Below are 226,855 nucleotides of genomic sequence, written 5' to 3' on the forward strand. Positions count from 1 at the left end.
CATCGATTTAATAAAATCTACCTTTACATACCTGAACATTAACATCAGCTGGTTGTTGGTTCATGTTAGGTATTTGCTGCCAGTGCAAAGAGTTAAGATCGCCCAGTTGAGTGCAGCGAAGTGCTGCGATACCATCACTCGCATAGTTTCGTTTTAGTGTTAAGTAATATTCGCCACCCCACGTATTCTATAAAGGATTGAAAAAAAAAAATGAATACTACCTATGTACCATATGAATCGATAACCTATCCATATGAATGCTGAGATACAGGATCAAATTTCTTACCTCATAGAATATGTTAAACGGCAGCACAAAATTCGGAAGTCGCTTCAAATCTACTTTATAGCTATCATTCACCATCGCTAGGAACACTTGGTTACGTTCCTGTTGACTTCTCCATAGCTTTACAAGTTGTTTCAAATCAGCAGGTGGAGCGTAAGAGGTAAATGCAACCAGTTTTTGGTGAGGTTGTAAGTTAGTCCTAGCCACGACCAAGCACTGCAAGTCCTCAGGTCTGGCCACAGTCACTGCAACGGCTGACAGAGGTTTCGGCATTCTACGCAATAACGCTAGCCTTAAATCTCCCATGCCAACAGCCGAAACTTCTAGGTATGATGACAAAACATGATGAGAAGACACACTAACATCTATAGTTATAAGGAAAACGTCAGGATATAGACGGTGCAACATATCCAATACCTGAAACAATGTTCTAATTAGAAGGATTTGTACCTTGATGACATGATTCATTCCTCTTATGAATTAGTTCAAGTACTTACATTTGCGTTAAATGTCTTGTTTAAAATAATTACATCTGGATCTTTTATTTTTGTTCTTATTACATCTTCTTCTTTAAAAAGGTTGATGTCAATTTGTTCAAGTGAAGGACCAGTTATCATAGAGCATACTTGGTCCAGTACACAAGTGTCGTCTGAGCCATCAATATTTATAACAACTAACTTCTTTTTTCCGACATATTCAGCGACAATTTGCAGGAACATATATATTGTAGTCGCCGCCTATAGACATAAAACTTAATTTACCTACTTGTTGGGCTGATTTTGCGTTGCCAAAAGAATATGCTATGATATACTCACGTCTCCATTAGCGTCTTGATAGAAAGGTACAAACCTCAGAGTTTGCATTGAAATAGCTGGTCGATGACAAGGTGTATCTTTAAACAAAATATTTTTGATAGAGAGACCGCCGCAACTGAAACATCAGATAGTTATTAAGTAGTTGAAGTTTTCTATTTATGTTAGAAGAATGCATTAAAATAATTAAGTGACCTATTACCTGAGCATATTCTGATGTTCGACAAATACAGCGTCAACTAACGTATCTTTGATGTGTGCTCCCGAATGTATCAGAGTAAATAAGTGAGCGTTAACATCAATGCTCATACGTTGTATGTACCGCGGCTGAGACACTGCGTTGTGTTCATGTCTCAGAGTACACAACTGAAGAGCTCCGTCGATGAAAGTAATCCAGTTATTTCTCCATATCAACCGAGCTCTCGTTATAGGAAAGTTTGAACTGTGTATGGAGCGAAACTCGTTTCTGGAAATATTTCAGGATAAGATGAAATAGTTTGTCAATTTATTGTTATATCAAATTTGGTCACCTCTTTCTTACGTTGCTCACCTGTATTCAAAGCCTCTTTCAAAAAGAAGTTTGTAGATATCCGAACTGTTCAGCATCATCTCATTTTCGATGTCAATCGAGGGAACTTTATAATTTGTTTTGACTGCCACGATTTTCCCTTCGACCACCGGACTACCTTCACATGTGACCTAAAATATAATCATTGCAATAATTCACCACCTTTAACATTTCCAAAATGATTAAGTTAGAGTATATTACTTCAAACTGTCCACTTCCTCGCTGGAGCATGACCACTAGCCTTAACATTTGAGTATCGTTCAACAGCGGCAGTTTGTGGACCGTCAGGTTGTGGAACTCTATTGACGTGTCGCGCAATGGCATCTCTGATATCATCTTCAGAGTATCCCAAACAAATACGAGAGCTCCCGAGACCGGGAATACTATTTTCCCTATAAACAGAGTGTTATGCAAATCAGTTATAAAAAAGAACATTGAATGAAGAACCGCAACAAATATATATTAGAATACTAAAGTTTTAATACCTCCAATAACTGAACCTTCTAAAAACTGATATTCCTCTTCATGGATTGTCAACTTTAGTCTGTATACTGCTGTATACTTCTGATCAGTAACCTCATACAGAGATACGCTCCTAAAAGTATCAATGTCAATTGTTAATGAACACCATCCATCTTCAGGTTTATATCTCGAGACCTGATTAATTAGGTAGGTACTGTACCATTTCTCCGTATGAGCCCACTCGACTAAATGAGAAAGTTGTCGTGTTTGTGTTGCGACTGGAAAGTCAATTCTCGGGTAGAGAGCGCTAACATCCAAGTCGTAGCCTGCCATGTAGAGCCTGTGAAGTAAGAACTTGTTAGTATTGGGTTACCTGTGAGAGAAGCATGCTAGCGGTGTGACTCACGTGCCGAGCGCGTCGAGCAGCAGGCGCGCGGGCCGGGGGTGCGCGCGGCGCGTGAGCGGCACGTGGAGGCACGCGCGCGGCAGCGAGCGCTTGAGGATGGCCTGCAGCAGCCCGTGCGGCGCCACCTCCACCAGCACCGCATTGTTGGGGATCAGTCGGGATGTCTCCTCGAACAGTACTGGACGCTGCGACAGACATTGCACCTATTCTGTCAAGGTATCCCTTTTGATAAGATTACTCCTGCATATATGTATGTTCGTGATCTTACCAGCAAGTTATTAGTGTGATATTCTGCTGAAGAATATTTTGCATCAGGTTCGTGCCACTTATCACGCTCCACAGATGTCGACAACCAGCGCTCACTTCGAAGTTTTGGTTCCTTGTAAGCCTGCTTAGTGTATTGCAGTAGCTTAGGACCTGTAATGAACCAGAGAGTAAACTTTTTTATTTTTTAAGGAATTAATATTTTTACTTTTAAAGATGTGCAAAGCCTCTCAGAACCTTCTAGATGTACAAAATAAAAATGAAATCTTAGTCCCAGAGATGTCAAAAATTAACTTACCAGCCTTGGCAACATATCGTGAATGGTAGGCGATGTTCGAGCACTTGACTTCTTTAGCGAAGATGCCTTGTTCAGTCAGCTGCGATACAAACTTGTGCACTGCGTCTACTGGACCAGAGATTGTGCACGAGTCGGGCCCGTTATGACAGGCCACGTCTATCTCCGGAGGACATATCTTAGAAATCTGCAAAATTGAAAAATGTACCTAGGATGAAAGCATTAACTTATACACATTTGTGAATCTTCTAGTCATTGTAGCCTCCTAACAAACTTTCTTCTTTAGCAAACTAATTAATATACTGTAAAACATGTAACATAGAGCAATGTAATAATGACTACGTTTACCTAAATGTGTGAAATATAATGTAATGCAGGTGAAATCATTTTCTATTGAAAAATTCTTATACCTGTTTATGTCCCAAGCCTACAGCGGCCATGGAACCCTTAATGAAAGTCATCTCCGTTGAAATCAGACCTCGACTGTAGGACATCTGGATTACCTCTTCTGCGGTACAACAGCCGTCTGCATAAGCACAACCCAGCTCTCCAACACTGTGACCTGTGAAAATTGTATAGTTTTAGGTAACCAACCCGCATTGAGCAAGCGTGGTGTTTAAAGCTAAATCCTTCTCCGTGTGAGAGGAGACATGTGCCCAGCATTGGGACGATAAATAAGCCTTTAAAATAGGTAATTAATCAAAACTTTTATTCAAAGGGCAAGAAAAGAAATCTAAAGTACCGATGATGTGCTCGGGAACCAGGCCAACGGCACGTAAAATATCAGTCAGACCGATTTGAATAGCAGCAATGCCGACAAAGCAGTGCAGAATATTTTTCAATATGGTATCATCGGGATTTGTGATAATGTCCTCTATGTCGAGACCTTTTGGTTTTAATATTTTATCGCACCTGAAATGCAAAACAGGTTGATACATAAAGGCAGTAAATCAACAATGAAGCTGATATCAACAAGACTTCTAGTTGATATCTGATCCTCACCGATCTATGGCAGCAGCGAAGATAGGTATACGCATGAGGTCTGCTCCCATTCCAGCCCACTGCGAGCCCATCCCGCTGTACACGAACCACAGCGGTCTGCGAGCGTCGTCGAAGTACTCAACCTTCTCACAATGCGTCATTGTTTTCTCAGTTACAGTTTCTACAAATATGCAATCCTTTTAATAAAGTCAGAATTGTAATAACTCAATTTTATATTTCAGGTAGCTTACCGTATATGCCGTATCCTCTCGCCATATGTTTCTGTATACCTCTCTTATGTATAGCATGATACAAAGCTATCTCCTCAGGGTCCAGCTCGTTTGTTTTGATACGGTCCATTACTTTCTGCACGGCTGTCTCCTGTCTTCCAGACAACGTCACCAAATACGGGATCCTACTGTGATAATGAATCCCCTCCTATAATTCTTTGAATATTTTAAATGCTTTATACTTCTCTTGTAACAAACATATTTTTGTTAGACTTTAAAAGTAAATTAATTTCAAAATTGTGCAGTCGCTGGGGTAAAGTAAGACATTCCAGAAGAGGTGTTAATTTAAGCACTTTACAAAGTTTAGGTAGAATTTTCACTGTATGTTTAATTACTCACTCACCTTAGGTTTGTAATGTCCTTTCAAAAGTAAATGGACATTAGTGCCCGTGAAGGAAAAGCTGTTAAGCGCAGTAAATATACGATCGAAGGGCTCATGCTTGGTCACAATTCTCATCCTGCCATCTCGGAGTGCCGGAATATCAACCCTCGGATTATCACAGTGCAAGTTAGCTGCCAATTCTCCTCTTTGGTAAGCGAGTAATAGCTGCACATAAATCAAATCGTGATCTATTTAAAAGGAATATAAACGAAACTAAAATATAAATAGAATCTGTTAATTTTATGATTGTCTAATATTTACTTCTCGCAAACTTACACTACTTCTACCTAATAATTATGTTCTAATCCAGCGGTTCCCAAATGGGGTTCCGCGGAACCTTGAGGTTCCGTGGCAGGCCCTCAGGGGTTCCGTGGAAAATTCAAGATTTCCATATGGTAAATCGATTCACTTTTGACAATATTAACTTATTATTCATTTTCAATTAACTTGTTTTAAAGATTGCATTCCAAAATTCTATTTAGGCACCATGTAGGTGGGTACCACTCGGGAGTGTAAGTCTCGTACTTTCGCGACAAGTGGCGGGGAAAGGCCACGGCAGCAGATAATTTAATTCCGTTTTTTACAAATTGTAGATTAACTTAATACCTCCAGGTCTTCGGCAATCGGCAAAAGTAGGTAGCAAATCGGCCAAAAATCACCGCATTTTTGGGCTTATTTTATCGCCAGGATTATACGTTTTCATACATTTGATAGGACGTGAAATGACACGGCATACGAGTATTTCCAGTGGCTATTTTTACCATGAATCAAAGTGTGACATTATTTCCAATTTTTGCACCTCCGTGAATTCGAAAATTTCGCGCTCGCTTCGCTCGCGACTCCATGTTACGTGTAATGCTTTTATGTTCATTAAACTAAAAAAAAATCGCGCTCACTTCGCTCGCGATACCGGCAACCACTGAATGTCTTTCAATGCTAGCGGGTGCTTGGAACTTCTTCTTTTAGTAAAAAAAAAACGCACTCGCTTGCCTCGCACCTGTACAAACCCAACCTATTTCTTTTCGCGTTTACTTTGTCAGTCTTCAAACTGAAAACTATTCACATAATACACAAAGTCAAGGGCGGCTAAATTGTTTTCTGGCCCGTGTGGCAGATAGCCATGCTACGCCTGAGTATAATGAATATATCTCTAACCATATAACCATTTGGTGCGCTACCACGTGCCACGAGCCGTACCTAAGTGTATTTACGTCTTTAGTTTACTTCTTACTTAAGCTAAGGTTCCGCCGAAAAATGGTGAAACGAAAAGGGTTCCGAAGCCAAAAGAATTCGGGAACCGCTGTTCTAATCTATACATATAATAAAATGATAGGAAAGTCAAAACTGTACATTGAATATTTTTTTAAAAGAATACTTGGGGGGTGATCTATTATCGATTCTGATCCCAAATATATAGTTTTTAGAATTTTTGTCTGTTTGTATGTATGTCTGTTTGTCTGTATGTTTGGTCTCACTGAATTCGAAAAGTACTGCATAGATTTAAATCAAATTTTGCATGAATATTACCTGGGGGCCGGTTCAACATATAGGGTATATATTATCACGCTATCACCTACGGGGGATGAGCAATGAACGATTACTTCTGTTAACATTTCTGTAGCAGCGTGCTCAGTAATAACAAATATTTGAATATTGAACTTATATAAGTTGATCGGCCTATTATCAATCTTTACACAGAAAATAACGCTTTTATAAGTAACTTGGGACAAAAATTAAATTTTATGAAATTGTTAAGGCAAGGTTAAAGTGGTTCCATCTGTGGTATATATAATATAAAATACATATTTGACAAAGCAGCGAGGTGGAAAATAACATGTATTAATTACCATTTAAATTCATAGATGGAGTTGTACATTTTTCGTAATTCGGCATATTGTAACTCTGGGTGTAATTTTTCCATAGATATTTTAATAGTGTTTGTCAGTTTGCCGTGGTTCATCAAAATAATCGCTATAATTGTTATCTTGATGCAAGGAAAATTGATAATACTAAGCCAAATCTAAAACAATGCCATCTAAATGGCTTTTTGAATATTAACGTCAAAAATTTCACGGAACCATAAACTATCTTTTAAAGTCATAGATGGAGTTCTGTATTTTTTCATAAATAAATTAAGCTGGGGTTTTGTTACTTTAGCTAATCTTCCAGGAATGTGGTGGCCTAAAAGCAACTTTAACTTTGAATGAGTACTTTTGAGTAGACCATCAATAAATTTTATTGTGGTGAAAAACATGTAACGCATAAGGATCGTAGAAGAAAGGAGGAAGATTGATCTCTCGCCAGGGCTGCTGAGTGTGAAGCAAGGCTCCTGTAGCTTGAGAAACAAGCCCAGACACAAAGTGCAGATTAAGGAAATGGGACCTTCTCGATTTAATACCATACGCACGTTAAATACTTTGTCGCCTTCGGAAACGTACAAATAACGCGTAGCATGCCAGAGAAATACATTTTCATTCAACTTCTGATTTATCAGATCCGAGCTAAGTCTAAAAAAAACGCCTTTTAAATAACTATGTTGGATATCATTCAGTTACATAGACAAAATTGCCGTCAAAAGTGTTTTGGCCAAATGTGCCCCGCCTGGGTAGAGCGCCGCCGCCGTGTCCCCGTGGCGGCAATTGGCGCGGCGACCTCTTGCACCAGCCCCTGGTTCAAGCCATTTTCCGGCGCGAGTAATGGGATGCCGTTGCCTCCTTCTGCGTAGCAGTCATTCGGCGGCGGAACGACTGAAAATTTGCATTTCTCATCGCAAGCGCTGCGGTGGACGTGGAAGACTCTTCGGGAGCCGGGAGTCGAGAGACGACTCCCGGCCACCGTTGACGTGGGTTTGTGGGTGGTGAGTTTGGGTGGTTCGTCGTCCTTCCGTCTCCCAGGAGAGGAAGGAGAGTTAGCGAATGCCAATGGGGGCCCCACCATTGCCAAAGCCTACTGGGGCTGCGACATTGTTTGAAAGAGTTACCGGTGATCTGGTAACGGTGATACTAAGAACTTTAGAAGGAACATGGTGGGGTTTTAGTCAGTGTGAGTCTGACACTCCTTCACGCTGCACCTACAGCCAGATCAGTCATCATCAGTAAAGTGAATGTGGTCATCTTCATCTCGTACTTACCAACTCATAGTGATCATCATGCACACCCGTTTCTCTAACTTTATTGAAAGTTCAACAAAATTTTTTCAGCTAGGAAGTTATATTAACTATATACGCTACTATTTATATCAATATTAGCGTGTAATATATCGAATTTCTGTTTATGCATAGCACAAAAACCAAAGAGTCGGTCTGCTAATGGCAGCTTTTAAATTAAGCGAGTGTAAAAATATCTTCAGAATTATATTCATCGTTGAATAACTGAACACATTTTCAGAAACCACAATAACAGTAGGAACTGTCATCATCCACCCAGCTATTCTTAAATTATGTGGGTGTTGGCTTTAAGTCAAACCGAATCTGTATGAGTACCAATATGTTACTTGGAGTGCCTATCTGATCTCCTCAACCCAGTGAACTGGACACCACGTTATCCAAAGTAAGACTGTTTGACAGACTTTTTGGCTTCTGATTAGTTGCAGCTGCTGCAGAAAATGTACAAATGACAGCTTTGTCAGAACTTTGTTTCCTATGAGAATTACTAACGCCCCCTTTTTTTTTAACGACGTCAAAATCATCAAATGACCCCTCCCGCTGTGGTTTAGCAGCAGCGAGGGAGTGTCAGACTCTTACTGACTAAAACCGTCATGTTCCGTCGTTGGCCTTTTATGTACCAGGGCCGGGGTTACTCTTTCGAACAATCCCGCAGCCCCGGCAGGCCTTGGCCCTACTGGGCCCCGCTGGGGTTGCTGACATTTCTTTGAGAGGCGCGTGGAACAACGCGCCCCCAACACGCGTCTGTTGTCTATCTAAACATGAGCGATGAGCTACCTGAACTCAGCATCTCGCGACACCCGGCACCCGTGGTGTCTACCTGGTCCAGCGCGGCGGCCGGGATGAGAGGTGCGACCTCTCAGACGTTCTGCCGCCTCCTCCTCAAGCATGACTGCTTCGCAGAAGGAGGCGACGGCATCCCATTCCCTCTCGCCTCGGACCATGGCCTGAACCAGGGCCGGACGCGAGAGGTCACCGCCGCCTAAAGCCTCGATGAGGACCCGGCGGTGCCCTTCCCAGGGCACTCCTGGACTGTGTGGTCCACCGTGTCCTCGGGGTTGTCCGCACAGTGGTGATACCCGGGCGCCTCCTCACGACCGATTCGATGCAGGTATCTCCCGAAACAGCCGTGTCCGGTGAGGACCTGCGTCATGCGGTACGTGAGGGCGCCGTGACTGCTCCGGAGCCATTCCTCAAAGAGCGGACTTACCGCCACTATGGTGGCGTGCCCTATTACTTTCGCCCCTTACGTAATAATTTTCCAATCGGTTGACTAGATCCAGAGATTTCCACAACGTCACAAACTTTACTTCTTTTGTTTAGATAAATAGTCACACATCGTCGAAATACCTTGTTCGATCAACCCGTGCGGCTGCTAAGTAATAATCCTAATTATACTGTCATGTGAATGGATACACCTACGGGATAAGTAGTATTTTGTCACGCAGACGAAGACGCGGGCAACAGCTAGTAGCAATAATATTAATTGAGAAACTACCTTTACAACACCACACAGGCCAGAAGCTTCACCCGCGAATCCCATGTTGGATGTAACACTTCCAACCAGTAATGGCTTCTGGCGATCACTGCAGAATACCTCTTCTAGTGTTTGCAGTTCAGCTTTGTCTACGTCGGGTATTGCTGGGGAGGCGAGCTCATGTCACAAAAAATATTAGCTTCAAAGGTATTTTTCAATAGTATAAATAGATTTCTTATGTTAGTATCTAATAGAAATAATCATAAATGTTTACCTGCTCCAAAACCTTCAACATACTCCACAGAAGAAGGCACCACTGCCGCCTCTGCGTAGAATTCGCGCAAAAATTTGGACAACATTGCATGATTCCGATGATGCCCAAACTTTTCCTTGCTTTCATTGCCTTGTTCGTAAACGAAGTTAGATTTAATGTGATATATTTCAGCGTACACTCTGAAATAGTATTTACTTTAAGAATAAACAATCACATCAACAGATAAACTATCCTCCTTGTGAACCTACCTTCTTGCGTCTTTATATTTCTGCACAAAAACTGTAGTTATAGCTTCGGTCATGGTCTGACCATCTGCATTTTCGTCGTAGCATTTAGTTTTACTATCAGGACTTAACGGTACCAATCTGGAAGTAATGAAGTTCCAAATACATTCGTTTTGAACAAAATTTATTTATTGAAATTCAGAAGTATATTCTTCTACTACTTTTACCTTCTGTAGTGTATTAAGCTTGTGGGATGCAACATGAGTCGCGCGCCGCTAACGATTGCAGCGTCGCAGTGCCCGTGTTGGATGGCGTTAGTCGCCATCTCGAGCGCCACGAGCGAGCCGGAGCAAGACGCGTCCAGTGTGTACGACGGACCCTTCGCGTTCAACCAGTACGAGATGCGATTTGCGGCCATCGATCGACTACCACTACAATCACAAATATAAGTAGGTAATATGGTTTTTTCTCATTATGTAGCATATAATTATAATGTGCCATACTTTCAAAAGATTATTTTAACAAAAACTTACCCCATGAGTCCAAAACCACGCGGCCGAGTTGAAAAGAATAATTTGCATGACTCAGTAATGCCAGTTGCAATGAATACACCAACACGCTTTCCCGATAGCTCAGTTGGGGATACACCTGTATGAGAATTACTCCTTTATAAAAATTTTCCTCGACGCCACCTTTTTTTCTGCAAAAAAGTTGTAGCTTTTAGTGTTAAGCATCTTACCTGCATCAATAATCGCCTGATAAGCTTGCTCAAGAAGCTTCCTAGACATAGTATCAGTAGAATTAGCGAGTCGGTAGTGAATCATGAAGAACTGCGCGTCGAAGCGCTCGATGTCGGGGATGAGGCCGTGACGCGGCGACTCCGCCTCCGGGTGGTTGCACTTCCAACGAGGCTCAGGGGCAGACACGAAGTTTTCCTGTCACGCGAGAAGGTTTTATGTTGAAGCAACTTTAATTTAAAAAATAACCAAAAAAACACACTATGATAATATGAAAGCATAGCAAAGAAACCTTCTTCAATCTATCTTAAACGAAATATGTTGCTCAGCTGTCAGACATATTCCTAGGCCACTGATGAAACTTACCATGTTATAGAGCTTCTCCGTGAATTCATCAAGACCACGACAGCCAGGCATGAGCGCAGACATGCCAGATATAACAATACTGTCGTTCGGAGTCGCAACAGCAGCGCACTCCTCGGACATCGAACTGTTTTCATCAGGAGTCGACGCCATACTGCACACATGATTTCATTTATTTGAAAATGTCTATCACTTAGCTAGAAGATACTGTTTTTACGTTTTATGCATTTATTTACTTCAACGCAGTGGGAAAGCTAACTAACATCTTCACGGTTGAAAAATGCACCTATGCTTAGTTATATAATTATGAAAGATCGTTTAATTATCGCGAGGCCAAATTTAGTGGTTGCGCTCACGTACAATCACTTACTAAGATGATTATTCAACTTCACATTAATTATCAAATTAAACACAAACAGCTTTTCTATCATAAAAGTTAGTTACAAATAAAAACAAAACATATTATGTTAAAAATAACCATTGTAAAAAACAAAAGGGTGAATGAAAAAGCGAGAACAATTAAAACAAAAATTGAAATAAGAACATAATTTTATCGCCAGTCAAAATAAACTTTTGTAAGGTGCCAATAATTAACATGAAGGTTGGTCTAAAATGGTAGAGGAAACTTTTTACAGCCGTAAAGTTTTATGATAAATGGAATTATAAGGAAACAAAAATTTTGAAAATACTTACGTTACAAAATCACAAAGAAAAAGGTTTGATCAAAAATCTGCCAAAAATCAGTTCTTGGAATTCACAAAGTGCACTGTAAGTGGGCGCATTTCCCGAAACTTATATACTGTGATGCAATTTATACACATAATAAAATTATACATTCGGCATATTCAACAACTTGATATAATTAAAAGTATTCATTATAATTGCCCTGACCTTAATAATTGCCTGGACAGATTTTATGTGTCATTTGGTACTTAGGAGAGTGTGTATTTTTGTAGTGTATGTTTGGACTGCTTCTTGCTTGGTAATATACAATAGCTGGACAGTGTAGAACAATTAATTAATAAAAGAAATAGTTTTAATTCTTATTTTCAATTATTGCAAAGTTGTAGAAAATTTGCATGCAATAAACTAATTTATAAATCCTATTGTTATAATTTTACTAAATGAATGGCTAGTTTTTCCGTTGGTAAATAGAAGTTTGATATAATTATGTTTGTCCCTGTAAAATCCGTTATCGTGACGTAGGTAACTAAATACTCTACTAAGACATAGGTGTTCCTATTTTTTAACTCAACTCATCAGTTACATCTCATAAAGTATTCAGTTAGTCATTTTAGTTCTACTAGTGTTGTGCGACTATAATCCGGAGTTTGCACGTATAATTTTATAAACATTAACTCGCACTCACTCGCACGCAATTACTGTGTTTCAGTCATTGAAGTGATATGTAAATAAAACAAAAGAATACATTTACTTTATTATTCAGCAAAAGTCTTAGTCAGTTTATCAACTATGATCCGTGTTCTCTCCGACAAATACTGATCAATCTGGCCCAACACTTTGACAACGCGGAGCATCTTCTGCACGCCTTTCTTGAACTTCTCCATCCTTTCTGCACTGGAATCTTCTGCCACTCTCATTACCGAAGTGGAGATCATTGGCGATCCTATTCTCGGTGGCTTGTACCGACTACCAGAATGTTCTTTTAGCTTTGGAATATCCAACGCAGGTAATCGCAACTGAGGGATCTTAAGCTTCGGGATTCCTAACCCTGGTATGAACCCTGCCGGTGGTGCAATGGCTATGGGAACCTGTGTGTCACTGTACCCAGTCTGGTCTTCGGGTTCGATGAGAATGAACTTGCCGTCTTGTATCGAGCTGGGGAGTGCATTGTGGATGAGGTTGCAGAAGGAGTTCACGTCCAATCCCGAGTTCCTGTTGTAGTCTGACGATCTGAACGCCGAGTTATAGGGGATCTGAAACATACAATGCAATTTATTGAAAACGACACCACTACCTACATATTTTAGCCAGTTTAAAAAAATAGTTCTCTAAATGTATGGTAAATATAACCAAAAATGATTATTGTAGGGCCCAATAATGTCTAAAACTATGCAATATTTAAGTGTGTGTTTAACCAAAATGTAAATACATATAATTAATATTACTAACAGAATTGTTGTGTATTTTACCTTACCCTTTCATCGGAGCAGTCGATCGTCAAACGAAGGGGTGGTGGAGCGCCGGCTATGTAATTTACCTGAAATTATTGACGGCAATACTAAATTATTTGCACACAAATTTCTACTGAACGCATAAAATATTCATAATGAAATGTCTGTTATTGAGTTTCGCCAGTGGATCACAAAGATTTTCGAGGTTTCAAGTTTCCGTATTTGTCATATCGTAATAACATGCCATAAGAGAATCTTAGTTTCAATGGTTTTAGGACAGTAAGTATTTCTTTGATAATTCGTTTTAAAGTACTAAACAGTTTACAATGACAAAAGTTGTCGTTAGCTGTTTTGGTCAATTAACATTATTCTTCAAAACCTCGATCTCGAATGCTTGATAACTAATCACATCTCCGAAAAATTGCACAATTACCGATAGCACACAAATTATGTCAAAATTCACTGTATACCTAATTCGTTGTCATTATCAATCAGTGAATACGAACCAGCATGAGAGCCACCGCCACGTACCGACACATATCGTCTCTTGCGCACACTCACGACATTGTTAGCGTCTCAACGAAACTGCCATACATCACGTTTAACGTCCACTCTTGCCGTTTTAGCTATGTCAGCAAAACTTCGACTGGTAGTAGAGGCTCCATGTGTTAAAAGAGATTGTAGGACAACATGGTACTATGTTTATACTTTCATCGCCTTTTAATGTACCGACCTTGTATTTCCTACTCTGAGATCAGTTGTGAGTCAAATAACAAGTACAATATTACCTCTTCTGAGGCAACTCAAAGGCTTATGTTTAACTGATCACCAGATATAGTAACAAATAGCAGACAAAAATAGTAAATGATCACCAAAATGAAACTCCCTTTTTAATGTAAAACTATAACCAAAGTTTTAACACTTTGCTATGCTATTTAAGTGAAATTACTCCAAAATAAATCATGCGTAAGCCAAAAATAGTAAATGATCACCAAAATTAAACCACCATTTTAAAGAAAGATTATAACAAAAGTTTTTAAATTTTGCTATCCTATTTAAGCAAAATGAGTCCAAATAAATCATTGCTATCCCAAAAGTAGTAAATTATCACCAAAAGTAGTAAATGATCATCAAAATTATACCAGCGTTTTAATATAAAATGATAATCAAAGTTTTTACACCTTGCTATCCTGTTTAAGTAAACTGCCTCCAAAAAAATAAGTTCGGCCTGATACAATAAATGTAATAACATTATGGAAACCCTTTTCCTGCACTAGGGTGGAAAATTGTCTATTGCATGCCTCTAAACAGTGCGATAAGAGTGTGTTTTCGAGGGAGTGTATTGAGAAACACATTCTTCTTCTTCTTTCTCCTGCCCTGTTTCCAATTTTACTTGGGGTCGGCGCAATATGTCATTTTCTTCCATTTTCCCCTGTCACTCGTCATAATGACACTCACGCATGCATTGCAAGCCGGACACATAACTTAATATGGCATCATAATACTTTATTTGGTAATAAGCCTTCATTTTATGGCAATCACAGTGACTTATTTAGGCAAAAATAATACATTAATTTGGTCGTCAAGAGTTGGTGATCATTTACTAAATTTGGTGGTCGAATACAATTTAAAGTGAAGTCGTGACTAAAATAGCTGGTACTATTACATTTTAAGACTTTATTTTTCTGGTGTTCAGTAGATATTTCTGGTTACAAAACTAAGGGTATCAATGCATTTTATGGTGGTCATTATATTTGTTCCCCAACTCAAATAAGACAATAAATCATGGCTTACTTACAAAAGTATCTGTAATGTTTCGAAACTAGTCTTTTCTGCAACCAGTCACCAAGCGCGTCTGAAAAGAGCAGGCGTAACCAATTCACACCTACAATATGGAACACGTGTAAGTTTCAAAAGAAAAATCCACTACACCTCAAAACGTTGGTCAACCTACATTACATTTAAGTTCCGTTTTTAACAAGGCCACTGGACGGATAATCACAATGAAGCGAGATGTCAGTCAGATCTTATCAGGCTTACGTGTCCATTCACAGATTCGCTTGGTGTCAGAAGATAGGCCGTGTATAAGGCAGCAGTATGCAGTGGTTCTACGGCAGTTCTTATGCCTTCAGCATAGTGTTGTACTTAGCTGCTAAGTTCTACTACGAAAATGAAGTTAGAAAGATTTCTCATGTGGACGGTGATCGCTGTGACTGCTCTTACTGTTGTGGAGGTTCGATATCTTTTTATTTACTATCGTTATTTTTTATTAGACTTCTCATTTCCTACAACTTTTTTTGCATGAAAATACTTACCTGTTTTGAAACAGTAGCTTTGTTTGCTATAATTTTCAACTGAAGCCAAAAATAAAATTTATTTTTTCTATATTTTTTCCTTATCTACTCTAATGCGTGAATGAGACTATTTGAATATAAAATTATCTATCGAATGCCAGGGTATGTCGTAATATGACGCTAAAGTCGTGCAAATAGGCACGTTCTATAAACAAACTACACTACAAAACATGGTGAACACTATTTCAGACAAGACTTTACTTAAAATTATTTTTATGCAATTTATCTCTTCTATTTTCGAATTTCTCCCGAAAAGACCTCCTGACCAACAATTCACCAAGATGCTATAGTAACATTAATGATTATATTTTGGTCTTGCAGAGCAGTCTGCTGCTAAAGAACTCACTGGTGCGACCTCGTCTGCCGGAGCCATGCTTCTCATGCCGCGCAGAAGACCGGCCCTTCGCCTACCCGCTCATCAGCTACCTCTCTAAAGTCAAGGATATGTTCGTCAGAGGACTCAACGTGCTCGTCGCCAACTCTAAGAAAAGCCAGCTCAAGTAGAACCTATTAATAAATGTTATTGTTATTTATTTTGTAAGTTTGGATGAAAGTTTTTTTTTTATTGTTCTTTATTTAGTTTTTTTTTTCTGTACCCTTGTGATGTCCTTGCTAATATTGATACTTATATTGCAAAACGATGAATTGCGGTACAATTCTACCAGAAAGGTTATTTAATAGTATGAGAAAAACTTTTTAAAGCTGTAAAAATATTTTTTATTAGAAAACATAAAAAACCATTAACCAAGATAAAATCTGTCAATACATCTACATATTATGTCAAGCATTGAATCTATTTGAACAAGAATTTCTTATATCTAAGGTGCTCGGCTGTCGTCATACCCTTATTATGCCTGAGCTCCCAAAGTTTATCAATTATCTTGTCGTGTTTCTCCCAGCCGAGTAGGCGGCTCAGCCTGGATACAGGCGGGAGTATGGGCGATGTAGGCGCAGTTGGAGGCGGCACCCAATTAGGAAACAGTGGAAGGAGGGGTGTTCTAGGGATTAAAGGCAGAAAGAATGGTACCAGAGGCAGTTTCGGCACAGTAAATATAGATCTAGGCAACCTATTCAGTGGTACCAACTTTGGTATAGACCGTTTCACTGGCGGAGGTTTGGCTGGTAACTTCTTAAATGACTCGGCTTTGTCCGCCTTGATGTTAAAGATTACTGGTGAGTTTTGTGAATACTTCTTGATAACCTTGCGGTTCAGACGTTTGTCCTTCATTCTAAATTGTATACTGCAGCATGAAGATATCTGCAAACATTTAAGATAGAATCATAATCTAGTTACCAAAAATTAATATGAATGTGCTATCGTTCGGTGGCTTAGATTAGTCAAGGGACTTGATTCAGAAGGCGGTAGTTACTCTTCAAAACGGCGCATATAGTGAGTAGGTTTCTCTTAGGCCCCGGTTACCGGGAGTTTGGACAATGTTGCCGACACCAGTGGACACCAAAATTGGTGTTTCATTTTTGAATAAATGAATAAAATATGAAACTTATATTTTAATAGTCTGCGTCAGGACACCTGTCACATCTCTCCGATCCTCTCGAAATACATATAGAGAGTTGCTACCTAATTGCTACCAGCTACCATTAGTTGCTACCAATTGCTACCCTCGAGGTTTTGAAGATATTCAGCATCCAAAGGTGACAGCCATTCTGATATCAGGCGTGTGAAGAAACGGCGCAAAAGTATTGTATTTTTTTTTTCACCCAGAGTTGTTACCTAATTGCTACCCTCCAAAATAAAATTTTGGACCACATCGATTGCGTGTATAAAAAGATATAAAAAATGAGTCTTTGCGTCAAAATAAATTAGCAATTTGGCATACTTAAGTTGATATGACAGGTAGACTATAGATAGCGCCTAATTCAAAAGTACCGCTTTGTATTGAACTGTAAACTTGCTAATTCATTTTTGATAGGCGCTAAAACTAATTTTTTAGATATGTTTTTATCCACGAAATCGATGTGGTCCAAAATTTAATTCTGGAGGGTAGCAATTAGGTAGCAACTCTGGGTGGAAAAAAAAAACACAATACTTTTGCGCCGTTTCTTCACACTGGGAAAAGTGACAGCCATCCTGATATCAGAATGGCTGTCACCTTTAGATTCTGAATATCTTCAAAACCACGAGGGTAGCAATTGGTAGCAACTAATGGTAGCTGGTAGCAATTAGGAAGCAACTCTCTATATGTATTTCGAGAGGATCGGAGAGTTGTGACAGGGGTCCTGACGCAGACATTTAATAAATGTAACAAATATGTAATTTAATTAATTACTAACATAATATTAGCAACGACGCACTTAAAGTTTATATCTGGAAAGCAGAGCTTTAACTGAAAATAGAAATAAGCCTACTGCTTATAATTTATAACCAAACCAGGAATCGTTTATGCACCTAATATAGATTCTTCTCTGCAGCAAATTATTTAAGAGCTTTAGGAAGACTTTTAGGAATATGTAAATAGGCCATTGTGAATTCTCAATCTGAGTGTCATTTTAAATTAAAAAACACTTTTCTTAATTTAAGAAAAACAAAACTAGTTCTAAACAAAAACTTAATACTCACGCATATCACTAAAATAAGAAAAACCACTATTTTTCTCCCACTGTTCACTTTGATTTCTGTCATGTTTGTTAGATAGCTGTCTTGCTAAAGCCGCGTGGATATTATGGCATCGCCGTATATAAAGACAACTGCTCAGAAAGCATCATTGTCCGGATATATCACAATCTTCGATTAGATTAATCACGTCTCATATTGTCAATTGTGTTGACAAACAATAATCAACAATACATAACAAAAATAATAGTGCGTAAATTGGAATTTCTCTTACACTATCATATCACCGGATATCGTAACACTTAGGAGCTTACATTGTATTTTAGATATAAACCATAATTCTTGTAAAACTGTTATACTTTAAGTTCTGAATACAATGGTTTGCAATGTTACTATATACATGCTGAACCCAGTCAGCGCCAGCATCTATCTAGATAATCATCATCTACCTCTACTATCTAAACAAGTGCAGGAATTAGCATCGACCTCACTACCAGCATTATATATGGACGATCTTCATAGACCATAATACCGTTCAACACAAAATATCCAATGGAAATATTGTTTGTCAAGCTTTTCAAATGAAATGTTAATAATAAAATAAACTGCAAATAACAGTAAGGGCTAAATCTAACCCACAAAGGCGTCTCACTATATTAATGACCTAATCCACTGATTAACCGTTGTACTTGCTGTAGAGGAACTGCAGCATATTTGGAATACTGCAGGTAACTTGGAATACTTCGATATCTAAATATATATAAACGCCATCTGAGTTTTTATGCCGTAAACATAACGTCAAACGATACACAAAGCCATACAGCATTAAAAACAGGACGCTATCTTGACATTTCGGCTACCAGCCCCCAGCGAACGAGAAGCCTGATTTGAAAACTTTTTCGGTAAGAATGCAATCAGTGGTAATCATTTGCTGTAATACTCTAAATCTTTATTGTAATTATTTTAATTGCGGAGTGACCTTGTTAGTTTAAGATATTACTATGATTTTGTGAATATTTCTAGAATTAAAAATTTGACATGCAACTTTAAGTTAAGTTGGCGTGTTGTTAATTTGGAATACCGTGTTTTTTTTTGCTTTTCAGTTTTTTGGGAGTCGGTTTTATTTTTTTGTAAAAGTTTCTTTTTTTGTAAAGAGCCAATGACTATAAAACATTTAGAATTCTATTAGTTTCTAAGAAAAAGTGTTAGCAATTTTCAAAGAAAAAAAAATGAATATAATTTGGAATACTATATTCCAAATTATCTGCACCCTAAGTCAAATCACGTTTTTGGAGTATTTTTAGTTTGATAGGCATTTTGATAATATATCTGGTATTTTTTATATTTGATTGTTCTCATTATTAAAGTTTAATATTTTGACAATAATTTAATGTATTTTTTATTGAGCTATCCCGTTTCTCCTTCAATTTATTTTCAAAAAACAAACTGGTATTCCAAATATGCTTCACTTCCTCTACATATAGTTGAGTCCTCATCAATGTCCCCTTGTGGATGTTACTGAGCTATGACTTCTTTCATTGGGCCCCATAGCTTTGATCAAAAATTACAAAGACAATATGCTCTTCGTTTTGTGGTTTACTTAACAACTTACTTATAACCTTTTCTGCTTTCAGTATATTACTCATTTGAGTTTGCAAATGAGTGCAACTAGTAGTATTTATATTATATGGCTCTAAAAGCATCGCTTAACGTCATTTTATTAACAGTGTCTATTTTGCATCCATTTAGGACCATTACGATTTTTCGCAAAAAATATTACCTGCATGCACGGACAAATAACAATTCACTAGCCCGTGCCTACACGAATTATTCTATCTGACATAGTTTTTACTAACTCTATTAATTGAATTACAAACAAATAATAGGGTTACCATTGTCATCACTATTTAATTAAAGCTATCAAAGTTTGTACCTATAACAGTTACATATTAAGATTGCATAAAACTTATTTTTAGTCAGCAACAACGTAATAATTACATATTCAATTGATCAATACTTCGTTTATATCAATTGTGAAGATAAGGACAACGGACTCATAGCTTTTTATCAACACGTTTGATCTTATCAGTACAAAGGTTTCATATATTCCTAAACTTTTCCCAACAATCTTACTAATTACGTTAAATTCTAGATAAAACATACTACGATAATCACGTAAGACAATTGGATGTCAAAAGCATCTGTTTAAATACGAATAGAATGAAATTTTCGGAAGCACAATTTGTGAACGATTGGTCTGTGAACTGTGAACATGGGGGGTCAGAAGGTGTTTTGGTCCTCCATAGGGATCCTGCTGATCTCCTCGTGTTATGTCATGGCGTGTGACGAGAAAGGACTATGCTTGGTATGCTTTTATTTTGCCACACCTACTACCTAGTTGTATGATTGTGAGATGTAAAATCACTAACTTTAACTGTAATTCTAATTTTCTTACAGCTGGAAGCGTTGAAGGAAATGAAAGAGTGTAAGAAAGCAGTGCTGGCTTCGTAAGTTCCCCACCAGATATTTAGAATCTTGTCGCATAATGTTCATAATCTAAAACTGAAATGTAATTTTACAGGTTGCTGAAGCCTCTTCTTACTGCCAAGTTGCTTGGTAAGCAATTCGTCATCAGTCCAATGAAAATAAGAGCTCAAATAGACATGTTTTCTTTTACTAACTTAATTTTTTAATTACAGATAAGGATAAGAAGCCATGTTGTAAGGAGCTGCCACCTCCACCGCCTCCTACAATAATGCTGATGCCGGCCGCTCCACCGCCGTGCGCGCCAGCCCTGCCACCCTGCGCTCCGGCGCTGCCGCCGATCCTGCTGGCCCCTCCCCCCGCCCCGCCGCTCGTACTCCCGGCTCCCCCTCCGGCACCTTTGTATCTACCCGCGCCGGCGCCTGCACCTGTCTGCCTGCCTGCACCACCACCTCCCGCGCCCTGTGTATTGCCAGCACCTCCTCCACCGGCTCCTCTATGCCTGCCAGCGCCTCCCCCAATGGTTCTAGCAGCGCCGCCACCTCCGTACATGCTGCCGGCTCCACCACCATCACTGATGCTGCCTCCACCGCCTCCTGCACCAGTGTACCTCCCCGCCCCTCCCCCACCAGCGCAGCTGTGCCTGCCACCTGCAGCTCCCCCGGCTTCAGCTCCCCTGGTTATATCTCTGGTGCCACCCCCGCCCCCCGCACCTGTCTGCCCCCCTCCACCGCCGCCGTGCTGCGCTCCACCGCCTCCTCCCGGATTCCCTATGACAGCCTACATGGTGGCTCCCCCGGTACCTATTACACTGGAGCCTAAGCCATTAGAGCTGCCTCCTCCACCATGTCCGTGTTCATACAAATATTATTAATGTACCTTAGATAGTATAGTTATTTTTTATTTATTCCACATATAAATAAATATACCGGCTCAAACAAAACTTGTTTTATTCAGTGACTCACAAAGGTGGTCGTTACAGCGTAGCTATTTGCCAGAACCCTGTGATTTCGCGAGTATACGCCCAAATCATTGCATTTCGTATGCAAGCAGTACAGGCGATGCGATAAACAAACAGACATAATTTATTCTTCCTATAGCATTGGTAAAGTAAATTCATATTCATTTCAAAGTATATAAATATCATATTAATTTGTTTTCGAAAATGACTAGCGTAAATAGGCTTGATGTAATGCGGTTCACTTTCCATTAATATTAAAAAAAGGCACACATCTAAACACGAATGAATAGTATAATTTTAGATACACAATAAAATATGAATTATGTTCTTGAGTGTACAGTTTACCTTTGGAAAATATTTGAATTCTACATAAATTGCGCAAATACAGGGGTAAGATTTGTTAGTCCAACAAATAAACTGGGTTGACAACATGTTGGCTCAGGCAGTTGTAGAATTTTTCAAGCATAAAGTTGTGAGTAGTATTATTGTACTGGCATGTTGGCCAGCCATAGGTAATGATATTAAATTAATTTTTGGGTATAAATAATTTTACTTATTTTTGGAATATTATTGTAATTTGCATACGTACAACTACCATAAATATGAATGCTGAGTTTACCTGTAACTGGTTGTGCACTATTGTTTATATGTTCTGATTGTTTTTTATGTCTATGCTAGGGTATTCAATTGTTGGTAAACCAATAAATAAATAAATAAAATTTTGTATTTTCTAGCGACAAAATAAGTAATACAACATCCGGGATATAAAAAAATATTTATTACCGTCACCAATAACAACAAACAATAAAACACTTCAATACAAAACAATAAACTATAGTTCGGCCATTCAGAGAATGCGTTCCTGACACGTCGCGATTGAACTGACGACGTAACTTTGCAATGGCGTTGCAGTTACGATAAAAATATTTTTGCTGGTTGTTTACCGTTTTAACAATTGAGGAGCATTAAAACAACATTATTATATCAATAATCAATGAATGTTATAATTTTGTGCCAAACTGAGTGTCAAATAACTTGGTAAACAATATTTTTCTAAATCTATACTGCGCTATTACAAGGTTATGTCAGCGGTTTATATTTTGTAGTGCTGTGCTAAAAATAACAGGCAAGTATCGTAATCTGTTCTTATACAGTTATAATATAAAATAATACGTTTTGATTTTCTTTTTAAGAATTGGAAAATAATGGACTATAAGACTTAATTATAACGTTTATGAAATATAAAAATAAAACTATGACCAAACCGCATTTTTATACTTAGATTAAAAATGGTAACCCCAAATGGCGTTATGGGCCGCCATTTTGTGACGCTAAAACAGTCGTCCGTTGTCGTTTCGTGCGCATAGACCACGTTTTTCAAGTGTTTTCGATCTGTTTTTATTTGATTACCCGGCTTTTGTTAGACCGAGATATCAGGATTGATTCTGTTATTGATAATAATATAATTATACATGTAGGCGAAGATGATGATGAAGACACCACCTCCTCAAGCAAATCGGAGTCTGATTAATATTCTGTTCGCACATTCAATTCAATGTACTTGTAACAAAGAATAAATAAAACAATTTTATTATATGAATATTACCTTTTTTTGGTTTCCACTTAAATAACTAAAATATAAAACAAATGATTCCGCCAATTTAAAACGAAAATAATCTTAAAATAATGCGGCGGTTCATTTTGAAGGAACGGTAACGAACTCAGTGTTATGTTGTGCCCATCACTAGTCGTGACTAACTGATAGGTGTCAGGAACGCATTCTCTGAACGGCCGAAGTATATCAATAGATATGTAGGGAGTAGCCCCACATCAGGAGTTAGGAACTAGAAATGTGTTACAGTTTCGTCATAGAATCATCATGGTAGGCGTGAGTATATCGGGCGAGGAGAATAAAATTCACTGTTACAATACAATCAGCGCTTTAATCACACTTCGAAGCTTAACATCCAATAATTCTCAATATTCATGTAAAATAGGAAATACAGAACTCCATCGACACGCCACAGATCACGTGACCACCATTCGCAAAGCCCGAACCAATCTGACTGTCATAAGAAACAAAAGGAACGGCTGACATTACTTTTCTAGGCTGCCAGTGCTCAGTGTTGTGTCAAGAGCGAGAGGTACAATGAGCCTACAATAAACCTCCTTGGACTATTCCCATTGCACCTAACACTCTTTGGAGAACCTCCACGATTTATCGAAGCGCCGTCAGATACTTTTCCAAAAAGTTTGTGTACACCAGCTACAATTTTGTTTTTTTTTTTACAAACTGGTCACTTATTCTAAGTGACCAGTTAATATAACCTTAATATAGTTGCTACTTTTAAGAAAAAATATTTTAAAAACTATTTTAAATAGGTACCTAGTTCATGTAAAAGATATCCCACCCAAAACAAAAATGTGAAAGGTTGCCAAGTTCGATAATATGGGAATGCTTCGCCTACAAAAGAAGTGAGATCTGAATAAGTACCAAGTTCCATACAAATACCTTTTACAATTAAAAATAGTTACTTTTTAATGATGGTTCTTGGCAAGTTTTCACACACCTTGTTATAAACCTACTAAACGCAATGAATCAAGTATATAATTTTCTATTAAAACTTGCCAATTTAAGTAACATCATTAAAAAGTAACTATTTTTAATTGAGGTATTTATATGGAACTTGGTACTTATTCAGATCTCACTTCTTTTGTAGGCGAAGCATTCCCATATTATCGAACTTGGCAACCTTTCACATTTTTGTTTTGGGTGGGATTTCATTTATTTTTGTAAGGTTGTTTATTTTTTTTTTTTCTTATGATTAAGTTAGTTAAGGAAATGTCTCATTTATACTATCTTTCAGATTTTTGAATATGCACTATGCTTCTTACAAAGAAATGAACTAGATTAACTAAATGGAATAGATTTACCAACTGACTGACATGACATGTTATCATATATTATGTTCGTGGATCAAAGTTACACATTCGTTCTTTTCGAAAGTGACTCACACTTAGCCGTTTTCAGATTTTTACTTTACTTTCACTAAATACAAACCTTTGTAACAAATTTCAGATCGGTACGACCATTCGAAGATATATTATATAAATATAGATTTTAGTTCGTTTTAGTTCCTTAGGGGTATAAATGTACACCGGGTATAAAACACCTTCATTATTTTGAAACTGACTCACTCTTGGCCATTTTCAGATTTTTTCCTTTACCTTGACATAAAGACCTACCTCCATGCCAAATTTCAAGTCAATACGACCATTGGAAGTGGTCTAGGTTTTTGATGAGTGAGTCAGTCAGTCAGTGAGTGTATAGTAAAAATAGCGATTTTCTGACGTCAATATCTCAAGACCTACAAAAGATATATTAATGAAATTTTGTATTTTAGATAAGTGAGGGGGTCTCAACAGATACTAGAAATTTGATATGCGTAAATAAAATAGATTTTGACTTATAGGGGGGTAGAATTTGGCCCGAAATGGTTCGTGTAATATAACCCACGGCCGGTGTGTCGCTTTTTTTTGCTCGAACTTGGCGGACACACTGCCGTGTGTCTAGATGTGTTTTTATATCTCAATTTTTTGACGCTTTGGGCACTGGTGTGCTAAGTCAACCTCGTTAGGTCAAAATTGAGGATGAGGAACCTGCTTTAATCATACTTTTTAAATATTGATACGTTTCCACTATTTATAGTCAATCATAAATTGTTTCAGAACAACTAAAATTCACCCGTCAGCTTTCTCAGTACGGTATGAGCGCTACCTTTTCCTGCGAGCCAGCTATTCTTGACAAAATACATCCTCAGTATTTACAGGGGGTTCTGTACATGGTCCGTGAAGATGACAACCTGTCCTTCTTTAAAAAGGTTGAGATCAAGTTGAAACTTTACTATGAGATTAGGCAAGAAAATAAAAATATTGGTTACCTACGGATGGCTATAGAATAATTAACAAATATTAGATAGGACGACATCAAACCTATTTCAACGGAATATTAATTTGAGTTCTTTAACAAAGACTATAATTATTATCCTTAATAAACAAACTACTTTCTAAAAATCTTTTAAAAAATCCTAACATTATATAGAAAATGAACTCCAGGTAAAACGCGTACATTTCACGATGAAGTACAAGTGGCTGCTACTTGGTGACCATGTTCCTGAGGCGTTGAGAGACATACGATACGACTCCGATATCACACTCCTCAAGTGGAGTCGTAACATCAGTTACGAGACCAAGAAATCTACAAACCTGGGTCAGTAGTACTAGTTCTTGATAATGACGTAGGTTAGTTGTGTATCAGAATTGTTCTACAAAAATACGTAAAGAAAAAAATACTCCTGATTTTGACTATCTTTCTAGCTTTATTACCAGAGCCCCCAAGTTCACCGATCTACTTTTACGACGTATACGTCCATCCCAGAGAAGGAATATCCTTACATTACTGGGCTCACTGGACCAAAGAGTCCGGTTTTGTCGTAACGCATGATCGAGAGAAGATACTACGAAGATTGGACTTGCAGAAATATCCTCTGAGAATTGCAACTCCTGTGCGTTAAATTATGCATTTTCATTATGTTCAAGTATATTTTTTTATACATAGTTGCGTAGTTACAAGATACTGAATAAAATTTTCATGTTCGAGAAAATGAAATGACTCATACATAGTTTGATTTACTGTCCCAGGTTGGCCACTATTCCAGTGATAAATACGACGGTACCTTCGTAGACTACTTGAAAGATGAGTCTATGTTAGACCAGGACCCTGGTATCCGCAGCGCACACAGTGCATCTATGCTTCTCACTGAAGCGGTTAATGCTCAGTAAGTGTACATATGTGATTTTATTTAATACAATAATTGGTACCCACCAAATCACCTTCAAACAGAATGCTCATTAAGGAGAGTGAAGTCTGTCACTTCACGTTGCTGCCGCATACGAAGCTCCGACTCTCAAAGAGAAATACCATCAACCACTATTGGTCAGGCCACCTTCGTTTGTTTCATAAAGTGACATAACTTCTCATGTTTCAGAGATGTCCTAATAGAGAACGAACTATGGGCAACCGTGGTAAACAACAACAGTATGTTCTTGATGGTGTCAAATGGTCAGGCGGACCTCTCGGGCGGAGTTTTGAGACTTCTCTTGGATAGATCTTTTAAACTTGACTACGTAACGCCACTTTGGCCTTTCAGGTAATAATAAAGTTATATTTCTAGTAATATTCTTGCTTTAATCATACAAGGGAGAAGGATATGTGTATAATGAACATCACATTTTTAATTCAAATAAAAACTCAAGTATTAACGCTATTGTCACCGAAACTTGCCTTATGAAATAAATTGTTCTGGGTTATCCGTTTTCATTCTTCCTAACCAACTTATTCAATGTCCACAGGGTTGGTTTTACGTACTTAGCGGAGCGGGAGAGTAGCAGCAACATGTACTTGGAGCCATTTTCCCCTGGAGTCTGGTGGTCTTGTCTAGGCATAATGGCCATCCTCGCTATGGTGGAGTGGATCACTGCTAAAACACCCAAGGAGAAAGAGGGCGCATTGTATACTGTACTCACTACGTGGCTGCAGCAAGGTACAATCATGCAATGTCGAAACCAATATACAGTATCTTGTTACATATTTCGATATCATCTTTTTCTTTTCTATGCGTCCGTGTTTTCAAAACGACTTCATCTCACCTAAGTCTATTCCCATCAGATGCTAGCGCCGTGCCCGAGGGTGCATCAGGCCGCTGGGCTTTCACGGTGCTGTCAATAAGCGCAATGCTGGTGCACGCCTATTACACGTCGGCCATAGTGTCAGCCCTCATGAGCACCGGCCGTGGTGGCCCCGAGACTCTGAAGGCCCTCGGAGACTCCAAATATGCCATCGCCTCGGAAGACTACGATTATATGCGTTATTTGTTCTTTGATGTGAGTTTCATTCGCCTTTGTGCTGAATTAACTAAAAAAATATCATCAGCTCATGTTTTATTTTATGTAAGTATTCTTAATAAGTCTATCGAATATACTATTATCGAAAGCTAAGGCAATATGTACCTTGCAGGTAGAAACCACATGGGATGACCTCGAATACTTGAAAAAGAAAAAGAAGACTTCAAAGTTCTACCAAGAGTTGGAGCGTGGCGTTGAACTGATCCAGCAGGGTAACACCGCCTTTCACAGCGAATACAACCAGATATACCCGCACTTCAAGACCTTCAGCGACGACCACATCTGCAAACTTCAACACATTGATACTATTCCTGAAGTAAGTTGTGACATCTGCTTTAATTTAAATTGGTAAAAGTTACACATTAGGTCATGTTTAGCTTTATAATAAATGCTATAAATAAGATATGGGACATGAGATATTAAATCTGGGCATCGAAGGTCTAATCTCTTATCCTTTTGTTACAGATATTAACATGGGTTTGTGAGGTACGCTTCGCTACACCACCCACAACATGGGATTGAAGACCGCTCGCGCCGAACGCGTTATATTTACGTTCGTGCTATCTCGCTCGCGCGCGCATCTGTCTCGTTTCTTTTAGGTACTCACAGAGTCTTATCAGAGCGTTCTTATTGGACAATCGCGCGACGCTCTCGCTTGAGCGTTAACACTACTTCGGCCCCTGTTATTTTAGACTTAAGCTCGTTCTGTATTTACAAAATATACGATATACTATACTCTTCTACTTTACACCATCATTGCTGTTTTATTTATCAACTTTACCTGCATTGCTGCTACATTTTGGTGACCCCGAGAGAAAAATGATGGAACACAAGCAAGAAGTTAGCGAGCCTACAGAACTCGCTGTCGTCTCCGTGCAGTCGCGTCTCCTTCCCTTCTGGCGTGAATATCCTCGCATGTGGTTCATTCAATTCGAAGCCGTCGTCGAGCCGCAGAAGACCAGTGACGAAAACAAATATCGTTACGTCCTGGGCCAACTACAACCGACCGACCTTCAACATGTCACAGACATCGTGATCAAGCCGCCAGAAACTAAGAAGTACGAGGCCATCAAACAACGCCTTCTCTCCGTGTACGAGCAGTCCGAGGTGAAAAACTTTAAGAACCTCATCAGCGGATTGGAACTTGGCAACCAAAAACCGTCTCAGTTGCTACGACGTATGCGCGAACTCGGCGGCAACATGATCACCGAAGATGGCATCAAGATTGAGTGGATGAACCACCTTCCGCCGCAAATGCGAGTTGTGCTGTCTGTGAACACAGATTCATCACTCGATATGCTCGCGGCAATGGCAGACAAGATGATGGAATATTCCGAGTCGGCAAATATCGCAGCTGTCTCTTCATCTCAACCAGATTCTGCGGCAGTAAACCAGCAAATCATGTCCGCGCAGATACAAGTTCTCTCAAAACAACTCGAGAATCTGACACTCGAGATCTCCGAACTTCGTAGCCGTGGAAGACCAAACCATCGCCGTTATCAGCGTTCCCGCTCAAGATCAAAGTCCACTGCAAGGCATCAACACGATCCCAATCGAGTATGTTACTACCACTACCGATTTGGAGATCAGGCAAGACGCTGCGTGTCACCGTGCGCTAGGCGAAATCAAAAGAAGTCGGAAAACTAGAAGAGGCACCGACCGTGGCGGACGTCGGTGTAACTACGACAAGTAACCGCCTATGTGTCTTCGATCGCAACACGAATCACCGTTTCCTCGTTGACACCGGTGCAGATATCTCCGTCCTAGCCGCCACCCCAATACATAAGAAGAAATGTTCGCCAACATCATACAAACTATACGCCGCGAACAGTTCACCAATCAATACCTACGGCGAGAAAGATCTACAAATCGACCTAGGCCTCAGAAGACGATTTCGCTGGTCATTTGTAGTCGCAGATGTCAAAACATCGATACTCGGAGCTGACTTCCTTCGCCACTTCAAACTCCTCGTCGACTTGCATCAAAAGAAGCTAATCGACAAGGTGACACAACTATCGATAAACGCCGTAGAAATCTCGTCGATGCAACAAGCCGTTTACGTACTTAGCAACAAGCAAACATATCAAGACATACTCAAGCAATATCCAGATCTACTGCGACCTATGTCCTTGAAAACGCCCGCTAAACACAACGTCGTGCATCACATCGAGACTACGGGACAACCTGTCTTCGCCCGTGCTCGCCCCCTGCCGCCCGACAAATACAAAGCGGCTAAGGACGAATTCGAACGCATGATGGAAATGGGCATATGTCAACCTTCCAAGAGCCCGTGGGCCAGCCCACTCCATGTGGTAAAGAAGAAAGATGGCAGTCTACGAGTGTGCGGCGACTACAGACGTCTAAATTCAGTCACGCTACCAGATAAATACCCGATTCCGCGCATACAAGACTTCACCTATCAACTACACAATAAGAAGATCTTTTCAAAACTCGACATGAAAATGGCCTACTACAAAATACCAATAAACAAAGAAGACGCTCAGAAAACGGCAATCATCACACCCTTCGGGTTGTTTGAATTCACCTGCATGCCGTTTGGCCTACGTAACGCTAGTCAAACTTTCCAACGATTCATGCACGAGGTTCTGCGCGGCATCGAGGGATGTTTTTCATACATCGACGATATCTTGTTGTACTCAGATAACGAACAAGAACACAAGGAATTACTGCATCGAGTTCTTGACCGCTTGAACAAATACGGCGTATCACTCAACGTAAACAAATGTGAATTTGCACAGGCGAAAATCAATTTTCTCGGCTATGAAGTAACAGCGGACGGCATAAAACCAACCGAAGAACGGATAAAAGTCATATCCAGTTATCCTCAACCGAAAACTATCATCGAGCTTCGTCGTTTCCTGGGCATGCTGAACTTCTACAGAGATTGTTTACCAAATCAAGCCGACATGCAAAGTGAACTCAACAAATATCTGCACAATGGGAAAAAGAATGACAAAACGCCTATCACGTGGACGCCGGCCGCCGAACAAGCATTTCAAAAATGCCGCCAAAGCATACTGGAATGTGCAACACTATCGCACCCTATCGCCGGCACCCCACTCTGCATCATGACGGACGCTTCTGACCACGGCATTGGAGCGGTGCTACAACAACGTGACAACGCAGCCTGGAAACCGCTAGCATTCTTTTCCAAAACATTGAGTGCTACGCAATCACGATACAGCACGTATGATCGCGAACTACTAGCGATCTACGCGGCTGTGAAACATTTTCGAAGACTCATCGAAGGCTGTGACGTCACCGTCTACACTGATCACAAACCGCTGTCCTATGCGCTCTCAAGGCCGCAAAGTAGCAGCGACACTCAGCGACGTGAGCGACAACTCCACTTTATCAGTCAATTCGTCAAGAACATCGTGTACGTAAAGGGAGAAGAAAACTCAGTCGCTGACGCCTTATCTCGTATTGACGAAATACAATGCCCGTCAAACATCGACTACGACAAGTTATCACGTGATCAAGATCAAGACGATGAGCTGAAACAATTGAAGCTGCAGCCGAATTTAAAATTCATCTCAGTTACTTTGCCTGGCACGCAACGACCAATCACGTGCGAGATGTCAACGTCCACGCTTCGCCCATACTTACCACCGGCACATCGTTTTGCTGCATTCAAAGCGCAACATGATCTCTGCCACTCTGGTATCAAGGCGACTAGGAAGCAAGTGACATCGAAGTTCTTCTGGTCATCCATGAACAAAGACGTAACAACGTGGACAAGAAACTGCGTCGGCTGTCAGCGAGCAAAAGTACATCGTCACGTCGTCACGCCGCTAGGAAGTTTCCCGCCATCTCAACGCTTCGAACACATACATATCGATATAGTCGGCCCATTTCGACTATCTTACGATTATCGATATTGTGTTACGATCATGGACAGATTTACAAAGTGGCCAGAAGCTGTACCAGTGCGCGAAATAACAGCTGAGATCGTCGCAAAAGCGCTGTATGAAAACTGGATTGCGAGATTCGGCTGCCCACTACGTATATCAACCGATCAAGGCAGGCAGTTTGAATCGTCGTTGTTCAGCGCGCTAATGAAGAAGCTCGGCATTACACGCATACGTACAACTGCATACCATCCGCAGTCAAACGGTCAAATAGAGCGCTGGCATCGTACGCTAAAAGCTGCGTTAATGGCTAGAGGCGCAACTACCAACTGGAGTGACGAACTTCCCACCGTACTACTTGGCCTCCGAACAGCGCTGCGTGAAGACAACAACCTAAGTCCCGCGCTAATGACCTACGGTTCTACGCTACGTGTGCCATCGGATTTCTTCGCGCCGACTACTACAATTAACATGTCGGACGAAGATTACGTACGCTGCCTCACACAAACGATGACGTCACTCTCACCTTCGTGCACTACCGCGAGAACATCAGCCAGTCCCTTCATACATAAGGACCTCGGTACGTGCACACACGTCTTTGTGAGGAACGATACCGTTCGAGCGCCGCTGACACCACCCTACGATGGACCGTATCCTGTGCTACAGAGACACGAAAAATTCTTCAAGATACAGCTACCGAATCGAGAGACAGTTGTATCGCTGGATAGACTGAAACCGGCATACATCTGCAACGAAAATGATTCGCCAAACACTACGTGTTCTACGAGTACACCGAGCATCGTGGATCCTGTACCTTCACAGCAACCCTACGTCACCAGGACCGGCAGAGTATGCAAGCCAAACGTACGCTTCGCTAAGGGGGGGGTACTGTGAGGTACGCTTCGCTACACCACCCACAACATGGGATTGAAGACCGCTCGCGCCGAACGCGTTATATTTACGTTCGTGCTATCTCGCTCGCGCGCGCATCTGTCTCGTTTCTTTTAGGTACTCACAGAGTCTTATCAGAGCGTTCTTATTGGACAATCGCGCGACGCTCTCGCTTGAGCGTTAACACTACTTCGGCCCCTGTTATTTTAGACTTAAGCTCGTTCTGTATTTACAAAATATACGATATACTATACTCTTCTACTTTACACCATCATTGCTGTTTTATTTATCAACTTTACCTGCATTGCTGCTACAGGTTACTACAACCAAACACGGGCAGTGGACAGAAGTCTTACGCATAGCGGGGAGTTGGCTACACGAGACCGGTTTACGAAAACGCCTGGTCAATCGCTTACGGATCCCTCAGCCACCGTGCCGAGCGTCCCTTCTCGCTGAGAGGGTGAAACTAGGGGACATTGCTCCCTTGCTCGCCTTGACTATGCTTGGAGCCATTCTATCTGTCGTGCTACTGGGAATTGAGATTATGTATGCTAAGGCTAAAGGAAGGAAATTACAAGAAGGGGACGCAAAACATGCTTTACAAGATAATGATGATAGTTCTGAAGTCACAGATGTTGTCTGCAATTATTTAGCTTAAATTGTATGTTCATCTTGATTTCGTGTAAAATATATTATTATATTGTAGTATAAAGCCATGGTAGTATAGAAGTAGTGTACACATTTTATGTAGTTTGAATAACAGCACAAAGAATCACAATTTGTGTTTCATTGACCATTCCACAGCCACCCTAGAAGCTTCCCTATACTTCCCTATATTTTGTTGTGAAATGAAGCTAACATAGAAACTGTGAGAAGTTTTAAGTTGATTACGAAAGAAAATGAGCGATGTTGAAATCATAAAAAATATTGACCGTGTCACGAAAACAGGCCACTACTCAAGAACCATACGATTTCCAAATAACGTATCTGTAGTCATTATCCTCACGCTCCGAGAACATACTTATCAGAATAGTCCTTATCGACTATCAGATATTTCTGCGAAGATCATCACGTCTGCCATCCGATTACAATACAAAGTCTATTTAAATATCATTGTCTTGTATCAGTGCGAAGTAATGTAGAAGGCAGCTGGAGACTGCTGGTCGAAAGTTCTAGAATAAAGTTCGGTTAAACAGCAGAAATGCTGGGGTTAATAATAAAGTTAAGCGCGTTGTCGATAGGGCTAAGTTATGCAACTTCTAGCAATTGTCAGACTTTGCAGCAGTCGCAGGTGAGTTAAAAAATGACATACTTTTTTAGCATAGGTACTAGATACTTTAATACAGTTCTCATTTAACAAAAAGCATTTTTAATCTTCCTAAAGTTAACTGTTGCCCGTGTAGACGTAAACGTGGTTCAAAATGGATAGTGTGAAAGTCTAAACAAATTCTGATAATATTTATATGTATTAAGTAATCTTTTTTCTACAAATGTATGATCACAGATGGCGGCTCTGACAGACAGAATGAATCAAATGATTAGCGCGCTCTACTCATCGTGTAAGTATTTCTGCTTACTTGCTGTTTCAATGTACAATATAATGCCTGGTACATACGATTCTTACTCATTATAGGTAATAAAGGAGCTTATGGCTGTACCCAAGAACAACAAAAAAATCTGTATGATTTCTTTTTTGACGTATTTTTGAAGACAATAACATATACGCGTATTTACGGAACTATCCTTTAACTTGGTTTTGAAATGTCCAACCAGTTTAAACTAGAGATTCTCCTCGTTTTGCAGGATAACGATTTTACATTCGAACAATCAATAAAAGCAGAAACTCTTCAAATCCAATTTGTTGTACAAGTAATTCTGTGAAAACGTTTAACGTCAAAAACAATTTCTACGTGAGTTACTAGCCTTATTCTGACTTTATTATTGTTATAAAAGTAGCTGCTTAGTGAAAGCTGACAGCGCATTTTGTGGAATGCAATTAATTAATATGTATTATTGCTTTGATCAAAGGTTCACTCCGCCAGTAAATAAATACTTAATTATAGCTCGAACTTAGTAATTAATAAACCAATGAAATATGAGTAATTAATTCACAGAATTTATTCCAATGGTTTTTATGACACAAATGCTTGAACAATAAACGTTTATTTGTTTATGCGTAGTTTAGCCATTAACTTTATCCCTTTCCACAAATTCTTATAGTAATGCTCAATGATTCTTGTAACAATTACTATAATGAATATCCAACATTTTTTTTTCAGCACCTCTTCTATCAAAACTGCAGCCGCCTACGACATCTTTAGCAAGCAATGAAGCACCCGAAGAGCCACCTACCGAGCCACCTGTGATACCAACGACAACTACATACGAACCCCCGACCTACAGCTATGTATACCCTCAAGGGCAGGTGGTATACATGTCACATACACCACCGTCTCCATCTTCAAGTTCCCCAGCTGTGCCGGCACCTCCCGCTGTAGCTCCAAGCCCGTATTATACCAGTACACCGCCGGAACAACCAGCGCCAACTACTTCGCCGGCTCCTCAGCCTTGGCCGTATGGCTATGAGTATCCTTACCCGCAGTACGCCCCTCCTCCTTATTCTCCACCTTGCGTTCCTTATCCCCATCCTTATCCACCAGCACATCAGGATTACTATCATACTGAGCCAAAACCGGCTCCATATAAATCAGTTCCTCCTCCGCCCGTTTCAGCTCCTGTGTACCCGCCTGTATCATCATACCCACCGGTTGCTAGTTACCCACCATCTCCAGGATATCCTCCAGCTACTCCATACCCCTCTCATACGCCTTACCCACCGGTTCCTACTGCTTACCCAACGGCACCATCTCCCTACCCACCGCCACCATCTCCCTACCCACCGCCACCACCTCCTTGCTTACCTCCACCGTCTCCGTATCCACAGATACCATCCCCTTACCCACAAACTCCTTTGCCTTACCCACAAAGCCCATCCCCTTACGCACCCCAGTATCCACCTGGATACCCTTCAACTAGACCAGCCACTCCAGCTTTCTCTACTCATTACGCTAAACGATACGACCAACCTCGATATGGATAATCAAATTAAGATATCAGTTGTAAATAAAATTGTAGTCATTAACAATAATAAACAGTGTCTAGATATCATTAGGTGACCCTAATTTATTATTTAATAAAGTTTGCGATTTATTTATAACCTTTGTATTTTATTTCTTCTTCTACATAATTATTACTCGCTGTTGTTTATAATAGGTATTAATTAAGTGCCCCATAATGTATCAATGTCAATGTTTTTATGCAGCAAGTGCTGACAGTAACAATGCATCGAATTACCTGCTTGATCTGTGACCTTTGGGTATTTATTGCAATGTTAATTAAATCACCACATTGAAATGGGAATTTATGCTAATTTAGACAAACGAAGAGAACCAATGTGGATTTATACGTATTTTTATACATAAATAACTCCAATTCTTAGGCTACTAATATCACAGATGCGTGCGAGTAAATAAAATAAATAGAATCTTTCATTCATTTAATTTTCTACGTTTATGGGCTCAATTGTATAATGCTGTGCATTAATGCAATCACAGCAAAAGAAAAGGAGTTATGAGTTATAGTATGTTTTTTCAAAAATATTTTAAAATACTAATATGCATGTAACAGTATATTAATCACTTCAAAAGAGGAAGCAAATAAAACAGAAGTAAGTACATGTTAATCATCATCGAAAGGAAATGAACACATGTTGTAAAAACACAGCGCTGTAGAATTGCTCAAGTTCGAAAACATGTCCTATCTAACGTTAAAATGGTTACTTCGAAAATGTCTAAACAATTTCCTAATTTCTTGATAGTGTTGCATATAAATGTATGTGCGACAGGTGAACAGGCACAACTTGAACCATGGCTTTCTTATACATAATCGTCGCCTTGGCTATCCAGGTAAATATTTACTTCTTTATTTAATTTGTCCTTATTTCTTATGTCTCCTTTTATAACTCGGTTTTTGATTGATCCTTTCATTACATTCCTGATGATTTAGCTTCGCTTTAAAGATTCCTCATTCATAAAATGAATTTCATTCAATGTTCATCAATGACTACTTGCCGAATAAAATCTTCATAGAAGCTGTTTATCAACTGAATTTATTTTTTAGGGTTCATTCACTTACGCCAACGTAACTGACAGTGAGGAATGCGTTAACAGTGGTGAGATCAAAAACGATATCCCAGATGTTTATTACAAAACCGAAGGTGACGATCAAGTCGTTAAAGACTATTCCGCCGGCCAAAAGGATTGGATCGATTTCTTCCTCCTTCCTGACGCTAACTTATATCCGACATCCTCAGTTGCGATGATGAGTCAAGCAACTAACTCTGACAAGTCAGTCGAAGAACAATTAGAAGAAATTAAGGAAATTGCGCAGAAGATAACCCTCGCCATTCAGAGCGAAATGGCAAACCTCCTCACTTATGCCATCAATTCTTGCGATAAAGGAGAAGGTGAAGAAGTAGAAGGAAAAGGAGAAGGAGAAGACAACCATCTGCGTAGGAGGAGATCAATGGAAAGCCCCATGGCTAGCACTGAATTGGTGACAAGATTGCTTAAACATATCAAATCAAACAACGAATACCAGAACATTGCCATCGACAAAATGATGACTGCTCAAGAAATCGCTGACAAGTACGGAATCGAATTCAGCCCCGACACGGAAATACTTTCTGACCTCGCTATGGCTGCCAACCACCAGGCTGAGGAAATGAACTCCCTATTGCAAGAGTCATTAGAGATGAAGAACGTCACCCGCAAAGCTGAAACTGCTAAAGTGGAGGCACTATCAACAAACAAAGCTCAAGATAACGACGGTTACTTTTCATTCACTATTCAGTACCCTGATCAGCCAGCTCCTGTAAACGTACAACCAGCAGTAAACCACCATCATCACGCGGACTCGTACCCGAGTTATAACTATTACTACAACTACCCTGAGACTCAGATCCCTGCTCCTCCAACACAGAGCTACTACAGCAGTCCTCCCGTAAGCAAGCGACCGGACTTCTACGACACCGTGTCTTACATCCCTCAGGAATACTCATACTGCGCCATGGAACCTATGACATCTGCATCGACTATCATCATGCCCTTCGAAGAGATTTTGGAACCCGAACCGGAGTTAGTAGGCGAAGAGTTAGAAGATACTGTTTCTTCTAAAGTGTACGTGGACCGTGGGGATGAACCAGGGTCAGCAACTGTCAGCCATGTCATGACTTACACTGTCGGTGAAAAGTCACATTTCAGGACCCCAGCTATCGAGAGGTTACCGCAGCAAATGCAGTACTGCTTCTTCCTGATGTAAAGTTTAAATTAGATTAGTTAATTATTGTCCTTTGTAAATAAGCCTATTGTATTATTACATCTCCAATTCACGTATTTAAATGCCATAAACAAATAATAATAAATACTGTGAGATTATTTCATTGTTTATTTTCAATGTAGCCTTTTATATCTTCTGGTAAAGGTCCATGTTTAACGGTCTGTATCTAAAATAACATTCAGTCATTCAGAGCTCTTTGAAGAAGGTAATTTTTCAAGTGGATTTTTTTTCCTGTAATAGAAAATAAAACACCTTATCGACTTGCGTCAACTTTAATAGATTTAAATAAATATCCAAACATATTTACTAAATCTTAATCTATCTTAACATTAGCTAGTTTATAAACCTTTGGGTTTTTTTTGGCACTTGGCGTTTTCACTGGTGCTTTCATATCTCTTCATTTTCTAATAAAATGAAGAAGAATGCGCTAGTTTTTGGTAATCACTAAAATTATATTAGGCTATATTAATAAATACATTATATTTGGTAACAATGAATAGTTTTCAATATGTTTATAATTCGATATAATGTCACAGAAAAGGCACATTTATTGCGTAGGCGTAGACAGTGCATTACCAATAATATGCAATATTTGAGATTATACAAATGGTTATATAGTAAAATTGATACAGGTAAGATATTTGGCTCATTCTTCGGTACTACTTATTTAAAACTTTTCCTTTGGTTACATTACAAGGTAACTTTTACATTTCACTATGATATATTTCTCTCATTTCACCAAATTATAATAGTACATTAGGTGTGTATTACAATATAAAATATAAATTTTATTTCGATTTCAACCAACTTTTTACAATGCCTTAGCACCATCTGGCAAATAACCGCTACCAACATTCTTTAAAATAACGCCAAAAAATATATCAAAACCATTTTTAAAATTTTGTCCTACACTACCAAAGTTACATACCTACTAATCAATTTCATAATTTATTTATACAATAATTTTACATCAAATTCATCAAAATACGAACCTTACTTTCAAAATCACAAACGATCCGAAACGTTATAAAACAGAGACAATTTTTATTTCCAACGAAACATTTTTGAATTTAGAAGAGCTTTAGAACCCAACATAGATTTAAGAACATCCCCAGTGCCTCAAAACGAGTTCTGTTTTCAAATTCCCCTTCAGGCGGTAAAATTGACAGATGGTGCGCGTTCCAGCGACGCGGTCGCTCACTCTGTCGGGTCGCGGTCGTCAGCGGGCGTTGTCTTTACATTCACTACACTATCGCTCGTGGTACGTGGCCAGCTATCTGTGAGCGTAGTAAGCACTGTAGGCGCTGTTGTGGCCTGCGTGCGGTTGGTAACTGGAACAGGTAATACAATATTGTTATAGAAGAGTATTTTGTAAGATGAGTAAGCGAAACTGTAATCTGTAACTGAATTATCGGTTTAACAACTAAAGCAGACGATGAAACTGAGAATGAGTGGCATATACTTATGGATAGTATCATCTTTATTAATCACCCACCCCACCCTAAGTAGACATAAGCAAATATTAAGACCGTTGCCTGGTTCTGGTATAACTATGACTCTGTGGCCAACTATTTAGGTGCTTTTAGAAAATTGGAAAACTATTACTACTTCTAGGGATAGTTTCATCCTCTTGGAGGCATCGAAGACCCAGGCACCGAAAAAGGGGAGCCTGGTGTGGTGAATTAGGAGAGTTGAAAAAGGTCCCCGACCCGACTGACTGGGGTCATGGACCAGTAACTAAAAACAGGTGTAGAGGGCTCGATCACAGCCTCTGAAAGCCAAAACAAGTCTGAACCAGACTTAAAACGAGGAATATCGGAGAATACTGACCGCACGGGATGCGCGTGCGGCGGGTAGAGCGGGCCGCAGGCGCTGGGCTCGGCGGCGTACGGCTGCGCCAGCTGCGGGCACGTCTCGGCCACCGCCGACTCGCGCCGCCGCGCGCCGCCGCCGCCGCCGCGCTGACTCTGTTCGGGGGGACTGGGGACACGAGCATGACATTTATTCATTGGCACACCAACAGCATTGCAAACGAAAAGATAAATAACAATAAAAAAAAACATAAATTTAAGTAAAATTTAAAGTGAAGAAACCATTCGACATCAACAGCTACGAGTTTTTGACGAAAAGCTTGAATGCGTCTATGGATTTATAGGAAACTTCATAATCATGAAAATCTCTGAAAACATTATTGGCTATTTCAATTGCCCGATTTTCTTTGTTACAATTTTAGTTGCTAAAGTTTTGATTGCCCAAAATATCAATATTGACGCTTTCTACCACATATTAATCTTTAAGAAACGCACAGATTAAAAATATTCCTCGGGATCATAATAAGCTTTAACATACTCCGAGTGAAAACATATAAATGGAGTTGTCTCCCAACTAATCATCTTTAGTGTTCGTTCAAATTAATGAGTGGCAACTATCAACATATGATACACATGAAAAAAAAAAAAATAATAATGGCCTCGCCCGCCCAGTAGGCGGAGTCGTATTACTGGCTCCGTGTTGACTCTTTATTTTGACAGCGCACGACAAATGGCAATCATACGTTCCTCCCGGGGTTATTAATCGATGTTACCAGGAAGTTAGACAAGTTTAAGATATTTTTTTCCCCTTCTAACTGTGTTTGTTCATATGCACAAACGATACAGTTTTCAGAGAAATAGGGATATTATAGTTCGGCCATTCAGAGAATGCGTTCCTGACACGTCGCGATTGAACTGACGACGTAATAACATTCATTGATTATTGATATAATAATGTTGTTTTAATGCTCCTCAATTGTTAAAACGGTAAACAACCAGCAAAAATATTTTTATCGTAACTGCAACGCCATTGCAAAGTTACGTCGTCAGTTCAATCGCGACGTGTCAGGAACGCATTCTCTGAATGGCCGAACTATAATCACCTGATTGCTTGATGACGTTTTTGTCACGAGACTATTTATTTACTGCCGTACGCATTTTGGTTAATCGTTAAAGGAGCGAGTTATATTACGCCATGTTTAAACATGGAAATCGTGTATCTGTTTAAACTAAAATATAAATTCTGTCTACGATTGGCCAATCGAAATCCGATCAATTCACCTGAACCAGATTTCCCTTACGATTGGCGGACTATAGCAGCACATTTACGATAATCTGTACATAAACGCATGCAGTTTACACTACCGAGAGAATTACGGCTGACGGTGAAGATTTATTGCTTCAGTGGTAGCCAATGCAGCGGCCGCAATGGCAGTAACCGGCCGATCCGTTAACAAGGAGATCGTATGCGCGGGCGCACACTGTTTAGTGTTTACACTGTACAGTCGGTAATAGCGCACTGCGGACTTTTATGGCTTAGTAAGTGGATTTTAATGTGGAATGTAAACAAATGTGCTTTGTTTTAATTGGAAATTAAGTTTTGTTTATAATTTTGTTTTGGGTGGGTTTCACTTACTACATTTTGTAAATGTAAAAGGACTAACAGGATAATGCAACCTAATTTCGTTAAGTAAATATCAACGTGATTTGGGAAACGTCGAATTTTGACTAAAATAACCACTTTATATTATTATAGCATTTTTTCAGTTTCAAAATCAACCCAGAAGCATTTAATTTGCCACCAAATGATGTCAAAGGTCATTAAAAAAACCTACTCAATTTACTCGTAAAACTTTTGCACCTGTATGTACAATTTTAGATAAGATGCAATATATCATCAGCCAGTAGGTAGACAAACACTGAATGTTTACAAAAGAATTACTCTTTCAATCTTTCAGGTACGCGCCGCCTCCCGGCGTCTGACACAAAACAGATGCACCTTTACCTACACACGCCTCTTATTTACTTTTAATTCGTTGCTTCACTATACCTAAAGTTAGATTTTACCAAATATTATCTTCTACAACTTTATTTCTCTTTTGATTTTAGGTGTATTATTTCTGCAAAGGGTTACCACGTGGCATTACTAATTTCTAAAAATACGTCAAACTGTATTGCTACTTTTAGTATCACTATAGTCTGTTTTTTAATCTAGTAGACTAAACTGACATTACGAGTGTAGTCAGTTTATTGCAAATTCTTAAATAGTGATGTGGCACGACCGAAACTTAGCGTTAATAAAATCAAGTATCGTTTTTTTACAATAAGTCATCCTGAAATAATGGGATTATTCTTGATGATTACGCATGGCGTTGCGTGGTCAGATATCCCTAGCAGTTTGTAGCACGTCGTGCAGCCGTGTATACGTACGTGAATTGTAAATATAAAACTTTGAATGAATATTAAATTCGTCTATTATAGATAAAAGTTACGATTCAACAAACCGGTATCGTAAGTACAGCACTGCACAAAAAAGCTAGCAACATTATTTGTAAGTTTGTCATTTTGCAAGTGTCAATTTAGTCTACGAGATTAAAAAACAGACTATAATAACGCAATATCTATCCATAAATGTTCTAATTCGTTTGTCACAACTTATAATTAAAATTGAGAAACGGACGCATTCTCCATTAATGCAACTATGTAAACAATAAATACTTAAATTCTTTCCAACAGCGCACATCAAACTAATTTACTGGAAACTCTAAAACTATAAATTTTAAGGTAAGAAATATTTTTTTATTTTGGCGGGAACGGGAAACGAGCCGTGTCCGCCATAACTGTCGTGCGTAACTCTTTACTCTATGGCCACGTCGTAAAAGTAAATTGTCACCGGCTGTTGAAATGAGTTCGAGGCGTCGCATGAAAACTTTGTAAATAAATTGATTCATAGCCGAGCTATGGGGGGACTGGAAATGTGGTTACGTTTACCCGATCGTTAATGTCTCGTTAATTCCTTAAAATGGTTTCAAGTCAAAATACAGCGCGGAAATAAATTGTGGAAACGGTCCTGAAGTCGTAATGTAAATATTTGTTTTTGTTCTATAAACATTTGTAAGTAGGATGCGAACATAAGTTACGAGCGTGACTGAGTTATGAGACACATAATGAAACTCACCAATCATCGGGGTCGCAGTCTCTGAATCCTTTCGCAAAGGGATTGCTCGCTATTTTCAATTGCGTTATCTGTAAGAGTAATTAGAAAGCATTAGATACCTGAAGATATTCTTGTTAGTGAAGTATTCTTGCTACTTAGACAAGCTTTGTGACCTAGACAATAATGTGTGATTAGCTCACACTTCAAGCATTCCAGAGCATACAACACTTTCAATAGTTCATACTACGACTGTCATAAAGACAATAGAACATCGTATCGTATGTAGGGAAGTTATGGTGCTTCAGTATCGAAGTGGTACCCACCCTATGGTTCTGGTAAGCGGTGACAGCGGTGAAGCCGGTCTCCGGGAACACGAAGGTGCGGTAGGGCACGGTGCCGGGCGCCGCCGCCTGCCCCTCGCCCGGCAGGTACACCACGTGCAGCCGCGGCTGGTAGCGGTGCATCGAGTTCAGGATTATCTGTGGGGAAGATAACTTTTGATAGAGAGACAACTTCTTCTTCTGATTAATCTTCGTAAAGAACATGGTCTTTGTACAAAAAGACCCACAACGTTTCAGCACAAATAGCTCCCCAATAGGACTTAAAATAATTAAGTTTTCGAATTTTCTAAATATGTATCTAAATAATATACTTCCAGAATTTCACGTTATTCGTACATAGGTATGCATCAGTCAAACTTTATAAAACATCATAAATAATAATCCAGACGGTTCTGTGTCTCTGATCTAGGCAATTGAAGCGTCTTTATTGCTTTCACAAACGTATGATTGTAGAGAAAACAAAAACAATATTTAAGGAGATGTATAGTTGTTGATTATCTAATACTCATAAGCTTGAACATTCTTTAGTACTCACGTGTCCATTATCATCAAGTTGGTTGTTGGTGAGCTTGAGTTTGTCGAAGGAGACGAGCTGGCGCATCCAGTTGGAGCCGGGCGCGGGCGAGTCCGGGTGCACGTGGATGCGCGGCGGCGACACCGGGTCCGCTTTACCCGCCACCACCCAACTTGAGCTGAAATAGTAGCAATATGAAATACCGCCGTATACAAGGCATGATACAACGGATCTATTTGTTTGAGATTTAAGTATGTTCGACATTATTCGACGTACAAATTAATTAATGCCTAAGAGTGACCCACACCAAAACAGATCTCCACCAATAAGTCTCCTAAGGCAGCGGTTCCCAAATGGGGTTCCGCGGAACCCTGGGGTTCCGTGACAGGCCCTCAGGGGTTCCGTGGAAAATTCAAGATTTCCATATGGTAAATTATTTCACTTTTGATAATATTAAATTATTATTCATTTTCAATCAATCCATCCTCCTCCGAGCCTTTTTCCCAATCATGTTGGGGTCGGCTTCCAGTCTAACCGGATTCAGCTGAGTACCAGTGCTTTACAAGAAGCGACTGCCTATCTGACCTCCTCAACCCAGTTACCCGGGCAACCCGATACCCCTTGGTTAGACTGGTGTCAGACTTACTGGCTTCTGACTACCCGTAACGACTGCCAAGGATGTTCAATGACAGCCGGGACCTACAGTTTAACGTGCCATCCGAAACACAGTCAGTGGTGTCTAAGATATACTTAGAAAGTACATACAAACTTAGAAAAGTTGCATTGGTACTTGCCTGACCTGGGATCGAATCCACGCCCTCGTACTTGAGAGGTTGGTCCTTTACCCACTAGGCCACCACGACTTCATTCATTTTCAATCAAATTGTTTTAAATATGCATTCCAAAATTCCATTTAGGCACCATGTAGGTGGGTACCACTCGAGTTAAGTACGAGTTCACGACAAGTGGCGGGGGAAGGCTACAGCAGCAGATAATTTAATTCCGTTTTTTACAAATTGTAGATTAACTTAATAACTCCAGGTCTTCGGCAATCGGCAAAAATAGGTAGCGAGGCGGCCAAAAATCACCGCATTTTTTGGACTTACCTCATAGCCAGGATTATTTGACTATTGATATTTGTATTCATACATTTGACAGGATGTGAAATGACACGGCATACGAGTATTTCCAGTGGCTATTTTTACCATGAATCAAAAAGTGACATTATTTCCAATTTTTGCACCTCCGCGAATCCGAAAATTTCGCGCTCGCTTCGCTCGCGACTCCATGTTGCCTGTGATGCTTTTATGTTCGTTTAATAGCTCAGGTATCCAACACCGAAAAAATTTCGCGCTCTTCCGTCGAGGTTTCTTTTGATGTTTATTTTTTATTCTTCTGGTTCAGAAAAAGCAATAGCGCTTTCTTCGCTAGCTGCTTTTTATTCATTTGCATTTGCTTTTTTGTGTGGATATTATACTTTTTGAGACCTTATTAATTTACAGTGGTTTTGTTTATTTTGTGTAGATACTAAAACTAAAAAAAATTCGCGCTCGCTTCGCTCGCGATGTTGGCTACCACTGTATGTCTTTCAATGCTAGCGGGTGTTAGTTAACAAAATCGCGCTCGCTCGCCTCGCACCTGTACAAACCCAATCTATTTCTTTTTGCGTTTACTTTGTCAGTTTTTAAACTGAAAACTATTCACATAATGCACAAAGTCAAGGGCGGCTAAATTGTTTTCTAGCCCGTGTGGCAGATAGCCATGCTACGCCTGAGTATACTGAATATGTCTCTAACCATATAACCATTTGGTGCGCTACCACACGCTACGAGCCGTACCTAAGTGTATTTATATCTTTAGTTTACTTCTTACTTAAGCTAAGGTTCCGCCGAAAAATGGTGAAACGAAAAGGGTTCCGAAGCCAAAAGAATTCGGGAACCGCTGTCCTAAGGAACCGAGAACTTCTAAGTTCGAGAAACTTTGTTTTATGCTACATCTTAACTGAAGCCATCAGTGGAAACACAAGATGTCAGTAAGTACTAAAGTGTAAGTTTACCTGTGGAAAGCATATCGGTATCTCTTATCATCCAACGGCACGAAGTCGATGAGCAGCAGATAGTCAGCATTGGGCAGCAGCCCCGCGAGGCGAGCCTGCAGGGCCGGGAACATGCGGCGCCCCGCCTTCGTTACGATCATCTCGGTGCCCAGCTCGTGGAAGCTGCGCCAGAGAGCTGCCAGCTCGAGGGTGGCCGTGCAGCGCGCTACTGCCGGGTGCACTGTCACGTTTTGGTTCGACGCCTAAGGAGCGAAATTGGTTTGAGTTTCAGAAGTATTGGGCTTTAAGTAGGGTTCAGTGTGGCTTTTACAAGAGGTCAAATTATACGCCAGGTGGACAGTCAACCTAAAACCTCACACATCCAATCGACCGGTTTTCGGCATAAAAAAGAGCCAGATATAGGCTCTTTTATATCAGTAGATCAACAGTCACCCATCTGTAACTGCTAAGGTATCATAAGGATACCAAATTAATACTTCTACATGGGTATTTTGAAAAGATAACAACCTATTCATCTTTTCCTCCGTGATAATAGCACTAAGGCTCATGAAACATGCTTTCGTATGATGTCTGCTAAAACAGAATCTCGTTACAGCCTTTTTATTGTGTCCTACTGCCGGGCACAGGCCTCATCTCGCATGGAGAAGGATTGAGCGTTAATCACATAGCAGAATCTTTTGACTATTTATTACCTGTACTCTAGGCGGCGGCTGCGGCGGCGGCGCGGACACGCCGGGGTCTCGGCACGTGCTTTCGCTGAGCGCCTGCAGTGGCGAATACGTACTGCGCGCGCATACTGAGTTCTAACAACAAATAAAAACAAAATTACGAAGTTGAAAACTTCTAATATCAATGTACATACAAACATATTATTCCGTATATAATCCGTCTAACTTTTGCCTAAGCCAAGTCAAAGGTCCTAAGCTGAAAATTACTAAAAGGTTGTTAATTCCGATATCTGCTATCGCCAATGCTAAATATTAAATTAATGTTCTCATTCTCATCAACTTCGAGCTCAATTTTCATACGACCCGGGAGAGAGCAGTAAGTATCCTTAAAGTGACACCACCTCACGATGATAATGATGCCAATGGTACTCACATCTCTGATGGGATGATGCAAAGGCGGCAGCACTGGCAACTGCTCGTGGTCCCGACCGAGCCGCTCCACCAGGGACTGCGACAGAGCGAACCCGCCGCGAGGACATCCGCTCGAAGATACGATACCTGTGCCAAAATGTACTCTATGTTAATTACGTTATGACACAATTTGCAAGAACTGCTTGAAGGTATGATATTTGCGCCAAAATGAACCTTGTCTTAATTACAATATGACACAATTTGCAACTAGGTGCATCTGCAAGATACGATTCCTGCACCAAAATGTCCCCTGTTATCATTACATTATATCACAATTCCTTATTTCCATTACAGTATGACCCAGTTTGCTAGAAACTGCCTGACTAAGCAGACTAATGTCACATCACCGACGGTATTCGTCAGCGTAAATGTAAAACCGCAAAAACGCTGACTTTTTTTGTGGGTACAAAAGAGTCTTGTTGCGGTAATATGCATGTATCTGTTGAGTCAAGTTTTGCTCTGATTTAAAACATGCAACGATTATGCGATATTTTTACATGGTGCTTTATAGATAAAAGAAGACATGATACACATCAAGAATGACCACATATCAGTGATTCAAACAAAAACCATGTTTCTATGTTTTTTGTCAGATCCGATCAAGGTTTCAATGCATCTCATTTGCACGTGCTCAATCGATGCAATATAGGTATGATATGGCACATCAGAAATAGAAATGTTAGTAGTTAGGTGCTTCACTAAACTACCACCAATATTCATAATTCAACCCACGATTACATCGATAGAATGTAAAGCTAAGAATAAATGTTATTCAGTATCGATATTTATACAAATACAACTATCTAACCGTACCTGAGTACATATGCAGATATCGCATGGATGTAGATGTAACATATTCGTCTTCATGGTGATAGACGGAAGATATAATTTGCTCTATTATTTCAAGTCAAAAAGCTAGTTTGGTAGTAAATACATGCAGGGTTTTTTTATTGTTTTGCAGCAAGCGAGAATAAAGAGTATTATTTTTGTGACGTTATCTCAGAATTAACTATGCAAGAAAAACCTTTCTATAGGTTTTCTATTTGGTCTAAAATTAAATAAGTAGCTACTTGAATATGAACAATTGTTTCTTCATTTGTTTTTATTATTGAACAGCTGATAGGCATATTTACATGTCAACAAAGAATAAAAAATGTATCGCACCTCATTCATAGCTGGGTGGTACTTAAACTTTAAGTTAAAGTTTTCAGTTGTGGAAAACAAACATAAGTAAAGCCTTCAGGAGCACACACTAACCACTGCACATTTGGAAACATTAACACTTTAAAACTTGCACAGAAACAAAAAAAATAACAAACAGTCACATAAAAACCGTAAAGCGTCCACCCGCCGGCGGACATCTCACTCAACTAATTGGTGTAATGGCGGGAAAACTCAAAACGCGTCCAAAATGGCTGCAATAATTTCATCGCGAGGTGTCAAAGCGAGGATTATAAATAAGACGGGTGATGAAAACTATACTTACGTAGAAACGACAATGATCTTAGTTTTATTTTAGTGAGCAATCGGGTTTTATTTTTGTTCTACGTCCGCACTATTATTAAACTGATTCATACAGTTACGGATCAACTAAGTACAGGAATTGTTTTAAAACAATACTTATTGTGACGTGAATCGTAACATGTGTTTACCTAGAATTTTGTAAACAACTAAAGACGGAGAAACAGTCAGTCAACTTAGTCTCATTTTCCGCACAAAATATGATCAGGCAACAATATCATAATAATGTGAGACATTTTTATTGGAATCTTAATAACCGCGAGGAGTCCCGGTGCATGTAATCGGAAACGATAAATTTTTCGCATACGCGTTGAAAAACGCATAATTGTCACTTTATGAGTTATTTGTGTGGTGCCACTGGCGCTAATGTGGCATTTGTGAGTAAATCAACAAGATATGTTTAACTGAAGTATTCTGCTCACATTTCCTCACTGTGACTGATGTTATTATATTTGACAATGGATCGTTTTGTGATGATAAATAACATGGTATTATGGCACCCTTATGTGAATGGTTTCGCAGTATCATGTTAAAACAAAGTTGGCAATGAACTGTACATGTACATATTTGTAGATAATAAACTACTATGTGTACATTCTTGCCACATTCACGCACCTTAGATAAATATTCCTAAACCGCATACTAATTACTAAACCCACAATTGCGGACAACGGAAAAAATATTTTCGGATGTCATTTCGGCGAATTAAAACTGACAATATGGATGACCGGCTCTAAATCACATAACTGAATGGCAAATAGCTGAGACCCATTCATTCAGTCGGTATAATTAGATAAATCGATTAAATGTGGGTCGATAGTGTGTTGGACAATAAATATTGATGGCATGGACAGCAAGACAAGGTGCCGCGTTTGTTCCACTCCAGTTGCACTAATATTCGATGCACTTGCCAAGATTATGCATGTGTGCTTTGAACAACTCGGTAGAATATAGATACGTAATAGATCATACCTATTTAAATATACGTTTCATTTGTAATTTTATTTTAGGCATAAGTAATCAAAATAGAATTAGAACGCACCAAAACTATTCTTTAAAAATTACCTAAAGGCTTAAAAGGCTTAAAAGTAAATATGAACAATAAAAAAAATATGATTATTGGAAACTATGGACATGAAAATAAATCCTACAAGTATCAGTACAATTTATCAATGTATTTCAACTTTTATACACTTCAGTATCAAATTGGGGCTTCGCGGGCGGGGCGGACCTTGGGTGCGAGTGCGGGGCTACAGTGCAGACGATGTCCCACCTAATCGCATGTCCACTGTGCCCTGAAACTTGCTCGCGGGAGGACTTAATGAGCGCATCCGGCCGTGCTCTCGCTGTGGCGGCATATTGGGCTGACATAGTGTAGTCTCAATATATGACATGTCATCGACACGAAAGAAGAAGAAAAAGTATCAAATTGATGATAATAATAACTAAGAAGATAAGTATTCTTGTTTTTATAATTCCCTTTCATGAAAGGACGAATTTTCCAAAATGAATCAGTAATCCGTTCACTGAATCATAAAACCACAAGAACCCATTACTATAAAAAATAGAAATCAGACAATAGTTTATTACAGGTACCAAGTACCTACATACCTGTGTCATACGACAAAGACAGCCGCCAAGGCCTACAACTTTCAAATAATGACTATATACCTCCCGCGGATATGCCCACTAATTCATCATGAAATTGATTGACTACCAATACAGCCTACGGTTTTTTTGCTAATGTTTAATAGATAATCGTTATCTTGCTTGTATTCCTTGATAATTATAAATGAATAAATATTGAAGCCAAACAATTATCAGGTATGTCCAACTTGGACTACAATAAGCTTTAGAAGTATGTACCTACTTTTAATTAATGATACTGTCGATAGTGATTTTAATTAATGAGATCTATTTATGTGAAATTTTAATCAGTATTGAGAGAAGTACTTAAAGTATTTAATAAATTGTCAAGAAAGTAGTAATTGTATGTGGAACAACAAACAAACATGTGCTACAACTGGCAAATAAAATGTTCTACTTATTATAAATTACAGATTGTTATCATGATTTGGAGAATAGTCAAATATTTCAACGAATTAAACCTTGTATAATAAAGTCCTAACAACTTTAATATTTAGGGTTCCACAGACGTAAAACCTCTCATAATATCCCAACTTTAAAGCTAATAAAATTAAAAGTTAAATCAATCGATTTGGCCTCATTAAAATTAGTTTCTCTACAAATTAATTTCGCAAACGAGGTCCATATAAAAGCGATTTATAATCCAAACAAACTATTTATTTTCAAAAGACTATTCGTAATGTATTTTTAACAACTCAGACTTTAATAAGTATTTGATCACAGCCTCGACCATTTGTTAGCTTAGTGCAAACCTCGTTGCTTAAGACATTTTAAATACTCGTACGGAACCTCTGTCGCCTTAACCTCGTCCAAGGTTTTTATGTAAATGACGAAGTTGAAAACGTAACGTACATAAGTTTGGTTATTAGAAGTACAGTCATCATTCATTGTTGTTCTGTGGGCCAGGATGAATGTGACTGTGCTGTTGGTGCTGTGTGGTGTCGTGTGCTGTGTGGCAGGAGCCTCGCCACGAAGGACTCATTCTCACTACCCAGGCGAGGCGTACGCCAGTTGTGTCGGTGAAGACTGTGTGTGTGTCGAGGAAGAAATTGATGAGCCACCTGTAGTCATGGACAATGTGACGAGGCAGCCAGCTCGGAGGCCGTTCCCTGGGCGAACAACTGAAGGGCCACCAGGAGCAGTCCTCTCTGGTGATAGCTGCCCGAGTGGCACCGTTAGAGCAGGCAACAATTGTGTGATGATTGATCAGTAATATAATAGATAATAAATACTAGTGACTTTTAAGGAACCCTGTGTCTTCATTGCCCTTCCTCTAATATTGTGTGGTGTAAAATATTTGCTCTAGATATCCTGTAAATAGAAAAGTGTGTTTGAAGTAATATCGAGGGGTTAGTTCGTTCAGCGTTTTAATAATAGTGATTGCTGAAAAGTAAATACTTCTGGAACTTCAGGTTTTCTTTCGAAAGGCAACTGACGCATAACTTATATTATCGGTCTGTAGTAGGTAATTTATAAAATTAAAAACTTTTTGAAGTAAAACTTTGCAATGCATACAACTACGAGCATTGTAGTATTGGCATTATTATCTATCTATTAAATTCTGATACTGATGATGATATTACCTGATGAGGTAAGGGTATCAAATATTTTAATATATTAGCGATAAGCCAACTGTTTACATTAACATGTGGTCGGCGTAAAACTTGAATGGAGATAATAAAATGTTAATTTCGATACAAACATCTATAAATATCTAATGGACATTAACATAAAAATATTTTTCGCCGGGGCCACGAGGCCCTCTACTCAAGTACAAGTTTTCGTGAAACGTGGGAAGTACCTACTTGTGTTACTCTATTATTTAAATGATTTGTCTTATTTTGTACAAAAATAAGAGGTGAAAACTTTTTGAGGAGACCAGGCTGTCATTACTATTAATTAATAATATGGATAAGTTATGAATTATCATGTATATTTATTATGCCCTGGTAAGCTCGCAGGATATTATCAAATTCAAAATAGAATTACTTGATTCTCAAAATTTCTAAAACCGTAAAATTACGGTTTTCGAAATTTTAAACGCAAGGGTTCACATATAACATGCTTAGTCATTATTTGCGAAGGATTTTGTAATAGGCTTAACCAGCTTTATGATCATAATAAGCTGTGACATCAATCCTATTAAGTACCTACTTACGAGCACTTGACAGTTGCAATCAATCCTAGTTTTAAGCATTGGTTCTAAGAAGAAATGATTTATTGTGACACCTTGAATTAATTCGGCACTTTGGTCGATGATTCGGAAATACGTGTTTCATTGGTTATTATAAATTTATCTTTTACTTTGATTTCCATACGTGTAGGCTCAATAATTATGCAGCATTGCAGCGCCGGATTCGATTTCCGCACGGAAGAGATTATTATTTTTTTGCATAGATGACAACCTTTTCAGGTACCAGGATAAAATACCTACAGCCTATGTTCCGACAGTGAAAGATTTTTCTAATAGGTTCAATAGTTTTGGAGCCTCCTTTCCCCGTTATTATATTAGTATAGTATATACGTAGATAAACTCATCGATTCAGAATAAGCACGGACTTCAACCTCTAGCTAAATACGGCGAGGTCACTGTCATATCATGGGCTGATCAGAGCCTTTAAACAAACTTAAATTCACCTTGATATTGGTAGATCTTGTCAACAGAAAACAATATAAAACATGAGGAAGTCAAAATATCGTGACCGTGCTCGACCTTTTCGAAACTATACCTACTTATGTAAACAAAGATGCTGTTGAGACACTTTAGAATTATCTTTAAGAGTTTTAGATAGTTTTATAATATCCCAATATGATGACATTGAGTCTTTGAGAAACAAAAGAAATGCGTTTATAGAAGCTACTCCGTATTTTCAAACAACCGACGCTTTTAAAATAGCTCACAGTTTTTATAATGGACTTATTTAGATCTGGGATCAGTATAATTAGCGGAGCGGAACTACCGCATATATATTTCTAAGTTTTTCCTAGAATCAAAAATAACGACGCAGCAATTCAATTACAGAGTGCTCTTGCGCCTCTTCGCCCACCGTGCCCCCAGATTCAGTATTTTTTGGCGTAAAAAAGCGAGACTTGTCACGTCCCGTCACACAATATCAGCCAATTGTCACGCTACTAGCTATTCAATAATAATGACATCACGTACGAAGTAATTAAGGTAAATTATAGAGCCAATTACATCTCGCCGGTGCTATATATACGGTGCAACAAAAGCCGAGAGCTGGCCGCTTCCTCAGCAATAAATCCGCATTGATTGAGCGCTATAAATCTACTGTGCGCCCGCGCCGTCGCATCGGTTACACCTTGTAGGGTTGCTACGTTACATTTCTTTTACTACCACTAAATCTTTAACTGAAACTAGGATTGACGTCTGCTTTATTTAGTGAAATACGAAAAAAATAATCAGTTATTTTTATTGCAATAGTAAATCACACAAATATTGACTCAACTTATGAGATAAGTGGTTCTTAAGAATTACTTCAAAACCACAGTTCAAATCCGATTATAAACAGTATTTATTTTAGACTCGATAAAAATAATCAAAAAATTAATAAAGAAAAAAAAAGATTCATCATACTTTTATTACCAACTGCCAGTACCTGGTGCGCTTCCAAGTATCTTGAGTAACATTTAAAGGTCAGACTATTCATGTGACGCCATTGAACACAAACCTTCAATCATTTCGCTAAAACGACCAGAGTAAATACTGCATTGCTCAATAAACGAATTATCTCAAGTGCAATCCGCTCATCTTGTACATCTCTATTCATTCTGTCAATACGGTTAACTTGATAATTATCAATTAGAAAAAATACGTTGCGATATTTATTGTAGTTGAGCAGACTAGTAAGCCTTTTGTGTAGATGATAAAGAATATTTTTTTAAATTGATAGTAAGGTGGAGCAATGACATGCTAACTAACAATATGTAGAGAAGAATGATACACTAACAATAGATAAAGGTCTCACATATTGTGATGCCCACTTAAGAAGTCATTTTATCCTATCATTAAGAACCTGTCATCTATTTAGTTATGTGACACAACGTATCTAAAAATGTATATATCCTTGTATTATTTTTATCCATAAGTCATATAAAACCCACATAATGAAGTAAACAGGTAATATTACCTAATAATCCATTTAACACCTACCAGGATCAAAGTTCAAAGGCCTTGGCTACCTATATTAAAATTCAAATGAGTTTCTCATATGTTCGATAACACTGGTCTACTCTAGAGCATTTTGGTTCCAAAATATATAAATTCTTGTAGAATATTTGATACGCAATCAAAGTCTAGATTCGATGATATACTTACCAATACCACTCCTAAACGATATTAATAATTTTTTTAAGGACAGAAAAATTGATAATTTCTAACTAAAGCTAACCTAAATTATATAGAAAAAAAAATAATAATTTAAAGACCAGTGTAATTAATTTCGTATTTATGATGTAGTACAGCCCTGCGCAGTGGCAACACGTGTGTAGCCACGCAGGCGCAGTCGGGAGACACGTTTGATTTACGCGCCCCCAGGCCGCTACAAATTGCCGCTCATACCGCAAACAAACGCGTTATTATCATACACCAATATCATGAGCACTGTTTTATAATATCAGAGCACTGTTACTTTAATTTGACTCATCTTTGTGGTAATTTTTCTCTTCTTTCACACTTCAAATCAACTAAAGCTGATAAGTACAAAGATATCTTACCTAACATTATGATACACTCAATTATTACCATAGATATGACTCATCAGTCTAGATCAATCCGGTATTTGATATTTTAATAATTGGATCGTGTAGGCGTGTACGGTATGATCGTAAAGAGATAATTATGTGATTCGCACTTCCGCACTATTGAAAGCTGTCGAAATTTTTTTTTAAGTACACCTGATACCTATGTACATAGCAGAGATTCTCAACTTTTTAGAACTTATTTTTTAAATATTTGTTTAGCCAATTTGAATATTTAAGTTTATTATCAGACACTTAAACGATGCACAAAATCAGGACGTTTACGAGACACAACTTTTCATAATTTGATATCAATGATGTTTAAAAAATAAAGTAATTACTATTATATAGATAGGAAATGACCTTAACAACGGGCTCATATGATAAGTATCTAAAGGAAAAACAATGTAGCAGCGTGTTTGTAGTCCACCTGTCAAAACATTTAATCTGTTGTTATGTTTACGTTGTATCTAAAACGCTACGCCACAGTGAACATTGTTTATGAAAATGTGGGGAGCGAAGGACTCCGGAAAATTATGAACGGACCACGAAAATAGAAAACGTTGAAAGCAACAAACAATCTTCTGTAATTTACTATTTTAAACATCTTTATCCGTATAAGAAATAAATAAAAATATCAAAAATCCCATGAAACGTGCGATAAACAAATAACTGGCAACATTGTTTACGCTACAAAAGAGACTCAAAGAAAAACGATGTCAGTGAATCATTGGGCTCGCGGGTTGAAATCCGTTTTGCTTACAAATAGACAATGCTCGGAGGAAGTACTAACGAATTAGCAGCAAGTGAGTGAGCACTTTGATCACGGACTGGTGTCAACATTTCTTGCGGGCCTCATTAACAAGCCGATCGACGGACGTCACTCCGGCGAATTCTTAAAATGCATGCACTGGTATGGAGTACCGGTTAAAATAAGAGTGAATTTGCATGAAACGTTGCACCCATTGATACACAGACAGACTGTATCTCTACCTATGAATATTTTTCTTGTTCAATCGCGAAATTATTATGTTACGGTAGTTATTGCTTCGTGACCAATGATACAGGAACACGAAGCTGATTAGGTGGTTAATTTGCGTGCAATTAAAAAATCTGCTAGCCTTCCTGTCATTGTACGCAATAGCTGCGTGTAAATCGTTATTTTTTCGTCAACGATACTAATCACGTCAAAGGTAAGGCAACATTTGTATACCTTTATCAAGATTACGATAAAATTCGGGAAATCAATTAATGACAGTTATTACCTACGAAGTAATAAGTAACCGTAGCAGACATGCATACAGAAGCGGCTGCACAAAATGGCATGTAAGCGAAAAACGTAGCCGCCGCTAAACAAAAGGAACGGTCTGGTCTGAAACAGTGGGTTCAGCAGATGTGTTCTAGGAAGACGTTGTGTAAGCGAGGTGTCGCCACTGTTGTGACTGCTGATTGACTGACGCTGCCAACTAATCCGATGCACGCTATTCTCGGACGCGAACAAATATGCCTGCGTTTGATACTATCAATGTTTACATTGCTGCGTTTCTATATTCGCTAATCGTAATGTGCACGTGATTCTGCGATGTTGCCGATTTGTTCTTTGATTACGGTAACCGTTCTATGATGGTTGATGGTGAAGTTATAAGATCTGTCTTTGTGTTTGCTCTGGGATAATCACAAACATGGTAAGATGAAATGGCTTGATGAAATTTTGGCTTAGTTACGTCACTATTGTGATATCTTTGAAGTTATCATCATCTAACAAAGCTAATTTAATGCTGTTAGGGTAAACTGTCTTTTATATAAAATCCTAATTACCTTAACAACAGAAATTAATATCACCTGTACCAATGCCATAACTTGTATCACAAATAGCGATCAGAAGAGATCTGTCATCATAGGTTTACATTTCCCGCCAATAGTCTTAAACATAAGAATGCCAGGTATCGAGCATGTTGTGACTGCTGACAGAGAGGTGCCAACTTCTATTCTGAGACGACGAGGCTTGCGGTCGGCTGCCATGCTCATGGCATTATCAAGGTGTATTTAAACCGTTCGGTGATCAGTAAGTATTGAAGTTTAAGAAAACTTTCAGCGTAAGTAAGTACCTATATAATTATACTGTAGAGGGAAAAGTGAAATTATGATTTTGATAAGTTACTTAAATGCCTTTTGCGACTCCAAATAAAATCGTTTATTTTTCAAATATAGATTGATTTTAGACAATCAATTTTTGGTCACCTTGGTGGGATTTCTCGAAGAGCACGAATGGATAAGTATGGAGTAGGTATTATGTAACGACTAGTAGGTGTAAAGGTGTAGGTAAATATAATATTTTTTTAAACTTTATGAGCATTTTATGTATTATATTATTATATGATATTTTTTGCCACCACAGAGAGAACAAACTAAACGTTGATCTTTTTCACGTTTGGTAACATAAACGCTTCACGCTTCAAATCAGCTACATCAAGCATCCAATGTTCCTCACCTTTCTAATGGACCGTATAAACCCGTAGTCATTACATTTATTCGTATTTTGCCGTATGCCAGTAAAGTTAAATATGGGCAAGGTATTTGAAAGGTACTATTTATTGAGAAAACAAAAGAGCAATGTAATCTATTTAATTGTTTTTGTCAAAACACCTACACTTACATAAGATCATGCAGCTTAATTTAGATATAAAACCATTTTTTTCTTGCACGTTAGGAACTAATTGAAGAATTTATTATTTCCTTGGTCAATACCAAGGAAACCAAAAACAATAGCTATTGTATTTTATGAACAACTGCCAATCTCAAATCGCCATTTTCCAATTTCAAAATCGATTTTAATGGCCGTTAATTCTAATTAAGAATAATGAACTCCTAGGCTGTCGCCTGCAAGTATTCTGGCAGCCAGTAACACGGTCTGCCGCCATTACTAATAGACAATAGTGATTTGTGTCGCAGGCTTCATTAGCTGTTAACTGATCCTATCAGCCATTATAAGTTTTATTAATTAGGTAGTTTAAATGATACTGGCCTCGTTTGTCGCCTGTTGGCCAAAATAGCTGCTGTGGAACTCTGATAGAGCGACGGCTTTTGTCTGACCACAGGCAGAATTACAATGTTAGCACATATGTCTAGATTTTAAGAAATAATGTTGTATTTTAATGTGAACTTTGATAAAAATGAATAAAATGATTTGAAATTATTTGAAGAATGTTGAGACAAGAAAAATTAGGAAAATTTTCAAAAACTAAAAAAAGAGCCAAACTAAGAGAATTGGTATTTATGAAAAGTTTGTCAAGTAGATATGGATTCGTTGTCGTCGGTAAATTGACAACTCATGACAGACATGAATAGATCTTTAATAAAATATACTTCTAATTGTTAAAATGCTTAAAAACAAAATCGAATTTGGATTAACAATACTTTTTCTGCGATTGTGAAGAAGACTTTAATCCCTACACATAGCTGAAAAGCAATAAAAATGGTCTCTAGAATTAATTGTTTCATGCAAAATAATAAATGTGTTACGTAAAATCTTCCCTAAATCTTACAAAATAAAGCCACTCACATCCGAGGTGCTACCGTCTTCAGGTTCACGCATGTCCCGCTCACGGTCCATCAGCATCGCTAATGGTGATTTGTGTCCCAAGCCTCGTTAGTCGTTAACTGATCCCACACCTCGTCATTAGCCGCGCTTTTTAAATATTACACTGATGTTGTGACAAAAATGTTGTTTGCTTTTTTAAAATCTGCATTTTTTTACAAATTGCATGGATTTTGATTTGAGGGCGCATTTATCACGTGTACGTCGTGGTTGGTGATGATGGAATAATCTATAAAAAGAAAATAAAATTTGTGTCCGACTAATCTAAATTAATAACTGTAAATACTTAAAAAATAACAAAGACAGCTTCTGAAATGCTAAATACTGGGCATGTTCTGAAAGTTTAATATTTTTTTAAACGTGACGCAAGTACCTACTTTTAAGGATCTTCTTATATTTTCTTTTTATTTCTCCAAAGACTATCAGTTCTTTATTTAATGAGAAACAAGAGTCTTATTAATCACATCTTCAGAATACAGCTGTAATTACAAAACGGCCCCGAAAATATCAAATGAAAAATAATGTAAGTTCAGAAACCCGATCGCACAGTTATTTATTGTCGCATTTTGTTTATTTATTCTCAGGAATCCGACTAAATGTCAAACAAATAAATCGTGTGCGTCCTACAGAAAAACTGAAGTATTTTGAAACGTTTAATTGCTACCAAAGGATAAGTTTGTAAGGACGTATGAAAAATAAATGATAGAGGGTCAATTTTATGCGTGACTTAGTTAACCTGTAAAATTATTTGTTTGATAATTTAAAACATTAATAAGTACCTAGCCGGACTGCCAAACCAAGAGATTTTTAACCTTTATTAAAGTTCAATGTTAAGAAATATTGAAATCACCCAAATGCATTATAGCAATTAAACAAGATATATTTATTAATTAAGCTTTCCGAATTTAAGTCCTAAACAAACAAAAAGGCAAATACCATTACTTACATATAAAACTTCGCCTTCCAAAGATTATGTCTTCCAAATCGGTCCTTCTATCCTCCCGACCACCAGGTATTGACAGAAATATTTGCACATACCTCCAGCTAAACCAATACGCATATTAGCTAAACGATCAAACCAGCAATAAAGAGCATACTTTACACGCAAATACGAGAAACGTCAAACAATACGCGCCATAATTGATGCGATGCCACAGATTAAAATTATGACGCTGGGCGGGAAGTGAAGACCTGAGCGACGCGTAAATCAAACCTTCAGGACATGATGGCTACCACACACGATTGTTTGAATAACTTACTACACCACGACAAGCTAAATTCAACCCTAATTCATTCTTAATAGGGGGCAGTTTTAACTGTTTCGTTTCTGAGAAAGGGTGTTGTGAGCTTGTGAGAAAAATAGTTGGTGTATCGGAATGTATCTTCATTAGTATTGTTACAGTTAAGACAATTGTTTGTGATAACTAATAGCACTTCCGTCAGTAGACATTTTACAAGCACTAATTACTTTAATTCTATGAAAGCTACATTATTTACAATCGGTTTTCTCAGAAGAAAATAAGGACCCTACCTGCACTTTCCCTGTTAGTTAACCGTCAAATCCGTAGCGGACCCCAATCGGGGTCTGAACATCAATGTCACCGTAAGCTCGGTTTAGACCCCAATTGGGGTCTGCGAATCAGTCATACACTTTCCTAATTATTTACGCTCATATTTATTTTCTTTCCAATCAAACCACATTTGTGAGCACTAAATAAAATAACTAAATAAATTTAAATTATTTTTACGCATTCAAACCTTTCATATTTAGCATCCCGTTAGAAATATACCTTTTTAAAATCCAATCGTAATTACCGGGAATTCTGATCGAACTCGCCATGTTTGTTTACATTAGTTGTTTTTTTAAATTTGAAGACGCATAGACAACATGGCGACGGTGATAGAAGTTTTGCATCGAATGATCCGATTCGTTAAAATAAAGAATCGATTTAATAATTTTATATTATTTGATATTATAATATTACTAAATTGCACTTTTGTATACTTACCATAATCTGGAAAATAAATTAGGAAAAGTAAAATGACTTAATTTATTTTGAAAAAAAAAAGCTAGAAAATCAGTGGTAGAAAATACGTTGTAGCCGGAATAAAAAAAATCTTCGGTTTTTAGGGTTTCTGAAGACGGAAAATGAAGACTTATTCTTCGGGTGTTTTATGTGCAGGATTCCTGTAGATCTGCCAAACTTAATGGCGATTCGTTACTTCCAACTTTTTAACTGAGCGGCAAAGCTATTTGACGAGAGCCGGAGTTAGGTGTAGTTATCGCAAAATTTTATGACGATTTTATTGTTTGAAAGGGCAAATAGTTCGCTGTTCATCGAAAGCTGGTCCAAGATGGAAAGATGGCCGCCGCCGACTTATTTTTAACCGACTTCCCAAAAAGCGGAGGTTCTCAATTCGACCGTTTTTTTTTGTATGTTTGTTACGCGATTACTCAGCCATTTATTTATCGATTTTGATGATTCTTTTTTTGTTTGATAGCGTATACTTCCGAGGTGGTCCCATTATCATCAGGTCAGGATCTGATGATGGAACCTTGAGAAATCGAGGGCGACTTCCGAAAGTTGCAGAAATACATAGGTTGAAATCTTATCACTCAGGTGTTTGCCTGGTAGCACTATTCAACAGTGAAGGCTTTGAGCTGACCTGATGATGGAGACCAGTGAAGGTCGAGGGAACTCGACAACTGAATATTTAAACTTTCTCGTGTTTGTGCTTATATTATTCGTATTTACGAGGCCTCTGCAACAGTGAAGGAGATGGAGACGAGAGAAGTTCGGTTGTCGAGTTCCCTCGACCTTCTCTGGTCTCCATCATCAGGTCAGCTCCAAACCTTTACTGTCGAATAGTGTTATCAGATATACATCTGAGTGTCAAGTTATAACCTTATCTATGCTTACAATTTTCGAGAGTTGCCCTCGATTTCTCAAGGTTTCCATCATCAGATCCTGGACCTAATAACAAATATGGGGAATATACCCTTTCGACCAAAAACAAACATCCAAATTGAGAACCACCTCCTTTTTGGGATTTGGTTAAAAATATTTGGTGACTTTAAAATCAATCAATTATGTATAATGTCATTTATTTATTTAGAACATATCATTTACATTTTTAAATATTAAATATAAAAATAAAAAACATTTAAAAATATAAAAAATAGGTTGCCACCGATATCGGGCACAGGGTCCAAGCTACCGGTGGTTAGGGTCCCAGAGACAGAAACCTCCTCACAATACGTGCCGTATCAAGGAGTACTGCCTTCTGAATCAGTCCCTTGATCCAGCCGCCCAACGAGAGCCTCCTGAGGTGTTCGTCGAGGCTCTTGGCTATTAAACCATTGGCCGTAACGACAATCGGCACAACAACAGCCGTGTCGACACTCCACATGGCGACAACCTCGTGCGCTAAGTCGAGATACTTTATTTGTTTCTCTTTCTCAGCTTTCACAAGGTTCTCGTCATGCGGAACGGCGACATCGACTATCATCGCGCGGCGCGCTAATCGATCTATCACCACAATATCAGGCTTATTGGCTACAATAGTCCTGTCAGTGATGATAGATCGATCCCAGTACAACGTGATATGGTCCTTTTCGAGAACTGGGTCGGGCGCATACTTGTAGTACGGTACCTCAAGGTCTACAAGGTTGTATTGCAGAGCAAGCTGCTGGTGGATGATCTTGGCCACTTGGTTATGTCTGTGCAAATATTCACCATTAGCCAAACGAGAACAACCAGATATAATATGTCTGATAGACTCACCCGGATGGTGACATGCCCGACATATGTCAACCGTCCCGTCTTTCACGATATATCTCCGGTAGTTATTCGTAAGGATAACTTCGTCCATAATTGCACATACAAACCCTTCGGTTTCTCCAAACAAGTCACCGAAGCGTAGCCAAGATACGGACGCTTTGAAGTCTACATCGGGGCCATGAAGAGCCCCGAAGAAGCGTCCGTGTAGCTGTTTGCTCTGCCATACCTCCCTGCGATCGTGGGTAGTTAGTACGACAGGTTTGCGCCAGTTCTCATTTGCCAACGACAGCGGGGTGAGTCCTCTGTCCACTGCCACCATATCACGGTGCATATCCACGTCGCTTTTGAGAAAATATTCTCTGAGACTGCACACCTCGCGGTTGTGGAGCGTCTTTGCATTTAAAAAGCCTCGGCCTCCACATTTCCGTGGGATGTACAGTCTCATCACTGACGATCGTGGGTGATGCATTCGTTCTGCGGTCAGCAGTGTGCGGACTTTCCTATCCAGGGCGTCCAATTCAGTTTGAGTCCATTTGAGTATGCCGAAAGAGTACATCAGGACTGGCATGACCCAACCATTAAAGGCGCGAACCTTGTTGCCTCCCGATAAGGAACTTTTCAGGACCTTATTCAGGCGGCCAAAGAAACGCTCCCGTAATGACTGTTTCATGACAGCCACATTGATGCCTAACCCCTCCGCCATACCCAAGTATTTATATGTATCGTTTGCGGAGAGTGATCTCAGGTTTATAGAATCTGAGAGTTGTACTCCCTCAGATTCCACAATTCCCCCTCGCTTTACATGCATGACTGCACATTTGTCCACACCAAATTCCATCCTGATGCAACTACTGAAAGTTTCAGTGACCTTCAGTAGCTTCACCAGCTGCAATTCTGTGGTGGCAAACAGTTTCAGATCGTCCATGTAAAGCAAATGGGATATAACCTGACTCCCTCTCCGCAAAGGATAGCCCAACCCCGAGCCCTCTAGCAATGTGCTCAGAGGGTTCAAGGCCAGGCAAAACCAAAGTGGACTCAAACTGTCACCCTGGAAAATTCCCCGCTCGATCTTAATAGGATCGCCGGTCCCTTCAATTTCTCGACATCCTGGATAGTGAAGAACCGTTCTCCATTGCTCCATACATGACGCAAGAAAGGCGCGTAGAGTTGAGTTTATTTTATACAACTCCAACACCCTCTTAAGCCATGTATGGGGGACCGAGTCAAGTCAATCAATTATTATTATTGTTTCTCATCATCAAATAAGTACATACCTTTGGTAGTTACAAATTGCATTATATTTCAAAACACCAGGCATACCCTCCGCCGTCGACAAAAATCTTAAAATTGTTGAGAAATAATATAAGAATAAATTAAAATTCCGTAATAGGTAATAAAAATTCAATTTAAGTTAAAAATTATTACGAATGACGCAACACCAAAATAAATAATACATATAAAAATTTAATGCTAAAAACTTAAATATCTTTTTTCTTAACAACAAAAACAAATTGAACCTATAATTTAAAATTAATAAATAAAATTGAAATAAGTTGCTATTAAAAAATAGGTATATATAAAATTGGTATTCGATTATTTATAATAAATTTCCGATTTAGGTATCGAATGCACACCGCTGATTGAAAAAAAAAATACTCCATTCCAAACTCTTCTTCTTGTCTGTGACTTGACCGATCTTGTAAATTGTTCATTTTTATTGTGTATTTTATGTGCTGATTTTTTAGTTATTGAACATAAATAAGTGCACGAAATGTATTGCAACGGATTGAAAATGTTATAAATATGACGTTTGTGTTGTGTTTGAGAAAGTGATGCGATTACTTATTGGTAAGTTTTCACCAAATTTGAAATGCCTAACTTTTCGATAGACTTAAAAACACCGTAATTATTATCTTTTTCTGAATTAACTGACCCCATTTGACCTTTGCACGTTGTTGTCAAATAAGTGAGCTCTAAAGTTATAGTTAAAATACTTCTGATCAGGCATTACGGACTTAGAATTCATGTGTTGAAAGTTAGTACAAATTTTTGACTTCCATGTCGCGATTCAAAATATCCCGCCGAATCAACGGTAAAATCATATGTCAAAATCTTGTCGAGCAGAGGGGTTAAGTAATTATTCAAGTTTTCAGCGAATTCATCCTTCATTGAAAACTTTAGATATAAACCCTACACAAACGTTTCAGGATTTGATATCGTCTGTATCTAAAGCAAATTCTTCCTGCTTAGGTACAAAAGTACAAGGATCATAATAAAGCATACTTGAGTATCGACATCACTGCGTAGAAATTACAGCCGTGGAAGTATAAATACCAAACTCAAGTAAAATTACATCACTCACTGTGAAAAATGCCAGCCAATAAATAACCGCAGTAACAGCAACCCTATCTTTTTGAAAAAGGAACGTATGCGCGCGCGCAACGTTTCGACATCGGAACTAATTGGGCTAATATATCCAGGATAGCGGGATGGGACCGGGACGACACGGCGACGGGACGGGTCCGTGACGTAAACGGTAATGTACGAGGTATGCTAGCTCGCATAGCTGGGATAACTGTGGAGATCAGTGATTTGTTTCTTACAATGTTCGACTGTAATTGCTTGGGAAATCCTATTAATAAACTATTTTTTTAAGTGGAAGGGATCTTGTCGTTTCAATTCAGATAAGCTGTAGCAAGTTTTTGCTATTATAGAAACCAAATCTTAGTCATTAAAACAAATAAGCATCCATGATTTAATTTACGAATAGACTAAAACAGAACTGCGAAAAAATTATTATAAATCTGTGTACCTAGAGGTGCATTTATTTTTATCAATGTTACTTTCGATGAGATTCAATTAATTTTGCATCTCAATCCTTAAACACTCCAAACCTCCTTGCTTATAATTCCCACTTTTTTCATAACGATGTGGCGCCTAATTCCGTACGTACTGCAATCTCACACGTGTTCACAATATCAATACTTTACGCGCGACGCGTTCCTTGTGAGAACAATATACGTACCATAAATAAACCCAAATGCTGTTCCGTATGTGACGACATGAAATTACACATTTATGAAAACTATTTTGAGATGTTAAAATATCTGTGGTTATTTTATAATAGGTTGGTTGAAAGCTTTAAATTTTTACGATTTTCCATTGTTTTTTCTTCCAATCATTGTTTCGACCATTATCAAAAACAAAAAATATACAAAAAACAGTTGCACAAAAGATAAAGCTGTCCAATAAAATCAATAAAAAATGGATATCTAGATCAACACCATCATCGAAACGTAAATTAAAATCAAAATGATACTATAAGTGAAATCAAACAAACATCGAATATAGATACTTCAAAGCGTCAAGACGCGGTGCTTATAACAAACGCGTTCAAAATTAAAATATTACGAAAACAAACAAAGGACGGAGCTACTGTTTATTTGACTTACGATGCTATATCGTGCCGTACCGAAGACGAACGTGGTTTCAGCGCACCCATACATTATAACGCCATTCCATTGTGATTTTGATCGCGTTTCCTACAAACTAGCAAAACAAACAAAAATTAATAAATTTCTTCGCACTGTTTTTATTATTGATTGTGAAAACAAATAGTTTTATGAGAAATTATGGATAGAACCGTGATTTTCTTTGTTATTTATGTTTTATTGTAATTATACGACTCGTTGTTGGATATGAAACACGTTATGGAAACAAAAGAATGTATTCTTGTGATGTTAGCAATAATTAATTGACTAAAATTAAATTATTATAATTAAATTATTGTGACTATGCGGCCGAGCTCTCACGTGTAGAGTTCATAGCAAAACTTGAGATGACTGACATAGAAAATATCATATTTTCATTTTCAGTAGCGGATATTAATGAATAAAATAGCATGAAATAAAATTTATATGTAAACGATGATGATGACACAAGTTTACAAACTTAAGCAATATAGGAAATAGCTAAACAGTAAAAGTTAAGTTAGGTACTTAAGTGAGTCCAGTAAATACCTAACTTACAGAACTCGTAGTTAGTAGTAGTTACGAACTCATAGTTAGTTTCGAGAGTAGTTAAAGAAGGACTTGGACTTATCTTAAATCTGTACCAATATTATAAAACTGAAGACTTAAATCGCTTCAAATAGCTCTTACTTACAAAATTGACAGAAGAACTGAATTACAATCTTGGTAAAATTTGCATGATAGAAATGTTTTAATTCTATTTTTTTTATTCATCCTATGCACACAGAAACTAAACGCCATCCATATTTCAATCGTCTCGCAACTTTATTCTACCAATCGAGAATATCGTCCCAGCTGCGCGAGCGTCGTCCGTCGCATCATGACTTTATGCCCCAATTGTTTGTTTTCATTACGACCTCTCGTAATCCTGTATATTTTTTGTTTCATATTTTTTCTCGAACACTCAAAATAGATGGTTTGTTTGTGAGCCGTGAGAATTTGAAAGGGCATGTCAACGGTGGATTAGTGATTGACATTGAGACGTAGGTGGTCCGATTGAGGTGTTTCAACGGTTTAACTCTTTTATGTATTTACTAGCTTCTGCCCGCGACTTCGTACGCGGATCCTGTCCCTTATGCCAGCGACTACGGGGTCAGCAAAATCAAAGATCTGAATAGTCTGATATTGAATTTTAAGGGCCCGTTGACTTGGAAACAACGGAATACGCATAACCATTAGAAACGTTCCATATATTTAATTTTTGTACTTTAACGGCAAAAGCACAGCAGACTAAACAAAACGCTGAGAACTGAACCGCAATAGACGTGACCATAGGGATAAAAGTGGTGATTCTAATTAGTCCGCATTTAAGTTGTGAGTGGCAAAAATATTAGGTACACGTATTATTACGTAAAAAAACATTAAATAGATGACAAAGTCGTGGTGACTTAGTGGAAGTCGTGGTGGTTTAGTGGGTAGAGAACCAATCTCTCAAGTATGAGCGTGCGGCTTTGATTCCAGGTCTGGCAAGTGCCTGCCAATGCAACTTTTCTAAGTTCTTATGTACTTTCCACGTGTATTTTGGATACCAATGACCGTTATTTGGAGGGGATGTTAAACTGTAGGTTCCGGCTGTCATTGAACATTCTTGGCAGTCGTTATGGGTAGTCAGAAGCCAGTAAGTCTTACCAAGGGGTGTTGGGTTGAGCGGGTAACCGGGTTGTTGAGGTCAGATATGCAGTCGCTCCTTGTAAAACACTGGTACTCAGTTGCATCGTGACTGGAAGTCGACCCTAACATAATTGGGACAAAGGCTCTTGAGATAATAACGACAATAATAATGAGATACAGGCACCGCAGGACATCTGAGGCTGATGACGGTAAATAGCGACCCCGCGGGGCTATATACACTGAGTTCTCCAGGGAGAGTATACTGTCCCCCATCTCCGGCCGGTCGGAGTGAACCATGACGGGGGTAGGTCTCACGCCTCTGGCTTGGCTTGGCCGTCCAGAGTGGAGTCGCTAGAGCAGGATTAGTAGCCCTGCTCGGAGGGTAGGTGCCTCATGGTAAGCACAGGGAGCGCGTAATCAGCGTTTAAAGTCCACCGAGGTATCCTCACCCTACAGCCGCTCATTTACCTGTTGCCCTCTTGTTGCTATTCAGTGACTGGTTCCCGGGGGCCCAGTAAGTGAGGTGGCAAGTCTCCACCTGCCATTTTTACATGTACCTAATACATTGTCATCCACTAACATCCCATCACAATAGCCCAAGTACTTTTCCTCCATAGTTAGCAATAGTTTAGCACAGAACCGGGGATTGTCTTTTTTTAACGACGACCACCGGGGATTGTCCTTGGGTTCATTTCTATAGTGTATAAAGGGATAATCGTCGGTTTTGTGTCACCATTTCATTAAAGTTGTCTCAAAAGGGCTTCAGCGTGTTGGCTTCGGCCCCACGTTTGCCTCCCAAAAATTCGGAACTCTGTAGTCCCGAGGTCTGGAAGAGACATACAAAATAATAATGAGATATAACGAAACAAAGTCGGAGATTGGGGGCTCGTAACGCCACGTCTAGGTATGTAAAATTTGTACTAAGCAGTGACTTTACACAAAATTCAAGCGTGTTGTATCTTCGTTATTATTTGTTTGTGAGAGAGAGAAAAGAAAAATACGTGTCCATTATTTTAGGGTTATCTAAAAGACGGACTAATTACTTCTTTTTGATTCGCCATACCTATTTCATAACATTCATTTCTATACATTTCAAGTGTAGTATTGCTCTTGAAGTTCCACATCAGGTGTTCCAGATCTTCGATGTTTATACGTCAATAGAGAGTGCTTATCAGATTGAACCACTTTTGCTAAAACGTCATATCTTCATATGCTATAGTCTAGCTGGGCCCCTGGAGTTCCACATCAGGTGTTTTAGATCTTCAATTTGTATAAGTCAATAGAAAGTGCTTATCAAATTGAACAACTTTTGCTAAAACATCATACCTGTATATGGTACAGAGAAGCTGGGCTCTTGGGGTTCCACATCAGGTGTTCCAGATCTTCAAATTTATTATCTCAGCTGAAAATGCTCATCACATGAAACAATTTTTGCCATGGCACCATTTTTGTATCTCTTATAGTTTTGTTGGTCTGTTGGAGTTCTGCATCAGGTCTTCAAGTTTCGAAGATAAATTATAGCCTATATGTTGACCAGGCTTAATACTGATACAACAAAGAAAAAATCATCGAAATCCGTTCAGTAGTTCGGAAGATTAGCGTGTACAAACAAACAGACATACAGACATACTATATAATTTTAATAGATATAGAATTTTTTTATAGAATTTTTCTTTTGGATTTGTGCTCCATTACTGTTTCTAAACCCCACCCAATTATTTTTTTGATATATTCAATGTACAGACACAGTTTTTTTACAGATTTATTATATGTATAGATTTCAATGGTGTCGTTTTGTTAGAGTATCTGAACTTATTCCGTTCACGTAACCTATTTTATAGGTAATTCGCTCCACTAGGTTCTATTGAACTACTCCTCTCACCCAGATAATAAGTTGCCTACATCCTTTCGCAGGATCGGGTCAATTTACGGTACCAAACATTTACATGATTTCCGTAGTTTTGTCTTGAAAGCGCGACGATTATATCGAGTAACTTTTGCATTTATAATATTAGTTAGAATTTATTCAAAGGATTCTCAGGAAATACTTCTGAATCAAGACAGATTTCTTCAGCTACAAACCTTAACATCTCTTCTTGTTAAAATGCGAAAAATAAAAACATAAAATAACGTCAAGATAAGAGGATACACTATCGAACAGTCACATAAAACTAAAGTTTTACAACCCATAAACGCTTGAAAGTTTTGATAAGAAAAAATGTCGTACGCGAACGCAAACGTCTAAATCTATTTCTGGGACGACAAATTGCATAAGACATGAAACGTCAAGTTTGGGCAAAAGGTAATGATGTATGTAAGGGTTGTGAAACATTACGAAAGATAAGATAAAGTCCACGTGATGGCGTCGGGTCTGCAATGTGTTAAGTTTTTTCCACCCTTGTAAAGATTGTACAGTTAGACGGTCATAATGCTGTCTGCGTTTTACAATTTGTTAAAGTACTTAAGTTTAATATTTAAGGCGCTTTAATAGTTTTCAGATTTATTTAGGTAATCTAAATCAGCACCTAAATTCCGAAGATGCGAAGAGTAGATGAATTTTCTGAAGTTCGTTTAGTGTAAAGGAAATATTATAAGTAGTAACTGTCTATGAGCAACATATATGTGAAATATGCTGACAATATCTTTTTCAAATTATGATGTAGGTACGAATAAAATGCATGCATTTCTTTTACGAATATTGCTTTTCACGTAAAATAAGCTGATATTTTTGCTGCGCCAATTATCGTTTCAATTGTAATCATTCTCAGGCCCGCCGCTAGCAGTTTGTTCGCCCGCGTGCAGAATTGATTATGCCGCCCTACAACTACATATTACACTGGGCTTTGTCAAAAATGAAAAAATCGTTAAGCACACAAAAATACCCCAGCAAATTAAAAGAAAGCAGCGGAAAAAACCGCGAGCGCAGCGAGCGCGAAATTTTTTGAGTTTTGGGACACAAAAGTACCCAAAGCGGTTAAAGAAAAGCACTATAGGTAAATTGGAAAAGCCGCGAGCGTAGCGAGCGCGAATTTTTTTGAGTATTGGGACACAAAAGTACCCAAAGCGGTTAAAGAAAAACACTATAGGTAAATTGGAAAAGCCGCGAGCGTAGCGAACGCGAAATTTTTTGAGTTTTGGGGCACAAAAGTACCCAAAGCGGTAAAAAAAAGCACTGTAGGTAAATTGGAAAAGCCGCGAGCGAAGCGAGCGCTTTTTTTCCAACTTTAAGGAATTCAGAGGGGAGAGGGTTGACAGTCGGACTGTGTCACCTCGCTCAGTCCCGTGGCGATGCGTGTCTCGGGCCTGCACTGCGACTGGTAGTGAACCTAGGCTTTGCAGATTACAAAAGCACTCTCCGTGGATGGTCCCTTTTGCCCGTGCCATCCTGGTCGTGCAGATATGTGCCGACCGAGATGGCGCCCCCTAGACGTGGTACCCGGGGCGGACCGCCCCCGCCTCCCCCTTACGCCGCTACTGACGTCCGTGATTGAAACTATAGCTAAATTACTTAGTCTCTGCTGGAGCATTATTGATCTTAAATAGTTTGCGCTATTGCTGTTTTCGGAAATATTGAAATGAAATAATTGGTAAAAAGATATTTCGATTTGCCGCCCCCTAGGACGTGCCGCCCGCGTGCGGTGCACGCCATGCACGCCCGCTTACGGCGGGCCTGATCATTCTTATAGAATGCACACGACGTATTTTGTTGGTATACCTACAGTATTTTATTACAATACACAGCAAAGAATACCTACCTAGCAACAAAACGCTTTAAAATCAAAATAAGCTAACAGACCCGGATGTAATTAATCCACAAGATTATACACCAACAATATATTCCTAGAAGTACTTAATTTTTAGTTTACGTTAAAGTTTTTGCAATAATAATCAATTCGTTTATCAACGCGACCACGTGTGACAGACTCTAGTGGAGCGTTCGGTCCTTGAAGAAAAAAAATAACTCGACTTTTTAAAATGATCTATGGTACTCTTGACTATTGAGGTAGGGAAGAGTGAAATCGTGAATTTTGAAATAATATATGGGTTACGTGATTACGTGCTTTTCAGGTAAGTATTGGGAGCGAGGTAGAGGTACTTTTCTGTGGCACTGAATTCGCATATTGTTACGAGTAAATATGTATGTTGATAGTAAAAATTTATAAATAAATTAATACTAAATAGTATAGGATTAATAAATCATGGTACATTATTTAGTAGCAAACGTAGCGGATACCTAAATGCACGACATATTGAAAGTTAAAATCTTATAAATTCACCCGTGCTCTATACCTGATGACATAACAATAGATTAGCGCATATAAGATTGACGCTTCGCTTCATCTAAAACAGATTAATAGAGTTAAAAATATTGTGCAGTCTATATTTCCAGTAGAATATTATATTTATTTCGACACACGCATAAACGTTTACGACGCAGCCGGTAAATCTGAATCGTTTTAAATTCTTTTATACGATATTTATTAAGGAAACCATTTATCTAACCTGGTTGATTCATTTTATTAATGTTCAAGCGAAAGGTGGGCAGAGATTAGATTGCCTAATCGTTGGAGATCTATTCTCAAATGTCTTACAAACAATGTTACTTGGCATTTAGTTTAATATTCAATACAAACATATGTACTCCGCAGCTTAATTTTCTGTCAAACACTAAATACATGGATGTCAAAGCAATATCAATCATAAACACCAAAAAATAAAACAGAAATTTTAAAAATAAACTCAGAGTAATTAGTAACATTTAAAATAACAAAACGGACGAATTGGAAGTGTTCAAGTCAAGTAGCATTGAATTTTTTCCACGTCCGCCGGGCGACGGTTAATTACCACAAAAAATGTTGGCCACCCCTGTCGGGTCATCAATCCACATTGACATGTTTTGGACCATGTTACTCGCTTTATTGTTTCAGAATCATTAATAGTTTTGTGTTCAAATATTAAGTGAAAAGTGATGTCTATTAAGTAGGTTGTAACTCTGAAAGTAAAACCCCATTGTGCGATTTGCATCGTAACATTATGTCTGCCATCAAAATGATCGTTAAACAAAGAAACTAAAGAAACAGTACGTACTATCGACACATCGCATATTACTCATTTTACAAACACAAAAGTTTACCACAAAACATTTACTAGCGTACTATTTTTCAGTAACAGATCTCACTCAGCAGTCGTTCAATCATGTGAGATGAAACTTTTGATGTTGCGACTGGTTTGAAATCCAAAGTTTTAAACGGGTGAACAAAAAGTTGGGGCTCAAAGATCTGAAAGCTGGTGTTGCGCCGTGGCTGGGTGTCACTCGTCGTGTCGTATGCGCCCGCGGCTGCTGCTGACGGATAGATGAATGAACACTATCAAAGAAGAGCGGTGGGAACGTCAGGAATCTGAGTCATGCGCGCCCGACTCGCGAATTGTTCACGAGCTTCAGTATCGCCTTATAAGACTGAAGATATGTTTGTGCTAGGATTTATCTTGGGATTTTTTGCATTCGTTTTCGTTTTTTTTTTATTATTTACAATTACGTGTTAGCGGCACAATTTTTTTCCCTAATAAAGTTTTTTCTTAATGGTACCTCATTGAAGCTTTTATCAGTGACACCCAGCTTAATGATTGAGCAATTTAATATTGATATAAAATATTTTTTGAGAATAAACAAGATTGTTGATGCGAGAAGCCGAAAATACATCTCAGTGGCGTGCACTTGGAGAGGCCTATGTCCAGCAGTGGACTGCGATAGGCTGATGATGATGATGATGATGAAACAAGATTGTGTATATTTTTATGGAAATCAATTTAAATGTTCAGTTTACATACTTGAAAAAATAATTAATCAAATAAATTGGCTACACAACAGGACAAATATTTAGTTGTAAATTAGTACAAGACTGGAAAGTAAAAAATACGACAATATTTTTTGCCGAGAGGAATGCTGAAAATGTAACGAATTTGACATGCGTGCATATACCCTCTTCGTAGGTGGTTAAATTCATGCAAGTCATACATTATATAAAAACTGTAGCATGTCTTTTGTGCCGACGTCTTGGAGGGTCCAATTGAGAATCTTTCACTTTTTCAATATAACAAATAATATATTACCGACTACGACCTTTTCTTGGCGAATAAAAGGATACTTCACTATTTGCACTACACTGATTACTCATTTACGAGGTTTACACAAGATATTTGAAAATTAAGTTACTATGCACGGGCCTTCGGCTAAAGATTTTAGCTTTACACAGAATAAGATAGAACAATAAATAAAATATAGGGACTTAACTTTTTTCACGATCATCAAAATATATCTTTCACTGTAGTGAGCTGAACTTTACCCTTTCCGCTCGAGCAGAACTTGGACAAAACAAATGCATTTTACCGTGCGAAGCGACAGGAGTTGTCTTATTGGATCTCCATCAATCGGCACAAGAGACATGCAAACAGACGCATCACTAGGCTCAGCTGACTGACCATCGAGTTGGCGCGGCTGCTGCCACTCGCCCCGCCACTCCTGTCCCTCCATCACATTTCTTCACCGGCGGCCGATTATTTTTTCAACGCGACACAATAAATCAGTTTTCTGTGCGTTAATCAAGTTATGCGGCGCGCGCGCAGACGGCGGCGCGAGGAGAACGCTTCTGTCGTCGGCGTACGTCGCCAGAGTCGAGCCCGCCCTGGCCCGCCCACCGCCCAATCGCGAGAGCTTTTATTCCCACAGCAGTTCAGGCGCTTTATTTATTTTCATCTGAATTATGTACTGCAGTGTTTGTTGCTTCGGCTTTACCTGCCGTGCGCCGCTAGACGAATGTTATCGACGATGTACGTTTTGATTTAACTCTAAAGTTATGTACCTATTCAAGTCGCCCACTCGCCATGTGAAATTATCCAGAGGTGTTTGTTGAGTCTAAGTTATATTTAAAATGAACACAACACAGTGTTGCATACTGGCCGTATTTTACCTGTTAACTACCTCCAGACTACATTAATTATGCAGCTACATGGAAAACATATAGGCGTTGTTTTCAGAGATTGTTTACATTTTATCAACACCTGCTATATAAATTTTACACAAACCTTGAGAAAAACTCAGCCATAAATGCAGGAAAAACTCAAAGAAAACTGTTTGGATGGATTAAATATGTAGGTACCTACCTAATAAGTAAAAAAGTCGTGGTGGCCTAGTGGGTAAAGGACCAATCTCTCAAGTATGAGGGCGCGGGTTCGATCCCAGGTCAGGCAAGTACCAATGCAACTTTTCTAAGTCTGTATGTACTTTCTAAGTATATCTTAGACACCATTGGCTGTGTTTCGGATGGCACGTTAAACTGTAGGTCCCGGCTGTCATTGAACATCCTTGGCAGTCGTTACGGGTAGTCAGAAGCCAGTAAGTCTGACACCAGTCTAACCAAGGGGTATCGGGTTGCCCGGGTAACTGGGTTGAGAAGGTCAGATAGGCAGTCGCTTCTTGTAAAGCACTGGTACTCAGCTGAATCCGGTTAGACTGGAAGCCGACCCCAACATGATTGGGAAAAAGGCTCGGAGGATGATGACCTACCTAATAAATTGCTGCTAAATAGAGCCAGTCAAAAATATTACTAACGTATGTTTGAGAACTCGTAACAAATTGATATTTTAATCATCAGCGGCTACGGCAATAATAAAAAGTCTAAAAAAAAAGAAATTGAAATAAATAATTTAGTTTTTTGCTCTTATAAGCTTACCAAACTTATAAAAGACCGCTTACCGTAGTAAGCGCTCTTTTATTAGTTTGGTAAGCTTTTAATTTACAGAAACACCTATATCAGAAAAGTAGTCAAACCACCGTCTGATCCGTGGTTAGGACCATGTCCATTCCTATCCTTTGCTTATCGTTCCCATTTAACAAAAGCTTCGCACAAGAAATGCTTAAATACAGTATAGAGTAGCCAATATTTTTGCATCTTTCAAATCGTTTTAACAAACAAGACCAACCCATTTGACCCCACTCCTTATTTGATCCGCATACTTAATCTGATGCGCAGAATATTTTGTATAAGATAAAAAAATCATGTTTAGATAGGTAATTAACGAATTGTTCGCAACTATATCTATTTAAGAATAGCCGTACGAATATCCTTCGAAGGAAAATGTACAAAAATATATAGGTAAGAGCAACGCCAGCTTTAGAAGTCTATAGATACTTTTTTCTTTCGTCGGCTCACTCGACACTTAAGCGTGTTTATTATCTGCGCGAAGATCGTTGATCAATTCGTGCAGTAAACACAGACCACTTGTATGCAGCTACTGATGTACTGAATCACAGGTAGGAATTCCTATTGTAAACAACTTTGTGTTTTAAGTAGTTTAAGTACCCAAAAGTAGGTACGTGACGCATACCTACATACATTTACTAGCTTCTGCTTATGGATTCACTCGCATTCCTTTGCGCATCCTAGTTAGAAGCCCCCTTTGTCAATAATTCTCGAGATTAGCGCGTTCAAGCACACGAACAAACTCCTCAGCTTGATAATATTAAGATTTAGTTAATCATGTTTATTCATATAACAGCCTGACAGCCTAAGGTGACTGTGCAGTGACGAAAAATTAAGCTTTTTTTTTTTAGATTAAGCTTTGTAAGTAATACCAAATCTTAGAAAAATAAATCTTTATCACGACAAGATGGAGCTAAGATCAGAGAAATGTTGCAGCCAGATGAATGTTAATGATATGGTTTTATGTTAATGTCATTGTGTCAAATAAAAACTATGTAACGAAACCCATAAAATTATTGTGTTGTAATAGCAGCAAATTAATTTCCTAAAGACGAATGTTCTTAATTGAGAGTTAATAGAGGTAGTCCTTAAGAAAGTCTTTTGAAACAAGTCAGCTAGCAAAATATGCGTGATGGAATGTTGGTGCTACTTAAGTAGGTAACTGTAATGGTAACCACTTGTGCCAATCCACTATAGTGTTAATAGCATACTATACCTATTGTAGGCAAGATTATTTTGAACTAAAAATTGTAAATAACCTATTATTTCTGAATTCAAATAATTTACCCTACAGTTAGGTACTCAGTAGCAATTAAAATATTTTAATGTAACTAAAATGTATTTTTCCTATAAACAAGTACAATTTATTAAAATTGACCGCTGCGAGACCTACGCGGCTACGACATCTCGTAGCAAGCATGCTACGAGCTTATCAAGGGACCTCTGCCTTAGCATTTAATCGATATCCTAAGGGTACCTAATGTATCTGCTTATTTATTTATTTTTTAATGTTTATTTAAAACTATTGTTTATCTTGCATTTATCTAATTCTTTTACACACTGGAACAAATATTTTTGTAGGGAATAAAATTCTAATATTTTCTTGGAATTAATTGAAATGTGATTGGCATACATTGAATGTTCCCCAACGCGTTGCAGCTTCACAAAAAAATCGGGTATTTGTGAAAACAAGCAGGTATTATAAGTTACATAAGATTCCATTTTCCTCGCATGATTTGTAAAGATTTTTTATACTTACCTAAATAAATATATGTTTTAACATAAATATTTTCCCAAGTCATTCTAATCATAGAGAAAACCACGTTAAATTAACTTGTACTACATATATTTTGTTTAATATCCTTTATTTTGCGAATAATATTAATAAATTGCATGTTATATTGCGTGAAAAAGCTTTAACACCCGTTGGCAAGACCGAAAGGTGAATATTTCTTTCAAACTTAAGAAAAAAGTTGAATAAAAAGAAATATTGACATACAATTTAATAATAGCAGTTACGATTACATCGGAACATCGTCCATAAAAAAACGAATCATGTAACTGTCTTATATTATGAAAATATTCTCCGAACCCAATTTATTTTTATCAGCACATTATTTTTTATTCGAAACAACCCTGCCGAATGATATCCGAACGGAACATAACAACATAATAATTCATAATATTTTATTCTATTATCTTTAACATTTGATATTCTGTTAATATTTTCAGTCGGGAGAAAAGCTTTTTTAAACCGTAGGCGTGACTTATGTGATGTTTTCTCACTCTAGCATGAGTCATGCGTATGAGAGTGAAAGAGATGGGTTTATAATAGGAGGAGTTTCGCCGTGCACAAAGATCATCCCACGCATGTTTCAGAACGAACAGTTCGGTTAAAAAATAAAACAAATCACCAGTTAATAGGTTGTTTAATGTAGCAGTCTATTTGAGTATTGAATGCAAAGAATTAATGTGTGCTGTGGCAACAGGTCATTTGTCAAGCTGTACTGAGCCTAGTCGTTGAACCTACGTAAATCTGTGCTCGTCTAGGAGAAGCACACACGTGAAGGCCTTGACTTACCTACTCGAATTAAGTCTACGAATATACAATGATTAATAATTGAAAGAAGTGTTATTTAGATAATTTAAAACAAAATGTTATTAAACAGAAGGGATCCATTGTACAAAATTTGTATATTATCATGATGATGACCCAATGCGCAATACACGAGAATTACCGGTTGACCTATCTCGGAAAGAAGACTCATGTACCTGTTTAAATTGGTGATGTTAAAGGTATAACGAAAAAGAACAAAGAAAGTAGCCCTGTGTCTGTAAAACTAAACAATATCTTAGATACTTCCTGCTACTAAGTTCTTATTACGCAAGTTACCAATTCAAAATTAGTCCAGCTCATCTTCAAAATTATTTCAACACAACATAAAGTACCAACTACGCTACGCCATGAAAAATCCTAAGCTAACTGTAGGGTTTTATTTAAGTTTCACAGTGCGCAGGCGACGACAGCGCTAACGACGCGGTCTTCCTGCAAGCATTTGTCTGTCGGCGGCCACTCCTGCGCCGGATGCATCGACAGAAAAACGGCTCACTACTGACTGTATGACGGTTTGGAAAGTTAGGACATTTTGTGGACAAAGAAAAATGAAATCATTGTTATTTGGCAATATATAGATCCCTAGATTTTGATGGTGCAACAATAAAGTCTGAAAAGACCAAAATTTATGTAGGTACTTTTTGCGCTAGTTATTCGGTTAGTTCCTTTCCTGCTTCTTACCTTGATGCTATTTATAACTAAGCCGTTCTTTGATGGATGAGATGAATTAAAGTAGCCCTCTTACTTAGTTCTACTCTTACCTATATTGAGGTAATATAATTTATTTCTTCTATATGACACGACAAAGAAGAGCCTCGTCTTATAAAAAAGTTTTTCTAAGATGCATTTTCTCACCCCAAGACATGGTGACCCTATTGTAACAAAACTTTCTCTGTAAACACGAAACAGTAGCGTCTGTTTACTGGAAGAGCTCGTAAACGTAAGAGCGCGCTCGGAGCTAATTTTGTTTCAAAACAGCCTCTCCAAAAGAAAAATTCCCGGAAAGAAAGTGATTAGCGTAATGTGTTGAAGAAATTATTTTGTTACAGACTAAATACCTATATTAAAATAATTTCAGTCAATGTCGACTTCAGATACCTAAGGCTAAACGTAGGACAATATCACCCACATTAGACACATACATTCGAGAATCTCTATTTTTGATTTGAGTAGCTCTTGTTTTTGCACTGTTGTTGCACTGATGTGTGATCACGTTATTTCTAGGCTGATATTATAAGCGAGGACTTTTAATTGGCTCTCTGTCGACTATGTCTCCTTCTATTGTTTAGTTTTTGGTTAGCTGTAAGTTCTCCATAGTGTACTAAATAAATAAATAAAAAAACAAATTAATTAATTAAAACCAAACAAAGGTTTTCAGGACTGACGAGGAAAGAAACAATACACTCAGACCTTCTTGACAGTAATCGTGGTTTTAAAGTGAAGACCGTTACATTGTATGGTAGCTATGGTCACCTGCAAGCAATTAAGTACCTCCTCTCCGTAATAAAGCTATGAATAAAAAAAGCTAATTAGATTCATACATTTACTGTCTCTGCTCAATTAAGGTCTACATATGACAATTAAGGACTACCTTCATACCTGCTATGAGGCTTACTGTATTTTGTAAATCTTTTAATTCCATTCATAGAATTTCAAAGTGTAACTGTTATACAACTTCGCTATTTGTCCTAACACGAAAACGTAACAATTTGACCGATATACACTCCGTGGTCAAGGTGTTACTATTATTTTTATCATCGCAAAATATAGAGGGATGTCGTAAAACTATCGTCGCGGTTCAGGTGAACGGCCGCGCGCATGCGCCTCGTTCGCAAGATGGCTCCCATATATCCGTCATCGGGGTGCCTGATGCGCGCCAAAATAAGATTATTGGAAATTTGACAGAGACGAGCGCGCGCACTTTACGATCGACGCTAGACGGGGTTTATGAGAAAAGATGTGATGCCGATGACGCATGTAAGTGGTCCTTGGGTATTTCTGGACGCTGAATATTTTTATTAATTTCTGAGGGCACCTAGCCTATTCCCTCTGCCATGAACTTGTTCGTAACAATACTTTCTTATTTATAGTTAGAGAAATATTCCTCGACCGAATTTTACACACTCGCTACATCATCATCAAAATATGAAACCACGTGATGAAAAAAAAAATGCAGCGTGAGAGAGTGCCAGACTCCTCCACTGGTTAAAAAACCATCATGTTCCTTCTTAAGGCCTATATGTACCAGGGTTGCGGTAACTCTTTTGGACAAACCCACAGCCCCCGCATCCACTTTTTACCAGCAACAGAATAAGAGAGAACCGACCAACGGACGGAGAGAACACAATACATGCATCATCCATCATCATTTCTGTCGTAAGAGCCCACCGCTGACCAAAAGCCTGCCCTCATTCAGTAGCCTGCGTTCAGCGCCTGCTTGTGACCTCTTTGTCAGATCATTATATGTACCCACTCGTTGGTGGTCCTTCTTCGCTGGCTTTGCTACTAACTGATCAGGGCCCCGAAAAATGACGTAATCGTATGACGCTTAAGTAAAATTCTCCTAATTTTACTTAAGCGTCATACGATTCACGTTCGACTCGATTCGACTGAGATCCAATCCCGACTCGATTACGATTGAAGCGTATGTGGCATTCCGCTATTTTTTCTTTGAAATAAACATTTTTATCCTTTTCTGTCATTCAATAATGAATCATTTTGTCTGCAAATGATTTACGATTGCAAAATGATTGTACAGCAAACTACCGTATAGACCAAAATCACCAAAATAGCAGACCAATCGCACACCAATCAAATGTCAATCGAATACGATTGGTCTTTTATTAGTAGCAGAATGCCCGATATGGTTAAAACTGCTATTGCGATCATATTCGATTCGATTTCTATTCGATTTTGACAATATTAACTTAGGAGAATCGGGCCCCAGGAACCACTATGGTCTCCTTAGTAGGTACTCGAGAACTTTTCAGCCCCATCGCCATTGGTTCTTTATGCTTTAAAGTATGGCAGATCCATTGCCATTTCAACGGGTTTACTCTGGATTTATTAATTACGTCGATGATCCTTTTTCTTGACCGATTTGCTGTTTGATCGCTCAGAGAAATTCAGTTATCACGCCATTAGGAAAAAACCCTGTTTCAGTTATAACTGTTGATATGAGATACAGATGAAGTAACATCATCTCCACTGTTCTGTAGTGTAGTGAGTGAGTTCAAGTCAAAAAAAGTTCTCAATCGTGTTCTCAAATTGACTGGAATTATCTATATTTATGCGCCATCTATATTTTGTATCAGGAAAGAGCCAATAGGTAATATAACAGTGCCATCTTGTGTTACTACGTAAAAACCTATATTCTATAGAGCTGACATCTAGCTTCATTCGCAGTAACAAATCTAAAATTATTTGTTGGCAGAAAAATCAATTAGGTGCTACAATTCCATTTATTATAATTATAGGAATCTTAATAAATATATATGTTTTTTTAATTTTAAATTCCTAATCAGTGTTAAAAAATCTATAGCAACAAATGTATTTTTTGTACATGGCAACAAAACTTGTTTTCGCGAGAAAACTTGTGATAGCATCGTGAATTTTATTTTGATTACAAAATTGGTATGAAATTCGATAATAAGGTGAAAAATAGTGAATCATCATTATAAAGTAATTGTGTTTAATGTGGTCTATTAAATATCCGCCTTCCAAGTGGAGCTGCTAAAGAAATTGCTTGCCATGGCGGGCCCGTCCGACGGCGATCCCGACGGATGGGTCGAGTTCTGCGAGCGTCAGGCCAAAGCCGCCGCTCAGGACTTCGCCAAGGCTTGCCTGCAGTACGTACAGACAGGTACCAACGACGCCGCGTCTCGGCCGCAAGCCTCTCACAAGGACCTGCTGAAGAAATTCGTTGAATGTTTCTCGGAACAATTCGAGTATGAAATCGGCAAGCTGAAAGCTCTGCACAAGCTCCCTAACGGCACCCACACGGGACACGATGAGAGTGACTACTCCGAGGACACGGACTCGCCAAAAACGCAGCACAAGCCATTTTTCCGAAGGTTATCATTTAAAGGACTGAGACGCGGAAAGGGGTTATTTCACAAGCAACATTCAGACGAGGTGGAGCTCTCCTCTACTCTGAACAAGCACAACAAGACTAAATTAGCTAAGATAGTTGTAGAGTGTAGGAAAGAAGGATTGGTAAATTATTTAACTCCTGAGAGTTTGGAGCAGCCTGGAGGGCCGCAGAAGTGGGAGAGATGCAGGCTAGCGCTGGTGAAGACTGTCGGGGGCTACATGCTGGAGTTCTACTCCCCTCCTAAGGCTCAGAAGCCCCGCAGTGGAGTTTTCTGTTTCCTCATATCAGAGGCTCGGGAAACTACAGCGCTGGAGATGCCTGACCATGAAAATACATTTGTATTGAAGGTATTGTCTTTATTATTAAGTTGTATAATATTTGTCCTCCTTTTACATTCAATGATCAATTATATGGGTCATTCTAAGTTAAGAGGTAATTCGTTGTATGAAATGGCGGCACGAGTTTTTTTTTATATATTTTTACTTAAGTATACATTTTTAAATGTAAACGGCTACGTTGAAAACGTTTACAAAGGGGCCAGTCAATTTTTTGGGTTTATCTCGTTTTATAAGTGACCAGGGGAAATACACAATACAGGGGAGAGACAAGGTGTACAGGGGAAGATACTTCATGAACAGGGAAGAGATAAAAAATATAACAAGGTTAATTTTAAGAATCATCTTTATTTATTTTAATTATGAATTATTTATAATCAGACTTTTCATTTCTTAGCAGTCTTATGTGCTAGGTACAAAACATGAAAAACAATAATAAAAAGAAACAAAAACAAAAAATTCTCTTTTGAATAACAGTAACTTGAAATATGGAGAGAAAAAGCAAAAATTCGTAGAAGACGTTTAGCACTCCAAGATATAAGTAATGCTTTTGTAACACCACCATGTTCAGATAATGAAGGCCCACCGCCTCCTCAAAATATAAACAGGCGAACGCAGGCAGCACAGCAAAAGTCAACTTTTTTTTTAACGACGTCAAAAAGCATCAAAAGTCGCAGGCCTTTTATGTGCCAGGGCCGCGGTATCTCTTTTGAACAACCCGCAGCCCTGGCAGGCCTTGGCCCTACTGGGCCCCGCTGGGGATGCTGACATCTCTTTGAGGAGCGCGTGGAACAACGCGCGCCGCCGACACGGGTCTGTTGTCTAAAAATAGACATGAGCGATGAGCCACCCGAACTCACCGCTCACAGACCTACGCATACGGTGGCCGGGAGTCATCTCGCGACACCCGGCGCCCGTGGTGTCTACCTGCTCCAGCGCGGCGGCCGGGATGAGAGGTGCGAAACAGTCATGCTCGAGAAGGAGGCGACGGCATCCCATTCCCTCTCGCCCCGGACCATGGCCTGAACCAGGGCCGGACGCGAGAGGTCGCCGCCGCCTAAAGCCTCGACGAGGACCCGGCGGTGCCCTTCCCACGCAGGGCACTCCTGGACTGTATGGTCCACCGTGTCCTCGGGGCTGTCCGCACAGTGGTGACACCCAGGCGCCTCCTCACGACCGATTCGATGCAGGTACCTCTCGAAACAACCGTGTCCAGTGAGGACCTGCGTCATGCGGTACGTGAGGGCGCCGTGACTCCTCCCGAGCCACTCCTCAAAGAGGGGACTTACCGCCACTATGGTGGCGTGCCCTGCACTGGGTTGCGACAGTCGTTCCCTCCAGGCCACCATGAGATCGCGCCGGAGCTCCGCCCGCTGCTCGACAACTTGCCGCGGCAACGGAGTTCCCTCCCGGCCCTCCTGAGCCTCCTCGCGCCAGTAGTACAGGCGCAAGAAGACTCTCGCCTCCAGATCCCACGGTGGCAGTCTGGCAGTAGGCCAGCTGCTTCGCGGGAGATCGTGCAGCAAAAGTCCACTCGAGCAAGAAAAGCAAGAAACCTGAAAATAAAAAAACAAGCGGAAGAAATAGATCCACTTAAATCTGTGCAGTCCAACGCTACAAAAAAAAAACAAGTACAACGATGAAATACTTATCCGGGTCATTTTTAATTCTTTGATATCGTAATCGTTTGCTATCCTCTTCTTTTCAAGCCATTTTTCTGTAAATAAAACGTAATATTGTATTGTAAAGCTAAAATAAGCATAACGCCAAGTAAAGGATTAGAGAAAACTAGAAGTATTAATGGAAACGCGTAAAAATGTATCTCCCCTGGACATTAAGTATCTCCCCTGCCATCAAAAGAGCCAGGGGAAATACGCCAGGGGAGATACATTTTCGATAGAAATCTAAAATAGCCGTAAAAGTATTTCGCGCACGTCATTCACACACAAACATAACAATGTACACACTATTCATAGTAAATATTGAAGTATATGTTAGTATTTTAACAAAAAATTGCAATGTAAAACTTACCAGAGGAAAGACTGCATTCACATAACTCTTCTGCACCCAGCGAGTAGCGTGAACGAAATGGCCGACAATAAAGGCGGCGCAGTTGCTTATGCGCCGTTTACTGTTAACTTCACGTTACACACTATGCATTCAAGGTCACAACTTCTACAGACTAGGAGAGCAAAACTGATTTTTGAACGAAAACAAAAGACCAGGGGACGAGACACGAAACTCGGTGGACAAATTTCGGTGTTCATATTTTTTTTAAAGAATTGAAATAAAAGCACTTTTACTTGTAAGATACTATTACTAAGTTTACTGTCCCTATAAAATGAAAGAGTTTATAATAATTATTGAATTTTAATACATTCATAATTACTGATTTACAAATAAAGTCGGTTGGGGGACAGACCAGGGGAGAGACATTTTTCATATATTAGAGCTTATTGTGACTTAATTACGTACATTTCTGCAATAAATTTGAGTGACCACATAGGAAACATTTAGTTTTAAGTGATAAATAGGTTATTTGTAAAGTTTATTGAAAAAAAATGTATTTTTTTGTTGTTGCCGTCGAAAGTACTTCTTAACTTAGAATGACCCATATATTGTGATAACAATCCAATTAATTGGATTTATTTTAGTGTCATTCATAGGTAAATATGAATGATTTTATAATTTTGATGATTTTCCTCAAACTCAAGTATAGGTATTAATTTAATATTCGTCTATGACATTGCCCTTCAATAGTTTATTCACTGCTTTCTTGCTATCGCTCATTTAAGTTAATACATATAGTATTTCTATTAAAATATGTACAGTCTTCTTCCGAGCCCTTTTCCAACTACGTTGGGCTTGGCTTCCAGTCAGTGTGTTTAAAAGGAGCAACCCAGTTACTTGGGGTTTGCCTCTATTAAAATACATTACAACAGGTTCTTGTCATAATCTGGATTAAAATAATTTCAAACATCTGATTTTCTAATTTTTATTAAATAAATTACACATAAACAAGATAATTTAAATATTCCTAGAAATCCTTGCTTATTTATATTGCATATGGGAACTCTGTCCGTTTGTATGACTGTGCTGCTTTCACCCTAAAAGAACTGACTGATTAAAATACAATTTGATAAACATACAGTCTGTCAGAATTATTTATGCTGAAGTAGGAAGGACTTGGGTGGAACCGCAGGGCACCTGCTAGTCTTAAAAATTCAATAATAGTTATTATGGGATGCTTTATTAACACAGTCTTTTATACAGCTGTCACTGATATTATTTCTTACCATATAATAATATAATTGATTTCTATAACAATAAACATACCAAGGAGGCCATGTGTTTAATATCTAGGTCTACAGTAGGCCCTGTTAAGTGATTCAACCTTCATATCACCCAATAAGTTCTTCTAAGTTCTTACTGCAAACCTCTCCTACCTCTTTATGCTGTGCCCTACTGGGTCCATATTGTTTCTAATATATTGTTTAAACTTTATAAAAATACCACCTGTGTTACATATGGAACGCTAGTAAAGAATTGAATTGAATTGAATTCTTATAACAACACTTGAATTATCGTTTTAAAATTCCAGGCAGACAACAATATGGAATACGTAATAGAGGCAGCAGACGTAGACGATATGAAAGCATGGCTGGCTACGATCAAGTACTGTATGCGGTCGCCTCCTACCACGCAGCCGCCGCCAGACGCGCTGCCGGGGATGCCCGAGCCGGCGCCGCCCGACCTGCCGCCCAGGAGGGATCTCCCGCCCAGCACCAGCAATGTGGACTTGGCTACCGATACCCCTGAAGAGGCTGAATTAGGTAATTTTTAATAAACTTCTGTTAAAGGACTTGAAACAGCCAGATTTAAATTAATTTGTCTACTCTCTATTATTTTTTCATTAGACTGAAGTTTAGTTTAGCTATCTGATTATCCAACAGCCATCTACTACTGTTAACAGACTCCATTAATGTAATTTACACATTATGTGCGTTCAGCAAATAAATAAATTAAACACTCGACGAAATAATTAGCCTGCTGTGGTAATGTCCCATCTTAATAGGTTCGATGGAACGGGATAGTTGATGTGACGATGAGCGTGATCTAATAAAATAAAAACTACCTAAAATTAAATATGTCTGACCCACCTCTCTACCGAATCAGGCAACTTGAGAGCAAATAACTGGCTGAATTTATTTACAATATACAGTTGAAAACATACGCCGAGTCACAAGCCTAGTCATTGATCACATAGTGACTTCTTACCGATCAGTCTATTGTAAACTACGGCCCGGGATACTATAGTTTACGTTTTGTTTTATATCGTATTACTAATTTACGAGGAACACAACAGTTTGCAAAAATGTTAAGTACGTGTTTTATAGTGTTACATAATATTTACGTCACTTTCTCGTCGTCGACCAATCCTCACCTATCACCCCTTTCTTGAATGGGAAATCATCAGAAAACACATTTCTATTCCTTCTGGAGCCCTTTGAGTACCAGGACCACGGCAATTCTTTCGAACAATCCCGTACCCGGGAACTCCACCTGAAAAAACATAACTCTCATTATCCTTTTCTAATAACGTAGGTTCAATAGCAGAAGAAGCATGCGAGTCATCCTCTCGCGTGTCTCTGGCTGAATGGCCGTGGTTCCACGGCACGTTAGCCCGCGCGGCGGCGGCGGCCTGCGTGCTGGCGGGCGGGGCCTCGGGACACGGCTGCTATCTCGTGAGGCAGAGCGAGACCCGGCGGGGGGAGTATGTGCTCACGTTTAATTTCCAGGTAAGTTATAGCAAGATATTTTGTCATTTAAAAGTAGGTATCTATAATGTGTAACTTAGAAAAAAGTATCAGTGAAAGTTGACCGGCATTCAGCTGGACATACGATTGTATCTGACATACTTTGGAAGCCTACATACCTACATCCCTGAATGAAGTACGAATCTTTGAAAGGTTAGATACAGCTGTAAAATAAATTGCTTTAAATCGTATTTAGAGAGTGGGGGAATATTGCGGAAGCTACTCACATATTTCTTGAAAGGGCAATAGGGGGCCTCACCCAATATGACTAATTTAGTAAGAAAGCATCTATCTTTCCAGTCTTCCAATATTTCAATTCACGTACCACCCATTTCAGCAAACAATTTTATTTTTGAAGGCCTTGTATAAACTCTTATATCTCACTCCAGGGTCGCGCAAAACACCTTCGCATGACACTAAGCGAGACGGGCCAGTGTCGAGTCCAGCACCTCTGGTTCCCCAACGTCCACGACATGCTCGAACATTTCCGCGCCAACCCCATTCCACTGGAGTCGGGCGGCGCCGCTGACGTCACGCTCACCGAGTACGTCGTCTGCCAGGACAACCGCACACAAGTGAGCCATGCACAAATGGTTTCTTAGGCCTTTTGTATATAGAGCAACTTTTGTGTCAACGATCAACTTTTATTGAGAGTCCCATTTGATAATAAATAAATAATGAAATAAATAAATAAATAATCGGAAAAAACCTTTCGTGATGTACTCGGTCATTAGTCAAATAATTACTTACTACGGTTGAGTGAACTCAGGCAAGCACTTTTCGATAAAAGGTTGTAGATTTTTTCTTAATCGAAATACCGAGTTTACAGCGACCATAAAATATTATTATTACAAGTTTTTAAAATCTCATGGCAAAGTAACTATAAGTGCACAATCTCGTTTGATAAATAATAAAAATATGAAAAAAAGATAGTTGTTGCAATAGTTGCTCCATGTGCAAAGAGCCTTAGCTAGCTTTTTAGTGTATTCTCGATTGTTTATGAATAGCGTTGCAGGAATGGACAGATTTTTAATTTTTTGTGTAGATGGGTATAAAAATTGCCCACCAAATGAAGCAGCTAATGAATTCGTAAATAAACTCGATGAATCTGAAAATATACCACACAAATGGATCAACTATGAATAAGTTGTCCAGTCATTAATTACCAGTGATATTATATTTTTAACACAGCTGTCCTGCTTTGACTAATCTTAAATAGTACAAATTCTTGAGTTCGCAACAAAATAAACATTGGCAGTACAGTGTCTGAATGTTCAGCCGATGAATACCGAGATGCGATGTTGTTTGTAAACAATCGAGAATCGTCACACAAATCTATTCACTGATCTTCACTTGGTTATCGAAGTCGATCACAAACAATCACACAGATTTATTAAAGAGGCATATTGACCCACCGAACCTTACCGCTATAAGCTTTAAATACACAAAGAACAATTAATAAGGTTCACAAGCCAATTTTATAATGTAATTATATTTGGCAATATACTATTTCTGTCACTTAAATCAATAGGCCATTGGAACTAAGATTTGTTTTAAAATGTGTTCTAAACTTTTTACATAAGGCCTACTTTTGATTTAAGGAAAATGAGGCTCAATACTGCTCTATGCCCTTTAAGCTTAGCAACTGAAGCTCTATGGCATCATACCCAGTGTGGGTAGTTTATTCAGTACCATGCTAACTTTGAAGCATGAAGTTATATTTATGCATCGAAATGTTTTTGTAATGTTTCGCCTTCAAGTAGCGTTTGTTCATATTTTGTTGCTATTGATGTTGTTAGTATGTAGCTTGTAGTTTTATTTGCTCAGCATTGTTTGTTCTCATGCTCACTAACGGCCCACGTCTTATATTGATTATTATATTAATTTAGCCATGTCCTGGCTAGATGTACTTTAAAGAAATTGAATCTCGATTTATGTGCCAATTACTTTCTAAAAGAAATGATGATATTAAATCACCTATTTATTTTAAAATATTTGATATATTTTAATGATGATTTTATCAGACGCGGGCTTGTCAGTGAATCACTTGTACGCATTAGAAAACAATATTAAAATAGAATAAATAGTCTATTAAACGAGTTCGCCAATCTTTGCCAATACATGGTGACCATGCTTTAATTTAAGATGGCTACGTCTTATAGCTTTAACGAGTAGCTCTTATGTACGTAAAAGATTTTGAACATGATTATACCGAACAAGTTTAGGTTTATTTACGTCTGTATCAAACTGCGATTCCTGTACGTGCATTTTATTTATTGATGACAATAAATGTAAATTTATTTATGTCATATTTAAAAGATTTAAAAGATAAATAAAATTATCATATTATTAGGTGTATACTTAAGTGCCTATATAGATATAGGTGTAAAGGAATCACAATGTTCTATTGAATAATCGCATTTAAACTTAGTTCTTATTGTATATGTAGTTTGAAACAATATCGTTTGCATTTTCAGTGGTTTCGTTATGAAGCTAACAAAAATGCGAGTTATGTAGGTATCTCTTAGTATGCCCTTTCTAGGGCTTTAAAAGGAATACTTTGGTTCTAGTTCCAAGAGTAGGTAGCACATTTTTTTTTTCTTATTTTGTAAAATAAATTTCCCTTGGCCCTTATCGCCTGCCAGCAATTTAACTTTTCACTAAATGTTCCTAGTAATTTAATGAGATACTCTTATTTATTAATACTTACGAGAAATTGCAGCAAAAAAAGTATTCGTTTGTGAAATCATGGCAGTAAAAAAGTATGTGAGGAGATACAATGTTATTTAAATAAATAGTTTTACGCTAGGGCCGAATTATTCCTTTATTGTTGAAGAATTTATTTATCGTCATAACTCGAGTTTGATCAAAATGACTGTTAATATAATGTACTAACAATGGAACTTAGAATTATAATTTATATTGTTTATAATTTGTACAAAATCATGTTCTTCCGAGCTTTAATTTTAATTTCTTGGTTGTAAATTTTTATTATTAAACTTTATTCTATGGAATGGCTTTGTTTTTTATTTTGCTGTGTTTTTTTTCTTCGTTTTTGTCTGTGTGTTGTGTTGCAAGCATACTCATTTATGGTAAGTTTTTTTTTTATATTTATGCTTTTATGTATTGCTTTTAATTGTATTCGTTGGCCGCGTAGCTGTTGATGTACATACGATAGAATTCAGTAGTGCTTTCGAACTAATCATTTGCTACGAAGACGAACTTTTTCGATGACCATAACAGCCTCCTTGGCCACTTCTACTATGACCAATCTCTATGAAACAAATCCTCTTTATCCAATACTGATGCGAGCTCCATGGTGCAGTTGGAGGTGACGCACGGCAGCGACGTGCGCATGCGCCGCGCGGAGCTGGAGGCGCTGCTGGCGGCGAGCGGCGCGCACCACGACATCCGCGCCGTCGACAACCAGTACACCTTCGTGTAGCACGCGCGGCACTGTGGAGCGGGGCTGCTGGCCACGGCTCTCTGCTGCAACGAATACTTCGGTACTGTACCTCATTTTGTATGAACTAGCTCCAACTTCACCGAAAACAATCATCCGTTTCTCTTGTAACGACTGCTTACTTTGAAAATAACGTGAAAATTAATGGTAAACAGTTGGATTAAGGGAACTGAAGTTTATGTTGTCGGTGAATTTAGGTCTTTGAATATTTTGTATGCAATTGTTTTGGGTAGTTGATATCAATAATTGTATGACGTTAAAGTCTACGTAACGCGTTACAATTAACACAAAAATAAGGATGTTACGTAGATGTGACGAAATATACTAGACCTATTTTTAATCAGCACGCAGTTGGCCATAAACGTAGGCGGAGCAGTAGCAATGCAAAATTGACTTTATTTTTACCTCCAAAGAGTTCATATTATCTAATAAATCTGTAGAGAAGTCAATTCTGTACATTAAATATTTTTCCAAAATAACTATCGGGGGGTGATTAGTGATCGATACTGATGCCAAAAATGCAATCAGTAAAATTTTTGTCTGTCTGTATGTTCGTTATGGAAACAAAAACTACTTGACGGATTTTAATGAAACTTGGTACAATTATTCCCTATACTCCTGGGCAGGTTATAGGGTACTTTTCATCACGCTACGATCAATAGGAGCAGAACAGTGAAGGGAAAAGTTGGGAAAACGGGAGAAGTTATTCCACTTTTTTACCTTCCGTCGCGTGTGCAGGCTTAATGATTAAAACTACACAGAAACCATGTATGACGGAAATGTTCTCCTTAAAATTATGTAAAAAATATCTGACGACAGCATATGTCAAACTTTTATGGTTGGCTCACAATAACACGTGTAACTCTCGATAGCTTAGCAGTTTGGAGCTTTCTGTATTACGTTTATAATACCCTCACGCACACTAATTTTTAAAAAGTAATATTATTTTTATATTATTTTGAGTGTATCGCGTTCATTCGTTGACATCGGACGCGTTTGCACTGTTCGCAGAAATTATTTTAATTTCGTGCCGAGCGCGGCGTCAGCCGCCGCTTATTTTGATACCATGCGTTCGGAAGAACTCGTGGCGAACGAGGTCCTGGCGTTCCTGCAGTACCAGCTGGACGTCATGGATGAGGTCAGTGTGACCCAAATATGCACCTCGAACTTCACCGAGGAGGAGATACGCAGCGCAAAGAAGCTGTTGTACGAGTCGCTGCAAATGGCAGACCGAATGCCGACCCGCAGGCGAGATGAAAAGGGAGAGAGGAGTCTTCAAGACACCATAAGGCTGTTGAAGGAGACCGACCCGGACGACGTGCCAACGTTTGTGGCAAAGGACTTGCGGAAGCTGCCCCCGGTCACTTTCGATCACGTCGACGTCACCAGGCTGTTAAAGGACATCACGAGTATGAGGTCCAGCCTGGTCGAGCTGCAATTGAAGCTGGAGGCATCACAATCCACCATCGGTGATCTACGTAGCGAGGTAGCAGAATTGCGAAACTCTGTATGTAGGTCACACGCGCATGCCAACAGCGACAACACACGCCACGGACAGGTCAACGCATCGCCGCAACGCGCCGAGTCAGCAAAATTGCACTCGTCGCCTGCCGTCGCCACTACTAGTGATGCGTCACCGTGCCCCGCCCTCCCCGCGTCCCCTGCCTTCGGGACGCCGACGAATGTAAGCACGTCTAGGCTTGGACGTGTTTACTCGGATGCCGTAAAGCGAGATCCCGTCCAACGGCCACCTAAAGCTACTGTGGCGATACAAAATCAGCCCGAAGGAACCCGAGGCACGGTACAATCTGTACCATGTAAAGGGAAAGCTGATGCAGATGGTTTCGTCAAGGTGGAGAGAAGGAAAAAGAAGCCATCTAGCCGAAATCAATGCGGAACTGCGTTGACTGGTCCGAACATGCTGCTGCGCCCCGCAATACCGACGACGCAGCTGTATGTTTCGCGTTTACATCACTCCACGAAGGTCGAGGAGATCGTGGAGTATATACGAGTCAAGACGAACTGGACCTTAAGAGTCGAGAAGTTGGAGCCGAGACACAATACTAATTTCAAGTCGTTTGTGGTACGTGTGCCGACTCAACATCTCGACATGTTCCAGGAACAGTTTTGGCCGAAAGGTGTCGTTTTCCGGCGATTCCGCGGGAGGCTACGCGACACCACGCAGTGCAACACGACACCGCCTATTCGTGTAAACAAATAGAATTGATGATTGTTTTTTATTTTTGTATGTATTAGTTTATAATTATTTTAATGTTATCTGTGTATTGTATTTTCTATGGGCCCTAGTTGCCTGAATTAAAGGAATAAATAAATAAAAAAAAAATAAATAAAAATAAATTACCTATATGTAAAAAAGAAACGCCAACGTTATACATGAAATACAGAAATAAGCCATCGCGCGTGAATACTGAATCATGCTATAAGGATTATTTTTGTGCAACGGTCGCCGCGCTAGACGCGGCTCGCGGCGCGGTAGCTGCGCGAGCTTCATACAATATTTGGCTGTTGATGCGATTGATGCGAATAGACGTTTAGAGTGTTCAACCTTATTGACCGACAATAATTGATATTGATAAACCTTGCAGCGCGACTTTAAGTATTTTTTTATTGTTAACTGTCTTTTGTTACAAATTATTAATAGTTTACGTTTTATTTCTTTTTAGGTGAAGTAAAATCTAAAAGTAGTAGGTTCGCAAAGATTTAGATAATTAGACTGGAGTTTATTATTTCTCCCTCCCAAAGTCCGAATTTAACGCGGACGAAGTCGCTGGCAGAAGCTAGTACCTATTAAAATCAATGGTGTTCATAATAAGCGACGTCATGACTTTGTCATACATTTTAAAATAATATTTTGTCATACATTTCGACAACAACTTATACATGTTCATCTATTGTTTTTGATATCAAATACCCAATAAGGTACAGTATATCGAGACTGATGGTTTAAGATTGTCATTATGTTTGGACGGAGTAAGGGACTGATCACAACTCCTCAGACAGTTTTTGAAAAAGGTTTATGTGAATTAAGTAGGTTCATGTTCAATGCAAGGACTTGAGAAGGCTATGTTCTGACAAGTGTTTGTTGACCTATAAGAACTTTTTTGTATGTTTGTGGTAAATAAAATTTTGTGACTTAAACCATGTGAAATTACCTTTCCTGTGGTGTTTGTCACAAAATAAATGGACTAAAGACTTTCAACTGATGACTAGAAACATATAAATAAGCCTTATAGAAGGTATCGTCCCTAACTCTATTAGAAAGTATAAGTATGTGTATTTATCTAACACACTTATTTCTACCTAGTATTTGTACCTAATTTAGGTATTTATAAGCACAAAGTGAAACCGGGTAGTTAGGTTGTATTACGAATGCTGGTTTACTCCACAGTATGAATATAGGAAATATAATATTAATTCTGTTTAGCCGATGTAGTTCATTGTCAGTGTCTGACGAAAGTAGTGTATAATTTGTGGACTGTGAATATAGTTTGTATAACATAACTTTGCAGTCCATCATGAAATGTAGCTATGTGTTAGTTTAAAGCAAACTTAGTACCAGCCAACTCAGGCCGTAGTTATGTAGGTCGGATCCTATGTCATAAAGGAAGAGATTTTTGCTACTGGATTGTATTATAAGTTTGTAGTTTGTATAAGGAGTTGTGCAATTTATTTGAAGCAGGAATCTGACATAACTGTATGCGGCCTGAATATTCCGCAATTATTTATTTGTGCAATAGGTTTAGTATATTTATTCTAGAATTAATTTCTTTGTACGTCATTATAAGGCTTAGCCAAATCTATGTTACATATTAAATGTACTTAAATTAATGTTTTAGATGTTAAGTACGAATGTATCCTACACTGCCAAACTGCCCCTTACTATAGTTCGGCCATTCAGAGAATGCGTTCCTGACACGTCGCGATTGAACTGACGACGTAACTACATTCATTGATTATTGATATAATAATGTTGTTTTAATGCTCCTCAATTGTTAAAACGGTAAACAACCAGCAAAAATATTTTTATCGTAACTGCAACGCCATTGCAAAGTTACGTCGTCAGTTCAATCGCGACGTGTCAGGAACGCATTCTCTGAATGGCCGAACTATAGGTGAATTATCAACAATGCAATTTTAGAAAAGATAGTTGCTGCGCTTTGAAACGCCAAATACTTGAGCAATATCTTGTAATATAATATTCGGCTGATTTTGTATCTGCATATTTAGCACATTCAAGAGGCTTTAAAAACTAAACCAAGAATCTATGAATACAGGGGATAGTCTGATTGTAATAATAAATAGATAGGTGGAATATATCGTATTATAAATTTTCCATTTGTCTAGTCAAATAGGTATTGCCAACGACCGATTGAAATCTGGGAAATGTGACAGATCGAAAACTAAGTACATACTTAGCTAGAGTAGAAAATAAGGGTTTTTGGAAAAATTGGCAGCATGCTGAATCGTTTTGTACTTTGGTATTGTAAAGAGAAGGTCTTGTATATAAATTCTTAGTAAATCTGTTTTCCGATGCGATGTAACGAAATATAATCAACGGATGAGGACTAATAGAATCGTCTACTGATCATATAAGTGTGTAAAGAATGATCGTATCGAAAAATATACTGTTAAGAGATAATAAAAAAATGCTAGATGTTTATAACCAGCATGGCATAGTCAATTTTTATATTGACATTCTAATACAAGCCGTAAATGTTAACTGAATGTGTAATTTGTATATCGATATTCGCGGAGTGACGAACTTTTACGACCGGTTATATTTATTTATCGTTCGGTCCTTCGAGTCAAGCAGCTGATGTTTAGAATAAAATTAGTATATCATTATTGTCTAAAATTAAATGTTGTTGGAATTGATAACGATCATTATAAGATATTAACTCATTAACAAAAATTATATAACATGTTTGTTGGTTTTTGAAAAGTGCGTCACGCTAAATTAAATTTATCTTGGAAACGATGTAACTAGACTTAAGTAGGCTTAGATTGTACGTGAAAAAGCCAAGCTAAGTCGTATTGACAATTTATTGTATGTACTCATAACAGTTCAACCAGTGTAAACTTAACAAACATTCCTCTAAGTTGTATGTAATTTTTGGAGAATGAAATATAGTCATATATTTTGCAATTTGTTTTTTATTTATAAAAATATCCTTAGAACCTAAATAACAGAATTAATCGTCAAGTAATGGAACAATATAAAATTCGGAAAACATTTGCCTTTGGTCTTCTTTTTCTAACTTTAACTGGAGTAGCATAAGGCCATTTGAGCTGCATCTTAATACAACCTGCAACGAAACAAAGTGACACTCAGTGATTTTATTTAAACTGTAAATAAAATGACTTCCTCAAGAAATTATCATAGTGTACAAACCTTAGTAGATATCGCGAGTGCCTTCATAATGGTTCGTATGTGATTGAGCTGGTACCTCAACGTGACAGGTGATTCACAGCTAAAACTCTGGACCATGTCTGAAGACTTTGGCATGTCAATGCATGATCTATCCTGAAAAACGATTTAAAGGTAAAATATACTCTATAGACATGCATTTAGCTCCTGCCCCGGAAAGGCTTAAAAAGTGTACGCTAGTGCACTGGTGATATTTTAAGACAATTACTATCATTTTTAACCATTCTTGGCCGAAAATGGTTTTCGCTTATCGAACAGAGTGCCTAGTGCGAGTTTTGCAAGTTATTTTTTTCGATGCGAAGATTATCCATTGAATCACGTAGCACTTATATTAGAATTGTTTATTTAATAAAGTATGTAATTGGTCATATAACACTCCAGCTCACTTTTGCGAGTGTAAGCATTATTAACCAGCAAAATGAATGAGCATGTAATATCTAAATCATGTGACGTAGCATGCGACTCTTTATTCCAATAGATTTATAATTACGTATCGAGTTGTGAACGCTCACAAAACTCGGAATCAGCACTCTGATGACTGGTGTATTGTATCATGGTTAGCAGGCCACCTGTCATCTAATGCTAAATCTATGTCATTATGAAGATTTTTTAATTTAAATGTATCAAATGAACACATGAAACTAATCTTTAATGCAATGTAATATGTTAATCTCACCTGCATGCCATAAGTAACAATGCTGACATTAGGATGGTCAGGTGACAGGTTCAGCTCAAATACTTCACAGGATCTCTCCAAGTCAGCCAGCAGACATAAAAAGGCGGGGGCCTTCAGCACAAGCTTGGCAACTTCTTCAGCATCCTCATCTCGGAGCTCCAGGACAGAGTCTGCAGTTTGTGTTGATATCTCACAATCCGTCATCACGTTGTGAACAGATTGGGGTTGCAATCTGAAATGCAATCAAATATTTGGAAACATATATAAAGCTCTCAGTGGTAGTAAGAATTAAAACATTTAAAATCTCTTCAATATTGAAGAGATTTTAAATTATATTCTTATTAAATTATACTTCAAGTCTACACTTACACTAGCAGTAAAGGTGACCCTTCACCTCTGTAATACATTTTCAAACTGGACTCTTCACCAGAACCAAATATGTTCAGACATTCTGATAAGACTGCTATACTGATCTGAAATAAAACAACATAATTATTATTAGGGAATACATTAAACTAATTAATCATACTTTTAGTGATAAAACTTTATTTCCTTTGTTCCTTGGTACCTATACAAAAAACAGATTAACAAGTTCTTGCAGAAGAGCAGTCATGTGTTGACTCACCTTGAACATAACATCAACATCATCTCTAACATGGTACTCAGTAAAGTTATCTGACGGTACATAGGCAGATGCTTGCACACACTTGCCTTCTTCCACGGTCAGCTTGAGACCCTCTGGTAATGCACAGAATACTGCATTCTGAAACATTTAAAAAATAAATATGAAGAAGTTTGATTTAAATTGGTATAGATATGAAGAAAGCTGAGCTGCAACCACTTCAGATGTACTTTTTTCATAGAAAATGGACTGTAAATGTGAGTAAATATTACCTCTTGAAACTGTATAGCCTTCAACAAGCTGCACAATGTTTTCCCAGAGTCCATAGAAGCTGTGAAATAGTACTGTGAAGTTCCTTCATCCATGATTCTCTTCAATATTGTACATAGAACGCAATAACATCAGGTACTGATCCCCAGTTACCTCGTGGTCAGTAATCCTGCCTAATATTTGTGCAATTCTCGCCGCCAATACGTGCTTACAAAGAATCTGAGCTTTCCTTTCAATAACTTGATGTTTAAACGATCGGCAAGGGCAGAAATTTATGCGCGGGAAAACCCTGTAACAGCGGTCGTTTTCACCTTGAATCTCTATCAAAGTTCTAATTTTATTAGCGGTTGTGTACGCTACAAAAGTAGGATATTTTTCTAATATGTCTAGGGCGCGTTCAAGCACTGCTCCGAAAACTGCATGTAGAGACAGCAAATCCTCGTCTAGCACTGTTAAAACAGGAAATACACATTTTTGATAGTGATAGACGAAAAATAGAACATTTTAGAATTACTTCTTTATCTTAACCAACTTACGTTGTTTGTTTTCCGATTCTTTAATGCGATTTTCCACTTGCAGAAGAACACAATCAGCTAAAGCCGGTATTTTGGACGATGAAGAAGTGCTCATAATTCAATATCTTTCTTCGCCATACGACTATATTGTTTTATAGTTCACAAAAAAAGTTATGACGTTGTTGTTTTCAATGAATCTTTGGAAATAGGAAATAACTTTGCCTGAAAAGTTTTATTTTGCAGTTCCAAAAAAATTACAAACATTTTGAAACTTTCAAAATGAATGAACGGAATGAATGAAAGTAAGTTAACCCAGGCCATAGACGTAATATAGTAAACAGGACTGCGCACTTATACCCAAAAAACGAGCCGAGTGAAGCAGATAGTACGGAGGCCGTCTGTCCCTTTGTAATAGGGTGACTGAGATTAAGCTATGTGTGACAAATCCGAATTTGCTAATTGAAGTTTTAACTTACGCAGTTTATTACGTTAAGATACTAATATAGGCTTTCATAATTAGTGGGAATTAGCAGTATAAAAACAGGAAGATTCGAAGTGTAGACTGTTTTTTTTTTTTTTTTTGCTTCACATATAGACTGCTGAGCCATTTATGTCGCTTTGATTTACGGAAATGTTATTATTAGCTAACCTGTGGAATGATATATTGCAACCAATATAGGATTCACTTTTACAAGTATAAACGCAACACTTTTTCACTATCGTCCTATTGTTAATTGTATTGTCCTAATTTTTCAGTCAGAGAAATCGTACCTTAATATAACTTGTTTGCAGATTTTCATTTTTAGACTGTACTCACTCACTTTGTTTGTCAATGTCAAGTTATATGGAAAAGTCAGTCAGTCAAAGTCAAATTGGAAAATCTTCGGAAATTGCGAAAATCCTCACGAAGTGTTATTTTTATCGCTAGCGTTTATTAGAATGGGATTACTGACAATTTAATTGCGACATTAACAATAAAAAAAATACTTTGGACCAGGCTTCCCGAAAGGTTCGTGAATATTATAAGAATATCATTAAATTGTTATTATTTTAACTTGAAATAATATCGCGGGGTGCGGTTTCAGGTGGCTTATGAGGAACTATGCCGGAGCATTTGGAACTTCAACACCTTGTGGACTTGTCGGCGGGAAGCGGCGACGAGACACTGCCAAATCTCCTTGAAAACAAGCGACCACTGATAAAAAGATGTCCGTACCTCGGGCTAATACTCGCGACGTTATCATCTTTGTTTTTCTCACTGTGCTCGGTCATCGTTAAGAGCCTGGTCAACATCGATCCCATGCAGCTAGCCATGTTTCGCTTCATTGGTGTCCTACTACCAACTATACCTATAGTGATATACACAGAACAACCTGTATTTCCTCAAGGGAAAAGGGTCCTACTACTATTGCGGTCTATTGTGGGCACAGTAGGCTTAATGTTAAGTTTTTATGCTTTTCGGAACATGCCATTAGCTGATGCATCAGTCATAGTGTTTTCAGTTCCTGTCTTTGTTGCATTGTTTGCTCGAGTGTTCCTAAAAGAACCATGTGGTATTTGGAACACAATATCCATTATACTAACTCTTATTGGAGTGATACTAATTACACATCCACCATTTTTGTTTGGCGATGACCCAGGAGCAGAGCATAACCAGAATTACAATAGTCTTAGAGGTGCAGTGGCTGCTTTCATTTCAACCATATTTGGGGCTAATGCTTATGTTTTGCTTCGAGTGCTCAAAGGGTTGCATTTCTCAGTAATAATGACAAACTTTGGTGCTATCGCTATTTTACAGACCTTGTTTTACTCTTATGTGTTTGGCGTGTTGTGTATGCCTATTTGTGGTACTGAAAGATTCCTAGTTGTGTGTTTGGCACTGTTTAGTTATTTGGGACAGATATTGTTGACTATGTCTCTGCAAATGGAGCAGGCTGGCCCAGTGGCTATTGCTCGATCTGCTGACATTGTATTTGCGTTTCTCTGGCAAGTCATGTTTTTCAATGAGATACCAAGCAAGTTTTCTGTTTGTGGAGCCATTTTAGTTTTAAGTTCAGTGATGTTAGTTGGTCTACGTAAGTGGGCACTTGCTCTGCCCACAGACTCACAATTGAGAAGTAAGCTTGGTGCACTTGCACGATAAATAATACTCTATTGACTTTCACTTGCTTAATTTTTATTGCCACATTAATTTTATCATTGGGTAATAACTTGATTTTCAGTTTTGAATGGCTCAGAAGCACTTGAGTGCATGTATTTTGGAAATTAAATCTGTCTCTCCCAACAGACAACCTTTGACTATAGTACAGTATGCTCTTTTTGAGTGTACGTACTATTTATTATTTTAGTGTACTTATTCTCTCTGCACAACTGCAACTACAAACATACACATATATTCCTATGTTAATGTTCACTAGTATCAGTGTTTCATCCAGTTCTGTACATATAATTTTAAAGTGTGTAAGAGCCGTTTTGTTAACACACACCTTAACAGTCTACAAACAGTAGTGAGTTTTGCTTAAGTGCTTTAAGTATGGTATAAGAATGGACAGAAACAATAACTATTATAAATTGTAATATTTAAGTATAACCTTTTCACCCTAAAAGACTGTTTAAGTAAGTCCACTCGAACTTGTGTTGTGTGCATTGGCCTCTATTTATCGATTTGTCTAGTCATTGTGTTCTTCATCGGCTTTAATAATTTAGTCCTTATATTTATTATTACTGTGATTTGTTGTTCAAATATCATTGTTACTAAAAAGCTTCATATTTAATCATACTCTGCTTATACATATTTATTTGTTACCTATAGTGTGCCTATTGTTATCACTCTCATATGATCTCTAAATGTCTACATTTCACAGTTACATATCACCCAAAGTTATTTATGTTCATTCAAATGTACTCTTATTTTAATAGAAGAAGTCCATTTACAATTTTGAACTATAACAGTATTATTTTGTGAAGAAATTAGATATTTATTCTCATTATCATCTAGTCATGTGTAAGTACTAGTCATTTTAATCTAGATAATTATGTTTTGTTAATAGAATAAAAACTGATATTTTTATAAAATTAAATGCATCTGATTATTTTCTGTAATATTTCTCATCTGTAATCAGGTAGTTATATAGTTAACAACTTTCTTGTGTTTAAACTTAATTCAAAAGTTGAACTAGTCTTTAATATTATAGATATGGCACAATAGTGAAGCATAGTTTGTTAAAATAATTTATGAATAAATCCATGGAATGTTTGTTCACATGTACCTAAATGTAGGTAATAGGTAGATACAATCAACACATCTGAGAAACATCAGTTTATAATGGTTTTAATGCCAAGCTTTTTATAGTTTGTTGAATGTATGCATACAAATACTTTAAAAAATGTTTAATGGCAAAATTGGTGTTGTTGACTGTACATAAATTGATTGGATTGTGATATTTTTACTTCTAGTCATAAATACTATGTACACTGCTTAATTTAATAAATATAATGTTCAATATATGGAATTATTAATGCATGACCATAACTTTTATTTGCTTTCTAGATACCGTTTATTTAAAGACTGGCTAGAGTTAGCTAGTAAACTCGGTAATATCTGTAGGTATATTTGTAAAACCTCATTTTATAAAACTTCGCTTTTGAGATGGATTTATGATAGCACAAGTTTAAACCTTAGTGGTTTTTGGTTGCTATTTTAAATGTATAATCATGTATTTATTGTAAATATGATAAATAAAAGAAAAAAAAATCTATTTTCGCAGGGTTCGATTCCCGAGTCAATTCCAAATCGGAGACAATCCATAGCTGTAGTGTAGTATTATTCCAACCAATTTAGGAGCCGCGGCAGGTATACCCATGGGCTAGACAGCTGGCACCCCTTGGCTTACGAAAACCGAGATGTCCTAAAATAAATTGTATTATAGTCAAAATTTTGCAGTAGCCATACACTAAGCTCCACTATTGCTAAATCAATAAAATACCTAACGATGGAACTTTTTTGTGTTTGATATTGTAAGTGGCAACACTGTTGTTATTATAATCTGTGACATATTTTGGTGCATTGACATTTGACAGTTATCCGCAATGGTTATCCGTTGTCTGCCTGCCTGCGGCTAACTTCATTCATTTCAGTTTAGAGCTACCCGTACAGAAGTTTATGTTTCTACTTTCTTTTCATAAATCTTGCTTTTCGACCTCATATTACAAATAGAGCGTGCATATTTTACGATTCAATTATGGCAGATCGTCTTACGCAGTTGCAAGATACCATAAACCAGGTAAAACAATATAGAAAAGTTTTTGTATATCGGACATCCAGCCGTATATTTACACCTCTATTTACTACTTTTTCAGCAAGCTGAGCATTTCTGCAACAGCATAGGTATATTGCAGCAGTTTTCAACACCTAGCAAGTTCCCTGGATTCGACCGCAGCGGTTCACAGACGCCGCAACAGCAACAAAACCAGGAGGACTATGCTATGCTATTTGCTACGTTGATATCTCGATGCGCTAAGGATATTGATACCCTGATTGAGTCGTTGCCGAGCGAGGAAAGCTCGACTGAGCTTCAGGTGCAAAGCTTGAGGCGTTTGGAGGCTGAGAATAAAGAGGCTGCTGAACAACTGGAGGAGGTATGGTGTTCCAAGACATTTCAACTTTCGAATGATAAATCTCCATTTATAAAATTGTATCATTATTGAATTCGTTGTTTTATGATGGTCTATTCAAATTTGCGAAACTATCTCTTTTAAATTCAATCTAAAGTATTATTATTGTTGCATACATTTACAAAACCTCATCCATATAGATAATTCATTATTATTGCTCCAGGTGGTTCGCCAAGGAGAAATCCTTCTAGAGAAGATTCAAGGAGCACTAAGTGACATTGCTCAATGTCAACTAGACATGCAGAACCCAGCCCTGATCCTCAACAAGGATGTGAAGCCTCAGTTATAGGGCTCAAGCAAACACGGTGGTTGTTACCGTCAGTGATGATCTGATATGGACAAATAGTTATACCATTATGAGTTTTGTGGTTTATATTTGATGGTCAACAGGAGTGAGAGTATTTACATTGCATTCAAAGTATATGTGTTCCCTTTTCAGGAAGACATGATTAAATTCCTTGCCATTTCACCTGGCAAGCTGTGGTAAACAGTTAGTGATGAGTATATGAAAGTTTCATTTTATGGTGTACCATTACCTTAACATGCAAGTATTATGGGCATAACCCGCCTTAACTCATTGTAAGCTGGAGCCCAGGTATATGCAATACACAACTGATTTTCTGTTATATAATTACCAACATACAAGCAGTTTAGGTCCAATTAAGCAAAATTTTATGCTTGTCAGGTTTTCAATATGATTTTGGAGCAATTTGATTGGTTGAAGTTTCCAGTTTCAAGACCTTGTTTACCTAACTAATACAGATTTTGTAAAATATCCATCTTAGAATAAGAGCTAAGAAAATTCTACTTTGTTTTATTATTGTTGTAAATAATTGTGTACCTAAATAAAGTTTTCTGAAATATGATGATTTTTAGTCAACAGTTTACCCCTGCTGGTAAGAAAAATAAACGCCTAAGGCTTTAGGTCCGCCTTTATACAGTGAGTAAAAAGTGTTAAATTAAAAAATAAATGTTATAAAATAGTTATGTGTCCTTTAAATAAAAGAGATGGCATTGTATTAAGTATCTTACACAGAACATCAGCGCCATCTAGTTTGAAACATTACTTCAAAAGTTTTGAATTGTAAAATGTTCCTAGATGTCACTGTCATCCGTTATAATGGTAACTATCAGCTAAACGAGGCGAGGCGAGGTAAGCAGAGATGTTGCTCACCGGTATCAATAAAATTGTTTGAGGGTATTTGACACAATTTAGTGAGTTTGTTGGCTAATAATGGGTACTTGACGTGATATTATAATACCTATATATATTATAATACATATATATATAATACCTGAGATTGTACTCCGAAAACTGAAAGAACTAGAATTCAGTAACTGCATTGCAGTTGCTATAAATTGATGCTTAAGTTTAAAAGAGCGATCTTAAAATAAAAGTTAGGTGCAGAATATTTATACTTTCATTTAATTTTTAAAACACAGTTATTAAACCTGTGAACAGCCTGCTTTTACCTAAATATCCATCATTAGGAATTCTCAAATAATTGTCATGTAGGTAGGAACAAACTCATGCTAAGAAGTCTTTTACGTTTCCCTAAAAAAACAACAAATATTTTTCCTAAATACGGAAGGAAGGAGAGGAAGTTTCTCTTTAACCATCCTTTTTGTCCCTAGACGTCCGGCTCAAACCGGCCGAGAGCTAAAGCTCGAATCGAAGAACCTTTACAAGTTAACATTCACACGCGCCCGCACCCAGCCTCTCGCCGGCACCGACGCTTCACTCACCTGCAGTTGATAACCAACCTCTTTACCGCGAGCACGCTCCACGCCTCACCGCTACCGGTTTTTGATCGCACCTCTAGTGACGTAAATTTTGTTTTCAAATTACGAACGCAACCCTTTTCGTCTGCGAATAAAAGTGCATTCCAAATTCGTAATTCGACAATCATGAACTTTGAACTGTGTGACTGTTTTGTTTTTAATAATTGAGTGTTTTGTTATTTTTTTTTATTTGGGATTGCATCCTGAAAGTGTTGAGGGAGTGAATGTGAAAATTGGAAAAGGCCCGGAAGGACGGGTCAGCTCTACCTTCGCGCTTCCGCGACAGGTATGTTTTAATTAAACCTCATATGGTGATGGTGGAAAATTGTTTACGTTGTCGATAGCAGATATTATCTTTTAATTAAACTTTAAGTTTGCTATCGCCACTAATTGGAGAGCGGATTGTCACACAGGATCAGGATTTTCCAGTAATATTTCGCAGCATTTATATTGGAAACAGTTGGCAGTTTTTGCCAACAACAGCAACTTTCTATTAATTACATACCATAATGCCAGTTAGGAGTTAAATTCTGATTGAAATGCATGACGTTTATGCTTCTAGACATATTTACCCAGTTTAGTAGAAAATCATGTATTTGCTACGTGGATCTTAAAATTTTATAACGTACAATTCAACTTGAGCTTTAGTGGGTAGGAATATAACTATGTTTTTAATATCTGATTACTTCTAGTACGAGAAATAAAAAATCTAAAATATTGCAAAGGTACAATCAAGTAGAGAGGTGAAAACCGGTCCCTACCGCTCTTTCCCTCCATATCTTTACAGATTTTCCTCGCTCTGTAGAAATGCAGACGTTCTCTTTACAGCCGCATCTTAAACTGCAGTTGGCTGTAAAAAAATATTGGCTTGGGTCAGCTAGTGAAGGCTAAGCATTTCAAGTTCTTAGAACCTATACGCGAAGTACTTATCTATTGTTAGAATTAATTGCATTGCTCTGTAAACCTCATAACTACATTTTTTTCAACAAATCGCCAGCGAGTTGTGGTCAGCGTTCGTTGGCAATTAATTGCAAATCGACGGTTAGTACTTATTACAAGTATTTATTTGCTCGTGCAGAAAAATAATAGCCGCATGAATTTTATATGTGTTTCGGCCAGTTTTTGTCAACCGGTAGGTTCAGTCAAAAATATATTTAAAAGTAGGCAAACCTGTTCTGAAACTTACATGATATAAGCCGGTACACTGATAGTTTTATAGTGCATTAAAATCGAATAAGAAATGTGCTTTTAAAACTGAATTAATATGGCGACGGTGTTAAATTTTAAAGACCTTAGTACACTTAAAATGCTGGGTTTTAATTTTAAACTTTACTTAATAGGTAGTTCTTAGGTTTTCTACGGTATCTAGTTAATAAAAAAAGCTTCGCCAAGTTAGCACATACTTAAGCAGCATCTCAATTGCAACTATTCAAAATACATTAACGAAAAATCCTCAAATACCTAGGTATATATAAAATACCAGCAATTTCAGCACTAAACATTTCATCATCGGTCAATTCAATAGTAGTAGTAGGTACAAGACAACCGTCCTTTGATATAATGAAATGCATAAACAAGATGGATAGAAAACATGGATGTCACCACTTCAAGACAAACTACGTTTATGTGTTAGACTTATGGCCAGTTTTAGAGGTTATTGATAAAGTTTCGAGAGCCTATCAGGAACTTATCTCACAGATAAACACTGATACACTGTAAACTGTAACCGGGTCCATATTGTTTCTAATATATTGTTTAAACTTTATAAAAATACCACCTGTGTTACATATGGAACGCAAATAAAGATTTGAATTAAGTTACTGGCAGAAATTATAAGCAGTCTTTATCTGGCAGATAGCATAAACTATCGGATAATTAACTATCACTGTCGTTTTACCATTGAATCAGGGTCATAGATATTTAATTATTTCTTCTTATCGAGTGAGCTGCAGTTTTAATCACTTGAGTCAAGCCCTAATGTCAGAATGTTCTCAAATCCGCTTGACAACCTCTGACTAACTTACTTACACTTATGTTAGAGAATATATTGAGACGAAAATGTTCGCGGATGCTCTGTGAAAGTGGTGACCCCTTGAAAACCGGCTCGCTAGTCGAGGGTTTCCCATCCACAATATGTTGTAATATACACTTTATGTGTGAATAAACTTTGCTAGACTATGAATTATTTGACATTTCATTTCGGCTTTTATCCTTATTTGGTATAGAGCAGGATTTATTGGTTAATCTTAAGACGAAAGGAAAGATGGATGGATAGAATCTGTGAGGTTCAAAACAGAATTATTAAAAAATGAGATTCTCAGCCAACGTATTTAACAAAACGAATACCGGCAGTCAATCGTGGTATAACAATTGTGTTTTGAAAGAGATAAGAAAGGATATCCAACTGAAAAAAGGTGCATACAGAGTGCTGCAGTCACACCTGAATTTTTTTTCTACTTTAGAGTTCGGATGGAATCGTTTAAAGATAAACTGTTTAACATTCATCACCGAAGCACCTGCCATGTTTTAGCTGGGCAGAACATATGACGCAACAAACTCCCTAGCAATGATTCGAACCACATTAGTTTTCAAGTAGGTGCGTATTAAGTTATATACTGTAAGCTCCATTTGTCGTAACTTGAATTCGAACACAGATCTTCACAGAGCTTAGAGTCGAGAGAAGGGATACAAAATTTACTTCGTCCTTGCATACCTCAAAAGCTAGCTTTGTCCACATTCATTAGTCCATTGCGGTGCTCAAACGTGGACTGTCCAAATAATACCTACTTATTTTAAACTTTGTAATTCACAACTTCTTTGAGTAAAGTCTTTGGTTATCTGCAACATTTTGTAGTCAGACTAAAGAAGCGAATTTTCAGGATTTTATGTACATGCTTATGTTTTGCAAATTATCTGCTAAAAGTTTTTTAAAATACACAATTGAAGCCTACGCACTAGCAGTTAGCTATAAGTTGATGTCGAAGTATGCACTTCGCGATAAGGCCTATGAATTCTAGAACAGTATGACATTCTGTAGTTTCGTTATCTTTGTTGAAGCGCAATTTTATAAATAATTTGTAGATAATATTTAAATTACGTGGATTGGTTTCAATATTTTCTATGAGACATGTAAAGAAATGTAAACTGATTCCATGTAGTATTAGTACCTAACCTAACCGTTTGAACCTCGGCAATGATCGTGATAACAATCGAAGACCGATTAATTTGAACACCGAACGCAGCTGTCAAGGAAATCCTATTTTAAAATATGATTATGAACGTGTTCTAGTATATAATTACCGCCAGTGTTATGTTTCTGAGCACACGTGGTAGGCTACTCGCCTCGCGGCCTCCGCAATATGATAATAAATCCGATGCAAAGGTAAACCTCGAATTTCCAGTTATTTGACGATTATTTAAATCAATAAATGGTCAAGTGCGACGTTGACTGACTTGTAAACGCCATCTTTATTTGGTTTTGAAATTAGAACTCGGAGATCCGGCAGGATTAAAACGTTTATCGAACTTGGGCATATTTCATGAATGTTTGGAACTGTCTGTGTATTTGGACTCTTTTCACTGGGACTAATTTCGCTTATCACGTACCTATTTAGATAAATAAACTTTACTACTATTTACTGTCCTTCAGCACCCTACGCTACGGTCACCAAATAAGTCAATACCAGAGTAGCATAAACAAATAGAGTATTCAAATGATTGTCAAATACTGCTGATTAGGAAGCAAGGACAATTGCCATATAAACTTACCTTCTTGCTTACGTGTGGTCAAAGCCTTAACCCGAATGTTTAGTTTACATGGTAAACAAAAATCGTGTTTCGTAAATTACTACCTATTTTTTAACAAGAAGATAATTTGCCGAATTTATCTTGTTATGTTAATAGCAGATTTAGCCGATAGAGATGGTATAGGTTAAAGTTCATGCTATTATTTAGTGTTGGTTGGCTTTTACTGGAAAAGGGATTTTTTTTTTACAATATTATTAATTGTTAGATACTCTATAGGTTGTGTTTATGGATACCTATAAAATATAATTTTGATCAGTTCCTTAATATACCTAGTGTTCACAGAGAAGATGACATTGAAAATTGCAATGTCCCTACGTTAGGTTAAATTGTAAGAGTTAAGTATTTCTATATGCTAAGCCGGTAAATACATAGTTCTTAATTGAAATAATTTATAGAAACTCTCCTAACCATTTACAATAAAAAAAGAGTGATGTTTGCAGAAGGGTGGTGAAGGTAAATATCATAATTCGTGAAACCTGAAAAGCAAAACCTGAGCCAGAGTCCTGAGCATTATGAGGCTACAAAGGACACTAGAAAGAAAATATCAGGATTGACCAAGACCAACTGACCAAATAATTAAACGTAGTCTCCGCATTCGTCGTCCATTTTTGTTTTCAAGCGCCATCTTGCGTGTCACCTTGACATTTAAGTTTAACGTGTCCGACAGCGCGAATCCTCTTTTAATTCATTTAATATTGTATTATTTTATTCGCTAGGTACAATATTGTAAGATACTCGATACTTTGTACGTTGTTTTAATAAACATGCTTTACAGGTGATAATTTTATCGTCACGTATGGGTTTTTACCCAGTTTAAACGTTGTGTTTGCACAGAATTTTCTTACCTTTAGAAACGTATTTGAGATGTCACGGCGGCTGATCACTTGTTTAAATACTTACGTAACTAGAATATCTAGTAACCTTTTGTTTGCCAATAACAATAAAGCATTATAAAATGCAAAAAATGGAAAGCAGATGGATAACATTAGGTACAGATAAATCTTTTCTATTCGGCATTTCAAACAGAGAATCTAAACTAACCGATACCTTTGACTGCAGTTTGAACTTTCGTCAGTTCATTGTTTGGCGACTTGATGTGCAAACAGCTAGAAAGTTCAAGGCGCGCAGTTGCATCATAAATGGAGTCATAAAACTAATGGCTGCTGAACGATATAGCTGATAGAGAGACTTCACACGAACAGGGGGGCTTTTACCAAATCACTCGATCTTCATTTACGAATTGGGAGCCTTTTACCAAATCATTCGATCTTTATTTGGAGATTAACGATAGCGCTTGCAACAATGTATTGTTTTCGCCCAGTTTATCGATTAAACTGGTTAGCATGGCTATTTGAAATGTTCAATTAAGATCAGAAAGTTGGCTTCACCTTTCGCAAAGGTTACAAAAGCTAACTTGGTGATAAACAGTGTTTGCAATTTAGCACTTTGTTTAGTCACGCCGGTCAGTGCGGATATTGGCAAAATGACTTTCAATGAGGTTCAACTAACGTGTAGTCCAAGCATGTAAGGCTCCTTTTTTCTAAAGTTCAAAAACTTACATTTTCAAACCGTTAAACCAAAAAGTTTTAATAGTGGAGTAGTTTTCTTCTTTTTTCAACACTCTTGAAGAGTATCGACAAAAAAAGGTTGAATACTTTAATAAGTTTATCGCACGACTTTAGAAATAGCCTCCTTACGTGTTACAAACCGCTTTAGAATAGATAAGGTTTTCAAAGTGTAAATATAACTGAATAGTGATAGCGCTTCTGTCGTTGTTTTTTACTTTTATAGACTCTACTTTTGGTTTATTAACTTTTGCTTGTTGGTTTTATAAAAAGCTACAATCTTTTGCCTTCAGTAATGTGAAAGGACGCATTACGTTTTATGTTAAAATAATAATTATGCTCTATTATGTAAGCGTTTAATTGATAAAAGTAAAGTACTGGTGTACAATGTTAAAAATGTTCGCCTTTTTAAACAAAAACACCGCTTATAATTAGGTAGGTGGTAAAGCTGTTACGTAAGTACGTCTTTATACATTTTATAGTGTGTAGGAACCTATATTGAATCATAAAGGAACTGACTATACAGAAGAAGCATTCTCAAGAAGTTCATACTTTTGTCAACTATTTACTAGCCAATATTTTATGCATCATTTACACAAATTATAAGGAAATTTAAATCTCTGGTACATACAACTAACCTTTCACCTCTATTAAAATATAATAAAAAACAGCTGCAATACCTATTAAAAAAAAGGGTTTCGCTCCAAAAACTCGCTAAGTTGGGTGTAAATTTGCAATCGTCGAAAATCTTATAAAATTACATAAACAAGATTTGAACTTCGATCTCGAACGTTTTGAAGCACATAAAGGAAGGAAAAAGACATAACTTTAGTCTTATTTTCCTTTTTTTTTTTTAAGCATTGGTATAAAACCTTTTGAGTGTTGCTTAAGAGAGCACACTGCAAACTTTTAGCCGGCTGATCATTCGTTTGGACTTGTAATCACTGTGGAGATGTACCTACCCATTTCAGAATTTTTAATCGTCTACATCAGACGACTGAAAACATTGTAGGATTCAAGATTGTCTATACAAAAAAAAATTGCCAGCCATCGGATCGACTGTCGGCCGATTGTCGGTCCACTGTTTAGTCTGCAGTATGCTGCTACTCTAAATGTCGCTACTTCACGTTGGCTGAATAAGTAAACAGTTGAGCAACGTCGATCCCAAACGAAAGATTTCGCGTTCAAGTGAAATATTTGTCGATCGATGTGGTAATCGGCGCTCAGCTACGAAGATTCACGACTATTCGACGGAATTAATCACGAATTAGTTCATTACATTTATTAGAATTAGAATAATGAAGCAAAACAATTTAGAAAGGCAATAAAATTGACGACAAGGCTTACCAATCAACATTTTGTTTTTGAAAATGGTGTTTTCAATAGCGCCAATTTAAGAGATACATACTTAAATGCAAATTGAGTAAGTAGTTGCTGTATTCTTAATTATTTAAAAGCATTTTTATGAAGTGAATTGGAGCGAGATTTAATACGTATAAAAACTTAATTAATGTCTGCCAGCCAGTATTACCTTATTGCATTCGTATATTCTTAATTTTACAGTGTTGTGCAGCTAACATTTTCAATTACTAAGTTTAAATGGATAGAATTTTAAGTAAACAAACCTGCCTAGTTCTTATCAAAAAGTAATGTAGAATAATTTGTACCTTGCCTTTTGCCAGATGTGTATAACATGCTTTATGTTATTGGAATCGATTACAAATCGATAATTTTTCAGAGTCAGCAAGAAACAAAGCATTTCCGATAACCCCAGCTTGCAATCTAATTTCAATATTAATAAAATCGTATCTGCAATACAATTGTGTTGCTTGAGGCACACAAGTATTGCTCAAGCGGGGTCACTGACCGCTTTGTTGTTATTTCAGTGATTGCAATGATATTAATCTTAAGTGGTGATCTTCTTAATATCGTACGCAAGTAATGTGTAATGCGGACTTTTTTGTTTTGCGGCCAGTCACTTACTCCTACATGTTTGTCTGTGGTTGCTACTCTTAATGGTTTTTTCTTAATTGTCAATGGTTAAACGTGACAATGTTCCTGATTACCCTAAATAGGTGCAATAGCTACTAATTAAACTACTTTTTTGTCAAGGTTGAATTTATATTTCTTAGATTTAATGACTAAGATAAAAACCTTGAGAAAATATAATTAACATAAAGAGAAGTAGGTGGGAATAACTAAGTGTTAAAATTTACCAGATTTTGGTTATAAAATTAGCTGAAATATGTATGTTCGTTAAGCGTGTCAAGCACGTATGCTAAGACCGGTGAGCGAAGAAAAAAGTAAAAAGAAACAAGGTTGTATATCTTTTCACTTTCGTCTGATGTAGCGGTATAATCAACGTGGCGCGTCCCTATGTTTATGTTCATGACTTGAGTGCGAGACCAGTTTCAAAAAGTATTCTGTGACGTCATTTTTATTTACATTTTGGACACCCAAACGCGTTGAGTCGATTTAAAAATCGATAGTCATTTGTATTGTCAAAACTCTAAAAATAATAAGGACATTATAATACGCCCTTCGAAGTCAAATTCTGAGACTTTCCTCAATGCAAGATTGCCACATCACGTACTTTTCAATGCTATTACAACCAACAAATAACATTGAAAATTGTTTTCCTTAGTATGATTTATTTTTATAAGTTTTCGGCCAAGGATTGTGATTTATTCACCTCACAAAGAAATAACGCACCTTCTCGTCTATAAACTCTATGCTTCAAGAATCATCAGAGCAAATCGAAATATCCCGGTTAAATTCATCATTATCTCTTAATTAAAAAGCCATTCATAACGCAATCTAACGCGATCTTATTTATCGGTTTAATACAAAAAGCTATTATTTACAATTTCCCCGCAGTGGCTAACAAGGTCGGCCATATGTCGTCTATGCTCAACAAACGATCACGGCCGTGAAATTTGGAGCGAAAAACTAGATTTTTATCATTACAGTGTTATTGTGGACCGTTAATGTGCAACTTTATAAATGATAACAACTCACTGTAATTAGGTACAGGGTATAATACTTTGTACATGCTGGGAAGAAACATTTAGTGTAAGCTTGAAGTACCTACTTAGATCTTTAGTGGTTATGATTACAACTATTCCAAGTCCAAGTAGAATAAGTTATTACATAGATCTCCATTTATTGTTCCCAAGTATTGTAGAGGCTGGATGTTATTTTCTATTCTTTGTGAGATTTGGCTGGGAGTTGATTCCTAATTACGCCCAAAGTAGGCTCGTCAAAAATAGGCAGTAACAAATCAAAAAAGCATGGAAGGCCAACCAAAACAAGATGTTGCTCTATAAAATCGAATAAATCATAATAAAAACCAGATATTTATATTTAAATACGCACATTCTAGCCAAAATTGGAATGATGAAGGTCTCAATTTGAAGTATAACGAACTTTTCATGGCTGACTGCGTCATCGCGTCTGCCCAATGACCATTTATCACTAGAGAGCTAATAATTTACACAGTTTAAACTTAGTTGGACACCTCTTCGTTGTAATGATGTTCAAGCCGCCAAAATTGAAAATCGTAGTTCGAAATCAAGTTTCCAAGTAGGTTTTATGTGATCTTGCAACATAAAATTGCCGAAAGCGTGCTAAAAATTGTTGTATTCAAAATCTATCTACTTATATCTAAACCTATACACTTACCTATAGGCGGTCGTATAAATAGTAGAGGCTCTGATTTTGCGCACATGTTTAGATCTTATTTTGTAGATTACACACTCTGTGACTTAATTCTGTTTATATCCATAATGTTCAGTAATATTCCGCTTGTCATGAAATCATTAATGTTTTGTATGCACGTGTATGTAGGTGTTCGTGAACAATAAGATGACCCATTGTACCGTATAAGATGGATGAGTAATTCGATGTTACCGCGAAGCTAATTAATAATATCGTTATTGTTTATCGTTAATCGTTTTATTTATGTTTTGTTTATTTTATAAATGTTTTATTTTTATGTGGAATTCAAGACTAGTGTTGTGGTTTTCATATAACAATGTTTTTTCTAGTTTTTTTACCATATGTCTTGAATAATCTATTTCAGACACGCTAGTTGTCAATTGCCAAATAGCAGAAATCAAGTCATCAATATTCAATTTGCTAACTTTAGCTGCATATTAGTAGTATTAAACTTTTTTTTGTTATATTTCATAATTCAGCATTGCAAAGAATCTTCAAGTAGGTCCATACTTACAATTACCTTGTCTATGGCTTGATATCGAAGTTCTAATCCAAAAGTGAGTTTTATCAATGCGTGCGTAGGTCTCGAGAACTAGTTTCGTTAAGTTATTAATATATTCGTATTGCAAGTGATCGCCAGTGTTTTAGTTATTTGACCTTAGTCTCAAGTCTGGCATTTGTAAAATAAACAGCCACTTTGGAATTTCGTTTGCGACTATAAATACAATTTGGTCAATAACACTAATTATATCTATCTATTGATGTATTTGTCAAGTTCGGTTACTAAATAATTAAAGTTCCAAAGTTAATTTAATCTAAAGAATTAGAAACTTATTAGAGAAGTCTGCCTAGTCTATGCTGTTTTTTTTCTCCAGAGTCTTTGTGCTATTTTGGCGCGAATTCCTTTCAGCCATATTGAAATCGGTTATGTTGAAAAAAGCTCAAGGCTCATAAAAAAAGAAAACATTTAAATACGGATTGTGTAAGACTTTTTCAAATTAATTCGTCATTTTGGCAGGCACGTCAGTTAAAGCTATTTATAATTATTTATTTCTAAAATAAAATGGTTTTAAGCAAGACACCTATAAGTTTAAATAAAAGTCTTCGCTAGTGATGGGCACTTTACCGATTATTATTTTTAAACGAGCCATCATCACAGGTGTGTCCAGTGTCAAAGATGACATAATATCTAATGAGCATCATCATCGACATTTATGGAACAAATATGTTATTGACTCTTATTCCTATTGCAATAAGAACGAAAATCGAATACTCATCTTTTATTTGTAGGTACTTAGTGAAATCTTCTCACCTTTACTTGGCAAGAGCTAAATGTTCGTGAATTAAATTCGATGGTCAACCAACTAGTATTTTTTGTAGGTGTATCATAGATAATTTTATGACGTGCAAACTTAAATAAAAATATGTACTTAAGTAAGCGTTATTGAAAAAGGAAGAAAATTAATCAGCAAGGCGTGTAGATTTTTGACCTTCGTGTGGGAACATTTGCGAATTAATTAATAGGTAGTTAATAAAAAACTATAAAATCTCCGTCTGCCTATGTTTTTGGACGAGGTAAACATTCGTTTTCCGCATATAAAATAACGTATTTAAAATCGTTTATGTATCTGGTTCACGTATTTACGTAACTTAACTCGTTTGCCGTGTTTTTTTCATGTTTACTTACATTCTAAAAAACGGAAGTCCGTTCAGCCGGAAACATTATGTCGAAATTCATCATGGGAACCGATGACACGCCCTTGAATTCGATTGTTGAATCGATTTTCGATTACATTGACTCGTAATCAATGACAGTTGAGAATTGACATCCGTAGCGTCCGAATATGGCTCCTACAATGCGATGCTTGGCGACAAAACGATGACTTTAAAAAATAACATACAAAACAACTAGTGTTACTTGGATTACGTTTTTTATTTTTTCACATTTGATTAAGACTTTTTTTTAGACTTCTACATACCATACGTTTTTACCAACATTTAGTTATTTTTGTTTGATATGCTCTGCAATTCAATGACAAGATAATTTTGTTGTAAGAAGTTCTGCTAAATAGCAAAAAAATATTTAGAAGAAATTGTGAGGGTGATACTTAAGATTTTGCTCGACGTATAAGTACCTAAGTACCTAGGTACATTAAGTGTGGTATCTCCTAAACGGACATCAGATTACTCTTATGAAATATTTACTACCAAATTCAAATAGGTACTAAGGTGTTGGCCTCGCAACGCCCCTACAAAACCATTATCATTTGAATTAAATAAACTATTTCTGCGTTTATTTTAGACGCCAGTAAAGAATCTAAGGAGTTTTGAAGGGAACTTAAAACCTGCATGGTAAGTAAAAGCTGCTCTAAGTCCTAAATACCAAAATAGTACCTAGCTATTTGACAACTTCGCTATAAATTAAAGTACCTAATAAACTCTGCTACGCTATTAAAATAATGTTGTTTTCCCAGAAACCTGAATTTAAGTAATCTTAGCTGGCAAGGGAAAATATTAGATTGAGGCTGAGCCTTAAAAAGCTAGGAATGAATTATGTTAGCTATGTCAAAAGAAAATGTATAATTAAACCACCTTGATTATTCCGATATCCTGGGACTTGGTACTTCGGTAATATTCTTTCTAAAATTGTAATGTTACCAAAATCATCATCATCATCTGCCTAGCCTTTTTCCAATTGTGTTGGGGTCGGCTTCCAGTCTAACTGGATACATCTGAGAGTGTTTTTAAGGAGCAACTGCCTATCTGACCTCCTCAACCCTGTTATCCGGGCAACCCTATACCCCTAAAATAATCATCTTTCGTTACGATACCAATAATGAGGGATGAATATTTTTACAAGAAACTTAACCCTTTTCTTTAACTTCAGTTAGATGTAGATTACAGTATCGGAAACCTATTTCCTTTAAACAACGATTAAGGCACTTAAACATCCTTGAATTTAGAAGTAGTGAGTTCATTCACTGGTTCTCATAGTTATTTCATACTTGATACGTAACAATATAAAAATTGTTTCTTAATTTGAAAAGACCTGCTCAGATGCTGGTTTATCGCAACCGTGACAACCAGACATTCTTTCCAATTGTTTCACATTACCAAACCGTACCCATCTTCCAAAATTGAGAAATGAGAACTCAATGGAACGAATTACTTGACATTTCACACGTAAACGTTTATATACAACAGTAGGTTGGAACAAATATATTGATTAGACACACGGTACACTAAATATGAGTATTGCAACTACGTAACGTTAATCAAAGAGGCGATCTATTGCACGCAACGCTACGACGCATTGGGAACGCATCGGACGATTGCGTCTAATAATAAACGAATATTAATTAACCCATTAATTACACGGACATGAATATACATGGAAGTGTTTGTAACAATAGACGCCGTGAATATTTAATTTTTACGTTTCTTTGATAATCTTCCCATGGGTATTGAGGAGGTATGCGCTTCGCATCATTGAGCGCGGGATGCCATCATAAAATTGCCTTCGAGTCCTCGTAATAAATTCTTTACTATCTTCGTCATTGAAGGGTAAAGAAGAAGCGGAAAAGAACAATAAAAGGCGTGGAAAATCTCCTGATTGTTGGCACTATAAATAGCTCGTGAACAAACAGCAGTAATAGAGGTTCGACTGATTAATCGATATAGTAAAAGTTTCGCGTAATAAAACAATCGATAGTTAAGGCTACCAGCGCCGTCAGTAATTCGTCTCCCTCAATTAACTCTTACAGCTGCACGGGATGATGAGCACACAAGTCACTCTCACTTTTTTTGTTTTCTAGATCAGCGAGGAAATTAGACCAGAAACATTTGATTTAATGATACAGAGAGCGCGTGCCTTAATATGCTTTTGAAAGAAAAACAAAAGCTTTTTATGTCCGCGAATTTGATTGGTGGATGTGTAAACAAGAGTTTTTAATTAAGATCAGTGAACATTGTATGTTTGTAGTTTATGAGAAGATGTAGATAGTGAAGGTATGGATAGTTCGCACCAAACTTTTGGCAGCTTGAAAACTTGCGCGAGTCGCTGAAACCATCTTTAGGTATCTGTGGTATGCACGACTAGTATGTGATCGGTAGTTAGCTGCGAGACATCATAGCCATTGGATTTTCGAGAACTAACTTATTATCGTTAGCCGTAATAGTACTTCAATTAGGGAAGTAAGTTATCTGTGACAGTCTAAAGCAGTGATTACACTTGATCGTTCGCCATTTCGAACACAACGTTCCAATCCTTCGAAAATCACGTAAGAATTCGAAACATATAATTTGTAACTCGAAACGTTACGAAATGTATACGACAGTACGATATCAAATTGTCAAATGTTAGTTGTTTTATTGAACATGATACGATACGTCTCGTACGTCTTAGTGAAAGTAGGTTGGAATGATTTGGGGGCGTGTGCCGTCAACTGGAATATTGCATTAAAACTGCGATTAGCAAAAAATCGCACGCTATTATACTATATGTTGGTTAAATCCGTTTAACTTGTCAGTTGAGATGGCTACGTAATTTTAGCGAAAACGCTGTACATCTGTATTATAACTAGTTAGTAGTGGCCATAAGATGTTTTTACCTAAAGCATGCATATTTTTGTAACGCAAAATAGCGTGTATTTAATAGCCGCATGTCTATCTTTGACAGTCTACGTTACGTGGAAGAACCACGTTTTTTGCCATGCTTGTAATCTCATGTTGTAATAACAGTTAGCAAAGCCCTACACAATCGTTATTTAGTGCAACGCGTTGATTAAGTCGTACAATTATAAAGCGATATATTTAATCTTAAGACTGACACAGCAATGGATGGTAACGTTGGAATAAAGCGCAGCGTTCTGTCAGTAATTAGTCGATGACACGCGATGCGCCGCGGTATGTCAGGCATGCGTCCAATTCGCTATTGCTGCTCCTTAACATTCCGCCATGTTTGTTTGAGAAATTCGCAGTTCGAATTTCGAAAGTGAGAAATATTCACCATATAGGTCGAATAGTTAGGTCGGAAGAAATGAGGTTCTAATACTTTTCATATGTTTTGAGGTTGAATCAGTATTTAATTGCGTGTTTTAAAGGATTTAAATGTATGTTCGTTACATAGGAAGATAATCATCATACCATTATAATAATTATATAAATATAGCACGCACGTAATGGTTTTCGGAAATGTGAGGCAGTAGGTATTTAATGGTTAAGAGCTTAATCAATTTTTTACGATCTGTAATAAGATCACTGTACCGAAACCAACTATTTTCTCATACGACTATGAATATCCTTCCTAAAATGGATCTTACTTACGCACCCACGTTAGTTTATTACCTCTATGACCGAATTGTAAAGATAATATAGGAAAAGTAACCTACAAAAAGTTACGAAAATCACAACATTACCTGTTGCTGTTACTACATTTCAGTTCAATTAATCATTCTCATGAAGACCCAACATCCAAATTCTTCCGTGTTACGCAATTAATTACCTTAAAACTACGGGTGTAACGTTGCAAATCGTGTGAGCTCACATGATGGATTGAGCTGATGGTGTTCCATGGTTATGTAAGGTATCATCGTTATGATGTAAGGGAAAACTTAGCACTTAATTTTGATTGGCAGCCTAATGTTATGTGGAGTAATAGAATTGTTTTGTTTTATGGCTTGTTTGGTAAGGTGATGCCGGCAGTAGTTAAGTATGGAGTTGTTATGGAAAGTATAATATGTTGTAGTTAAGAATAACATACTTCCATAAGTCAGGCAAATGTATATCATCACTATCGTGTCAGTCTTTCAGGGTTGGAACACCCACGTTCAGCCGGATTGTAGTCAGTAAGAGTCTGACACTTCTTTCTGCTTTGCCCAGAAGAGAATTTTGGTGATTTCCCACCTACCATAAGGAAAAGGTCCACCACAAACATTTATAGGTACTTAAAAATGACTATCTATTCAGTCCATATTCCAAATAACTAAAGTTGAACAGACTCCCAACGGATGTAGGTAGGTCAAACGAAACTATTGGACATAAAATTATATAAAAGCCACAAAATTAAAACAATCAATGGCTATTACACAAATCCTGTTTGACACCCACTAACTAACCGTGACATATCCCCAAAGAAAACCTGATGTATCAACAATTAAATGTTCAGACACCAAATCTGGGAACTTTCTTTAGTGATCAGATCACGCATCAGGCTTGCAAATAATTTGTCAAATAAAATAAAAACCTGTTTAGAAAGCATGAAAAACATTGTATGACTGTTTTGTTTATTGTTAATTGTTTCGCATAATAATACATACAACAAATGCATCAGTGGAAGGAAAATATAATAATTTGCACAATGTCTTTGTGAATGCTCCGTGGTGCACTCATGCTTGACGTAAAGGCGGCTTCATAAATGCGCCGAGCCTCTTCGAATAAAACCGTTCCACGTTTTAAATCTTTGTCCTTGTTGAAGAAACATGTTGCGGAAGAAAATATAGACTGTAGAGTACCGATGACTATACAAGTGGAGGAAAACTAAAATTACGTGATAGACGAATCTTAAGAATTTAAGTTGCTAAGTACCGCAAATACTGCGTGTTGTTGGTTTGTTTATAATTCTTTATTGCCTTATCGAACTTTTCAGCAATATACATAGGCCAGTTTAGGATAACGTTTTTCCTAAAGTACAATAAAGTGGTGATGTACAATTTTTTTTTTCTATTCTATTTTTCACAGTGTAAAAGAGTGACAATATTATTAGCGTAGTTTTCATTAGTTTTTATGAACATATCTTTACCACATCGTTAACTAACACTGAGCGGTATGCGGTTGTCCACTATTTTTAAGAGCGTCGCGTGCGCACAAAGCAATCGCAGAGTTATTAGGACGCCTAATAATTACGTACATTAATTACAATAGCGATAATGATGCGTTTATCCAATTAACATTTGAATAAAAACTTTTTTAAACGCTTGTGTAATTAGCAAGTGTGTCGCCAAAAAAGAAAAAAAATGTGGCATAAAGATTGTTGTGTTCGATTTTTAAGTTTTGAATGCTAGATGATAATGTTATGTAATACAGGAAATTCAATCAGTGTTTGGTTATTATAAGCACAAGAGGAACTAAATTAAATAATGCCGGACCCAATATGTATATTGTTATGTCAGTAAAAATTGATTACTGCGCCACGTCACAAATGTAATACACACAATGTGTGTATCAGTCAGGCTTTACTTTCTGTTAGATCAATTAAATATTTCTGTAGGTTTTTAATGTCTGTATTGCTGGATAAAATAAACGATAGAAATTAAGTAACTCAGCCATAATACTGCTCTGAGTGTACAAAAAGTAAACTTGAGGAAAATATTCCATAGTGTTGGAAAAATTTACTCTAAGTACGTGAATGAAATTGTAGAATCATAGATTACAAAATAAAATCAATACGCTAGCCATCTAGTCACAGAGACATGATAAAACACTACGTGATACTGATACGATTTATGAAATAATTTCTGAATTATGTTACTGTATCATTATTTCAATATAAATAACATATAATCGATAGATTACGGACGTTTTACATAATATTGTAGATAGCATGTAATTATGTTCTGTGTGTCGCATGATTTAAGTGTGATTGAATTAGTTTCGAAATATTGTTTGGAAATTCACTTTCGTATGTGGCGAAAGAGAAAATTGATGTCTACAAGCTTGTTTAGAGTAAGTATGGTTCTAGAAGAGGTTCTTGCCGATTAAGTACTAATCTTTCGTTTTTGACTTAGTCCTCATAAAAAGATTCTGCCATTACACATTGGGCATAGACAAACCTTTTGTTAGAATTTACCAATATCATCGTACTGATGCAGCCAATGAAACAAATGACGCTCAGTTTCTAAATCGAACACGAAACATCTACGCCACAAGCTTGCCAACTGAACAAATAAGCAAATAACATTTGTATGACGATGGCCTGAATCCAGTCGATTGCTTCAATTGTCAAAATATACCTACATTGTCGTGTACGTTTATGTCGAACCGAGGAAAGGCGTGACGCCTTCACAATAAACTCCGCCGTAGGGTTGGCCAACGACGTGATTAATATCTATCGATAGAAATTAATTCAATTCGAATACTGAATATCGATTTGAAATTAGAAACTACAATAGCCTATTATTAGGTTCTTATGTAAGTATTTGAATAATAGGGCTAGATCAAATACTTAGTAGTTAACTTTTATGTAATGTCTTATGATAAAGTTTAACCATTGAAAGAACAAGTGCGTCGTCGTTTTGTGTATGACTGGGGTCATAATTATTTTTACATGTTTAATTTTGTTGAAAAAAAATACAGCATGTTGAAAATTCCTAGTTTTCATGAAAGTTTTTCGCGACAAAATATAAAAAATCAATGAATTATTCCGGGCCTCTAAATTTGTCAAAGTTTTTTCAATCCCTTTCCCTATTCTTAAGCAAAGTTGTGATTTTACAATGTTGTACACTTACAACCCTGCAACAAAGGAATGTATGACGCAACTGTGTTGCACTTGGTGGTCGATATAATTGTGTAACAATGCAGTACAGTGAAATTTGATGATACGCTCCTCTGTGGTAATGAGCTGTCGATTCCAGTGATTCGGGAATTCTGCCAAAAGTGACAAATTACTTGCATGAAGACTGGTGACTAGTAAAATTTTGTATTTTAGGGAAAGAAGAGATAATTAATTGTTTCAATAAAGCTGTGTGTGTTCCAAGTAAAAATAAACTTAGTAACATTAATTAAACGTTCGATTTTTATAAAAATAGACGTTGATTCAGTGACATCATTGTTACTATCAAGAAAGAGGTAATAATATAAACAGAACTGGATATTTCATTACCATAGACCACAATCAGAATAATATAATATAGATAGTCTGGTGAACGATAAATTTATTTGTCTTTTTTGCAAAATGTTACATAAAAGATGTGAAAAGAAAACGTGTGTAAGTTTTTACCATGTTTTAATTAAAGTTCATCTTTGACACTAACGACAGCACAATACTATTTTTAAAGTTTAAACTTGGAACTATGGTTTATCCAACGAGCTTTGAACCATGTTTTTTATTTAGCTAAAAAACCATTAAAACGTCAATGGTCTGCGATAAATTCAATTATAAATTGTTAGCGATGTTTTAAATTATTAAATCCTTTTCCTGTACCTAAACTAAAAAGTTTCTTTAAAAAATAATGAAGATTTATTTATACATAGGTCTGTAATCGAAAAACATGAGGCCATTCATAAACTATTTATATTACAAGCAATAAATAAGAATGTGGGTCGAAGGGCGAGTTCTTTACAAATTATGCTCGCAAGCATTGTACGGGTCTATTCTAAGCAAAGCGTGAACAACTTGCAATATTTGTACACCTGTTCAAACGATTGTATTTGTATTTTGTCGATATTAAACATTATGACGACACCAGTATGCTTCTGCTTCCAAATTATAATTATTGTGTTTAAAAAGTTGCGCAAATTGAATTGGTTTTCTGACGTAGGTAAGTACTTAGTGTGTTTGTTATACAGTTTTAAAGAAATAATAGACTTCACTAAATATAATTACAATATTGTTTTATTGGTCATATATTTTATGGTTTTCCTTGTAAGAAATGCTCCAGGATCATACTTAACATTTATTAATTAATGTTTAAAATGTGTAAATGCGATGTTAGATATTGCATCCTTTAGTGCAGGCACTAAGTTATTTGTTTTAGAACTTGTGCCTTTAAAGCCCATTGGAATATCAGCAAATGCAAGACCTACTATTTATATCACATAACTGATTAAAATTCTATAGGAAGTATCGTTCACATTTAATAAAATCTAGATAGAAAATACCGAAACAGGTGCATACCTTTGCAATCTGTGCCCAGTCCGGCAACGCAGGAAGCTTAAACATTCCCAGATCTAGCTGCGTGTGGTAACTGCCTTAAATGTCTCGTAAATTATTGCCAGTTTGCATATTACTGACGATATCTGCTAGCGTTTAGTTGGTCCGCGAGCTGTTGAATTTAATGATCGAAATGATAAAGATGGCTGCCTGTTCGTGTGATTGGCTGATTTTATTTTAGTTGGGATTGTTTAGTGTTGTAATGGATGTGTGCGAATGAGATTTTTAGCTGTTTTTGTCCCGTGTAGTAAGTGTGTTATTCTATTTCGTCATTGTTCCTAACTTCGTAGAGTTTGTGTTACTTTACTATTTTAGCTTCGAAGATCATGGACTATAGTTCAATGCCTAAAAATCTTAAAAAATATATCCCGTTTACTTTAGAAGTATTTATACTTATTAGGTGTGAATCGCAAATATTTCAATAGCACTTGAGATTCGCAGAGTTGGAAGAACTTTAAAAGTCATCGGTCAATGCCACGCCGCTGTTATTAATTCTAGATAAACTATACTTACGGATTCACGTTTAATGCACATTTAGAACCTAAGTGTTGCTTCTGCGTGCCTTACAACAATTTCCATGAAAATTATATCCTTTAAAGTGCTTCGGATCGCTTACAAATATTACTTTTAGCGCGATTGACGTCTGGGCAACAAAGTTACGCATCACGCTCCTTTTTTTGCGCAATTTATGCGCAAACACTTTGCGCAACGTGTGATGTGAACTACGTTTAATGCGCATCGATGTTTCTGATACCATTTATTAGGGTTCAATACAACTTTTATATTTATTTTATATATTTTTTTGTTTATTTTGTCCTGCGATGTATCCGCCTTGTTTCTTCGGCATCGTCAGAAGGTACCAGGAGATTATAAATATCACGGAGAGTAGCGTCAACTGCTAATGCGTCCTGGTGTAATCTAAGATGCGTCTCGCGTTCTTGGCGCGCCGTGATTATAGCATTATCCCTTAGGATTATTCGTTGTACTGCGGTCTCGTTTCTAAGTAGTTAGCTTCACGCCATTGAGCAGGCCATTTTAGAGCTGTATTTTCACGGTAGTCAAAAAGATTTGTACAGACGCCAGCAGGTCAATCTACCTGAATCGGTAATTTTTTACCAATCGACCATAAACCTTCAATTACTGTAATAAGATTGAAAATATATATTGAAAAAATTTGACACATTGCAGAACTTTATGTGCTGTCATCTGTACTTCCCCCAAAATTAACTCCAGTGGACTTCCACTTTATAAATAAATTTTTGCATGTGTCGAACCCATCTTCCCCCACATATAAGTTACTAAGTACTAACGCCTACTTTGTTTACGTACACGCAACAATCATTTCCGCAAACTCTTCCGATTGTCTTTTGTTACGTTCTCATCATTATTTTTACTACTTACTACAGCTGTATAGAAGTTACATATCAAAACAATTTTATAGATTGTAAACGTTATTATACCTACGAGGGTTTTTTGTTGTTTTTGTTTGCATCTTTTATAACTCTGTACTGATGGTAGATGCAAATTAATAGAAGGAATGTTTTATTGTCTATCCCTACGATTGTAGGACTGTTAACTCATCTTCATGTAACTAGAATATAAGGTCTGAAAGGTCATTGATGAGCCATGACTGGACTATGCCAGTGTTTGTTATTTTTCATATTGTGGAATATGAGAAAACATTGGTATTTGTTTGTTGATTTTAAATATGATACCATTCTATATGACATTTTATCGGTCGACATTTCAATAATAAGCTATAAAAATATCAACTCGTATTTACCAATAATGTTGACCTGAAAAACAAAACACAAACAAACATAACAAATAATCACATTTTTATGAATAAAACTGTTCACCCGGGTAACCGTTCTGAGGAGGTAAGATAGGCAGTCGCTCCTTGTAAAACACTGGTACTCAGCTACATCCAGTTAGACTGGAAGCCGACCCCAACATAGTTGGGAAAAAGCTAGCCAGATGATGATTCTTGCTATTGAAAGTGTCAAGTTTATTTTTAGGTACCTAACATTATTTGCTTAGAAACGCACCTACTTAGTCGAAATGCACTTAGATTAGCGTGCGCATGCGTGATTAGGATTCTCCGATTCTGACTAATCACTGCAGTGCAATTTAAAGTAGGTCGCTTGCATATGCGATGCACACGGATGCACTGGGCTTTAAGGGTTACGGACTTAAGTAGTTGCTCTTTGATATTTTGCTTGAGAAACTTAGTTAATGCAAATGGCTTAGAATTTAGGAGATGGAACTGCGAAGAGAGAGTTGACGAATAGGTACAAAGCCGCCGTTTAAGTTTACATGTTCATAAATAGGAAGAGTTAAATGTGGATAAGTAAGGCTCCCTTCATGATGAGGCTACACCGAGGCCTTGTAATAGGTCTAATATCTGTGTTCTTTCAGATCAATAAAAATAACTTAAAAGATATTTCTTTTGTTGCAGGTAACACTTCAAATCCATCTATTGGCCCGGCTGCGGAGTATACATTCTTCCACATCTTCGATCGTTAAAAATTGAATAGGTGGCCTAAATACTACATAAGCTTTCTACACCAAAACCACAATTTTCTTTTCAGGTGAAATATAAGAAAGTATGTATACCTATGATAATAATCTTTGAGGTTCAGGGATCAATTTAGACTTCATCCGTTTTTCCACAAAAACTTTTAAACGTCAGTTTAAGACTTGTCTAAAAAAATGTCAGATTATGACGTTGAAATAAGGTCCATTTTGCAGCCACAATTTTTTAGACGAGTCTTAGACACATGTTTAAGTTTTTGTAGTAGGTAAGACTATATCCTGTTTAAGACATCAATAAGCTAATTTCCAAATTATCTGCACCATTTTCCAATCTGATAAAGGCTACAATAAACTCAGAAAATCATGTTCATAATAGGTATAATTATAAACTTCCGTGCAAAAAAACATACCTACCTACACATTGAACATTTTATTGCCACAAAAACATGTGAGTTCACGATAAGAGGCAATAAAGCCATACCTGTCTAAAAGAACGAAGGGCTTAAGAGAAAATTACGAACATCCATATAAATGTTATCTTTTACGGATGGCCGTCCGTTCTGATTGATTGATCGATTGATTTTGCTTAGATCTCTCGGCGACATTGAGAGAAATCGATTTACACTTCCTGTACTAAAATTGGCGCAGTAGTTCGGTGTCAATTTTAATTTACATATGTAGGTAATTGTTTTGTGTGTTTTTTATTATACCTACAATTTTATGGCGCATAAAATAGTTTGGTTAGTCAAGTTATTTTTAAGTAAAAGTGGTTTGATTAGATCGAAGATTAACAAAGTACATATGTGCTGTAATATTTTATATTTATTTACTTAATTAGTTGATAGTTTAACAAGGCAAAAGCAATACCAAAGGACTTAACCCTTTTTTAGCACTGTAGAAATTCGATTAACGATACATTTTATAATTAGGGGGTCAATATAATACCTTCACGGCCTACACCATCTACCATAGGTCCCTAAAACCTTAGTACCTAGAAACCAGCATTAAGTCTAAAGGTCTCACTTACTTAAGCGACGGCAATCCAAGCGAAATGTTTACACTGGCTGACCGCATTCCGTGCATGCGTCCGACGCCAGTCGCCCGCGCCGAATGTTCTGCACTCCTTTTACACTGCACTGTACATACTTGTGTGCAATCCAGTGCATTAGGAAATGAGTAGGGTGCGTCTATTCCGCTGATGATACGTCATGGGTTCGTTGAATTTTCGTTTGGTCATTTTTTGTGGCGTTAAGTGTAATGCATTCGAAGAAAATCTTGAAAAAGTATCAGATCGTGAGTTACCAAGCTTGATTTTCTTTTCTAATTAAAAAATATTTTATAATAATTTTTGAGGAGGTTAACTTTATTGATACCAAAAATACCTCCAAGTATAGGTGCTATATACTTAATTTATCACATGTAATCTCGATAAAGCACATAATTTTCTGTCGAGGTCTCGAAGGGCGTGTGATAATAGCTCGAACTACATAATTATTTAGTCCTATAAGCCCACAGGTTAAGCCCATAGCTTAGTTAATATACCACCTGACTTTATAAAATACTCAACATACCTTTCTAAAATTCTGAGTTATCCAAGAATTTTTAAAATTGGTCTACCTTTTCACAAGCACGATATTTGCTGCTATTAAGGATATGAAACTGAGGTATTTAAAATAGCTGTCAGACATGTCGAGTGTTTCGTCACAGGGCGTGTCGTAGACAAGATATATTAGAATAGATTATTACTATAATCACATATAACGACAGGTTGTTGCTAAGTGTATGCCGCCGGTTACTCGTAAGCTCGTATAGAACATTTCCCTTATGTACAACTTTGCCTACGGTTAGACTTGTGTTTATACATATTTACTACGTTAACACCATGCTCGTTTTCCCGAATGGGTTCGATGTACTAAAGCAAAATAAGGGAGGCACTCGTCTTCCGCAAAAAATAATTCGACTTTTGGGCGGATATTTTCCTAAGATAATCATTAAACAATTTTGAATTTGAGGAAATAAACGTATATGGATACATTAGGACCCCTTTTTCATCATTCAACTCTCTGCTTATCGACTACTCGTGCAGTATTGCATGGAACATAAGACAGGGTCGAAGTATTTGACAGTGAATTCTGGAGTTTAAAATGAAGTCTGCTAACTGATTCTTGAATACTGAAAGGTCACTATTATATAATAATATGAAACCTAAAACCTATTGAAACCGTAAAACGAATTACACCAATCACGAACTTCCTTCTTTTATTGACATTTAGCCCAATAAACTGAACAATGATATAAATAACGTGATCAGACCAACATTGCCGTATTCTCGTATGTAAACCTTAACCTTAGTGCAGTGGAGCGTGACAGTGACCTCTCGGCGACATATTGTTGTGTGTCAGCACAATGCGAGCTTGTCATAACAATGGGTCATGTCGAATGGTGCTGACGTAAATGTGTTGGTACAAATCTGATCGATTTAGGTTTACTATATATAATTTTAAACCAGGTTAGAGCAAACTTACTGGTAGTAGTCTTGGAAAGATCACGACTGCTTCTTTAACAGTAGATCCTTGCACCTTGTGGTAATTTTATGTTATGTTTATCGCAAGCTTTCAGGAGGATTTGAGAAAACCCTGTCTTTAGGGCGTCCCAGATTAATAGGTAAAAGAAAGTAGTCTACACGATACATACTTATACTTACGGAAAAATTGTATATTTCAACTCTTAAAATCAACAATAGTATGCTGAAAATTTTACGCTGAAAATAGAAAATTACGACTGCGCAGTTTCCGAGTCTACTTTGTTTTGTAAACAAAGTAGTGAACTCAATAGACGTTCATTGCTTTATTTTTCATTGCAGCTGAATTCAAGGCCAAGTATATATCGGCTTTCTTTTGCGTTCGATACGTCGGTCGGTCTCTAAAAACATCGACGAGTTTTTCAATACATTTTTCGCGCGCGTAAACGGTAATATGAAGTTTAATGGTTAACAGCCGTTTTCTATATTCTATCCATCTACGGTTTTGTTTATTTGAGATAGGAATGAGACATTACTTGCATGGAGCTAATGTAAAAATTCTATCTCCAGTAAGCAAAATATGAGAGATTTTGGGAATTGCCGTAAGAATATCAATATTTTTAGAAGATTTTTATATATCGTTGCTAATGATTAATTTTCTTATTTTCCTTTACTAAAACTAGTAACTTAAACTGGCCAATACAATTCTAACTTATCGATCAATTACAGCAGTCGATAAATTGGTACGTTTTCACCAATATCAAGCAAGCTTTTTTTTTTTTTGATAATGGCGGATTATAGAAACAGATTGGATTTATTATCAGACAACTTTCATCTCTGGCTATCTTTAAATATCTATTGAGATATTCAATTTGGTTAACACACGTTTCCTTATAAAGGAAATTTGATAGAAAGTTATATTTCCTTTGTTAGAAATATGTTATTGTTGTCAAAAACCTCATTTTGATATGATTGACGAATTGATTATGGCGGTGAGAGTGATTGTTAAAATAGCATTTTAAGGATATTTTTTGGCTTAAATGATTGGCATTCGATTATATTCCTTTGTTGGGAATGTTCTTTTTTATCTATCTTCAATATTTTTAACGTTGATTCAACATTTACTGCTAAAATTGTCTAATTTTTAAAGGGGTCATACAATGAATTTTCAATTTCTATTCAGATCTATTTCGACGGTAACAGCTCTTTCACATTGGAGAATTTTCCGAGCTTAAAAACCGCGCGACACCACCCGTACGAACCGAGCGGTCCCGTCGGAAAAGCCAAGCGGAACATCCACCAGTGTCAAAAGGCTGTTAGTATAGGTAAATCGTAGCTGTCCAACTATATCATACATGCCTATAATAAATGTTTAAAGTGAACTCACTAATGAATGTCGCATTAAATAATGCACTTCTACTTTCATAAAATTACCCGTACATATTCATACAAGGGAATAAGCTACGCAGCTTTCGAATTCCCATCATAGAGGCGTACTGAAGGTAATTAATTAACGTGCATAATTTCACTGACACGTGAAATAATTTTATTAATTAATCGCGACAGCGGCTGTGCGCGGGCGCAAGTGTCACGCTTGTCGCATGAGCAGACAAGTGCAGAAGGACCACTGTTGTAATAGGTAGAATAATTAGAGTATGAAGATTTCGTTGTTCTATTAAACCTATACCATTTTGACTATTCTATACTTTTAGAAAAAAGTCAGATGTCAACTCCATTGATCTGTGAATTGCAATTGGGTTTGAACTACCGTTGTTTGTGATTAAATTCTTGCTTTCGATGGCTTGATTTCTATGTTTAATGTAAGATTATTCCATTAAATGTGTGATAAAAACTCTACCCCGCAAGTATCCGCCATGTGGAATAGCGAACCATGCGAAATATCCCTGAGCGTTCTCTTGACTTCAGGACATTTTCAGAATTTTAAAGAGAAAATTGTCCTGTAAGTACCACTAATCAGTGACACATTTCTTTGCTATATAATTTTAAGGAGCTTTTTATGACAAATAGACCTTCTGTTCTTCGACATACGGTACACATTGCATTGTGCCGTGTGAACAGGGAGAAAGCCGATGCGTTCGCAGAAGATATAAACAGTTGGGACGTGTTCATACAATACTCTATAAATATACGTACCTCTATGGGGCTTTGTTTGGAGAAACGGTCTATTTGCTAGGGGTACTCATCAGCCAGTATGTTTATTTAGTTGCTATAAATTGTTTAGAAATAAGAACGTAGTTCAGTATTTGCAGGAGTATTTACCTTGTTGTTTGTACTTTCTATTTTCTGCAGTTTTATTTCTAAAGAAGGTTGTATAGGTCAAAGATAACAGTTGGGAAGGTGGTTCGTGTAATAAGATGTGACTTGAAAGAGGACAAACACAGATAATTTAAGAAAGCATAGCTTTTAAAAGTATTGATCTGTTAATTAATAAACAGCAGTGACGACCATCGTTGTCTTATTTAATTTTAAAGTTGAATAACGTCGTTATGAAAGTGTGCTTGCTTCAAAACCAGCCGTAAATATATGATATACTAATTTACCATTTTTCCGCATCCTGAACTCAATTCTCTCCACAGTAACAATAGTTTGTCTTTTTTTCTATTTAATGACTTTCAGCCAATGTTTCCTGACAATAGGCTAAAATTACCTTCATTGAGCAAACTGCCGACTCACCCTACTTAAATGATCGACAGTTAAGTAATTGCTTTCGACTTCCCATGATGTTTGACGTATCAGAATGACGCGTTGTTTCAAAAGTTTGTAAGGTGCTTTCTTTGTTGTTTGGAATACTTTTAATAGGTAGGAGTGCCTATATAATTTTAGATTATTTTTCATTTGTATTAGCCAAAGAGAATGTTCTTAGTATTACAATACGATTTATTGGCCCATTTTTAGTTAATCTCTTCTGCCAATTACCGAATAGAAGTTCATTTCCCGCTCCATGTTTTGAAATTCAGCGGTAGTTACAAATTTCATCTCCAGTGCGCAGAAAAACGTTAGAAATTGCTCTTGCAAATTAAAATAGAATAACGTGTCTGCAGCACAATTTTGAAATCAGAAGGCAATGTTCTAAAAATCATTTGTTTCGAACTATAAATAAACCTTTGATTATATATATGTCTAGATGTAGCGTCGAGTGCGCGCAAGCGTGGAAAAAAATGTCGATGTACTGTTCATCGACAGAAGCTTTCCCGTCAATCAGAACAGATCGTGCCGCTTAACTGTCAAAACGTATTACGCGCGCTAACTAAAATACAAATAACAGAGATAAAATGACGCCATGTGCAATTAAAGTCTGCTGGAATTATAAAGCAAGGCTAAAAAGTGCCAATAACATTACCTATCATCGGTTACTGACCCAGAAAATAAATATTTGTTTTTTGTAATTATGTTTACTAAATCACGCCATATTGTATCAGTGTTGCCAGTTTCTTTTTTTCATTTTCCCAACTTCACGTGTTTATGTTATGTATAAAGGATATTTTTTAAAAAATGGGGCAAAAGAAAAATAGTTATAATTTATATAAAAAAATATTATCTACTATTATTTGATTAGTACATTATGGTCATCAACCTAACATCATTGTTTAATAGAATTCCAAGTGATCCTGTTGTTAGGAGTCAGTGGATAGACTGCATTAAAAAAAGCCGCGGAGATGCGATGTGGACACCAACAAAAAATACCGTAGTGTGTTCCGATCACTTACGCAGCAAGGACATGAGTACTGTCGACAAGATAGGGCGCCGAAGACTTACAAAAGGAGCAGTGACAAGCAAGGTTCAATTTTCTATAAAGTTATAGTTAAACCGAATAACACTATGTATACAAACTTATTTAATTAGTCTATTTTTTTCATTATTTATGGGAGAATCTTAGAAGCTGGTATCATTATTTACGTCAACGCGCAGTGTAAAATGACATCTACACGCACACATGCATAACAATTTTGTCACAGCTTCTTTGTTGGGATTGTATGGTGACACTCCATCTAGACATATATATAATCAAAGAAATAAACTCGCTTTTGAAAGCTTTCATGACTTCGGTATAATTTCCAACCAACTTAGAACTAATAAATTGTAGTGAGGTGATAGACGTAACTTCACATCATTGTAAAATTTCCACCCTTTTATAGCACGTCATAGGTCGTTGACCTGGAAAAGTTTCGACAAAATATAACCTCAAAATGACTCGACTTTTGATTTAACACCGTTGAATATCGAACTCACAATTTTTTTTTCTTTGCAAATATAGTTTCTATGTAACTTATTTTTATTGTTATTGCCATTTTATATTTGTTTGTGACTAAAAATAGAAGAATAGAAGTCAAATGTCGTCATTATTGTGAATCAATTCCGATTTTCATGTTGCGGTGACATTTTTTCAGAAATGGGACGATGGAACGACAGTTTATGTGTAGCTTATTGTCTATATTTTTAGATTTTTATTGGTATGCTATTAGATAAGAAATAATACAAAGTAATATTAGTTAGAGTGGAAAGAAACATTGTCTGGGTGTAACATTTCACGATCAAAACTTAAATGGTCTTACTACATAGAATGTGTTATCGCTAATTTCACAGGATATGGAAAATACATACAATAAAAATATGAAAACCTGTACCCGTTTTTTAATAAATAAGTACGGAGTAAAGTTTAAACCTATGAAAATGTAAGTACATACATATTAAATATGGTTATTTCCTAATTAGTTTTGGTGGTAACTTTAATATGTGTTTATTAGTAAGACTGAAAACGTATTCCTATAAAAATACAGGTAAAAAATCTCTTCATACTTACTTACTTACTATTTCTTTTCTGATAGTTTACCTGAGTAACCTTCGTGGTGATTAGAAAATGCGCACACATCTTCATGCCATCATGTGTTTGTGTGTTGCTAGAAAATGTCAAGACCAGTTCCCGCCACTTTTACAAGCGCTTAGCTTAGAGTGACACCGATTACCACAAACGATTGCTTCTTTCTCTTATCAATTAACCAAACAGTATTTTATTCACCATTTATTTGTCTATGGTTGCCTAAAAACACGACAAGCGATCGACACCATTTGCAAATGTTTGTTTATAGTTTTAATTAATGAAGAATGGTTGTTTTTTAAAAGTCGTTGTTTATTTATTTTCGTCGATGTTTTGATTTCTTTTAGGTATATGAATTATCGATTTTGTGCTCTCAAAACATATTTTTCAACATTCACATTTATCAACATTCTATATTATTGTGAAGTTTTATAAAATTTCAAGTGTTCAGAAATTGCATCTGTTAGATTAGAATTTAATCTAGACTTGTCTAGAAACGACGTATGTATAAAGATGGCTAATAAATGTACTAAACATGAGTGTGCAGTTGTAAGCACGTACACATGCTACTTACCTTCGATGACAAAAATAGAACTTCCGAGTTCCGATTCTGAATCAAGTTCCGATCTGACTGTTAATATGATATACGACCTTCATCGTTCAAAGAAGTACCAAATATTTTCGTCTATTTTTCAAACTGGCTGGAAAAACTATTCAGATGCCATTCAACTCGCAAAATTTATGGCATTCGAGTGTCTATGATTTACGGTTTCTGAAAGGTTTTATTACAACCTTTTTATAGGGTTTGTTGACACTGAAGACAAAATAAAAATAAGTGTAGGTACACATAACCTATGACAATAATGTATAACATGGTTCCGTGGAAACAGGTTTTATTCTAAGATGTCGGAGAAAGCGATAACGTTTGCTTTTTACTTTTTATTTATTTATTTTATTTGGTTAGTCGTTAACGAAGGTTTACGGCACGCACGATGAATGACACGTAATGCGTAAACTACTATTAAAGTAAAATTTTATTACATTGATTGGTAACAAGTATTATATTTATAGTAAGCGGCTCTTTTCGTTGCTTTGTTCACTAATTGGCAGGATATTTTATTTATGAAATCGTGACGAGAGCTATGCTAACTTAATTTATTCTAAACTTCCAATGCATTTTTGTGCAATGTCATCATCATCCTCCGAGCCTTTTCCCAAACTATGTTGGGGTCGGCTTCCAGTCTAACCGGATTCAGCTGAGTACCAGTGCTTTACAAGAAGCGACTGCCTATCTGACCTACTCAACCCAGTTACCCGGGCAACCCGATACCCCTTGATTAGACTGGTGTCAGACTTACTGGCTTCTGACTGCCCGTAACGACTGCCAAGGATGTTCAATGACAGCCAGGACCTACAGTTTAACGTGCCATCCGAAACACAGTCATTGGTGTCTAAAGTATATTTAGAAAGTACATACAAACTTAGAAAAGTTGCATTGGTACTTGCCTGACCTGGAATCGAACCCGCGCCCTCTTACTCGAGAGGTTGGTTCTTTGCCCACTAGGCCACCACGATTTTTGTGCAATGTAAAAACCAATTATATATGTCATTAAAACCTTCTCTCAATAGTACTAGAACCTTCTATGCCTTAGGTTATCCTACTAGCTATGGGTAGGTGCTATAATCACTTTCGTTCGCTGACATGAAAGGTCAACCTCATACGTAGGTTACCTACAAGCAGAGACATACATATAATCGCTTTGCCCGCATAGTGTTGCAAAATATAACTACTTATGTACATGATTATTTCTAGACTAAACATATTTGAATTGCTATAGTTTTTTCCTCATAATTGCCTAATGTATTATACTTCGAACAAGCTCTTTCATGTGGTTCATCTGAAAACAAGTGCGTCACACACCTAAATAATTATAAGTAGAATTATAGTTTTAACTCCTGAAAATAAGTTGATTACCCACATAAGACCTTTATGCTGTTTTCTCTATCCCCTATTTGCAGATTTCAAGCAAGGCCTTTTTATAAACGTGAAAAGGCTGTAAGGACAAAAAAAGTGTTAGAATAACACTTTAAAACTATACCGCAGCAATTAAGTTTTGTCAATTAGTAAGGTTAAGGTCAAAGGCCTTACGGACAACGTGTTATTCTCACAGAATACAGTTATTGCGATTTGGTTAACTATAATTAAGCTACTTGAGTATTTTTTTGCGGAAAATATCCAAATCTCTCCATTTAATAAGTTCAGTCACCCTGAAGTCATGTGAACCAGGATTTAATAGAGAAATTAGAAAAAGAATAAAAAACAGAGGTACCATGTGATTTATATGAGATGGCTAGTAATAGAACCAATAGAAGAATGCGCAAAAGAAATATATTTTGTGCGTGTAATAGATTTTTTACATGTAGGGAACAGCTCATCATAAACATAGGTAAATACTGCCTTTTGGGCTATGCAAATAAGTTATTCGTTCTGGAACGAGCAAAAGGTTCACTTGGTTAGTCTAAAAGCTTTAGGCTTACAGAATAGTCATGAACGCAGTAAAACCTAGATTTTACTGGCTGCCTAGCACGCACTAGTTCATATGCCAAGAAAACATTACCCACAAATGCTGCTACTTTGTATTTCTAAAAATACTTAGCGATTTATGAATAACTTATTACACCGACGACTTTTATTTCTGGCAACAAGATATTTTGTAAATAAATTGTTATACAATACGATCACGAATGTTCCAGAAATAACAAAATGATCGGAAGGCATGACCGGTACAAAAAGTCGGGCCCTGCAGATAATAATGCAGTAACCAGTAACAAAACGATTCAATTCAACCTTTTTAATAGCGCTATTCATTTTACTTTGTCGATGGAAAAAGTTACTTATTTGTCTGTAGTCTAAGATTGCAGATTCGAAATTCAAGTTGCTTTGTTCTTTTCTGCAGGACGACGTAAGATAGTGTTTTCAGCAAAGGTAAGTCCTGTTTGGTCAATTTGAGAGAATTTATAACTGGGATCCTTAAGGAAATGACTGTAATATTGGTGAAATTCAGGAAAATTCTGCCATAAAAACCAGCCACAGTTACTTTCACACTATCATATTAATTAGGATTCAGGTAAAATTGGAATTTGATTGTAATATATTTCTAACTATTTTCAAAACAATGATTACAAATCATTATTAGTTATTATAAAAAGTAGAGCCCTTAACCAAATTGCAAACTGTGCATTTTTTATTCGCGTACAGTCATCCTCATCAGTGTGTGATCCGCATACTATTGTTTCTGATGGCTTAATTATTCTACACTAATTAATTTATTATGTAAATAAGTGGAGGCTGTTAGAAGCATCCGGTACTAAGGCTTAGTTCGTTGATCTCATTCTAGATTACGTCAGCTCGTGTATTATGTATCTATGTCTAGGCGAGCTTTATTCTTGTCCAGCGCACAGCGACAGCGCACTTAGTGTTATTAGCTCATATTTAAGCGGTAGAATGCAATGTGTTGACGTTAATGGTGTCAAATCTTCCAATCTACCCGTTCGTTTGGGCGTACCGCAAGGGTCGATTTTAGGTCCATTTTTGTTTCTTGTATACATTAATGACTTGCCATATTATTTAAAATCATTGTGTGATGTAGTATTGTTTGCCGATGACACGTCTCTAATTTTTAAAGTTGATAGGAATAGAGTAGATTTTGATGACGTGAATTCTTGTCTTTCACTAGTAACGCAATGGTTTACAGCCAATAATTTAGTTTTGAATACGAAGAAAACAAAATGTATTAAATTTGCTTTGCCTAATGTAAAAAATCTCGGTCCCGGTGTAATTTTGAACAATGAGGAACTTGAAACGGTACATGCTACGACTTTTCTAGGGATAACAGTAGACTCCAAAATTCAATGGGGTGAGCATATAACTGGCATCACGGGTAAATTAAGCTCTGCTGCGTACGCTGTCAGGAAAGTAAGAGCTCTCACCGATGTAGCCACGGCGCGTCTAGTGTACTTTAGCTATTTTCACTGCATCATGTCCTACGGAATTCTTATGTGGGGCAATGCTGCCGATATCGAGAATGTTTTCGTACTACAGAAGCGCGCTGTCCGTGCTATATACAAACTTGGTGCTAGAGTCTCCCTTAGGGAAAGGTTTAAGGACATTGGTATTCTGACTGTGGCGTCTCAATACATTTATGCCAATATAATATACGTAAGGCAAAACCTAGATTCATATAGTAAAAACAGCGACGTACATCATTTTAATACTAGAAATAAACATAAGTTAACCGCACCTAATTATCGTCTACATAAGGTGCACGGTTCATTTGTGGGGCTTTGTGTACGCATTTATAACAGGATTCCGGTTCATCTCTTGGAATTAACGGACAGTTCTTTTAAAAACAAAATCAAAGAAATTCTTGTTAAAAAGGCATATTATAATGTTAATGATTATTTCACAGATAAACGCAGATGGCAGCTCTGAAGTGGAACAAAAGTGCTTTATTTTTTGTATTTTTCGGTGTTTTAAATTAATAATTGATAAAATAGAATTGTATAATTGTAAAATAAATTAATAATAATTAAATTGTAATAGACAGCTGTGTTGCTGGGAAGTTTGTTCTTCACCACTTCTTCTTTCCAGCCATAACACTAGGAAGTGGTGAAAGGGGGGCGTTTTGGGGGTGCTGTCATTGTAAAATTTTGACGTTAAAAAGTGCTAATCGTATTAGCCTATTTTAATAAATGATTTTGACTTTGACTTTGACTTTGACTCCAATCAATTATTTAATTTGTTGGTAAGAGTAGGTAATAAACAGGGCGGTTTGAAGGCGGCTCTTTCAGCACCGATTTGAAAATGATGATTGTTGCAAAAATGTTGGTGCTGTTAGAGGAATGTTTCAGGCATTTCAGTTAATTTAAGCTGAGTTTTATAAAGTACTAATACACTTTACCTAGGTTTTAATCCATTCCCGAGAACCTCCGTAACTACTTAGTTTAGTATTATCTTAGAAGGGCCAATTATAATAACATACAGGAATTAGGTAAGGATTTAGAAAATCAAAATAATAGGGCTAGCATGCAGAGGCAAAACCTACAAAAATATCTGCTATAACAAAACAATTACGCACACGAACAAGTCGGTAGACAATCGGTTTCCTGAATTCGTGAAGATTTTTTTGTTCCACTATTTTTATTATACCTTTTTATCATAAGTTAAACCTTATTCAGTCCTAAGGATCTAGTAAAATATCAAAATATTCTACTAAAGCACTTTTATAGTGCGCCTTAAAATACTACGAAACTTGACTGGAGGTCTAATATAAAAAGTACCTATCTATCTATCTGTTATTAAAAAGGTAGTGTCGACAATAGTCTCGACGCGACGGTGACATAACCGAATTATTTCTATACTAGAATTCAAGGTGATGGTTGTCGCCCTCCAAAATCTAGTATCACATAGCACTTCGCTTTACGAGCGGTTGTCACGCGACCAACACTGAAAAGTTTCCCTTCAATGTCAAGTTTTCTTCAAGTAACTTTGACGCTATGGTTAGGTGACACCACATCGTTTAAAAACTTTGCAGATCAAATAGTCGGCCGACAGTTGATGGTTGGCAAAGATTTTTTTTAAAGAAAATATTGATTTCAATCAAATTTTTCAGTGGGTTTGGTGATCTTTAATGCGTTCTACCATTCAATTTCATACTGATTTATGAGCCTTGACGATCGGCCGACTAAAAGTTTGTAGTGTACGGGTACTCTCAAGTTTGACGCCATGCTTAGATTACACCCACCACATCGTTTAAAAACTTTGTCAAAGTCATTTAATTTTAAATAAAATCCGATTAATTTCGCGCTTGTTTAGGCATGTTTAAATAGAATAGGTACGGTGAACCTATTGTTACATAAGCCGCGGAAAACAACTAAGGACTATATTATTTTGTAATCTCAGTTATCACTATGACGTTTGAAAACACGTGTATAAGACAGCTAGAGTATGAAAATTATACCTTTTACTCAACTCTCATATAACGTATGTCGAGATATTTACAACTCAACAAGCCACGAATACTTCCTAGCTAAAATCACTATGTTTTTTGCTAAACATGGCAACACATTAACTGAAAATATCCCCTATGAATAATAATTGCGCTAAAACGATCGAGTGCCGGCAACACTATCAGTTCACACGCGATGTCGAAAATTTAAACGGTTTATACTGAAGTTGGCTTATTCCAACACAAATCAACGTAAAGGTTGTTAAACATAGTCTACTTAGCTATAGAGAAAATACATTGTAGATGTACCCAAAACAATATTAAACTCTGTCACACGGTTTCAGACTCTCTCGCTGTCTCTACCGAAAGTGTCAACCTCTTAATGTTAACTTTTATTTATAAAGTTGAGATATTACGTCTTTGAATATTTTCGTTAACCATCTTTTTTGCAAATGCCCAATATACCGGTGACATTACAATACAATCATGTCCTATTTGTTGGCACCCAACGCGGTTTGGTAAATCAGTCTGTTTAATCTGTTTTTAACCCCCGACGCAAAAACGACGGGGTGTTATAAGTTTGACGTGTCTGTGTGTGTGTGTGTGTGTGTATGTGGCATCGTAGCTCTCAAACGGATGATCCGATTGTAATGCGGTTTTTTTTGTTTGAAAGGTATGTCATTCGGGAGTGTTCTTAGCTATGTTTGGTGGAAAATCGGTTCAGGTCTTCAAGGTCATCAGCTCGTTTGTTAGGTGTGATAGGAATGTTACACGCTCAGTTTACTTGCAAGCATATGTGGGATCAGAAATTTGAAACACTAATGTCTTCTGGAACCACTGAGCTGGTCTGCTGTTAGGACACGAAGATCGGAGACGTAACCCTGAACTGCCTTTTAGTAAACCCATCGAGTTTGGGCTCGTTGAATTTGTCTTGACTAGCTCTCTTCATTTTTCTAATTGACTAGAACCTGATGCTGGAAATAGGATGTGGCGGATGAAACCCTGGAATGCCGGAATGAAACGGATAAACCGATTTATATGTATTTTTGCTGAAAGTCTAAAATGACCAAAGGTTAATCTTTATTGTTTCTCAATCTGTGCAATTCTCCCAGAGCCAGTTTGTCATGAGGATTGTTAAACAGCTTCCTTTGGCTGAGATCGCATATAGCGACCACATCTTAAAATAAAAGAAATTAAATGAAAGAAGGAAAAATTAAGGAGCTCCTTCAAAAAGCATGAAATAAAATTAAATTATAAATTTAAAAAAACCCCCGACCCAAAAAAGCACGCAATTATTATGACAAAAGGTTAAAAACGCTAAACCCTATAAAAAGCAAAAAATAACTTTTATACTTCGGCCGTTCAGAGAATGCGTTCCTGACACCTATCAGTTAGTCACGACTAGTGATGGGCACAACATAACACTGAGTTCGTTACCGTTCCTTCAAAATGAACCGCCGCATTATTTTAAGATTATTTTCGTTTTAAATTGGCGGAATCATTTGTTTTATATTTTAGTTATTTAAGTGGAAACCAAAAAAAGGTAATATTCATATAATAAAATTGTTTTATTTATTCTTTGTTACAAGTACATTGAATTGAATGTGCGAACAGAATATTAATCAGACTCCGATTTGCTTGAGGAGGTGGTGTCTTCATCATCATCTTCGCCTACATGTATAATTATATTATTATCAATAACAGAATCAATCCTGATATCTCGGTCTAACAAAAGCCGGGTAATCAAATAAAAACAGATCGAAAATACTTGAAAAACGTGGTCTATGCGCACGAAACGACAACGGACGACTGTTTTAGCGTCACAAAATGGCGGCCCATAACGCCATTTGGGGTTACCATTTTTAATCTAAGTATAAAAATGCGGTTTGGTCATAGTTTTATTTTTTTCACAAAAGTTATAATTAAGTCTTATAGTCCATTATTTTCCAATTCTTAAAAAGAAAATCAAAACGTATTATTTTATATTATAACTGTATAAGAACAGATTACGATACTTGCCTGTTATTTTTAGCACAGCACTACAAAATATAAACCGCTGACATAACCTTGTAATAGCGCAGTATAGATTTAGAAAAATTTATTTACCAAGTTATTTGACACTCAGTTTGGCACAAAATTATAACATTCATTGATTATTGATATAATAATGTTGTTTTAATGCTCCTCAATTGTTAAAACGGTAAACAACCAGCAAAAATATTTTTATCGTAACTGCAACGCCATTGCAAAGTTACGTCGTCAGTTCAATCGCGACGTGTCAGGAACGCATTCTCTGAATGGCCGAACTATAACACTACGTAAGTACCAACTAAAGCATGTCAGACTAAACTAAATTTTGACGTGTCGGGGGACCGCTTTTTACCTTTAAAAATACTACATTAATCAAATGATACCTACTTAATTACAACATTCGTATAAAAAAACACGTATCTAAACAAAATTATATAAAAAGTTATAAGAAGTATATATAATGTAGTAGTATATAATTACTTCTAACATTAAGCTAATAAATTAGAGCGGTCCCCCGACACGACAAAATTTAGTTTAGTCTGACATGCTTTAGTTGGTACTTACGTAGTGTTAAAAGTTATTTTTTGCTTTTTATAGGGTTTAGCGTTTTTAACCTTTTGTCATAATAATTGCGTGCTTTTTTGGGTCGGGGGTTTTTTTTAATAGTTGCAAAGACAGCAAGCATAGCATCGCTAGCCATACTTCACCAACACAACACTGTCGTTCTGCCGTACATACGTACTACTACTTTGCAACTTTAGATTAGGCATTACCGACTAATTTTGTAGTTCAGACTCCTTGCAAGTGGGGCACCTTCACTACTCGATACTTTAGAACATAATTCACATACGACAGCTACTATATAGTACGAATGTGAATTATTTACTAAGTTTTGCCATATTTATTAGTGTTGTTGTATTTGTTCTAGCACAATATTTCTGTTGTTTATAGTCATAAAATGTAATAGTAATGTATGTAGAAATTACATGCAACTTCGTAGTTCAATGTCGAGTTGTGTTGGTATTGTTTATTGCGGTTTTTTTATTACAGTTCATAGGATAGTTTTTGTCACCATCCGCAACGCGGTTGAAACCGCGGGCAGAAAAGCTAGTAATTAATAAACCTTTGTTTCTTGATGCGTCAACGTTTCATACTTCTGTAAGCTTATAATTCCTCATTCCTGTTCGTGCAGTTTACATGTAATTATAATAATAAAATTAAGTATTATTAAGATAATTTCCTACTGAAAAAATAGCACTCGTTACTTCTAGGTTTACCAAAATTATTATTAATTTTATAATTGGTCATTAGAACGTGATTTGCAAAAAATAAATTATCTCAGTAACGTTTTGTTTTAAATTAAGAAAAACATGGTTTTACGTTTTTTTTCTTTTTAATGGCTTGCTAATGAAACTTTTTTGTTTTACACCATAACGCAAGATATAAAAATGTAATTTGAACATTGAATCCCATTTGTTTCTTAAATTGAAAAGGTTTTTTTATGCCAGCCATACCCATGCCATACCCAACGATAACTAGTCGGATAATAAGTCCAAAAGAAAAGAAGTTTTTATTACATAATACTTCATACATAAGAAACGTCAAAGACAAGTCGATTCTTCTTCATAATTGATGCTAATTGATAGACTCAATGACAAATGGTCGATGACGAACTTGCATCAATCTCCTACGGCTGTCAAACGTTCATTAATTATGATGTATAAATATAATTTCCTTTTAATTTATTACGAAAAAACACTATCTTTTGAAATAAGTTGCAAGTTTCAAGAGTCTTTATATTTTCAATATCCTTCCTCATTGCACTGGAAAATTTCGGAAAATGGATGTTCTTCAAAGCGTGTCTGCTTACTTCTACTTATTGTATGTGCTTACATCCATAAATTTTGAAATTAAATCCTACATACTTATTGTACTCTAATATTTTTTGAAAGTTCCTTGAAATCCATCTTCAACCATATTATTTTTCCTCACAATATCTTTATTGCGTCGAACTGACGGCAAACTGATAAGTACGTGGTGTCACGTTTGCTGTTCTCGTTAGAAGATGATCGCTAGTTTCTATGTTTGCCTGGTACCTCAGGACTCAAGAGAGAGCGTTCCGTGCAGGATTTCTTAAATTTCGTGGTAAAGGAGTTAAATAATATTTGTTAATATTTATAGTTTGGATGATGCGGCGGAAATATCCAATTACTTGTAGATACATATATTATGCGTTTTTTTCCTGCGGCTAGAATTTGTATTACTAAGACGCAATAAAGGATTATTTTGAAGTTTTTGTGGCATGGGATCCACTGCAATTTGATATTTTTTATAAGAGGAGAATATAAAAATTACAAGATGATCATATATCCTATGGATTTACATCACAGTTTGGAATAAGACTGGTTTATGAACAGTCTGTTGTGATTTTCAAGTGTTCTTGCTCGAATTTCATATAAATCAGTTGGAGTATCTGTGTTTTTGCAGTTTTGCATACTAGAGAGTTGAGAATCTGCTATAACTTATATGGATTCTATCTCTAGTAAACAGATCAATAGACAGACTATTTTGAACGGCCGGGGAATATTCAATTGCAGTACCAAGACGTCAAAATCACACAGCGGCTCCTAATTCATATCCTCAATTTAACTATGTATTATAGCAAAAACGTTGTTATTTTAATTTCCTTAACCATTTCAAATTGCTTCTCATATTGTCAAGGTCGCTGTTGTAATTTCGAGTTAAGTTCGCTTGTTCATGCGATTTTAATTAAAGAATCATCATGGATGTATTTAGACGGTAAAGGTTATGGAATCTGTTTTTGTAGAAAAAAATACATATATTGGTTGATATTTAATTTTCATGGTTCGTAGAATAGTAACGAATTGTAAATTAGGGGTGGGTTGTACCACTTTACTATAACGATAACCAAACCATAACCAGCCGTCAAATCCGTCAAGCCGTCCAATTTCACGGCTGGTTATCGTTATAGTAAAATTGCTCAACCCTGTAGGATCTATTAACCTTTTTGTGTCTTCACCAGACGATGGGACTATAGACTCTTGGATTTTTGGAAGGTGGACGAGGGGCGAAGCCAACACAATGAAGCCCTTTTGAGACAACTTTAAAAGAATGGTGACACAAAACCGACGATTAACGTATTAAAAACAAATCTATTAATCAATTTAATTTGTCTAACGGAACCTTTCTAAAGGAAATGACATAACACAGTTTGACAGGCGAGTAGTAGTGTGGTCAGTAATTAGCGATTTTTACAAGTGGTGTGTTATGGCATCAGTCCACTATTGTATAACGTCCAACTTAATTACGAATGACAAATGGAGACAGATATACTTATAGGTATCATTATTTTTTATGCTACGCATGGCAGAGGTGTGCTTTGACGTTTGTAGAGTCACTACGCTACACTCCTTAAATCTTGTCTCTCTATTTAATGAATCTCAAAGATTACATTAAATATGTGGTGGATTGGCTAGAATACTTAAGGTTGATCCCAACATATGCATTAAGAAAAGAAACTGCGATGTGTTTACTAACTACACCACATGCCTATGTACTGAAAAGTATGACATCACACTTTTGGGTGGTACGCACCATCTCTGACTTTCCACACAGCCTCACTGGGTGACAAAGTTCACCGCGACCATGTGACTACTGATTATCCATGCCAGCTGTCACTTTGACAGGTTTATTTGACAGGTGTCAAGTGTATTACCCGCGGTGACCCAATGAGGTTGGTTCGCACGGTGCGCGCGTGCGTCCGCGATCAAAGGCCTCGCCGGCCGGCGATGCTATAACCACTCCGTCGGTGAATCCGTGCCCTTTCACTTTCCCGTGGCGCGGGCCCATTGTTCCACGACAAGATTTTTAAACTATATTCTTGTTTTATAATTCACCTCCATTTTAATCACGGAGTGACCAAGGCATTACTTAATGAAGGGGTCAGAAAAAGATTAATGATCTGTTATTTTGATGTCTATCAAAATAAACAATTCATATTTTGTAGCGCATACCTACTGCATCATTAAATTTAATGACCCTCAGTTTGTGATGCATTGTTTTAAGTTTTAATATATGATGCCGGATTAGTGTTTCGCTTGACCTAATGAAAAAACTGTTGTTCAATCGATAAATCTAAACGTAGGCACATAATTATTGGTCTGCTATGGTCTACACACCAATTTAGGCTTTAATGGTAAAATCCGGATTGACGGGCATTGAACTTTGAGCATGTAAACTTTCGTATCGTATCGACTTCGCACTGCAAACTCGTCACTCCCACAAGGCGGTCCGACCCGCCACGATGGACGGTTGTTCCGCAACTTTTTGCGGCCCGAGGCTCTTCGGAGAAATGAAAGCTGATGCACGTAGAATCGCACCACTCCTATGTAGTTGGTAAATCGCACCCGACGCCGCTTCCGCTCTACACGGAACTGCAGACAACACAACACTGGCCACTTACGATTTGTTTACATACAAGTTTTAAAATTGGAATGTAGTGGGGCTTGTGCTTAATGGCGCCAAAACACGGCAGCCATGATTGGCTTGTTATGCAATCGGAACCAATTTACTGTCATTGTATCGGTTGATATGATTTGTTAATTAGTGTTTTATGTTGTTTACTTATATATTTTTTAAATGCTCTCCACTTAAGGAACTTACCTTGTTTTGCTCGTTTTGAAGCATATTGGCTTAGTGAACAGGATATTGTGACAATTATCTACTTATTTCATGAACCTCATCATCCGCATAGCCTTTTCCCAACTATATTGGGGTCCGCTTCCAGACTAACCGGATGCAGCTGAGTACCAGTGCTTTCTAAGGAGCGATTTAATGATTTCCTAAAAATGGAAAAGAAGTAAACCCTACTGAATATAGAATGCAAGTTCACAAGGAAGGTGGTCACAAGCTTTCTTTCCATATCTCCTACACATTACCAAGCCTTTGCAATCGAGACCTGCACTCGATACAGAAAGGACATAAAGCTCATAATCGATTATCGGAAATTTAAGAATAATTGCTCGTTTGTTTTTTACATACTTTATGGTTTTTACCTTTGGAGAACTTTCAATGTGAAAGTAATCGATAATTACGTGTTATGTAAAACGATTTAATTTGGAAGGGCAGGCGAGATGCAGAGATTTCGTGAAATGTGTAATGTTATTGGTAATTTATATTGAGTAGATTGGCAGTTCCATTTTGTAACGTATTCCAAAGTTCTTGATATCAAAATCAAATGGCTGTAGGTTCCTATTAACCTTTAGCGAAGATATAATAGAAGTCTGTGTTGCGGGTGTGGATGTGCGCTGATAATTGCTTTCCATAGAGCGGTCGATTTCCTGTCGCAGAATTTTTTAAATAGACTCTTTTAGAATTAATCCATCCAGTTATTAAACTACATTAAGAATTTCTAAAATTATCAAACTGAGACGAACAAGGAATTTGTCAAAATATTCAAGGATAATTAAGCTAAACCACGATGTATTTCTAGATCTTTAAAAATAATTAAAGAATTCTAGAACAAATATTTGTTCTTAATTGGCTTACGTAATAATTATGATCTTCGTAAGATTTCACGGTAATTAAAAAACATGTTCGACTATGTTTGGTAAAAAGAAACTGCGCCTGACTGATTCGAAATATCTCCTTCTATAAGTATTCAGTCCTGAAAAAACCTAAGTTTGGGGCCCATAGACCCAAACAGTTTTCCTTTCGTATTTTAAGTATATATTTAGTCTAAGCGGCATGATTGTTAATACTTAAAATACACTTCCGTTAACAATGTATAAAATATAGTAAACTACTCGCGTGTTAAACTGAGAGAAGGAAAGAAATCACTCAAATGTATCGGAAACTAGGAAATGGTATCCACGCGCACATTACCAGTTAACCAGTTAATTGCCCTACGACCATCAAATGAAATATAAGTAAATTGTTTATAACCAGCCAGCATTTACTTAGAGACATTGATCCTCTTTTGCGGATTTGAAGTATGACGAAGGAGTTTTATATCCTAAGAGAGTCTTTCATATTTAACTGTAACAGGACTCCTGCAAAACTACTAGCTGAAGAAGGTACTTACCTATAATATACTTAATCCTCGTCTGTGCAAGTACCGTTATAAAGTAAATATTGTACTTTGCTTTCAATAGCAAACATACGATACTGACACCTTCATAAGTCTATCACGATATGAATATTTTTATCGAAGCCATTTATTCAGCCTCTCAATGCGAACTGACATTACCGTTCTGCGTCAGAGAAATGGGATTTACATTATAATCTGTGATATGTAGTTGAATGCATACGATTGCATACAAAGACACGATGTATCATAGAAATCGTGTAGTCACGCGCCAACGCCTGACGGGAGAACTCTTCCTTGTGACATGTGACGTCACAACCGCATGAAAGTCTGTCATGTGTGAATTAGATTTGTTAGCATTCGAATTTTGAACGTTCTTTTTTTAAGTCTGCGGCGCGATTTAATGACGTCTTTGCGGTTTAGAATAAATGATACAGTTTTAAACTGGATAAAATATTTTGCGTATAAATAACATAATTTATTGCTTATGAGACAATGGTACATATAAATGGAAATGCAAGCCATCAACTTTACAGTTTTTCTAGAAAGTAATAAATTTTACATTTGTTGTTATTCCCCAGTGAATACCATCACGAGAGGCTATAACTATAAAAGAAACAAAGATTGCAACGGCTGAATAGACAATGCGTCAACTTTGACGTTTCAATCGGCGTCACAGATAATAAAATGTCAATTCTAATAAACCAATCTGTTTGGAAGACGATAATAATACAATTTAATAATGATATCATCAATCAGTTATCTGCGATCAGACTTTCTCCGGCGTGTGGTAAAAATGTGGGAACTTTGTACTGTTGTACGTACAACTTTGGCGAAGAGTTTCCGCTGTTTGTTCTGACGCGTCTAATATGTGGTGGAATTATATAATCTGTGATATAATACTGCTATTGAATCAATTTGTGCGTTATAAATACTACAGTATGATTGTTTATTTCAATAATTTAATTGTTGATTGCGGTTTTTTAATAATATTTTTTTAAATAACTCTATTGTTGTTTTATCCGTTTTATATTTCATGTGTTCTACCATCATAAATAATAATAATTTTGTTTTGTTACAGGTCAAATCTGGAAAGGACATTAATAATTGTAAGTTTAATCTTTTTTTTTTAAATGATCACATATTGGCCATTTGTCTACAGGTTACATTGAATAAATGAATTAATTCGACAGTAATCAGTATGAAAGAAAATTTTCCTCATCAGTTGGAAAACAAATTAAGGAGTTTTATATAATTAGCCTGAAATTTTTCCGATAGTCTTTGCTTTATTTTTGTCTGCACATATTCATTCTCGCTACTCGTGTATTTAAAATTACGGATCGTGTGGAAACTGCACGAAGTTGTATTCACACCTTAAATAGAGACGAACATTATCTTCTAAACAGTACAATATTATGGTTTTCTCAACACTTTCACTGTACCTATATTCCTAGCTACCATTTCAGGAGCTTTAAAGAGTTCAACCAATCTTACCAAGGGCTGTCGGGTTGCCCAGGTAGATAGGGCAGTCGCTCCTTGTAGAACACTGGTACTCAGCTGCATCCGGTTAGACTGGAAGCCGACCCCAACGTAGTTGGGAAAAGGCTCGGGAGATTAATTCAGGAATATTGAAAATGTGTCAATGAATAACAAGGGCGACAGTTCAATTCTTTATATATCTCTGTCCGTTTCTAATTTTAGTTTAATGATGGGAAAACACTAGATATTTCAGTCCCATCTAGGCAGGACTAGGTATTTATAGCCTGTAATATTTTAATGGCTTTTAGTAATAAAATAGTTATTATATCCGACACGTACGTCACCCGTAGGTGGCCACTACTTATCTCTCGTAAAATGTACCGTTCATTGTGTAGGCACTATGTCAGACAACATATAAACACTAGTGTTTAAGAGCTAAGGTATTTAACAATATATTAACATAAGTATCCAATAACAGCCTCTCTCTATCCCGGTTAGTATTTAACTTGATTTCGCTTGCGACTTCGCCTGAGTCTCAAAGGGATTGCGTCCCGCACCAGGTTAAAAAAAATGTCTTTCTACTTCTCTACTCTGTCTTCAGGGTATCGCCTATCTCTAGGTATGCCAAAAAAAATGAAAATTATGCCCAATAAGTATTGCTAGTAACATACGAAAAGGAAAGCAATATCAAGTCTTTCTAAACAGTTGTACATACAACTTGGCAAGTTTAAGCAATGAGTAGTGACAGTAAGGAGGTTGCCAGCACAGGGCGATTTCATTTCACCTATTTAATTATCTGAACATCCGTTTTAGATGATTGAATCTCAATACCTCATTGTAATTTTTATCAAGATTCGATACCAATTCCTCGATCTAGTCAAAAACTGTTAGCGAGAAAATACAATCTTCGTTACGAAATCTATGATGTACAAAGGCATCTCAAATACGATTTTTTCATCATCCCATTTTCCACAGAATTGCAAAAGGACAGTTTCGTGATTCCAATGATTATAAAGACGATTACCATTCGCTATCAACTCAAGCAATTATTTGCGTACGATAAGAGCCGACAATTATTGACAAATTACCGTATTGCAATGGCTTGCACCCTCACACGTCGGGTCACGAGTGATTTAACGTACATTACATAGTATAATAACAGCAAACACAATAGCTATTATGAAATAATACACTTTTACGATTGACAATTATTCGTCAATCGTGCGTGATGTGAATACGGTATCTTTATCATCACGTCTTCAATCGATTAGGTGCATTAGTATCGATACAAATAATCGATCAGGATGTCCGAACGCACGTTTTGTTTGGCCGGTAACGATTTTGAATCGACTCAAGGTTGCATTAAATTCGGCCTATTGCAACATGGCGGTGAATGTGGAAAATTGTGAAATGCGAATTGTTTTGTAATTAATAAACGGAGAAGTGTTTAATTTTCAAGAGATTGTATGTTTGCCTTGTACTTACATACTAGCCGTTTTTCACGGTTTCGCCCTCGTCCCGTGGGAACTACTGCTCGTACCGGGAAAATATATTGCCTATGTTACTCGGAAAGAGCATAGCTTTCCAGCAGTAAAACAATTTTTCAAATTGGTTCCGAAGTTTCAGAGCCTTTAGGGTACAAACAAACAAAAAGTTCCCTTTTTGTTATGTATGTAAGTATATTTATGTAGATAAACAAAGACACATCCTCCGAGCCTTTTTCCCAATCATGTTGGGGTCGGCTTCCAGTCTAACCGGATTCAGCTGAGTACCAGTGCTTCAAACAAAGACATTTATTAGATAAACATAAAATTTTGACCAGAACAACCTTTTGTTAATATTTCCTTCAAGGTTCCATCGTGATCTCGGATTAAATAATAATCATTTAGCGAGAAGCTATAATTAATCAAAAGTATTTTGCAATAACAATTGATTTGTATAATCGTGTGAAATTGTGATTTTTCGGACAATTATCAAGTTAAACATGTTCGCTCGAGTAATTGCAGTTTTGGTAGATAAGTAGCCACTAGCGGCTACAACATTCAATTATCATAATGTTCTAATTAAACTCAGTTGCCGCAACCCAACAATTTGTCTGCCAAGAAGTGTTACCAACATTACATGCAAAGGTTTCACGCCAACCGAATCTAGACTTTACTATAATTTGGTTTAAATTCATAGACCACGCTCATAATCTACCTACATAAGCCATTTCTTTTGTCTAGTCTAGTTACGGAGTAAGAAAACATGAGCGGAGATGCCATAGTGCAGGTAGGCTAGGTGCCTTCATCTGGGTAAAATACGTACGGTGGGCATGATCGAAAAGATTAGTTACGAGTGAATTAATTAGGAGTTCTGGTTCTTTGAGGCAGCTGCAAACGATTTTTGGTATTACGATAAGGGCGGAGACAGTAACGTTCCTCGTCTCCCGCACACTCGCATTTTAGCGCGCTACTTTCTTAAGAGTATTTCCGTTACGGCATCTCTGTTAGTCATTTTGTTCTCCATGAGTCTAGTCTATTTTTTTTAATAAAATCTTTACGTAAGAACGGCCATCTTTAAACGATTTATTATCTATGATCGTGACGATAATGAATGGACTTATAGCTTAAGCTGACATTAGAAAAAAAAATCTGCATTGTAAAACCGAGTTCACACGATACGTTTACGTTAATGATATTAAATTGTATTAAGCGTCTCACACTTTCTTTCATTTACACACTCGTAATTAAATCAAGTAACGTCATATTGTTTCGTTGGAGAAACATTCATTAATGTTATCTTGTATCTGAGAAGTTTTGGTCGCTTTGACGATCTTTATTTTGCGACTAACCTTTCTAATTTGGTTATGTCATGTGAATTTGTTTAGCAATTGAGTTCTTTTTTTTAAGACATTACGGCAAAGGTGTTGCTGAAGAAGCTGTTTGATGAAGCTTATCTGTATTCTCTATCATCATCATCAGCCTTTTTATCGTCCCGCTGGGCACAGGCCTCCTCTCACACGGAATAGGATTGAGCGTTAATAACCACGCTTGCTCAATGCGGGTTGGTATTTAAGATTACATAATTATATAGTCCAGGTTTACTCGAGATGTTTTAATTCGCCTTTTTAATCAGTCATTGGTGACCAAGTTATACTTAGCAAGTAAATGCAGACTTAGGTATTCTCTATAGGTACTTAAGGAAAATAATGAACTCCTATAAATAAGCGTTGCTTGCTTTTGCAGACCAAATTTTAGGTATACCTACAATACTTTAGCACCTACCTACACATAAGCTTAGACTATTTCCATACTTTCTTTAAAATTACATAAGTAATGTGAAATTTCGCAAAGCAAATATACGTAAATTTGAATCAACAGTTACATAGAAAGGTGGTCTTTGTGCAAGCTCTTATCATATTCCTCAGTTCAATTTGAATATCGTGACTTTTGCTCAATGCAAATTGATAGAGAGCTCTCAGACTATATATAGAATTATGATGGAGGGTGTATATTGGTCTATTAGGTAATATTTTACCAATAAAAATCACGTTAAGGCTATTAGTGATAGATAAAGAATACAGAAAGATCTCTATTACACTTAATTAATCCTGGCCATTACATGAAAGTAAAAACTGGTGAAGGTGGAGAGTTGTCATGATTTTCACAAAAAAAATTAAGGGAGTGGTGTTCAAAAAGACAGCCTTTACATAATTTAAAAATATTTTTTATATTGAATGAAAAAATATTTCCCAGATTTGCTCAGATAACAAAATTTTACAGCAATTAATTAAAAATTGCTACATAAGATTTTACCAATACATTTTGTGCATCATTTTATACATGCCATTTATTTTTATTGCCAAATAATATAAATATTTTAAACATTGCAAGCTTGCATGTTGTCATCGTGCCCTTGAATTCCGTTGATGATTGACGCGCGGCGCATAGACAATGGAACGTGAATCATTCTATTTTATAGCAAATTGTTATAAGTATTGATGGTCTGTGGGCCATTGTTTACGCTTGTTTGGGTCACTTGCATCTGTATATCGAAGTCAGGCTCTTGTAATATTCATGTTTTAAAATTTAGAAAAACAACACGGTCTTTGGCTGAAAAATCCTTTCTATGGAAATTTAAAATATGAATAAATATGAAAATATTTTTGAAATGGAGATGATTTTTCATATTTTATTTAGGTATAAAGTTACGTAGAAACACGTCTGAAGCTAACAATAGCTGTCATTATAAACTGAAGAGTCACAACTTACGAAATCTTTGTTGACATGACACTATATATCTTCTCCGAGCCGTTCAATGTGAACCTACATTTCAATGAGTCATCAAATCAGTCCCTCGATATATCACGAGGCATCTTAATAACAGTCCGCGATCTCATTATCAGCTGTCTATTATGTCTATGGCACCCAACGAAAGTGAACTATAGTAAAAACTAATCGAAACTTTCATTTTCATCTTATTGTACGCGCTACAGTTGTACCGTTAAAAAAAGTAATCTTTATCATCTGTGCGCGGGAACGTGAAAAGAGGCAAAGAAATCAGACCATTGTGGCAGAGTAATGCGCGTGCTGGCTGATTGCTGCTTAAGCAATTCTATTTTCAAATATTTTTTTGTTTAATTTGTTTCTAGTTTTGGTCACGTTTTCATTGATATTCTATTCAGTTTTCTTAATAAAATCTGAACATTACTGCTCTCGATTCCTTGTAACTTTTTTGCAAACCAGACACGGTTCTTTATCAGTCTAGATTACTGCAATTCCAGCCAACCGATTTTGAAAATTGATAACTTACAAAACGTGTTCCGTGTCCACTTTATTTAGTAAATTGTAAACCAATACCTTGACCAACTTCATGAGGCAATTTAACAGTAGCGAGGATAACATTCTCATCACTTAACAATAAAGAACTTTTTGCTCTCTTCTCATTGTTGCTATCAGAATGTAAACATTTTTGCACAACCAACAACAGTCGTTGACCGTCTCGAAAGCAATGGGTTGCTGGACGCGACACGATTGCAAACAAATGCTTGATAGCTGAATATTGTGTTCCAATTACTTCCTAGATTGTGTAGAAAACCTCTAAGAAGCCGCGAGAAATCCAAAACATTGGCACCAATTTACCGATTCTGCGTGAATCGTGACGGTTCGAAGTGTCAGTGACCTATTGTTAATTGGTTGCGTCATTAATTTGACATGGCTAATCTGTGGCGCACTTGGCCTATTCATTTGTGTTATCTGTGCTGTAATTATGTGCCGTCATTTACAATGGTCGGGCACGCATTGAATTAGATTTGCGAGGATTTCAATAGGCTGGTCGTGCGATGATCGAAAGAGGACTTGAATAGGTCTGATGAACTAACGTTTATCTTAGATTAATCGTTTATCTTTTAAAGGATTAGAAAACTAACGAACATTAACAGAAAATGTGCTTACTTAAGTGATACGCACATACAAACCTCTTGATGTGCCTTAATAGGGATTTCAGAAAACCGACAAAACGTCACGAGTTCCTGTCAAGTGATTTAATCTGCAGCCGGAAAGAAGGGCTATGAATAAATCCTCCTTTTAACAAAATCCTTGCTACAATGGACATGTAAACTACAATTATACTCGACTGGCTCTCAACACAGCATTTCCTTAAATTAAAGTAAACATCGTCTTCGATTCTGCATTCCACAATTTCAAGAATGCTCCTCGCGCATGTTGGCGTATCTTCCAAAGCTTAAGTGGTAACTGAGTAGCTTTGGAATTCACCACTTTCCCACGTAGACATCATCTGAACTTCTCTTCCTAATGCTCCTTACATAATGTTGGTACTACAACGTTTTCGCTTAAGCCAATCTGCATTGAGGGCCTTTAAGCCAATTACAGTTTTGTTTTTATACGATGGCCAATTATACGGCTCATTCTATAAATTGATTATGCAACGTGTAGATCATTTGGTTGTAAATTGAATCATATAAACTCGTATTTGTATTATGTAAGGCGAGACGTTCGGATATCGTTGGCTTAGTTTCCGATGCTGTCTGGGAAGTGTTTAATTAAATTGCTGTTATTCGGAGTTGCTGCATTCAAAAAACTTAATTCGCCATATTTCAGGATTGTACATAACTGTTATATGTTGAAGTTTATTTCATCGGTTATTCCCTCTTTTGTTCGAAGTTCAACAATCGATTCAAAACAACCAACTTTGTTGTGCACAACAACAGTTACACTCAGCTTCAGACATCTGCATTCCTCACTATTCCCAAGTTTATAGACAATCAGTTAAACGAGCGCTTCCTCAACGCCGTGAAATATCAAAATCAACTTCGCATCATCGCATCAGCGTCTCCCGCACATTTGCGTACAAAAACGCACCTTATCACTGCATTAGGCGGCACCTCGGGAGCCGGGACCACACGTACCCGCATACCTGCCATTTTCTACTTATTTCTCATTTGCCTACGCCTTGACACTTCCTTGAGCGTATCTATCATTCACTTACGGTTATCGTGTAGCGGGAACTGGACACTGAAGTAATCGCCTGCCGTTTATTTACATTTTGAGATGCGCAGTGATTTATTGTTTGCGTCGACGCCATTGGTCGCGATGTGTGGACATTAGCGCTGATAGAAGCCCCTGAGTTTTATTAGCAGTCCTTTGAGCTTTTGATTATCATGATACTTAAGTAGCAGATCAGGAATACGAGTACCTATGAGCTGTTACGTTTCCTTATTTTTAATGATATCACACGAAGCTTATTTAAGTACAAATTCACTTGCAAGAAGTTTTGATGTTCGATTGTAACCTTGGAGGTTACGTACCAGTCCATTTAAATTCTTAACACCATTCCTTTTCTATTCTCAAAGAACTGCTTATTTTGTCTATTTCTCCCAACTCATCTCGCCACGCCACAAATGAAGCGGTAACATGTCACCAAAGAGACTACATACAATAATTGCCACCCAACCATGAAGTCGTGTAACTAATGTGGGCATATCGTGATGTGTTCCGATATTTAGCCGGTCATCAAATTGTCAATGTGTTATTTATGATCGCTACATTGATATCTGATGGTAAGATCAAACGAAGGTTAAGTCATTCGGTTATTATAGTAAATGGGTTTTATGATTCATGAATATGTGCTTTTTGGAATTGATTTTGAAGGCTCTTATGAAACAATGAAGGGTTGAATTAATACGATGTCTTGCCCTGGGGTCGCGGACTTAAGTAAGTATATGCTTCTTATAAGAATCCGCATGATTATAGGTATGATGCTTCTTCTTCGTGGATAGTATATCTATAGCAATCGAGCTTTTAGGGGTCCAGTATTTCGCTATGCACTCTAAATTTGATGCTGTTAATATTGGTAGATGAAAATAAAGAAAAAAAACTCGTATCATCGTGAGAATATAATTTATTCAGCTATAGGAAAAAGAGTTGTTTTTGTAAATTTATATTTGTTTATTTATCAAAGATCAAGATGCACCTGATTTTTTTATTCATAGACATTCATAAGTAGGCCTTAACTAATTAACATACGTAAAGAAATGCATTTGATTCGAAGATGACACATTAGACCAGGTGGCAGACAGTTTTGTTTTCTAATTTATGCTTTCTTTTTGGCATAAATTCGCTCACTTACCACGGATTAGCATATAGGTGTCACGGTTTGTCCCACTTTTTCGGATCTAACAAGAAAAATCTGTTTTTAGAATCTAATTATTGTAGACTACCCAGACCTCAGTAGATAATTGAGAAAGTCTAGAATAAGTTTGCATTCAAATTGTGATAATTTATGAAATAAGAGAAACAAATTTTAGAAATATAGTTACTTAATTCTTTTCAAAATGACTGGTACATATTGTATAAAAAAAAGATTAGTCTATGGATATCTAACCTGTTTGGCAATAAATAGTGCGCTACATTCCATTATGAAAGAAATGCTTCTAATGACCATAGACCGTTAATTGCTTGGCGCGAAAAAGCTTAATTATTGTTTGTCTTAGATAACGTGGTTCGTTATATAATACCTATGTGTAATGACTGACAGTGTTACCTACATTTATGTAACCGTCCACCGTCCTATATGTAAATTACGAATTATTTATTCCAAACAAACCTTTTTTGAATATTAATTGTTTTAATTTATTTCAGGCCTACTACCAGTTCTTTTTATTTAACATACCGAGGTGTGTTTATAAATATTTCAGCGTCAGTATTAAATCATTTCGTAGAAGTAAGGAACCTCGTATATCAATGTATCCACAGATTTTTATAGCCGTTGCAATTTTCACCATCTGACCCGTTTGAACTTAACCAATAAATAGAATTCTAAATTCAAATCTGCCAATAAACAAGCAAGTGCATTCTGTTCGGGTTGCATCGTAAATAATCGTGTAACATCGGACGCGGGCATCTGGTGCCCGTGGGAGCGGCTGCGCGCGCAATCTCACGCAAGTGCCCAGTCAGAGAGTCCTGCTTCCTGGTAGCGTTGTTTATTAAACAATAAATTTTATATTTATTTGAACTAGCCATTAATTTGGTATTCGCCTTTTATTATCATCGATTTCTTCGCATAAGCGCAGCGGGAAGCGCAGATATTAAAACTGATTGCATAGGAAGCCATCTTTAACTTATCAATTTAGTCTTATTCCGCCGTTTTACACAACAAATAAATACACGTCCATTAAATAAGTAGGCTGGTACTTAACTACGGTGGTTAGCCACCGCGAACCTATTTGTTTATTCGATTCTTGCATAATAACGACATAACAAAACTCAGAGTCGGGCATTGCCATCAATTTTGTTAGCCATTAATCTGGTAAGAAACAGCCATCGACCTGTCTGATCGCAATATTTAAGGATACTATGACTGCTTGCCACGTGATTTTGATCTTTGTGTCTATAGATATAGAGTTGTAAATATGTGTGATGTTTGTGTATGAAACATGGGTGCCGCGTGAACGTTTATCACCCACTACTTTCTCGACATGACATAAAGTAAAAGTAGAAGAACTTGCCGCGTCTGTGACGCCTGCGCCCGCTCCGGTGTCCGTCACATCGTGCCGTAACTATGTGTTATCATTTATCAATTTGTTGTTATTGCTTTAAATATACATATGTTCATTTATCGTAGGAATCTGGCAGAACCTAACTGAAACCTCTATATCTAAGGGTCTTAATAATTTACTTCACATTTATTTCAAAACACACACACATTCAAAAACACTATTTGAAATAAAAAATTAAATGTCAAACGAATACTAAGATCTGGCTTTTATTTCGCACAGAGGTTGAGCATTGCCATCCAACGTGGCAATGCTGCCAGTCTTTTGGGTACATTACCCAGTGACAGCGATGAGGAGCAATTTTTTGATGCACTGTATTAGTTTTAAGTTGTATATGTCACCGTAAGATTACAAACATCGTTAGATTACAATCTATCTCGAGAGATTGTAAACTGTCGAATTATTGTAAACCGTAACACCTGATTGCAATTTAACGCATTATTTTTCGCTATATTATAATCTATCGATGAGAAATTGTCAAATTGTCAACTGTCCGAAAGCTCTCCCTGATTGGTCAGTCTTTTTGTAAGATCGAGAGCGATGTAGAGCGGTCAAATTGTCAACTGGCGTAGAACGGATTGCATCTTGCGCGCTGATTGGTAGAACGTCAAAAAAGACAATGTTCTTTGCAACTCCCGGTGTCACAGCTCTTTGACGTGCAAAAATAAGTGACGGTTTAATTTTTTATAAAATCAAAAATTGTACTTAATTTTTAAGACTCAAATTACACACAATTAAAAATTGTATTAAAAATTGAAGTTAGTGACGAAAACGAATCGCTGCAAAACCGACTCCACGTAGTCTTGTCTGCCCTTTTTGGGGGCGAATAATGATATTAAAAAGAAGCCTGTTTAATTAGCACCCCTTTTATTTTATTTTTAAATATTAGTTTGTATTTGAAGACAAAATACCTAACTGTATTTTTATAAGAGTTATTTTTATATAAATTTAATACTTGAAGAATTTTTGAAGAGCATTTATTTTATTTAACTGACACCTCTATTTCATTCCTAACTCTACGGGAACTCCATGGGAACAGAACGGCTGGTCGTGATTGGTCGATCTTACAAAAAGACTGACCAATCAGAGAGAGCTTTCGGACAGTTGACAATTTGACAATTTCTCATCGATAGATTATAATATAGCGAAAAATAATGCGTTAAATTGCAATCAGATGTTACGGTTCACAATAATTCGACAGTTTACAATCTCTCGAGATAGATTGTAATCTAACGATGTTTGTAATCTTACGGTAACATATATATATATATATATAAGTTTATTTTATTTTATTTTCAATTAATGTAAATACTAAGTAAGTATCCTCGAAAATAATTATGTACTACAATGCCTTTTAATCATCTTTTAGCAGACTAAGATATAAGACTGACACCTTAAGGACAGTGTGATCTTAGATGTGACTGTAACTGCGACTTAGGAAAACCTGTATTTTACGATTTTCCTGTTACAGTACGGTGTAAAAGCGTCCATTTCGGCGTTAATCAGTCGGAATGCGCATGCGCGACTGTGTGTAACGCGTTAAAACGAGATTGGCTAATTATCTCCGAATTATGTTCTGTCGCTTTCTATTGATTTCTAATAGTTTTTTATCAACTTGTCAAAACTTATTCAATAAATCCTTAATTACTTTAGTGTTTAACGACATTTATTTATAGCCGGAATGTTCGTGAGCATAAATTATGTGTTTAGAAATGTTGTTAATTATTTGTTTCCTATTACTTTACGATTAATAGAAAGAAGTTAAACCTGTCATTATGTAGTTTTTATTTAATTACAGATCCGGGTAGTTTCTTTGTAATTAATATAATAAATTGACTTAATTGAAAATATTAAACTTCATGAATCACGATGAACGCTACGTACATTCTCTATAAACAATTGGTTTTCTATTGAGTCTGGGACCGATGACGATCAAAGCCGTTTTACCTTGCCCTTAACCTATTTTCTTAAGTTTTATTTCAAATGAAATTATAATTATTTTAAGTAGTTAAATAAAATTGAAGTAGGCAGGTGTAAAAACCCACACACATTTTGTTGTACATAAAATAAACAACTGACTATTGTTATATACTCACCTTATGTTAACCCAGTTACAGGTGAAACACGTGCAGGCTAATATGAGCTTAGAATGACGTTTGGAAATCCCACATGTCAAGTGATAAAAGGTCATTGACTTTTGGCCATACATTTACGTATTTCTTGACTATAAAACAGGGAAAAACTTAGAACATTGGACTCTATTCATGCATTTGTGTAAAAATGTTTCATTTTTGACACCATAACTAATTGGTATTCATTATGATACTTACGTGAAATATACCTATGTATAATTATCTCCAATGCACAAACGTCGTGATTTCTAATGGTACGTTCACACGCGCGCGTTCAAATCGACATTCAACGGGCACAGTCACGTTTACGAGCGTGTAAACGGTACGCCCGAGCCCGTGAACGCGCCCGTGCCCGTGAATGCCGCGAATCGGTCGAGTGTCGGTTTTTTGGCAAAGTTCAAAGGATGAATGTGTGGGCGCCCGGCGACTGTTTACACGCGCGCGGGCAGTCAGTCTCTCTTGCGCTTTCGTGACGATTAAACGTTCCAAGAAAGTCGCTACGATCGGAGATTACAACATGGCGGAATGGTTAACGTCGTTCATCATTTTGATTCTTTTTCCAATAAAAATAAGTTAAGCCAAAGGCTATGACAGCAACAACACCGAGATCCTCGCTGCTCGCCATTCTTGCACTGACTGACACGACGGAGCGCGTGTGAACAGCTTGAATGTCCGCCTGCCCGCGACGGGCTGCACGCCGCGCAGCACGCCAGGCAGCCCGCCGGGCTGCGCGGCGCGCGTGTGAACGTAGCATAAAACTTAACGTAAGTCAATGACCTTTTATTGATCTCACTATTACTCACTAATGAGTTTCTGATATGTTAACAGCGGAAAATATTAGATACCTACTTAAGTTTTAATTTGAAAATAATAAATCTTAAAAATGTCGTAGCCAGATTGATTTTTTTTTTTTTTTTATTTTTAAGCCTTATGCTAGACACTTTATACATATACAATTCATAAAATATCAATTTACATTATGCAATTCACATTAAAATTTCACATTATACATTTCATAATTTCATTTTTCATACATTATACTTCGGCCGTTCAGAGAATGCGTTCCTGACACCTATCAGTTAGTCACGACTAGTGATGGGCACAACATAACACTGAGTTCGTTACCGTTCCTTCAAAATGAACCGCCGCATTATTTTAAGATTATTTTCGTTTTAAATTGGCGGAATCATTTGTTTTATATTTTAGTTATTTAAGTGGAAACCAAAAAAAGGTAATATTCATATAATAAAATTGTTTTATTTATTCTTTGTTACAAGTACATTGAATTGAATGTGCGAACAGAATATTAATCAGACTCCGATTTGCTTGAGGAGGTGGTGTCTTCATCATCATCTTCGCCTACATGTATAATTATATTATTATCAATAACATAATCAATCCTGATATCTCGGTCTAACAAAAGCCGGGTAATCAAATAAAAACAGATCGAAAACACTTGAAAAACGTGGTCTATGCGCACGAAACGACAACGGACGACTGTTTTAGCGTCACAAAATGGCGGCCCATAACGCCATTTGGGGTTACCATTTTTAATCTAAGTATAAAAATGCGGTTTGGTCATAGTTTTATTTTTATATTTCATAAAAGTTATAATTAAGTCTTATAGTCCATTATTTTCCAATTCTTAAAAAGAAAATCAAAACGTATTATTTTATATTATAACTGTATACGAACAGATTACGATACTTGCCTGTTATTTTTAGCACAGCACTACAAAATATAAACCGCTGACATAACCTTGTAATAGCGCAGTATAGATTTAGAAAAATATTGTTTACCAAGTTATTTGACACTCAGTTTGGCACAAAATTATAACATTCATTGATTATTGATATAATAATGTTGTTTTAATGCTCCTCAATTGTTAAAACGGTAAACAACCAGCAAAAATATTTTTATCGTAACTGCAACGCCATTGCAAAGTTACGTCGTCAGTTCAATCGCGACGTGTCAGGAACGCATTCTCTGAATGGCCGAACTATAATGTCTTGTTCCATTTTTGATAGTCTGCTTGCCAGGTGGCAAAGGCCTCCTCCAATCTTTTCCATTCTGGTCTTACCATGGCTACTCTCCCCCAAGTTATCCCCGCTACTTTCCTAATATCATCATCCCATCTTGTCTGAGGTTTGCCTCTGTTTCTTTTTCCGTTTCTTGGGTACCATTGAGTTGTTAATTTACTCCATTTATCTTTCCCGCGGATCATGTGGCCTGCCCATTTCCACTTTTGTCTTTTTATTTTGAGAGATATGTCTTGGACCTTCGTCTTACTTCTGGTGTTACTATTTCTTACTTTGTCTGTTCTTTTGAGTCCTAACATACTTCTTTCCATGGCATGTTGACATACGGAGAGTTTGCTTTCTATGTTTTTTGTCAATGCCCATGTTTCACTTCCATATGTCAATACTGGAAGGATGCATGTGTTGAACAGTATGCTTTTAGTTGTAATGTGTACGTTCTTACCTTTCATTAATTCTTTTAGACTCCAGTACTTCTTCCAACTATTAAGAACTCTTCTTTCGACCTCTCTTTTCGTGTTGTCTTTAGGTGATATTAGTTGACCAAGATAAATGTATTCATCAACATAAGAGATTTCTGTGCGTCCTACTATAATAGAGTCTTTGTTACCATTGGTCATGATTTTTGTCTTCTCTGGGTTTAAGTTTAGTCCGGCCGTTGAACTTTCTGATGCTAGATCGTTTATCATCTTGTTTAGGTCATCTGATGTTTTGGCAAATAACACAATATCATCTGCGAATCGTAAGTGTGTTAGTGTGTAACCATTAATATTTAAACCCAGGTCTCCCCAGTCAAGGTTTCTAAAGATTGACTCTAGTACAGCTAGAAAAAGCGTTGGAGAGAGGGGGTCCCCTTGTCTTACACCTTTTTGGATTTGAAACATATTTCCCTTCTTTTCCAATTGGATACACGCCGAACTGTGTCTATAAATGTTTCTAATAACCCTTATATATTTGTGTTCGACACCCTGCTCTTTTAAGGCTTCCCAGATTTTACAGTGTATCAAAGAATCAAAAGCTTTGCTATAATCTATGAAAGCTATATAATAAGTAAGCTGATATTCAGAGTATTTTTCTATAATTTGTCTTACAGTGTGGATGTGGTCCAATACAGAGAAGCCTTTACGGAATCCTGCTTGTTCAATTGGCTGATGTTCGTCCAGTTTACTTGCTATCCTATTCAAGATAATCTTTGCGAAGATTTTATAAATATTAGACATTAGGCTAATGGGCCGATAGTTTGCCATGTCGCAGTGATTCCCTTTCTTAAACAGGAGGATTACTTGAGATTCAGTCCATTGTTTTGGTATCCTTTCGGTGTCAATTACGTGATTGAGAATTTCTGTAAGAATTGGCACAATTGTCGATTTCGTTTGTTTGAGTATTTCGTTGTTAATGCCATCTGGACCTGGTGCTTTATTGTTTTTTTGCGTATCAATAGCTTTTTCCGTTTCCTCTGGTAAAATACTCGGTATAGTTTCGTTCTCTGGTAGGTCTATTTCTTCAATTGTATTGTTTTTGTATAGCTCACTGTAATACTCTGTAGCAATCGTGAGGATTTCCTTTCTGCTCCTTTTTTCAGTTCTTCTTCTATTTTCCATCTTCACAATCCATTCTGTTTTGTTTGTTAATTCTTTGTACGCCTTCTTTATGCCTCCTGTCTGTCTAATATGTCTCTCTATTGTTTCCAACCTTCGCTGCCTTCTATCTTTCTTTAAGCTTTCTCTGATATCCTTACTGAGTTCCGCTATTTTCTTTCTGTAATCTGTAGTTTTCGTACTCATTAGAGATACTCTTTGGTTCAGGAGATCAGTGGTCTTTTTTGTCAACCAATTCTTGTGGTTTTCCTTTTTGGTGTTATGTACTTTGGTGATGTTTGTGATTGTATTTTCTAGCCAGTTATATTTTTCTTGTATATCAGAATGTTTTGTTTCTATTTCATATTCGTTAAGTTTTAGATGTAGTGCGTTAGCTATTTCCTCGACTTGGAATTTGTTAAGATTTATATTTGTTGGGTTCAATTTTGGTCTGTTTCTTTTTGGTGTCGATAGGTTCAGTTTAGTTCTTACCATGCGGTGATTGGTATTGAAGTTTAGCTGGTTAATGACATCTATGTTTGGAAAATATTTGGGTTTATTGGTCATTATGAAGTCTATTTGGTTTTTTGACTTGCCATCAGGTGACAACCATGTCCACATCCTGTTTTTATTTTTCTTGAACATAGAGTTTAGTATGGTCAGGTTGTTTTCTGTTGCAAAGTCTACAAGTCGTTGTCCATTTTTGCTTCTAGGTTTTGTAGAGTATGTGTAAATACCTATACTTGTTTCTTCGCCCTGTTTCCTTTTTCCAATCTGGCCATTAAAATCGCCCATCACAATAATATTTTTATGAGCATATGTCTGCAATGCTTCATTCAGCTTCCAATAAAACTGCTTTACTGCTTCGGTATCTGCTGTTATCTTTGGTTCCGTGGGAGAGTATATCTGGATGATAGTCCATGGGTCTTTGTAGTTTGGTATTTTTAAGTGTAATAATGCTATGCGTTCGGACACCCCGTGAAAACCAATTATATGATTTTGTAGGTATTTTTTTACCAAGAACCCAACCCCGTATTGTCCTGGAGTTTCACCAATATAATACAGAATGAAGTCTTGGTATGCAGTAATTTTCTCGCCCGATCTTCTTACTTCACTCAACCCGATGATGTCCCAGTTAGTAGTTTTTAGTGCCAGTGACAGTTCTGATAGGTTCTCTTCCGATTTCAGTGTCAGTACGTTCAGAGTAGCAATATATATATTTGTTTGTTTGTCCGTTGTAGTCTTGTTTATGTTGTTCTGCCCATGTGGAGATGGTTCAGTATTGTTGTTTTCTTTACTTTGATGTTGGTTTGTTTTTGTTGGAGGGTGTTGGTCTGATTCCCCACGGTGACCAGCCGGGTTGGGGAATGTGTGTTTTTTAGTGTTTTCGTTAGATGTAGTTTTTATTTTATTGTTTCCGGAGTCAAGTAATTGCTATATTTTATTTTGCTGGGTGTTTTTCTCTGTCATCTCTTTGGATTTAGCTCTCATGTATGTAAATGCATCAGTTTTATGAAGTTTTGATGGAGCTATGATGGTTTTACCCTTGTCTTTTGTGGTATGTGGTGTTGTTCCATAGGATTCTGGCGAGGTTGAGCGGTCCCTTTTCCTATTTTCTGGTTCTGTATTTTTCTTTATAACTAATCTACCTTTTCTAATAAAAGCTTCGTTACCCTTTTCTCTTTCTTGTTGTAGTTGTTCATGTAATTTTTTGCGTTGTTGTATAGTTTCTTTAGATAAATCTTCTGTTAAATATGTATTTTTCGGCATCTGGGTTTTGTTTTTCATTATTTCCGCTTGATTTATTAAATGTTATGAAATAATCTTTAAATACTAAGTAATTTTGCTGTGGCTTCAACAACAAATTAAACTGTTCACTGTTGATAAGTAATACTAGCTCCTGCCAGCGGTTTCACCCGCATCCCGTGGTAACCTCGGCACGAACCCTGATGAAAAGTAGCCTATAGCCTTCCTCGATAAATGGGCTATTTAACACTGAAAGAAAAAAGAAAGAAGCAAACAAACAAACACACTCTTCAGCTTTATAATATTGCTATAGATCCAGCAAGAAAAAACACAACACCCAAATTATTCCTAGAAGCATTCCCTTCTAATTCCAGTATAACTAGGAAACGAGCGCTCATTTGCAAGCGAAATTAAGCTCAAGTGCACTTCTGAGAAATGCAATCAAAGTCATCTATAAGAAAGAAGATAGATATAACCTCTTATCTTCATAATGAGAAACTCGTCAGTGCAGCAGTTTTCACTTTTGTTAATGAATACATCTGCATACATTATAATCTGTGGTTTGATATACTTTACTTACTCAATGCATCCAGTGTAAATAGTTTTTGATAGAAAAGTATCGAGTGTAAAATGGTTTTATAAATACTTATAGAAAACGAAAATTGTTTTTTAAGCATTTGAAATTAGAACACATATCTCGTGTTAACATAGTTCAAATTACAAAATAAAAAAATAAATAAAAGCCTGCCTGATTCATAGACTAAGGAAGACTAAAAAACTATCTAATGTTTAAGTTATTTATACGAGGTCGAATTGTAAACCTCCTTCTTTTTGAGCTCATGCTTTCAATATTTTTTCATTCATAGTAGGTACCTACTAGAAAATGCAATTCGTGCAAATGCAAGTCAGCGAATTATTGCGTAGCACTCTGAAGTTCGTCTGTTTTTTTATAAAGGTCAAGTTTATTTTGTTTACACAACAATATTATTGATGTTTCATTAAGTTTCCAACAGCTACAAAACTCATATCAAACCGGAATAAAACCTTAAAAGTGTCACATATGCCATTGCTCTAACGATGTGACACCAAACAGAGCATTTGCACAATCTTACATTTTCACACGACTCATCATAAAACCAACCTTATGTGATTGACATAAGGTTTATGTGTTAAGAAGTTGGTGTTAAAATAAAGTTGTAAAATACACAATACCCTTATTGTATGGTATTCCCAGGGAGATATCGCGGTTTCCAGAGAAGACCGAGAAAGTCGTCTTTCTTGTGAAGATCTCAGATGTAGATGCTGGCTGTCTATTTAATTGTAGTACAAGATTAGACACAATTAGCCAAGAATTGCTAAAGAGATTGCTTCCTCATCAGATTGTAAATAAATTGTGGCAAGTAATTAAGAGTTTGTTGAGTTTTTTTATTATCTTTGCTTTGTAATGTTCGTAATTTGCAACTGCGAAGAGTTTAAATTCGAATACTTAGCTTAAATATTTTTTATCCTCAAGGTGATTTTTAATACCTTCACAAATCATTTTTTTGCAAAACTTAAGTATTTGTGACCATGATTCTACTTGATAACTACTATTTTTATTTTTGGGACCTAATTTAATTACATTTTACCCACTACCTAAAAACGAAATTAATTACAGAGGTTTTTGCTTGCGTAATTTTTTGAATAAATTGAACTTAAAGCTTCGACTTATAAGTAGTTGATTGATGAACTCAATCAAAAAGTGAAAAGGAGATTCGATTCACCTTTGAACTTCAAAAGCACACGACTGGGTACATAAAATGGTATCATGGTTATGATGCACTTTACTCCAATGCACTTTAGCAGCAGCGAATTAATTTCACGGTTCATTGCAATCCGGCTGCATAGCTTCCGCATGACCTGTCCTCGTCCTTACGAATGATCAGGGTTGCCAGATGTTTCTTATTAAAATACCTTTTTTATGTTCAATTTTTGAATTTATCATTTTTATTGAAATTTTCTACATCAGTACTCATCGCATTTTAGAAATAATTAGCTGTTTCACGCGGTTTCGCCCTCTTATTAAAGGAACTACAGTTTTGTCAGGCTATTTTGCTGCTACGAAGTAATCACTATCACTACAGTGGTAAAGATATTTGATGAGAACTGTTATTCGCGCACTGGGATAAAAAACAGCATACAGCCTTTCTCGATATTTGACACTGAAATAGCTTTTGTCTTGGATAACGGCTTGCAACCAAACAAACTCTTCAGTTATAGAGTATGAATAAACTTTTTGTTAAACTAAGTATAGGTAGTTAGTGACGGTTGGGTAAACTACAGATTTAAGCGTGAACAGTCGTGCTAATAATTACATTATGTACCTTCCATTGTGTTTGTACTTATCGAATTATACGGAAAATTGCTTGCTAGACAAAAATCCTTAAGAAATCTTGTTGGATAAACTTACAGAAAACTGTAAAACTATAAGAAATAAAAGTGGAAATTTTGTTATTAATGTTCTATGAGCATCTGTAGGTCAAGTTAAATAAAAACAATGATTCATAGCTCAATGCGCTCCATTTTTGTTTAAAGGTCGTGGTATACAACCTTATTTTTCCATAACAGTCAACAATTAATCCATATAAAAATATAAGGAGCAACCCTAGAGGGGTCACTCGATCTCTTTTCAGCGCGGCCTACAACTTCATTTGCCCTTTTATATCTCGGAAGAGGTGTAAGGCCACTTCCATACGTTGGCTATTATAGCCATTGGCCTAGTGTAAAGGACGGGCTATTTATAGCCACGCCTTAAATGGCCATGTCCCGACAATGTCGAGAATATCGCCCTGCTTTCTGAAAGGAGATCCAATTAGTGATGTTACTGGTAATAGCTGGCTGGTTGGTTAAATTATGTTTTGAAATAGGAATATGTAGGTTTTAAATTCAGAATATTGTCTTTATGTCTGTGTAATGGCATTGAAAAGTAGAATTGTAATTTTAATTACAGCGGTTTTACTTACTTCAGTGAATTTTCCGCTTTTTTAAAGAGTCCTCTAATGTGAAAGCTTTGTTTTGCCTATTGTAAGAATTGACTGGCACTAAGCCAGTATTCATGAAAACGCTTGATAGTAGATAAAACATACTTAAATCATTAATTTTAAGAAAACTTCAAACTCTAAATCACACAAAAACAATCAACTAACAATAATGGCTTGGGACAAACAAACAGGTGGCTTCTGTATTTTAATACTGGCGTGATATCAAACTGTATAATTATGTGAAAAGCCATTGTGACAGTGAAAACACATTGTCTATGAGAACTCCTGCGATTATAACGATACTCTGTGGAAATTATTTCCGTGTCTCCGTTATTATTACAATTAATTTTTATGTTCTAGGAAAGCTAAACTGTTTGGTCTTGCCCTTCATGTGCAGAAATTTTTATCTGAATTGGTTGCATCCGTTTAAAATAAAGCACATCTACCTATCTTTACTATGATTCTAAAGAGGATTTTTTTGTGGCTTCGAAATTCCTAACCCGATTTGAAAAAAAATACTATTGGGAAGCTATGTTGTCCCCAGGTAATATAGGCATAGATTGTATTTTCATCTACATAGGTGCGAGAAGTAGTTTCCATAGAACGCTGGTGGAACCGCAGGAAAGAGATATTAGTATTCTATGATGTAATTCACAATTAATGAGCAAGCAATTTATTGATTCAGACACATCTAGACGACAAAAAAAAAATAAGGAGACTTATCATCGCTAGTTAGACTCTAGTTCCTTTTGGAATAAAACCAATCTACTTTGCCACTTAGACCGCGAAGTGACCACGTGTAAAAAGCATGGCACTATACCATAGACAAACTAAATAATACCTAGGCCTATTTAATTAAACTACGTTCCATACTGGACTCAATAACCTATAAATTAATATGCAACACCATTCTCTTGTCACATTACAACAAGGAAATCGCTATTATGTAAATAAGCTCTTAATAATGTAAATTGTACGCCTACTGTTCATATTTGTTCACGACGAAAAATTCATTTTCCGGGTGATATTAATATTTAGTTTATGGGCATTTATTTTAGCGTTAAATTCTAATTAAAATTTCGTGATCACTTATCTAAAATAATAAGTTGGTTGAACGTGGAAATCTCAAGAATTACTGGGCAGATTTGAAAAAATATTTCAGTATTAGTTTTATTTTTTAGCAGAGTGCGACGAGTAGTTCCCAGGGGATAGTATAGGATAATAACATCATGTCCATATTAGCTGATAAGGTACCTACTTATTTGATTATAGTTTTAAAGACTCGCTAACGATCTTTGGACTTAACTTGTGAATTTCACATTTAAAAATGGAATCACATTTATTTTGATTAATGTTTCAACATCAAAGCTCATGTTTAGATCATGCCTATAAAAGTTTGGTGCATTAGTTATGGTATTAATTGAACACGTTTTCCTCAAAAAAATTTCTGTTCTGATGTAATTCACAAATTAATTAAAAATTATCTAATAAGCAATCCTATTATCCCACGCTCCTAGGCTTGCTTCAAAAGCGCGTTTGCCAAATTTATACACGTAACAATTCCGCAACGAATCAACCTAAAAACACTGGTTTTTCGTAACAAACAACTAAATTAAGCAAGGCCCATTGCTGACGGTACATAATTAAAATTAAAAAAAATTGTGACCAACAATAACTCTATGATCTTGATAAGGCAGAATTACAAAAGTTCACCCAGTTTTGCCTGTAAAGTCGGAAATACACTACATATTATGTAAAGTGATCTCCCACAGACCTACTATTGTTGTAGAAACGTCTAGAAGTGGTACGAGACACAGGGAACAGCGAACTAGAGTTGGCAATCAGTTTATGACCGTATTGTTGGAATAGGCCGTGTCAATTCTCAAAAGCCAGAATAGTTATTTAGGCAAATTGTTAATTAAAGTTGTCAGGTTGCAGTGTAAGCATATTAATTATTATACTGAGCGTTGAGTAATTATTTAACTATTTTAAATGGTGTATGTAAGTATCTGTAACTACATGGTTATTTCGTTAGCCTATTTAGTATTATGTACATCCTAAATGGTTTTCCCTGAAGTTAATACTCTCAGAATATTGATCAACGTTTATCAAGTGGCAAAGGAAATAAAAGGTTTTATATAAAACACTGAGCTCAACCATGAAAAAACTTTAAAAAATACAAAAAAAAATACACTATACATATACTATACCTATGTTATAACAGGGAGCAAAGAAAACTTGAATGGTTGTTATTAATATTATTTCAAAGGCTATAAACATCATCAGTGCCTAATATTACGCAGGCACCTACGTAATTGTTTGATTTATCGCCATTCGAAACAAAATATTGCAAAATAAAACACCTATTCAAAAAACCCATTACTAATAGAAATAACATCAATAAATAAAGATATTTGCTAAAATGAAGAAAGTAGGTGAAGCGTATATAACAAAATCCTTGCCTTCTTGACATAGGCTGACATGTCAGGCTTATTTTGAAACTCTTTACATAACCTCGCACCAAAGAGGTTGGATAACATCGCTTATGACTTCTACCATTATAATTATCTTCTCTAATTCATTGCTCATCACTATAGTTCGGCCATTCAGAGAATGCGTTCCTGACACGTCGCGATTGAACTGACGACGTAACTTTGCAATGGCGTTGCAGTTACGATAAAAATATTTTTGCTGGTTGTTTACCGTTTTAACAATTGAGGAGCATTAAAACAACATTATTATATCAATAATCAATGAATGTAGTTACGTCGTCAGTTCAATCGCGACGTGTCAGGAACGCATTCTCTGAATGGCCGAACTATAGGAAGTGTAGTTTTTGCGCAAAATGTCGCACGCTTGCGACAAACTATTGTCTTTTCTTTATTTTTTCATATTACGCTTTCTCCAACACATACTTGTTTCAATTGAGAATTTTAATGTCGGTGCCGTAGAGATGAGGAAAAATTATGTTACATAAATTGTGAAAGACGTAATTGATGAAAAAGTATTTAACAAGAAGATTGATGGCGCGACGTAAGAGCTTCTGAGTGAATTAAAAGCTGAAGTTTATAAGCTAACATAAACGTTAAGCTTCTCAAGAAATATGTTGAAGGAAAGACAAGTTTCACTTTCAAGCCCAAATCAATAGATTTCTTAGGAAAAGGTAACCATTTCAACCTAACAATATAATGTTCTACCTAATCATATTTTTACAATTTCGTCCGCCATAAAATTAGCCAATTATACTATTTTAGAACACATTGAAAGAAAGCAAGTGAAAGCAAAGGTGCGAGCCATAATTACGTTTACTTTTCAATTTAAAACGCTAAGGCATTTGAACAATATTGGTAGTTAAAATCGATTCGTGATAGATCGTCATATAGAAATATCGATTTGGTATCGATAAAAATATCATACGGGTTCGATTAATCAGAAAAGTTGGAGAATCGGTAAAATTCGTAGCGCTTTTTGCCCTTTCATTTTATATTGTTTTAAGAAATGTTACGATCAAAGATGCTATAGGTTATAAAAGCAAAGTGCCTATTTAAAATTACTTTCTAACTGCACTTTTATGTAATAATCATAAAAATGAATGTTTAATTTGAAAATAAAGAATATTGTTAATCCTTTATTTTAGTTTACTTTAGTTCAGTAGGTCACCTCTAGACTTTAATAGTAAAAACTAAGTTGCCAAAACAACCAGACGGTATTAATAACACAACTTTTTACTTTGTTCACAGAACAATGACCGTAAAGAAAACAGCGCGGACCGGTGGCTTCGCGGCCATGGTCGCGCGGCAGAAGATGCACTCCGCCAGCCAGCAGCTCGACATCCTGACCATCAGCAAGCCCACCTCCCTGCAGGCCTACAACATCGTCGTCGGCTTCAACGAGAAGGACCAGCTACAGTTACTCACTAAAGACGACATCACAGACGAAGACAAAAAACTTATCAAAGACTACACAGAACTTAAACCTACCAAATGTGAAAACATCTCGATAGACGACATCTCAAATTGTGTCAACATCGAGAACTATCCCAATTGTGACAACACTCTAGTCTTTTACACAGCCAAAAACATGAACAAAGAAGCCATAGCGCTCAAGTTCGAGAACGAACAGGACTTCAAGAGAATATACTTCACGTACAAATACTTCAAAATGCGGAACCGACTGACGAAAAACACGAACAACTATTCGAGCAGTGAAAACTTGTTTTCTAAAAAGAAAACTTATGACATTTTCAAAAGCAGAAAGAATAGTATGGATGACTACAGTTTATTCGATAAGGGACGCAATGATTACGACTTACTGCAAACTATAGACAATGATGGCGTAACACACATATCGGTGCAGCAGAAGAATAATTTAAATAATCGATACGAACAGCCCATGAGTCTGATTGGAATAAGGAATGATTTGAATGAAACTGGTGAAATAGACAGCATAATATACACTGATATAGAGATCCCATCAAAACCAGACAGGAAGAGGTTGTTTCACAAGAAGCCCAAAGCTCCTCAGCCTCCTATGTTAAAAGATAATCAGCCGAAAGTGTTGAAGGGTGAATTCGTGCGAGTGAACGTTGATCGAGCGCCGGACATAATACCGAAGGACAATAAGCTGAACAAGGTACCGGATATTCTCATGTTCAGAGAGAACAAAACCAATAAAAAGAACGCGACGAACAACATCTGGCCAGCAAGTAATAAAGGTGAGTTCTTTAGCTTTCAATCTTATCTACATCATATTGTTTTTCACAAAAGTAAGCACTTAAAAACAATTGAGGCTTAACTTTTTTTGCTCCTATTGGTTTTTACTTCAGTAGGATCTAAAAGACATAATCTCAACCATTTCTTATTCAGTGTAAACTATTTTTTTTTATCTGAAAGCCACAGTTACACGAAATACTGTGATTCATTTTAACTCCCGTGCACCTCAGTGATGGTTGCCACATTGAATAAACCTGCAGTTAAGGTCTAAAAATACCATAGTTCATGTCATCATTATAGAGGAATCAATAGACAACATGGTGCAGCCAATATTGACATTATATAACTCCTAGGAAATTCTGATGTCAGTTGTTACGTACGAAGTTAATCGCTACGTACAAATTTATATCATCCCAAGCTAATTTATTGTGTAGGCTACTCATTATAGTATCTAATGACCTAAGTTTAACTTCTTATGATTGTTCATTAATCATAGAAGTAAAAACTACAGTCACCAACTTGATATCATCATCAATATCATTTCCTGGTTACGTTTTTTATACAACCTCTTTCCTTATTTTAAAATTCACCCTTGTCTTTGTCAGAACCTTCATCATGATCGTTAAGTTTCATGGTTTTTACCAGGAAAATATGAAGATCTCTTTGATTTACCTTATGACTTCCTGTAAATACAACTTTCCCATCCTAAAGCTAAAAGATAGAGCGATTAGTTAGGTAACGGACTGGCTGTTCCTGATAGTCTGTTATTGTTGCAAGTTGATTCTTATAATAACTTTTTTTTATTCATGTGACTTTCTATTTGTTTACATTCCAAATTTAAACTAAAAAAAAAGGGAAAATGATAACTATGTTTCAAAAAATTCATCCACACCGCTATCAGCGGGCATCATGCCCAAAAGGCTGGCTGCATTACCACGCTGGACGGCGATGCATATTCTTCGACCGAACTTTTAAATATTTTTCTTAATGTTTAAACCCCTTTTTACTGTCTGCGTCATTTCAGCCAGTTTTTTCCTCTTCCTCATTTGCCTTATCTCTTAGATCTACACCAATATCAGCTGTTTGATCTCTTTCATCAGCCTATCTTAGACACGGTTGTTGTTAAGCATTAACACGTAAACGAGCCAAGGCCACTGCCGACCCATCGTTTGCGTAACCGGTCATTCACTTGCGGCAACTTCTCCGACTGTGTCACTGTAAACCATTTGTATGGGCAGAGTAAGACTCTGTTCATCTTTTAAACATGTAATATAGCTGTTGCGAAGTTTTTGATGTGCTGTCTAAGATAGGTTTATGTTTTGTTTGCTAATTACGAAATTATTTGTAGCTGTCAATCAAATTATAAACATTGCTGATTCTTCAACATTTATAGTATGTCTCGCACTATCAAATTGTACAAAGATATAATTGTTTTAACGTATTACGTTGTCTAGTCATGTAGTATGATATTTATCTACGTAAGACACATGTGCAGTACATAAACCTTCACTACGTTTGTTTTGTAAACCTCTCGAACCTCAATAGACAATTTAGCCCTACCTTTGAGCCGTTAAAAAAATCTCTTGCTTGTTATTCGTGTTCCACGTAAATCCTAGATTGGCAACATATTACAGAGTCCTACGTGTTGCTATGCATCTATTTGGTATGGGCACTTAGGCACTGTTTGAGTCATTACGTTGCACTATCCGTAGAGACAACATTGCGCATGAGTTTGTTTAGAAGCCGCGGCACGATCGACCCACTCAGGCCTATGGTTGATAAAAAATAATGGCGCCGGTGCAGGTCGTAGTCAGTGCAGGCTTTAATTAGGCGTAATTATGTGATTGAAATTCAAGAATTTCGTTTTCTGAAACTTAATTTTGCTAAGCGCCCCCGTACACTGGAGACTAAACAATTTTGTTTTAAAGAACTTGATTCCGATCAAAATTTTCACTGATACCTATCGACGAAATAAGTACCCTATTCCAGCCAAAATCTAGGGAAATTGTAATTTGTTTGTGTTATCAAATATATTCAAGAAATTCGAACTCGTATAGAAAGTACAAAACCCCATAGTAAAGTTATGATCTAAGCAACAAAAAAATCAAGAAAATCCCCAAACTCTCATTAAGTTAAAATCAGTCACGTAGGGCTAATCAAACGCGCGCCGTGATTGGCGGAACCGATTTATCAACAACAGCCAGTGATCTCACTATTTCTACACTTTACACCACGACACAGATGCTTAAATACATGATGATTATGTATTCCCAATTACCATACAGGGTGTTACGTGTTGTCTAGGCCTTAAAGTATCGTAAGGGTGCGTCCACATCTGGCGAATGCGCCGCGAATGCGCAGCACGCGAGCCGATCGCGAGCTGTCCGCGAGCTGCGCGCGTGCAGTCACTGCAATAGTTCGGTGCGCCTCTTTAGCGCAACTCACGCAAGGCTCGTATAGAGCGCGCGAGCGGCGCGCGATCTGCGCGCAATCAGTACTCGCCCTTACAGTTCCGTATATTGGCTCAGTACCATCGAAGATGGCAGACGTCGCGCGCCGCCTGCGCGCCGCTCGCGTGCGGCGCTTAGGTCGCGCGCGAGCTGCGCGCGAGCGGCGCAGAAGCGGCGCACGAACAAAAATGCACGCGCGCAGCTCGTGGACAGCTCGCGATCGGCTCGCGTGCTGCGCATTCGCGGCGCATTCGCCAGATGTGGACGCACCCATACTTGAATATATTGAGTTCTAAAAATATTTGCGGTGTCTCATCTGCCTAGGAAGCATTGAACATATATGATGAGTACATGTTTAATATACCTATAAAGGCCAGTCTAACCAAGGGGTATTGGGTTGCCCGGGTAACTGGGTTGAGGGGGTCAGATAGGGCAGTCGCTCCTTGTAAAGGTCTTTAAGCACTGGTACTCAGCTACATCCGGTTAAACTGGAAGCCGACCCCAACATAGTTGAGAAAAGGCTTGGAGGATGATGATGTTTAATGTATAATGGCCTACTAAGATGTAAATATAAAAAAAAACTGTTTGGGCAACCCAAGGTTTTGGATATTTATTACTAGGTTCCTTTAAGTGGGTACTTTAACGGCCTGGTGGAAATTTAATTCCACAATAATACGGGACGTTCATAAAATATCGAAATGTATGCAAGGCAAGACTGATAAACCATTAAGGCACCATTAACTATTAGTGTGTTAGGGGTCGACCATTAAGAGTCTAGTAATTGATTTTCAACAAAAGCTTTGAATGTGACACGGTACATAACATTGTCTTAGGTTACAATATGCGCATACACATAACTATCTAACTTAATAACCTAAAGGCCGTGGTGGCCTAGTGGGTAAAGAACGAACCTCTCGAGTATGAGGGTGTGGGTTCGATTTCAGTTCACGCAAGTACCACTGCAACTTTTCTTAGTTTGTATATACATACTTTCTAAGTATATCTTGGACACCAATGTCTTATAAAAAGGTAGAGGAAAACATCTTGAGGAACCTGGACATCACCAACCCGCATTGAGCAAGCGTGGTGATTAATGCTCAATCCTTCTCTGTGTGAGAGGAGGCCTGTTCCCCCATCAGTGGGACGATAAAAAGGCTGTATAACATTAACAGTAACCTAACGAGTCATAAAAGAGCTTATATCGATACAACATCTTATTACAAGGTTAAGTGATATTAAACGCTCTATACAAGCTGTTGATTTGCATCCGTGCCATATTCAAGGACGTAATTATGCTAATGATTCTCGACCCAAATCAACAAAAAAATTGGTACGTATTTTTTTTTTTAATTTTTGTTTTTCGGAATTCCGTCAATGTCATCTAGCCGTATTTGAACTTGGCGCGTGTGTTACTGGCCTTAAAACCATGCTGTGCCTTCACACAAACACAAACACAAAGCATACGCAACGTTCATTCATAATTTTCTTTCATAAAATTGGATTAATTCTGAAATACTACGACATTACAATGACAAAAAAAGCAGTACATATTAGCTACTAGCTTCTGCCCGCGACTTCGTACGCGGATCCTGTCCCTTATGCCAGCGACTACGGGGTCGGCAAAATCAAAGATCTGAATAGTCTGATATTGAATTTTAAGGGCCCGTTGACTTGAAAACAACGGAATACGCATAACCATTAGAAACGTTCCAAATATTTAATTTTTGTACTTTAACGGCAAAAGCACAGCAGACTAAACAAAACGCTGAGAACTGAACCGCAATAGACGTGACCATAGGGATAAAAGTAGTGATTCTAATTAGTCCGCATTTAAGTTGTGTGTGGCAAAAATATTACACGTATTATTACGTAAAAAAACTTTAAATAGATGACAAAGTCGTGGTGACTTAGTGGAAGTCGTGGTGGTTTAGTGGGTAGAGAACCAATCTCTCAAGTATGAGCGTGCGTCTTTGATTCCAGGTCTGGCAAGTGCCTGCCAATGCAACTTTTCTAAGTTCGTATGTACTTTCTACGTATATTTTGGATACCAATGACCGTTATTTGGAGGGGATGTTAAACTGTAGGTTCCGGCTGTCATTGAACATTCTTGGCAGTCGTTATGGGTAGTCAAAAGCCAGTAAGTCTTACCAAGGGGTGTTGGGTTGAGCGGGTAACCGGGTTGTGGAGGTCAGATAGGCAGTCGCTCCTTGTAAAACACTGGTACTCAGTTGCATCGTGACTGGAAGTCGACCCTAACATAATTGGGACAAAGGCTCTTCAGATAATAACGACAATAATAATGAGATATAGGCACCGCAGAACATCTGAGGCTGATGACGGGGAGTAGCGACCCCGCGGGGCTATATATACTGAGTTCTCCAGGGAGAGTATACTGTCCCCCATCTCCGGCCGGTCGGAGTGAACCATGACGGGGGTAGGTCTCACGCCTCTGGCTTGGCTTGGCCGTCCAGAGTGGAGTCGCTAGAGCAGGATTAGTAGCCCTGCTCGGAGGGTAGGTGCCTCATGGTAAGCACAGGGAGCGCGTAATCTGCGTTTAAAGTCCACCGAGGTATCCTCAACCTTCAGCCGCTCATGTCCCTGTTGCCCTCTTGTTGCTATTCAGTGACTGGTTCCCGGGGGCCCAGTAAGTGAAGTGGCGAGTCTCCACCTGCCATTTTTACATGTACCCAATACATTGTCATCCACTAACATCCCATCACAATAGCCCAAGTAGTCTTCCTCCATAGTTAGCAATAGTTTAGCACAGAACCGGGGATTGTCTTTTTTTTAACGACGTCCACCGGGGATTGTCCTTGGGTTCATTTCTATAGTGTATAAAGGGATAATTGTCGGTTTTGTGTCACCATTTCATGAAAGTTGTCTCAAAAGGGCTTCAGTGTGTTGGCTTCGGCCCCACGTTTGCCTCCCAAAAATTCGGAACTCTATAGTCCCGAGGTCTGGAAGAGACATACAAAATAATAATGAGATATAATGCAACAAAGTCGGAGAGTGGGGGCTCGTGACGCCACGTCTGAGTATGTAAAATTTATACTAAGCAGTGACTTAACACGAAATTTAAGCGTTGTTGTATCTTCGTTATTATTTGTTTGTGAGAGAGAGAAAAGAAAAATAGGTGTCCGTTATTTTAGGGTTATCTAAAAGACGGACTAATTACTTTTTTTGGTTCACCATACCTATTTCATAACATTAATTTCTAAACATTTCAAGTGTAGTATTGCTCTTGAAGTTCCACATCAGGTGTTCCAGATCTTCGATGTTTATACGTCAATAGAGAGTGCTTATCAGATTAAACCACTTTTACTAAAACGTCATATCTTCATATGCTATAGTCTAGCTGGGCTCCTGGAGTTCCACATCAGGTGTTTTACATCTTCAATTTTTATAAGTCAACAGAGAGTGCTTATCAGATTGAACAACTTTTGCTAAAACGTCATACCTGTATATGGTACAGAGAAGCTGGGCTCTTGGGGTTCCACATCAGGTGTTCCAGATCTTAAAATTTATTATCTCAGGTGAAAATGCTCATCACATGAAAAAAATTTTACCACGGCACCATTTTTGTATCTCTTATAGTTTTGTTGGTCTGTTGGAGTTCTGCATCAGGTCTTCAAGTTTCGAAGATAAATTATAGCCTATATGTTGGCCAGGCTTAATACTGATACAACAAAGAAAAAAACATTGAAATCCGTTCAGTAGTTCGGAAGATTAGCGTGTACAAACAAACAGACATACAGACATACAGACATACAGACATACAGACATACAGACAAACAGACAGAATTTTTTTTTTGGATTTGTGCTCCATTACTGTTTCTAAACCCCACCCAATTATTATTTTTTTAATATATTCAATGTACAGACACAGTTTTTTTACAGATTTATTATATGTATAGATTTCCCGTCCACTGTAGTTCCAATCGATTATTAACGTATTTTATGACCTCCTCCTGAAGTATGGCACAAATGCAAATCAACACCTTGTAGAAGTCAATTAGCTAATTATTAAGCAGTTATCTAACATGAGCAATATGCTAATTATATTAGTTATAGACTTCAATGGCCTGAAGGTTATGACAAGCTTAAAACTCAAACTCAAAATCATTTATTCAAAGGACATTGTTCCGGCTCCATACATGTTCTGCCTAAGAACCGTTCGAATGGAAAGTGACTTCTATAAACTCTTAAAATTATATGGAATCCTATGAAATAAGTTTTCACGAACGGACACTTCAGGAAACTAAAATAATTACGAAAAAAGTTAATATTTTGAGGTTATAAATAAAAAATAACCAAGCTTGCGTGAAATATCAGAGTAGTATTATCAAACTACACTATACAAAATATCAACAATACTATGTACAGCTCTATATGTTCTCTTCTAGATCTAGGAAAAGACTACTCTACTAGATACTAGGAAAAGAGATAGTACCTAGTCAAGTTTAAGATAATTCTTTGACAATGATCATTTTATAAAGTAGCATTTTCTGTCTGTCCCTATGAATGCTTTAGATCTTTAAAACTACGCAATGGATTTGGGTGCGATTTTTTTTAATAGATAGAGTAGGTTAAGAGGAAGGTTTACACCAAGGTTTTACATTGCCACCGTGCGAAGACGGGGCGTGTGACTAGTTTTCATGAATGCTTAGAATTTTTATGAAAAACAACTACCTTAACGCTTTTGTTTTCAACGTTACGTTTCTTAATATATAGTGAATCCACTTTGGATTTGTGATAAAACGCATAAGTATCCAAAATGGAAGAGTTCCATTCACCACAATTCATAAAATATCGATATTATTACGATGGAGAATTATTTATTTAAATGATTATTACCACTTTTATATTAGACAGTTATCTAGCTATCTACATGCCATAAGGCGGGAATCGAACCCGCGGTCTATTACCAAGAAGGCACAGACCATACTAAAAATGTCATTACCACACAAAATAATTTAACATTTAAAGTAAGGTTTACCAATAACAATGAAAGAGGTTTTCGAGGATGTGCAATAAAAACAATTTTTATATTGAATTAAAGGTTTTTAATCATCAATATTTCTCAATAATATATTATCTAAGAACTGAGCAGGGGGTTCAATTGAATTTTGGTATCTCGCCCAGCTTAAATACCAGATAATAGTCATTATGTGGGCACAACAGCCCACTGTTCTACGCCCAACGATACAATTGCAACAGTAACGCCTGATGGTAGGAGCTTCTTACAAAGTACACAATTGCGTCAAACAGTGCATTGCATCTTATTATGCTCGACTGCTTCAGACCAACACGTCGTACATAAAAGGTGAGCTTCAACCTGTAATAAATACAATAAAACATTAGTAAATGTCAAGTAACTTGCAATTGTGGGCAATTGATTTGAAAACCGAGAAATTGTGTGCTTTTGAAAACATAAGTAGGTAGTAACATTCTTATCAAAATTAGAAAAACACTTTCGTAGACCATTTACCATACGGGGAACAGTCCATTGTTGTATGCAACGAAGTATATCTTCGTTTTCTAATACTAAAGAACCTCCAGCAGATCCACAATTTATACAATATACTATATTCTGCATCCATTGTTGTAATTATAATACAACTAAATTCGATCACAGACACAGCAATATCCGAAAATGCCAGGAAAATCCAGTCCTTTACACACAGCCGAGTCTACCAAGTACGCAATCTAATCGGAGTCCGTAATCAAGCCAAAGTTGTTAGAATAAAACCATGAAACGCATAGAAAATCATAAAAGAAACGAAAGTCGCAAAGCAATTAAACTGACTTCTAGCAAACTGACTGGAGTACACCAGTGTTGCCAATTACGAAAACTATAATCCTACTCGAATGCCAAGCTAGAAATTCGCGATTTCGCTTAAAACATATAGAATACTAGTTTTTTTCTAGCTAGTCAGTTTAGGTATTTAAATGAATAAAGTGTTAGCAACTTATTTTAATAACCGACTTCGGAAAGGAGGTTCTCAATTCGATCCGTATTTACCGAAATCGCGAAAACTTCCGAAACTGGCAGCACTGGCTGACGGAAACATTTTATAACGCATCAATAATTGTGACCCAACTTTTTATTTGGAATTTATTTATTTGAAGTGTCCGTGGAATACTAAAATATGTTTCAAACAATATAAAAATAAATGAAAATTATAGTATAATTTATATTCACATCGGTTCTTAGGCCAAAATTGAACAATGTCCTTTAGCTGCAAAACCATACTTTTTGAACGTCAAAAAACAAAAGACAGCCTCCAAAACGCCCACCCTTCACTACTTCTTATGTGTTTTTTCTGGGAAGAAGTAGCGTAACAAACTCTCCAGCAAAATCTACCAGCTTTAAAATGTTAAAGTATGTATGGAAATTCCTATAAAAATTCGGAAGTTACAACATGAAATCATTCTGTATCTGATTATTCTTAGCAACAGTTTGCAAATGTTTGTCTTCGGCAATAATGAATAAACTTGAGAGCTTACAATTTGGGTCAGTAACGATACCATTTGAAATTCATAAATTGCGAAAAAAAATACTTCTTTGTTAGTGTAGTTGTAAGCACGACTACTGAAACATATTGAGATTTTCTATAAAGCCAGATTTTCTAGACTAGATTTAAGTTTAGTTGAAACTCGCCATCTTCATCTAGTTACTACTACTACTTACAAGACATACACATACAGATTTATCAAACTCTACCAGGTAAAGGGGCTTAAAAAAGATTATTAACATTTCTAAGTAGCAATTTATAGTATTTAATAAATGCACACATCATATTTTTTGTATTTAATAAGTACATTTTCAATGAACCCAATTTAATTGCTCGCTACTGTAAGAGAAAGAGGACGACACGAAACCTGCGCCCGCGCTGTTGTAGTACGAGTATACAAGTCGTGCTGTATTGTCCCTGCAGTCATTCGAGCTTAGATTCTTATCTGACACACGATTATTGCAAATTAGTTTGACGACCATTACGATATAACGACCTTTTATAATAGATGAATAATAACTGTATTATAATATAAAGGACCATATTGTTTTCCACGCTTCAATTAATTTCTTACTTGAATTATTTCTAGAATCGGTCCATTCGTTTCATAGATTTGAGATTTAGGAAACGTCTTCAATGTTAGTATATACCTAGGATGGACTGACTATTACCATCTATTATATAATTAACTAAAAAAATATGTTAGTCAAAACTTACAAACAAGTCTGTTTCAATATGGTTAAAGTTACCATGTCCTCAAAACCTTCTTCGCCGGTGAAATTGAGCAATTGTATGCAAACTCAAAAGCATTATATTTAAGGCCAGTCCAAGCAATTAGCTTTGTGTACACAAAGCCAATAATGTAGGGTCTAAATAATATTAGCTTAGCCCCAATTAACACGGTACATTGGATTATGGAAAATTTTGTTTACATTGCTTATGTACGTGAATTAATTTTGGTGGTATAGAATTTCGATCGCCATTTGTTTGTACTATTTTCATTTTTTTATCAAATTCTGAAGAGGTGATGTCATCCCTAACGCTGCACCCACGACGGGAAGTGGGAGTCTGTAGCCGCTATTATATTTACTTATTAATCTGCTGTATTAGTAATTGTAGTTCAGAAGAATTCAGAACAAAAAATGAATGAGGAAGGGATGAGAGAGAGCTTGCGAAAGATTTTTCTAATTCTATCCCAGATACGACATAAACCTCATCCTATTAAAGTCTTCGTAGCAAAATTAACAATAAGGGTTAGGTGAGTTGCACATACGCTGATTGTAAACTATGATTAGCTATGCCATATATCCAAGCACGTGACTGTGAGATGTGAAGCTGTAACGATAAGCCTTATTCGGAACTAGGGACCGATTACAGATTACGAAATTATAATTTTGTTTAATAGGAACTCATATATTCTACATAAATATATCAGTTGGTTTTGTAATATTTTCCGTGAAGCATTGTGTTGTATTTTTCTGGGATCTGGTAGTTTATTTTCCTGAATTTGGATCTACAGCTATTTTCTTCGAAAATTTCCTTCAATGTTAGATTTTTTGCTATTTTTTTTTCCTAAAAGTGTGCCTAAAAGTCATTAATTTCATTCTTTAATATTACCAGTTGAACTGTTCTCTAATTGAACCCCTTATAAATCTCCAAATCACCACCAATTTTCTCAAAAAGTTCCATTACAATGGTCTCATATATGTACATACTAGTACAACTACTGATCCGGGACAGCCACAAAGAGTCGTAACCACACACATCCGTGTCAAAGATGGCGGCATGTCATCTCGAGCCGTTTGTGCAACTGAGGACAAGCTCGTAAAAGTGGATTGCGTTAAGACAAACACTTTATGAGTGACGATGAAGATTCTAATAGTACCGGTATTGGGAAATTTGGATGTAGGTTATTATAGAACACTTGGCTTTCTTTAGGACAGGTCGCCCAATAGGATAGCTTTGGGGTATCCTATGTTAGACTCATAATATCAGTTTACAAGTGTCTGCCTTTCATCATCATCAAAAGTCTAAATCTTATCACGTAGAGAATTATGATCAGCATAAAGTTAGTTAATGAGTAACGTACCTAGTGTGTGATGGTATAGTTAGCTAGTGGTATCCCAAATAATACACTCAACAAGTCCGTAATCATCAATATGATGTTTACGTAAAAAAAAAATTACTTAACATTTTATTAAACGTTGATGTCCCAAAATATAAGAGGTAATCCATCTTGCATAACTGTATTTTACCTATTGGTCTACATCACAATGGGCTAAAGGTACTGCAAATGTCAAACCAAGTGCATGTATTGTAGTCTCTATTGTTTACTGCATAGGGTCCAAAATAGTTGAACTGAGTAAAATTAATTGAAGTACCAATAAAGAATGGATTTTACTACGAATAGTAGAATAGTCATAACGTTTTATGATGTAATAAATTCAGACGTGGTTTCTTCTGAATAGAGATTTTATTAGGATCGTCCTTTTTATCCATCATTTAATGATGATGCAGAATCTGTGCGCACAATCATAAAATTCAAAAGGCTCATTAGATACAAACTTTCCTTTCACTTTGTGAACTGAGCCCTACATCATCTACCTAGCCATCTGCCCATCAGCATCCAATCTAACCAAATGCAGCTGAGTACCAGTAAAATACAAGAAAGGACTGCCTATGGAACCTCCTCAATCCAGTTACCCGGGCAACCCAATACCCCTTGGTAAGACTGTCATACTTTCTGGCTTCCGACTACTCATAACGACTACCAAGGATGTTCAAATGACAGCCCCACAGGATATGAATATGACGAATTTTAAGTCCATATTGCGTAAACATCACACAAATACGGATGTCCGAATTTCAAACATGCGTAGTGTCAAAATTATTAGTCAGTCATGTTGGCGAAAAGTGAAAGGGGTTAAAACAATTCTTTGTAATTGTGATTCATTTAGGTATTGCCGTTAGAATCAATATGGGATTTGGAAATACATTTTGGGTTCACTCATTTCGTAATAATCTGGAGCATTTGTAAGACGGATGTTGTATTGAGTATTACTTGTAAGAAAACCAGCAATTCCCCATGGATCTACCCGCATCATGCATCAAGGAATTATTGAGAAGATATGGGAGGGAAAAGTAGGCTGTAGACTCCCTCAATAAATAGACTAACTCCGAATACTCTTTTCACTATCTCAGACAGCTTTTCACTACCTCTTTCATCTCTTACATTTTAGTAGCTTTTAAAAGAGGAATCTCACAAGTATGGCTGATGCATGTGAATAAACTCGCAATCCCAAGCTTGTAATAAATAATTCCAGTGACACAGAATGTCATGCAACAGTAGTCAAAAGTTACGGAAGCGCACAGTAAAGTGACACGCGCGGGAATCGAACCTGCCCTTCATGGTCGGATAATGTAACATATATGATTACTGTAACCCTGATCTCTTGTTACAAGTCGCTGTGATGATTTATTTATTACAAACTGATCTTTCTTGGTAAGCAAGCGTGGTGATTGAGACATCGTACAGTATAGGTTGCCTCAAAATCTTCACCAGGTACTCGTTATAATGTTGCACACCAATAAGGTAGGCTTAGACACGTAGCTAATATGGGTACTTTTCTGATCTGGAGACGCATAGATAAAATATAACCAATAGCACCAATAGCACCACCACCATACGTCTCACGATGTGTCAGCTGTGGGACAATATGGTTGATTATAATGAAAAGTTTTCAACACAGCAATAAAACATTCTTTGCATTTTTTTAATTTCTTCAGCATGAGCTCGATCTATCGCATTTTTGCTAATTCTTACCAAAAATATCAAGGTTTTATTTAAATGTAATCTGTATGTAACTGAATTGAATTTCGATGCTCATCACATCGGCCATATTGAAATACAATGTTTAAAATGAAGGTCGCATTACCGGCCGAGTTCAGGCTTGCGAAATAAATGAACTTTTCATATTTTAATAACATGATAATTGACGTATAATATTGAAGGTCTGTTGAGCCTATTACAATCCCCTATGGTACTCCTTATTTGTTTAGTTTCAGGAAAATGCGTAATTAAGCTTTAAAAAAAACGTTTTAAATTACAATTTTAAAATTAAAGATTACCAATAAATCAGAAAATGTAGTACAAGATGAATTCTCAAAATCGCTTGTAGCTTTCGTTATCTGTTGCATCTGAACATTATAAAACAAAAATATCACCTTGTCCTTTAGAATCAAAAATCTTATCTCTGATCTAACTTTTACGTTTGTCTGATTCATCAAATGTTTTGTTCAGCTCTCCTTCTGATAGACCTTTAAATTTTGAACCATGTTTTTCATTACAAAAAGGTCTGCCTAAATTATTCTGACATAAATTTTCAAATCAGTCCTAAGATTTCGTATCGTGGGATAGATAATTTTAAAATATCTTGTTGTTAAAGTTTCTATACTAATAGTTAATAATCCCAATTATAATCTGGTTTCTGTATTTTACTCAATCAAAAGCCTCCGTAAGCTACATAGATTAAGCGATATATCCGCGTACTGTTTTTACTATAATTATGAATAGGACTCAAGTCTAACGAGCTCGGAGCTTGGAGACGTCTTTCAGATGCGAATAGAAAGTGAGGAAGTCGGCTAGACAACGCACGAACTCATACAAAACACGACATCTTTAGAATCTAAGCAAACATCTAGAGTTCCTACTCTCTTGATAGAAACAAAGGAATATACTACCTACTAAATTAACGTCAAAATTGTACATTTTCCTGTAAACAGCGGCATCCTTGCAGTCAGATCAGCTAGGTCATCTCCGTCAGTCATGTCTTGTACCTCGCAGCCGATTCGTATGCGCGGGAGCACGGAAACGCGCGCGTGTTCCGAATCCAAACCAACAGCTGATGTAACGCTTGCGTCCAATTCGGAGTTATTTACATACTCACAAATAACAGTCCTTACAATTTATAATTACGTTCCAAAAATTCATTAATATTCGTATCCATTAAATCTTAAGATAACTCTAATTTATTCGTTTATTTTTGTATGTAGGAAGTGAAGGTCCGTCTTGGCCAGACTGCGAAATAAGCACGACTTATTTAAATAAGTGCTTTAAGTTAAATATTGATAAAGAGTCTCCTTGGTCGGTAGCAAACAGTTATGTCCAATACGGAATTTGTTTAATTCTGGTTTTTTACTCGCTGCCGGATCTCTGTAATGATAATGATGATGAAATTAAGACTGCGAATCCTTTGTATATGTTATAAATAGTCTTTTGTTTCTCGTTTTCAGTGACCGGCTACGAGTCTGACCGCGAAGAGTGGAAGAGCAGCCGATCCCAGTTCTCAACGACAGCGTTCGACAGCCTCGCCAGACCGACCAAGATGGCGATGGCCCTCACGCTACGGAAACCCCAAAGATTGGAACCAGTACCCCAGTATTACCGCATGCCAAGCGAGCAGAAACCAAAACTTACGCCAATGCCGTTCAGACCGAACAACTTCCTCCAGCGGCCGCCTCGGCTACCGCGACCGAATACAGACATGAAGAGGAACCTGTTGAGCACAGACCACAGGAAATTCACCTCGCTACAGAGTCTGGAAATACCTAAGAAGTTAAGCGAACCGAAGAAGCAGCAGATTGACCCTAAGAAAAATAACTATTCGAATATTTCCCACAGAATAACCGGCTTGACGAATAAATTAAGAGATTTAGGTAATCCTAGCAACACGATTGGTAGATTTAAGGCTCAGTCGCACGGTGACGTTGCTAATCTGAAGCCAGTTTTGAAGATGAACGGTCAGGACGGAGCCAAGAGGTCGGTAGTCAGGACCTGCAGTGCGGAACCACCAAAGAAAGTAACATTCAGCGCTTTTGCCACCGTCCAAGTTGTGTGAATGTTATTTGAGAAATTGATTAGTGCAAACTGGTCTGATTTACCTAATAATCTTGATAAAGCTACATTATGCAACATTGCGAATAATTGGATTATTTCCAATAGAGATGATGTTATTGCAGCTAATTTCATCGGTATTGGAGAGATCAGACACAGTTCATCGATTGTATCTAACATATTAATCCAAGGACTGACTGATTATAAGAATATTATCCAACTTAACAATAGATTGTAGATAACGTCGGTCACGTTAATTTGTAAAGTTTAACTAACAAGAGAGGAGGTCAGGCCGGGAATTCTGTGTAAATATAATTTAAAATGGCTTTTGAAGTCATGAGCATGTAATTTAGTTTAGTCTCCATTAAGAGTTTAATCTTCATTTCAAAGCTCTGCATTGTTTACTTGTTCTTAGTTCCTTCTAGTGGGTTTCTTCTTCTTATATATAGTGGGTTTCTGCTTCTTATAGCTTCTGTAATTTTAATTACTTCAATTATATCATCTAAAATACCATCATCATTGTCTACTATTTAATTGGTCCTGTAACTTTATTTATTCCACCTATATGAAGTAATTTATCAATTGTAATTAAACATATTTGATTCTGATCTGACAGTTGAAAAAGATTTAGCCAAATCTATGTTCTGATGAGGTATCATAAATTTTCAATGACGACAAAGTTGACGAAACATGTACATTAACTGATATAATTTTGTAATCCTTTTAACATGTTACACAAATTGAAATGAGGTCGATATCAATCATAAAGTTGTCTTAAATATTATTTCTTGCAGGTTGATTTAATTCAGTTCAATAGTTTTTAAAGTTTTTGTCAGTTTTGTCGTGATTTTACATGTATGTATGCCTTGTAGTATTGTGTGGTTGCAACACGATCCTTACTGATATTATGAAATGCCACCAATCTTTCGAGAGATTGCTGTCGGTCAGTTTCAGGCAAATCGTGGTTATTCGACAAAAATATTTATTGTTATTTATTTATTCTTTACGAATATATATTATAGACAGTAACGACAATATAGGCTTCAATATTTTGATCGATGATTTTTGTCCGAGTACGTCTATATTTAGTTCACTGATCCTTCAGGTATATTTCAAGAATATTTAGTAAAAAACTGGGTATGTTCTCTTTCAAACCATATGGGCTAGAACCCGTTAAAACTATTATTTATTTCATTATCATGTAACTTATTTAGAACGAGATCAAACTATAACATTATTGCCAATTCATTGTGTACCAATCAATCATTATTTATTTCAACTACAATTATCAAATGTTTTAAAACCCATATTTTATCGATCACGTTCGCAATTTGCTTTATCTGTGTTTTCCAATCTTACTACCACATTACTAAGATTATTTTAATTTCTTAATATTGTTTCTTGCTTGTTTATCATCAGTGTCTAATTAGCAGGGACCGTGTCACGATGTTTCAGTCATCATAAGTCAGTTGTCCAAAAGTGACAAATAATAATCGACATTTATTAGTATCCCTTAATACCTATCCCTGCTTTTACACATCTAAGCAAAAATAAAATTAACAAAATTGTATACCTACTCTAAGAAAAGGTTGAGTATGAAATGATTAAGTAAGAAATGTGGAATCCTAGTCGATAAAATTTTCGATCACTATTTGGCGAACTTTTCTACGCTTGTAAAGCATATCTTTCTTCTTGTGATTTGATTATGCTTTCTAGCAAAGCAGAAGCATAACAATAATATTTGTTTAGTAAGATTGTCTATATAGCTATCCAAAAATGGAAATTATATCGTAAGGTATAATGCCATTTAGATTTAACTGAAATATAATTAGAGTCTAAGAATTAGTCTTTTAAATATTTCCATAGTTATATCAGAATATTAATATAATGAATATTTGTAAAATTGTAACTACTGTAAGTATTATTATATAAATAAAAGTCATAATTAGTTTGGCATAATAATTATTCGCATAGAATTATGTTTCGCATAGGTTTTGTTTGTATTAATAATAATTATTGTGTGCATTAATAATAACGCTGTTTGATTTATTTTGTTGTTACTACTTTGTTTCTTTAGATTTTGTTTTGAAAAATAATAAAATGTTTGTTTATCAAAAATATTCACGTTGTCTTATTTATTGCCAAAATGAATAGTTAATTTCTTTTTGAATAGCTGTCAAGTTGATAGTTTCAGAATTCTAACATAACATGTTAAATTGCTGTCTACTACTTCATTTTTTAACTGGATATTAATCATGGTGCTAGACCAACTATTTAACAATAATTCAAAAATTTTCTTCATAGAGGTCTTTCAATGTCAATACTATGTTTAGAAAACGCGTTACCCACTTCTGATCGTTTTAAACTTACACGATTTCCAGAGCTGTAGGTTTACAAGCCACCACAGACTCGGTACTAAAAGGGGAACTAGAGGAACAATGCATGGTTTTAAACCTATACTACTTTCTGTTGCACCCAAAGCGGGATTCTTTTAAATTCGGATTAATAAAATGCTGGCAGCATCCTCTACAGTCTACTTCAACTTTTCACCAGAAAATATTCTCAATACACACTCGACTTCTAATAACGACTACCTAAATCGATTCAAGAATGTAATTTGAATAGTACTGTTTATTCATAAGTAGGCAAACATGACATTTGAAGATTTCATAATATTTAAAATACACACAACACAGTGTGAATACCTAATTTTTATTGCACTTCTTATCTTATGTATTAAGAACTGTCATTGTGTAAATAACAACTTTTTATTTCAAAGAGTTATCACTTTTAGTACAATGTCAGGGTTATCGTAATTTTTATCAAGTCATTAATCTTGTACGAAATGGTCACTTTTATTTGCAACTAGCCGTTTTCAAGCGGTTTCACCCGTATCCCGAGGGAACTGCTGAACGTAACTGGATAAAATGTAGCCTACGAGTATTTACTCGGGAAGAATGTAGCTTTCCAACAGTGAAAAATTTTTTCGAATCGGTTCAGTAGTTTCGAGTTTCGGAGCCTTCAGGGTACAAACAAACAAACACAAAAATGGTTCTTCTTTGTTATATTAGTATATATACGTAGATGAGAAGTACCATGTGTTTCTGTCTTACTCTTTTCTTGTAGTATAGAAAGAGATGGATATTGTGTGGTTCACGTAAGGCCGATAGTGTATGAAATCGTAAATGTGCCGTGTTTTCATGAAGTTTTATATTGTTCAGTGTTTTTGAAGCAGTCGTGGAAAAAGGTAGGTTTGCAAAATTAACAGCTTACTTAGTGTTTTTAGATGAAATTAACACTTTACTTATTGAGATGTATTTTAAGTTGGACAATGCTGTTAAGTGAAGCTAATTTCAGTCTAGACTGTGTGTGCATACAACTTAACAGCGCCTAATCAAATCTGCAATGTTTCGATAGAAATAATTTCAGTTCGAATGAAAATCTCTAGAATTTACCTTACTTTTTATTGATTAGTATTAAATCAGCAATAGAAGCAAGATACTTAAGCATCATTGTTCTTTTATCAGTCACCATGTCCCTGGTAGCGCAAGCATTTCAGTCGAGCAAGATCGTGCCCGATGTCATTCCGACACCGCCCACAGACACCATCGAGGTGAGATTACTATATTTTACTTTAATTTTAATAATTAAAGTTAATTTTCTTACATAATCATTTCTACCTAGCCTTTTCCTAAATATGTTGGGGTCGGCTTCCAGTCTCTTCGGATGCAGCTGAGTACCAGTGCTTAACATGGAGCGACTGTCTATCTGACCTCGTCTACCTAGTTACATGGTCATGGTCAACCTGGTGACCCTTGGTAAGATAAGTTGTCAGACTTTCTGGCTTCTGCCTACACGTAAAGGGTATGTGCAAGTTGTGTTAGTTATGTAAGATTCTTATAGTTATTTGACCTTAATTTCACCGAAAAACGATAGGTGCAAATCTCCAGACGGTTTTTTATCTTACACGAATTCCTCGATTAAGTAAAAACCTCTTAATTACATTATTATTTAATAGATAACAGGTGTATTGATAATAACTAATATAATCAGTAAGTCATCAATCGTTCATTCATAACGATTAGGCGAAAGCAAATGTATCGTACCTGCGAACTATTTATAAAACAAGTTGGAACTACTATACATATATGTATGTTTAATATAATCAGTACTGTGCCTACTTATGTAATCAATCAAATACCTACCTATTACAATAATCAGTTACTTACCTACCTACAATTAATTGTTCTTTTTGAATACATTTTGTTACACTAAGTACCTATGATCAGGGCACGCCACCATAGTGGCGGTAAGTCCCCTCTTTGAGGAGTGGCTCGGGAGGAGTCACGGCGCCCTCACGTATCGCATGACGCAGGTCCTCACCGGACACGGTTGTTTCGGGAGGTACCTGCACCGAATCGGTCGTGAGGAGGCGCCCGGGTGTCACCACTGTGCGGACAGCCCCGAGGACACACAGTCCAGGAGTTCCCTGCGTGGGAGGGGCACCGCCGGGTCCTCGTCGAGGCTTTGGGCGGCGGCGACCTCTCGCGTCCGGCCCTGGTTCAGGCCATGGTCCGGGGCGAGAGGGAATGGGATGTCGTCGCCTCCTTCTGCGAAGCGGTCATGCTCGAGAAGGAGGAGGCGGAACGCCAGAGAGTTCGCATCTCTCATCCCGGCCGCCGCGCTAGACCAGGTAGACACCATGGGCGCCGGGTGTCGCGAGATGACTCCCAGCCACCGTAGGCGTGGGTCTGTGGGCGGTGAGTTCGGGTGGTCTACTTAGACGACAGACCCGTGTCAACGGCGCGCGTTGTTCCACGCGCTCCTCAAAGAGATGTCAGCAACCCCAGCGAGGCTCAGCAGGGCCAAGGCCTGCCGGGACTGCGGATTGTTCGAAAGAGATACCACGGCCTACTATCGATACATAAAAGGCCTATGACGGAACACGACGGTTTTTAGTCAGTAAGAGTCTGACACTCCCTCAACGATGCTAACCCACAGCGGGAGGGGACATTTCATGATTTTTGACGTCGTTAAAAAAAAAGTATCTATGATCACATACCTACTCATTTCGTAAAGGCAATTCAGCCATTTTACTAACATTTATTTAGACACTAGTTTCTTCTCCAGGGTCTAAGTTATAAGTAGTGTAACTAACACGATTTTCTTTACATTTTTTGTTACATTATTTCCAGTTGAAATACCCGAGTGGTGCGATCGCGTCTCAGGGCAATGAGTTGACTCCCACGCAGGTGAAGGAGCAGCCCAGCGTCTCCTTCAACGCTGACCCCAACTCCTTCTACACACTCATCTTCACTGGTAAACTCGTATTGAACTAAATAACTAAGTTCTCTAAATAATTAGCAGTTCGCAATTACAAATTGTTGCATAGAGACTTGTTTGTTACTATATAGTTGTCGAAAGACGATGCGATTGCGATTCTTGTCATGAAGTTTACATCTGAAAGATTACTTTTGTCTAGAGCTTCAATATGCTCTTTATCACCAATATTTAAGTTGCTCAGACACCTACCTTCTTACCTATACATGCTTCCTAAGTAGATTGTACTTACATATCTTAATGAAAGTTTTAGTTGCACCCTTACAGTAAACTAGGTAACACTGGAATATTTTTTTGTTTTTTTTTTAATGTTAGGACACCTTTTCACACACGGTCAGTTAACCGTATGGTAAGTTATTAATTACTTGTGTTATGGGTGCTAACACAACTGATAAAAAACATAATTACTTGTGTTATGGGTGCTAACACAACTGATAAAAAACATAATTACTTGTGTTATGGGTGCTAACACAACTGATAAAAAACCAACTTAGGTATAACTACATATTGAAACACCAGGACCATATTGAAAGAATTAGACTCTAACATAAATCCAGTGATATGCTAATGATAGGGGACTGACATAAGATAGAGCTGATCATAGCTTCAGATTTGTAAACAGACCCCGACAATTACGACGGTCCCGAGCCAGTATACCGCGAGTGGCACCACTGGTTAGTGGTGAACATCCCCGGCAGTGACATCAGCAAGGGCGAGGTCCTGTCCGGGTACATCGGCTCCGGCCCCCCAGCCGGCACTGGCATCCATAGATACGTGTACATTGTGTACAAACAGCCTGGCAAGCTGGAGTTTGATGAAAAGAGGTTGACTAACAAGTGAGTACCATAAATAGTCATATAGAGAGCAATGTAGTTACTCTGATGTGCTATGATCTAGTAATAATTAGTAAGGAGTCATATTTTATGTGTTAAAGTTTAATTAATTGATCATTCTAAAAAAACAGACAGAAATTAAATGTTAGATGACCTTATGTAATAGTGTTACATGTACATATTTTAGTACCAATGCCTATATTAACACTGAAATCTCCTATTATATTGTTCTCTCTCTCGGCTCTCATTTATATTGTTATTTTTACTATGATATTTGATCCCAACATGGAAACACTAGGGAGATGCCTTGCCTTAGAAAGCCGCTAGATCAGAACTCAGATAATGACAAAATCCAGCATAAAATTACTAAACGTAGGTACTTCCTCCCTAGGTCCATCGACGGTCGCGCCGCCTTCTCCACGAAGAAGTTCGCGGAGAAGTACAACCTAGGCGCACCTGTGGCGGGCAACTTCTACCGCGCGCAGTTTGACGACTACGTGCCGCTGCTATACAAGAGTCTAGGCGTTTAGAGTTTATTTATTATTGCTATGTTATATTGTAATTAAATGTTTTGTTAATTATATGCTTGGGATTTCATTTACAACTACAACCTGCTTCCAGAGGGAAGTAACTTCTACACTCGGATAAAAAATAGCCTACAGCCTGCCTGCCTCGGTAAATGGGCCATCTAAAACTGATAGATTATTTCAAATCAGTCCAGTTGTGCCTGAGTTTGGCGCGTTCTAGCAAACAAAGAAACGCACTATTCAGCATTATCATTGTATGTAGATGTTTATATACCCCCCCGTGCCCCTCTTGCCCGGTCTTCTCCATAGAAGCGCCTATTCCGGATAACTCCTAACGCGCGCAGTTCGACCGCTTTCACCATTTTTGTAAAAGGCGCTTAGCGGAAACATGCTCAATACTCATAAATATTCTTTGTTGGTAATAAACTTGTTTGATTAATTCACAAAGCACTTAAAGTTAAGGAAGCTGATTAATAGGTTATTTTTGATGAATCAACGATTTAATCTACTTTTACTTAATAGTATCAAATTATTAACATTGGTTATCTGAACAAAACTATTAAAAAAATAATTGGGTATGCCCGTTTCGATTGTCTATTTTTAAGGACATAATTTATGAATGGGGTTCAGACTTCTAAAGGATAATATTTATTTTATTGGACCATTGTTTGCTAAAACTTAAGTGCTGTAAAGTTGTAAGTAGGTAGCTACATTTTGTTTGAATTCAATCGGTAGTTTTGTGTGAAACCGCAAGGGAATACACATGTGGTAAGCATAGAATCCTTTTGTACTATTTTTATTTACTTACTTTGAAAGTACTATGAAAGTACTAAAAATTAAGAGAAGTAAGAGAAGAATTATATAAAGAGTAGGTATACTTTAGAATTTAGATTAAGAGAGGAACCTCGTGGCTCGAACAGCTGCATGCCAATGGCACTATCGATCAAAAGTTAAGCAACGCTCGTCACAATCGGTCCTTGGATATGAGCAAAGATATCTATTGTGCCAACCGCTGATATAAACACTCGACATTCAGCTCCATCCGACAAACTGAGAGCTAACAACAAAATAGATGGGAATTGACTAGGCAGAGAATGATAAATACACTGTCATCAATTTATCAATTTTATTTATATAAATGTATTTCATCACATTATGTGGCCATTAAAAGCGCCACAGTTTTTCTCTCAAACCTAAAGTTTCGCGAAACACAAATAAGTACCTACGTAAATATTTGTGTTTCAATTAATTAGTCGAAAAACACATCTCTAAAGTCGAATTAGTTCCTATTTTAAACAAACCATTAAATTATGTGTTTTTAAAATAGCAAAATATATCCGACCGGTTTCTAAATCAAGAATTAATGCTAATTAACGTTATAATTTATAAGCGATCTGTTTTAACTGTTCTAAAACGAACTATGTGTAAAATTAATAAACAGTATGCTTATGAACTTATTTAACGCTGATTATTAAAGACATACTTTATGCTGATTATAAAAAATGGTATATCGTCATATCGTCTGACATTCACATTATGTACTTAAAACTACGTAAACATTTGCACGTTCACACATCCTACATATTTACATTAAATTGCTGTTAATTCTGAATCCATAATTTGGAGAATTTATCTGAGTCCCTAATTAATAATCAAAAGAACTTTTTATCCACTTCAATGTACACTTTAAAGATTTCATTCTAAGTACAAATCGTTACTTTTTCAATTTAATTCCTAAGACACTTGTATGGCTTTTCTACAGTGGCGGGGCAAGACCTAAATTTGATGTGGGCAAGACAGATTTCGCGAGGCCCTGTTCTATGGCGACCTGAAGACGGATTCTTTAAAATAATAAAAACAAACAAAACAACACTGCCAAGTTTTTATTCATAAAAATACAGTCGCTGGCAGAAGCTAGTATTGACTAGCGTATAATTGTGTTATTCAATAATAACACAATTATACGTTTCTATTTAGTGCCGGTTTTAACTGTACCAGCGCTCTGGGCGAGATTTCTACGGCGCCCTCCAACTGCAATTCAAACCCATGGGAAAAACAGAGACACATGCAGTTACCGATTGTGCGAGCGAAGCGAGCGCGGATTTTTTTTATAGTTAACAAGTCAAAGCAAAAATTACGTAAAATGTAGCCCAATCGTACATAAGTTATTGCTGGTTAGTGTAATATTATTTGTTGTAATATTATAGAACTCAAAAAAAAAATACTTAAAATGAAGCCCAAACGCACGTGTAACTCTTTGTTGACGCCTATGTATTAGAATTTTGGGACTTAAAGTAGTTCCGTAAATAAGAAAGTTCATATGGAAACTATAAGTTACTTTCTTATTAATAAAAGGACTTAAAAACGACGCTACCTTTTTGCTAGGGTAGACTAAAAAATGTTGACACTGACAATGAGAACAATTGCAAAGTAAAGAAATCGCGAGCGAAGCGAGCACGAACATTTTTGAGTTTTGGGACATAAAAGTAGTGTTTGTTCGAGAATTTCTCAAATTTAACGCGGAATTAAACACAAATTAAAAGAAACCGTGACTGGATCGACAGTCAGCTGTGTTTCTTCAGTGCTCCAACTTTTTGTTAAATTGAGAACTCTAAAAGTAAACGTAGAATAAATTAGAAATAAAGAAGAAACCGCGAGCGAATGAGCGCTTTTTTTTTCTTTGACGTCTGCAGCAAATTTGCTTGTCTATTTGACATTTTACAAGGTTAAACTTCCATATAACGCAAGCAATCCCATGTTTATTATTTTTACAGGCTAAGAATTGACTTGGTTGGTGGTTTTAAAGATTGTTAGTAAAGAAAGTAAACAAATAAAACCAGGGATACCCCGCACTCTGGTCGGCGGCAAATGTTGCCAGACTAAGAAAACATGTTTTACAACAAAATTGATTTATATCTTTTATTTTATATAATTCTCGCTTTAAAAAATTTCGAGGCGCGAGGCCCCTTGTACCGCGAGGCCGTAGGCGGTGGCCCACGTCGCCCACGCCTAACGCCGCCTCTGCTTTTCTATATAACACAACGAAAACCTCTCAGGGATTACATAATTAGCAAAATCAAAACAACGTTCAGCACAGCAATCGTTCAAGTCTTAACAGCACTCAATTATGCCTAACTAGTTTTTACATGAGTCTTAGCAAACACATCAAAATACAAACAAATAACGCCATATTTGATCCCAACACCTGAGCAGCACTTCTCAATTGCTCCTGCAGAATGGGCACGTAGTCATCATACTCTGCTTGGAAGAAGTTGCCGGCTACTGGGTCGCCTAGTTTGTACTTCTCGGCGAAATCGCTCACTGAGAACGATGTACGGTTCGCTGAGGATCTGGAAATTATTGTGAAGATTAATTAGAATACATTGAGCAAGTTTTCTGATATTATTTCGAGATATTGATCTCTTCTCTATGTGGGTAGAGGCCTAAAAAGGTTTGATAAAGAGAGAAGAGTATAAAGTTTAATCATTAATTTGAAACGTCCTTCACTACGTTTATCCGTCCATCTGTTGTGATTAGGAAGTAAATATTCTGAAAGGATATTCTTGCGATTACCACAAATAGGGAATTAGAAGGAGTTATAAGAAAGGTTAAGGTGAATTATTTATACACTTGCGCGAATGCGTCTCAAGTAGATGATTAATATTTAAATAGGTCTTTTGGTGATTTCTATGTATCTTATTTTGGGATCATATCATAACGTGATAAAAGCAACCAATGTAAAAATCCTATCTAGTTCCTAAGTATCTCCTAAGCAATCATAATTTGATCATCTGCTACGGATACAATGTAATAAAAATGTTGGGAAGGTAACTAAATATATCAATTTACAAAGATTCATCCTCACCTATTACTAAGTACAGTCTCATTGAACACAGCTCTAAACGGCTGCTGGTAAACCAAGAACACATAGCGATGTAACCCAGTGTCCTGTGGAGGTCCTGCTCCGACATACTCCGCTATAGTGTCAGCATACTTCAAGTTGTCTCCGGGAACATTCACCATGAGCCAGTGGAGGTACTCGCGGTCTGTTGGCTCCAAGCGGGAAGGCGCGTCGGGGTCTGCAATGGAAAGAGGAAAGTTTTTGATTTTTTGTAAGTACTGGTGCAATGAATAAGAAAAAATATAACGAAACTAGAGACAGACATTTGCCCGATAATTGCACTGATTTAATTTAGATGCTTTGCTGGCACTTTGAATAGTGTAAATTCACGAAGATTCTAGGTCTACCTACGGTATGCTCACCTCCGAATCGAACCGACCGAATAGAAAAGAGGAGAGCGAAATAAGTTTTTTTTCACTATTTCTAAAAGAAAGTAGGTATGTATTACCGTAATAGGGGGGACCGAGGGTAGCTAAACATTTATTTTATACACCAAACAGTACATCTAAAAAATCAGGGTACAAACCAATCATGACGACAGTGTACATTCTGCCGAGCGTGATGTCCCATGACACAGTGGGGATATCTTTCACCTGGCTAGGATTCAGCACGTTGCCTTCCTTCACTTCTACGCCATCGGGGTACACCACCTGGTCACGGTAAATAGTAGATTTGTTACTTTTTTAGGGTTCCGTACCCAAAGGGTAAAACGGGACCCTATTGTTTTCGCTCCTCTGTCCTTCCGTCCGTCTGTCACCAAGCTGTATCTCATGAGCCGTGATAGATAGGTGAAATTTTCACAGATGATAAAATACTAAAATCTAGAATAAATAAATATTTTGGGGGGCTCCCAAACAACAAACGTGATTTTTTTGTCTGTTTTATAAATAATGGTACGGATCCCTTCGAGCGCAAGTCCCACTCGCACTTGGCCGGTTTTTTTTATTCGAAGTAGGTAGGTAAGTGGGCGTGCTAAAACTTTTTGAAGCATAGGTACATAGTTCTTAAACAATGAGATCCTTAAGTGTTTGTTTTTTTACACAGGGGTTTATAAGTCAGTCCATTTTTAGGGAACGCTTTTAATAAGGTTTATGAATATTATGTTCAAGCCATTAAATGCTACAAACAGTAACTTGCGGTTGCATTGTTATAAATAACGTAAAAAAGGTTATCTCGATATTCTGGTGTTACATAACCGATTGAAATTGCACTTTGTATCGTATACAGTTGATTAAAAATGAAGTTAATTATATAATAAGTAAGTGCTCTATTTCTTCAAAAGATCGAGAGGTGTGGAGACAAAATAATGGGTATACGCACTCATACATGTACCCTTTTGCAATGGGAAAACATCAACAAAAGCCGTTATATGGCTTTTGTTATATGGAACGGATATAATGTAACGACTGTAAAGGATGTGGTCGCCTATAACTTAGAGCACACTCTGGAGCTGATCTAGACACACGGCAGTGTGTCCGCCAAGTTCGAGCAAAAAAAGCGACACACCGGCCGTGGGTTATATTACACGAACCATTTCGGGCCAAATTCGACCCCCCTGTAACTCAAAATCTATTTTATTTACGCATATCAAATTTCTAGTATCTGTTGAGACCCCCTCACTTATCTAAAATACAAAATTTCATTAATATACCTATTCTAGGTCTTGAGATATTGACGTCAGAAAATCGCTATTTTTACTATACACTCACTGACTGATTCACTTATTCACTTATTCACTGACTCACTCATCAAAAACCTAGACCACTTCCAATGGTCGTATTGACTTGAAATTTGGCATGGAGGTAGGTCTTTATGTCAAGGTAAAGGAAAAAATCTGAAAATGGCCAAGTGTGAGTCGGTTTCAAAATAATGAAGGTGTTTTATACCCGGTGTAAATTTATACCCCTGAGGAACTAAAACGAACTAAATTTATCTATATTTATATAATATATCTTCGAATGGTACAAAGGTTTGTATTTAGTCAAAGTAAAGTAAAAATCTGAAAACGGCCAAGTGTGAATCACTTTCGAAAATAACGAATGTGTAACTTTGATCCACGAACATAATATATGATAACATGTCATGTCAGTCAGTTGGTAAATCTAGTCCATTTAGTTAATCTAGTTCATTTCTTTGTAAGAAACATAGTGCATATTAAAAAATCTAAAAAATAGTATAAATGAGACATTTCTTTAACTAACTTCATCATAAGAAAAAAATAAAATAAACAACCTTACAAAAATAAATGAAATCCCACCCAAAACAAAAATGTGAAAGACTGCCAAGTTCGATAATATGGGAATGCTTCGCCTATAAAAGAAGTGAGATCTGAATAAGTACCAAGTTCCATACACATACCTCAGTTAAAAATAGTTACTTTTTAATGATGATTACTTGGCAAGTTTTAATAGAAAATTAAATACTTGATTCATTGCGTTTAGTAGGTTTATAACAAGGTGTATGAAAACTTGCCAAGTAACATCATTAAAAAGTAACTATTTTTAACTGAGGTATGTGTATGGAACTTGGTACTTATTCAGATCTCACTTCTTTTATAGGCGAAGCATTCCCATATTATCGAACTTGGCAGTCTTTCACATTTTTGTTTTGGGTGGGATTTATATGACATGATTTAATTGTGTTCATCCTGTTAGCCATCCTAAATCTATAATATAAAAATGAATCGCAAAATGTGTTGGTAAGCGCATAACTCAACAACGCCTGGACCAATTTGGCTAATTCTTTTTTTGTTGTGTTTGTTATTGTCAGGAGAAGGTTCTTATGAAAAAAATAGGGTAAAGTAGAGAAGTCAGTTGACGGGAGCGAAGCCGCGGGCAAAAGCTAGTAAATAAATAAACCAGTACCTACCTACGTAATAATGTGGACCAGTTTAATAGTTCGAGTTTAAAATAGATTTCGTGATATTTACTTAAGATTCATAAGTATCAGGTTTAATAAAAGAATCTACGTAAACACTGATTTCAAGGTTCCTATTAATGAGTTCGCACTGTTTTGATTACAAATTAAGGCAAATACCTACTTGTGTTATATACTCTCATCTACTTATGTTATCTACCTATATGTACTTAATCTATACTTAATATTATAAAGCTGAAGAGTTTGTTTGTTTGCTTGAACGCGCTAATCTCAGGAACTACTGGTGCGATTTGAAAAATTCTTTCAGTGTTAGATAGCCCATTTATCGAGGAACGCTTTAGGCTACTTTTTATCTGGGCAAGTGCAGAGGTTTAAACGAGATGCGGGTGAAACAGCTGGCAGAAGCTAGTAATAATAAATATCTGAAGTCGTTTGTGTGTGAAGATTATTTAACTTTTTACTGGGCTAAGGCTATAAGTTAATTTCTATAATCTGGTTGCGTGGATTAGGTGCCACGGGATGTGGGTGACTCCGGTGGCAACAACTAGTAGTTTCATATTTTTAACCCCGAATCGAATATGTCAAATAACAACATTATCAGTCTTTTCATTGAACTAGGAGAAGGTCAATTTATCTCTGCTATCTAATTCATGAGATAAGAGCGTCAAAAGAAATAAATAAACAAACTCTTCAGCTTAATAATAGTATAACTATTATACAAAGTGTGTCGTACCTAATCACATTAAATTCAATACATAAAAATAAAAAAATGTTTTTTTCAAACAAAGTCTATACCAAGGGCGGATCCAGCTTCGGCACCAGGGGGGGGGTCACACAGTCGTGGTCAAGTCACAAAAAATATTATATTGTAGCGTATAGATCTGTTAATATTAAAAGTAGTAGTATAAATACAATAAGCGCGATCGTAGCGAGCTCGAATTTTTTACGAATGTGAAGAAAAGTGTTTTCATGTAGAAAATGGCCCGAGCAGAGTGAGCGCAATTTCTCGTATTTATACTACACACACGTGCTAAACAAAAAAGCGTGAGCGAAGCGAGCGCGAAAATTTTTGTGCCACATCCCATTTCCAGCATCAGGTTCTCGTCAATTAGAAACATGAAGAGAACCAGTCAAGACAAATTCAACGAGCCCAAACTCGATGGGTTTACTAAAAGGCACGTGTCCTAACAGCAGACCAGCTCAGTGGTTCCAGAAGACATTAGTATTTCAAATTTCAGATCCCACATATGCTTGCAAGTAAACTGAGCGTGTAACATTCCTATCACACCTAACAAACGAGCTGATGACCTTGAAGACCTGAACCGATTTCCACCAAACATAGCTAAGAACACTCCCGAATGACATTCCTTTCAAACAAAAAAAACCGCATTACAATCGGATCATCCGTTTGGGAGCTACGATGCCACATACACACACACACACACACACACACACACAGACACGTCAAACTTATAACACCCCGTCGTTTTTGCGTCGGGGGTTAAAAAAGTGTTTTTATGTAGAAAATGGTCCGAGCTGAGCGAACGCGATTTCTTGGACAGAATCACAGACGTGAAATTGAAAAAAGCGCGAGCGAAGCGACCGCGAAAATTTTTTTTCAGTTCGAGGACTAAAAGTAGATGAAAACGCTTTCTTGCTGTATAACAAATAGACAGCACAAATACAAGAAAGTGCGATCATAGCAAGCGCGAGAATTTTTTCAGGTTGAAGACTAAACGTTTGAAAAGTATTGTGTACGTAGAAAAGGGCGCGTACGTTTTTTTTATTGCAGCAACAGTAAAACATTTTCTGTGAAAACTTCAATTGTCTTACTATTGGTAAGGGTTCATGAGATCAGGGCCGTCTCTAGCTCATGTAGCGCCTCGGTGCAATCATCACCCAAGCGCCACCTATGTATCTATTGAAAGAAAACGTTTTCGAACGTTCTTATTTATATTCAAAAGGAAAGTCACTTTATTGGTAGGTAAAGGACTTATAAAAATGTTTCCGAATCATTGTAGGCTCAAACTGTTGGCCAGATTTAAGTTATGAAAGTCGAGACAGGAGTACGTTACTGTAAAAATTAGCGCGAGCGAAGCGAGCGCGCAAATTTTTTAATTTTGGGACACAAAAAGTTCATAAGTTTTAAAAAGCGCTGTAAAGTAACAAGCAGTCGGAAGCGCAAACTGTTTTGTTTTTGAGGACTCCATTAATATTTTTTTTTGTTATATTTGACCTATGAAGCCATCTAGGCAAGGTATACATGATATTGCGCGAGCGAAGCGAGCGCGAAATTTTTTGAGCCTACGACACAAAAGCACCTGATTAAATACATTGTAAAGCAACAAGTAGCCGCGAGCGCAGCGAGCGCGAACTTTTTTAAATTATTTGTTTGAAGCCTCACAAATCAGACTGGGAATTACGTACAAATAAAAAGGAACCGTGATTAGAGCGAGTGCCATTTGTGTTCGTTGATTCGGTGCGTCATTAAAAATAATAAATAATCAGAAATACAGTACAGACATAGTCATTTACTCGCGAGCGTAGCGAGCTAGAATTTTTTCACTTAGTTGGAGGATGTTAAAAGTTAAAAATAATCAAAATGATCGATCCAACAAAGCGAAGGCGACTTTTTTGTCAGTATCATGATACAATGTGGAACTTCCTTATCGAACGGGTGCATTTTCTTCGAAATTTCCTGGTGGCGTCCCGCGGCGCCCCTGAGACCGAGGCGCCCGGGTTATTCGCACACCCTGCACCTAAGGTTAAGACGGCCCTGCATGAGATACAGCATGTAATGTAGACAACCCGGACAGCGGATTCTTAGTAACAGGGTCCCGTTTCCTCCTTTTGGGTACGGATAAAGAGTAAATAAAGAATAGAGAGTGAGCGTTGCGAGCACGAATTCTTCAGCAAAACTACTCTACCTGTAACTATGTAGGTATCTACCTATTCACTCGGAATAAAAATTATCTTATACTTATAACAAAAACTGAAAACATCTTGTTTAACCATTTCAATTATTGGTCCTCTTAGGTCCTGAACCTGGCCCAGGGGGGGGTCATGACCTTGTGACCTACCCCCTGGATCCGCCGTTGGTCTATACATATAATAAAATGATAGGAAAGTCAAAACTGTAGATTGAATATTTTTTTAAAAGAATATCGGGGGGGTGTGATCTATTATCGATTCTGACCCCAAATATATAGTTTCTAGAATTTTTGTCTGTTTGTCTGTATGTCTGATTGTCTGTATGTTTGGTCTCACTGAACTCGAAAAGTACTGCATAGATTTAAATCAAATTTTGCATGAATATTACCTGGGGGCCGGTTCAACATATAGGGTATATATTATCACGCTATCACCTACGGGGGATGAGCAATGAACGATTACTTCTGTTAACATTTCTGTAGCAGCGTGCTCAGTAATAACAAATATTTGAATATTGAACTTATATAAGTTGATCGGCCTATTATCAATCTTTACACAGAAAATAACGCTTTCATAAGTAACTTGGGAGAAAAATTAAATTTTATGAAATTGTTAAGGCAAGGTTAAAGTGGTTCCATCTGTGGTATATATAATATAAAATACATAAAATTTGACAAAGCAGCGAGGTGGAAAATAACATGTATTAATTACCATTTAAATTCATAAATGGAGTTGTACATTTTTCGTAATTCGCCATATTGTAACTCTGGGTGTAATTTTTCCATAGATATTTTAATAGTGTTTGTCAGTTTGCCGTGCCTCATCAAAATAATCGCTATAATTGTTATCTTGATGCAATGAAAATTGATAATACTAAGCCAAATCTAAAACAATGCCATCTAAATGGCTTTTTGAATATTAACGTCAAAAATTTCACGGAACCATAAACTATCTTTTAAAGTCATAGATGGAGTTCTGTATTTTTTCATAAATAAATTAAGCTGGGGTTTTGTTACTTTAGCTAATCTTCCATGAATGTGGTGGCCTAAAAGCAACTTTAACTTTGAATGAGTACTTTTGAGTAGACCTTCAATAAATTTTATTGTGGTGAAAAACATGTAACGCATAAGGATCGTAGAAGAAAGGAGGAAGATTGATCTCTCGCCAGGGCTGCTGAGAGTGAAGCAAGGCTCCTGTAGCTTGAGAAACAAGCCCAGACACAAAGTGCAGATTAAGGAAATAGGACCTTCTCGATTTAATACCATACGCACGTTAAATACTTTACCGCCTTCGGAAACGTACAAATAACGCGTAGCATGCCAGAGAAATATATTTTCATTCAACTACTGATTTATCAGATCCGAGCTAAGTCTAAAAAAAACGCCTTTTAAATAACTATGTTGGATATCATTCAGTTACATAGACAAAATTGCCGTGTGTTTTGGCCAAATGTGCCCCGCCTGGGTAGAGCGCCGCCGCCGTGTCCCCGTGGCGGCAATTGGCGCGGCGACCTCTTGCACCAGCCCCTGGTTCAAGCCATTTTCCGGCGCGAGTAATGGGATGCCGTTGCCTCCTTCTGCGTAGCAGTCATTCGGCGGCGGAACGACTGAAAATTTGCATTTCTCATCGCAAGCGCTGCGGTGGACGTGGAAGACTCTTCGGGAGCCGGGAGTCGAGAGACGACTCCCGGAATAAAAATAACAAAAATGCCAATTTAGTACTTCCTGAATTCTAAATATACCTAATAGCTTCTCAACACCTACTCAATATTTATGATATCTATTGCAATGATTTCATTAAGGATTTTACTCTTTTCATTGAAAATCTTGCTTTATTTTTCTTACAAAGAAGCTTCTTACTTATAGTTAATGTTATCAGACACACAGCTGAGTGTTAAGTTTCTAGTTTCTACCCTAAGCATGCCTACAACTCTCTAAAGGCGCACTTGAATTCTCATTGTGCCCATCATCAGATCCTGGACCTCGTGACAATGGGTAGTCCCTATTTGGAAAGTATAGGTACCTACTCTTTCAAACAAATTTGATCAAATCGGTTATAAGTAAACGATGAGCGAAAAATCAAAAAAATGCAAACATCCGAATTGAGAACCTCTTCTTTATAGGAAAGTTGGTTGAAAACTACTAACTAAACAATAATTTTAGTTAACTTCGTAATTAATATCATCAGATATATATGTGTATATATATATCTGATTACATTAATTATATAGAATATCATCAGAACGACACATCAGACTATGTAACACAGAAAAGGGAATTTAAATAAAAATAATTAATTTGTAAACACATTTTCCACAATGACTTTACAGCATTACGATATTTCAGGACGTAACTATAGGTAGGTAGATAGGTACTTACAGTCATATATCCTGTAGGTGACACAGACAACACATCGGGAACTATATCATTATGAAAAAAGGATTCTGCCACAGTCCCCGAAACTCGACTGACCACGAAACTATTCACGCAAATAACTAAAACTGTACAACACAACCGAGCCATCTTGTTAGCAAAATATATATGAACTACTTCGCAGAAACTTGTTTATTCTTATACGGAGATAAATATATGTAGATAATTATTTATTTCAGTAGATAAATCACGGTTCTGTGATTTACACTGCTATTTTATTTATCTCTCGAATAGGGGCATCTGCTTACACGTGGAAACCTTGGAGCCCTTATTTAGCTTCCATTCACGACTATTATAGGTATATCTATCAAGCAACCATGAGTGTTTTCAATGTTTAGACGTTGAAACCAGATTAACAAGAATTTTAATGGATCACCTACATGGGTACCTACCTAACTAGAAAATCTTTCCCGTACAAAAAAACCGTCTTTATTGTTCTATGGGAGACTAAAATAAAAATCCAGTTTCCGATAAGTGTGGGATGATTAAAACGAAAGGTAACAACTCAATATTCAATAATTTATTACGATTAGGCAATATTTACAAACAAATAAATGAGACTTTCTCTAGTCAAAAACATGAATCTTCACACATATTTTTTAAATTAGTTTATAATTATTTTCAGTCATCATCAACACCTATGCATTTATATGACACGATATCGGATATATGACGCTAGTTCCTAGGTCATGTCACTCGAATATATTGTGTGACCAAGGGGTCTGGGTTGCCCTTTTGCCCGGGTAACTGGGTTGAGGAGTTCAGATAGGCAGTCGATCTTTGTGATACAGTGGTACTTAGCTGCATCCGGTGAGACTGGAAGCCGGTCCCAACATAATTGAGAAAAGGCTCGGGAGATGATGATCAAATTTTACGATAAACCAAGTTGTTCGTGCAGAATGGGCACGTAGTCGTCATACGCCGCTTGGTAGAAGTTGCCAGCGACTAGTGCCAAGTTGTACTTCTCGGCGAAAGCTGAGATTAAAAATGATGGCCGGTTTTCAGTAGAGCTGAAAAGAGAAAATCATGATTAGGATATATTTCTGCAATATCTATCTTTTTAAAGAGACACGACTAAAACAGGACGAAGAATGCAAAGTTTTAGTATTGGAATAGGTACCTACATAAAAAAGACTGTCTAATAATCATACTCGGATACTTCTTACGTGCCTATTTATGACTGAAAATAGAATAAGAACCTAATTAATAAATAGGTAGGTACTTGCACAAGTATTTATACTAACGTGTTATTAACTCTTGTCTCCATAAAAGCCAATTCGGAAGGTTGTTCATAAACCAAGAAGACGTATCTATGTAGACCAGACCCCTCGCCGGGACCAGAACCAATGTACTCCGCGATGACGTCACCGGACATCACGTCATTCCCGTGAACGTTACCGACTAACCAGTGTAGAAACGCGCGGGATGTTGGCGAAATGCGGGATGGTGCGTCGGGGTCTGAAATTGACAATTGTTGATCGAGGATGTGCAAAGAAATTATGTTAGATATGTACAAGCGACGCGCTCCGGCTTCGCACGGGATAACAGTATTTCCCCACTATTCACCTACCTAAAATATGTTATTATATATACAAACCTCCCTCTTTAATCACTCTGTCTATTTAAAAAATCGCATAAAAATCGGTTGCGTAGTTTTGAAGATTTAAGCGTACAAAGGGACAAAGGGATATATAAAGGGAAAAAGCGACTTTGTTTTATACGTTGCATTGGCCAGGCTAACATTATCTTACGTATCAAGAAATAATCCAAATTTCGAGCTAAACGTGATAGGTGCTAAATCATAACTTACCAACAAAGGCAACAGTGAAAAGCTTCTGATGGTCAGCAGAATCCCACCAGACATGTGGAATGTCCCTCACCAGCGTGGGAGTCAACTCGTTGCCAGTATTCACCACAGCACCACTTCGGTAATTCACCTAAAATTCAAAAACTTTCAGGTGACCAATCTTTCACTCAAACCAACCATTCGGTCAAAATTATGTAAGTAATTAATTTACACCTGACCCAGTCTACCTAGATCTGCTGAACCCATAAAATAAATCGAAGAAAGACACAATTTTTGCTTCATTATTGTATTATTGAAGTCTACCTGCGACTATTGGAATGGTCTCATCTCGAAATTATAAAGAAACGGGAATGTGTAGGTATACTTACCTAAAAAAAAATGTATTACTTACATACAAATATTCTGCAGGTGCAGTAGATAATACATCTGGAATTACTTCGTGTTTTAGAAAATGATCTTCCAGTGTCTTCTCTAGTTGGACCGGAGTAAAATTATTTACACAAAAAATTATAGCGAAGAACCACGGACCCATCTTGCAAGACTACTTACCTACCGCAATACTGAGTAGGTAGATTATTTTATATCATTTTTATATACCATCTTATTGAGTGATAAAGATAACCGCTCAGAATATCAGATAATATCACTGTGATAATGATTGGTTCTGCATCATTGCGACACATTTTTCTTTGCATTGCAAGATTTTACCAAAAATGGCTTTGAGTAGACAGTAGGCACGTGACTGTTTAGTTAGGTACTCAAAATTTTCCGATTATTCCTTAATACGTAGAAGGTTGAAATAAAACTCCATTTACAGTGCATACCACTATATCATAAACTACAAGACAATTTCGAATCATCCACTTACAAAACTTCTCTTATTATACTCATTAAATGCACTAGTTGTATCCGATATCTTTATATAATGCAAAGGGGACATAAACAAAGGTAAAGATAACATATAAACTGCACTTGTGATATAAACAAAGATAATGTGTGACGAAGCAGATATTTTTTTTTAACGGGAGTCAAGCGCACGGCGGGTGTCGTTATTACAATTATCGATAAATTACACAATTAAAATTGCACGCGCTTTTATTTTCAACATTTATCCATACAGCGATAGCTGCTTATAGTTATAAAACTCCTATACCATTGGAAGGCAAATTATTCATACAAATGTATTGTCTTAGCGTAACATTGGCCACAAGCGTTCCATATTGGATATATTGGAGATGGCTTACAATGAGAAGTGAATAAATGGAATAACTAATACCGAATCACGCAAAAGTTAATGATAGTTGTTTGAGCTACTACAACACGGTTGCTGCTGTTTGCTACTTAAGCTACATAATTCAGTAAAACTTCAAACAAAAAGTAGTCTTAAAAAAACGTTTATTTACTCCATTTATTATCTCCTCAATGATACAGACAGGTGGTACTAAAATCGTTGTGTTGTGTTTCGTTTAAGCGCCGAGTTGTTGGTACAGGATGGGTACGTAGTCATCGTACTCTGCTTGGTAGAAGTTGCCCGCGATGGGGTCGCCCAGTTTGTACTTCTTGGCGAACTTGGAAATCGAGAACATTCCACGGTTGTCACCAGACCTGAAAAGGGTATAGTGTTGGTTAGAATTCCATTTAAATGTGGCTAAACAATTTTATTTCTTTTTACATGATAGCCTATGCTATTCATGCTGGTCATACTAAAGCGGCGCCATCTCATGCTGTTTTCTTTAAGTCATTTTTCGAATTGAAATACGAAACTTTAGGAATAAACATGGGAAAAGGTAACTTACGCCCGCAGATACATTTAATGGTTACTTAAGACACTCCTTAGTGACGGATCGTCAAAGAAATCCATCACTAAGGAATTGCTTAAGTAACCATTAAATGTCTCTGAGTATGTCCATTGTACTTCCATTAATTCTTTTATTTATTATAAAAAAAGTATCTCAATGAAATCTCAAGCTGATTCACCAAATTATGGCGGCCATTTTTTCCTAATACCAATTAAAACTTTTTAGAAAGATCTTTGAGCCACTGACCTGTTAGTTAGCCTAGGCTCATCGAACTCCAGTTTGGCGGGCTGCTGGTATACCAGGAACACGTATCTGTGGAGACCAGTGCCGGGAGGGGGGCCGGAGCCGACGTACTGGGACAAGGTCTCGCCCGCACAGATGTTGTTCCCGGGAATATTGCCGACCAGCCAGTGGTGCCATTCACGGAACTTCGGATCTTTGCGGGAAGGCGCGTCGGGGTCTGCAATATAAAAATTGGTGTAGAACTAATCTATACTAATATTATAAAGCTGAAGAGTTTGTTTGTTTGTTTGAACGCGCTAATCTCAGGAAGCCCATGTTAGATAGCCCATTTATCGAGGAAGGCTATAGGCTATTTTTTATCCCGGTACGGGAAGTAGTTCCCACGGGATGCGGGTGAAACCGCTGGCAGAAGCTAGTAATTGAAAAAATATTGGCTTGGAATGTTACGGTAACTGGAAGAAAAAATATTTGAGAAAAAGACATTTATTTCCAAAATAATGTAGTCTTGGGTAGGTACATTCATAGTAATACATAATAACTGAATTGCTAAGCGAATTTGATTTCATAAATACTGTAACTCATAAGAAAGTTATGTCAATATTATAAATGCCCTGTTTAATGTTTTATGTAAAGTATTGTTTTATATAGTTATGGTTTAAGACAAATGATCTATTTACAAACTTTTCCCACGTTCACGTGCATAACGAAAACGTATTGACATAACATGAGAACCGTCATTTTTACAAGTAAAATGTTGATTTTAAATATTTAACGGTCATGACCGAATCAAATATGTTTAATTTTTTCAGTACCTATCATAGTTTTATTTTTTATTTTTTCCTGTCAAAGAGCCATACGACCAGTACGAAACCATGACTATGGCAGAAATATTTACTTGCTTTTCAGTTTGTTTTTCCCGAACCCGGATAATTTAGGATATACCTCTAGAATAAAGAACAAACGTAAGTAACTATCATTTAAAAATCGTGGCGTGCCGTGGCAAATATACTTAAAAAGCTCGTGCCCGATAAAATCCCGGCTTTTGGGTAGATGTAGTAAGTAAGTGGAAAAAAAATCATACCAGCCTACATAGGGTATATTCCCAAAGCTAGGTATAAGTCCCAAAGTATTCTGAAGTTGCACAACACTACTAACCTGTCATGGCAAGAGTGTAAAACTCATCTGCGGAGGCATTCCATTTGACGTCGGGGATGTCCTTCACCTCCGTCGGAGTCAGCACATTGCCTTCATTTACTTCCACACCACTGGGGTATTTCACCTGAAACGATATACCAATTATGTTATCAAGAGCTTAAGATTGAGTTTAGTGAGCCAGAAAGACAGGGCAGAAAGACGGCTTTTTTATGGGAAATCATCAAATGACCCCTCCCGCTGCGGTTTAGCAGCGTGACGACGACAAAGACGTCCATCTTTTGAAAAATCGGTTGAGATTACGCTTACCTATTAGATCACACTTCCTATATTATCGCATCCGGTATGAATCAAATACTTAATTGCAATAATGAAGTTAATGGCTCTACCTGCCCAGTACAACACAAGTTTAAACTAATTTGCTGGAAGTGAGAAAATGACCAGGTAACTACATTTTAATATGACACTCGCGACAAAAGAACTGAATAATTAATTTAGATCTGTTTAGTTTACGAACAGAATAAGTACTAAGTTATGTACTTTGGTCATATTGCCCGGGGAGAACCCGACAACTTATAAATTATATTTGCTTTAGGTAAAATTGATAGTAAAAGATGATAGGGACCTTCACCTATTTGTTGGTCAGACCAAATCATAGACGTGACGGGACTCACTATATCGACTGGCTTAAGATAGACCGGGATAGAAGAACATTGTCACCATCTCGGTTAAAGCATTATCAAGAAAGACACGACCTTCAGAAATGAAGAGCACGATAAAGAAGTTGCCGAAATGACGATTGAACTGACAAATAGGCTCAATGGAGTACAAACAGAGTAATTGCAAGTTCAAACTTGTTTTTCCCGCGTGGTTAATCCATCACTTAATGCTACGTTCACACGCGCGCCGCGCAGCCCGGCGGGCTGCCTGGCGTGCTGCGCGGCGTGCAGCCCGTCGCGGGCAGGCGGACATTCAAGCTGTTCACACGCGCTCCGTCGTGTCAGTCAGTGCAAGAATGGCGAGCGAGGATCTCGGTGTTGTTGCTGTCATAGCCTTTGGCTTAACTTATTTTTATTGGAAAAAAAAACAAAATGATGAACGACGTTAACCATTCCGCCATGTTGTAATCTCCGATCGTAGCGACTTTCTTAGAACGTTTAATCGTCACGAAAGCGCAGGAGAGACTGACTGCCCGCGCGCGTGTAAACAGTCGCCGGGCGCCCGCACATTCATCCTTTGAACTTTGCCAAAAAACCGACACTCGACCGATTCGCGGCATTCACGGGCACGGGCGCGTTCACGGGCTCGGGCGTACCGTTTACACGCTCGTGAACGTGACTGTGCCCGTTGAATGTCGATTTGAACGCGCGCGTGTGAACGTACCATTAAACTCAAAGTAGGCACGATCCAAGACAGCAATGATCTGGCAAAAACTAATAACTGTGACAAAATTGATAATTATAGACATCGAGGTACTAATTGTCATCTTTGATAATAACTACAAAAGCTATTTTAGTATGTATCATCATTATGTCAGCTAAAATATAAAATATTTTGATTGATCTGTTTATTTTTAGTCAGATAGTGAGATATGATCGTATTTATTGTATCATCTGGGAAAACCCAATTTTTGTTAAGACATGTTCGTTCCTGTTCTGTTATTCTCTGTTATGTACGCGACGTAGATTTTCGTTATTTTCTTCAGGACTTTTAACTATGCCAAAACGATCGGCCGCTACTGCCATGTTTGCAATAGTTTATTTTACTTACAGCACTGTCCAATATACCCAATTTTCGTTTTCTAAAATACAATATTTCTCACTTTCATCGACTAGCAAGTTTTCAGGTTTTTCCTAATTACCTGCAAACTGATTTAGGTACAGGAATTTAGATCATAGATCTAGAAGTAGAACGTCATATCCGGGAAACGGTAATGTGAACTAATGACATAATATTATAACCTCCTTAGCTTGTTTACCTTCACAAATAACTTTAGGCAAGTTATTTGTGAAGGTATCAATCCATCACCGAGTTAACTATACGTTATTATTCCCTTAATGTAATATTATTACTACATCATGCTTATAACGCCATTGTTAAGGTATAAATATATACGTATAGGTATATGGATTCTAATGCAATGGTCATATCATAACACTCTTGATTATAAATTTAACAAATGATTGGTAAAGTGGTCAAAGAGATAACTGAAGTGCAAATAGTAATACCTACATTAAAAGGGTTTCATGCTGCTCTACATATGATATCATCGATGTATAGAAAATGTTATGGTTTGGTATGAAAATATTAAACTGAGTTTTCCATAATAGTGTCCAAGAGAGTTCTGTTATTATATCAATCCTTTTCTATATAAAAAAAAAAACTATTTCAGGACTGCCACATTTTATACGCCTTATTTTGTATCGAAAGAAATTGCTTTGAATTATTTGATTTCTCAGCACTTAGTCATCGATGTAAACCGTGCTCGAGACTGTTAATCCTAATTTTTTTTTATTAGTAGTGTAATCTGAATGTTAACAACGCCGCAAGCTTGCGGAAGATTTAACAAAACAGCTGTTTTCCTGTCCTGTTAAGAGTCCACTTTAATTGAATTAGCTGTCACATCAATCGGACGCGTATCCAGTTTCAAACGGTTAATACCTATTGCGTTCTTCTAAAGTTCAGTAAAATCTAGACAGGTAAGTATATACGAACATGCGTTACGTAGATCCTGTCTAGAGCAGTCATTCTATCTGCCCATTTCTGTTAAAGGAATGGGGAAACAGATTTTCAGGAGCCTTTTTAGGGAAGAGAGGTTGTGAAAAACCATCCCTATTTGAGACCTTCTCAAACAAGATCTTAGATTTTTTCTCAGAAACAAAAAGTACGGAAGTCAAAAAATCTTTTTCCTGTGTTCTCGCAACACTTATGACCATAACGACTTTTTTATTAGCCTAGGTCACACCAGTTTATTTCGTTTCGACTAGATTTGTAGTCTAGGTGACAATGGACGAGTCCCCAACGAAGATAAGTGTGAAAAAACGTGAGTTAACATCTTAAAAATAACGGTTTGAATATCAAGTTTTTTGGCAAGCGGCAAATTATGATGTGACCCTTTCTGAAGTGGGTGAAGCATAAGGGAATGTCCTCTGACTACCAAACCTGCCATGTTTCTTCTAGAGCCCTTCATGTACCAGGGTCACGGTAACTCTTTCGAACAATCGCAGCCTCGGGAAATATGAGATTTGTGACAAGAACAATGCTAGATTGTCTGCCGACATTTAAAACCGGTATTGAACGGGTTTTGTTCAGTTGATATCGATCCAGTAAGTAGGTTAATACACCTGATTGAATGGTAACATAGAATTTTTCACAGTAGTAGAAATAATGCCTAGTGTGAAAAATTATGGCATACCATGAAACGATGGTGAGGTAATAAAAATACTCGTTAATTGATTATTCGATAAAGGTGAATTTAATTAACGGATATTTGTTGGCCAATCAATTGATTTTTATGGAAAACCGTTAAGGAGAGAAAATTGGTCATTCAATGGTGGTGAAATGGAATGGTTGGATGGAATAATTGTCTCATCATATCATCACCAACTAATAACAAGTTGAACTGTCGATCACATAGAGGAATACCACAATTTGATCTTCAGTTCAACTGTACCACGGGCCATCAAGTCATTGATGGTTGGATTTCTTTTTAAGAATAGTTGAAGAAGAGAAACTAGGTCACGCCTAGTTTGTCTGCGTAACAAAACTTTCTCAAAAACATTTCAAAATTTAACATCCTAATATTAACTTCCGTCTGCAAATTATTAGTTACGAGAAATTAACACTAAAAAGGTTTACAATAATAAAAAAGTTTGTAATACTCACGCTAAGCACAGCGGTGGGCGCCTTGGACACGACATCGGGTACCACGGACTGGGCTTCGAAACTTCTTATAATCGACGACATACTTCTCGCAAACACCCTAAAATTGACCATAGTGCTGGTTGCTATTAAAAAAATAAAGGCACATCTCAATATTCGCGCCATTTTGCTGACAACAACAAATGTTTTTTTTTTCTTAAATGTGACGGCGGTCAGGGGCTGCGTACAGAAAGTGACTGGCCTTAGCCGTGTCGTGGTTATATAAACTTACTCTGACGCTAAGTTTCAATATAATGATGGTGGGGTACATTTGTGAACACAACTGTTTAGATATTTAAATTTTAAATGTTTGTTTTCTTTTTACATGGCAAATTATCGTAAAAAAACGTGTGTGTTTTAAAAGCCAATTCTGCTGTCCATGACACAAAATAATTATTACATTTTTCAATGTTTAATTTTGTCTTTTATTTTTAAAAAAAGTAAGATATTCTATAATGTTAATTTTTAAAAATTCATTTCAATTACCAAAATAGATAAGATATTCTTTTTAACTTGACTGCATAATGCAAATTCACAATTTAGTTAAATGTTGATTGCAATTTAAATGAGAATTTAAAACTGAAGTAAGTTAAATTAAAAGCAGATAATAACCTACTTATTTAATTTATTCATTATTGATTTATAGGTCACTAGATGCAATGCATATAAAAAATACCCATATGAGTCTGTTTACTTCTCACAAAAAAAAGTTGACCAGCAGCCTTCACCTGTAATGATTAGGCAGTAGAAAATTCATTGTTTGACGCATATCTGTGTTCGGCAATACCTCAGGTTGATCTTTATTTTACACCTTAAGAGAACTAGCACTTTTGCCGGTAACTGTACATACTGCAGTTGACAAACATGGGTAATTGCTGTTAGCGGTGAGTGGGAGTCAGTTTCCCTCTCCGCTTGACATCAACATCATTGTGTATCACTCTCAGAATTCAACAGATCGAGTCACTCATTTTTCCTTATTTCCACAATATTATATTAAACCTTTATGGTTGTTATTTTTATGCAATTATCATAAATTAATGGAACCTTTGAATAGTTTACTTTTTTTGTTAACGCTTGGCTGCCTGATTTATTTTTAGGCAAAAACGTAACTAAATATTTTTGTGTGTTTTTAAAACATTATAATATTTTTGTACACTTTTTTTGTGCTTTTTCAGTTGGTTTAAGAAGTTTGAAGGTAAGAACAGTATTCAATTAGTTAGTTTTGAATTCTTGATAGCAATTTAGAATAATAAGTGTATCCTGAATTATTGATTACGTATAGAATACTTAATTACGATTCTGATAGCTTTAATAAAAACATTGAAGATGCAGCAAGTGAATGTGGAAATATATATCAAATAAGAGTTTTCAAATTGTTTATAGTATGTCGCACAATTACATTCTAAGTGGGTAGATTAATTAGATAATTGGTTAACCCCTTTAAAGTTTATTAATACTTTTAATGCCATTGAATAGATTAATTTGCGATTATTTAACTCTACAAAATTATATAGTCACCTACCCAGCTTGTTGAAGCGTATTCTTGACAATAAATTGATTATAATTGGTTAGCATGTGGTGGGGAAACGGTAATGTATGATGAATACCGATTTTCTTATAAGACTACCTTTCGTGAAGTTCCAGAATACCTAGTATTTGTACCCAGAACTGCAATAGCCGGTTTACAGTACGATACGTATTACGTAATGGAATAAATCAAACATATAATCAAAATATGTACTCTCTCCTGCCGGTGAAGAGGTATGCAATTGAGTTCAATCAATGACATTAAAACCTCGCTAGATAGAACTTTGTAGCCACAACAAGTACATGAATAGGAAAGTAAATAACACAAATAAGTTGATGCACGTCTTACCTGTCTGCTTGTTGTACTTATAATAATAAAAATCAACAAAGTTCAATAAGCCGACTGCATACGTAATCTGCTAGATAAAACGAATAAATAAACTTTGACAGTTGATTACAAAATCGCAATGTCAATTTGAGCACCAAGGAACTTAAAGTTGCTGGACACTGGAGAACTTGTACAGTGTGCAGTGTGTGTACTTGTGGATGTTGTTTTAGTACAGAGGATGCTTATTACAATTTACCTGAAAATTATACACAATAGCGTGAATATAGACATATGGTAAAAGTTTACCAACTACGAGGTAACTACATTGTAGTATAAGTGAAAGAAGACGGATCACAATCCATACAAAATTGCCCCACGTCCTATAACAATGTGACATATCCCAAAAAAAGATAAAAATGTAAAAAAAAATATGGCATACTCTCTAATTTATTTTTTTCACACCTTCATACGAAAATACTGCTTTAAAAATTGTTCAGGCGCTGTTATGAAAACATCGTTCGTAGGACTATTTATGGACCATCTTATTAAATATTTTTTTTGTTTGATAGGGTATACCACACAGGTGGTCCCATAATCATCAGGTCAGGATCTGATGATGGAAACCCTGAGAAACCCAGGGCAACTTTTAAAAGTTGTAGGCATGCGCAGGATAAAAACTTGACTATGAGGTGTATGTCTGGTAACACTATGCAACAATGAAGGTTTGGAACTGACCTGATGATGGAGACGAAAAAAGATCGAGGGAACTCAACAACTGAATATGTAGGTAAACTACCTCGTGTTTGGGCTTATATTATTCGAATTGATGAGAACCTTCTACTAAAACGAAAAAAATACTATTCTTAGGTGCATCGGCCTAGAAGTCAGTGTCTAAGTCCCCAGCGACTTCTAGGCCGATGCACCTAAGAATAGTTTTATCTTGATTTTAAGTGTTTTTGGGAGTCGGTTTTATTTTATTGTAAAAAGTTTTTTTTTTGGCTTTTCTGTGACAAGCATAGTTGTCACTATCCGGATTTGTAGAAAGTTCTCATCAATACGAATAATAAAAGACCAAATACGAAGTAGTTTACATATTCAGTTGTCGAGTTCCCTCGACCTTCTCTGGTCTCCATCATTAGGTCAGCTCCAAACCTTCACTGTTGCAAAGGTCTATTCAATACAAATAATATAAGCCCTAACACAAGGTAGTTTACATATTCAGTTGTTGAGTTCCCTCGACCTTTTTTCGTCTCCATCATTAGGTCAGCTCCAAACCTTCATTGTTGCATAGTTTTACCAGACATACACCTCATAGTCAAGTTTTTATCCTGTGCATGCCTACAACTTTTAAAAGTTGCCCTGGGTTTCTCAGGGTTTCCATCATCAGATCCTGACCTGATGATTATGGGACCACCTGTGTGGTATACCCTATCAAACAAAAAACATATTTAATAAAATGGTCCATTAATAGTCCTACGAACGACGTTTTCATAACAGCGCCTGAACAATTTTTAAAGCAGTTTTTTCGTATGAAGGTGTGAAAAAAATAAATTAGAGAGTATGCCATAATTTTTTTAACATTTTTATCTTTTTTTTGAGATACGTCACATTGTTATAGGACGTGGGGCAATTTTGATCCATCTTCTTTTGTGTTGTCGTGCTCTTAAAACACAAGAAAAATATGATTAGACCATCGATATATATGTACTACGTACTAGATAGAACGCTCCGAACAAAAAGCTTGCCACACTGAAATGCACTGCAGACTTTGCATATCATAGCAAATCAGATCGATTTTGACACTTGCGTCAAATGGATGTCTATGAAACGACAATGGTAAAATAGAAAAAACATAATAAGGTATAAACTTACATATATTAATTATTCGATAGTCAAGTTAGTAAAATTACACGCTGTTCATGCAATTACAACGATCGTGTATCATACTTTTCATTTATAATTCAATTTTACAAATATACATTAATTTGTTGTTCCCGCCATCTTAAAAATAGATTATGCAAATCATGCAGAAACAGATGTGCCATAAAAGTGGGAGTAGGTAAAATATCAATGAAAACAGGCTTTACTTTGTCATGGTTCTTACTTTCAAGAAAATAATATGACGTCGTATGTATTTCGCTACTGTAAAAACATAGGCTATATTTTATCCCGGTGCGGGCTTCCCCACATTCTTAAAAACTCTACATATGTAGTTCTGACATATAAGCCATACCTCTCATAAACATCGATATCCATTCATTTCATCCAATAACAAACATGCATCACACTCGAAGTGCATTTCATGTCTAAGATTTATTAGTTTTATACTTCGGCCGTTCAGAGAATGCGTTCCTGACACCTATCAGTTAGTCACGACTAGTGATGGGCACAACATAACACTGAGTTCGTTACCGTTCCTTCAAAATGAACCGCCGCATTATTTTAAGATTATTTTCGTTTTAAATTGGCGGAATCATTTGTTTTATATTTTAGTTATTTAAGTGGAAACCAAAAAAAGGTAATATTCATATAATAAAATTGTTTTATTTATTCTTTGTTACAAGTACATTGAATTGAATGTGCGAACAGAATATTAATCAGACTCCGATTTGCTTGAGGAGGTGGTGTCTTCATCATCATCTTCGCCTACATGTATAATTATATTATTATCAATAACAGAATCAATCCTGATATCTCGGTCTAACAAAAGCCGGGTAATCAAATAAAAACAGATCGAAAACACTTGAAAAACGTGGTCTATGCGCACGAAACGACAACGGACGACTGTTTTAGCGTCACAAAATGGCGGCCCATAACGCCATTTGGGGTTACCATTTTTAATCTAAGTATAAAAATGCGGTTTGGTCATAGTTTTATTTTTATATTTCATAAACGTTATAATTAAGTCTTATAGTCCATTATTTTCCAATTCTTAAAAAGAAAATCAAAACGTATTATTTTATATTATAACTGTATAAGAACAGATTACGATACTTGCCTGTTATTTTTAGCACAGCACTACAAAATATAAACCGCTGACATAACCTTGTAATAGCGCAGTATAGATTTAGAAAAATATTGTTTACCAAGTTATTTGACACTCAGTTTGGCACAAAATTATAACATTCATTGATTATTGATATAATAATGTTGTTTTAATGCTCCTCAATTGTTAAAACGGTAAACAACCAGCAAAAATATTTTTATCGTAACTGCAACGCCATTGCAAAGTTACGTCGTCAGTTCAATCGCGACGTGTCAGGAACGCATTCTCTGAATGGCCGAACTATAAGAAAAAAAAAACATCGTAATTAATATTCATGGATTCTTAACAATAAGTTCCTGGTTTTAATATATTACATGATTTTGAATTCACTTAGATATAAATAAACTTTTTGAGTAATGAAGAGTGTAGGCAAAATACGAGCGAAAATATTATGTCACTTCTGCAATTAACATCAATGAGGATGACTGGATGACTACATGTCACAATACGTCAACAAGATGTCAATAGACGACATAAGCGGGTAAATTATTAATTGTATGGATGTTCTTGTCTATATTGATTATATGTCAATGGATTAGACCAACCCCCTGAAATATTTTGTGTAATTTTTAAGCATCTACCATCTTTTCGTCATTTAGGAATTGCACAATATTTTACGCAATTTTATTGATCGTCTAAAAGGTAAAAGCTACCAATAAATATTTGATTTCTATAGAACCACTTTGAAATCGTCCACTCGCAGTCATACTTCAAGTGAATTAGCTGTGTGTAAAATCTCAACAATTTACGCAGCTCTTGGAAGCAAGATGGGGAGGCCTTTGCCCAGCAGTGGGACAGTATGGGCTAAAAATAATAATACAGCCCCGCAGGGCATCTGAGGCGGATGACGGGGAGTAGCGACCCCGCGGGGCTATATATCCGAGTGCTCCAGGGAGAGTATACTGTCCCCCACCTCCGGCCTACCGGAGTGAAGCATGACGGGGGATAGGTCTCCCGCCTCTTGGCATGCCTTCATCGGCCGGTCAGAGTGGAGTCGCTAGAGTAGGGTTAGCAGCCCGCTCGGAGAGTAGGTGCCTCGTGGTAAGTGGCAAGTGGGCCGGTGATGCTGGACCCACAGGGAGCGCGTGATCTGCGTTTAAAGTCCGCCGAGGTATCCTCACCCTTCAGCCGCTCATGTACCTGTTGCCCTCTTGTTGCTATTCAGTGACTGATTCCCGGGGGCCCAGTAAGTGAGCTGGCGAGTCTCCACCTGCCATTTTAACATGTATTTACTACATTGTCATCGGCAGGTGCCATAGTTCCCGTAGTTTCCCCATACCTAGTCCATTAGCATCCCATCACAATAGCCCAAGTAGTTTCCATCCATAGTTAGCAATAGTTTAGCACAGAACCGGGGATTGTCCTTGGGTACATTTCTATAGTGTATATAGGGATAATCGTCGGTTTTGTGTCACCATTTCGTTAAAGTTGTCTCAAAAGGGCTTCAGCGTGTTGGCTTCGGCCCCACGTTCGCCTCCCAAAAATCAGGGACTCTATAGTCCCGAGGTCTGGAAGAGACATACATTTATAACAATAAATTACAAGTACGCAGCTCTTCAAAGTCGCCTCCGATTTTGTAAATATGGAGATGTTCTTATTTCTCTCTAATCTCTACTCTCCATGTACAAAAAACGTCATCCATTGAAATGTCAGTGCAGTTGTCATTGGTCGAGAGACGATATTTTAATTTCTTTCGTTTAATAATTTATTTTCGTAGATAAAATAGAAGCATTTCGTATTGTACTAAGTACACCACAATCTGAAATGTAATAATTTCGCCATTAAAATGTCGTAATCAGTGTAAAATGCTGCTCGGTGACATCGAGTTAACCAAACGCTTATTGGTTATAGCTGTTGTTCTTGGCATTATTTTGGTTTTGAAAGAATACGTGTTTGTTTATCCACTATGACTCAACATAAAGTAGCTTATTTTTACAATGCCGACGTGGGGAACTTCCACTACGGGCCTGGGCACCCGATGAAACCCCACAGGCTTTCTGTGACGCATAGCTTGGTGCTTAACTATGGGCTTCATAAAAAGATGCAGATATACAAACCTTATAGAGCCAGTGCTCATGATATGTGTCGCTTCCACAGCGAGGATTATATAGAGTTCTTGCAGAATGTGACACCTCAGAACATTCAAAGTAAGTAAACAATAACAAATGTTGTTTGGCAACAAAAAAGTTGATGGTTTGGAAGTTGTATGGGGTTATGTTCAGTAGTAATCAGTATAGGTTGATTCTGCAAAGCTTCAGATTATATCCTTGAGGAAATATATTTGTCTTTATTGCTACTATGTTAGAATAATGATAACCTACATTATTGTTATATACGTTGAGTATTTAGAACATCGGTCTATTCACACACACACATATATACACACAGGCATACATTTCCCAAGTTTGACATAAATGTTATTTATTCCAGGTTATTCTAAAGACCTACTTCACTACAATGTGGGTGACGATTGTCCAGTCTTCGAAGGTCTCTTTGACTTCTGTTCAATGTATACGGGAGCTTCTCTGGAAGGAGCCATGAAGCTCAACAACAATGCTTGCGATATTGCTATCAATTGGTCTGGAGGTCTACATCATGCTAAGAAGTTTGAACCTTCAGGTGAGGGTTTAGAGTTGAAATTAATATGAAGGATAACAGTTATCAGAATATTGTTGTTGAATTCACTTTTACCGTATACAATATTGTAAACCAATGAAGAGAAAGCCCATGTTGTGGATCTTATTGCATCAGAGACTTTACAAGAAATTATGTGGACTAAAAATTCTGTGAAAATTGCATATTTACTCTTTAACACATCTTTATAACATACAATTTTATGCAATAATAAACAGTTCTTCATTTCTAAATACTAATCTTAATTCTTACAGGTTTCTGCTACGTAAATGACATAGTCATAGCGATTCTAGAGCTTCTGAAGTACCATCCAAGAGTGTTATACATAGACATTGACGTCCACCACGGAGATGGTGTTCAGGAAGCGTTCTACCTGACCGACAGAGTCATGACAGTGAGCTTCCACAAGTACGGCAACTACTTCTTCCCAGGAACGGGGGATATGTATGAAATTGGAGCTGAAAGTGGGAGATATTACTCGGTTAATGTACCATTGAAAGAAGGAATTGATGACCAAAGTTATGTGCAGGTGAGATTTGTCATTGTCAGCCCCTTTTTACTGTCACAATGTGGGATACAGGCCTCTTGTACAGAATAGGAATGAGCATTAAATGCGGTTTGGCAATTTCAGACCTAAATCCCAGCTGCCCTGTAATGTTTTCCTTCACCTTTATTCATTCAAAATTAACAATACTTTTATATACTCTCTTATACATCACCCCTATGTAATATCATATAATTCCGTATGTACTCTCCCCGTGAACACCCCAAAATAGGGCACGCAGTCTGTCCGTGACCATGGATGCCGTCAAGGACCCGAAACGTCGGGATTAAATAATATTAATTTATAACCATGATAAAATCCGTAAAAGTAGTTTTATTTAAATGTGCGTAAGTGTCAGAAATTGTCAGAAATTGTCAGAAATCCAAAACTCCCCAAATACTCGCTTGTTTACTCCCCCTATATACTCCCTTATATATTAACTCCTATATATTCCCTTGTCTACTACATCTTAGTAGTTCTAGCTTACCATGTTCAATTCTATGATTCCAGGTATTCAAACCAGTGATATCCAACGTCATGGAGTTCTACCGGCCCACGGCCATAGTGCTACAATGCGGCGCCGACTCGTTAGCTGGTGACAGACTGGGGTGCTTCTCATTATCAACGCGAGGACATGGCGAGTGTGTCAAGTTTGTTAAGAACCTGAATGTGCCCACTTTGGTTGTGGGGGGTGGAGGGTATGTATAGCTTGACTTTTGTTATATTTCATTTCAGAAATGCCATACAGTTTTATATTACCCCTCTGAATAAAGAAGAACCAAATAATTTTGGCCGCAGCAATAATAACCGCAGCCTTAAATATTTGTCATACATGTTTTATACTATTCCAGTATTTTGTCTGTCATGGATGACCTTTCAATATTTTGTTATTTCAGCTACACATTGAGAAACGTGGCACGCTGTTGGACGTACGAGACGTCTCTTCTGGTTGATGAGAACATATCCAATGAACTGCCCTACACAGAGTACCTGGAGTTCTTCGCGCCCGACTTCCAATTGCATCCAGAAATTAACAGGTAAAGAGTTAATCAGATATTCTTGTGAATAACACAACCTTACCAACCATACTAATATTGCTGTAGAAGTTTCGGATGATGTTCATATGGAAAGAGCGAGATTCCTAAAGTTCAAGTAGCGGTCGTTGGTTGTATAAGAAAAAGTCCTACGCTCTTCTCTCTGATGGTTCCTATGTATTTATTAAAAACAAATAAATCGTTTATTACTTCAATTTATACATAATTTACTAACCAGTGGTTGTTCGGCAAAGGTCGTAAAATATATTTTCCTTTGTTTTCAGCACAAACAATGCAAACAGCAAGCAGTATTTAGAAGCGATTTCAAAACATGTGTACGACAACCTCAAGATGTGTCAGCACTCGCCCGCCGTGCAGATGACACATGTTCCAGGTAATGTAATTAGCTAACTAAATACTACTTCTTTCCTAATATTATAAAGCTGAAGAGTTTTTTTAATTCTGCTGATCGCAAGAACTACTGCTCCGATTTAAAAATTATTCCATAATTAAATAGTCCATTTACTGAGGCAGGTTTATAGGTATGCTACTTTTTACCCGGACGCTCGGAGTAGCTCCCACGTTCTCGTCATACGAAAATAATCTATTTACTCTTTCACAGGCGACTTCTTCCCTGAGGAATACAGAATAAAAGAAGAACCGGACCCAGACGTGAGAATCAGCCAAGAGGAGGCTGACAAGATCGTAGAACCCAAGAACGAATTCTATGAAGACGAGAAGGACAATGATAAGGAACCACCAGTCGAGAACAAGGAGCCATAGCATACGAATGGCCTGACTGACCCGCTGGCCATTTGACACGAAAAGGGTTACCGAAGATACAGAAAAAAGTTTCTGTGAATGAGTGCGACTGAGTGACTGATAGTGCGCTTATTTTAACATTTTGTTGTGACTGACTGTGTGGTATTTTAAGTTATTTTGCTTGTGATTTTTTAAGTGCTGGTTTAACCATTCTTTTACGGCTGTTTTATAAAGGCTGTGGCATTATAAAAACAATGCAAGTGTAGGCTTTAATTTGTACTTACAAATACATGTCAAAATATTATTTCATGTTTATTGGAATCTGTAATGTAAAAACTGCCGTAAAGGAAAGGTTGATGAATTCTTGTATCATTTTAGTATTAGGAAAAATAAATATAGATATTTTTATATTTTGCGCCTGAAAATTATGAAGGATATATTTTATGCCTACCATCCTAGGCCGAAAGATTGTACAATAAAATAATTATTTATTGTTTGTGAATGTATAATTTTGTAACATCATAGATAAGACTGCTTTTCTCTAAGCAATCACTGTTCAATAGAATAAGCTTGTAATTGCAAACTACTTTTGTTGTGTAATTGGTCAAAATTCAACCTTATTACGAGGGATTTAAGGTTGGTTGAAGTAAACCTTGAAATCTGTTAAACAATATTGATCATGGAAAGTATAGAAAAAGAGCAGACAGATGATCAAAAAAGGATGTAGTATTCCAAAATAGTGTTTTGTTTTTGAGTAGATACACTCTTTTGCAAAAAAAGCGGGCACCTATGCGAAATCTTGGTTTTAAGGACTTCACGTGTATTTCAAAGGGTTTTAATGACTGTAGTATGTTACTATTGTCAAAAGGGCTAGAGAAGGATGCGTAACAGTGTATTCTAAATTTGAATTTTGGAGAATTGCTAAGAAACTGGTGAAACCTTGTTTTGGACTAATTCCTGGTAGAAAGTTCGTGGGCGTTTTGAAAAGTTTTTGAAGTGATTTTCAGAAAAGTGATAATGCAGTTTAAAATTAATGATTAATGTACCTACCTTTCTGTTACATCAAAACGTTTTTGAAAAACTACTACAGTCATTAAAACCCTTTGAAGTACATGTGAAGTCCTTAAAACCTAAAACCAAGATTTCGCATAGGTGTCCGCTTTTTTTGCAAAAGAGTTTATATACTCTTTCAGGTTATGCCGCCGTAGTATGGGATATGCACAAAATGAATGCATTGTCTTCCCATAATATGTTTTGGCACGTTAAACTGTAGGTCCCGGCTGTCATTGAACATCCTTGGCAGTCGTTACGGGTAGTCAGAAGCCAGTAAGTCTGACACCAGTCTAACCAAGGGGTATCGGGTTGCCCGGGTAACTGGGTTGAGGAGGTCAGATAGGCAGT

At 37.0% G+C, this 226,855-nt stretch overlaps 19 protein-coding genes across 21 annotated transcripts; 12 read left to right on the top strand and 7 right to left on the bottom strand.

The window, feature by feature from the left end:
• Window positions 1–1,083: 1,083 nt before the first annotated feature.
• Window positions 1,084–11,134, bottom strand: LOC124639641 (fatty acid synthase-like). The gene is made up of 21 exons (XM_047177081.1): window positions 10,985–11,134; window positions 10,621–10,816; window positions 10,415–10,529; window positions 10,109–10,312; window positions 9,906–10,022; window positions 9,658–9,836; window positions 9,405–9,547; window positions 4,705–4,908; window positions 4,323–4,509; window positions 4,093–4,252; window positions 3,833–4,002; window positions 3,501–3,652; window positions 3,094–3,277; window positions 2,800–2,948; window positions 2,532–2,716; window positions 2,346–2,465; window positions 2,149–2,258; window positions 1,865–2,055; window positions 1,646–1,794; window positions 1,298–1,561; window positions 1,084–1,213 (listed from the first exon to the last, which is right to left on the bottom strand). The coding sequence occupies exons 1-21, from the start codon at window positions 11,132–11,134 to the stop codon at window positions 1,084–1,086; spliced, it is 3,459 nt and encodes a 1,152-aa protein (XP_047033037.1).
• A 1,282-nt stretch (window positions 11,135–12,416) lies between these two features.
• LOC124639801 lies at window positions 12,417–13,687 on the bottom strand. Its single transcript, XM_047177278.1, has 3 exons — window positions 13,623–13,687; window positions 13,140–13,202; window positions 12,417–12,918 (listed from the first exon to the last, which is right to left on the bottom strand). Exons 1-3 carry the CDS (start codon window positions 13,653–13,655, stop codon window positions 12,421–12,423), a joined length of 594 nt encoding a protein of 197 aa, XP_047033234.1. The 5' UTR covers window positions 13,656–13,687; the 3' UTR covers window positions 12,417–12,420.
• Window positions 13,688–16,263: 2,576 nt separating this feature from the next.
• On the bottom strand, window positions 16,264–18,111 carry LOC124639903. The gene is made up of 2 exons (XM_047177419.1): window positions 18,049–18,111; window positions 16,264–16,728 (listed from the first exon to the last, which is right to left on the bottom strand). The coding sequence occupies exons 1-2, from the start codon at window positions 18,109–18,111 to the stop codon at window positions 16,264–16,266; spliced, it is 528 nt and encodes a 175-aa protein (XP_047033375.1).
• A 2,203-nt stretch (window positions 18,112–20,314) lies between these two features.
• Window positions 20,315–21,400, top strand: LOC124639280 (leucine-rich repeat extensin-like protein 3). The gene is made up of 4 exons (XM_047176546.1): window positions 20,315–20,407; window positions 20,500–20,549; window positions 20,624–20,658; window positions 20,742–21,400. Exons 1-4 carry the CDS (start codon window positions 20,315–20,317, stop codon window positions 21,398–21,400), a joined length of 837 nt encoding a protein of 278 aa, XP_047032502.1.
• A 517-nt stretch (window positions 21,401–21,917) lies between these two features.
• On the top strand, window positions 21,918–32,872 carry LOC124639599 (ionotropic receptor 75a-like). The gene is made up of 11 exons (XM_047177041.1): window positions 21,918–21,999; window positions 25,217–25,368; window positions 25,604–25,757; window positions 25,865–26,052; window positions 26,189–26,325; window positions 26,536–26,697; window positions 26,900–27,090; window positions 27,216–27,430; window positions 27,564–27,767; window positions 27,917–27,928; window positions 32,531–32,872. Exons 1-11 carry the CDS (start codon window positions 21,918–21,920, stop codon window positions 32,870–32,872), a joined length of 1,839 nt encoding a protein of 612 aa, XP_047032997.1.
• On the top strand, window positions 27,938–29,192 carry LOC124639600. Its single transcript, XM_047177042.1, has one exon. The coding sequence runs from the start codon at window positions 28,271–28,273 to the stop codon at window positions 29,096–29,098; it is 828 nt and encodes a 275-aa protein (XP_047032998.1). The 5' UTR covers window positions 27,938–28,270; the 3' UTR covers window positions 29,099–29,192.
• Window positions 32,873–33,718: 846 nt separating the features above from the next.
• On the top strand, window positions 33,719–35,314 carry LOC124639643 (leucine-rich repeat extensin-like protein 1). Its single transcript, XM_047177082.1, has 2 exons — window positions 33,719–33,773; window positions 34,494–35,314. Exons 1-2 carry the CDS (start codon window positions 33,719–33,721, stop codon window positions 35,312–35,314), a joined length of 876 nt encoding a protein of 291 aa, XP_047033038.1.
• An 826-nt stretch (window positions 35,315–36,140) lies between these two features.
• Window positions 36,141–37,628, top strand: LOC124639870. Its single transcript, XM_047177375.1, has 2 exons — window positions 36,141–36,179; window positions 36,394–37,628. The coding sequence occupies exons 1-2, from the start codon at window positions 36,141–36,143 to the stop codon at window positions 37,591–37,593; spliced, it is 1,239 nt and encodes a 412-aa protein (XP_047033331.1). The 3' UTR covers window positions 37,594–37,628.
• Window positions 37,629–37,867: 239 nt separating this feature from the next.
• LOC124639377 (T-box transcription factor TBX1-like) lies at window positions 37,868–73,744 on the bottom strand. 2 transcript variants are annotated; one of them, XM_047176709.1, is made up of 9 exons: window positions 73,557–73,744; window positions 46,592–46,716; window positions 46,183–46,293; window positions 45,491–45,732; window positions 43,456–43,612; window positions 42,903–43,058; window positions 42,601–42,668; window positions 39,442–39,591; window positions 37,868–38,942 (listed from the first exon to the last, which is right to left on the bottom strand). In XM_047176709.1, exons 1-9 carry the CDS (start codon window positions 73,606–73,608, stop codon window positions 38,885–38,887), a joined length of 1,119 nt encoding a protein of 372 aa, XP_047032665.1. In that variant the 5' UTR covers window positions 73,609–73,744; the 3' UTR covers window positions 37,868–38,884. The 2 variants fall into 2 exon arrangements, with proteins under 2 accessions (XP_047032665.1, XP_047032666.1); XM_047176710.1 differs by lacking the exon at window positions 73,557–73,744 and adding an exon at window positions 47,887–48,109.
• A 7,255-nt stretch (window positions 73,745–80,999) lies between these two features.
• LOC124639376 (SH2B adapter protein 1) lies at window positions 81,000–90,647 on the top strand. The gene is made up of 5 exons (XM_047176708.1): window positions 81,000–81,890; window positions 85,480–85,711; window positions 86,484–86,677; window positions 87,085–87,270; window positions 90,021–90,647. The coding sequence occupies exons 1-5, from the start codon at window positions 81,201–81,203 to the stop codon at window positions 90,138–90,140; spliced, it is 1,422 nt and encodes a 473-aa protein (XP_047032664.1). The 5' UTR covers window positions 81,000–81,200; the 3' UTR covers window positions 90,141–90,647.
• Window positions 90,648–91,125: 478 nt separating this feature from the next.
• LOC124639685 lies at window positions 91,126–92,379 on the top strand. Its single transcript, XM_047177129.1, has one exon. The coding sequence runs from the start codon at window positions 91,225–91,227 to the stop codon at window positions 92,377–92,379; it is 1,155 nt and encodes a 384-aa protein (XP_047033085.1). The 5' UTR covers window positions 91,126–91,224.
• A 2,936-nt stretch (window positions 92,380–95,315) lies between these two features.
• LOC124639686 (cell cycle checkpoint protein RAD1) lies at window positions 95,316–97,977 on the bottom strand. Of its 2 annotated transcripts, none has more exons than XM_047177130.1 (7): window positions 97,712–97,977; window positions 97,178–97,624; window positions 96,909–97,046; window positions 96,653–96,756; window positions 96,284–96,515; window positions 95,572–95,703; window positions 95,316–95,485 (listed from the first exon to the last, which is right to left on the bottom strand). In XM_047177130.1, exons 2-7 carry the CDS (start codon window positions 97,268–97,270, stop codon window positions 95,372–95,374), a joined length of 813 nt encoding a protein of 270 aa, XP_047033086.1. In that variant the 5' UTR covers window positions 97,271–97,624; window positions 97,712–97,977; the 3' UTR covers window positions 95,316–95,371. The 2 variants fall into 2 exon arrangements, with proteins under 2 accessions (XP_047033086.1, XP_047033088.1); XM_047177132.1 differs by having other exon boundaries at window positions 97,178–97,464; window positions 97,712–97,804.
• Window positions 97,978–98,537: 560 nt separating this feature from the next.
• Window positions 98,538–101,213, top strand: LOC124639765 (solute carrier family 35 member G1). Its single transcript, XM_047177233.1, has 2 exons — window positions 98,538–98,699; window positions 98,776–101,213. Exon 2 carries the CDS (start codon window positions 98,793–98,795, stop codon window positions 99,831–99,833), a length of 1,041 nt encoding a protein of 346 aa, XP_047033189.1. The 5' UTR covers window positions 98,538–98,699; window positions 98,776–98,792; the 3' UTR covers window positions 99,834–101,213.
• A 594-nt stretch (window positions 101,214–101,807) lies between these two features.
• On the top strand, window positions 101,808–103,227 carry LOC124639864 (mediator of RNA polymerase II transcription subunit 21). Its single transcript, XM_047177371.1, has 3 exons — window positions 101,808–101,973; window positions 102,050–102,328; window positions 102,528–103,227. Exons 1-3 carry the CDS (start codon window positions 101,932–101,934, stop codon window positions 102,651–102,653), a joined length of 447 nt encoding a protein of 148 aa, XP_047033327.1. The 5' UTR covers window positions 101,808–101,931; the 3' UTR covers window positions 102,654–103,227.
• Window positions 103,228–104,118: 891 nt separating this feature from the next.
• On the top strand, window positions 104,119–189,848 carry LOC124639455. Its single transcript, XM_047176823.1, has 4 exons — window positions 104,119–104,432; window positions 148,283–148,310; window positions 171,987–172,960; window positions 187,216–189,848. The coding sequence occupies exons 3-4, from the start codon at window positions 171,991–171,993 to the stop codon at window positions 187,818–187,820; spliced, it is 1,575 nt and encodes a 524-aa protein (XP_047032779.1). The 5' UTR covers window positions 104,119–104,432; window positions 148,283–148,310; window positions 171,987–171,990; the 3' UTR covers window positions 187,821–189,848.
• A 1,151-nt stretch (window positions 189,849–190,999) lies between these two features.
• On the top strand, window positions 191,000–194,572 carry LOC124639861 (phosphatidylethanolamine-binding protein homolog F40A3.3-like). Its single transcript, XM_047177367.1, has 5 exons — window positions 191,000–191,063; window positions 191,344–191,429; window positions 193,012–193,135; window positions 193,779–193,992; window positions 194,381–194,572. The coding sequence occupies exons 2-5, from the start codon at window positions 191,349–191,351 to the stop codon at window positions 194,517–194,519; spliced, it is 558 nt and encodes a 185-aa protein (XP_047033323.1). The 5' UTR covers window positions 191,000–191,063; window positions 191,344–191,348; the 3' UTR covers window positions 194,520–194,572.
• A 1,056-nt stretch (window positions 194,573–195,628) lies between these two features.
• Window positions 195,629–206,911, bottom strand: LOC124639872 (protein D3-like). The gene is made up of 4 exons (XM_047177377.1): window positions 206,604–206,911; window positions 198,944–199,067; window positions 198,382–198,595; window positions 195,629–197,866 (listed from the first exon to the last, which is right to left on the bottom strand). The coding sequence occupies exons 1-4, from the start codon at window positions 206,745–206,747 to the stop codon at window positions 197,659–197,661; spliced, it is 690 nt and encodes a 229-aa protein (XP_047033333.1). The 5' UTR covers window positions 206,748–206,911; the 3' UTR covers window positions 195,629–197,658.
• Window positions 206,912–207,155: 244 nt separating this feature from the next.
• Window positions 207,156–215,720, bottom strand: LOC124639644. The gene is made up of 8 exons (XM_047177083.1): window positions 215,544–215,720; window positions 211,662–211,785; window positions 210,510–210,723; window positions 209,934–210,069; window positions 208,856–209,005; window positions 208,468–208,594; window positions 207,902–208,115; window positions 207,156–207,667 (listed from the first exon to the last, which is right to left on the bottom strand). Exons 1-8 carry the CDS (start codon window positions 215,703–215,705, stop codon window positions 207,529–207,531), a joined length of 1,266 nt encoding a protein of 421 aa, XP_047033039.1. The 5' UTR covers window positions 215,706–215,720; the 3' UTR covers window positions 207,156–207,528.
• A 6,406-nt stretch (window positions 215,721–222,126) lies between these two features.
• LOC124639480 (histone deacetylase 3) lies at window positions 222,127–226,191 on the top strand. The gene is made up of 7 exons (XM_047176861.1): window positions 222,127–222,627; window positions 222,911–223,099; window positions 223,369–223,643; window positions 224,169–224,356; window positions 224,555–224,695; window positions 224,977–225,086; window positions 225,315–226,191. The coding sequence occupies exons 1-7, from the start codon at window positions 222,387–222,389 to the stop codon at window positions 225,473–225,475; spliced, it is 1,305 nt and encodes a 434-aa protein (XP_047032817.1). The 5' UTR covers window positions 222,127–222,386; the 3' UTR covers window positions 225,476–226,191.
• Window positions 226,192–226,855: the final 664 nt, after the last annotated feature.

The sequence above is a fragment of the Helicoverpa zea genome, chromosome 19 (assembly GCF_022581195.2).
Source record: "Helicoverpa zea isolate HzStark_Cry1AcR chromosome 19, ilHelZeax1.1, whole genome shotgun sequence".
Classification (NCBI taxonomy): Eukaryota; Metazoa; Arthropoda; class Insecta; order Lepidoptera; family Noctuidae; genus Helicoverpa; species Helicoverpa zea.

Coding starts and splice junctions, on each gene's coding strand:
- LOC124639686 (XM_047177130.1), bottom strand. CDS start 97,270: ATGGATGAAGGAACTTCACAGTACTATTTCACAGCTTCTATGGACTCT. Junction 97,047..97,177: donor AGGCTATACAGTTTCAAGAG/GTAATATTTACT, acceptor TAAATGTTTCAG/AATGCAGTATTCTGTGCATT. Junction 96,757..96,908: donor ATGTTGATGTTATGTTCAAG/GTGAGTCAACAC, acceptor GTTTTATTTCAG/ATCAGTATAGCAGTCTTATC.
- LOC124639455 (XM_047176823.1), top strand. CDS start 171,991: ATGACCGTAAAGAAAACAGCGCGGACCGGTGGCTTCGCGGCCATGGTC. Junction 172,961..187,215: donor CTGGCCAGCAAGTAATAAAG/GTGAGTTCTTTA, acceptor TCTCGTTTTCAG/TGACCGGCTACGAGTCTGAC.
- LOC124639643 (XM_047177082.1), top strand. CDS start 33,719: ATGGCGGCTCTGACAGACAGAATGAATCAAATGATTAGCGCGCTCTAC. Junction 33,774..34,493: donor TAGCGCGCTCTACTCATCGT/GTAAGTATTTCT, acceptor TTTTTTTTTCAG/CACCTCTTCTATCAAAACTG.
- LOC124639600 (XM_047177042.1), top strand. CDS start 28,271: ATGATGGAACACAAGCAAGAAGTTAGCGAGCCTACAGAACTCGCTGTC.
- LOC124639376 (XM_047176708.1), top strand. CDS start 81,201: ATGGCGGGCCCGTCCGACGGCGATCCCGACGGATGGGTCGAGTTCTGC. Junction 85,712..86,483: donor CCCTGAAGAGGCTGAATTAG/GTAATTTTTAAT, acceptor CTAATAACGTAG/GTTCAATAGCAGAAGAAGCA. Junction 86,678..87,084: donor TGCTCACGTTTAATTTCCAG/GTAAGTTATAGC, acceptor ATCTCACTCCAG/GGTCGCGCAAAACACCTTCG.
- LOC124639903 (XM_047177419.1), bottom strand. CDS start 18,111: ATGACAGAAATCAAAGTGAACAGTGGGAGAAAAATAGTGGTTTTTCTT. Junction 16,729..18,048: donor TTCTTATTTTAGTGATATGC/GTGAGTATTAAG, acceptor AAATGTTTGCAG/ATATCTTCATGCTGCAGTAT.
- LOC124639377 (XM_047176709.1), bottom strand. CDS start 73,608: ATGGAGGGACAGGAGTGGCGGGGCGAGTGGCAGCAGCCGCGCCAACTC. Junction 43,613..45,490: donor TACCGATATGCTTTCCACAG/GTAAACTTACAC, acceptor CTACTATTTCAG/CTCAAGTTGGGTGGTGGCGG. Junction 38,943..39,441: donor CCGCACGCGCATCCCGTGCG/GTCAGTATTCTC, acceptor TACCTGTTCCAG/TTACCAACCGCACGCAGGCC.
- LOC124639861 (XM_047177367.1), top strand. CDS start 191,349: ATGTCCCTGGTAGCGCAAGCATTTCAGTCGAGCAAGATCGTGCCCGAT. Junction 191,430..193,011: donor CGCCCACAGACACCATCGAG/GTGAGATTACTA, acceptor CATTATTTCCAG/TTGAAATACCCGAGTGGTGC. Junction 193,993..194,380: donor GAAAAGAGGTTGACTAACAA/GTGAGTACCATA, acceptor CTTCCTCCCTAG/GTCCATCGACGGTCGCGCCG.
- LOC124639864 (XM_047177371.1), top strand. CDS start 101,932: ATGGCAGATCGTCTTACGCAGTTGCAAGATACCATAAACCAG. Junction 101,974..102,049: donor TGCAAGATACCATAAACCAG/GTAAAACAATAT, acceptor CTACTTTTTCAG/CAAGCTGAGCATTTCTGCAA. Junction 102,329..102,527: donor CTGCTGAACAACTGGAGGAG/GTATGGTGTTCC, acceptor TTATTGCTCCAG/GTGGTTCGCCAAGGAGAAAT.
- LOC124639641 (XM_047177081.1), bottom strand. CDS start 11,134: ATGGCGTCGACTCCTGATGAAAACAGTTCGATGTCCGAGGAGTGCGCT. Junction 4,003..4,092: donor TTCGCTGCTGCCATAGATCG/GTGAGGATCAGA, acceptor TTTGCATTTCAG/GTGCGATAAAATATTAAAAC. Junction 2,717..2,799: donor ATCACACTAATAACTTGCTG/GTAAGATCACGA, acceptor TGTCTGTCGCAG/CGTCCAGTACTGTTCGAGGA.
- LOC124639685 (XM_047177129.1), top strand. CDS start 91,225: ATGCGTTCGGAAGAACTCGTGGCGAACGAGGTCCTGGCGTTCCTGCAG.
- LOC124639644 (XM_047177083.1), bottom strand. CDS start 215,705: ATGGCGCGAATATTGAGATGTGCCTTTATTTTTTTAATAGCAACCAGC. Junction 209,006..209,933: donor TGTACCAACAACTCGGCGCT/TAAACGAAACAC, acceptor GTAGGTAAGTAG/TCTTGCAAGATGGGTCCGTG. Junction 208,116..208,467: donor TTTCACTGTTGCCTTTGTTG/GTAAGTTATGAT, acceptor TGTCAATTTCAG/ACCCCGACGCACCATCCCGC.
- LOC124639765 (XM_047177233.1), top strand. CDS start 98,793: ATGCCGGAGCATTTGGAACTTCAACACCTTGTGGACTTGTCGGCGGGA.
- LOC124639599 (XM_047177041.1), top strand. CDS start 21,918: ATGTTGGCTCAGGCAGTTGTAGAATTTTTCAAGCATAAAGTTGTGAGT. Junction 26,053..26,188: donor CTCTGAGAATTGCAACTCCT/GTGCGTTAAATT, acceptor TTACTGTCCCAG/GTTGGCCACTATTCCAGTGA. Junction 27,431..27,563: donor TGCGTTATTTGTTCTTTGAT/GTGAGTTTCATT, acceptor TGTACCTTGCAG/GTAGAAACCACATGGGATGA.
- LOC124639280 (XM_047176546.1), top strand. CDS start 20,315: ATGGGGGGTCAGAAGGTGTTTTGGTCCTCCATAGGGATCCTGCTGATC. Junction 20,550..20,623: donor AAGAAAGCAGTGCTGGCTTC/GTAAGTTCCCCA, acceptor GTAATTTTACAG/GTTGCTGAAGCCTCTTCTTA. Junction 20,659..20,741: donor TCTTACTGCCAAGTTGCTTG/GTAAGCAATTCG, acceptor TTTTAATTACAG/ATAAGGATAAGAAGCCATGT.
- LOC124639870 (XM_047177375.1), top strand. CDS start 36,141: ATGGCTTTCTTATACATAATCGTCGCCTTGGCTATCCAG. Junction 36,180..36,393: donor TCGTCGCCTTGGCTATCCAG/GTAAATATTTAC, acceptor TTTATTTTTTAG/GGTTCATTCACTTACGCCAA.
- LOC124639480 (XM_047176861.1), top strand. CDS start 222,387: ATGACTCAACATAAAGTAGCTTATTTTTACAATGCCGACGTGGGGAAC. Junction 224,357..224,554: donor TTGGTTGTGGGGGGTGGAGG/GTATGTATAGCT, acceptor TTGTTATTTCAG/CTACACATTGAGAAACGTGG. Junction 225,087..225,314: donor GCAGATGACACATGTTCCAG/GTAATGTAATTA, acceptor ACTCTTTCACAG/GCGACTTCTTCCCTGAGGAA.
- LOC124639801 (XM_047177278.1), bottom strand. CDS start 13,655: ATGTGTCGGTACGTGGCGGTGGCTCTCATGCTG. Junction 13,203..13,622: donor TGGCGGTGGCTCTCATGCTG/GTTCGTATTCAC, acceptor CAATAATTTCAG/GTAAATTACATAGCCGGCGC. Junction 12,919..13,139: donor TCGACTGCTCCGATGAAAGG/GTAAGGTAAAAT, acceptor TGTATGTTTCAG/ATCCCCTATAACTCGGCGTT.
- LOC124639872 (XM_047177377.1), bottom strand. CDS start 206,747: ATGGCTCGGTTGTGTTGTACAGTTTTAGTTATTTGCGTGAATAGTTTC. Junction 198,596..198,943: donor GTACACTGTCGTCATGATTG/GTTTGTACCCTG, acceptor TTTCCATTGCAG/ACCCCGACGCGCCTTCCCGC. Junction 197,867..198,381: donor GAGACTGTACTTAGTAATAG/GTGAGGATGAAT, acceptor AATAATTTCCAG/ATCCTCAGCGAACCGTACAT.